At 37.4% G+C, this 288,358-nt stretch overlaps 2 protein-coding genes across 4 annotated transcripts; both read right to left on the reverse strand.

The window, feature by feature from the left end:
* Window positions 1–560: 560 nt before the first annotated feature.
* Window positions 561–32,744, reverse strand: tube1 (tubulin, epsilon 1). 3 transcript variants are annotated; one of them, XM_039747948.1, is made up of 12 exons: window positions 32,617–32,744; window positions 31,555–31,628; window positions 25,617–25,669; window positions 25,141–25,201; window positions 24,934–25,049; window positions 18,361–18,482; window positions 13,682–13,869; window positions 10,847–11,016; window positions 7,074–7,214; window positions 6,327–6,467; window positions 4,202–4,376; window positions 561–2,785 (listed from the first exon to the last, which is right to left on the reverse strand). In XM_039747948.1, exons 1-12 carry the CDS (start codon window positions 32,639–32,641, stop codon window positions 2,627–2,629), a joined length of 1,425 nt encoding a protein of 474 aa, XP_039603882.1. In that variant the 5' UTR covers window positions 32,642–32,744; the 3' UTR covers window positions 561–2,626. The 3 variants fall into 3 exon arrangements, with proteins under 3 accessions (XP_039603882.1, XP_039603883.1, XP_039603884.1); XM_039747949.1 differs by having other exon boundaries at window positions 2,693–2,803; XM_039747950.1 differs by lacking the exons at window positions 561–2,785; window positions 4,202–4,376 and having other exon boundaries at window positions 6,411–6,471.
* Window positions 32,745–51,502: 18,758 nt separating this feature from the next.
* Window positions 51,503–193,171, reverse strand: lama4 (laminin, alpha 4). Its single transcript, XM_039747951.1, has 41 exons — window positions 193,054–193,171; window positions 192,599–192,840; window positions 149,200–149,301; window positions 146,597–146,721; window positions 144,947–145,027; window positions 142,615–142,829; window positions 138,355–138,455; window positions 136,584–136,764; window positions 131,929–132,021; window positions 122,000–122,151; window positions 121,796–121,906; window positions 121,517–121,625; window positions 115,087–115,251; window positions 114,693–114,886; window positions 109,264–109,380; window positions 105,789–105,937; window positions 105,475–105,616; window positions 95,271–95,367; window positions 94,571–94,687; window positions 94,084–94,269; window positions 90,353–90,492; window positions 89,862–90,023; window positions 89,574–89,719; window positions 89,292–89,454; window positions 81,972–82,105; window positions 79,991–80,159; window positions 78,836–78,967; window positions 78,356–78,498; window positions 77,302–77,431; window positions 75,982–76,119; window positions 73,505–73,638; window positions 69,146–69,304; window positions 65,125–65,278; window positions 64,778–64,971; window positions 63,068–63,257; window positions 61,843–61,998; window positions 59,258–59,417; window positions 58,848–58,978; window positions 58,231–58,324; window positions 57,311–57,430; window positions 51,503–52,117 (listed from the first exon to the last, which is right to left on the reverse strand). Exons 2-41 carry the CDS (start codon window positions 192,701–192,703, stop codon window positions 51,972–51,974), a joined length of 5,637 nt encoding a protein of 1,878 aa, XP_039603885.1. The 5' UTR covers window positions 192,704–192,840; window positions 193,054–193,171; the 3' UTR covers window positions 51,503–51,971.
* Window positions 193,172–288,358: the final 95,187 nt, after the last annotated feature.

Here is a 288,358-nt window from a genome sequence, read left to right on the forward strand (position 1 = left end):
AGGAAGGCATCAGTTTTAGGTTTGGTATCTTTGTTTAAAACATAGCAAAACAATAATAAATGCAATATCACTTAACTAAAGTATAATATTATAAATAAAGGAGTGATCCTGTATAAATCAATAAATATTAGAGAGACTGCTAGTGGTGAATAACATCTTAGTGTATAACTGAAAGTCAGTTGTTTATTATTATAATTTTTAATATCTTACACTTTGTACACATCTTATGATTTGTTTTGTTTTTAAAAATTCTCCAGTGTCCATGTGTGGGTGAATCTGCACAAATAAAGCTAATTAAGCAATAAAAAAAGATGTAAAGGTTTAGATTTCACAAGTATGACAGAGCTACTGAATCAATGGAACAAATCAAGAAAGATATAAAGATGCGCACGTTGGAAATATCAGTCACATGTGCACTCGATATGCTGAAAAGTCATCTTGTTTCTTCCACTAATGTACACTATAAACCTCTGTCTTCAAAATGAGCCACAAAATTACGTTTATATACAAGGACCATAAAAACACTACCAAAAGTCACAAAGTGAAATGTGAAAAAAATGTAAAAGTATTTTAGCATAAAAATAATTTATTTTATACAAAAATGTAAGCATACACATCAAAGCAAAATAAGCAAACAATATTGTTAAGATAATCACTTTTAACAGCAAGAATACACACACTCTTCTAAACAAACAACATAAAAATGGCCACACTCCAAAAAAAATTTAAAAAATCTCGGCTCAAATTTTGGTTGATTGGTCATGTAACATTACAAAAGTTTTGGTGTATCACAGCAAATATACTGCAGTAATGAAAAAACACGTACTATAAAAATATAATTTTCCTGGTTACCTGTTTGCATTTTAAATATCAATAAACAGAGTGCCAAAATAATAAATACATTCAACATTTTTCAGCAGCTAAAAAGATAACATCTTTATGAAAATACTTTAGTCAGATTTTTAGAATTGCATCAGGTACAAATAATTGATGACAATGTCTTGAGGAAAACTTAATCTCATTACCCTTCAATCAGGAAATTACATTAGCTTCCTTTTTAATATAAAATCACATTCAAATACTAACATGTAAAATTCTCACACTGCAGAATACAACATACACACAAACAGGCCAGGCAAGATCTCTTGATGATCTTTTCGTACCACTGTAAATTATTGAAAAATGGAAATTTCCATAAGTTGCACCTGACCTTTGAAACTTTTTTCACTTAAAATGTTGAAATTTTATCTTGAAACTGTTATCCTTTTATGTAATTATTTTAAAATTGTTTTTTCTGTATATACCCCAGAAAATACCCTCAATTCATTTTTCTCTATATGATTTCATACCAGAATACAAGTCGGTGATTAGTTCTATCATTTAATCATTATTTGTTATGTGTTACATTGTATTCATATATGCTTTTCAAAGTGCTTTTATAATGAAGATCTCTGTGAAAGGTACTACAAGAAATAAAGACTAACTAACTGACAATCATTTGCATCAACAGCTCCAACTGCAAATGATTATTTGCTAAATTTTGCACTTAATACAATAATTGTAGAAACTTAACAAAATTAAGAAAATAGGACTAACAAACAACAAAGCACATCTTGCATAAGCAAATTTTGAATAAGGCCTAGATATGTCTGACAGATTCATAGGGTTTATCATAAGCTATAAATCTGTAACACTAAAAAACTGTCTGGTTTATAATTCTTAATCCCAAGTAAGATGTATTTAAATGCTATTTCTTTTCCATTTAAAAGGAAATTCACAGCAAATTACAGGTGCTTACAGACCTTGCAAATGCCATTTAACATGCTTTAAAATGTTCAACATCAGTTAATCATTTGACCACTGGTAGGCAACGTTTTTTTGGAACGTAGACTTATTCAGTTTTCAAGTTCAATCTGAAGTTGTGAGGACAAACTCCACCTCTCTGTTATCGTTAACTTGATTAAAAACAATTTTTAGAAAATGGAAGGATGTTAAATGACATCCTAATCAATTCAGTCACAGATAATAACAGTGAGATCAGTGTTGTTGGAAAGTAAACGTTTGAAATTCAAATCTGAAATAATGAAACATGCAAACTTTATACTTTAGTGATGTATGTTTTAGTGATTTGATTTATGTTTACAAAACCGCTTTTAATACTTGGTAAATGAAAAATAGAAAATCTTTTAAAATCAGGTGTGGTTATTGATTTAATTAACCAATTAACTTTCCAACTTTATGGCCATGTATAAAAATGATGGGCAGATACAATAACTCTGTAAGAGGGATGGTTATTGATACATATTCAGCAGAGGCTTTTATGACAAAAATGCTTAATCTTCAGTCAAACCATTTGTTAAGGTACTTTTGGCATAAAAGTCATTAGGAAAATACAACTATGGATTAAATTACCACTTCTTCCTTTTCACTCCTTTTCAAACTGGTGGTTTGTGATGGTCCAATGCCTTAAAAGAATTTACATCAAATGTTTGCTTTGCTTCATCAATTGCCCATACATTTCTCCAAAGAGAACATTACAAAGAATTTACATACTGTATGTTTTGTCCAAACGTTATGTGTTAAAGAACTACTGGGTTTGCAAATAATCATAATTCACTACTGTACCTTATACAGCTATATTAAGTCTAGGTGCATCTTTCATTATTAACCCCTTTGTTGCATCTAATTGATCATATTCCTGTATAAGGGACGATAGTGATGAGACAGCTTCAGTGAAACACTCTTGCTCCATTCCATCCACATCCAAGTAATGGTGTAGGTGTGCCTGAAATTAAAATATCACCTGTTTTTAGAAAAAAATCAATAAGTTAACCTTAATCTACTTAACTCTCAATGAATTAGTTTATACATAATTTTCTGAATACGCAGTCGCCCAATTGATATCAAATAAAAAAACCTATAAATGAAAAAATTGTATTTTTAATATAGTGCTGCAAGTGTGGTATTCAGGAAAGTGGGTAATTGTAACACATACATACAGCTCAGAAACAGAAACAAAACTACATATTATTCATGAGAAAAAAACAAACAGTGGTGATCCATTTAACCACTGAAAGTTTTAAGTTCAAAAAGTGCTATTTCTGAATTATTATTATTAATTATTAAAAAGAAAAAAGAATTTAAATCAAACAAGTCCACTTAAGTAGAAAATTAAAAGATGAAAAAGTTTGAAGGACTTGTTCTTTTCAGTCTCCCTCAGAACCCTTATGCCAGGGTGCCAGAAAAGAAATTTAGAATGCACTTAGCCACAGAACAATGGACTTCATCTTTAAACTTATACAAATAACGGAGACATCACAGAAGTTTGTCACTCTTGCCTACACCTGTTTTTGGACCTGAGAAAGTTGATGAACCTCAATCATCTTATAAGAGGTGCTACAAAGCAATGGAGTCCTACAGCTGCTACACTTTGGGTTAAATTTTTGCTGCTTGCAGATAATGCCCTTTTTGTGTCCTTCAAGTGTGATTTCTGTTGGACAATGGAATAGTTTACAGCAAAGTGTGAAGCAACTAGGATGAAAATAGTCACATTCAGATATGTGATCTCTGATGTGTTCTTAAAAAAGAAGATTTACTTTCTGTGAACACAGTGGCATTTGCCCTAAGTGAATACATTTAAATATTGCTAGAATCTTTCTTAAGGAAAAGTGGAGGAAATTGTGTGATTGATCAACAGACTGTTGGAAGTATGGTGAGTATTTTACTGCTAGAACAGAGGTAAAAAAATCCTCAGGAGGAAAACAAAAAAGAAGTAGTGGTCCAATTACAGAACATCTTTTACCTCATCTTTTAATAGTATTAAAGGATTTGTTTGCAGGCAATAATGGCAAAAATGACATTTCCATAAAATGCTGAAAGGCTCATTCTCTAATTTAATGCAACTGGCTTATAATTCTAGTAGGATGCTAGAACTTCTGACTGACAGCAAGTAGATACAAAGGGTTGTGCATCTAGCACATTGGGTGATTAAATATATCCCAGGTAATCTGCCAGCATATGTAAATTCCCAAGGAGGTAATGGAAATTGTTGCTAATGCCAATCTAGTGTATTTAGCACTGCTTTCCATTTTAATACAGGCACAAAGAAACATAAATGTTAGATGAGATAAAATTATACATCCATTGTACACTTTTAACAATAGGGAAAAGCTCATAGAAAAAGTTGCAGAAAATAACTCGCCCTTTTCTTGTACAATTTCATGAATCTCTCTTTCAGTTCCATGAAGGTGGGCTTGACACATGTATTGTTTGCTAAGGCAAGCAAAGAATGTGAATGTCCAACAGGTGGAATGGAACACAGTCCAGTTTTCCATCCTTCTTGATTCCATGAAACAAATGACAGAGAAGGCTTGAGTCTGCAATGGAATACCACTTAGTAAGGACACTGAATTATAAGGCACAGCTAAAAATATTACATACAAAACACTTAAAACAGTTAAAATGCAAGACTATTTAAAAAAATGTGGAGGTGAGAGGAAGAATTAACATGAATCTCTCATAGCATCATTTTTCATGAGATCTTGATGTGATACAGAGCATGAGAAACTGGAAACAGGAGGAGAGACATAACCTAAGCAACCACTGCAACAGTATGCAAAACTTTGGAATTACCCAGAATTTGTCCTGTTTTTGATAAATTATTACTTTTTTTAAAAAACCCAAGGTACCATTAAATTGGCTTTAGAAATACAGTCAAGACATTACTAATGTTATAAATGGTTATTACTGCTTGAAGTGAATAATTTATAATTACCCACATTCACAAGACTGTAAAACCCCTTTCTCAGCAGCCCCACCAGTGTCCTAATGGTAAACTCTCTTAGGTCATCCTAAATTAATTGTGTTTAAATCTTAATTGGCTATTACAGAAACCTTTATAACTATGTTAGTGTGGCTGAAACCTGTTATTCAGTTTAATAGTGTAAAAGTAATATCTATCCATCTTCTAAGTAAGTTGCCTTTCATAAAGTTACAAGACACTAGCCTCGATCAAATACTGTATGTCCAAAACGAAAAAGCTTTCTTAAGAAACACATCAGCCTGCTGTAGCTGAAGGTGACTTCATTTGAGATTGACACAATGCCCACTGTCCTGTACTAGTCCCCAAGTTTTATTCCAAAGTAGGCGTAATAAGTTTACTTTTAAAAATCCATACATTTTTTTCCCTGTTTATATACTACAAGCTTTCCACAAGCACAGCAAAAACATCAGGAATGTTCACAAAATCTCTATAGAGCATAATGTGAACTAACAGTACAGCAAACAATACTCTTCACCGATCAAGTACAAATGCACTGAGTGTAGGAGTAAAAACAAAATTGGTTAAATAAGGTATGTTGTGCAATAATTACATTTTTAGTCAGAACAGGTGTGGATGAGGGAACTATACAGTAGACGGCACAAATGCATTATCAAGTGGGATATGGACTGCCATGGTGAAGAAGATGGAGAACAAAAAAGAATGAGTTAAGACCGTTTACCATTAGAACACTGGGGTAATGGCTGCTGAAAATAGGCTTTTGTAGTCATATATAAATAATACATTATAAATCTTTTCGAATAGCAATAGCCATCTGCAATATTAGTACCATATTGCCAATTTTAATAAATCAATTTACACCTTATATCAATTTCTATCAAAAACATGAACATTTCTGGGTGATTCCAAACTTTTGGACAGTAATGTACATTAGTTAAAACTGATGTTTTTTTTAAATAGGAACAATTAAAATTTCTGAGACTATTCATTTTGCTGGGAATGATTTCATAAGGCAAAATTAAGAAATCTCTGAAGTTAGCAGAACAGTAGTTACGTAAATATACTCCCACCCATCCCAAACCATCATATGCCCTACAGCATTTCCTTTAATCCTAGCACTGTCACTTGTCTGTGTCGAGTTTAGATATTAGTCCTGGTTCTGTGAGTTTTTCTTCCTTCACTAGCCCCAAAAGACATGAAAGTTGCATTATCAGTGAGTATGTGCATGAGTGTGTGTTGTTTTTGGCCTTGTGCACAAAGTTAATGTGATAGGTACCAGCTCCCCATGTCCTTGAACTAGATAAGCAGGTAAGAAAACATTTATTTTAATTAAAAAGTCCATCCCTGTAATTCCTACCAGTAAATTCATCTGTGTAAAACTTGCACAGAGATATTTAAAATGCAGTTTTTACAGACAAGCTTTTTCAGGTTTCTAATCATTAATAAACAATGCACTTCAGTGATGATCAAAAACAAAAAAAAACTAAGTTGAATTCCTGCAATGATTTCAAGATAAGAGTGTGAAAAATAAAAATATGCTCCTCACCTTTCAATATTCCTTCTGAGATCTGAGACCTGAACATTTCCTCGTACCATAAGTGCACAGGCCAAATACAAGCCATGCTTTGGGTTAGCATGAATTAGCTGGTGATCTTTGCTAAAGGCATCAGAAAACATTTGATCCAGCCTATCTGACGAATAGAGAGGCACCACAAATAAAAAACAGATTAATTTTTCACACTGAAATACTACATAATATCAGTGTTAAAATGAGAGACAAATAATAAATGTTTCCTCTATTACCTGTTCTTTCATACACAGAATTAACTGATAGACATCTTACCATTAAACAATTCATATTTGCAGTGCAACCCCGCTTTACTAATACCTATTGAAGAACTTCAACTACAATTATTACAATTAAAGGATAAAATAACTTAATACATTATAAAAGATATTTATTTATTTAAACATATGCAAAATAGGAAACTATCTTTTTTCTACTTAAATTCACATATTTTTTTAAACTATTAAAAGAGATAAGTGATTTTTCCATCCTAGTACTTAATAACAAGGTTTCAACAGTATTAATTATGTTATATTATGTTTTAAATGCGTTTTAGGACTGATTTGGAAGAAAATTAATTAAAAAATGCATGCTCTGCCTACTACAGCTGAAAGAGATCATTATTACTACCTGTGGAAAATTTCCAAAATCTACGTTAATATCCTGTACCCATGAAAAAGCAAACAGACATGCACATTTTTAAAAATAGCACAAGGTATACCTTACCTCCTAGAGGGAATATTAACATCAGCCAGTGTGTACAAGGGAGTTAAACTGGATACTAGATAGTGAAGCCTTGGAAATGGGACAAGATTCATAGTAATTTCATTAAGATCCATATTTAATGAACCTTCAAATCTGGCAGAACTGTAAAAAGAAATTACATTTTTTTAGGAAACTATCTAAGTGTTATTTAGAATCAGCTAAACACCTTAAATAATTTTGCTTTAAACTCTAGTAGCTACAACTTTTCAATTCAACCAAATTCTTAATTAGTAGTAAGATCATTTGGTTTATTGATTATATTTGCTACTTTAACATCGTTATCATAATTAAATGTAGCTAAATGCAGTTTTATCTATAGCAATTTATTGAAACAAATATTATACAATACTAACACTTTTTCTACATTATTATGCGACTACAACTCTTTTTACTTTGCATATAATCTAGGTAATACATATATAATCATGAAAAAATTCCACTACCGTTTTCGACCTACCTAAGTGCAAAAATGTAATTTTAATATAAAGTTTGATTATAGAGATAAATGATTGTGTCCCGATATTATCAACTAGTTATGATTAGAAACAAAAAATGATATTTGAGGAATATTGAACAACTGGAAATAGTTCTGATGACCTTTTCCTCTATCTACACATATTAAAACATATTATGTATATATATATATATATATATATATATATATATATATATATATATATATATATATATATATATATATATATATATATATATATATATATACTGTATATGCGATAGTATTAATATGGTCGGAGCCCACTCCTGATTTTTTTTTCTTTTTTCCATGGATGTTTTTCACATCAATTGCCATTGTTCCGCATTGGTCATATACTTTTCCCAAGAAAACAGAGCAAAACCTTTTTGACCACCACTACAAAATTTCAAGGGGTAAGCAACATATTAAAACATATTATGTATATATATATATATATATATATATGAAAGGGTCTCATTTATGCTGCCTGTAACATCATTCAGCATGGAGTATTCCTTTTATAAACTGTCAGTGGTTTCTTGGCACCAGTAGTTATTTTCACCCTATTGGTGTTTGAGGATGAGCAAGAACACAGGGGCCATACAAAGTGCTGCGTAAGTTGCTGCAATTCAATTTGGGCAAAATGGACTTGAAATTCATCTGTAGGTTTATTTTCATACATCTATAAATATCATATATCTGTTTGTTTTTCAAAGTTTATTTTTTGAGCACAGGGGTTATTCCTTTATAAACTGTTGGTTTCTTGGCAAAATTTTCACCCTACAGATGTTCTGCATAAAGTATATTTAACAGTTAACTAAAGTTTTACAGGATTACTATAAAACAAAAAATGAGCTTTAAATACTTGAAACATATTTACATACATCTATAAAACATAATCTGTTTGTTCTTTATGCACAGGTTTGTTTTTAAAAATACAGGCTTAAAGTATAGCACATGGGCACTTTTATCCTCAAGTCTTTTTGACATATAATTTCTGACATTGCCCAGTGGAGTCAAACCAAGTTATCTACTGCAATTTGGAATACTTGCACTAGAAAGAAAAAAAAAAACCCAATAAAATTACAAAGAGAGATGCTTTCCACTGCTAACAATATTTATGTACTAAATGCCACAAGTTTGTAGTTAAACTTTGCTGATAAATAGAACTACTCTTTACCAAATTTCCTCTTTCTCACCCAGCCAACACAGGGAAAGAATTATCTTATCTAGCCTGTACATATTTATATATAGCTAAATCCTCAAGTAACAAACTTTACTACTTGTAATTTGAAACTTTACATTTTTTATAAATTGCTAGCTAATGCAGAATAGGCCAAAAATAGTTTATTCCCTATGAATATTTTGCATATCACAAATTACAAAAACAATACAATGCAATGCAATATGGTCAAAATATGTAGCTTGAAACAGGCAAAACAATGTAAAAATGCATTTAATTAGCTATTTAGATGAAAATAAATTATACAGTATACATAATGTTTACATGTTTGCCAAATGTTCTTTAAAATAAAATAATTTTGAAAAATACAGTAATAAAAATGGACATGCGATTTTGTATTTCTATTCCAAATGCTTAAACCAGAGTGCTGCTTTTTGAGTATAATGTAAAGACTAATAAAACAGTACTTCACTCATTTAAAGATTTACGATCCTAGGAATGCTGTATTGGGCAAATATGTTTCCCTAAAATTTTGGACAACACAATTTTAACATTTAACTACATTTAAAAATTTTCAGACGTATGATGTAAGAAAGAACTATGTACTTATAAGTTTCCAATTTCTGATATATAAAGGGAATTTGAAAATATTAGCATAAATTTTAATTTCAATTCATCTGGATTCTAGTGCCCTCTACTGAACTTCAATGGCTTTATCATTTAAAAAAAATGTGCAGATTTCCTACATTTAGTTCTATCAGTTTAATCATTTATGCAGTTTATAATGCCTGAAAACAAAACAAAAAAAAAGATATTTGGATAAAGGCAAGGTTAGGTAGTAGGGAATTCAAAAATGACAGTTTGTCATTAAATAAATGTGTATAGTCAAAGAAAAGGCAAAGACATATATATATTATTCATGATAAACATGTTAGTGTTACAGCATGGTGACCAAAAAAAATTGTTCTTAGTTGTGAAAAATTGTACTTAGTTGTTAAATACATACGTTGGAGATCTGTTGTCTTTTAATCATAACAACCATATAATACTGGCCTGTGTAAATAAAACATCTCATCACTATTGCTTTATTGGCATTTGCTTGTTTCATATCTTTCTTTGTTTATACTAGATTCAGTATTAAAAAAGCACTCCTTCAACAAATATGCTGCGAAAGTTGCCAGATGCCAGAAATTACATCAAGACCAATGAAATTGTCCAGACTCTCCCTTTAAACAAGTTTGATTTGTTGCTGGGTGAAATTAATACATTTCTGTACTTTCAGTTTCTTTTCTTAACTCCCAAAATAACAAGAAAGCACGAAGTGCTCCCTTCAACCCAAATAAATCAGAAAATAATTTCTAAATGCCATGTACAATGTATTTGCTTGATGCAAAGAAATCAATATAGCAAAAGTCTGAGCTTCACATTTATATAAAATGTCAGCTGTGAGTTAATCAAAGTCCATGCACTTAATGAAAATGCACACAAATACGGTTCTATTTACTTGTTTGTAATATTTTGATAATGGTTTAAAGTAGAATAAAACCCTATAGTGAAACTAAAATATTTAGCATTATACATCATATTACAATTTAGGCCTACAAAGTGGCATGAAGGATGGTGGTGCTCTCTTTGAGCTCCAGAGACAGAGGATTTATGGCCCACTACACTGCCTGGAGATTTCAAGTTCTAACTCTATCCTAGTGGGCATTCTCAAGTCCCCAATTTTCTCTTATATGCCAAAAGACAAAGTGGAAGGGTGACTGTGATCTTTAAACAAGACTGCTACAGTTTCATGGGTGTGTATGTGCTAAACAAGGGTCTGCTACACTTTCCAAGTGTGGTTCCTGACTGGTTTTCAATGCTAAAGGCATAGGTTCCAGGTTATATTATATCAAAGTAAGAAAGTTAGTTCAGTGTATGGGTGAATAGATGGATCTTATTATCTAAAAATGTTTCTTTAGATGGTCATAAACTTAGAATCTCTTTATAAGTCATCAGATGTAATTCAACATACAATCTTTAAGAACGTTTCATGTCAAATATGTATGCATAAAAAGAAAACAGTATTCATACCTTGTTAAACTGAGAAGTAAATTAGCCACTATGTTATTCATTGCATCAAAGGGTTTCTCCTGCACACTAACACCACCCTGTCCAGAAATTATTGCTGTCTCTTGTTTTATTGCTCCAACCTTTCCAGAATGGGACATGAGCTTTATTTTGTTGGCAATATCAACTAATGCCTAAAAAAAAAAAAAAAGCACACACAATATTTTATAAGAAAACCTGTATTATCAATATATGGAGCCCCTGCAGGGATATGGTATAATTTTTTTTTTTTCTGGTGAACAAACTGGTGCACACCAGATACTGTAAGGTCACACCAGGTAATATTACAGGTGTTCCACATACCTTGAGATAAGCACCAAATAACATTGCATGCATACATCATTGTATGTGAAAAGAACATACTGCTTAACAGTTTGATATTACGTATTGTCACAGGTGGCTGGGTGCGGTCGGCAATCAGCCACCTATTTAAGGAGCCGCCGCCCTGCAATCAAGGCTGGAGTCCGGTGAGGAGGAGGACAAGGTCGTGGCAGAGGAGGCGAGGAGAGGCCCGAGTGTTTGTGTGTGTGTGGACAGTGACTTTTTGACTTTGGGGAGACTGGGGGTTTGGTGGCGGTGCACTTAACATTTGTACTATATTGTAAATAAACGTGGGGTGATGATTGAAACGGTGTCCACCTGTGTGTGTCCGGGCTGTCATATTTCACAGTATATAGATACACTGTACAAAAATAGATATTGACAAGTTTATAAATGTTCACATTCAAACCTAGGTAGTTGGATCCATGAAGCTGCACTACTGTTTATTAAATGGCATCTGAATTAGTTAGGTAACTAACTACTCACAACTACTTACTAGTTCACAGCCAGCTTCTTACTTGAACACGTTTTGAGAGTAATTCATGTTTCACATTTTGATTCCATGCAACTTTTTCCCAGTCTAATGCAGGTATGCTAAGCCCTAGAAAAGTTTATAATCTCTAATATCTAAAGTACAGGTGAAACTCTGCTGTTCAATGTTCAGTCAATGATTGAATCATGCTGGGTTACTTTAAAAGAGACTTCCACATTAAACTGCATGTTAATGTACCCGGAAACTTAATAATTTTATCAAAAACATGATATTAAAAACTGTTTTCAATCTGATTTAACTCTCTGCTGTGACCTGTAATTATTGCAGTTTTTTCTGTGCAGTGCAATGGAGGATCAATGTGCCAGGTTTGCCAGTGGATTAGGATATTCAAGTTTGGTCAGGCAAAAATCTTCTCATTTTAACAAGGGCATGTCTCTTGTCACACAACATTGAAAATGCTAAGATATTTAACCTTTTAGAATGTATGTTAAATACCATAGTCCATTGGTGTAATAAAGCGAATGTGCTAAGTTTGCCAGAGAATTAAACTAGCATATTGCTTCGGAAAGTTTGCCAGAAAATTAAATTAGTCTATTGCTTCAGAATGAGGAATATTCACAGGCAATAAAAATGTGGAATACAAATTGCTCTTGCACCTTGTTAGATAAGAAGCTGGCGGCAAGCTAGTAAGTAGCTATGAGTAACTAGCTAACTTAATTACCTTTTACTACAGAGTAGTGCAGTGGTTAGCGCAACTGCTTCACGCATCTAACAGTCAGGGTTTTAATGTAAACTTGTTATAAACTTGATAACATCTATTTCTGCGGTATGCTCTGATCAAACAAAATGATGTATAGTCACAATCGTATTTGGTGCTCATCTCAAGGTACACGGTGTGGATGTAATATTTTCTGGTGTGACATTAAAATATCTGGTGTGCAGGCGAGAATATGTGGTGGACGCAAGATAGTAAGTGGTGTTCACCCGCTTGTCTTCCAGAAGAAAAAAAAAATTATACCATGTCCCCACAGGGTCTTCTTACTAATAAAACAGTTGCTTCACACGTAAAAAAAATCAATAAACTAGAAACTAATTTAAAATAGAATTGATTCTTATTCTAATTCTTAAAAAAATAAAATATAATACACTGAAATTACAATAGACACATGGGATGGAGGAAACAAGGGTATTATTGGGATGGAGGAAATAAGAGTATGGGCCGTAGGTCACTACTATAACCTAGACTGCCTGCTTGAATTTTTTTTCACAAAGAGTGCTTAGTTAGTCAAAAGGTTTTTATCTGTTGAAAATACAGATTATGCAACAATATAGCTTTAGCAAGTCACTTGCCTGTTTTATTGAAAGTATGCAAGTTTTATTACTGAATTAACATTTTGAAGGTGTGTAGAGTTGCAGAATTGATAGTGCTTCAGACAGATCTTACATAAACCTTAATTTATACAGGCATACATCATATGTATTGTCTTGTAATGCATTGTTTACATGAGGTGACAATCATCCTACTTCAGTGACAAACAGATGACCTAATGACAACATGAGAAACAGGGATGCCTTGTACATTCTAATTCCACTTTTAATTTACAAATGTCACAATATAATGTTATTACAAAATGAAGAAAAGTGTTATACTAGGATAGCAAAAGTCTAAAATGGTAATTTTTACAACTTAATTAAATTCATAATGATTTTAGGATTCCATAATCCAGTCTTCTATATTTTAAACTGGGATCTTCATGGACTTTATATATTTAAAATCTCTAAATGCGTTGTAAAAAATCCGATTTCAATTTAATTTATAACTTGGACATATACAGGTTGAACTAATGCACACACTCAGAAATAGCAAGTGCCGCGTTTAGCATGCACAGCTGACATGTTTCAGTTTGGAAAAGCAAAATTAAGGCACAATCAAAAGGTATTGTGTAAGTTATCTAGATGCCTAGATGCTAAAAATACATACTCACTTGATTTTCAATTGGTAGGACACAATCTGCATGTTCTGTCAACTCTCTCATAGCAAGAACACTATTATAGGGTGATGTAATAACATCATCTTCTGCTGATGGATAAACTGAAGTAACAATCCTATATACTTCAGGAAATTCATCTTTCAGAATGTTTAACACCAAAGTGCCCAAACCAGAACCTGTACCTAAAACACAGCATCAAAGACAAGCACATTATTATAATAATAAAAAATACTGATACATACCATAATTACTCCTCAGAGCTTAGGTTTTAAAATGCAAAACATAATTTCATAAGATATATGATAAGATGGCATATTGTGAGCGCCGTGAACATCGGAATGGAGAGTCTCTTATGGAGACCATTTTAAGTGTAAATTGGGGTAGTAGTAAAGATGAAGAATGATTATTCGCAGAGTTTCCGTTTACCTGTGTAGAACTGAGGAACACAACCAGTTAGGCCGGAAATCTAGCATCATTTCCACCCTACCTCTGCCACTTCCAGGCAAGATACACAAAGGTCCACCCATCCTAAAGGATAACATCCCTTAGAGCACCAGAATTGATGGGAGGAAAAAGTCAATCTTCTTCCACCATAGGGCACACCATCTTTACAGTTATTTTTACAGAAGATTAACAATTGACTTGAAATTTAAATGGGGTCCTTTGGCTACAGCCAAAATGTTCTTAAATTCTTGGAGATTAATTTACAGTGGTTGGTGTAGACAGCAGGATTTTAATAGCAAAAGATAATGGACCTAGCAAATGTGCCCACTATGGTCTTTAGCCTGCAGCACCTTGCCGACTATTCACAAATACAGGATGCTAACCAGCAGACTATGATCATAAAGCAGAGGAGACAAGCAGAAAAAGCTGCCCAGGCTAAACAAACAAGGTTCTGACACTGCTTTGAAATAATGAAAAGACATAGTAATATTTACTAGTTTGTTTGAAGGATCAGCGATGAAGTACCACTGGCCATGACATGCATAGGTTCATTAGTCAGTGTTTCTCATAAGCACTTCACGCCTATTATGACTTAGACAAAGAAAATACCCTGTTGATTATGAACTGCTTAAAAATGAAACCCTGGCTTGCTATCTAGTGATACCCTACCAATGCGCTCAGAAGTGCAAAGAAGAAATATGGATCAACTCAACTTACTTTCTAACTTTGTTCTGATTGCATCTGGCTCCCACAATCACCAATAAGCATTACTTTTAAGACCGAACAGAAAGTTTGGTCCTTCACACTAATCTCTAGAAATTTACCACTTACTGGCCCATTTAGAAGTATACCTAATATAAGCTGTGATCAGAATTAGGAGATAATAAAACCATAGGTTTCCAGACTCTGAAATGACCTACTGAAATTAATCAGATCAGCTGACTCCATGAATTCTTTTAAAAAACAACTCAAAACTCATCTGTTCAGGAAGGCTTTTAGCTCTACTTGACCTTATTACCCTTCTCTCAGTTTACCTCTCTGTCAAGATGCTCTTGTAACCTGTATATGTGTGTGCTAGACCATCAATTATGTTGTCTGTTAGGCTTTTTTCTCTGAATTCACTGTTGTAATCTTCTTTATTTACTTATTTGGTTTGTACAATGCTATATACTGTATACCCTGCCGTTCTTTGTATATATTCTGTAAATGGCTTGAGCACAGGAAAAGTGCTATATAAATAAAATGTATTATTATTATGGGTTCATGTGCGTTTGCAAACAAATCAAAATCAAGCTTATAGAGCAAAGATGTAACATATTAAGATTGATTGATGAACTAGGAAGTTTTAATTTTTAAAACTGCAATATGTGGTTAAAACCCTTTGAAAAAAAATCATATAGGGAAGCTAAAGATTCAAAGGTCACTTGTTTTTTGAGAAAGAAAACTTCAAAACAAATGAATCGGTGCTAGGAGTCAACCTGTTAGTACTGCTAGGTTTAAGAAAGCCTCAACAGACACAAAGCCCAATAAAGCAGTAAGCTGTTGTCTTCCATTTCAAAGAATGTGAAATGTGCTACACTGTCTATTTTTAGACAGAGTTAATGAACTGGTTGGAGGCTAGCATGTATGAACATATAAAAACAGTAAATCAGACAGTATATCTACATAAAACATTAATATTTATTAAAATATGATTTAAATTGCAAGTGGTTTGAAATTTGCATTGAAAACTATTTTGCAAGTTAGATACAAAACAATAATAATAATAATAATAATAATAATAATAATAATAATAATAAGTAAAGGAACATCAGATGCAAGCTAGATAATCACAGTGCTTGGAAGATAATGAATGTTCTTGCTGCTTTATAACTATGTGTAGCTGGTTAAATGTTTAAAAGTTGGAATAGGGATTTTGGATGCACAGCTCGAGTTCTTCAGATTCTGTATTTAGTACTATATGCTTGCTCTCTTTTACGATTTTCACAATAAACCTTCCTGGTTTGTGCAAAAAGTAGTGGCAGCAAAGAAGTATGGGGAACTACTGGAACAATTTACTGCATGTTTCGGATTATTTTGTGTTTCCTTTTAGGCAGTGTGGATAAATCAGTAGCCTAAAAGCCCAGGACTAACAGTTTTTAAATTTGGACAACCAAAACTACAGACTCACAAAGCTTGGCGGATAACAAATGTTTTGAATCTTTGGTTCGTGCTTTATTTTCCTAATCAAAAATTATTTCATAAAAACAAATACCCCAATTCTTTATGTAGCAGCTTATCTTGTGTGTCACTTTTAAAGGCACCAGCACGCCAGTCTACTGTAACCACCATCTAAAAACACACACACCCACTTGTGAAACAGTGCTAGCACTAAAACAACTGAGGCAGGGAGGGCATGAATGCCAAAAGTTAACCATATCCTCTCACTGTTTGCCACAATATAAATAATGTAAGAATTATAAATAAGGTAAGAATTAATGCATACTTTTTTTAAAAAAAGAAAAAGATAGGAAAAGGCAAGCCATTCCATTACTGCTTCAATGCTAGTTACAATAGGAATTAAAAACAATTAAAAGCAGTATTATGACAAAACGTTTCAAATACACTGGAAGAATTTTTTCAGCAGAATACAGAGTGTATGCTGTAAAGCAGTGAGGACTGTAGTGAGAGGACAGCATCACAACCAGTCAGAGAATGTAATCTGCTGCATGCAGATAGCTTCTAGAAAAAGTGATCCTTTGTTTTCAGGCAAGACTAATTTCAGGATTGAAAAGGTAAGAAAGCACCATAACATTAAACTGTTTGTTATACTAGTCAGCCTGCAAGATGTAACAAATGCTGGTACAGCATGGAGTCATTTAATGAAGTGTACAACTTGGAAACAAAAATATACACTGATGCAGCATGTAACTCTTCTCACGTGACAGGGCATGATACAGCTGAGAAAAAGACCTAAAATACACAGTAGCTTGGTGATAACATGGTGTGAATGTATCAACAATGCTCACATTACAGTGTTTAGCCTTAGGAAATGGTCATCAACCTTTGGAAATCAAAGGGCTATACTTCATTACAAGCAGAACTTAGCTTATACAGTCACAGAAAGGGCACAAGAGGATTCCTACTAATACAAAAATAAGATTCCCGCCATTAACCGATATTTTCTCTGGGATCCTAAGAGAAAATAATGCCTCCTTCACTGGTAATACTGGAGGTTGTGAAAAAGCTCCTTAATATTAGTCCAAACACTGCACAGTATGAATATGTTTTATCAGGCCTAAAATCTCATCCTTACTAACATAAGTAAGCACTTAATGATCCAAGCATTATAAGTTTTAATGCAGCTGTATACACAGATCACTGACTGTGGTCATAACGTTTATGACGCTGTAAATGATATACTGCACCTCAGAATATCCCAGAAGGTCATTTAAAAGACCATGCATCAACATTACAAGATCCCTTAAAAATGATCTGTTTACTGAAATATTCTACTGCAATTTAAACACAAGTGGCATCTTGATGAGAAGATTGAATGCTATGCAGTAATGTACAGCAAAACTTTACAAATAAAAGTTGCTGTAAAAAGTTACAGTCAACCCATATACACTGTATATAAAGAAGGGCTACCAGAAATCATACCTAGACTACCAGGATTGCAAAGCTGGTAGCCCAGCAGACTACCATATGCATTTCCAACAAAGTTATAATAGAATAGTTTTACTCCATTAGTTGTCTACATGACACAGAATATGAGTTAGATGCAGTACAGAGAAATTAAACTTCTACACACTGAATTGCATAGAGACTACACATGAGTGCTGAGAAAAGCCATTTAAAAAGAGTTCAAATAATAACAAGGATTAACCTAAAATGAAGAAATTAATCGTAAGAAAACCTGGATCACTGGGGCACACCATCTCTAGTATTGCCCTGTACTTAGGACAAGCTCCTCATTACTGGTGGTCTATATGTGAGTCCTAAGCAATTATGTGACCAGAAAATAAAATGGGAGCATTAGGTAGTTAGAGTGAAAATGCTGTTTGAACACTCAGCTTTCTTCAAACAATGTTACCTTTGTAAGACAGGCACAACTAATAAGCAGATCTGACTGAAACATAATGTAAGAAAAAAAAACTTTACATCAATCAACTGTTACGCAAATGCTTGACACGGCTCCTTATAATTACCCATCATATTGGTATGTATGTTATGAAAGCAGAGCTTACCTCCTCCCATTGAATGTATGAGAAAGAAACATTGCAAGCAGTCACATTGTTCTGCAGCTTTTCTTAAGCACTCAACAATCTGATCTTTATATGTAGACCCATATACTTTATGCCCAACAGCCCTTTAAAAAAAAGAAACAACATTTGTAATCCTTTAATAAAATAACAAAATGTTTTATGTTTGAAAACTGTAGCCTCAAAACCATACAATAGTGAGGCAGAACATCAGCACAGAACAAAAAGCACATTAATAGCAGAGTGTTTACCAAAAACACAATATTCGTTTGGCAAAAAAAACCAAAAAAAAAACAGTTGGTTTAGAAAGGAAAAATGAATATATTATCAATTTATCATTTTATGAAAAAACTGAATATACCTAATAACTTTAGTTGATGTTATTCCCAGAAGCTATATACAAAATAAGATCTTGTAAGCAGTTATATCCATCAATATAAAAAACACATACTCACTTTTTAACATACAGTGCATCCGGAAAGTATTCACAGCGTATCACTTTTTCCATATTTTGTTATATTACAGCTTTATTCCAAAATGGAATAAATTCATTTTTTCCTCAGAATTCTGCACACAACACCCCATAATGACAACGTGAAAAAAGTTTACTTGAGGTTTTTGCAAATTTATTAAAAATAAAAAAACTGAGAAATCACATGTACATAAGTATTCACAGCCTTTGCTCAATACTTTGTTGATGCACCTTTGGCAGCAATTACAGCCTCAAGTCTTTTTGAATATGATGCCACAAGCTTGGCACACCTATCCTTAGCCAGTTTCGCCCATTCCTCTTTGCAGCACCTCTCAAGCTCCATCAGGTTGGATGGGAAGCGTGGGTGCACAGACATTTTAAGATCTCTCCAAAGATGTTCAATCGGATTCAAGTCTGGGCTCTGGCTGGGCCACTCAAGGACATTCACAGAGTTGTCCTGAAGCCACTCCTTTGATATCTTGGCTGTGTGCTTAAGGTCGTTGTCCTGCTGAAAGATGAACAGTCGCCCCAGTCTGAGGTCAAGAGGCTCTGGAGCAGGTTTTCATCCAGGATGTCTGTGTACATTGCTGCAGTCATCTTTCCCTTTATCCTGACTAGTCTTCCTGCCACTGAAAAACATCCCCACAGCATGATGCTGCCATCACCATGCTTCACTGTAGGGATGGTATTGGCCTGGTGATGAGCGGTGCCTGGTTTCCTCCAAACGCGACGCCTGGCATTCACACCAAAGAGTTCAATCTTTGTCTCATCAGACCAGAGAATTTTGTTTCTCATGGTCTGAGAGTCCTTCAGGTGCCTTTTGGCAAACTCCAGGTGGGATGCCATGTGCCTTTTACTAAGGAGTGGCTTCCGTCTGGCCACTCTACCATACAGGCCTGATTGGTGGATTGCTGCAGAGATGGTTGTCCTTCTGTAAGGTTCTCCTCTCTCCACAGAGGACCTCTGGAGCTCTGACAGAGTGACCATCGGGTTCTTGGTCACTCCCTGACTATGGCCCTTCTCCCCCGATAGCTCAGTTTAGATGGCCAGCCAGCTCTAGGAAGAGTCCTGGTGGTTTCAAACTTCTTCCACTTACGGATGATGGAGGCCACTGTGCTCATTGGGACCTTCAAAGCAGCAGAAATTTTTCTGTAACCTTCCCCAGATTTGTGCCTCGAGACAATCCTGTCTCGGAGGTCTGCAGACAATTCCTTTGACTTCATGCTTGGTTTGTGCTAGGACATGAACTGTCAACTGTGGGACCTTATATAGACAGGTGTGTGCCTTTCCAAATCATGTCCAATTAACTGAATTTACCATAGGTGGACTCCAATTAAGCTGCAGAAACATCTCAAGGATGATCAGGGGAAACAGGATGCACATGAGCTCAATTTTGAGCTTCTTGGCAAAGGCTGTGAATACTTATGTTATGTGCTTTCTCAGTTTTTTTATTTTTAATAAATTTGCAAAAACCTCAAGTAAACTTTTTTCATGTTGTCGTTTTGGGGTGTTGTGTGTAGAATTCTGAGGAAAAAATTGAATTTAATCCATTTTGAAATAAGGCTGTAACATGTGGAAAAAGTGATGCACTGTGAATACTTTCCGGATGCACTGTACCTTGCATTGAGTGCAGGTGTGAATTTTTAGGTTAAAATAGTTTTGATGATTGATTCAAAGTGACTTTTAAAACAAGGGTGGCCATTATGGTTTGTTTTTATACTATGACATTTTGTATTTTTTGAATTCAATAAATCATTAGGAATTGACATATTCTATTATTATGTTCTCTGTAAAGTATTAAAAGTGTTAATGAAGTTTATAGACATCAAATGAAAGAGACCATTGGATATTATGAAAGTTACCAACTCCTATGAGCTACAGAATTGCAAAGCTTTACTTTATTATAGGATATACTAAAGTACTGGTGGCTATAGTGTTGAAACACAAGGCTGCAAAGTGAACTACTTCAATATACATCAAAGACACATAGTTACAACACAAACACTACAAATGTACACTAAGTAGCCTGAAATTCTATGTTCTAATTAAGGGGTGATATTGCAGAATAATGCATAATCTGACCTATTAACTACTTCTCTTTTAGGCGAGTTATCCTATAATGAGAAAACCATCTACTATAGTTGCCAAATCTACCGTTATGTCTCTGTTTATAAGTCTGTCTATCTGCATGGAACAACATATCCCAGAGAACAGATTTGGTTGAAATTTAGAGTTCATAGCCTTTAAGGATAGTTGGAAAGTTCAATTTTCTTTATACTGTGAATAGGGAAAACTGTATAAATGTTTGAAATCTGAAAACCTTCTATTGAAAAGTATTGATGAATGTCTAAACTCATTTATCTTAATACACGGAAACATTCTGTGAGACTTCAATTATATATTAGTTTATGGCTTCAAATTTAACTGGAAAATGGTTACTTCAAGGTGTATTTCTTTTATATTTTCCTCTTTTACTCATCTGAAGGCTATACAGATCCCTAATACAAGCTAGTCAAATAATGCAAGAGTCAGGCACCAGGTCAATTATTCTGCTGCTTGAGGCCCTTTGACGTTAACCTCAAATATAAAAAAATCAATTGTCTAGAAATGAGTATAATAATATAAAAGGAAAGGAATGCAATCTAAGCCTACTTGAGTAAGCACAAAGTAAACAGGAACACTAAAAACAACTTCACTGCTACATTATTTGCACTTTATAATTATTCAGGATTTCTCAGACACTGTGATTTATTAGCAAAGCTCTAGATTTTCTCTTCAGCATGATTCAAAACTGCCAATAGTGATACATTGAGACTTCAAAAGAGATCATAAAACTCCATCGGGTACGTCTTTCAAAAATGTTAATTGTAAGAAACTTGAACTAAAATTAGTCAGAGATACTCAACAACTATCAGAAAGAAATCAATCATTGCCACATTTACATCACTTGAATTTGACAATACTACCTATGAAAGCTATTGAAACACCACTTTACTATTTGACCTATATTTTAACTACATGACAGATATATAATATAGAATGAAGTTACATGTGTTTGAAGACTACAAGCTCTGTAATTTTTGACCATAAATCATTATCACATAAATACTAAAGAAAATTGGGATAGCTGACTCTTTGATGAAGAAACTAAAAATGTAAAAATCTCCATCTTTGAGATCAGTTATATAAGTTCGCAAATGTAACTTACAATTTCTTACATGTTTTATTCTGACTTAACACTGTAGTAACTCTCTAACCTAGGTGGTCTGCACATAGTAGGCTTACAAATGTAGCTTTAAGCACTTTCAAATTCTGCAGTGCAAACCAGTACTAACACACCTTATGCATTAAATAGCATAAAATATTAAATCATGATTGATATATATTACTTCCATATCACCTTATATTTTGTCATCACAAGAAACTGTCCAGCCTAAAACCAAAATCCTTCAAACCCCATAAATCAGTGATGTCATTCGAGTCACTTTCTTAATTAGTAAACAATTACTGCTGCTAATCTGACATACTTTTTTTGCCTTAATTATAACTGACTTCCTTCATTATGCTTTTCCTTAACCTGTTGCCCAGTAAAGAGATGCAAAGTCAGCCAAAAAATTAACCAGCTTACTCTGGATCTCAAACAGTCCTGGAGAACTACCATTGTCACTGCAATCAATCTTTTTATTCAGCTGTTAATAAAGCCCATTTTTTAACCTCCTTGGCAAGAATACTGTTGTTGAAACAAACTACTATGCTAAGCAGTCTCATAAAAATCACAGTAAACCGTTTGCTTGTTGCTGTCACTAGCAGCCTGTTGCTACAGATGACATGTGGGTATTTTAGTCTCCTAACAGTGCAGGGAATAGTGGGTAAACCAGTCTAGAGATGGTACCGAGTTATGAGTAAGTGTCATATTCCATTGATTATGAAGCACCTGCATTTCAGTAATAACAATGACTATGATGAGGTCAAGCACCCAACACAGAAACGGTACAAACTGTGGTATGTGTATCAGGCGATTTGTTAGATATGCAGAAAATATATGATCCCGATCATGACATAAGTACTGATGAAAGTCTCTTGGGTTTCAAAGGAAGATACAGTACATCACTTCCAAATGTGCACAATTCAGTCCAGGTTGTACATGTCGTGATAAGCAAGCTGTGGGTACATCTAAAACTTTACACTAAGAGGGATAGCAAGTACAATCAAAAATGTATCAAATTATTATCTGGCTTCTGATTCAAGTAAGCAGTTAAAATACAAATCAGTTAAAATCAAGGTAACATAATATAGTAATCCCCACCTATCGCAAAAGTTACGTTCCAGACCCACCTGTGATAGGTGAAAATCCGCGACATAGAAAGACCAAATTTTTTTTTTAGTTTAAGCCTTAAAATACTCATCCCACACGCTTTAAACACATGTAAACTTATTAAAACACACTTTGTAAACACATATGATATGTGGATGCCAGGCTAAGGATATGAGTAACATCTCTCTATTATAAAACATTTTAACTTCACACAAGACAAGGCAGTGAGACAGGATAAGTGCTGCTGTACAGGCTTTTAAATGATAGGCACGCAGAGCGACAAGCTGAAAAAGCATCTTGGCAGACGCAGCACAGAGCCAGCACAAAGTCCACTTCTCCTTAGCGTGCACTCAGCTCCCCCTCTTCACAACACGAGGTGGCGCGCCTCCAGGGGGCAGGGGGAGGGGGGATTTGAGGGAAGAGATCGTGAGCAGATCCGAGCACTTCTCCTTAGAGCGTGTTCAGCCGTCACATCTGACCGACCCCCTCCCACTCTCTTCTCGCCTAACTGGAATCGTCCCTGCATAAATTAAAGTCATCCAGATGATCTGGATCTGCATAATTAGATCTGGACCACCCTGTATATCTCCCTATTATAAAAAAAAATATTGGAAGGGAGACTTGGAAAACAAGATGTGATCTTCTCAGAAGACAATTAGACGTCCCGCGAGACAAGGCAGTGAGACAACATTTAAAACAAGTTCATGAACATCTCCTAGCAGTTGTTGGAATGTTTTTGGCAGACACACTTTATGTGCTCCCAGCTCTTAAAACAATGACAAGCAACAAGCAGAACATGCAGCTCGCCAGCAGCAGGAAGCCAGCAGATGATCCGACTACTACTCCTTAGCATGCGTTCAGCCAAACCAAACCCCCCTTCACAACGTGAGCTGCAGAGACGCGAAATGACAAAATGACAGCTGCTGTACAGGCCTTTAAATGATCAACGCACAGTGCGACAAGCAGAATACGCAGCTCGCCAGCAGCAGCAAGCCAGCAGATGATCCAACCTCTTTTCCTTAGCATGTGTTCAGCCACCCCCCCCACCTTCACAACACAAGCAACGTTATATGTCCTGCATGAAAGACATTTAAACACGCCCGGGGCCAGAAATAAAGGACAAGTACAGTATTGTTTTTACAAAAGTTTTAAAGTAAAAGTGTAAATAATGCATATGTATTAATTCCCATGAAAATAACATCTCTTTAAATTGTATAGCCGGTAAACCAAACCCGGGAGTGGGCGAGCAAAGCGAGCAGGGGGCGGAGCCCCCTAGTATACTTTAAAACAACATGGTGGTTACATACTATACACATTCATAATTTGGAATAAAATTACTTATTAAGAGTTACTTGTTAATGGATAACAGTATAGTTTATGGTTTAAGCACTTAATTAATTATTAACTTTCAAAAGTTCCCAGCAAATAACTATTTCGGAGAGTGACAGATTTTGGCAATGGGCTGTACTTAGCAGAATGACTTTTAAATACAGTAAATGAATTAATATGTGCACAGAAGAAAAATAACAATGTATAAACAAAAAAAAAAACTTACTTTTTTAAATATTTACTTACAGTATTTACAATTTTAGAAAGAATGTATTATCCTTTTCAATAAAATGTAATTCTTTATATTAGGAAGAAATATACATAAATTGCACTAATAATCTAAAAATGCAAATGTGAAAACAGGTTCTCATTCTACATTTTAATAAAAACTTTTTTTATTTGAGCCATTTAAATATCTGCTTAAATATACTTAACATCTTACCAGTTGTTTCCTGAACCAGATACATCTGTAATGAACTGCTTACTATCAAATAATTCACCTAGCGGTCCTTTAAGCATTTCATTCACCACACCTTCTTCCATGTCAATGAGAACTGCCTGATGAAAGAAAATCAATTATAAGAGTTCAAACAACATAAGTGTTTAGTACTGCAGCTATTGTATAGCATAAACCAAAATTATATTTTACTCTAGCTTTGAGAGATTGAATTTTCTTTCCAGACAAACCACTGCAGTCTTCATCACCAGCCCTAAAAAGGATGACAACAATTTAGATTTTAAATACAAAGGGGTGCTCATCAAACAAAGCAAGATTCTAAACTTTGCTAATAGTAAGCAGGAAAAGAAAAAAAAAGGTTAAACTTAAAAGATTTACAACAGAAGCTAGGCTGTGATGAAAATGGTTGCATTTGCCCTAAGAACACAAGCTCTAACATTAGCGCAATCATTATAAAGAATTTCAGCTGAATATTTTTGTTAGTCTTTGGAAGATAACACTTTAACCAAACACTGTGCAACCTAAAATGTAAAGCAACAACAAATCACAGTGATCACCTTTTTATCTCACAAGTTGACAAAATAAAACATGTAAATGTCCAGAGTAAATAAAAGCATATAGACAGATTGGATTGGAAAAGAGCTGTTAAAAAGGCTGGAAAAGCATACCTTGTATCAACATTCCTGAAAAAACTGCTTAAAGCATCATCATAGATTCCTTTCTAAAAGCAAAATAAGAAAATATTAGGTAAATTCAATGCAACAATGATTCAAAAGTCTCCTCAAAAAATTATATCTGAAATATATGCTTTCATTAAAACTAAAAGACTAATAAAAACAGCCATATAAAAATCAACCAATGTTGAATCTGAATATGGTATGATTCATTTGCAAAAACACTGGGAGCAATTCATGTGAATCATTTTGGTTATTTTAAAAGTGTGTTTTATCCCACCCTCACACATACATAATATATCACAAAGGAAAAATAAGTCTAGAAATAAATGTAGTTTAATTTAAAAAGAAAATTTGAGCCATTGCTTTGCCCTGCTGAATAATCATATCAAATTTATTTGAAAAAAAAAAATGTATTAAAAAGAAAAAAAAAACTGACAAATGTATAAGGAACAGTGGTTTTCTTTACCTTGCACTGAATCCAGGATCACATTACTCTTGACACACTAACTACAGTAAGCCAAATTATTTGTGATGTCTACATCTTGCACAAAACATCCTGGATTAGTCTTTTCTTATTTTTGACTGGAAATGGATGACTCTCTCCTTTAAGACAACATATCCATTCAAAGCATTTTGGGACTACTCTTTCTTTAGCCGCTTTTCCACTGCATAGTACGGCACGACACGGTTCAGTACAGCTCACCTTGGTTCGGCTCAGTTCAGCTCGGTTTGCGTTTCGACTGCAGTTTAGTACCGCTTTAGAGTGAGCGGGATTATTCACGTGTCGTTATAGTTGGGCCGCCTCTACTGCAGTGACACCGTGGAACTTTTACAACAACACGCAGACAACGACAACACTTTAGCTCGATGATGCGCAAGGTTAAGCATCTAAAAAAAGCACATCACTAGCTAACTTTTATCACTGTTGCAAAGCATAAAATGAACTTAACTGCCAGTGTAACATTAAAATGCTGATTCTGTATATTACAGATCTTCCACATTTTGCAAAAAAGTCGCCGCAACAGACCATCTGTTTGGACATTTAACCGTGCTTCAGAGTGGTGGGATGTGATTGTTCCCGGTTTTACAAACACTCAGTGGCTGGAGAACTTTCGAAACTTCCGCGTGTCTGTACCTTTAAAGAAAAGAATAGCCAGTGACGCAGTAATGACGATTTTCTCCGGCCAATCAGTGACCAGCAGAGTTTACACGTCACATTTTGGTAACGGTTCGGCACGCTTGGAACCTCGGCTGAGGTGGTACTAAAAAAAAGGACCAGGTACCAGGTACTGTTCCCAGTGGAAAGCCCCGCAAAAGTGAGCTGTACTGAACCGTGTCGTGCCGTACTATGCAGTGGAAAAGCGGCTTATGTACCGGACTGCTCATCTGCTTTATCTATACTATACTATACTATACTATACTAGTACAAAGTAAATTGTAGGCCACTATTTTTTTTTTTCGTTAATACCTTTTCTGCACCCTTAAAATATTAATTTAACTCCTGCTTCTGCCTGTTCTTTAAGTTTTGTTTTTTGTCTTACTACTGATGTGTGCTTGAACTTTTTTAAACATTCATTACAGTAAGCAAACTGCTATTTTCCTTTCTGCTCAACAACAATAGAAAATTACTGCCATATGTCTTATTGAATTTTTATCTGATTAATGAAGTTAAATTTGGCCACTTTAAAGGTTCCTGTCAACAAATGCTTACTTTAATACAGCTAGCATACAGTTTCACATCATTCTAGGTAAATTTTCCCATGTGACCACAAATAAAATAGTAAACAGAAAATAAATTATTTTAAAATATTTAGTTTAGTTTAGTTTAACCTTGCATGCTACTTCTTCAATGCCTGCCCCTGCACAAATACAGTGTGAAAAACTATTTGCCCCCTTCCTGATTTCTTATTCTTTTGCATGTTTGTCACACAAAATGTTTCTGATCATCAAACACATTTAACCATTAGTCAAATATAACACATGTAAACACAAAATGCAGTTTTTAAATGATGGTTTTATTATTTAGGAGAAAAAATCCAAACCTACATGGCCCTGTGTGAAAAAGTAATTGCCCCCTGAACCTAATAACTGGTTGGGCCACCCTTAGCAGCAATAACTGCAATCAAGCGTTTGCGATAACTTGCAATGAGTCTTTTACAGCGCTCTGGAGGAATTTTGGCCCACTCATCTTTGCAGAAATGTTGTAATTCAGCTTTATTTGAGGGTTTTCTAGCATGAACCGCCTTTTTAAGGTCATGCCATAGCATCTCAATTGGATTCAGGTCAGGACTTTGACTAGGCCACTCCAAAGTCTTCATTTTGTTTTTCTTCAGCCATTCAGAGGTGGATTTGCTGGTGTGTTTTGGGTCATTGTCCTGTTGCAGCACCCAAGATCGCTTCAGCTTGAGTTGACGAACAGATGGCCGGACATTCTCCTTCAGGATTTTTGGTAGACAGTAGAATTCATGGTTCCATCTATCACAGCAAGCCTTCCAGGTCCTGAAGCAGCAAAACAACCCCAGACCATCACACTACCACCACCATATTTTACTGTTGGTAAGATGTTCTTTTTCTGAAATGATGTGTTCCTTTTACACCAGATGTAACGGGACATTAGCCTTCCAAAAAGTTCAACTTTTGTCTCATCAGTCCACAAGGTATTTTCCCAAAGGTCTTGGCAATCATTGAGATGTTTCTTAGCAAAATTGAGACGAGCCCTAATGTTCTTTTTGCTTAACAGTGGTTTGCGTCTTGGAAATCTACCATGCAGGCCGTTTTTGCCCAGTCTCTTTCTTATGGTGGAGTCGTGAACACTGACCTTAATTGAGGCAAGTGAGGCCTGCAGTTCTTTAGACGTTGTCCTGGGGTCTTTTGTGACCTCTCGGATGAGTCGTCTCTGTGCTCTTGGGGTAATTTTGGTCGGCCGGCCACTCCTGGTAAGGTTCACCACTGTTCCATGTTTTTGCCATTTGTGGATAATGGCTCTCACTGTGGTTCGCTGGAGTCCCAAAGCTTTAGAAATGGCTTTATAACCTTTACCAGACTGATAGATCTCAATTACTTCTGTTCTCATTTGTTCCTGAATTTCTTTGGATCTTGGCATGATGTCTAGCTTTTGAGGTGCTTTTGGTCTACTTCTCTGTGTCAGGCAGCTCCTATTTAAGTGATTTCTTGATTGAAACAGGTGTGGCAGTAATCAGGCCAGGGGGTGGCTACGGAAATTGAACTCAGGTGTGATACACCACAGTTAGGTTATTTTTTAACAAGGGGGCAATTACTTTTTCACACAGGGCCATGTAGGTTTGGATTTTTTCTCCCTAAATAATAAAACCATCATTTAAAAACTGCATTTTGTGTTTACTTGTGTTATATTTGACTAATGGTTAAATGTGTTTGATGATCAGAAACATTTTGTGTGACAAACATGCAAAAGAATAAGAAATCAGGAAGGGGGCAAATAGTTTTTCACACCACTGTATATAAGTGAATATTAGTAATTTAATGTTTTTATCACCATCATCATCATCATTTTGATTCTGATTTTTAAGAGATTTTTTTAATAAAGCTGTTATTTCTAAATAAGCACACTAGTATGTATTACACTAAAATAGCTGCAACCTTTTAGAACTTAGTGTCAAATGCCCTTGAGTCTACTCTGCTGGCTATTCACTTCCATTATTAAGATAAGATTAAAGCAGCAAATGCCACAGAAAAGAGGTGAATTATTACAAAAATGTAAAAAAGAGAGAGTTAAGTACAACTAAAATTCCAATGAAGTTGGGACGTTGTGTAAAACGTAAATAAAAACAGAATACAATGATTTATGAATCCTTTTCAACCTATATTCAATTGAATACACTACAAAGACAAGATATTGAATGTTCAAACTTTAGTGTTGTTTTGCAAATCTTCACTCATTTTGAATCTGATGCCTGCAACACGTTCCAAAAAAGCTGGGACAGGGGCAGAAAAAGACTGGGAAAGTTGAGGAATGTTCAAAAACACCTGTTTTGAACATTCCACAGGTGAACAGGTTAATTGGAAACAATTTCATTGGAATTGGGGTTGTATATAAACCAGTGTAAAAAACAAATATTTCTATTTTTTTAATAAATTTACATTTGAATTTATTGTCAGATCAGAAAAGCCCAGTATAGTAAAAGAAGAAAAAATAACCAGTTATTTAAGCAATGACACCAAATAAAAATAAAATGACTGTTAAAATGTTTGAAACAAAAACCGGTAGTTACAGTGATTACTACAATAAATGTGATATATGTTTATTCATGCCTTAATCATTTGCTGCTGTAACCCTGCAGATTCCTTTGGGGTTAATAAAGTTTCTAGCCATCTAAAACTATTTCATTAGCCTAAAACCATGCTTTTAATTATTATTATGGTATGGTATGATTAATTGTAAATAAAAATTCATGAAAAAAAAAAACAAACTAAAACATAGGTTACATTAAACTATATCATTTATATTATTATTTTTAATATTTAAAATAAATACAAAGAATTTTAATTTAATTCTGTTAAGTATTTTCCACTATTACATAAAGGTGGTAACTCCAATGAATCTGAGCACAACCGGAGTGAACGTCTTTCTGTATAATTCTCACCATGTACCCACAGCTGCTTTCTGCCATTCTGGTCATTTTACACAGTTCTATATATATAGGATAAACAGATTAGAAGTGATAACATCACTACAGTTAGGATAATGAGAAGTTCTGCACACAATTAAATAGCAGAAAATACAAATTCAAGGGAAAACCATGACAACAATGATTAAGAGGATATGTTTTATGCAGAAAACTCTCATATACACTGTTGAGCTTTCTTGTTTCATCAAAAGAAACAAAAGCATCTGTTTAAGTCATTTGAGGCTGATTCTCTTATCAAAAAGGTATAACTTAAATTTTTTTCAAAAAATGTAATTCATTTTTTATTACTCAAATTGTGAAAAATATTCAACTAACAAATGTATGAACTCTCTGTACAAGATAATTGAAATGTATGATGCCATTCAAAGCACCCAAGTACAAGCACTGCATGCATGCTAAGTCACACTGCTAGCAGCACTTTCTGCACTGTTGGTGCCGTTTTCAAGCAGCATTCTTGCTGTCACTTTCTTCTGACAGCTCAAAATAATTTTACTGTGCAAAATCCATATCAACAACAATGCACAAAACATCTTCTATAGTATCTTCTTGATGAGAGTGACTGCTGTTAAGAGTCCACAACTCACATTTGTCATGGTGTTTGCTGACATCTAGTAAATTAAAAACTACATAACACATTCTTGGTGACTTTTCTCAACAATTAGCCTTCTATCCTTTGATGTTGACTTTTGTCAACACCTTGAAAAAGTTAATCATATTTTGCTTTTTTTAGAAATTATGGTATTCCAAAAAAAAAAAAAATCCTTGGTTCACAGCTACTTCAGTAATATACAAGGATTAAGCACTAAGAAATTAACTAGTAAAATCTGCAACCTCACTGCTTTACTAGGAAAAGAACTTGCACAAAATACGTCAAATATAAAAAACAAAATAAAACAAAACAGTTCAACCACCAAACTTTACCTTCTCTGTAGAATTCTTTGCTCAGATTAGTTCTTTACTTTGTGCACATTCTGTGTATTCAATTTTGATTTACATGCAGTCAATGCCAGCAATTATCCTAATCTCAAAAATACTAATACTTATTTTATGAATATTTCTAGTGTTCTATGTAAAGGCACGTGTACACCTATCAATTACATCAAATTGCAAAGTGTTTTAAATGCTCATAACAGGCTTTGAGATAAATAGTTGCCCATCTTGTGTTCTAAAGGTGGTTGGATTTCAAAATGTATTTTTTTTTAATAATCTGGGCATACTATAGGGACAACAGTACAAGCAGCAATATGACACATGCTACTTACTTTATTAATACTTGAATGCTCCCTTAAGGCAAGGTCCCAAAATCTACATCCAACCTGGTTACCACACTGGCCAACTAAAAAAAAAAGAAATGGAATGAAATATAAAGATGTTTACATCAAGGGAAATGTTCGACAGTGAATGACAACTTGAAATCAGGAGTGGAGATGAATCAGACTACAGAAAATGACCACTTCATAATATATATATATATATTTGAAAGAGTGTTTTCGCACTTTTATACCTCTGAGAGGAATTCTGTTAGTTTGAGACTTTTTGAAATTCTACAAAAGTAATATTGAACTTGACCTAATTATCTGCTCTTTTAGAAACACGCAAGTAGCTTTATAGTAACACTTGAATATGACTTATATAAACATAATATTACCATATTCCATGATATAGTGATTCTAAAATTTTCTTTGTAACTGCACGTTTTTGTTGGAACATTTTGCAATCATTTTTACAATTTTATAACTAATTGCTGCTTTTAATTAAATGACATTATTTGTTACCGGTTTTATGTTCTTATTAAGTAATCAGAGCGATAATAGAGGCTCATTTTTACTTTTGTAATATGTGGATGGTCTAGTAAATAACAGTCCGTACCAAACTGTGACAGGTGAAGAAAACTTGAGTTCTAAACGAAACTGGTACTTGACACTTTATTATTTAACGTACAAATTTTCTCTACAAAATACACAAATTATATAAAAGTAGGGTAACATTGTTGTGCATCTCTGCACTGAAACAAGGGCAGAAACTATAGGAAACAACAGGACGTTTACTTAAAACCATCCGAGTTAAACCGGGACGTATGAGAACGAGCTTTAAACACATCTATTCTAAACGGGCAGATTTCATTTTGCAGGAAAAAGAAAAAATAAGTACTTATTCTGGACATTTAAAGAATATACTGAAATATTATTATTTACAATAATTTTTTTTACTTACGACTTAAAGTATTTCCTTAATGACGTTCAACTTACAACATACCCCAGAATAACTGCATTTTACTGAATCTAAGAAATTAAACGCATAATTCAGTTTACGAATTATCTTACCTTGCACCACGATAGACTGTGTCATCTTCAGCGCAAAAAATTGTGTGTTAACACCAGACTCAAAGTATAACCATTGAAACGTGAGCTTCTGTTTCCGTTATGCTAGCAACACGTTTGACAGACGGAACTTTTTGAAGTCGCATTCTGATGACGTTATCACCATGACGACCAACAAACTGCAACGGCCTGTCCGTTTCGTCATATGACAGGCAGGAGGGTTTTGAAAACCCGCAATTGTTTAAGCATTTTAAAAAAAAATGATCTGAATACAGCTCTGTTGAAATACTGGTTCACGTATTTAATCACATACAGGCACAACGGTCTGACGGTTAATGCCGTTAATATCTACTAGAAATGTTTCGTTTTGTGGCGATTACATTGCTTAACGCGAGGTTCAACTCTGTGGATTATTTGGTTTATAAATCGGTTTGCAAACAAATGAACCTGTTTGCTGGGACACATACTGTTTCCAATGCAACCAGTTTGCTGGCGCTTACATTGGCTTCAGTATAGTCTGGTAAATTTACAGCGGAATCTATTGTTCAATCTTACCAGAATACATTACGGACAGCTGTCAGCGTATTGACGATTGATAGTGAAGTCATCTACGCTTTAAAAATGACTTGCGCGTATATACTACTTATGGGATACGGTCGTGCCTTTTTATGTTGTAGTCTAATGGCATTTTGTTCTCAGTCACTGAAACACAAATAAACGACATTTTAAACGTAAAGAATGGAACTGTATACCCAAGCCAGGGATGAGGGTTGAGGAGCATGCACTGGTGCAGCCTGTTGCCGCAACCACCACATGACAAAACAGCTCAGGATCCCGGTTGGCAACCCCCTAGGCAGGCACACGGGCCAGTCCAACCCTTCCCAAAACGAACATCTACGGTATCTGTTTCAGCCAGGTGTTACATGGGCGTCCCCTTGGCCTAGTCCAGCTGCTCGGGTCTTCTGCAATCTTGATCTTATGAGCCACATGGCCATAGTGCTGCAAACTGACGCTCACTCTTAATGCAGGTAAATGTGCCACATTGGGACTCTGTGAGCAACTGGTCATTCCACCCAAGATCAAACCAACGATACCCAAGGATTCTTTGAACAGACACAGTACCAATGGAGCCCAGTTTTCGTCTCAGGTCACTGGATAGCATCCATGTGTTGCAAGCATATAGCAAAACAGGAAGCAACAAGACTTGGACCTTTGTCTTCTTGCAGAGATATTGGAAGTGCCACACGCCCCTTTCCCCTGACCTCATGACCCCCCATGCTTTCCCAATCTGTCTACTGACTTCATAGGAAGACTCACTAGAGACATAAATGTTGCTTTCAACAAGGTCAACATTCTGTCCACAGACAGAGGCTGTGCCCAAGAGGTCATTAAAGGCCTGAATCTTGTTTTTTTATCCAGGACACTCACAAGCCCAGACACTCAGTCTCCTTTCTAAGTCTCTCAAGAGCCCTGATCAGAGCCTCCATTAGCTCCATGAGGATTACAGCATCGTTGGCAAAGTCAAGATCAGTGAATTTCTCTTCACCAACAGATGCCCCATTGCAGCTGGACCCCAGGACCCTGCCCAACACCCAGTCCATCCAAGCATTGAACAGAGTAGGAGTAAGAACACACCCCTGATCAACCCCAGAATCAACTGGGAAAAACACAGAGGTCTTGCCTCCACTCTGCACAGCATTCACAGTACCAGTGTACAGGCTGGTCATGATATCCAGAAACGTAGGGGGGATCAACAGCAGAAGCACCTATAAAAATGGCAACTCTGCAAAGTCCGCATATGCTTTTTCCAACTAGTGTGGCAAAAGGCAAGCAGTCTTTTTAAGGATTGCGAGCTGTGTCAAAGAGCCATGTAAAGAGAAGAGAGTCCATCCATTCTGGCAGGCACCGCACAGTGTTACATTGGTGTCAAAAGCGGGACATGGAGTAGACCTACAGTCTGACTTAGAACAACTTTGAGTGCTTTGGAGACCTAAAACAAACCTGCTTGGCTCTTCAGAGGAGGTGCTGGAGAGTCTTGAGGCTCAAATCTGTGATCTGGAGTGCTGTTTGTAGCAGCAATACAAGGATAGAGACAGCTGAGAGACTAACACTTCTACAGATCCACCACCACTTCTCCATCTGCTAAGGTCCATTAGCCCGGATGCACAGATGCCAGTGGAGTTTCAGGCTAATGGAGCCGGGAAAAAGTGTGGCAGACTGAGTTGCCACTGACACAAAGTGAGCTGTGAGAAGCAGGGCTGGTGGTAAAAATATGCAAGCAAACGACAAGGCAGATTGTAGAGGCGTTTTGAAGTGGCAGTGAAGGGAGAATCTCAAAGCTAGGATCCAGACCTGGAATGCGTTTTGCAGTGCCAGTTCAATGAAGGAAAACAGCCAAGAGACTGGTACGTCTACATCTCCACTCAAGGACGTTTGCCTACTTGCTTACAGCTGACCGGTGTTAAACAACTCTTAATGCACTGCATGACATCACAGAACTTAACATTCCTGGTTGTGCCCCCAGTCAGTGTAGAATGCAACATCCTTGCTGCGCCACCTAACAACACAGCACTTACAAACCCTGCTGATGTGCCCTTGTCACAGGCTGCATGACCAAAGTAGGAGAGAAGGTCACTGTGCCATTGTCAACAAATATTGTGCTGTTGCAAAGATTTGAAAGTGGCCGCTGGGGACAGCATTGAAGGGAGGGTTATGAAACAGTGTTGAACAAGTTACATGAAGCAGGGATGAGTCACTAAAAGAATAAGCTGGTATTACACCATCACTAGTCCATATGTTACAATATTTTGACTTTGCAGAACTATTTCTCTAAATTTTCCCATAAGGAGAACTAATACCATAGAAGCAATGACTGTAAAGTCTGAGGATATTCACTATACAAACTAAATACGTAATACAACTACATGGCTTCAGACGCCTATGATGGAAAATACCCCTTCTCAAAGCACATAATACAAAGAAATGTATAATATTGTGGCAAACTGGATTTGGTGTGGGTGACGGACTAATGAAATTAGCCTCTTATGATGACTGCTGTTGAATGGCACTGAAATGGACTATTTGGCTTCTTCGAGGCCAATTATGTCCTGCCACTAAGGTCTTCAGCGGCAACACATACAGCCACCTGTTTTGTCCCTTTGCGCACTAATGCATGCTGCTCCACCTCACTACACTGACCCGGGGTCAGACACAGCCTATATGTTCACCTGGTTCTCTGTGAACTAAATCAAGTCGACCCAAATCCAGGGTCCAATTCTGAATTCAAATCTCACCACCGGGAGATATGTCTGAGTGTTGTGTCTGCAGGGAAGTAGCCAGTTGCAGCAAGGACAGTTTTTAGCAGAGTGTCTCGTCTGCAGGTGGAGTCTAATGGTGTCTGCGCACCCTCTCTTACCTTGAATTGAATCTTTCTTTGTAAACAGAAGACATACCTCTCTCTCTCTCTTTTGTCTCTTTGAATTTGAGTTTTAGAATAACGTAATTGTTTTTATTGATATTGTAATGGATGTTAACTTTGTAGGTAACGACCATCTTGAAGTACTGATTTAATGAGTACCTCTCCTCACCTCCTCTTCACAGGCTACTTTATAGCCAACTTCTCAAAGGTATTCCCGGACCACCTTTGGGATATGTCCCTCACAGGTCCTGACCCTGGGCTTGTTACAGTATCACATAGTAAGCAAATTCTTGGGTTATTACCACTGCAAATTTGAGCAAGTTTAACTTTACCCGTCTGTGAATGAACACAAAATCAATTAATAAAGCGTTTTGGTGAATTTATTCAGTATTTCTATTGCTGTCAAGCTAAACTTGGGGTGCTCTCAAAATGTGTGCAGACATTAGGAGGTATGACAGACCTGAGAGTACTTCTTTTTCATTCCATTTGTCTCCCTCCAGTGACTCTGATGGACCCAAACAGAGCTGCTTGACAACACTACATCACCCTTGTAGCCCTGTCCCCATGGGAGCACTGTCAGAGGGATACTGGGGTATTACACATGTCCATAGTAGACATTTCCCTCTGTCCTTCCATTATTCTGACTTCCCAACCAGGAAAGGTACCACTAAACCAACCCAGTCTGGATGCCACCACATCTGTGCCCTCTGTCTGGTGTGGCTCAAAGGTATATGGCACCCATAGCCATGGGAGATGGAGGGCAGGGTGTTCCCATTTAAGGTTGGAGCTTGTTGATATTAGAATTACATGTCACCCATAGGCCAATGGCTACTCGGCTTTAGCCTTTCATTACATGTCTGATATTATATGGAAGAGAAAGTCCTTGCCTACACGTACTACATTTTCGGAAAACCTGAACTGTCCCTTTACTAAATAAGTACATTTTGTAAGAGTGATGTGTTTTAAGTGTCTTTATAACTGTTCAGTAGATCGTTGTTCATCATTTTCCCATAATTTCCCAATAATGCATGAGTGCGCATGTCTGCTACTACTGGTTGTCAGAGTCATAGTAACAATATCATGCATGTCCAACTAGCATGTAACAACACACCACCAATACTATCTAGAAGAGCAAGTGCTTGACTAAGTGAATAATTACCGTGTAATTGATAAACTTGGTTTCATTTTCATTTTTGTGGATATTTACATTCCCTATTCTATGAAAACTGTCAGAGTAACCTATATAGTAGTACTATGGTCATACGTAAAGAGCAAAGTGAAATTCTCACTTCCATGTTCAACAAAAATGCAATGTGTATTTGGGTATTATGAATGTCTGTTAACACTATGAACAATACAGCTGTTACAACAGCTCATATGTCAATCACAATAAATGAAAATATGGATATTAAATCATTCAGTGCTGTTGTGTATTTACAATTGAATACATACAGTTTTTCCAATAGAACTGTAAGATATACTGTAAATAAAATGTAGCTGCATGTATAAGAATCTACCACGCTTGTCATAATGCTAAGGCCAACAAAACCCCTATTTTCTTGTAATCACAGAGAAGTGTAACAACACCATGACAGCACACATTCGTTTTTGGCTCTGATATTTGCTGATGCCATCAATGACCTAAAGGCTCTTATTTCTCAGAGTACAGCTCTACACTTGTCTCACTATAATGGTGACAAAATTTGACATTGAGCCAAGGAAAAATTGTAGGGAAGAAGAAGAACCAAGGCTGACAAAAGATACAATTCCCTGTTTATGCAGCCCTGTACACAATGGTGAAGTCATGGTGCCATGCCCAGAAGGTAAGAGGTAGTTTCAACCAATTTGTGTTTACATTCCTCAACGTTCTCTACACATAGTAGAGCATTGGCAGCACCCTGATTGCACTTTTGAGGAATAGACTTAGTAAATTAACAAATGTTAAATGACAAGGAAAACTAGGAAGAAAAGATGCTAACTGCCTAACATAAAAATAGCCAAAGCAATGCACAGCCTGTGTCCAAATTCTCTTTCTGTTACTCCTTCTACAGTGTCTAAAGATTAAAGGCATACATAATGTTTTTTTTTTATTCTATATTTTTTCTTTAATCGTTTGTTGCTATTTGTTTGTTTGCTTGGACACATTATATTTTAGAGCTGGGACTAAGTTGTTGTAAAACCTTTAGCCCTGTCCTGCACAATATATTCGATCCAAAAAATCTATTTTCAGTATGAAGAAATTGTTATTGGTCCTGATGAAGACACACAGGGCAGGGCTATCATCTTTTTGACTTTTGGAAAATACCAATTAAGATGATTTACATAACTATTTTGGTGAAGTTTAGTCTACAAGGGTTCTATAAAGGCCATACAAGTTGAAATAACTGTAGTATTATTACGTACTGTAAGAGTTAAACAGAAAACAAATGATAACCTCCTGTAGAAGGGTGAATAAAGCCATCTAATTACATTAGGATCTCTGTATGTTTTATCTGAAAATAAAAGTATTTTTTAATTACATTTTTTGTTTTAAAGGCAGAGATCATGGTTAGAGATTAGTTATCGCATATAACAGTGCAATCCCTCATGTGTCATTTGTTGAAGCACAGCTAATAAATTATCGAATATATCTAAGCTCCAAAAAATGGATTGTGTTGAGAAGAGTTGCAAATAATACATTAAATGTTGCTCACAACACCATAGAATTGTACTTCTAAACAGCAGTGAGCTTTTTCATTATATGCAGTGGCCACTAGGAGGTGCACCAGTCACTCAACCTCAACATAGACTCAAGGCACAAGTCTTTGCAACACACACATTCTATTTTTCTACAGGAAATGCTTGTCTTTCGTTCCCCTACAGCACAGTACCATAAACAGCACACAGCACTTTCTTTTCTTTTCCTTCCTTTCTTTTCTTTTTAAGATTATTTACAGATTATTCGTCACATAACATGGAACATTAAGTATCAGCCTAAATGCTTTGTTTTGAAGATCAGCAGCTGGTGAATGTTACTTTCTACAGCATGATACCCACATTGGTGAGTCACATACCATTTGGAGTTTAACTGTTTATTTTTGTTGAGCAGGATATTGTTCAGTATACTCAGTATGCTACTGTTATTCAGTTGTGGGTATAGCTGATTAAGCGATTCCCTTGCTTTCATTGAACTATCACAGATACGGTCTCTGAGTGAAGCAGTTGTCTAAGGTGACACCCTATTTCACAATGAATAAACACAAAATGAGTCAATAAATGGTGGCTGTATTTACCAAATGGACCAGAAAATATGTGCTTTCAACCTTTTTTGACACCAGAAAAATGAGCAAAACAAGTGAAGACCAGCTGTGAACAGGAGATCAACTTGCAAACAGCTGTCAGCACTCTCAAAATTCATTATCATCTGCAATTTGAAACGATTTGTACCAGGAAATTGATAAAAAAGTTCTCAGGAGGCATTGTAAAATGTTCTCATAAACTGAATTGACAGGAACACAAATTACATGAGAATTACACATCTTTCCATATATTATAATGCAGAATATAGTCTTTTAAACATACATGTGCAAAGAAGTGACTAGTGCAAATGATTTGAGACCAAATGCCAGATGATCCAGGAACTTGTAATGGCCACATGTTTCCAACCACAGGATGCAAGGTCTACCTTACAAAAGCTTCAGTATTTTCCATATCCTTATTCCTTTAAATCTTTCTTTTGCAAACTATAGTCTTTTGTACACCAAATTTCAGATCTGCATAATTATAACAGTCAGAAATGTGACATGTAATGAACAACTGAAAAATTCATCAGAGAATTCAAACAAATAATCAGGCATATTTTTTGAAATCTTGTGGACTAAGACTCTTTTTCATTTGTGTTTTCTGTGATTTCACAAAAAAAGGGAAGAAAAAGTACAGAAAAATCTGAATTTATAGCAATGTAAACGTCCACCCATGAAACAACAGTGTGTTCAAGAAGCTGCCTCACGTGCCTATAAGTGAGGTGTGGGGCGCAGGTAGAGACCCCCCAGCACTAGATTAACTGATAACTCAAAATTGGTCTTGCTTGAATAAGACAAAACAAGTCTGTCCACCAGAGGGCAGCAACATCACTTCATTTTATATGGTAAAACGTTCTACAGTAGAACAAGATGGGTTGTAATGTTACGTGTTCAAGAGAATTCTGTATATTTGAGAAATAAATATATATTTACTTGTCATATATAACATACATAATTTAGTTGTATATATATGTGAGTATTTATTACAATGATTGTGCAATCCATTAAGAAGAACTATTATGAACATAAAGGTACATGCTAGAAAATTTTTCTTTCTTTATTTTAATTGGTAGTATGAACTTAGGTTAAAACAATAAAAAGGTGAAAAATCAGTGTTTTATTATATGTCCAAGTTGGTATAGCTGTTATGAGCCTATTCTTCTTGACCCAAAGAAGTGTATGTTAAGGTCTTGTTACATAAGAATAAATGAGTAACAGATGCATTTTTTTTAGTTTTTACCTAAACTAAAGTGTTACCATTAGGGTAATTTATTTAGTATTTATTTGAAACCAGTAATTGAACAGCAGTTTTAAGACTAATGTTGATGAGATAACAATCCGGACTCAATTGTTAACAAATACCACATAGTTAATCATTTTGCACTCGCTTGTTTCGACTAATGTAGACACCTTGCACCTTGACCTACACAGTTCCGAAATCTGAATTATGGATGAGCTTTATGTCTCACATAAGACCAAAGGGCATATCATCCACATCTGTAGACTGGCAGCTCTTGAACTGATTGCACTTTTAAAATTGATGTTTTTATCACAAATGCAGCATGATACTCAGCCACCTCGAATGATCACAATATTTCTGAATTCAGTGGGGCTGGGCAGCTGAGCAGTGAATGATCGATTGCTATTAAACCTAATCCGCTCCTCATGCAATATTTGAATCGATCCAAAAACAGAATGAGCTCCCAATGTTTTCAGGGGATTCCGATAATTCATATTGCACACACATTTCAGAAGGGAGTGATGATGCACCCTGTCTACACACGGTATGTATAATTTATTTCAGTAGGTCTTGTTGGAGATTCTCTTCTTTCATAAGATTCTGCTTACCGCATTGTTATACTGTCATATTGTAGATGCTTAAACTACAAAAAAAAAATCCTTTATTCGGATTGGCTAACAGATTGCTTTATTCTTCATGTCAATTCTGCTTCTTCCACACTTTTCCTCTTCCTGTCCTGTGGTAATCCACTTAAAGCCAAAAATGTTTGGGTTGTTTCTCAAAGTGGTGCTGGCAAGGCCATCATGAGACATTTACCCTGTGGTCTCTGTGTTGATCCCCATACCCCCAGTGTAGTGACAGTGACACTGTGATGTAAAAATGGTGCTGTCCTACAGATGAGACATAAAGCCAAGGTCTCAGGTTCTCCATCCATCCATTGATTATCCAACCCGCTATATCCTAACTACAGGGTCATGGGGGTCTGCTGGAGCCAATCCCAGCCAACACAGGGCACAAGGCAGGGAACAAACTCGGGCAGGGCGCCAGCCCACCGCAGGTCGCGCACACACACCCACACACCAAGCACACACTAGGGACAATTTAGGATTGCCAATCCACCTAACCTGCATGTCTTTGGACTGTAGGAGGAAACTGGAGCACCCGGAGAAAACCCACGCAGACACAGGGAGAACATGCAAACTCCGTGCAGGGAGGACCCGGAAAGCAAACCCGGGTCTCCTAACTGTAAGGCAGCAGCACTACCCACTGCGCCACTGTGCACCTGGTCCCAGTTTTCTGTGCTCATAAAAGAGACAATCATATTTCAAAAACAGTAGGGTTTACCACAATGCCCTAGCTAAATTACCCACCATAGCCTGGTCATTATAGCCCCCAATCATCTGTTGTTCGTTGTTGGCCAAATATCTCTCTTACCCCTTCACGACCTAATAGCTAATGTATGGTGAGTGTAATGGCACAGTAATGGCTGCCATCACATCATCCAGGTGGATGCTACACATTGGCAGGGGTTGGAGAGGATACCCACAGTCTATATAAAGCACTTTAAGTATGCTAGAAAAGCTCTATATAAAGGTGATTAATTAATTATGTCCAGAAAAGAACCATTCTATGTCATCACAAGAGACAAAACTCAAAACTTTAAACATTTTAAGGTGAAGATGAGCCACTTTATTGTTTTTGTAAGTATCCACTAAGTTAAAATCATGAACATTTCAGTGTGTAAGAATTCTGTCAAATATGAATTTACCTAACAAAGAAGGAAAGGTGCTGCCTTGGATGAGAGTGCCTTTGTTTCTGTATGCTTTTATTACTACGCACTTCTCTCAAGTCCATTCTGCTCTGCTTGCTTTCTACCAGTTGGTTCTATTTGGTCTAGCAGAGCTCACATACAGTTCAGGAGAATTTTGTAGTCAAAGAGAAGTAGTGAAACAGGTAAACCAGCATCAGTGTTCAGTGTTGAGGAAGTACAAAAATGCCATTTCTGGGGTTTAAATCAGACTGGAAACATTCAAGGAGATAATTAATAGACTGAAGCTAAATGAGTTTAGCATTATGTTATGGCCTTTTTAGGTAGAGGCTGACTATCTGATTCTCAGATTTTTGTCATTTTTGCATTTTCTTCCTAAGGGCATGAACGTTAGGTAAAAACAGCAACTCAAAATTGGCCCATTATGTTCATGAGTGATAGTCTGGTGTTCTTGCTTTGCATTCAACAACCATAAATTAAATTAAGCTGGTTAGTAACAGATGGGGATATACAGATGAATGGCGTAGTAACTCTGTCCATGGAACATAATTTTGGCCTTCTCTGGAAGCTATTGTAACATTTGGTGAGCCAGATATTTGCTTTGATTGCTTACCAAGAACAGAACTATGAATTTACAGGGCAATGAGAATTACATTGTTTCTTTTTTTCAGTGTTTGCCTGGGTAGGAAACACTCATTGCTTTTGATTTCAATTGGTTGTTATCTTGAGGCATCCTTCATGCAGAGATGATGTTCACCATTAGATTTGCCTTACATATTGTCCACATCCTGGCCTTATAAACAAACTGATGACTACTGGACATGATTAATTAATTGAACATGGGAAGAAGGTGCATTAGCATTTGTTCAAGCTCAGATAAAATAGACATAGTAGAGGTTGTCGTGGACCTATGACCTATGTGTGTTACTACCAATCAACTTATGACCACTACCATGCCAGTTCTATATGCTGTATCTCATTCATCACAATCTCAGCTTATTACCTGCAGCAGTTTTAACTATGTTCAGTTACATTTGTCTTACAATTACAGAAGAAAACAGCAACTGATCTTATACAAAAATGAAGGTGATCAAGCAGTACGAAGGAGGAAAGAAAGCAAATGTTATCCCATTGTAACTGGTGTTCACTGCATGTGCTATACTGTGAAGCTCTGGCTTTGAATCAGTTAACCTCTGAAGCTTCTGTGTTATGACTCACAATGTGATCCTTCTTGAAGGGGTAATGAAACCACACTGACCTCCTTCATCTGTTAATGCTTATTATTAACAGGCTGAAATGTTAAAACAGAAAACATAAAAATGGTCAAACTCTGCAAGTATAATTCCTCCACTCACAGTTAACACAATGAACACAGGGAGAGGCGCACACTGTATATCATCACACAGATAAAGAAAGGACTCATTAAGTTATTAAAGGTTCAGCAACACTCACTGTTGTAAGCAACAGTAATAACAAAACAAAACAATAAAATAAATAAAAATAATTTACCAAAAAATCGAAAATCTACATAATGTGGTAAGACTGATGATAAAAAGGATATAAAACAAACAATATGATTTAAGGGACTTATTATGCAGTACTATACATACATTTAGGTTTGAATGCATATACTTGTCTGTCTTACAAGATCAACTTACGACCTGTCCACCTGTAATCTTTTTCTTTGGCTGGAGAATTAAACCTTATATAAAAAAGATAAATGTGTTTGGAATTTATTACTTAAACATTTCTTTTAATAATGGTGGGATCTTCAAGTCTTTTCCCAAATTACCAGACTTAGACTTTTTGATATTTAATTAAATGTAGTTTTGAAGCATTAATTCCAATGTGTAATTTACATAAATGTTTCTTGTTTAACTCTCTTAGTTATTTCTTTTTATTGAAGAACTTTGTCTTTCATTTCCTTTGCTTACTTGCTCTTTGTTAACTAGTTTGCATTAGGCAGGTACTCACACTACAGGATTAAGTGAGTAAAGTAAACCATTTCAGGTTTTAATATTACACATAATTTTCTCTCAGGTTAGTAGCATTAGAGCCTGTTTGTAATTTTAACATCATCTTTTGTTCAGTTTGTTTTCTTTTGTTCTTTTTCTTGTTTAGCAATTCAGACAACAGCTGCATTTATATTCTTTTATTTTTAGTGCCAGTTGAGCTGTGAAAAAAGTTGTTTTCTAAATAGCTTACAGTCATTCCTAAGGATATGTTTAATGATATTATGCTTTACTCTCAGTAACTGCAGATTTTTGTATGTCAGCCATTTGTAAATGTACAATTTCTGTAGGCTACTGTGCTCTTCTGTCTGTGCACAATGAAATGCCCAGGCTGTTCATCTCTTCACTTTCAGCAACCACTCACTTAAGCAGGCTGCCATAATCTCAGAGTTTAGAAACTATGACTTCTCAGTATCTTTATTCCCCCAAAGTTCTCAGATCTCATTGATTTCATATTTCCTATAAATTATTGACCTTATTATTAACATTATTATTATTAACGCTTGTACAATGACAGCATATGCACTATATGTTTAGACATCAATATCAAACAGGTTTTTTGCGTGAACAGGCCATAATGGGACACAAATTAAAAAACAAAAAGTATTTTTGTGTTATGGTTTCAGATAGGGTCTTATCCCTCGTTCAAGGGTGTTTTTTTATTTGTTTAATCTTTTGAATATTATTGTAAGTATTACTTATTTTGTTTACTCTTATTTTATGTTTTGCTGAATATTATTTTGTTTATTGATAATTTTGTGATAAGAAATGGTGTTGATGGGTGGGTTACAGCTGGGGAACCAACCCTACTGCTATGAATTTGGCTGTTTTGACACTGAGGTTTGTTCCCGTCCATGGGATTGTGCTTTTGTTCTGATTTTCAATCCCTGCTCTGTTCCCATGGTGTTGTCTCTTGTAATTGAATTTTGGACTTGTTTGTTTTTAGGTTTACCTGAAAGTCAAAGCAATTTTATTTCTGTTTTTTGTGCCTGCCTTTTTTGCAAAGCATCTTTTTTTGAATCCAGAATATTTAAATATTAACGGAAGTTTATTTCGTTTTCTTGGAACAGGTATTTTGTTTATTCATTAGTTAGTTGCTGTCAGAAGACATCGAGACTGGTGAGGTCTCAACATGGCAATGGAGATTGTTAAGGACACACTGGCTTAAAATAATCTGACAGTGATGCCTGCATTGTGTGCTACTTGAGATCCTTAAGAATATCAGAGAATGGGAGCATAACAGAGATGAGCTGACATTTAACCTTGAGGCTGCGTTCGATGATAGGATCGGTAGCCTAGATGTCTCTATCTAGCTGGTCGATTATGTCAAACTTGAAAATTGTGAGTGGCGCTATCCTGGAAGCTTTCTGTTTGTTGACTTTGCCTTCACTGTCTTGAAGAGCTTCATGAGCCAACACATTTTACTTCTCATTTGTCAGCTCCTGGGGTTGCTGATGCAAGATGTCAGAGACATCTTCCTCTCCCATATACTTGAACCTTTCACATTTGATGGCTTGAGCTAGTCATATGAGTGCCTCAATATTCTGTCTCACTGCTTCATCAACACCTTTAAAGCCTTCGAAATTCAGGATACAAGCAGACCACATTTTCCAGAAGTTGTACAAGATAGCCTGTGAAACATTTTACTAGGCTGCATTAATATAGTTGATAACCTGAACCACAGTGATTGAATTCTAGAAAACCGTCAATGTGGTTTCCGGGTTCACTATCCAAGTAGTTTCAGGCATGGCAGTATATTTCCCTGGTGTAGTGGGGCTTGAAGGATGATTCCCTGATTGATTGGTTGGATCAATGATGTGGTGTTGGGTGGCATAAAAACAGTTTCTATGTTTTTGTGGGTATTTTTCAGCTGCCCTTGGATATTAACTGGAGTGCATTTGAGTATTAAAAAGCCTTGAGTGCAAAGTTCCTGCCCTGAAGTTATCATTGTATCTTTAAGCATTTACCTTTACCTTTACCTGAAGCATTTGTTGAAACAGTCCCATAAGAACTCTGCAGTCATCTAAGCTTTTTAATTTCAGTGCCAAATCACTGGTATTCTGCTCGTTTTTTTTACCTTTCAAAGCCCTGTGATTTGAAGGAGGAGTTGGGCTTGGTAGATCATCAGTGGCCTGCACTTGAACTCACAGCTGGCATTGGCAAATAACAATAGGGCCAAACAACCCTAAAATCTTGAACCCAGGGGCTTTGGCGATGGAAAGTGTTATTCATGCGTGCTTTCCTACCAGTGGGTCTCATTGGCATTAAACACTTATTCTGGTAGGTAACGTTTTTCCTCATTTAGCATATTCAACTTGTTCTCACATTCAGCCGCAGCTACAGCATCCACCAAAACACCTTCACCAAAATGTTTTACATTTTTTTAAATTATACTGTATTTTCAAACTATAAAATCACCCTTGTCTAACTACATAAAAAAGGCTGTTACATGCTTATAAATTTGCTGGGTCTTCCAGAGAATCCATCATCTCACTTAACCACAAAGTTAGCCACTTATCCATTTTTTTCAATTCCCTCATTGTTACTTTAGCACTTTCTGAAGAGGTTTCACAAACACTTTAATGAATACTTTCTTCCTTTTTGTGGATATAATGAAACATCACTTTATTAACACCAAACCTATGACCGGTATTCTGGGACTTACACTTATCAATTCTTGAACTATCAAGGAAAAACTAAAACTCCAGTTATCAACTTTCTCTGGAGAAAATAAACATGGGCTTCCATGGTTGAGTGTAAGAGAGAAAGTCAAAGGTAAAGTTGCACACACTCCTGGTCATTCTATAGCAGAGTCAGTGCTGGGCTGTCCATTCTGATGAAAGATCCTTTCCATCTGATGATTCCAGTTCACCCAGTTTCTGAGCTGACTTTTCCATGGTCAGGAGAACAGCTTTGCAGTAGAGCTTCTTAATGCTTTGTTTAATGCTCAAAAGACAATACGAAAACAGTTTTTTCCTTTCTCGCCCACATACAGCTTAAAATGGTTCAATACCAGAAAAAACATCATGATGCAGTCTGTCAGCAAGGTGGCCAACTGCCTTATGTGACAGAAATGACTGGAAACTGAACCAACTGTATTAGAGCAAAGCGCATCATGGTTGCCAAGGAAGAACTTGTGAAAATAATCTCTATACCATCTGTGCTGGACACTGGCAGTCATTACGAACTTTTCATCATCTATTCTGCTTTTCTTGTCATTCTGCTGTGGGTGCTTTGCCAAGAAACTGTTTCTGCTTATTGGAATTACACATGCATGATTCCATGATTTCTATCATAACATTAGACTGTTTCATGTTGTGACTACACTATTCTTAAAGAGAGCAGGAAGGAGAAGGTTACCAGATGACCTAAGTACTTAAAATGAATGGAATCCCACCAGAGGTTTATTTTTCTATTAATCCTGAGAAATGGAATTTAGTTTCCTCTGCTTCAGTTTCATCTGGGGATACCCCAGTTCCTGTTAGTGGGAATGGCATGGTTTTATTATATTTAAACACTTATGACAAAGTTGTTATAAGCAAATGCTATTAGCTTTAGTACTTTAGTATCAATCTAACTTAGCTTTAGTACCCTACTATATCAACAACTTGTACCACATCAACTGGAATGGCCAGCAGCAAGTCCACCTCTATATTGGGTGTCCATAACTGAAGACCAAGTAAGGAGAGAAATGAGGATGCTACACACAGGAGAAGCTGCATGATCAGATGGAGTCAGTCCTCGAGTTCTTAATACCTGTGCTGACCAACTTTGTGGTATCCTCTGTACCCAGTTCAGTCTGTCCCTAAGGCTCCAGATAGGGTCACTGCTGTGGAAAGCATCCTGCATTATTCCTGTTCCAAAGAAGGTAGGTGCCTCTTCACCTAATGCCTATGGACCAGTGGCATTTATGTCTCACATCATGAAGACCTTTGAGAGGGATTTGTCCTGGATTATATGAGTCTTCTCATGGTAGACCACCTAGACCCAGTGCAGTTTGCCTATCGGACAATGATTGGAGTGGAAGATACAATTATCTATCTGCTCCATGAGGTTTATTCTCACCTGGACAAAGCTGGCAGCATTGTGAGGATTGTTTTTTGATTTCTTTAGTGCTTTCAGTACCATCTAGCCATCTCTGTTAAGGGGTAAACTCAGAAATATGCAGGTGGATCAGTGTATGGAGTCCTGGATAAAGGGCTACCTGTCAGGCAGACCACAGTTTGTAAGACTCAAGGACTGTGTTTCTGATACGAATGTGAGCAACACTGTACCACCACAAGGAACAGTCTTGTCTCCTTTTCTCTTCACTCCGTACACCTCAGGCTATAAATATAATATCAGGTCATGTAACCTGTAGAAATTCTCAGGTGATTCTGCACTTATGAGGTTTATTGATAAGGGGCAGGTGAAGAACTTTATTTTGTGGTGCAAACAGAATGGTCTACATTTAACTTTATCAAAAGCAAGTAACTAGTTATTGACTTTTGCTGCACTATACAGCCTCTACTGTATGTCTGGTCGCTATTCAAGTAGTGGATGTAAAGATGGTCGACTCCTACAAGTACTTGGTGGTCCACATTAATGTCCAGTTGGACTGGTCTTGGAACACAGGGAAACTATATAAGAAGGGCAGAGCAGGCTCTTTTTCCTTGGGAGACTGTGTTCCTTTAATGTAGGAAGTGACATCCTTCACATCTTCTGTAACTCTGTGATGGCCAATGTGATTTCCTAAGCTGCGGTGTGCTGGGCTGGTATCATCAGTTCAGGAGAGTCCCACTGAATCAACAAGCTAAATAAAAGGGCAGGCTCAGTTATGGGACGCACTCTGGACCCCCTGGTAGTTGTAGCGAAGGAGAGATTTAAACAAAACCCGAGTGCCATTATGGTCAACACTGCACATACTCTCTCTGGCACACTAACACTGAGCACTTTCAGCGAATGAATTGTTCAGCAGAAGTATAATTAAGTCAATAAAGTTAATTTGATCTATCTATCTATCTATCTATCTATCTATCTATCTATCTATCTATCTATCTATCTATCTATCTATCATTAGCACAGATGAAGAAATAAAGCATGTTATTTTTACCTGGGCATGTACCTGAGAGAAGTGGCTGAAGCAGCCAAGAGTTTGTTTTCTGTGACGTAAAAGTTAATTAAAAAATCAATTTTTCTCCTACAAACTTGGGTTGTGGTTGTCGGTAAAGAGTTGTGAGGGTACTTTTCAAAATGTTCTTCCCTTTAGACAGATTTTTTTGTTTTTTTTCCACCTGAGCAGGAGCAAAAGCAGCTGGGGATTTGGGAGTAACATTTGTAAAGGTAACTTATTATGTGTGCTTGTTCTTGTTATTTGTATTTCAAATAGCATCTGCAAGGCAGGGCAGTAAGATTCAGTAGCTGACACCAGCATTTGTAAGTAAATAACCAGAATCATAGCAAAATAACCAAAATAGTGATTCCTTAGTGGGAAAAGAAAGGTTGTGGCTAACTTTAAAGCAGTAAAGGGTAAGGCTAAACCAATCAGGCACAGGTCAATAACTATAGGAGCAGATAAGACGTTAAGAAATTAACTAACAGCAGATATTCAGTAAGCGAGTTTTTTTTACAGTAGATTGAAGAATACTTAACAGTTAGGAAGTTAGAGCAGTTAAGAGTGCGACAGTGCATGGGTTCATTAATATGAAGGAATACAAACATTGTGTGTGGAGAGCTTTTAAGTAAGGAAGAATAGGAGCAAAAAGTTAGGAGAGCAGACAGAGAAAAGTAAAGTTAACCTCATAGAAGGACAAACAGACAGTCGAGGGGGAGAATATTACAGAAGTTTAATGGGCCAGAAGGTGTAAAATAACTGTAGTAGTACTTTAATGTAATTTTTTTGGCTTAAATGTGTTTAGTTTTACCATTTAAGTTAAACATCACTTAATTTTAATAAAGTAAAAAAAGAGTTAAGGCAGTTTTAGTAATCAAAAATCAAATGTTAATAATGCAGTCATTGCAATGCAAGTCCTATTGGATGGTGGACTTTTCAGTGGATGGCTTGGAGGGGCCAGTCTTCTATGAGGGCTACATCTGCTGGAGATGCCAGCTGATCCAGTACCTCAAGCTCAGGGTCACTGAATGGTGGAGGAGTTGGCTGGCCTGCGTTGTAGTATAGAATTGGCGGACCTGGCCCAGGTGTCCTTTAGAGAGATAGTGTGCACCTCTAAGGTGGTGCAGGAAGGGATTCCAGACCAGACAGGTAGAGATAGGTGGATCACATTACAAGTAGAAAGGTAAATTGTGCAAACTGTCCAGGGGCATCAACCCCAGAATTGGAAGTAGTACCAAACCATTATGAGGGCCTTGTGGAACTGGACGGTATCTCTAAAGATTCTGAGGTGGTAAGCAGGCATGAGGAGCCCTAACAAGCCACCTCAAGAACAGTTCCCAGAAAGAAAGAGGTAGTGATAGTTGGGGACTCAATCATTAGAAGGACTGAAGCTCACGTTTGCTTCAGAGTCTTGTGCTGTGTGTTGCCTTCTGGGTGCACAGGTGGGAGACCTCCCTGGAAGGCTCTTGGCCAGATCAGGGGTGGATCCAGTGGTCATTGTCCATGCTGGAACAACTCACATACATAAAACTAGTCTGTCAGTTCTTTGATCCAAATTTAATGAGTTAGGTGTTACGCTGAGGTGCTGAACTGACAAAGTAGCCTTCTCTGAAATTCTGCTTATGCCATGCTGCAGTTCAGGTAAGATTGAGGAGATTAGAAGGCTTAATGTGTGGCTCAAATCTTGGTGTAGGGTAGAAGAGTATAGGTTTATGGTCTTATATGAACAGTTGTGGAATTTAGAGAGAGTTTAACCCCCTGAAAATATTTAATTGCATTGTTCCAGGGATTCTTTACAACCTAAATTATGATTAAAGGGCCTAAGAAACAAATGCTATTGCTCAGTTGATATCACATTGTTTTGGTGTGTACAGGTGTGGTCTTAATATGTCTTGGGCTGAGACACTGTGGCGTCTTCCAAGTTTTCACCTAGCAGTGTATGAAATGGCCAAGACATTCCCTATAGGTAAAAGTATTTAAAACAGTAAAGAGACTGGTTTTATATTTTGGTGTTCTTGCCTTCACTACACCACATGTTGATGTAATAAGACGGTTCATAAAGCAGATAGACAGATAAGTAATGCTAATATTTTATTAAATGTTTTGATAACTTCACACTGTTTGTAGACAAAACAGTATTTGAAACAAAGCAAGTGCTAGACATAGAGTTTCCTTCCAAGAAAAGAAATGCAACAATTGTTTCTGATTTTTGTTGTGTACTAAGCAAATCAGTGTTTTTCAGGCATAGTCCAATAATTAACATCCAGTCATAAAATTATGGCTTAATAGAAAGGGAGTGCAATTCAGAAGTATACTGATGATTCATTTCCACAGCTGATATATTTTTTCTTTAATATATGTTGTAACTGGCAACCTTGATACAAACTAAAGTATCTTTAATATCTTCTTTAAGTAGATATAATTGACTCCTTCAACTGTATTTTCTTATCTTCTTAATTAATATCATTTTTTGATTCTCCTGTATATTGCACGCATGTCTTTTGCATAACTTGACTATGGAAGGATTCCACTGGCAAAACAAATAGCTTAAGCTTCTGGACAGGAGTTGACACTTACAGCCCCACTAACTAGAGCGGCTTTACTGAAGCTCACTGGTGTTTCGTTGATTATGAAGTTTCTCATACAGCCAACATAAAAGCTCTGGACTGACAGGCTTGGAGGAGCAAGTGATGCTGAAATGAAGAAAAGAAAATATTCAAAAACATAATTTAAGTTATTATTTCATCTTACTGAGCTGGTCAAAACAGACTATTTATATTTACTAAAGAACAAGTAATGGCACTACAAAAATTAAGATTAAAAAATTGTGTAAAAATTTGCTGATTTTTGTTAGTTTTGAGATGAGCATCTTTTACCTTTATTTGTTGTGTCCAATGATTACATTTTAAATTGTGTCGGACACGTAAAACAGACATGCAACAACAGACGGCTAAAACAGCGGCATCAGTGTAACACATTCTGCATACTGCTAGCAAAGAGAGTCAAACCTATAAAATCACAGTGGGTTTTGTCCATGTTTACAGCTGACTACTGTCCATTACCCCTGGATGTTGACTAATGTCGACATCCGCCTCTACCCTATGTGTCACATAAGTCGACACCAGCCCTGAAAGAGTTAAGTCACCCGCTGTCGTAACAATTGTTATTTATTTTTTGTATGTGCTGTCTATAGTATATAATCGAACAACAATTTTCAGTGGTTTTGAATTGTTTTGATTTATTTTGTTTTGTTTTGGCGGTCATTTGTTTACCTGACATGCAGAGAGATGCCACATGAGTGTGATGAGCACTTTGCTGACATCAGCAGAAATTTGCTGTAAATATGTTGGCAGCATGTACCGCAATCCCATGACTGGGTAAAATATAAAAAAAACCTTTAGAGTAGTTAGTTTCTGTGAAGTAGACCAACAGACAGATTTCATTTTAGTCTCAGCTCCTTTTGTTTCTTGACTCTGTTTCTTGGTTTGCCTTCATGTCTTGCTTGCTTGTTTTGACGTTCTCTCTGGTTTTGACCTTGGTCTGTCCCTCACTACATTTGTGCCTCATGTTAATCTCCTGGTTTTAGTAATTTCCACACTATAGTCCTTGGAGACTCAGTCTTATCACACTTGCTGTCTTAACTACTTTGCTATGAAATTTGCTCTTAGTAGTGTCGATTTCCAGATCCCATTAAGTCTTCCTTTCTAGTTCTTGTAGTTTTCTGAATATTTGGATTATGGATTCATCTGATTTTTTTTTCACTTTTTGGTCTGTTAGTAGGTTGTTTTTACATATTTTTTTATTTATTGATTTTGTTCTCATCCTTTATTAGTTTTCTAGTTTGTCTGTTTATTGCTTTTTAATTTTTTTTGTTTTCATACTTAGTCACTTTGAACTTTGCATTTTTTTAATTTTGCATTTTAATTTTTGAAACTTTGAAATATGAATTTGGTATTTTAAAATATTTTTGCCTTTACTTAATAAACATCCTCCTTGGGGTTTGTGTCATTGTATAAATTAATATTACACACACATTATATATATACCAGTAACGGCGCACTGCACTATAACGTACAATAAATACGCTTGACTTGAGCATTCATAGTTTTCATCCTTTTTCTCTGTATATTTAGCATTCGTTAGCTCAGAGGTTGATGCACTTGCTGCTTCCTGAGCAGATCTTCTTTTTGCCCGCTTCTTTTCTTCTTTCATCAGCATCTTTTCATATTAAAACTGATTAAGTCAGTGTTTGTGTTGCAATTACTTAGTACGTTTTCCTTAATTTTCACTTAAACTGGCACTTAAGTCTTCAATCTGCCTCAAGAATGATTTAAGATATGAAGAGGTAGGGGAAGTGACAGCAAAGGTGGTAGGGATGAGAATGCTGCCGAGAGTTGATTCTACAATAAAAAAAAAATAAAAATAAAAAGAGGAATATCCTTGATTCTGTAATTGCTGCCAAAGGTGCATCGACAATGTATTGAGCAAAGGCTGTGAATACTTATGTACATGTGATTTCTCAGTTTTTTTATTTTTAATAAATTTGCAAAAACCTCAAGTAAACTTTTTTCACGTTGTCATTATGGGGTGTTGTGTGTAGAATTCTGAGGAAAAAAATGAATTTAATCCATTTTGGAATAAGGCTGTAACGCGATGTGATGCGCTGTGAATACTTTCCGGATGCACTGTATATAAGAAGATGCATATAATGTATATGTATGTATGTATGTATGTATATATATATGTATGTATGTATATATATATATATATATATATATATATATATATATATATATATATATATATATATATATGCAGAGAGAGAAAGAGAGAGTAGCTGGTTGGAAAGTGGTTACCATGTGAATTGGTACCTATCAGAATGGGTCAGGAACCTCCAAACAAAATTTATAAAATAATTTATTAATTATTTAACCAGGGATACTCTAAATTAAAGGGTACACATGCTTTACTCGAGCATGTTTTAGTTTAGTATAAAAAATAGAGCAGGAGAAAAACTATTATTAAACTGCCTATACAAATACCAAAATAATAACAGATTTATAAATATAAAGATAATAGCAACCAATTAATAGAGCATCAAATTGTGTACCAGTCAATAAAGCTTATCCAAAAAGATAGAGAGACAGAGAGAGAGAGATATTTATAAACACATATAAGTGTAATTACTGCATTTATTTACAATCAGCACAAATAGTATGTACAGTAAAATATATCATAGTTTTACTGAATTATAGTAAGACATGTTATAATATGTAGTCTCAGGCAAACACCTTACTTTTTTTAATTTACAGGTGTAGTAATCTTCTGATTCCAGGGACATTGAATATGTTTTACACATTATCTGCACAAGCCATTTTTAGTTTGTTCATCCATCTTCCTTTTGTTAAAACCATTTGCTTTACTGTACTTGTTTGTAATACCTTGTAAAAATCTATATTCTATAAAATCTTTTGTAAAACCTCTATATGTTTTAATTTAATTATCCATCCATTACCCAACCCACTATATCCTAACACAGGGGTGTGCTGGAGCCAATCCCAGCGACAAATCCCGGGCAGGGTGCCAGCCCACCACAGGACACACACACAATTTAGGATTGTCAATGCACCTAACCTGCATGTCATTGGACTGCAGGAGGAAACTGCAGCACCCGAGGAAACCCATGCAGAAATGGGGAGAACATGCAAACTCCATGCAGGGAGGAGCCAGGAAGCGAACCCAGGTCTCCTTACTGTGAGGCAGCAGCACTACCACTGCGCCACCATGCCACCCTAATTTAATTTTAGTGTGTCTTAATATTATTCAGTAGAATATGTATATGTTTTTTTGTTGTGGAGACAGCCTAGACACAGATAGTCAGACACCGATGGTTCAAATCCAAACACATGTTTATTGTACAGTGTTCCAAAGCACAAAACCCTGTTCCCCTGCACCAAGCACCTTCAGTCCACCCGACTCCAGCTCACGAATGGAGGGAGGTGGCCCCTTTTATGTCTACCCAGACGTGTTCCAGGTGCCTCCAAGTGAGCTTCCTGCGGCACTTCCTGGTGTGGTGGAAGTGCCGCATGAGCACCCGGAAGCACACCGGGTGTCCCTGGCAATCCTTCAGCAAGCACTTCCCAGTGTATACATTACACTTTTGTATATTTATAAAGATTTCTGACTTTTTTTGGAAAGGCTTTATTGACTAATTTACAATTTAATGCTCTATTAATTGGTTTCTGTCATCTTTATTCTTTATCTATTGCTATTATTATTTGTAATTGTATATGCAGTTTAATAATAGTTGGTTTCCTGCTCCATTTTTTGTAGTGTCAACTTTCCTGCAGAACTATTGTGATTATATAAATTGAACGTTTTTCTAAAAATGTTTAAGTTTAGTGTCTACTTTATTACAGTAAGTACATGTGTCTTGCATTGGGTAGGATCCCCTTTCACCTCCAGAATAACATGACTCTTGCCAGACATGAATTCAACACGGAAACATCATTTAGGAATTTTGGTCCACGCACACACACACAAACATATATATATATAGAATATTCATTTAGGGATGCAAATAGTCAGCACAAATGTTTAGACACACTACAGCATTTTAATATGCACCAAAAACAATTACCTGAACTATTATAGTACCACTAGGGTGGCACAATGGTAGCGCTGCTGCCTCGCAGTAAGGAGACCAGGATTCGCTTCCTGGGTCCTCCCTGCGTGGGTTGCATGTTCTCCCCATGTCTACATGGGTTTTTTCTTGGTGCTCCAATTTCCAACCACTGTCCAAAGACATGCAGGTTAGGTGCATTTGCAATTCTAAATTGTGCTTGGTGTGTGCCCTACGGTGGGCTGGTTCACTGCTTGGTGTTTGTTTCCTGCCTTGCACCCTGTGTTGACTGGGATTGGCTCCAGCAGACCCTTATGACTCTGTAGTTAGGATATAGCGGGTTGGATAACGGATGGATTATAGTACCACTACCAGCTTGTGCCTTACACATAACACAGGATAGATTCATTCTCTTTACTCTAAATTCTAATCTGACCATCTGCAATTCATAGCACAAACTAAGATTTGTCAGCTGCAGAGATATTGTTCCAATCTTCACTTCAACAGTTTTGGGAATTACATTTCATCTTTAACCTAATTATCAGTTTCTGAGCTTTCAAATTTGAAACCTGGTATAGTTTTCTGCTGCTGTAGACAATGCTCTTCAAAGTCCTATGCGTTGGGCATTTAAAGACACCCTTCCATTCATTACTGCTGTAAAGAGCTCTTATTTGAGCGTTTATAGCCCTTTTTTATCTTGAATAAACCTTCCCATTCTCCTCTGACTTCTCTCATTAATAAGGTGTTTTTGCACACAGATTTGCCACTCACTGCATATATTTGTTTATCGCACAATTGTCTGTGAACTCTGGAGACTTTAGTGTAATCCCAGGAGGGAATCTGTTTCTAAGCTGATATAAACCACCTCAGTCAAAGTCTTTTAGGTCACACACCTACCTACACCCACCTACACACACTAAAAATTAGTGGACCAACAAGAAAATTTGTTTGCATTCTATATACTTGGAGCTGCAAACACATGATTGGCTTTTAAAGAAGCAAACAAATTCCTTGAGTGAGCAAGTATATCTGGTAAAATGTACAGTATATGGGTACTGTAGGTCAGTCTATGTTCAATTACACAGATTTTGTTTTTTTATAGTCAGAACATAACTGATGTGCTCTTGGTTACATAGTGAGTCAGTGAATTAGAGATCAAATACTAGACCACATCAAAATCTATGCATTTGGGTTACATTCTCTTAATATCTTTAGTATATAATCACTTTATTGATGAATTTACAGACATTAATTAAAAGCTTACCTGGCATACCACCAATAAATACTGGGGCCTTATTGTCAAGTGATCTGGGGTTCAATGGTCCCACAACATGATTCACCTCTGAATCCACATCCAGCTGAACAACATTTGCATCTCTTATAACTGCAGATGAATAAAAAATACTGTTAAAAACTAAATTATACAGGGTGATATAAATTGCTGTCTCAAAAGGCTCATGGGCCCCAGGTCATTTCTATACTAAGACATCTATTTTTTTACACAGGTTAAATCTGGGTATTCTGGTATACTTGCTTAAGTCCAAAAAGATACTGGCAGATAAAAGTGTGGGCAGCAATATTTATTTATACTCTGCAGCAAACTGGTATCCTGTTTGGGAAATGGATTTACTCTCACTCAGGAACTCCTTGCAGGACTTAATTTGATTAAGTGGGTATGGTGATGGATAGAATAAAAATACTATAAATACTCTACAGAGGAATAATTAATCTTCTTTGTTTAATTCTGCTAGTAAATTCTACTAAGGAATAAAAAAAAAAAACTATTTAAAGCGGGAATATAAGCCTGCTGATTATGCAAATCAGTGTATGGCTCTTCACTGCTTCATAATGCACTAGATAAATGTGTTGTATTTCTGTAAAGTGTGTAATATAGCTTGATTATTTGAATAGTGTCATCAATCAGTACATCAGATTTTTCTTGAGTATCTTAAAATGTTTACAGAGTGCTTGACATGATTACAATATGAATAAAACAAATATATCCAAAGCTCACACTTTATATTTAAATAAACTGCCTTACTGTAAATACACACTCCATTGGAAACTGGCTGAAGTCATCACTTTCTCAATGTATTTCTTACATTCTCTTAGTATATTATTGTACTTAATAACCCCTAAAATATACAGTACATAAGCATGTGAAGGAGAATTCAAGATCTTTACCTGCAATTCTATGCCATCTGCCATCACATATACTTTGTTTCGGATTAACCATTGTAGCAAACTCTCTGATGCCATTTCGAACTTGAACTATTACCTGCAGATAGAAGTCGAATAGTTATACAGTATTAATATGGATATTGGAGTCAGCTTTAAAATATAGACTTGCATCAGCAAATCTATACATTTCTTCTCAGACTGTATTCATGTGTTCGCTTCCCGGGTCCTCCCTGTGTGGAGTTTGCATGTTCTCCCCCTGTCTGCATGGGTTTCCTCCCACAGTCCAAAGACATGCCGGTTAGGTGGATTGGCGATTCTAAATTGGCCCTAGTGTGTGCTTAGTGTGTGTTTGTGTGTGTCCTGCGGTGGATTGGCACCCGCCCAGGATTGGTTCCTGCCTTGTGCCCTGTGCTGGCTGGGATTGGCTTCAGCAGACCCCCGTGACCCTGTGTTCGGATTCAGCGGGTTGGAAAATGGATGGGTGGATGGATGTTTTAAGGTAATGCTGCTAATATAAATACAATTTAATCAATAATGCTTTAACAAATTGCTGATTATGTATATCACAATCCTGGCATTCAAATGCGTTAAATGTTTTTATTTTCTAAAATGTCACTTACTCTTCCATTATTCATATGCATGTTCAGGTAATCTCCCCCTGGAGTGAAAACATGAAGAAGTATTCCAGAACTGGTCCGTGGGCGAATCTCAAACACCAGTTCAAATTTCAAGCCCAGGTTAAATGAATCATCTGTATGAAATAAGCATTGAAGACTTTTTATTTTATGTTAAGTAGTTACATTTGAAATTAACTATGCTAGCTTAGAAGCTTTCAAACAATTTAATAGGCATTTGTAGTAGTGGTAGCAATGGTAGTAGTAGTATTGTAATGCATTCACATACTGTTTATAAAAAGCCCTCATCAACTTAAACTGTACATTTTGGTATGTAAGAGTAAATGCAAGTACTAAGTAAAAGCTCAATGGTACAGGGAGAATGTGCGTATGCCAGGCAGGCTGCTTCATATTACCTAAAATTACATATCCGCCTTCAGTGGAGAAGTAGGTTCCAGATTCCAGAGGACTTTCAAAGCAAGGAGTGACACCAAATGTATGAGAGGCTGATGACAGCCATTGGCCATTCAGTTGTAAACTCTTTACACAGCCACTAAAACTCTGGACAGAATTGATCTGAAAAAAGATGAAAAACTAACAATTACTGGTGCATTTTTTAAAAAACACTGAGGCACCAACGAGAATCAAGGAGTCTCAACATAATTTGACAATGTAAATAACACACACAATCGAAGCATTTACAGCCTTATGTTAAAAATGATGCTTAAAAAAATTGTCAATAATACTTTATTAGAAGAACTCTCTCTACATTATTAAACACCTTGGCCTTATGTACTCAGACTGTACAATTATAAACAACCGTCTGAAATTTTAGAAATTTGCTAAAATGGTCTTATTAGTGCATTCCAAAGAACATCATTGTAATCTTTTTAGTTAGCCAATGAAAAGCATCATTTTGCTTGGCTTTTCTCTACATTCATAATGGCTAACACGGTACAACACCCTAGTACTAAAGAACATCAATAAATTCTTCTTTAAAAAAAAGGACCTATTTGGAATTCCTCTTATTATAGCCAATGGTGAAAGAAGATATCTACTCTATATATATAAAATGCTAAGTCTAAAAGTGCAACAATTTCATGCAACAATTTTATGTGACGTTTTTATGTTGTTTTTTGTCACTCTTTAAATTGGGCTTATTTTAAAACCTGCATATAATTTAATGTTGTTAGATTTTCAGATTGTTATTCCGTTTTTAAATTATAAGATAAAATATCAAGACAGTCATAGTGGACCTCAGTTTAACCGTAATACTCTAATCGGTAAGATAGTAAATATTTTATTCTCATTTCGTGATTTTTACTCCATGAAATAATAATAATTTTTTCTTTTACATATTTATAGAATTTTGTGATTTTGACTCCAATAAATAATCATTTTTCTTTTGTACATTTACAGATTTTACTAATATTCTGGCCGCAACTGGGAGTTGGGCGCCAATGGTGCCAGGGGGACTAGCCCCCCTAGTTTTTGCATAAATGATTGGGAGAGGAAATGTAGTACAAATTCCATTACCAAAAAAAGATTGTGATAACTAGTACCAAAATACTAAACCAAAATTTCATTGTCAGGAAAAATTTGTTCACCAGAAAAGCAAATAAAGTAAACCAGAGAGACAAGTTTTTTAAATTTGCTTCTGCAATCTTGGACATTTACAACATTTTAGTAAAGACATCAGGCATCACATACACCCAGTTACCCTGTCTAGCGATGGCATAGCAACCATTAACAGAAATTGCCCAAGATGGCGGCACCCACAGGAAAACAAAATGGCATTAACAGGGAAAAAAAATTAACATTGTGAAAACTAAAAAACCACAAAAACCAAACATTGGAAATAAATTTCTTGGGCTTTAAAACCCTAGCCTACATGTAGAACGTTAGTTAAAAGTCCAAGGAAAACTCAAGAAAAAAAAATAAAATAAAGAAGCTGATTATAAAAACTTCATTTATTTGTAATGCAAAGAGACCATAAAAAATACATTTCTTCAGTAATCTAAAGCAGGGGATGGAACAATAGCACTACCTAACTTTCATTTCTATTACTTGGTAATATACATACTATGGGATTATAAAAGAATGAAGCAGAAATTAATTTAAATCTGCTTGGTTTCATGTCATAGAATTCTTTTTATAAAATGTTTCAAAGTCATTCTGCAAAGGGCATGATGTATATGTTAATCTATTGGAGTACAGAAGTGAATTGTCCGTTCTTCTTTTGCCACTCTAACTAGACACAAGAGATTCTTAAGCTTATATAGACAAGAAAGCCAACTTAAAAATTGTAAATTGTCCTGTACATTGTGGAATGTTAGAAACAAGAAAGAAAGAAGTATTATATAACAGCAATATAAAAGAGAAAACATATTTATAAAACTGGTTATTTACGTAAAATAAAAAATACAGAATAACAATTTCCTTCACAATTAGCCATGGAGAGAAAATCCTCTGTATAGTTTGCTCTATGCTGCAGTGGTAATCATTGCCAACAAAATCATTACCAAACTGTGGCAACAGTAATTTAAAACTGACATATAAAGTCAATGGAAGAACAGCAAAAAAAGAGAAGAAAAGACAAAGCATTACAAAAAAAATTTAATGTTGGAATGTGATCCTGTTTAAAAAATAAAAAACACAACTTACTGCATACAGTATATCTTGCATGTTTTGTATTAAATTACAAAATGAATTAACATGCTACTATAATATTTTATAGATCCACACTTTTATGACATACATTACAAGAACTATTTCAGCCTAGACTGAAAAGTTCCCACTCTCCTCAGACATGTGCTAGCATTGATGCGGAATAAGCACTTGCATCTATGGAAAGTTTTAGTTACGCATACACGGCACTTACTGTATTTCAAGAGCTTTCATTGCTGCGAAAAGTAACTTTTTGTTTTGTAATTAAGAAACGGTAGAATGCATTACTTGCTCTTATTAAAACATGCATGTAATATGTAGTATTTAGTTGTACCTGGATATTTTTATGAGCTTTTCCAGGAGGCACACCACCTACGTAAAACGGGTCAGTGACATGCCAAGATGCATCTGCTGTAAGGATTCTATCTTCTAGTACTTTAAGACCATCTATTATTAAACGACCTTCATTCTTTTCTCGAATAAATATCACCTGTGAAATCAACAAAAATGGAAATTAGTATATCATTTTAATTGTTATAAATGAATGCTTGAAAATGGAATGTAAAAGTTTCTCTTGAAATTGGACACTGCAGTATAATATTTAATCAATGGAGGAAAAAGAGGACTAGTGATTAAAATTGCATTGTTTTTCTGGTAATCATCAGGTATACTAAATAGAAAACAAATATATTTCCTGCTTACATAACCTGCAGCTAACACTAAGTGCTGGTCGCAAGGCGGAAATTGGAACCAGTCCTTTGCAGGGCCGTCTTATGCACACACCCACACTCATCTCTTACTGGACCAGCTATAAACTCTAAATTATCCTAAAACACAAAACTTTGGAGAGGTGGGGGGAATCTGAACTATCCAATGGAAAACCCATGTAGAATTATGGAGCTCCACATAGACATTAATAGAGTGCAGGATTTGTAAGGGTTGTACTGCTAACAGCAAAAATAATATTTAAATTTTTGCAAGAAAAGTAAGAACTCATCACCTATGCTATTTTGCAAAGACCTAATGGAAACTTTTTCGAAAGGGATTTTGATGTGCTCAATGACTGAGTGAAGTACTTCTACAGAAAACTAAAATCAGACATTTACTGGAAGCAGTGTTCACTGCCAATTAGGCTACACCAGTTCATTTTCATTCATTCATTTTCCAAAACCACTTTTTCTGGTACAGAAGTATGAGGACAAGAAAAACTAGAACTTATCCTGGTAGTAACTTGTTGAAGGCAGCTAGGAACCAGGTCTTGATGGCACAGTAATGCATTGCAGAGCATGACCATTTCTACCCGAACCAGCTTGGATTCAACAATCTTGTCTTTGAAATGCAGTGGTTGGTGGTCATGAAGTTGGATTAGCATCTATCCTGATGGAGTTTACACATTTTATTTTTTCTCCTTTACTATTTTTATCCCCTTACATACTAAATATCTACAGGATTTGACCCCACTGCATTTCCATGATCCCCCATTATTGAAAGAAGGGAAAACTGAAAATGCTGAATCTACAGAGTACATAGTAAATTGACAAAGTCCTTAAATTACTTACACTGTGCCATAATCCATCATTATATTTCTCTGAACTTCTAATTTTTAGCTTATCACTTCCCACATTGAACATATAGACTATTCTTCCATGAGCAAGGAACAGTGTCATGAAGTTATTCTCGCCTTCATCTGACACATAGAAGATTAAGCCATGTGATGAATGTGTCTTTAGACTAAGAGAGAAATGTGACCTAAAAAACAGACATAAAAAGAAGTTATAAAAATATAAAATGATAAGGTATAAGTAGCTTGTTTTGCTACCAAATTCTGACTACAAGACTATCAAAGCTAAAAACATTTTATTAATTAAAGCAAGAAACTTCTTAACATATTTTATTAAAAGATAATGCATTAAAAAATTTTATTTTCACAAAATAAATTAGCAATCATATAGTAGCCATTTAAATAAACACTGTGATTCTTGTTCTTGTTTAAGAATGGTATGACAAGCAGGCTGAAACACTTTTAAAAAGACTCTGTATGGCCAAAGGTTTGTGGACACATGACCATCACACCTATATGAGCTTGTTGGATATCCCATTCCAAAACTGAGGGCATTAATAGAGAGTTGCTCTCCACTCCCACCACCGCCTTCCTTTGCAGCTATAATTTACTCTATTTGGATGGCTTTCCTCAAGATTTTGGAGCGTGTCTTTGGGAATTTGTGCCCATTCAGCCAAAAGACCACTTGTGTGGTCAAGTATTGATGTTGGACGAGAAGACGTTGCTCACAATCAGCATTCTGATTCGTTCCAAAGGTGCTCTATGGTCCAGAGGCCACTTGTGTTCTTCCACATCAGATTCATCAAACCATGGAGGGAGTCATGCTTTAAGAGAAAAGAACCTTTTCCAAACTGTTGCCACAAAGTTGGAAGTGCACAATTGTGTTAAATATCTTTGTATGCTGTAGCATTAACAGTTATCTTCAATGAAACCAAGGGGTCTATCCCAAAGCCCGAAAACAGCCCCAGACTCTTATTCCTTCCAAATGAACTTTACAGTAGGAACTTTGAAGTCTGGACTGTAGCATTCTCCTGGCATCTGCCAAACACAGAATCATCCATCAGAGTTACAAGATGGCAAAGTGTGATTCATCACTCCAGAGAACATGTTTACACTGCTCCTGAGTCCAATGGTGGCATGTTTTACACCACACCAGCTGACGCTTGGCATTGTGCAGATCACCTTGTGCTTGTGTACATCTGCTTGGCCATAGCAACCCATTTCACAAAGCAAACACAGTTTTTGTTGTTTCCAGAGGCAGTGTGGAAAAAGGTTGTGGCTGATGAAGAGGTGGATAAACTATTTTTATGTGCTATGCGCATCAAAACTTGGCAGCCCCACTCTGTGAGTTTGTGTGGTTTACCACTTTTTGACTGAGCTGTTGTTGCTCCTCAAATCTTCCTCTTCACACAAATAACACTTACAGTTGACCGGGGCAGGTCTAGCAGAGCAGAAATTTCACTAACTGACTTCTGACAAAGGTGCCATCCTATGAGGGTGCCACGTTTAAAATCACTGACCTCATTTCATTATGGCCCATTCTATTGCCAGTATTTGTCAATGGCGATTGCATGGCTAAACTCTTGATTTCATGCACCTATTAATGGGTGCAGCTGAAACACTTGAACTCCAATAATTTGTAGAGCTATCCACATATTTTGGTCAAATAGTGTATACTATTAGCTGAATTAAGTAAATTAGAACATACCTTTCATGGAAGAATTCTGGAATATTGTTAAACTCTTGTCGGCTGTTTGCTATGCCTCCGTATTGGTATGCATACTGGGCAGCTTTTGGTTTCACGGAGAGATAACATTGAGACCCTTCTTTATCACTCAGGTCTTCTGCACTAGACTTTAGCCCTGACGGCTCCTGAGGAATGCTTAATTTGTCTCGGCTCACCTTAAAATTAAGAATTATTTGTATTAAAATAAAATGAACTGTCTAGTAATGAACACTAAAACACATACTTGTAATTAGAGTATATAATATGTATATTTCCACCCTTAATGTCACTGGCATCTTGCAATATGTTTCTTTTACAGTAGTTTTTACCTTATTAGAGCGGCTTTTCTTGATTTTGGACAGATTCCTGTCTGATTTCAAAAGCAAAGCTGCTGGAGGCTTTTCTGCAGGGCAGCCATATAGTGAGACTGAGACCTTCTCGGAATATTTCTGAAAATCCTCCACTTCAATGTCTCTGTCAGGCCTGTAAACCATAAAACACATCAATAATAACTTGCTTTCTTTTCAACAAGTTTTTGAAACGCTCATAAATTAAGAGCAATTTTAATTTACATATTTACACATTTTTAGTCATCTTTTACTACTGAAGAAAAGATATGGGTACTGTATGTGGCATTATTTAAAAAACTTACCAAAGATGGACTGAAGATGTTTTATAAATGTGGCTTTCAATTGTTTTTTAAACTAGCATGGTAGGATAAGGTGAATAAAATCATATATAATTTATTGATTTTATTATTTTTTGCTGTCTGTCTGTAGCATAAGTATTATGATATCTGGTAAAAGAATCTGTTCAACAATGCAAACATTTTCAGGAGCCTTCTGTTAGATTTTCGTATTTGGTACCATCCTCTAGAACTGGATTTTAGACTTCCTATCCAACAGACCTCAACATGTGCAGAATGGCAATATCACATCATCCATGCTGAGTTTTAACTCAGGTACTGTACAGGGTAGTGAACCGAGCTCACTTCTCTACTCCTTGTCTACCTATAATTGTATGGCCAGGCACAGTTCCAACACCATTATTAAATCTGCTGATGACACCAGTACCATAGACTTGATCAGCAATAACAATATGGCTTACAGAGAAGAGGTTTGCCTGTTGACTCACTGGTGCCTGGACAACAATCTCACCCTTTTGGTCCGCAAAAACAAGAAGCTGTTTAAACACTTTAGGAAGCCAAAGGCTGGAAACACTAACATCTATATCGGAAGGTTGAGCAGCTTTAAATTTCTTGTAGTCACTGTGCACTGAAAAACTGGGTACAACATATTTCGGCTCTTGTAAAAAAGGCTCACCAGTGCCTTTATTCCTTGCATTTGACCATTTTTTTCATGAAATTTTACAGGTTCACATAAGAGTCTATCCTCACTTGTAGCATAATCATATTTGCAGAGAGTGGTGAAGGCAGCACAGAATATTACTGCCACCTTACTCCCTTCTGTTCAGGACATGCTGTATACAATGCTCACTGTCTTAGAAAGGTAAACAGCATAGACCTCAGCAATCCTGCACAGCCACTTCTCTTACTCTGCTCTTCTGGCAAACGGTGCAGGGCTAATGGCGCTCACATCTTTAGTTTCAGGGACAGTTTCTTCCCACAGGTAATAAGGTTGCTGAATAGTGTAACATAGGAATAAATATTGTAAAATAATCAGCCAAATAATACAAAGAGTACATGTTTATCCCTACTGGGATTTGTCACCGATATATATATGTAGAGTCCAAGCTGTGCGTTGAGGTGAGCCCGACTATATCTAGCCGGAACCTCTTGACCTCGCGCACTGGCTCAGTCTCCTTCCCCTTCAGAGAGGTGACATTCCACGTCCCAAGAGCCACAGGTAGGTTTGGATTTTTTTTCTCCCTAAATAATAAAAACCATCTTTTAAAAACTGCATTTTGTGTTTACTTGTGTTATATTTGACTAATGGTTAAATGTGTTTGATGATCAGAAACATTTTGTGTGACAAACATGCAAAAGAATAAAACATCAGGAAGGGGGCAAATAGTTTTTCACACCACTGTATTATGTATTTTGGTATTAGCTTGGGTTATTATTTGTTCTGTAGTAGTTATTTACATATAACACAACATAAATTGAATAATACACAGCTAATAAAAATTGACATACAGTAGGGACCTTTTTAATAATTCATGCAATGCATTTAACATCAAACTAGAGGGTTTAAAAAAACATTAATCATTGCCAAAAAAGAAAAAAGAGTGCTTGGGATTGTATTAGGGTTTTATTCCACTGTTAATCTGTACCTGCCATTCCTGTTCTGGGCTAGTAGACAGATTTACTGCTACCTTTAGATTATGTTGTGGCATGTAAAAATCACTGGCAAAGGATGTTACATCCAAATAATATTTAAGATATCACAGAGGCAGTCATACACATTTGACTCTCAACAAAATATCTGTAAGGCAGGTGTACTGCAGTAATAGGTGCTCCTTTCTATCTGTACATTAATATTGTGCATGTGCAGCAATAAAGAGACAGACTTTGGCATTAACTACAGTACAAAAAACTGTGACTACCATTTTCTCTTAGCCACATAATATTAATATGATAAAATGATTATGTTTCTGAAAAACATTTATGTATGACAGAATTATATATTTATTTTGTGCAATAAAGTGGCATTTTTTCAGAGTCCAAATCCCTTCCAAATCCTCTTGGTTCTCATTCTCCCTGTGTCAGCACAGATTTCCTTAAGAATCCTCAGGTTTCTTCCACGTTCCAGAGATGTACTAGATTAATTGTCACCTCTAGATTCATGTAGTGTGTGTGTGTGTTTGTGTCCGATATGATGGATTGGAGTGGTTTCCAGGGTTGGAATACATTCTGGCTACCTGTAAATTTGAGAGTTTTGAAAATAAATGAGGAAATATTTCATGATAAATGCCATCCCAAACAAAAGGGTTTTGCTTTACATGTACATCCAAACTTCAAATGATAGAAAATGCAGTCATCAATCACATACAAAGCTACCAACCTACACTATAAGACGAATGATTTAGTAGGCAGGATACGCACCAAGAGGCAAAGATAACAAGGGCAAGTGTCTAGGGAAAATAAACTCTCTAATAATGGAGAGGGAGCTTCATAAAGTCAGGCATCGTGGACAAGTGGATAAGGTATTGGGCTTTAATCCATAAGATGACTAGTGAAATCCCTCCATCTGAATTATTATTTGAATCTTAGCAAGTCCCTTAACCTACCTACACTTCAACTGTAAAAAAACAGTAATGAATGCTTAATTAAAAATAATAAAGGGACTTATAACAAAAGGCACTGATGACTTTCAAAAGATGTATTTAAGAAAAACACTCAAAAAGAAAGCAATTATAATAAAAGCTCTTAGCTGCGCAATACAGAAGAAACACAATGAATTGCTTGTAAAGTAAAGACAATGAACGGTTTTGCTATTAAAGAAAAATGGAGAAAGTGATAAAGACATAATGGCACTGTCAAAGAGGAGGAATAAAAGTAACAGTTCAGAATATACTACTTGAAGTACACAGACTAGCTAGATGCAATCAGCAATGTGGTGCCAAACAACAATTAGAAAATCTAAAAAATCATACTGTATAATTTTTTTTAACCAAAGAGCTGCTTAAAAGGGTTGCAATCATTTTCCTAAATATAGATTTTCTATTCTACTTAACCCACATGCCAGAACCAAGCACCAATCAATTGCATGGAACATTGACACTAACACCCACATTCACTTAGCCATAGTCAATGTAAATAGTGAATTAACTTTACATCCTCCTGTGTCTACGGAGGTACTCCTATTTTCTTCCCAAAGGATGACAGAATCTGAAGGAAATATTGTAGATATCTAGGCAATGCCACTAGGCAACATAAATGTTGTTTAGACTATGGTTGGATCTGAATTAAGCCTAACAGCTCTGCATGCACAATGTCTCACACTCTATCCTTCCACAGATACCTTTCCTCCTCAGATGTATCCCAGTGATCAAAAAGGCATGAAGTTACCCATTTTTGAACTTGATCCACAGGAAGACAAAGGAAGGGCAATGTAACAAAAATAAATGCTTTGAATTGTTCATTCTTTTAATAACTGTACTGTACATCTGTTGTTTTCCACTGGAGGTTTGTAAAATATAACGAGGCACAACATTATAAAGCTACTTCTGGAGCTTTTCACTACTACTGCCTTACGACAATGTACAAGAATTGAACCAAGACAATGAACCCATTTAGGTCAAATGCTGCTAATTACCTCTGATCCAAGTGATAATTTGCAAACATTACTAATGACGATGCTCTCAAAAGTAAGTAAAATAGTCACTTACTTGCTGAGGTATGCATTACTGATGCATCCTGTTAAATTAAGGTACTCGCTACTGGGTGATCCACCAAAGTAAATTTTGCTGGCTGGTTGAACTTGAGGTTGCTTTGCTCCCTCGTTGGGCATGCTTGTTCTGTCTTTGTCATCGATGGACAGTTGACACCTAAAAATGAGAGGGGGACATTTAAAGTACATGTAAAATATCTGCAATTCAATCTGAATATACTGTACAAGATGCATAACAAAAATAATGAACCGTCTGATAATCCTGGCTAAGATCCTGGATGGCTTACAATTTTCTCGATTTTAATCAAAATAAAATGGAAGTGCTTATAGCTTTTCCTCCTGCCAAAGCTGAAATTGCTTTTGAACTCTTTGGCTCTTTCGCAGACTTTTGTAAACCTCAAGTTCAGAATCTTGGGGTTATTTTTGATAGTAACCTCTTTATTTTGACAAATTCTTTAGTCAATAGTTATTTTTTCCAGCTTCAACCTTTAACCATGGTTAAGCCTTTTTAACTCCTAGGGATCCTGAGAAAGTTACTCATGCTTTTATGTTTCCTCAGCTTGATTACTGAAACTCGATGTATTCTGGGATCAGCAAATCCCTGATATGCAGGTTGCAGTTGGTCCAGAATACTGTTGCCCATTTTATGGTCGGGGCAAGAAAGTTTGACTCTATATCTCCAATTTTAGCCTCTTTACACTGGCTGCCTGTTAGTTTCAGAATTGATTTTAAAATTCTGCTGCTGTTTTTTAAATCAATACATAGGTATGCTCCCACTTGTTTATCAGAATTGTGTGTTATACACCAGCCATCCAGAAGCTTAGATCTACCGGTCAGTTGTCTCTTGTTGCCCCTCGTACTAAAACCAAAACCAAGGATGATAGGGCTTTTGCAGCTGCTGCACTCGCCTGTTGAATTCTTTGCCTAATTAAATAACAGAGTAACCATCAACTGAACTGTTTAAAACTAGATGGACTAGAAAAACTAGACACATTTCACTGTGTGTTGTCCTGTATAACTATGCATGTGACAAATAAAGAATCTTGAATCTTGAAAAGATGTATTTCTATTCTTTAGCTTTCCGTGACCTTCAGTGATGCTGATGGTTCCTTCCTCGTAGTCATTTATTTTTTTTCAATTTACTGCTGCTTTGTATTGTGTTTTACTGTATTTAATTCTACTTATTTTATTTATGTTTATTGTGTATTTTATTGTAAAGCACTTTGGCTACAGCATTACTGATGTTGTTTTAAATGTGCTATATTAATAAATTGATACTGACATTGACAGCTGCCAAGAAGTGCTTAACAATATTTAAATGCTTACGAGCAAAAGTAGCAATTACATCTATGTTAATGACATTAACAGCCTAGGTTATGTGTTGGTAATTCACTGTGAAAAAATAGCTGACAAGGATATTTCATCTCAAGAACAATCAGTAATTAGATATGTTAATGTTCATACATTAGTTCAACATACATGTGGAGAAGCATGCATGGGGCCAGCAGTATCCGATGACAGATACACCTTAAAGTTTGGAATTATGACATTATAAATCAATCGTAAAGTAATTGTCCATAGACTCTCTTCACAAACAACAAAAAAACTGATGAGCTCATGGAAGAGTATGAATATGTGACTATCATAAAAATTATGGTGTTCATATAGTACTGTTCTACAGAAAGGAAAACGTCACATTTAAGAATGCATGCATCAATCATGATGGGAAATTTGTAGAAAATTAAACGAGCAGACCCCTCCACTTTCTGCACAATTTACTGTGTTGTAGATTTAATTTTAAATGGAAACATTTGCCATTTCTGCCCATGAATCTATACTCAATAACCCAAGTTAAAACTTGTTTTCAGAAAAATTGGCAGATCTATTAAAAATCAGAAATGAAAATCTCTCATTTATATAATTACTCAGACCTTTATTTCAGTACTTTGTAGGAGCCCCTTTGGTATCAATTACAGCTTTGAGTCTTTTTAGGCAAGCCTCTACAAGCTTTGCACACCTCAGTTTGGGCATTTTATCCTCTTTCTTCCTGGCAGATCATCTCTAGCTCTGTTAGAATGGATTATAGTGCATGTAAACTCCAGTCTTCAGGTCTCTCCTGTGGGGGTTTGGTTTGGCTACTCAAGAACATTCAGAGACCTGTCCAGAAGCCATCACAGCACTGTCTTGGTTGTATGCTTCAGGTCATTGTCGGGCTAAAAGATTAACGTTTGCCCTATTCTGAGGTTGCATGCACTCTGGATCAGAGTTTTTTAAAGGATCTCTCTGTATTTAGCTGCATTCTTTCTTACAGTATCTCCCTCAATTCTGACTAGGCTCCCTGTCACTGCCACTGAGAATCACCCCACAGCATGATGCTGCCAAGACCATGCTTCACCGAAGGAATGGCATTAGGCAGTTGGTAAGCAGTATCTGGTTTTTGTTAGACATATTCCTTGGAGTTCTGCCAAAAACATTCAATTCTTGTTTCATCAGATGAAAGAACCTTTTTCCTCATGCTCTCAGAGTTCTTTAAGCTGTCATATGAGTGCTGCTGAAATGGACGTCCTTCTGACAGGTTCTGTCATCTCAGGAGAGGATTTAGGAAGCACAGTTAGAGTTACCATTAGGTTTTCGTTCACATTCCTGACTAATGCTCTACTTTCTTACTTACTCAGTTTGGCCAGATATCCAACTCTGTAAGAGTCTGGGTGGTGCCAAACTTCTTCACAATTACTAAGGCCACTGTGCTCCTGGACTGGACTCCTTTTGTACTGTGTATCTTCAGAAAATCCTTGGGTACCATTGGTTTGACATTGCGTCGAATGAGTGGTTGCTCATGGAGTCCCGAATGAGGCAAATTACCTGTATTGAATGGGAGCACCAGTTACGGCACTACAGCCATGTGGTGCGTTTCCCCGAGAATGATCCAGCTCATAAGATCCTCATTGTTGAGGACCCGAGCGGCTGGACCAGGCCAAGGGCTCTCCCACGTAACATCTGGCTGTTGCAGATAGAGGGTCATTTCCAGAGGGTGGGACTGGACCGCGTGTCTGCCTGGGGGGTTGCCAACTGGGATCCCGAGTTGTTTCGTCGTCTGGTAGGGGCGGCAATACACTGTACCAGTGCATGCTCCCCAACCTGACTTGTGCTCCTGGGAACATTCAAATATTTAGAAATGGGCTTATACCCTTACCCTGATCTATGCTTCACCACAATTTGATTGTGAAGATCTACAGAGAATTCATTGGACTTTATAGTTTGTTTTTTGTTCTGACATGTAGTGTAAATTTGGGACTTATATATACAGGTATGTGCCTTTCTAAACAATGTTCAGTGGATTCAATTTGCCAGACATGTTCTGGATACATCTTAAGGATAGTTAAAGTAAACAGGATGAACTTGACCACAATATGAAGTGACGTGGCAAAGGTTTTGTATACTTATATATGAGTAAGTAAAAGATTTCAGTTTTTGATTTTTAATAGATTTGTAAACCTTTCTGGAAATATATTTCACTTTGTCATTATGAGTTATTGAGTGTAGATTTGTAAGTAAAAATTTCAAATTTATCCATTTTAAATTAAATCTGTAACACAATAAAGTATAGAGCGTGAAGGGGTCTGAATACTTTTTGAATACAATGTAGATACGATTGACAGTTAGGTCATTTCCTACTCGCATCTGTACTGAATTTCAAAATGAATAAGCTGTTTTCATTTGGTAATAGTCTTTTTATTATTGGATATGTAGTATATATGCAAAATGGCCCTAGGACAGGGGTCCTCAATCACGGTCCTGGAGAGCCGCAGTGGCTGCAGGTTTTTGCTCCAACCCAGTTGCTTAATAAAAAGCACTTACTGCTAAAGTAACACTTCTGCTTCACTTTAGTGATTTTGAGCCCTTATTGCTTAATGTTGTCTTAAACAGCTATTTTAATTGCTCCTTATTATCAATAACATGCAAATGACAAGAGAGAGCAGCATTTCTCCATTTAGCTTATTTACATGTACACCTGTGTGTATTTATCTGCACTATTGGGTTTAATTAAATACTTGGAAGAAAAATGAAGAGAAAAAAGTGAAGGACTGAGAATTACTCGTCCATTTTAGCCTTCAAATCATTTGCATGATAGAAAGGGAAAGAAAATCTAGGATATGAGAATGACCTGACATAGAGTTAATTTAATTTCATAGCTTGTTAGTGCTTTATTGGCAAGAATTGCTTTCTAATTAAGCAACCAGGTCAGAACAAAAACCTGCAGCCACTGCGGCTCTCCAGGACTGGGATTGAGGACCCCTGCCCTAGGAGGAACAAACCTATTAATCCTTTACATATCAACAGTAGAAGATGAGTTTACCTGTCAGATGTGACTGATGCCACAAGAAAATGTATTTGTCCATCATTATATTGATTTCCATCAGACTTTATTTTCTTTTCCTTACTGCTGAGAATAACTGCCCCATTTTCCAATGTGATTGCAAATACATTTGGCTAAAAGAAACAACCAGAGTTAGCTTAATTGCAGATTTCACCATGAATTCTTATTCTGGCCGCGGAGAGCTACTGTACAACATCTGCAGTTTATCATTGCCATCAGTGACTGAATAGAAGCTAGTTAGTAGTGTCTTTTTCCTTCTTAATTTAAGTTTATTCATAACATAGGTGGATTTAAATGATTCTTTAGAATAGCTCAAAAATCAACAAAAAACTAGCCAAGCTTAATACATTTTGATGGTTGAACTTAAGCCAGTGCAAAAACTAGTAAAGATGACTTTAATTAAACCTGGGGTTTAATACAAAATAATGAATGTCTCTGATTAAAGATCGGCAAAATGAACTAAGTTAGTAACAGTTAATACTAAATGTGTTTTCAGACCCTAGCGAAATGTTAGTTGGTGCTAACCCTTTCCTCTGACCTACAACTCCATACCAATCTTTCTAAGAATCCCTCTTAAAATTTTTGAGGCAACAGATGCTATGCCCAACAGGCATGAGACTTCAAAGGCCGACTGGAAGACAAAGACGTAGTCAGAAAACCATAGCGAGGGTTAAAACCAGGAGAATAATTATCAGTAACCTATGCCAAAGATCGGGAGACAAGCACCCAGAGAGGGAGGGCAGAGTGCTCAAACACCAGAGAAACAAAACTCGGGATCACCTTTTATTTCATCCACTCCAGAATGGTCCTAGCAACAGGAATATTGCCATTCAAATGGTGGTGAATTAACTGCCTAAATCAAAATTAAAGCTATAAGTATATTTTGATAATAAATGAACAAAATGCATACCTTAGGATATCAAATCTCCCAAAAGAACCAAACAAAATTCACAATAAATACAGGCATCTTCATATAGAAATCTACTCTTTGGGAGTTTTTCTTCATTAAGTTGGGGAAAATGGACAGTTTTAACATGTGATGTTATTACAGAGGTTTTAAGTGAAAAAGATTGAAACAGCTGTGTAAATGATTGTGCTTAATTTAAGCTTAAGATTGCAGTAGTGTATGAAAAACGCAATGAAGTTAAACATAGTACATTCAAAATGTTTTCTGTTTAATCCATCAATAGACACTTGCATGAAGCATACAGATCGATAGTGCCTTTCAAAGAAATTCAGCTCTTATTAATACTAATTTGGCATATACAAAATTAACTTTTTATGAAACAATTTCAAACTATCACCATCAACCTTGCATATGCTACAATATACTCTGCAATGATAATTTCGTATACAGTTTTAGATGGCTCAGATAAGAAACTGTATTGGTGTATAACGTTACAAAGAGGCAGTGAGATTATTGGTATTTTGCTTGCCTCCAACCATTAAATTATATTGAGCATACTAATCTTGTAGACACCTTTTACCAAACAACAATATCAGGCTCTTGAAGTAATGAATTAACTAGTTCCAGGTTATCTCATGTATTAATTTGATAGAATTATTTCTTCAGAAATAATTAAAATATCCAGAATTACTTATGCCTAATGATTTAAGCTTACTGACAGCTAAGTTTTAATTCAATCACGTGACATTTAAAAAACTTTACTAGCAATCACATCTCCCTATTTATAAACATCCACCCACCCATTATCCAACCCACTATATCCAAACTACAGGGTCACAGGAGCCAATCCCAGCCAACAGAGGGTGCAAGGCAGGAAACAAACCCCAGGCAGGGCGCCAGCCCACCACAGGGTGCACACATACACACACGGGACAATTTAGAATCGTTAATGCAACTAACCTGTATGTCTTTGGACTGTGGGAGGAAACTGGACTACCCCCACGCAGACACGGGGAGAACATGCAAACTCCACGCAGGGAGGACCTGGGAAGTGAACCCAGGTCTCCTAACTGCAAGGCAGCAGTGCTACCAGTGCTACCAGTGCACCACCGTGCCGCCCTATTAATAAATAGTGACTTTATTTTACTTGTTAATTTATAGAGTTTTACATAAATGAATACCGTATAACCATTATGACAACCTAAGTTATAAAATGTGTGCAGAAGTAATGCAGTTTTGTCTGGGTTTGATTTTTAAAATTTTGCATTTATCAATCAGGCTGAAATGTTTCACTTCAGAAAAGACAAAACAATAGATAGATAGATAGATAGATAGATAGATAGATAGATAGAGAGATATAGAGAGAGAGAGAGAACTTGAAAGGGCAGTTATTACAGAGGCAAAGCATTTTTCATAAAACTTTGCATAAAATTCAGAATATCCTGTTTGCTCTTTTATTAGTTTCCAGTAACTATATTCTTAACACAAAACAGTATATATCTTTACCTTCCAACACACTTAATATAAAAAATAATAACAAACTACGTACCCCTTCAGAGTATTGGAAAAAAAGTCCATTTGACTGGCTTGTTCTGAAATTAAAGCCCCCTTCAAACTTTTCAAAAGGTGAAATTTTCTGAGTTGTGGAGATAAAGCTTTCACCATTAAAATAAGCTTCTCGTGACATCTAAGTAAAGAAATTACAAGGGATTGCATAGTAATGCTAAAATGCATTAAATCTTTTATTAATTGCTATGTCAAAATTTATGCATCGTCTAACATACAGTTCATAGTATTTCAAACATGTAAGATCTAATGAAATAACAATATTCTTGTAATAAGACTCAAATGTAGACCTAAGTGCTAATGAATCATCAGGCTGTTGATCAATAAAATGTAATCAATAAGTTAAAAACATAAAATAATGTTTATCTTGGAAATGCTTCACAAATGTGCTCATGGTTTTGCAGATGTGCCTGTAGGCTGCTGTAGCACCCTACATAATAGGCTTTGCTGGGGCTCTGTCTGTCATTCATTTTTATGAACATGATGCAGGGATGTAAATTCTGTATTTTTTTGCCTTTTTGAGGAATATGATTATTTAAATAAACAAAAAAAGTAAATTAGGAAAATCACTTTCACTATTTTTACAATTCCACTATGTGATGAGGCAGCTGTACCTTTACAGTCTAGTGCTGTTAGATGTTGTTATTGATATGTGCTCCTCAAATACATACTTCCTTTCAAAAAATAATTTTGAAAAGATAACTCTGCATCCCTCATCCCGTTATTTTAGCAAATACCAACTGGCAGTAATCTATATCACCTTTGAATTATTATTCATCTTTTTCATAATAACATTTCTGGTTACAGGCTTTAGGTGCCATTTTTTATTAGTACTGTAGATTGTATTTCACCTTCCCATCTCTTGCCTAAGGTTTGGTCATATGCATGACCTTGTAGTGTCATCATGAGCTACTTCCTGCATAGTTCTAATTTCTGCTAGAAAAGGCTCAGTTTATCCATATATCTAAGCAAGAAACTGTAAACCTGAAAGCAGTGCACAGACAGAAGAGAATTCAGCTGTACTTTGCTTTTACGGTGTTTAGATGCATAAACCTTATTATTTGGTTGATGAAATGTTGAAATCCTCACCATCAATTTCTCCATTGCATACAGCTTCAAAGTTGAATAAGATGTGCAATCATGTTTTTGTCTATTTTCATCTCAGAATCATTATTTAATTTTCTAAACACATATTAGTTATGTGTATTTAATTTAAAATGTGACCAATAGAAACTAGCCATATGCTTGATGGGAGGACCTGCCCGAATTTCTGCTCATCCTGGACACTAACACAGGTACTTACCAATGACTCTTCTGGGCAGCCATAACCAATGCCTATTGTCCCTGTCTCTTCCAACAGGTTGAAGTCTCTCTTCTGAAATTTGAATCCTTTGACACAACCTCTAAATCCAGCAAGTGTAGTCAAATCTGGTCTGGAAGCAAATGAAATCTAAATTATTCTCAATACTAGAATAAATGTGGAATAATATGGAAATGTGCTTTGTTAATGGACAAAATTAAAATAGAACTAGCCAACCCGGCGGCGTACCATACGCTGCATAATCAGGCCGTTTTTTTAATGATTTTTAAGCACAGGGAGAAAATGAACATTTGAAAAATCGGTAATGTAATAAATCAGCAAGAAAAGCAACATTGTAACAATGCACAGAACGAACCAACGCACAATCGTCCATGGCTGAAAACTGGCGGACCGCCATTGTGCCCTGCCTGCTCATGTGCCCACCTCCAACTCGTCACTTGAGTTGTTGTCGTCTTTGCACAGTCCACATGCACCAGTGACTCACATAGACTTTTCATTGCTCTGTGCAGTTTTGGCTGCTTTTTTATATATAATTGACCAAGACACCCGACCAAATTGCAAATTGCTGCTGGGTAAGCAGCTATACCGATATATTTTCCTCTTTTTATTAATACAGCAGGCCGGAAATGACACATTCTTCCTGTGTTACTGTAGGCTTTTATATTTTTTCTTTTATGCTCCAAAGAGATGCAGGTTAGGCCTATTATTGACTTAAAATTGCTAGGTGTGTATGTGAGTGTGTTCTGTGACAGACTGGTTGGATAACCTTTGGCTTCCTGCACCCCAGAATTGGGGCAACACTAAATATTTATCCAGTAGAGCTCAGTGGTGTCATGAGTCAAGATATGTGTGACCCTTTGCATGATACTAAAGTCGCCTGTGTTTCTAACATATGAATATTAGAGAATGTAAAACAACATCTTGTGCTATGAATATCAAGATATTCACCATGATATATGCAAAATAAGTTACAGAAAGATTATAGAAAATAAACATATACAGTAAGTCGTTATGTTTGTGACAAAGCAAGCAGTACCTTGAATTCAGAATTTCTAAAGGCACTCCTCCAATGTAGGTAGTGGTGAAGAAGATGTCTTTTTTCTCATTCTCAACAGATTTTACATGGTTTCTATCCACCAAAAGAATGACTTTTTTCGAGTTATGATAAATAACAGAAATCTGCATTCACAAAAGCAATATAACGAGACTTACAAAGTGGAGAAGCAAATTTTAAGAACTGTGTAATTTAAAAAAAAATGACAAATGCCATGTTAAAGCAGAAATTCTGTTCTATGTACTATACTTGGTATTGTACTATATACATAATTACATCTCACAAACTGAGAAACAATCAATAAGTAGGTAATTTTTGACATCTATAAAGAGAAACAATACATAGTTTAACATGCACTCTTAATTACAATAATTAAAAAATGTGATGAAATATTTTCTACAATTTATACAATTATAAACATAAAACATCAATACAAATTTGTATTTTTTATTTTAGCTGTACCTCATGATATCTTGCATCATTAACTTGCAATTTCTTAATGTCATCTTCGATAGTAATGGGACCTTGGCTGAACCCAAAGTCATAAATAAGTCGCAGAAGACCATTATGAATTTCCAGTATAAAAAAATTGGTCTGCAATGAAAAAAGAACAAGAATATTCACAAAAAAAGCACAGGCTCAAATATTAATTAACACTTGTAATAACAACCAATTATTTCATGTAGTCATTTGTAGTACTTTACAATTTAATTAATAAAAAATATTTTAAAAAACAAAATACGAAAGAGTAGACTGAATTAACTGCACTATGATAGTATGAAGATGAGTTTGAAAGGTAAATAATGAACAGCATCAATATTTTTACAGTTAGCTTGTCTTACCGAAGCTGGATATACAGTACAGAGGAAGCCATGAGGAACAGCGTTGAAAACATCAGATACCCCAGACTCTGTTCTGCTCTTTGCAGCAATGTATTATAACACATCAGTGAGGACCCACCCCAGATGGATGACTGGAAGCCCCAATAGAAGGTCCAAAATGAGGAGGCCAGAGAAAAGGCAAGAGAACTGCCCCTCTTGAACACGTGGCCCAGCAGTTATAAAAGAGGGTCAGAGAAACGGAAGGGAGGTTTCTTTGTGCCTACAGAAAATGGTAAACTACAGATACAATACCAATGCTGAAAACTGCCCCACTTTCCTTAGGTGTTTACTTTCTCTATAAGCTCTATTCACATAACTGCTGAAATTGAACCAACTTTAAACTGCTTTAAAAGAACAATTGTGTACTTAAAAGTGCCTTGCATGTGGGTAGTAAAACCTTTATTGTAGGGTTGCTCATACTGGTTGTATTGGTCACAGTTAATTCATACAATAAAGATACATATTGTACAATATTGCTGGGAGAGGCTCCAGCAGACCCCCACGACCTTATTCAGGGCAAAGTGGATTAGGTAATGACTGACTGACTTATTGTAACATTATAAAATAATAATCTGTGCAAGTTAGTATCTCATCACAGTGGTTTATCGGTTGACCTCATTTTCTACTATAATCAGCTCCAGCTACATGCCACCAGAATGGAAGAACAAAATTAATTAACTTTATTAGTTATATTGAAAATCACTTATCAGAATTTTTTTTTTAATATTAGACTTACCCCATTGACCATTAAGAGAAGTAGAGCATCGTCAACTACAGTCCGAACTTCAATATCAAACCGTGTCACCATGCTGTACTTTCCTTTTTCAATAATATTAACAGCTGCAAAACCTCGGCCATCAAAGAAATAGTTTGCTGCTCGGCTTTGCGTGAAGGCAAACTTGTTTCTAAAGACAAGCAAGAGAACATTATTTTGCTTTTAAAACCTTAATTAGTATGCACCTTATGGTCGATGATGTCACTGACAAAAAGACAGAGACATTGGTATATATGATATTTGGAATAATTCATGTTATGACCTGTATAGTACATTTTGGAAAACAATGTGACAATGAGATACCAAGAAGGCATGATACATCAGTGTTTGTGTGTCAGCTTTTATCCATCCAGATCAGAGAATTTCCAGTTCTATTGTCTCAAAACACCACTCACATCTACAGTTATTCCCAGTTTCTACTAAAAACTAACAGCGTCAGATCAGAGGTGGTGGTGGGGTATATGTATTGTGATCGTGACTGAAAGAATAAAAGTAAAAAAAAAAAAAAGATAACTTTACACCTAACTAATTTACACCGGCTGTTACATACATTTAAATCAAATGTATGTTTTCATTGTATAATATTAACAATAATAGCAGCCCACTACTTAAAATGGTAAATCTGTGAGGCAGCCAGTATCGACCCAGTGACCCCTTGATTACATGTCAGCAGTTCTTACTGCTGTTGTATTATACTTGTACCTTCTGTGAAAGTGTTTATTTGATATTTGGACTTCAGCCTTCCCCACACTATACAGTTCATGTCTACGTTTTGTCATTTATTACTAAAACATGAAAACTTTTCTGTTTTAATGATGTGTTTACATAGATTGTTGTAGACATGGAACACACATGAAATGTATGTATTCCAAATGACAATATATTATTTACCCTCTACAACTCCAGGCAATTTACTCCAAGATAAGGTTCTCAGTGCTCAGTGTTTCTTTGTGAATTGAGCTGCGGCGATGGATGGGGGGATAGGATAGCAGGCTGCTTGCTGCTTGTGTTGATCAAACATATTTACAGACAAAAAACACTGATGGAGAGATGCGAACGGATTTAAGGTGGGCTGGGATTACGAGTTTTTTCATAGGCTTTGGTAATTCTAGCGTTAAAACCACAGACTGAATGTAATGAATAGCTGTAATACAATTGTCCTTGTGTGTGTCTGTGTAGCTTACTAGGATGGTCTTGTGTTTTTGAGAAGATCAAATGATAAGATATGTGTACTATTTATTTATGTGTTGTATTTTTGTCAACAGTTCCGAGCAGAGATTCAAGTAAGAAATACACGGTATTATATATCCATATATAATAAACTTGACTCGACTTGAAAAGGTCAAGGCAGCAGTGAAGCCAATTAAAATAAGAGTAAGTCAGTTTCTTCTTAGAAATACAATGCACCCCTGAATCAGTTCCTCTCAGGCAAAAAAGAAAAGAGTAGTCTGTGAAAGTGGTGAAAAGTAATAATACTACTAGAAGTATTGATTTTGTTTTAAGGACTTATTGAAATCACTAAAGGCATTTCTGCCAGTCATAATAGAAATGTATTAAGAAAGTCTGCGCTCTGGTTGAGTAAGTGATTCCATTTAGTCACACAATCTAGTGCTGGTATCATGTTTTTTGCCTGATGCTGTCTATAATTCTGAAACTGAAAAATCTTGATATATACAAATATTATTTAGTGGCTACACATTTTGTTTTTAAAGATTGTGATTAGGGGGGACCAAGACTTAGTCCTTCTCTATATTGTACATACAACACTTTCTATTAAAATATTTTCTTACACAGTGTAATGAATTATTTCACTGTTCATATTAAGAATTATTACTTTGTATATGCTTTAAGAATGCCATAAAAATGTAGCTTGTTTTTAAATTGGTAGTTCACTTATCCTATTTTGATACAGTTTTATAAATTATGATTCAAAGAATTTTACCTGGCACATGGAATTTCTTTTTCAGTATCCAAGTTGTGCTTCTGTTTGAAATTGTAGAGGCTGATTACATCATTATTCAGTGTGGCCAGTTCAATGCAGCCTTTGAAAGGTCGTAAATTCAGGCTGGCTGGAACCTGTGGACAGCAAAACCAGGGGGTAAAAACACTTCAGTCTGTAAAATGTTAAAGTCATGAGACAACAGGAAAGTTAAATGACTGAAAGGAAAGCAAACAAACTTATAGCAGCACTGCAGTGTTTTCACGGTGCTCATTCAAATGGTCATCACACCATTTTATGTTACATTTTTCACACTAGTGCAACATCAGCAAGCAAGAGAAAAAATCTGGTATTAAAATGTAACTAGCTGTTAAAATAGCTCTCAGTTTTGTTCAGATATCTACAGAGCACAAATTTTATACATAATTCAGTCATTTTAATTTCCTATTTTTACTCAGTGATACTCTTTGCTTTGCTTAAGGCTTGATTTACCTAAAAACATGAAGCTAAAGTCTGATGTATACTGTAATATACATTATCAGACTTTTTTTAACTTGCTTTGTCCAATTCACAGTCACAGCAGCCTGTGTCAGACTGTGGTGTTATAGGTCCACAGCTCGCTTAGTAAAGGCCAGTTTTTAAATAAATAATTACCGCTCTCGCGGTGGCATAGCAAGCCATGGGGCGATCTGCGGTGTGGGCGTTTCTCACCGAGTGCACAGGTGAGGAACTGCCCACATCCGTGACTGTTCCCGTGGCTAATATGCTGCCCCTGCTATGGCCCCTTGCTATATAAAGAAGCGCGAGTCGGATAAGGAAACAGAAAAAAAGAAAGAAGGAGGAGCAGGAGAAAGAAGAACAAACGAAAAAAAGATCAGAAAAAGAAAAGGGAAGCAGGTCGGTGCGAGAGAGAGAGCCACGAAAAGCGTGTGGGTGAGCGAGCGAACAAATGAGCGCTTGCGGGCAGCTGCGAGTGCCTGGGTGTTAGGCCGACACCCAGGGCGTAGTAGTTGTTGTCGCTCCCGCTGAGCAAGCAGGTAGCAGGAGTGACCAAAGAAGGAAACGGGTGACTCCGCATGGGGCCGCGGATGGCAGCGGGAGTCAGGATTTGGGATGTGGTGTCCTCTACGTGAGAGCCTTGGCCGTGTGAGGAAGTCCCAAGTCGTGGTCTGGAGGGAGCGGAACCGAAGCCAGGGATCGGGACGCCGCCAGATCTGTAGTGGAGTGAAGTTCAGCTGCAGGTAGAGTGGCTCCCCTGTTGCGAAGCCTGGACAGGGAGAAGTGGGGGAGTCACCAGTTAAAAGAAGGCATCGGGCTTGTTGTTTTTGTTTTTTAAACACTGCTTCCATAAGAACGTTTTACCCTCGTTTTCAAAGGATTGTTTTTCTTATTGTTTTAACCTCCACGTTTTTTCTTTTATGGGATTATTTATTTATGGAACTTTGGAATCACTGCACTTTATGAACACTTTGTTTTTGTTGCCTGATTTTAAATAAAAGCACTTTTGCACTTTTTTACCATCCCCTTGCTTAATTGTTATTGCCTCCACTGACTAGCTCATCGGTGACATTACCGACGGTGTTGGGTTCAAGGGTTCCCGAATAGCAGATGGAAGCATGGAGCAGAACCCACATCGTCACACAGACCCAGCAGCATTAAGAGGAAGTCTGTAAATAATTCTAGATGGGATGCCAATCTATCTTAGGAGACACTCATGCACACACCCACACTCACTCACCATCACCACACGACCTGAAAAGGAATGTGTGGTAAAATGGAGTACCTGGAAAAACAAAAGCAGAAAAGGGAAGAAGGTGCAAGCTTCATACAGACAAAAGACTTGGTCTCAAACTGCTGCCATGTCTTTGGAGTCATGAAGAAGAAGAGCTAACTACTGAATTACCAAGCCTTCCATCATGCTGCAACAAACCTAACGAAATGAAGAGCAAGTCACTGAGAGTGCTTGTCCTCTTCTTTCTGTTGTTTGCTTTACTTTTTTTTTTAAATATGTAACTTTATCAAAATGGCAGGACATTGGTGCATGAGCTTTGAAAGAATAACAAAATATGTAGTAGGGTATTGATTGTATTTTTCAATTCATATCTGTAACCTTGAGCCATCTAAAAATTGATTGTTATGTTCAGGTTCTGGTGTTTCATTAAAAAAGTTACATTTTAGTATGTTACATTGTCATCATCATGTTTTGGTGAAGTTCAAATCCTATTGTTGTTTCAAGAAACTATTAGGGTCAGCCATGCAACTCTGACGGGACCCTAATGGTTTCCTGTATTTAGGGCCAGAAAAATAAAATGTGTTGGCGGCCTGTACTAAAAGGGATTTGCTCTCCATTACCATATTAGTTCCAGATTCAGGTTTCTAGAGAAGTTTGTTTTATAAGTACCTTGAGACAATGGCATAGCTAGAGTTTGTGCTGCTCGGGGTGGGGCAGTGCTTTAATTTGCCATCCAACATATCTGAATATGTTAACCTATTTAAATAGAAAATTAAAATTATGTATGGAGAAAAATTAGATAAATTTTGCATAGATTTATACATATACTGTATAGAGAAACAGCAATAATTTTTCACGTATAATTATTTCTAAACGTCAACTAGACAAGAATATAGTATAGGCACACTGATAAGCCAGTGTTCTAATTATTAGTTTAATATAATTACGCTGCGAAAACCAGAACCAGTGTAGTGTACAAGTGATAGGTGGGGATGCTTTCTGCGCACAGCGAGAACGCGTTCGGATTGATAACAAAATTAAATTATAAATTAGTTGTTTATCTTCCTAGATATTAATATCGGTGTAATGTTTATGTTTATTTTCCTTATTGCCTCATAAATTTCAACTGCTGTGTCTGGTGCCGTCACAGAAGGACAGTCTGAAAATTATTTTTGAAGCATTTGTGGATAAAAATCAAAGAATTTTACATTTTTCATTCATGAGTGATATTTTTCTGAACCATGCTGCTTACACATGAATTGTACTGAGCCTTTTGGCCAATAATAATGCCCCCAAAAATGTTCCACCCCCTCCACCCGCCCCTAGCTACATCACCAACTTGAGACTGTGCTGGGAGACACAGCAAACCTTCTATCAAAGGCACGTATTGATGTGCCATCCTGGAGAAGATGGACTACCTATGCAACCCATGCGACCAGTAGTGTCACTGACCATAGCCAAATGCAAAACTAGTGAAAAATCAGTTAGAAAAGATGAGGAGGTAAAAATGTCAGTGGCCTCCACCTGTTAAACTCATTCCTGTTTTGGGGGTCATCTCATTGTTGCCCCTCTAGTGCATCTGTTGTTAATTTCATTAACACCACAGCAGCTGAAATTGATTAACAACCCCCTCTGCAACTTAACTGACCAGATTAATATCCCAGAAGTTTCATTGACTTGATGCTATACTCTGATTAAAAAGTGTTCCTTTAATTTTTTTGAACAGTATATTTGCTCGTGCCTCATCTAGACGTTTACACTGTAACTGAATCAGAGTTGCCCCACTGAAATATGGGGTAACTCCTCTAAATGGGCAACCCTTGTGATGTTATCCACAATATATGCATGATAAACCCACATGCATATAAAAGTGTTAAACTTGAATTTGAACCATAAAAGGAATATAAAATAAAAGCGCAGCCAGCAGGAGGCACTGTTAGACTAGTGTGGTCACCTTAAAGATTCAATCAGTGAAGGTAAGGAGAAAACACCTATGTATCTTGAAATAGTGGAAAGAAATAACAAAGCAGCAAAATTTGAGCAAAATGCATGACTGACGATTTCAAATAAACCTGGTAAGTCTATATTGTGAGCTAATATCATTAAAAAAATGGTATAACAGTATGAGAAAATATGAGAAAATCCAATGATGCACTAGTTTTTTTTTTGAGAGAGGATAATGAAAAATAGAGGAAGATGTTGCATGTTACTGGAGGGTTCCTCTTGAGAATTATGCACAAAAAAGGAAAATAAGAGACTTGAGCCAAACTCTGATAATCAGTGAAAATGTTATATTACGTGGATTATTGAATGACTTATTGAGAAACATTAAATCTATGATGGGTGTAACATTTGCACTAGCATATCAGTCATGACCTCCAGGTCAAAATAACATTGCTCCTCATTCAAGCAACGGGGGCAGTGTAGGGGATTGACAGAGGGAGGCAGCCCCCCAAGAGTTCATGCTCACATGACATATTGGGTGACAGAATTCCTGAGCCAGTATGCCCATTCATGTGTCTGCAGGGTAGGCTGGGAGATGCAGCTTTGTGGGGCAGCACTGCTGGGTTCCATGGGTGCCGGCATGGGATGCTACAGGAAAGGCTTGTCCCTACATTCCGAGGCTCCCATCTGACCTAGGAGTGCTTCATTTTGGACACCAGAAGTACTCCCATGTCTGGTATAAAATGGGGCCACCTCCATCTACTTGAGTATTCGGAGTCGGGTGAAACAGGACAAGACTTGCAAAAGCAAAGGAAAGGAAAGGGAGGAGAAAGAGTGTTGGTTCTTAACATTCGGGGTCATTTTTGCTAAATCGCTTGTAATTCGACCTCTCCAAATTAGAATCATTGCTGTTATTGAACTATCTGGAGTATGAACACATGTTTGGTCTCTTTGTAAAGGTAACATTCTCTAGTTTCACCCTTAGTAGTCAGAATCACTGTAGGTGTGACTGATCAAAAGTTATGCACATTAGAACTCACAAAAAAAACGAATTTTTTTGTTCTCGCCTAAGTTTTTTTATGAAAATAAAGGAAAATAAAGCTGCAGTAGGTAGGTGAGGACAGAAACACACAATGTACCAACAGAATAACTTGTTGACTACTCACATTTCAAATTTGAAAAGAATACCTGTAAAATGACATTTTACACCAGTTTTTATGTGGGCATGCCCAGGGGGTTTTTAGAGGGACCATTATCCACATTTTGGAACATATGGAAAAAGTGTAATAACTTTTGAATGCTTCAACCCACATATATCAATGAGGGCTCTACTGAAAGCTTACACCTAAAGGAATCTATATCTACATACAGTGTCACTCTATTAGTTATAAAAATAATAAAAACAATAAAAAATACACATTTCTATGTAAAAATAGTCAATACAAGTTATGAGCCAAAAATATATTTATATTTTTTATTTTTTACTTTTTTTTTTTTATAAAATGCACACAAACTATATATATTTCTTTTACAAACTTACAACACAGCTCAGCGTTTTCCATGTGCCACTTGATGGCAGCAATCACTAGCAAGCAGAAAGCACAAGGGCGTGGCACGCGCTCTCGCCATTACATGTCCCCTGTGCCGGTTGAATACTTTCAACGCTGCATGCATCTATTATTTAATCAAGCGTTTATTTACGTTTAAACTTCTACTTTTATTCATATTTAAACTGCGAAAAAACTTGGCGAAATCACAATAAACAACCACGCACCAACTCTGCAGACTGGCACAAATGCCACCTTCACGAAGCTGCGATTGTTTTTTTTACAAGTTAAGCATAGCAAGTCACATATCAAAATGCTCGTCTGCTCATTGGCTGTAAGTTTTGAGTGTCAGTCACAGTGTCCAATCAAACTGGTAGATTCTACCAGGGTTTGAAGCAGACGTCATCATCTAAAGCTTTCTGTGACACTGGTTGGCTATACGAGGTGCCAGTCAACCCCAGACCCGTCGTAATTGGCCAAGTTAGGTGTCGATCTGAAGCTAACACTTCCGCGAGCATTTATTTACGCTTCTCGGTACTTTAATTCATATTTAAAATGCGAAAAAACGTGGCGAAATCACAATAAACAACCACGAACCAACTCTGCAGATTGGCACAAATGCCACCTTCACGCCGATTATATCGCTTTGTTTACAAGTTAGCATAGCAAGTCACATATCAAAATGCTCGTCTGCTCATTGGCTGTAAGTTTTGAGTGTCAGTCACAGTGTCCAATCAAACTGGTAGATTCTACCAGAGTTTGAAGCAGACGTCATCATCTAAAGCTTTCTGTGACACTAGTTGGCTATACGAGGTGCCAGTCAACCCCAGACCCATCGTAAATGGCCAACTTAGGTGTCTTTCGAAAGCTAACACTTCTGTGTTTCATGCGGTAGCATGGTTATCGCCGACAGAAACAAATTACGTCTAATATGAACAATATAAGTGAAAAAAAATTACTTAGGTGGTCTCAAGTTATGAAGCATTTTCTGGAGTTTTTGTCCCTTTGAGAATATATCGTGTGTTTTGGACCTAAATCGTTTTACTGGATTATATTCGCTGGAGCCTTACGGACACAATGGGATCAATACTGCTCGGAAATATTGATGTTTGACTTGCTGGGGGTCTTCAAAGGTAGGCACAGTCAACTCTTAAAAGTATGTACTTCTCTGTAAAAAAGGCTTTAGTGTCAGTGCTGTGGTTGTTGTGTGTCAAAATGGTTTATATCATCGGAAAGACGAGACTTTGAAGTTTCATTTGATGGGTAGGGTGTCGAGATGCATGGCAGATGGGCATGCACGATGGGCATGCACACATTACTGTAACGTTTTTGAACCGCTGTTTGTCCCGGGACCGGGACGTGTGCGCGTTAAGAGGCAAAAACTTGTAAAAGGTATTTGGTTTAATACCAGTCAATATATTGTGGTTGAGTTTTGGGGGTCTGTGATGCCACACTTATATTATATATACCATGTGGTATGGGATTCATAAAAGCAGTGTTAGTGTTGGTGTGATGCAACATCTATTGGAGTGACAAGTCCAATGCATTAAATTATCATGGGGGATTTAGTCCTTGAGAGGCACTACTACATAGAAAAATCACACATTTGATGGATTGTTTCAGAGCCAGCCTATCAAAGATAACTTATATGTATGTCACTGAGTCTGGGCTGTAATAACAGTAAATGAGTTTACCTTAGCCAATTTATATGGCTGCTTAGGACATGTCCCTTGATAGGGGTGCCCAGATGGGCTAGGTTGGATTATAGCACTGATGAACTATAAAAACACCTCATCTTAATACCATTTACTAGAGATGTTTTTAAAGAGTTTGCATAGGGTAATAGATGCACTTGTCCTGGCACTAATTGTCAATTTACATGAATTGCATATGTGTAGTACACATGTTGTTGTTGTTCATTTTAATATTGTCCACTTACCAAATCTTTGTAAACATTTTAAGGAATTAAAAATGTAACCACTTTTCAACTGACCGATCAGCCACACCTCATTCCATGCATGTCCCTGACTCCCCTTCTCATAGTATCATTTAAAACTTTGCTAAAAATGACATAAATATCAAATCATGTACAGTACATACCCTGAAATCAGGAGGTACAGAACCAATAAAAAAGATGTTGTTTTCAGGATCAAGATCAAAGAGAGATTCTGCGCCTGAGGCTTCGCCTTTCTGGATAAACTTCTGTTCAGCGGTGTTACCAGAACTCGGGACTGTTAAATACACTTTGCCATGTCTTCCAAGTCTTCATACATAAAACAATAAAATACATGTGCTAAATAACATATATGCTCAGCCATTCTTATTTTACAAAGAGAAGTTCACTTGATTTTTTTTATTTATTTAAATAAATCCTTCGATTACCTTTCAGCTTTAACAAGATTAAACAAGTTTGGCCATGTACTGACAGGTTTTGAACTCAAAGAAATCTCAACATCTTCATCTCCCAGATTGTAAATGTACACTAAGTTGTCATTTTTGATTGCAAGGCCCATGTAATCTTTTTGTCCCTAAAACAGGAAAGTGAAAGGGAACATTCAACAATATTGAAGAGTGAAATGAGTTTAGCGGAATACAGTCACAGATATCATCAGATGTGTGCCTCTATATAGTGAAAATTACAGTATGTAATTAATAGGATTTGTAACTTACATTTTTGTTACCAAGATACATGATCAGCTGATCCTGTGGGGGCTTTTCTGGCTCCACATGAATGTACAGACTAATTGAAGAGAAAGCTTTTAGTTCTTCTAACTGGGTGTTTGGATGGACCTCAACTCCAGATTCACCATTGAATTTCATAGATATCTGGACCTAATGGAAAAACCAAAGGTTTTGTAAATAAAGCATCTTGATGTAGCCTATGATGAACAGACATAACAATTACACTGTTTTGTTAATTGACAATATTGCTATTATTTAGTTTATTATTTAATTCTTAGACTTTTCAGCTTTACACAGAGCCATACACAACTACATTTTCAAAATAGGGTGGCTATTTATTGTCTGGTTTTAAACAAGTTATCTGATTTTGGTTAATATTTTAGTTGCAGGTTCACAAATTGTTGGAAAACAACAGATGCACAATAGGATAGAATTAGTTTCAGATTTGAGGGGCCATAAAATGTGACATATAGGGGTACCTTGCTGGCCACACTTCTGGTCTGTGCAATGAGCTCTCTGATACGAAAGATATTGGCAGAAATATTGCTCATGGGCCTCTTCTGTTCCACTACTTTCAATTTATCCAAAAGCTCAGGAACAACTTCATTCAGGTTTTTTACTAGAAATGCAACAAAAAATACAAGATGTTTTAATAAATATTGATGAGTAAAAATATCTGTTCCCTTATCTCCTTACTGTCCACCCTGTTCTGAGTAGAAAATAATAATTTATGAACTGTTATCATATCAAAGACAAACTGAAGAGTCAGGTCCAACACTTTGACTGTTAATCTTAAATCCAACCACTGTAAACACATTCTGAAAATTTTAAAAACTAAAATCGCTCACTTTGCTTGCCAACACCTCCTCACCTCCCCCTGCCAGCGCTATGTGCCATTGTGAAAAGGGGGACTGAACGCACCCCAAGGAGACACGGTTGCTCCTCCAAAACCCCTCTTAAATGGTAATACAATGGGAAACAAATAACAGTTGTTTTTTTTACCTCATCTTTGCTCAATCAGCTGCTGGCTTGCTGCTGCTGCCGTGCCGCGTGATCTGCATTTTGTGCGGCGCTTCGAACGCATAAAAGCCTGTAAAGCACCTGTCCTTTTGTCTCACTGCTTTGTCTCTCTTGTTCCCCAGACATACTCAAACACAATGAGATGTCTTTTCGCTGTTCCATTATTTCACTGAGTAATATTTTCCGTTTTCAGCACCTGTCCTTTTATCTCACTGCCTTGTCTCTCTTGTCCCCCAGATATCCTTAAACACTATGCGATCTCTTTTCACTCTTTTTCTTTTTTTCACCGAGTAATATTTCCTGTTTTATTGCGCTAATGCAATCTTAACTCTCATTTTTTTGAGACTTTCGAATTTTCCTACTTCCATTATCTCTAAACTGCTCTTCATGTGTATCACAGGGCTTGCTTCCAAAGGTTGTAAGTATGTCCATCTTGTGGGATGTGAAAGTGTCTCTCTGTCTCTCTTCCAAAGATCATGTCTTGTCGCAAGATTTTTTGTTTTATAATAGAGAGATGTTCTTGTAAGTCTTTCTGTGATTGGTACATCTCAAGCCACATCAGACTAAGTTTTTGCTTTAAGAACTTAGATTTGTAGTGTATATGAAACACTAATATGCAGATTTAATGCAGCACGCTAGTATAGTTTACAATGAAATATCAATGCAATGGATTTTTATTAATATGGATTCTGTAATAAGTAGTATTTATTACACAATATATGCTTTTCATTAAGTTTATGCATTTAATCTTTTCTGAAGTGTTTTTTCCATTTTTACAATGAACCCCTTTTGATATTCAGAGAGAGAGAGAGAGGTTGAGAACACGCGTTGATAGCACATTGCCACATCCACCACACAATGAACCAGCTGGCTAGGGACACGAGTGCAGCGGGTGACACCTCAGCACCACACTGGAACAATCCTACCACCAAGTTTTTCCTGTAAGTTGGAGGACCTACTTGCAGGACTGGATGCAAGATTAACGTTATACCCAGGATGAAGCTTTTGATTTTTTATCTCATTATTATGTAACATACTAACCATCTAATTTTTATAATGAAGCACCAGTATATAATCATGTGAAAGATTATATGATTATATAGAATTGTATCCTTTGTGCGTGCATATAAGCCACATGACATACCTTTTTTTTGTTAATTGTGCCAAAATATTCATGCAGGCTCGTGTGTTCACTGCCAGGAAACCTTTCACACATGGAGTATGCTGTGAAAATATCTTTAAAATAAGTTTTCAGACTAATACTTCATACATACTACTGACATTGAAAAATAAGAGTGCTAATTTAGTATACTATGTAACTTATGCCTTTATCCAGGTGAGGAGACTACGCAAAAGAAAAGCCTAGGGACAAGATGGATATAGTCTTCAGGTTCTTAAGGCTTGTGCTGACCAAGTTTGTAGCATCCTCTGTCACATGTTCAGTCTGACCACTAAGGCTGCTGTGTAAAAACACTGTGTATTGTTCCAGGACCAAAGAATGCATGCACTTTTTCAATTAATAAATACTGACCAGTAGTTCTTACAAACAACATCATGAAGACCCTTGAAAGGCTAGTCCTGGACTATATGAATACAAGCCCTTTTGTAAAAGACCACTTGGCCCCACTGCAGTTTTCCCACTGGATAAAGACTGGAATGGAAGATACAATTATCCATCTGCTTCATAAAGCAAACCGGGCGGAGAACACGGGGAGAACATGTGAACTCCACGCAGGGAGGACCCGGGAAGCGAACCCAGGTCTCCTAACTTCTAGGCAGCGCACTACCCACTGCGCCACCGTACCGCCTGCTCAATTACATAAGAGACAGATTTTGGACCTCCTTCAAGTTGTAGCAAAGGAAAGAATGAAAACAAAACTGAGTGCCATTATGAACAATGTTGCACATACTATCTCTGACACAAATCCCAATAAGCCCTTTCAAACAATAAAATATTCAGCAGATGTGTGCCAAGGTACACTACTGGGTATCCTTTATATCAGCAGCAATATGCCTGCAGAATGCCTCACTGTGACTGGTTATTCTCTTTTTATCTTTAGCCAAATTAGAGGTCTCCATTCTTTTTCATTATTCTGGTGTGTACTTGGTGGGAGGGGTGTTTATTTATTTATTGAGCTTCTGTAAAAAAGCTAAATTTCTCACTAGTTACAAATAAAATGCTATCTATCTATCTATCTATCTATCTATCTATCTATCTATCTATCTATCTATCTATCTATCTATCTATCTATCTTTCACATTCTGTATTTTTGTACAGCACCATCTATAAATCCACTACAGGTCAATGCAAAATTATGTTTTCATGTTTATGCTTATCATTTCGTTTTTCCATCTATTGTAAAATATATCTTTTGAGACTATTTCATAAAGCATATTTTCTAGCTGTTAATACGTCTGCCCTCACTTTTTTATATAGTGGCTTTGCAAACATATAATAAAGCAAACTGAACAAGTTTAAAAATAGAAATCATTTATTTTTAGTGTAGATTGCTTTTTTGTGATTCTGTATAATAATATAAATTGATGTTATCCAGGAAGATATACTTTGATAATTTCACAATGGGTTTTCCAATACAAATTTATTCACCATTTGAATGCCAATGGCTGCTTTTTGAGAATATCCCCTGTTTTCTAAATTTTGACTGGGATGAAAATGACTTTAACTAATGTAAGAGTTACATGTTCAAGAACTGGAAAGCAAGGACTGTTTATCTGCTTTAGTAATATTATGTAATTCTTTTCTGAATGTGATCTCTGGTACAGTGTGACAGGAGGACAGGGCCTATCCTGGCAGCACTGCATGCATAACAAGAACCAACTCTGGATACTGCCTGATACTGGCTAACTTAGAGTGACGAATAAAGTTAATATGCTTGTGTTTAGGATTTGGGATGAAAACTGAAATGCCATAATGGGCACGGAATAGTGTGAGCATTTCCAGCAGACAGCATCAAGGCATTTAAAACCACTTACATGAAGTTCTGAGGAAGAAGTCCTAACCACGCACTACCATGACTACCATGGTTGTGAAATGAGTTGTTTGTAGTTATTTCAACCTGCACTAACCCCTTCTGTTAAAACCATTTACATTTCAGTCCACGAGATATGAATTATTATTCAAATCCTATTGACTATACTTTAATTTTAGGTTTTCTTTGATTTTTAATACCTGCTTCCCCTGCTGAGTTTACTGCACTGCTGTATGCAGATGTGTCATATTCTGAGTTATTCAGATTTTGCATCCACTCATCAGTTCTGTCAACCATTGGCTTCATTGACTCAAGAACAGATTTAGACTTTTTCAGTGTATTTTCTGCAATCTCACTTGCTTGCTGCAGACGTCGGGTAGTTTTACCTTTTAAAAAGCAATAAGAAAAGGATGAATATTATATTTTCATAAAAAAACTAAATCAAGCAAATTACAGCTTTTTAATTTCAAAATAGAATTGACTGCTATTTCTAAAAGTGTTCTTGCACTGTAATCATAAATCTGAACCTTAATGTGGAGTAGTGTTTATTACTATTCAGACTTTACCAAATCAGTTACATCATAATAACAAATGTACATTAGACTTGTTTAATGTTTAAATATTACGTGTGTTAATTCATTAAATATGTGTACGACATTAAAGCATGGGTGGTGATTTTTTTCTTACCTGATTCAATATTTTGTATCTGGGTCATAATTTCAGAAAGTCGTTTCTTGGCATTGTCCTTGGTACTTATTGTTTGATTAACATATTCTGTGATTTCTTTAACAGGGATTTCAAGATCTATGATGAAGAGATTAAAAATTTAAAAAATCTTAGATAATTAGCAACCAATAAGTGAATTGTTTAGGTTATAAAATGGGCATCTCTCTAAAAAGTGGTTTGAGAGTATTACTAAGTGATGATGTTTTATGGCCAGGGAAGGGTGGGCTAGCAGAGATGCTGTTAGTGCTTAGGTGTTTTTGACAGCCTCCAAAAAGAGTACATTGAGACACTGAAATGGCAGGACCATCTCATATGAGTCCAAAAGAGTGCAAAGTAAAGTGGCAAGTAGGATGAAATCAGTTTTCTCACATACATTATCGTTCGATTAGACATCTCCCTCTCTTTGTGTTTCTTTTATGGTACTGGAAGGATTCTCCCTCTCCCATTGTGTCTTATCTATGTGTGATATATTAGAACAGACATACATTTCTATGCTGCAATATGAAAGAGAGGTGTTCTGGGAGTGGAAGAAGAGATGAATTTCTAAGAGTGGACTTGTTATCAGAGTTAGTTCATTTTCACTGTCTCCAGACTCATTGGTCATGTTTGGTTAAAAAGATGTTGGAAATAATTTATGAGTAGCAACGTGGAGGCAATTTACCATTTCCATTTGACTGCTGCAAATCAAGGACATCCATCAAAAGAACTTCACTTTTGTCTTTAACATATCCAATTTGAATGTTGATGCCAACAATAGCCTGAGAGAGAGGAAGAGGTAAGGAGAGATAGAGAAAAAGAGAAAACAGATAATATCAGGATACCTTTTATAAATATTTCTGAGTTTAAAATAAGTTTTACATTTTTAGGACAAATTTGGTCCATGCCATAAAGTCAGTTAGTCAGTCAGCCAGTCTAAAGAAGGTGGAAAAATGTCTAATATCACTAGAAAAGGCAATCTGTACACAGCAAAGAAAACAGAAATCCCTCATCCTCTCAGGCTGTTCAGTAAGGAATTATGTTTTCTACATTGATACACCAACAACACATGATGTGGGATATACTTCATATTTTATAGTAGGTGAATACAGGAAATTGCAAAGGCAGTGGCAGACAGTAGACACCAAAATCGTTAAACAGACAAAGATTCAAAACTTCAAGATTATAAACACTAAACTGATCTCAAAGGGTTTTTACAAAGGAAAACTACACTCTTGCAGTGTATATAGCTGAAAGTGATTCTCTTTTATGTCTCCAACCATTCTGTGATTTGACTGCCCCATCTGTGTTCTTACTTCCCACACTACCATATAAAGTGTTAGGTTTTAGGTTTCAGATTGTTTTTCAGTTGTTATGTAGTAGTTAAGGTAACAGAATATATTTCACAATAAAGTATCTCACTGTGTATGATGTCACAGTGGTCGTTTACAATATGAAAAGGTACCCTTAGAGACATAGCAATAGTGCCAGTTCTTCTAATTTCTGGTATACTTTCCAGACTCTCATATTTTGATATCGTTTTTCATAGCTAAATGTAGTCACCTTATCTCCTTGTGCTTTTTGCAATATAACACAATTTTTACAGGTTTCTTTTCATATAGCTCTAGATCTGTAACGTGTACTTATTAGGAGCTAGATAGTTGAGGCAGGTACTCACCTTCTACTTCTAGGTTCTAGTCATTTATGCACAGTTGATTAAAGCAAGCTGTTATGACATGCAAGATGTCTAGGATAATTATAAGCAAAATGATTGGGAGATGACAGGAAAGATGGAAATTGCAGTCAAAAAATGGAAGGGTCAAAATACCTTGAAGCAAAAATCAAACCCACTAAACCAAAATGAAAGAGACAAGACAAAGATTCACAGATCAGACTATTCAAAACCAGAAGATCAAAACCTGTCATTAAGGTCTAGTTATTTAGAAGCTAACTATCACTGACAACAAGAGAGTTATTTCTATCCACTGAAGAATAACCTGGAAATGCGATCACCACCATATTTATACGTGGTGTCACAAACACAATGATGCAGTCACATGACCAATACTAAGAAGTTGTGCAAATGATGAAAATCAAGATGGGTAAAAATTAGGACTTTATTAATTTCCATTCAAAATGTAAAAAAATGTTTTTTTTTTTTTTTACTATTCTAAAGGAGACAGTTTAACATCATACCCTTGGTTTATTGTTATTATTATTGCATTAGGGTTTACTATGCTTATCCAGGGCCACTTTTTAACACCATTTCTATCTTAATATTTCAAGACTGTTGAAGATTATATTTTATGCTTATATTATTTAGACTATATCGGCAATAAATATCTCTATTTTTTAATCTTAAAAAACAACGCTGCTGGGGGGCTTGTTTTGTTTTAGACATGCTCTGTCTCTAGGCATGTCAGAGGACTGAGACTTTGTGAAGTGGGGTCCAGCCTCACGTGGGGAGGCAAAATGGGGGGGAGATAAGGGGGGAAGAGAAAGAGAGCAAGCTATATCTAATCTATCCTTTTAATCCTTACAATTATAATCACCAACGCAACAATAGGCTGCATAGCAATAACTCATGGGAAAACTGGAAATGAAAGTTAAAGCTGTCTCACTTCCAGTTAAGACTACAAAATGACATCACAAATTCAGAATCAATGTCTCCATGATGGGACAGTTAACTTTGTGAGCTGGAATGTTAAAGGCCTGAATCACGAATTAAAGAGAAAGAAAGTATTCTCTCACCTAACAGTTCTAAATGCTATAATAGTATTTTTACAGGAGACCCACTTATTAAGCAATAGTCAGTTCCAGCTGCACAAAGACTAGACTGGCCCAATGTTCCATTCCAGCTTTACAAAGAAAACTAGAGTTGTGGGAATTCTTATACATAGAACAGTCTAATTTGTGGGATCAGATGTAGTATCTGATCCTGAAGGGAGATATGTGATTGTCATGGGCAATTTATTTAACTGTAAAGTGATTTTGATAAATGTTTATGCACCAAATGTAGATGATAGGGAATTCATGCAAAATGTATTTACATCCATTCCCAATGTGAACACTCATAAAATTATAATGGCTGGGGACTTGCAATTGTGTTTTAAATCCACTCTTAGATATGTCTACTGTCACAGGGGTAATGACATCTAACACTGCAAAGACAATTACACAGTTTTTAACTGACCACAACTTATCAGACCCCTCAAGGTTTCTAAACCCAAACTCAAGAACATATTCCTTCTACTCACCAGTGCATCATTGCTACTCAAGAATTGATTATTTCTTTATATATAATAATTTCTTGCCTACGATTAAATCTTGCAAGTATGACGCTTTTATTATTTCCGACCGTGCCCCTCTTATCTTGGAGCTAAAATCATTATGCCCCACACATTCATCTCGCAGATGGCGTCTTAACCCACTTCTATTAGCAGACGAGAACTGTACAGAATTTATATAAAAACAAATCAATTTCTTTCTAGAGATAAATACATCCTCAGAGGTCTCTGCAGGAATACTCTGGGAAACCCTGAAGGCCTTCTTAAGAGGACAGATTATTTCATATCTTTCCCACAGAAATTAGAAACCAAGAAGGTATCAGAGCTAACCAGAGAAATGACTAGAATAGATCAAGAACATGCCAGGTGTTCAAGTGAGGCTCTTCATAGGAAAAGGCAGGCTCTGCATTCAGAGCTCAGCCTCTTAACAACTAAAGAAACTGAACAACTCATTCTTAAATCAAGACATCATTACTATGAACACGAAGAGAAAGCTAATAAGCTCTTAGCTCAACAAATCCAAAAGCAAGAATTTCACAACGCAATCCCAGCAATCATCAACATGAACGGAGACAAAATCATTGACCATAAAAATATAATGCGCACATTTAAAGACTACTATAAATCCTTATATTCTACTGAGTTTAAAGAAGACAACACACAATCTAATGCATTTCTGGATACATTACAGATACCACAAATAGATACTTTTAGTGCAGAGGAATTGGATAAACCTCTGGCGCTATCAGAATTACTAGATGCTATAAAGTCACTTTAGAATGGGAAAGTAGCGGGCCCTGATGGCTACCCTGTCGAATTTTGTAAGACATTCTCCACTCAGCTAGCTCCCCTGTTATTAGCAACATTTACAGAAGGTAGAGACAATCAAAATTCTACCTCAAACTTTTCGCCAAGCATTAATCACCGTCTTTCCTAAACAAAATAAGGACTTATTACAATGTGCATCATACAGACCAATTTCACGTCTGAATAATGATGTTAAGATACTCTCAAAGTCCTAGCTAGAAGGATGGAGAAAGTGCTGCCTTCGGTAATATCACAAGATCAAACTGGATTTATTAAAGGCCGACACTTAGCTTCCAATCTTTGACACCTGTTTAATGTAATATATTCACCTGCAAAGTCAAACACCTCAGAGATATTATTATCGTTGGATGCAGAAAAAGCATTTGATATGATTGAATGGAACTACCTTTTCACTACATTACAGAAATTTGGGTTTTGCCTGAACATTTGTGCATGGATCAAACTACTATATACCAATCCAGAAGCTTCAGTTTGTATTAACAACATTAATTCAGACTACTTTAAACTAGAACGTGGTACTAAATAAGGATGCCCCTTGTCAACACTACTTTTTGCAATCCCCATTTAGCCACTGGCAGTTCACTGTCGAAATGCTTAGCAGATAAAGGGGATTATCAGAGAAGGGCTGGAACAGAAAGTTTCTCTGTATGCAGATGATATGGTACTATATATATATCAGACCCACAAAATACTGTGCCTGCAGTCCTAACAGCACTTACAGAATTTCAAAGATTTCTGGTCTTAGAATTCATTTGAATAAAAGTGTGCTCTTTCCAATGAATTCTCAAGCATACAATATTAGATTGGACACCTTCCCTTTTATTATTGCAGATCAGTTTAAATACCTCGGGGTAAACATCACAAGTAAACCTAAAGCTCTTTATCAACAAAATGTCGCCGTCTGTATGGAAAAAATTAAGCAAGACTTGTATAGATGGTCAACCCTTCAGCTCACTCATCTTAACCTAGCTGGAAGAATTAACGTTGTTAAGATGAAAATCCGTCCTAAGCTTCTCTTTTTATTTCAAAACATTCCAATCAATAAATCATTTTTTAAGCAATTAGATTCAACCATAATCTCATTTATTTGGAACGTAAAACATCCATGTATCCAAAGAGTGACCCTACAAAGACCTAAGGCAGAAGGCAGCGTGACTCTACCTAACTTTCAGTTTTTTATTGGGCAGCAAACATACAAGCTATAAAAACCTGGACACAAACAGATGAACATACACAGGTTTGTTCCACAATAGAAATAAAATCCTGCACTACTTTATATTCCCTGCTTTGTGCCCCAAATAATGCAAGTTATCACCAATATACTAACAACCCAATTGTGATTCACTCACTCAGAATATGGAAGGCAATGTAGGAATCATTTTAAGATGGAGAATCTTTTATCTGTGGCACCTCTGCATGAGAACCACCTTTTTCAACCCTTGCAAACATATGCAGTTTTTAATATCTGGAAAACATTTGGGATTAAATTACTTAGAGGTCTTTATAAAGACAACGTCTTTGCATCCTATGAACAATTGTATTCTAAATTTAACTTTCCAGCAACACATTTCTTTCACTATCTTCAAATTAGAAACTTTGTTAAACAGAACCTGCCCAATTTTCCTCATCTCCCACCTTCCTCTATGCTGTAAAAAATATTGCTCACTTTCGAGGACTCAGACAGCATTTCTACAATATATAAAATCATTTTACAGTCTCACCCTTTCAAAATCCAAGAGGACAGTGGGAAAAGGATCTCTCACTCAACATACCAGAAAATCAGTGAAAGGTAGCAATGCTGAGAAGTCACTCAAGCTCCATATGCGCAAAGCATACAATTACTCAACTCAAAATTATATATCGAACACATCTATCTCACTTAAAACTGTCCAAAATGTTTCCAGGGTAAGATCCAACCTGCGAATGCTCCAATCAAGTCCCAGCCTCACTGGGTCACATGTTTTGGGCCTGCACCAAATTAACATTATTCTGGACAAAAATTTTTAAGTGCCTCACAGACAGCCTTGGTGTCACAATCCCTCCTAACCCATTAACAGCTGTGTTTGGTGTTCTTCCAGATGGGCTTAAAGTGGAGAAGGGCAAACAAACTGCAATTGCCTTTACTACACTATTGGCACGTAGACTTATCTTGCTAAACTGGAAGAATCCTAACTCTTCTCTTTTAAGTCAGTGGGTAACTGATGTTTTATATTATTTGAAATTGGAAAAAAAATCTAATTCTCACTTAGAGGTTCTGTGCAGAACTTTTTCAAAACCTGGCAGGATCTAATCAATAACATTTTAGAATAAGCTCTTAAAACACTAAGGAAGCAGATTGTCTTTCCATTTCTTTTTCTTCTCCATTTATCTTTATCTGCTTTATTAAACTCACCAATTTACTTATTTTTACAAGCTTTAAGTTTTGCTATGTTGTTCTATGTATGTTTTCTTTCTCAGGTGTGGGGGTTGATTTGTTTTCAATCCTATTTTTTGTAAAAATTGATCTATTTGTATGGAATCTATACTAATAAAAGGCAAAGCCCTCACTGACTAACTGACCCACTCACTCACTCACTCATCACTAATTCTCTAACTTCCCGTGTAGGTAGAAGGCTGAAATTTGGCAGACTCATTCTTTACAGCTTACTTACAAAAGTTAAGCAGGTTTCATTTCGAAATTCTACGTGTAACGGTCATAACTGAATCCTACATATGTACATATATACATCCATAGCCTGCAGCTCGGTCGCTGTGTGAGGCGGAGTTGCATCCCCCGTCACCACGCCTCCCACTTAGTTGGCTGCCTACCTATATTACGTCCCCCACCCCCACGCCTCCCACATAATTGACTGCCTGCCCATATAAGGCCGTCTGTCAGCAGCAATCCAAGCTGTGAGAAAACAGTAAAAAGGAGGCGTGTCAGACGTCGTACTCCATTTTCTGATGCAGCTAGACAGAAACAACTTTGTGACGCTGCCGCCAAATACTCGCAGAAAAATCCACAACTTCATAGAGACGCTGCCACTAAATAATCGCAGGCTAATCCACAAGTTCATAGAGATGCTGTCACTAAATACTTGCAGGCAATTCCACAAGTTCATAGACACGATGCCGCTAAATATTCACAGGCAAATCCACAAGTTAATACCGGGAAATGCCTGTTAAATGTCTTAGATTCACAAGTAGCGATTTGGGTGGTGAGATGTCGATCGAGGTGATCATCACTTACCGAGTGGTTTCCATGCCCGGAGATGCCGCCTGCCTTTTCCATTCTCTGTGTTACATATTGCACTGCCATATCAGGCTCAATCTTGATATCCAGAGGAACATTGTGTCTTATTTATTGTATGACTGGGACAGGTTCAGGGTGTGGACTGATGATGATACAGGAGATAATTATACTACACAGGGGCACTATAAGAGTGAAATGCTTAAGCCCTTCACCTATGCTTCTACATGTGAGTTGATGGCTGCCGCTGAATTGTTCGGTTGTCTCTTTCAACTGTACCGAAATGGCCAAATATTTTACACCTTTGGAGAATCTCCAATGCCTCTTAAACATCTTAGATTCACACGTGGCGATTTGAGTAGTGGACACTTTGGTGTTTATGAATGTTTCAACTCTCAAAAGCTGGATGCGAAGTTATCGATGAAGCCGGTTGTATGCTTACAACACTTGACAGATGTCGAATGTCACTTCAACACAAGTCCTGCAAATACTAACGTAATTGAAACAAACCATGAAACTCAAACCGATTATGACAGCGGCAATCCAAGCTGTGAGAAAACAGTAAAAAGGAGGTGTGTCAGACATCGTGTTACATTTTCTGATGCAGCTAGACGAAAACAACTTTGTGACGCTGCCACCAAATACTCGCAGAAAAATCCACAAGTTCATACACACGCTGCCACTAAATATTCGCAGGCAAATCCACAACTTAATACCGGGAATGCCTGTTAAACATCTTAGATTCACGAGTACTGATTTGGGTAGTGAACACTTCAATGAATGAAACCTGTTATCTTTACAACGGTTGGCAAACATGGAATGTAACTTGAACACAACACATCCTCCAAATACGAACCTGATTAAAAGAAATAATGATAATCAAATCCTTGATGACAGCAACACTCATAACAGTCACAAAACAATTACATTGACAATCATGTTACGTTATTTTTAAAATATTTCCTTTTCTTTTTCATAATTTCTTTAACACACTACTTCTCCGCTGCGAAGCGTGGGTATTTAGCTAGTAATTACAATAAAATCAATCAATAAATTAAAAAAAAAATTAAGAATTAAATTCTATACATACAAAACCTTTATAAATGTAAAAATGCACACATATTATTGTATGTATACTACACAATCTCCTTGTAATTGTTAGAATAATACCTTTGGCTTTAGCTGCTTTGCCAGAATACTGTGTAGGTCATGTAAATTTCTTTTTAATCAGAAAACATTTTTTCATTTATTTCCTCTCCATCAATGCCATTATCTAAGTGTTCCTGTGGCAAGCCATTTGCTTTGTTTCATAAAATGTAGTCTTATTAACCAGATGAGTAACAACATAGAACACTCTTACTACCAGGGTGACTTATTCATTTCCGTGGCCCTAAAATAAGTTCTTCCTACTGCAGCATGATTTAAGCTTTAAGCTAGATAACTCTTTGTGTTTCTTGTAATTTCAACCAGGATGTTCAACCTAAATCTGATGTCAGTCAAACTTGTTTTAGTTTAAATCAGTTAAGGTGCTGTTACAATGCGAAAATGATCTGCATTAGCAAAAAGAAGATTATATAATTAAATAAGTTGGAACAGTGTAAAATTCAAAGGCAGTACTCAGTGTCTGTGAAAAACACCAGTCAGCCTGGTGGAATGTGTGTCCTTATATTCGTAGGCTCAGTCATGTACACTCATTTTTTCCATGATATACATTAGGAAATGTCAAACTCACGTTTGTTTATGCTATTTCTGATTGGCTAATTGTGACCAGAATTTACATCAACAAATACAACACTTTCACTACAAGCATTTTTACTTTTTCTTTTAAAGGTAAAGAGAATTTTTGGTAGCTTTGAAAATTGCAATGTGATAATTACGTTCCTTTTTACAAAAATGTCACACTATTTGAATGCAGAATTCATATTTCTAAGATATGAATAGTTTGAAGTACTTTGAATTACACAGGCATTTTCTCAGGATACTCAGTCAACCACTTTCATGTATGTTCTGTAGGCTGTGGCTTATTATAATCCACTCAAGTCAGAATTCTTTATTAAATAAAAAAAAGACTACAGCTGAATTAATATACATACACAGAGTCCTTTCTGGCAATTCGGCAATGTACATTCAGTCAAGTGGTTGACATTCAGTCTCACAAATTAACTGGTAGGTGTTAGATCATTCAATGTCAAATGAATGCTCCCTGAAAAGTCCATTAAAAGCAATGTTTAGGACAAGGGTGGGTTTTTGCTCCAACCCAATTGCTTAATAAGAAGCACTTATTAATCAAGTGACATTTCTACTTCAATTTAGTTGTCTCACTTGTTAAAATTTTGAACCCTTTTTGGTAACTAGCCGTCCCCCGCGGCTCCGCCCACGTAGTAGTAAAAACAGGACAAACTTTTAAAATCAATAAAGAAAAAGTTTTCTATAGCTAACTGGAGGCAAGGTATACTCCAAAACGCAGAGGTAGACCAACTTGCCTCTCCTGACGTCATGCTTCCCCCTTCCCTCGGCTCGCAGCCTCTGTCTCAGATTAGCGTGAATATATTGCTCCTGCAATTGAACTATGATCCTTAGCAGGATGAGAGAAGTCACAAAATCAACCAGAATGTTCAAGCAAATTATAAAAAAAAAGATCTAAATCCGTTAAGTAAAGAAAAGTGACAGACAGACAGACAGACAGATAGACATTGGATTTTACGTATAGAGAGATTTTAGTCTTAAACAGCTGTATTCTCAGTTTTTAATTGCTCCTTATTAGCAATAAAATGCAATTGACAAAAGAGACCAGTATTTCTCCATTTAGCTTGTTTCCATTTACTCCTGTGTGTATTTATCATGCACTATTGGGTTTAATTGAATACCTGGAATGAAAGTGAAGAGAAAAAAGTGAAGGACTGAGAATTACTCATCCATTTTAGACTTCATATCATTTGGATAATATCCTTAGAAAGGGAAAAAAAAACTCTACGATATGAGAATGACCTGACATTAAAGCACTAACAAGCCATGAAATTAAATTATTGGCAAGGAATACTTTCTAATTACGCAACTGAGTTGGAACAAAAACCTGCAGCTACTGTGGCCCTCCAGGACTGACTTTGCCCACCCCTGGTTTAGGATATTTGTCTTCTATATTTACTTACAGTAGTTGGCTGATGTCTTTATCCAAGGCAGCTTACAACAATTAAGATACAATTAGTTACATTTCCTATTCGGGCAGAGGCAGGTGAAGTGACATACTAATAATCATACAGTGTCAGTAGCAGGATTTGAACCCACAACCTCAGAGTTTGAGGTCCAGATCCTTAACCACTGTACAATACTGTAATAAAATGGCAAAGCAACCTTATAATCATGTAATCAGGATTTATGCAGCTCAGCATTGTGCCAACTAGCTTTGGAAATCATTTAATCAAATAGTGACGTATTAAGTCATAAGAAAAGCAGCCTTTAGACATAGCTGTATTAGAATAACATTTTTCCTCAGGTGACATTCTTCTTCAACATATTTCGCAGTTCAATTGCATTTTCATACTTACATCTTCTGCTCTGTTCAAAGAGTTCATTGTTGTTGCTACAGTTTCATTGGCTTCCTCCACATACTTTACAATGTTTTCATACACATTGGAAGCATCAATTGCTTTCTGAACAAATCCATTTGCATCAATGTTTTTTAGATTGCTATTAAAAAATAAGATTTGCATTATAATGTGACAGTTTGTTTAATCAGCAACAAACAACATGTTGAAATCAGCACCTGACTTGGTTTATATATATCAGCAGGTTCAGCCTTAATACTGCATGTCTACATGAAGACAACACACTTTTTTAAAAGAATTCTCAGCTAACTTACTCTTCCAGTTCATCAGCAAGCATTTGAAGTTCTTTGGCATGTTCTGTGGAACGAAGAACCAGTTCCTTATCGTATTTTGACAAATTGGAGATTCTTTCATTGAGAAGTTTTGCAGCACCATCAACTGCAGCATGAAATTCTGAGACATTCTAAATAAAGAGAGCAATTGAATAGTAATAACTATACTATGCATGTAAGATTGCAACTAACTCTTTCCTGTGCATTGTGCTGTAATTTACAAAGCTGTCAGCATCTTTTCCCCAGAATACCTGTCTGTGATGCTTACTCCATACCTACCCATAGATAATAAATACACATTAATATTCTAGTTGTCCTGAAGTTTCACTGTAAGCTCTTGAGTATTTACATTTGCTTATGTGGCTTATACAGTATGAAGATCTAACTATGCTCTATTAAGTACAGTATATAAATCAAGAGTGAACACTTACATCACCATCCCAAACTTTAAGTATTGTTCTTCAGAGCATCATATTTACAAAATAGAGTTTGCCTTGCTATACTGTGATACAGTTTCTCTGTGTTCAATTGGTTTTCCAATTTCCATAGTTGAATCTTCTTTGTTATTAAATATCTTTCCAATCTTCAGAGTGTCTTTCACACTTTATTCTTGTTTTGACTACTTGACTAGTTTTGACTACTTTATTTTTAATTACCATATATACTCGCGTTTAAGTTCTCCTGAAGATAAGTCGGGACTTGATTTTACTGTATAATTTCCGGTATTTTATAATGTCACACATATAAGACGAATGAGGAAAACTCACGCTATTGGTCCAAGAGATTATGATATGTTAACGCCCACTTGAGAGAGTAACCACAGAGCAAATGCTTTTTTTTTCTATGTATTGTGCCTACGTGACCACACAGTAATACCCGAACTATTCTGAGCAAACGTTTGTACTGTTTTGTATTTTTTGTTTCTCATACACCTTTATCGTAAGAACATCCCTTATCTACAATGGAGCGTTAGATCAGAAGAAAATATGAAGTTGGTTTTAAATTAAAAGCCGTTGAATTGGTGAAAGAAATTGGTAACTGTGCTGCCGCAACAAAATTCGATGTATCTGACAAATTGGTGCAAGATTGGAGGAAGTGGGCAGATGTAAAAAAAAAATTTTGAAATAAGTGTCATATTTTTGAACAGGCGTATAAGTCGGGGTGTGATTTTATGATCGATTTTTCAAGACCCGACTTATACGTGAATATATACGGTAGATTCTTTGATTTTCAAATTTATATTGATATTCTCTTTGCTCAGTTAAGTGTTTTATGATGATTGACACTGTGATTGCACCATAAATGAAACTCATTGTCAGCTTGACATTAGCTATCTTTTCATGAACCAGCTTATTCCTTGTCTTTAAAGTTAATAATAGTGTATAGCTGATTACCATAAGTTCAGACTTATACTTGTTTGCTTGTTTATTGATGGTAGCAGCAGGTCCTTTAAAGAACCAAAAATGAAATTATCTGAAGCACTTTATTTACTGCCTTGCAGTGGTAGTGCTGCTGCCTCTCAGTAAGGAGACCAGGGTTGACGTCCTGCGTGGAGTTTGCCATTTCTCCCCGTGTCTGTGTGGGTTTCCTCTGGGTGCTCTGGCTTCATCCCACCATCCACAGACATGCAGGTTAGGGGGATTGGTGATACTAAATTGGTCCTAGTATGTGGTTGGGGTGTGTGTTCACCCTCTGATGGACTGGCACCCTGTCCAGAGTTTGGGCCTTATGTTACCTGGGATAGACTCCTGTTCAGGACTAAGCGGGTTAAAAACTGGCTGATTGTAAAAAGAAATATTTGTGCCCTTGATTGGTTTAAATTGTGACATCTTACTTAAAAGTTTTTGCATTTATGTTCTGACCCTAAAAATAATGCTAAAACAACATGTAGAAACAAACTGTAACTAATTTTTTTCTTGAAGAACAAGTAAAATGTTGTAAGCAGTTTGTTGTTTTAATTTCCACATACATTCTCCAATACAAATATACATGTATTTATTGTCCTATTTAATGAAACTGCTTAACATCAGGCACAAGGTAGGCACTAAACCTGAATGGAAGTTTGCATTCATTCATTTTGGGTTAAAAATGTGGGCATTAAGAAGTAGTGACTAAAAACTTGGACTGAAAACCACAAGTTTGCTGGTTACATCTCTATCTATGTCTTACTGTGTGGTTCTGAGCAAGTAGCAAGTCACTAAATGTGACAGGTCCACTTGTAAAATAAAGAAATGACCATGCAAACCAACCATAATGTGTGTGTTTGTATTTGTAAAGTGCTCACAGATGGTGTCAGCTATGGGAAGGTGTAATGTAAAATAATCTCTCCATTCTTCAATTTTAATATTTTTCTAGTAATAAGTCTGCAATTTTGCCACTGTATTGTAGTTATGCTTGCTCTGTTAAATGCCAAATGATGCCACCTGCTGTTAATACTACCATATGAAATACAGGTTATTTGATTTGGAAGGTATAGTGTTCTTCATTCTATCACAGTTGGAGTCTCAGTGTATTCACATTTCTGTTGTCATCCCCTTTAAAAAAGAATGAACCATGTACTGTAAGTGCTGTCTCATTCTTATTTAGTCCTTCTTATCTGCCCAAATATGTTAACATCACATTATAAACTCAGTTAATCTAATTGAGGACTGTAGAGTGCAGGAGGCTATTTCAGCAGCATTAAGTGCACCAGGGCACCATTCTATAGCAGGGTCCACACGTGCATACTCACCCTCACACACACAGGACCAGTATGGAATTACCAACTAATCTGTGGGAGAATAAAAACTCTCATAGACATGGGGGGAGCATGCAAACTCCCCACAGAAAATAACTAACCACAACACCACCATGCACATAGTAGTTACCACTACCACTGGTAATTAAGGACAATTGTACTTCACTTTGCTTAAGGACTCTTCGACTGCCTTACTTACTTGTTTATATGTATTCTGTAAGTTTTATTATATTTATATAATTTGTATTTATTATTAATTAGTTATGTTTTCTTTAATTTCTTGTAAAGCATTTTTAGCAACACATTTTGTATGAAAATAAGCTATGTAAATAAATCTTATTTTTGTTGCTTCCTATAGATGTACTGTATTGACCTATAAATAATATTTCCTTCTTTTCTGAAAGAATTATAAAATCTTAATAACATCACATAACATTTTTAGTCCTGTTTAATCTATTTTGGGTTTTTAGTGGACAAGATTATTAGGCATAAGTCTGGAACCAACCCTGGACTGGATGCCAGTCTATGGCAGAGCCTATTCACACACATATCTCTCCTGACTCTCTCATAGGTTGAATAGCAATACTCATTTGACCCCCACTTTAAAACACACTTCTATGAAATGTAGGAGGAAAACTCTTTAAATCTTAGCTTTTGGTTTTATTGAGTATTTTGATTAAAATGGTCCAGACTATTCATGAAACAAAACTTTTCTTTTACCTTAATCATTGTTTCCACATCATCAGTTTCAAGGCCTGCATCTGTTATATAATTCATAGTTAGCTTCAGTGTCAGGTTTACGGCTCCATAATCCTCCATTAACTTTTTTTGCATATTCTGTAAAAAAGATTTGTATTAAAATAACAAATACTTAACTGTCAGAATTTTTTTTCATGCATTTATCAATCAATTTGATGAACCATTTAATCCAGTTTTAAGCTTAGAGAACACTGCAGTCTATTGTAGTACAACCAGGCATAAAGTAGGAACCAACTTGGGTTGGGATGGCATTTGATTGGAATAATTCATTAAGAACAATAAAATGTTTGCTTTCATGCTGTATTTGTTTTTCTTTGAAACTTTTTCATTTCTGATCATAAAGACTATATGTTTAATACAACCTATTCGTAACAATGACCACTCCCCAGAAGACATCATACTGCACAATTTCAGTAAACTTCCCAGTTAATAAAAGAAAGAGAGTAAAATTACTTAGAAGTGGCTCATCTAAGATTATTGTTCTATTGAACATGTAATGAGAATTCACCACAGTCAGACTGCCACCCTGCAACTCAAGAATGCATAAATGATTTTATAACAAAGATTACAAAATACATAATAGAAATGGATATTCTAACTTTAAAACTTACAGTATCACCAAATAAAACACTGTCGATGCACTCTGCAGTTCAATTAAGAGATGACATGAATGCTCAAAGCGACAATGTGTTAAAGGTTCTGGATTCATCGAGTGCACAGTAACTGTAATGTATGCTTTCAAGTAACATGTCAAACAGAAAAGAATCCTAAAAAACCTAGAATATGTTTGCATAATGTTACAGTAAATGGAATATGTTGAATGTTTGATCAATTGGTCAAGCACAGTAAAAATGTAATACCTAGGTGCCTGGTGCTACAAAAGTGTCAATGTCTTCATTTAATTCATTTATGCTATTGAACATTGTTTATTGGTGTCATCTGCAAATTTATTGAACGGTGTCTGACCCTATAGCCATAACCGAACAAGCAGTAAAATAGGGGGCACAGGACATTACCCTGTGGTGGTGCCTGTGATGACAATCAGCATGGACAAAGTTTACTGCCAAGCTGAACATAATGAGCTCTGCCAATTACAAAGTTCAGTTGCAGAGAGAGGCAAAAAGTCCTAAGTATATGAATATGGCGATCAGCTTTAATTGAATAACAGTGTTAAATATTGAGCTGTAGTCTATAAATAGAACTCTTTATTAAACAGATATATTGGAATAAAAGCTTGGTTTACAGTTTGTTAAATCAGACTCACTGTACTTAATTTGTGTGATCTGTTAATACAGGACTAATTATGAATAAACCGTGTAAACAAGCCTATAGGAACTCATAAGAGAAGGTTAGCATTGTTTTTCATTTGTGTGTATTTAAACAGGAATTTAACAGGCAACTGTTGTTTTAGACAGAAGGTTTAATCAGTGGGCATATTTATGAATATGGAAGATTGCTCATTGTAGATATGTAAATATAAAAGCAAATGCTAGTATAGTGTCGGGCGGCACGGTGGCGCAGTGGTAGCGCTGCTGCCTCGCAGTTAGGAGACCCGGGTTTGCTTCCCAGGTCCTCCCTGCGTGGAGTTTGCATGTTCTCCCCGTGTCTGCGTGGGTTTCCTCCAGGCACTCCGGTTTCCTCCCACAATCCAAAGACATGCAGGTTAGGTGGATTGGTGATTCTAAATTGGCCCTGGTGTGTGCTTGGTGTGTGGGTGTGTTTGTGTGTGTCCAGCGGTGGGTTGGCACCCTGCCCTGGATTGGTTCCTGCCTTGTGCCCTGTGTTGGCTGGGATTGGCTCCAGCAGACCCCCGTGACCCTGTATTCGGATTCAGCGGGTTAGAAAATGGATGGATGGATGGATAGTATAGTGTCAGACCATTAAATTGTACAATTTTTAAACTTTGATAAAATAACCAGTGTAAGTGCTTGTAAGAATGTATGAATTAAATACTTAGGACCTTTTAGTTAACATGTCATTTTATTTAGCTATGTGGTAATGATAAAAGTACTGTAGCTTGGCTGACAAGTAACAAAACCATTGATAAGTTATTAGTTGTCTAATTTCAGCCGATGTAATTATTGTTTTGTTTTTGGCACTGTATAAAAGAGTACTTACTTCAAAATTATTGTCAGGCAAACCTCCTGAAATAGATTCACAACCATGCAAGCATCAGAACTGGCCTAAGAGGAAAAACACTGCACAACAGTGTACACTTTGAAGGGACACTTTAGCTGGGTTAAGAAGAAAGGACTCTCAATGTATACTAACATCTCCATTGGTTTAAGAAAAGAGAAGCTTGCTGTATGGACTATGAATTGTTCAGGTTGTATGTTCTCATCTATTGAACTCCTAGTATTTGATATGCCTCGTTTCTCTGTAATAAAAATAGGTTTAGATTAAAATTAAGTTTGTTACTGCCTCACTGAAACTATCCTTTGGTTAGACACTAGCAAACATTCTAACCTAGGTTGTGTAAGATAACAGAAGATTCTCATTCATTCCTTTCAATGGTGGTACACATGGAGTACACTGAGATTGGCTGTGGTATCTGCAATGAGATGGTCTGCCATGTCTAAGGTGTCCAGGGGTTATATCCTTTCAGTGGTGATAAACTAGAAGCACACTACGATTGGCTGTGGTCCAGGTTGTGAGATGGTCTTCCACTGCTAAGGTGTCTAAGGGGGATATTGTGGGGTGTACAAGTAAAACAAGGTTGCTAAGCTAGAGAACAATATAAAGGTATTCTTGCCCACCAATAGAAAAGAGCCTTGGAGGCTAGTATACTGCCTTTTCATGGAATATTGCAAGGTAAAACATTCAGGTACTGCAAGGGATATGGCATCTTCCATAGACCTGTTGTGATCAAAAGTGTGAGTGGTCTGAACAATCTGAAATATTTTGTTTAATGTGTCTCAACACCAGTCTTTCAAAAAATGTCATCAGATTACGAGTAAGTATCAATGATATGTATGCATTAAGACAGCTCTCTTTTGCCTTCTTTGTTTTAGGGATATTTATGTTTTTGAGTACATGAGGATCTTATATTCTCCTATGGAGGCATTAAAGATGTCATTAAAATGGCAGCTAAATATGTTCTGAAATTCCATCCGGCTCAGGTAACTGATATACTTTTGACATGGATGTGTCATCCACAGAAAAAGAAGAATTAAAGCAGTGCTGCAGGCAATAAAATGGAAGGTTGATTATTATTATGATCAAAGACAGTGTGGATATAATTCAATTCACCTTGACAGGGAGAAAAATGTGGATTTAATTGGATTAGGCATTAGTCTATAACTGTGAGCATTTGTAAATCCTGCCATAGTCCATGTGAATTAAAACTGCTGCAATGCTCAGTTTATCCTCTTATTTACATTTTGTAACTTTAATTTCTTTCCTGAGCTTGTGCTTGCTTTTCTTTGAGTTTTCCATATCACAAACAGAGAACACATTGCTATTGATATAATATGCTATTATATTTAATTTTTTGTTGCCTCCCCTTTGAGGTCTAAGTAGGTGTTAAACATGAAATATGGGGTTTTAGACCCCAAGGATTGTACATTTCTTATTCATTCTTATATTATGTAATATTTACCAAGTTTGATAATGACCTAGCACAACACAGCATAGTTTACAGCAGAGTGTCGACTTTCACCACAACTGTTGTGATTCCCAGATTCACCTGGGAGTATGCGATGTGTGACATCATTCAGAGCGTATAAAGACCAGTATTTTTTATTCCAGAGTATCTGATTTCAGGATTCCCATGTGGGTGTGCATTGCAATAATAAAAAAATCTTTCAAAGTTCAAATAGTCATATTCTCTATTGATTATGTATGTGTTTTTCTTGTCTAAATGCTTTTGTTGGCTTTGGAATGACTGTGCACATCAATCAGAAAAAGGTTGGAGAGCTTTCTCAGAAGATACATTGGGAGAAACCTGCTCCAGATCATGTGAGAAGTTTGTTAGAGAATTTACCATCTATACACCATGTCTTTTTTATCATAAAACACACACCACTTTCTCTGCTGATTCAATCTTTTTCATTTGGTTGATCGAAAACTATCTAGCTATGCAGCAGTAATTATGAAATAATGTATAAAAATTGTTTTAACTTTATTCAAAGCCAATGGACTCAAGTGCAAGGGTTTATTATAATGAACGGAGCACACCAGAAGTAAACTGATTACTGGGGCCATCTTTTCACTCTCTTCTTTAGATTCCTTGTTACTTTAGCAACATTTTTAAAAATCCATTTTAAACAAAAGCTTTAGATTTAAGAATGACTGCTCTTATTTGTCTACTGTTTCCTGTCCATCAATCTTCTAAACTCACTCATGGAGGTTCTGGAGCGTATCCCTGGAAGTCAGTTCATTACACAGTACATTCATTGACTTTTTTGTATTTGGCAAGAAATCAAAGTGCCATAATGCAGTCCAGACAGACTGATGACTGACCTGGGATTCTAACCCAAGGTTAAAGCAATGAGGCGGCAGCATGATTGGGGTTATATAGAAATAAACTCACAATGAACAGGCGAGGGTGTAACAGGCCCAGGGTTCAAATCCATGCTCCAGCAGTTGTGAGGAAGCAGTGCTGAACAAAGAGTTACTGTGCTACCCAACATCTACTCTTTATAGAAATGTAATTATGTGAATAATAAAGTGCCAGTTAACAAATTAGCATAAATTCCCAAAATGCCTCTGTGGAAAATGAAGTAAAAAGTAACCACCATTTCTAGTTTAATTTGGCTAAAAAAAACTCACTATTGAAAGTACATGTAGATTCACTGGCAGGGACAATGAAACAAGTTTAATTATGAAACTAAAAGGCTTCTTCTGTAGATTTTAACATGCTGTAATGCAGTAATTCACCTACTCTAAAGAAATTAAACAATGAGAGATAATGGAATCCTTTTGCTGAACTGAAAAATGAATAATTGCAACATAAGTAACTTAACAAAAAATGATTATGTCTTTGATTTGTTGTTGTTTTTTAAAATAGGCTCAAATTATCAGCTGATTTTTCAGTTATTACTTAACAATAGCAGGAAAATGCACTGAACTGAAATGCCTGTGCTGGCGTCTACTTCTAATATAATCAGAGGGAGACAGAAGACTTTGGTCTTGAATTAAACCATATGGAGTGCTCCAGCTGATAAGCTTCACCCTACTGGAATGTTCAATAAGCATGAAATGATAACTTAAAACATATTTCAAGTCAGTTCCTGTTGCTGTGTGAAAGTCATTTTTTTAATGCGTTATGTTAAGTGGAGTCTGATGACAAAATGCGTCATGCATTTACCATCCCCACCCACCCATATATTTCTATGATGGCATGTAACAGAGTGCTTACTGTTGGCCAGGCTACAGCCTGGGAGCCTTACCTCATTCTCTTGGAATTTAACAAGGTTCTCATTGTTTTTCTTCTCAGTCTGCTGGATGTTTCTCACAGTGTCTTGGAGGAGTTCTTCTAAGTCATCTAACTTGCTGTTCACTTCTGCTAAGGTTTTCTGATTGGGATACACAAACTCCTCTGTAGTATTGAGCTTTTTTTGCCACTGAGCAACACGCCGCAAAACTGAACAAAGAAAAATTATATTTTGGTTAAACAAATTTTGAGTTTTCTCTATTTATTTAATTCACTGTACATCTCTGCAGGCTTCCAACATCTTGATTCAAAGCAATATTGTAGAGCATAATAGCAGTTCTGCATATTAAAGAAACATGTAGGTGGGGACAATGTAAAACAGTAAATAACACCTTAAAAATGCAACATACCTTCTTTTGCTCGCTTAAATTCTTCATCTGCTAAAGGCTTTTTCTTAAATAAATCAAGTTTTCTAATGTCAACTAGCAGCAATTCGGCCCTCGACACCTTCTGGAGGATCTCAGATGGAGACAAATCTTGTTGTTTGCTGTAAATATTCTGTTCATTAATCATACCTGCCAGGGATATGAGATATTAAAAAAAGGATTAAGTGACATTAGACATGTCTGTGATCTAAATATATTTTTATTTATAAAACAACAAAACATTTATTTTGATTAACATTTCTGTAGAGTAGTTTTTTTTATAAAGTATTGTGCAAAAGATGGCAGCAGCCTCAATTTTCCACTCCATAAGATCACATTCAATATAAAAAACATGTTGGTCCATTGAACAAGAGAGAAAGATAAGTCCTCATCCGGGAAATCAGCTATCAGTCACTGATCACATCCATCCATCCATTTTCCAACCCGCTGAATCCGAACACAGGGTCACGGGGGTCTGCTGGAGCCAATCCCAGCCAACACAGGGCACAAGGCAGGAACCAATCCTGGGTAGGGTGCCAACCCACCGCAGGACACACACAAACACACCCACACACCAAGCACACACTAGTGCCAATTTAGAATCGCCAATCCACCTAACCTACAAGTCTTTGGACTGTGGGAGGAAACCGGAGCGCCCGGAGGAAACCCACGCAGACACGGGGAGAACATGCAAACTCCACGCAGGGAAGACCCGGGAAGCGAACCCGGGTCTCCTAACTGCGAGACAGCAGCGCTACCACTGTGATCACATGTGATAAATTAAAAAATGATTGAGATGTAATCAAATTAGTTATAATTTAACCTGACTATTAATACTTCAATCTCAGCCTATGAAGATAATACAAAATGCATTTTTATGGGCAGCATCAGGATGATGAGTGTATTTGATTCTGAAGATAATTTTTTTAAGCCATTTCAGCAAAATGAAAAGAAAACAAGATGTTGTGTAGCATGTCTCTTTCGTTAGGCAAGTTTTTTTAAATTTTCAAATCTAATTATATACCAAGGCACCATGGCACCTTTATGGGCAACAGTGCATACTTCTGCAGCGTAGAGCCTTTTATGTGAACTATATTTGGGCTCTGAGTTCTCTTACAGTATTAGGGAAAAGAAGCATTTGTTTGAAAAGGAAAATGTTTACTTTCTTGAGTAACTTTATTTATAGTGCCTATAAAAGGTATTCACCCCTTTGGAAGTTTTTACATTTTATTATTCTACAACATTGAATCACCATGCATTTAAATCTGACTTTTTTCTACAGAAAAAGACTATTTAATGTCAAAGTGAAAAGAGATCTATGTAAAGTGGTCTAAATTATTTACATATATAAAACATAAAATAACTGATCGCAAGTCAGCAGTTGTGGAATAGCAGGTCTGCAGCTCAGAAAAAGTGGCCATTTTAATAAATAAATAATTGGTTGTGCTCATGCTGGGGAGTGGAGTAGATGCGAGTGATCTGCTGTGAAATGTGTCTCCAGCACATGCGGGCGGTCTGATTGTCTCAGTATAAGCTCAGGATGGCAATCTCACCTGCAACCACTCCCCAGCATATAAAAAGCCAAGCGCAAGATCAAAAGAAAGTGATAAGGGCAGCAGAGGTTGAAGGATGGGAGAAGAAGCAGGCAGGAGTAAGACAGGAAACAAGCTGGGGCAGTAAATGAAAGAAGGTGGACGGGAGTACAGCCCCAAGGTAGGAGCAACTGTCCATCGATCAGGAGGGGGCTGTGGGTTACACCTGTTGAACGTCTTGAGACCAGGAGTGACCATTATGTACTGGAGGTGCTCTCACCAAGAGGAGCCATGGAGATGGCAGTGGAGGGAGTACAGAGCCCCCTCGCTGGGTGGAGCTGGGTGGGATTGGTGACGGAGACACGGGTCAGATGAAATGGTTGTCTGCACCTGTTGATCGGCATCTCTCTTGGCTGCAAGATCTAAACAGGATAAGCCGGAGAGGCATCAGTTTTAAAGGAAGGCACCAAGGCTTGTGATTTTAAATGAGTTTCCTGCACTGTGTTTTTTTAACCTCATTTTTAACAGTTTTTCTATTTATTGAATTTTAACATTTTATTTTGATTATTTATTAACAATTTTTGGAACAATGCACCTTTTTGAACAGTTTGAGTTTTTTAATAAAAGCACTTGCACTTTTTCACCATCCCCTTGCTCAGTGTATTTGTCCTAACACAACACCAAAAACAAAGAGGGAGCTGACCTACAGTGTCACTGCATTTAGTAGATGCACACTTGGCAGCCATGATAGCCTTGAGTCCATGTGCTGAAATCTATTAGCTTTGCACATGTGAATACTGTGCTTTTCCTTCATTCTTTAAAAAATTGCTTGAGCTCTGTCAGGGTTGCATGGGAATTGTGAGTGAACAAATTCTGATTTGGATTTTGTTTTGGACTCTGACTTGGCCACTCCAGGGCATTTACATTGTTGTGTGTGTATGTTTTTTTGTTTTTTGTTTTTAGTCATCCTTGTGTAGCTGTGGCTTTATGTATAGCATGGCTGTCTTACTTGAAAACAAATCTTCTTGCAAGGTCTAAGATCTCCCAGTATTTTGCTGCACTTATTTTACTGCGCACCATCACAAGCATTCAAGGGCTTGCTGCAGTGATGCCTCCTCACATCAAGATGCTGCCACTACCCTGCTTCATGGTGGGGATGATTTTTTTTTGCTAATGTGCAACGTTCAAACATGGTTATTAGTCTGGTGGCCAAAAAGATCAATTTTGGTCTATCAGACAACAACACTTTCTTTTAGCAGACTTCAGGGTTTCCCATGTGTCTTCAAGCAACCTCTAGCCGAAATGTTATCTGGGTGGCTTTTTTTTTGTTTTTTTTTAAACAGTGATTGTAGCTTTGCTACTCGCCCATTATGCCGTGACTGGAGAAACATCCAGACAAGTGGTTATATGTGTTGCGATTCTGGCAAATTGCGAAAAAGAGGCCTTTAAAAAGGTCAACATAAACAGGCCTGAATCCTCAATGGCCAGCCCCAACATAGGTTTTACCCTGGACAAATGGGAGGCTTTGGGCTTGTCCCGACCCCAAAATAGGAACAGATTTTTAAAATTCAAGAATAACAAGAGTCTCACAAAAGAGATAACCATAAAGCTTGTGTTATCTTTTTGGAAAAAAAAATCAGGATTTACTAAAAAAATAGGAAAATGCTTTAAAGAGCAATAAAATAGTTGTCTGAAAGACAATCCTAAGACCAATGAGATAAGAAAACAGGCAACAACTAAAACTTAAATGTAGCTGCTAAAAACTAAAATAGGCAATTAAGGGTTCTGAACTGTAACAGGCAAGATAAGTAAAATTCTCCTTCTTCTTTCGGCTGCTGCAGTTAGGGCTCGCCACAGCGGATCATCTTCTTCCATATCTTTCTGTCCTCTGTATCTTGTTCTGTTACACCCATCACCTGCATCTCCTCTCTCACCACATCCATAAAACTTCTCTTAGGCTTTCCTCTTTTCCTCTTACCTGGCAGATCTATCCTTAGTATCCTTCTCCCTATATACTCAGCATCTCTCCTCTGCACATGTCCAAACCAACACAATCTCGCCTCTCTGACTTTGTCTCCCAACCGTCCAACTTGAGCTGACCCTCTAATGTACTCACTTCATGTCCATCCTTGTCACAGCCAGTGAAAATCTTAGCATCTTTAACTCTGCCGCCTCCAGCTCTGTCTCCTGCTTTCTGGTCAGTGCCACCGTCTCCAACCCATATAACATAGCTGGTCTTACTACTGTCCTGTAGACCTTCCCTTTCACTCTTGCTGATACCCGTCTGTCACAGATTACTCCTGAGACTCTTCTCCACCCATTCCACTCTGCCTGCACTCTCTTTTTCACCTCTCTTCTACAATCCCCATTTCTTTGTACTGTTGATCTCAAGTATTTAAATTCATCCACCTTCGCCAACTCTACTCCTTGTATCCTCACCATTCCACTGACCTCCCCCTCATTTACACACATGTATTCTGTCTTGTTCCTCTCCTCTCTAGAGCATATCTCCACCTCTCCAGGGTCTCCTCAACCTGGTCCCTACTATCACTACAGATCACAATGCCATCAGCAAACATCATAGTCCACGGGGACTCCTGTCTAATTTCATCTGTCAACATGTCTATCACCATTGCAAATAAGAAAAGGCTCAGAACCAATCCCTGATGTAGTCCCACCTCCACCTTGAATGCATCCGTCACTCCTACCGCAGACCTCACCACGGTCACACTTCCCTTGTACATATCCTGTACAACTCTTACATACTTCTCTGCTACTCCCAACTTCCTCATACAATACCACAACTCCTCTTGAGGCACCCTGTTATATGCTTTCTCCAGGTCCACAAAGACGCAATGCAACTCCTTCTGGCCTTCTCTATACTTCTCCATCAACACCCTCAGAGCAAATATTGCATCTGTGGTGCTCTTTCTTGGCGTGAAACCATACTGCTGCTCACTAATCATCACCTCACTTCTTAACCTAGCTTCCACTACTCTTTCCCATAACTTCATGCTATGGCTCATCAATTTTATCCCCCTGTAGTTACTACAGTCCTGCACAGCCCCCTTATTTTTAAATATCGGCACCAGTACACTTCTTCTCCACTCCTCAGGCATCCTCTCACTTTCCCAGATTCCATTAAACAATCCAGTTAAAAACTCCACTGCCATCTCTCCTAAACACCTCCATGCTTCCACAGGTATGTCATCTGGACCAATGGCTTTTCCATTTTTCACGTAAAATTAAGACCAAAAAATGTATTTCTTTAGTAGTAAATGAATGGGTTCTAATTAAGAAAATTGGTTGAAGTGAAAACCTGCAGCAACTGTGAACCACCATGAGTGTAAGGTTCACAGACAAAAGCGCGATAGACATATGTGCCCCGACAAAACCGCGACGGACAAATGAGCGCCGACAATCCCGCTAACTGGTTTTCGACAAATGCACGCCGCCAAAATCGCGAGAGAGGCCAAGAGAATGGGACGCGTACGTGCGCATTATGTACACATTATGTACTAGGTTATAACTGTTATAGCTGCTGATGGAATGCCGCGAACGAATAACTCAGTCGAGGGTTGGCATAACGCATTATATACAAAGCGAAATTACCAGCAGTCAGGCAGCCATCAAGTCTAAATACGCTCAACTATCAAGACGTCTTGCTGCAATTCTTCCTACATATGCAGGGCGTGATCTTAAGGACTATATGCATGCCATGCTGATAGCATGCCGCGTCTCATAATATTGACTTCTAAAATAAACATTATTATATATGCTTTAAACTAGTAATTCTTATGTAATGAAACTTTCGTGATTTAGTCGGCGCGATTTTGTCTTCACGATTTTGACGGCGCGTTTTAATCGGCGCTAGTTTGTCGACGCTCATGTCTATCGCGCACATGTCGGGTCACATGAGTGTAACTAAGGACCTCTGATCTATAATTTAACTAAAATTTATCTTTGATGAATGAGAGCGCTAACAAGGCTCAGAGTTAAATACAAAGTTTCCTTATCAGCAAGGACTGAGTTCTAATTAAGAAACTGACTGGAATGAAAATCTGTAGCCACCGCAGTCCTCTAGTACTGTGACTGAGGACCCCGTTATAGAATATAACAATTTTCCTAGAGAGAAATTAGGTACAAAGTCAAAATAATAGTCTGTATATTAATATGCAATGTACAGTACTGTATGTAACTGATCTCTATTTTTTCCTAGATTACTGTATATGTGCACTTCTAATTTATATTTTAGGCATGTTAATTAGACAATTAGTAAAGGTACATGAAAAGCAATCAGTCTTGCTTTCAAGGTTGTAGTTTTACATGGATTCAGCATCGCAGGCAAGTAACCCTAAAAAAGACAGAGTTTAGCTTGGAGAAAACTAAGATCATCTTAAACAGCCAAAAGATAAGACATTGCTTTTAAATTAGAAAAAGGGTCATAAGGTCATGTTGCTTGAATGAGAATAGAAAAAACTGAAAATTCAAGAGAAGGAAGCTTCATGTCTCAGAAATGAACTGCATCTGAGAGAGACTTCTAAGGCGTGGGATATTACTAAAGAACAAAACCGTGTAATATGAAATAGAAGAACTGCATTACAAGCTTCTCTGTACAATGCTTTACAAAGCTGTATATTCAGCTATCTATCTGTTCTATAGTGTCATAAACATCTACAGTATCTATAGCTACCCTTATCTATCAATTTATAACATTCCTTCTAAATCTGTCTACTGTATCTCCTTTACAGTGCCTTACATAGTGGTCAATGAATGTATGTGCCCATTCATTTCTGTCTAACAATGTTAATGTCATTATGTATTGAAAAAAATTGCCAATTCTGCTTGCCACTACAAATAAACACCACATTGTACATCCATACCTTCTATAAGTATGTTTAGAGAAGAGAGCTCTTGTAAAAGCTTATCAGCATGATGAAATGTCTCTTGTGTTTCCTTATCAATTCTGATGCCTCTAATGGTTATATTTTCCTATGAAAGAAAAGCTGATTATAAAAAAACAATGCTATATGTCACCATAATTCCAACTGTGCATTTTAATTGGTTGCTATGTAGAAAAATGTAATCATTCATGTGAAAAGAAGATATAAATATGGATTCACTGCTAAGTGTATCAGTTACCTGCTCATTTTTTAACATACCTTGTTTCCCAAGATGTTAACATATGATATCAAATTTAAGACATCATCTTCAATACTTTCGGTCTGCAAAGTCTGATTCTGTTGAGTATCAATCCATTGAAAATGCCCATCCTTGAAAAAAAAACACATTTAGATAACTAAATAAGTAATGTGCAGGTAACAACAGCATCTCATAGACAAAAAGTACATAGGCAGGAGACAGACCTTCAACTTCTGCAACAGGGAGGCCATACGATTTAGACGGTCAGTGGCAGCTGCTCCACTGGAAATAGTTTGTAGGGTGGCTTGGATATCATTTATGGTTACATTAGAAAGCATGATGTCCTCAATTAAGTCCCAGATGCACTGATCACAAGCTGCACAATAACACAAAAAAGAAGAGAGTTTTAGATTTTAACCATCACAATCAAAATATTATTTTTCTTTTTCTGGTATACTAATTTCCTAAAATGAAATATTAGAGTTCTGTAATCTGTGATCAGAAGTACAGCCTAAAGACAATAATCTCATATATTGAGATTATAAGGAGTTTGATTAAATAGAGGTTACCTTTCAGTTCATCAAGCTGGTTTAGTAAGCTGAAAGCTAAGCTGTCCCAATATCTCATCCAGATACATTTTACAATATACTGTATATGCTTCAACTATATGATTCAAGATTCTTATACTTCTGTGTGATGAAGTGCCCCCTGGCTTCAGTCTAAAATACACTTACCCTTAAATATCTACCGGCTCCTTTGACAATGTGACTTATTTATCAAAAGAATTCTGTTGGATAAATTTAATTGATATCTTTGGGAATTCTTCTCATTTCAAGATTAAAGAGGTCTAACGTCCCAAGTTGATAAGATTAGCACTCTAGTGTACTTGCTTGTTATCCTTTAAAGTGCTTTTATTGTAGTATGGTGAACAGAATTACACATAGAACCCCAGATATGGTCTGACAAGTGAATTTTAACATCTGAACATAATATCCCCTCGATATTTTTTACAACCTAAAGCAGCACTTTACTGTATATCACACAGGATCCTGCCTAAGTAAAATATGCTTTGAAAATCTTATCCTGAGTAGTAGCATGAATCTTACAAAATTATATTTTGTGTTTACATTTGCCATTTGTGTATTAAAAATAACTATAATACTTATTGTGCGTTGACTCTCTGCTACTTGAGCTTTGAACTGATTTTGAACTTTTCTGTTTTTAGGTGATACATCAGTACAGAGTTAAGAAAAATGAATATGAACTAAATATCAAAATCTAAATGATCTTCTCTAAATATCTTTATTCTTATGGTATGTTACCACGTGATGGGAGGGTATGACTCCTCCTCCTACTCCTCTTCCTTAGCTATTCCCATAAACTTTGACTAGACTTTGAAATACTAGTCATGTATTGGAGTATGAATACATATGAAATAAAAAGATATCCCTCTGCTAACAGAAGAATAATTAACTCTAAATTTAATTCAATAACTAGAAAGAACCTGTTAAGAGCGCAACCACATTACATGGTGAAAAGGGTACATGTCTTTGTTAAATGGTGCGCATCAAACCACTTACACCTTAACACCAGCAAGACCAAGGAGCTGGTGGTGGATTTTAGGAGGCCCAGGCCCCTCATGGACCCTGTGATCATCAGAGGTGACTGTGTGCAGAGGGTGCAGACCTTTAAATATCTGGGAGTGCAGCTGGATGACAAATTGGACTGGACTGCCAATACTGATGCTCTATGTAAGAAAGCTCAGAGCAGACTTTACTTTCTGAGAAGGTTGGCATCCTTCAACATCTGCAGTAAGATGCTGCAGATGTTCTACCAGACGGTTGTGGCGAGTGCCCTCTTCTACGCGGTGGTGTGCTGGGGTGGCAGCATAAAGATGAAAGACGCCTCACGCCTGGACAAACTTGTTAAGAAGGCAGGCTCTATTGTAGGATTAAAGTTGGACAGTTTAACATCTGTGGCAGAGCGACGGGCACTAAGCAAACTCCTGTCAATCATGAATAATCCACTGCATCCACTGAACAGTGTCATCTCCAGACAGAGGAGTAGCTTCAGTGACAGACTTTTGTCACTGTCCTGCTCCACTGACAGACTGAGGAGATCGTTCCTCCCCACACTATGCGACTCTTCATTTCCACCGCGAGTAAATCACGAACATTAATTTTATTTTAATTCTTTTCATTTTTATTACTATTTAATTTAATATTGTTTCTTTGTATCAGTATACTGCTGCTGGATTATTTGAATTTCCCTTGGGATTAATAAAGTATCTATCTATCTATCTATCTATCTATCTATCTATCTATCTATCTATCTATCTATCTATCTATCTATCTATCTATCTATCTATCTATCTATCTATCTATCTATCTATCTATCTATGTCTCAAAAATACCACATGAGCCAAACCAGGACTTTAGCTGGTCTGACTTAAATAATGCCCCACCCCAGGCAGCTACAGTGGTGTGAAAAACTATTTGCCCCCTTCCTGATTTTTTTTTCTTTTGCATGTTTGTCACACAAAATGTTTCTGATCATCAAACACATTTAACCATTAGTCAAATATAACACAAGTAAACACAAAATCCAGTTTTTAAATGATGGTTTTAATTATTTAGGGAGAAAAAAAAATCCAAACCTACATGGCCCTGTGTTAAAAGTAATTGCCCCCTTGTTAAAAATAACCTAACTGTGGTGTATCACACCTGAGTTCAATTTCCGTAGCCACCCCCAGGCCTGATTACTGCCACACCTGTTTCAATCAAGAAATCACTTAAATAGGACCTGCCTGACACAGAGAAGTAGACCAAAAGCACCTCAAAAGCTAGACATCATGCCAAGATCCAAAGAAATTCAGGAATGAATGAGAACAGAAGTAACTGAGATCTATCAGTCTGGTAAAGGTTATAAAGCCATTTCTAAAGCTTTGGGACTCAAGCGAACCACAGTGAGAGCCATTATCCACAAATGGCAAAAACATGGAACAGTGGTGAACCTTCCCAGGAGTGGCCGGCCGACCAAAATTACCCCAAGAGCGAGAGACGACTCATCCGAGAGGTCACAAAGACCCCAGGACAACGTCTAAAGAACTGCAGGCCTCACTTACCTCAATTAAGGTCAGTGTTCACGACTCCACCATAAGAAAGAGACTGGGCAAAACGGCCTGCATGGCAGATTTCCAAGACGCAAACCACTGTTAAGCAAAAAGAACATTAGGGCTCGTCTCAATTTTGCTAAGAAACATCTCAATGATTGCCAAGACTTTTGGGAAAATACCTTGTGGACTGATGAGACAAAAGTTGAACTTTTTGGAAGGCAAATGTCCCGTTACATCTGGCGTAAAAGGAACACAGCATTTCAGAAAAAGAACATCATACCAACAGTAAAATATGGTGGTGGTAGTGTGATGGTCTGGGGTTTTTTTGCTGCTTCAGGACCTGGAAGGCTTGCTGTGATAAATGGAACCATGAATTCTACTGTCTACCAAAAAATCCTGAAGGAGAATGTCCGGCCATCTGTTCGTCAACTCAAGCTGAAGCGAACTTGGGTGCTACAACAGGACAATGACCCAAAACACACCAGCAAATCCACCTCTGATTGGCTGAAGAAAAACAAAATGAAGACCTTGGAGTGGCCTAGTCAAAGTCCTGACCTGAATCCAATTGAGATGCTATGGCATGACCTTAAAAAGGCGGTTCATGCTAGAAAACCCTCAAATAAAGCTGAATTACAACAATTCTGCAAAGATGAGTGGGCCAAAATTCCTCCAGAGCGCTGTAAAAGACTCATTGCAAGTTATCGCAAACGCTTGATTGCAGTTATTGCTGCTAAGGGTGGCCCAACCAGTTATTAGGTTCAGGGGGCAATTACTCTTTCACACAGGGCCATGTAATTTTGGATTTTTTTTTCTCCCTAAATAATAAAAACCATCATTTAAAAACTGCATTTTGTGTTTACTTGTGTTATATTTGACTAATGGTTTAATGTGTTTGATGATCAGAAACATTTTGTGTGACAAACATGCAAAAGAATAAGAAATCAGGAAGGGGGCAAACAGTTTTTCACACCACTGTAGGTCCTAAACTCAAGAAGCAGACTTTCGGAACTGCACAGGGCCAAAATGGACACTGGCGTTAAAAGGACAAAAATACACTACTTTAAAAAGGACCAAATACACAAAAATGCCCTTCAGTGAAAAAGACGACCATAAACATTCCTGCTTGAAGGACAAAAACAAAACAATGTCCATTCAATTCAAAGAATTTTTTACAGTATATAAAGAAAGATCTACAAAAATGGCAGAACACAGGAAATAAAGCAAAAAGGTTTACCTAAAAAACAACCAAAATGCAAACAAGTCAAAATTTCTATCCAAAGAGAAAATCCAGAATCCAGAAGACTGAAATTCTGTGTTTAGTAAGCAGAGGAGATTTATTGAGGCTGATTGGGAGAAAAGTTGTGGTCATAATGTAGCGATAGGTCAGAAATCGGGAGATCAGTAATACAGATGACAAAACAGGATATTAAACAAAAATCAAAGTAAAAAAAAAAATCAAAGATCTAAGTTGAAATCAGGAGAGCCAAAAAAGAATATGTGTCAAGCATTAAACATACAAAGCTTTATCTATGAGCTCAGATTAAGAAGTTCTGCTAGTAATAAATTTGAGCTAGGGTTGTGATCTCCATAACCCCACCCATCAACTGCAAGAGAACACAAAATGGTGATGCCCATGATATACAAAATGGCACTGGAAATGGATAAAAAAATTACAAAATCTAAACTAAGCAAGGTAGTGTCAATCTGTTACAAAAAAAAACCAGATTTCTTGACCTTAAAGACCACACAAAAGCATTCCATTGACATAATTTCACCCAATTAAAGTACCAAGAATTTATCAAAATAGGAATCCCATAACTACTAATTCTCTATCAACTCTCAGTGATGCACAGCTGACAATACCTACTCCACCTGAATATAAACGCTTCCTCCGCAGCAACATTGGGGTGGTCCTGCCTCTTTAAAAGAAATTTAGCTTACATGCAGCAATACACAATCTATACAAATTAAATCATCTATCCATCCATCCATTATCCAACCTGCTATATCCTAACTACAGGGTCACGGGGGTCTGCTGGTGCCAATCCCAGCCAACACAGGGCGCAAGGCAGGAAACAAACCCCGGGCAGGGCGCCAGCCCACCGCAGAGTGCACACACACACACCCACACACACCAAGCACACACTAGGGACAATTTAGGCACCTAACCTGCATGTCTTTGGACTGTGGGAGGAAACCCGAGTACCTGGAGGAAACCTACGCAGACATGGGGACAACATGCAAACTTCACTCAAATTTATTCACATAAAATACTATTTACAAATATTATAGTAAAACAGAAATCACATGACAAATAATACTCAAAAATAACAGAAAAGACAAAAAAGGAAAATACGCATTAGCCAGAGAACAAACCCTTGCAGAAACATAACAAAAACACAGTTAAACTAAACAGCAGTTTGAGATTAGAATTCACTTTTAAATTCTTTTAAAATAATAAATGGAGTAGGAGTAGAAACCTCCCATTTTAACTTCCAAATGTACACTATTAATACAAAAAGTAGTAATTAAAAAAACGGACACATGTTTTAAAATTAGCTTAACACTCTGCCTGAATTGTAAATCGGATGACAGCTTCATTTTCATTTGACATCAGAGGCATGCTGTTCTATGATTAAAAAATAAAAAAAACTCCCTTGGATTTGTGCCAGATGCAAATGCATACCACATTAAAAGCAATGAGAGAGAAACATGCAATCACGTATCATACCACATCAATAAAGTAAATAAACTGGCGCCATTTATTCCATGACTTCTTCCATGACTCTCAGACATGTTTACTTAGAGGCTGTTGGTGGCTACAGGAGACATAACAACAGTAAGCTTATTAACATGCTTAATCTTTTATCACAGTGGCAGAACACCTCAATAGAAATGCTATATGCCAGGGGTCAGCAACCTATGTTACAATGTTATTCTGCGTACCGACAATTTTGTTATATATAGTATCAAAATTGGTCCGGTTAAAATGGGCTTCAAAAGTATATACTTTTGAAACCCATTATAACCAGATCTTATATTATTGGTCATTCAATTTTTTAAAATACATAGGATTATATGTGAAAAGAATGTTTCATCAAAGTTTTTTAGAACTACATTCAGTGGTTTTATTTTTGGTTCCAATTATTTGACTAAAATAAGTAGTTTGTTTCTTAAAGTCAGAAATAGCCCTTTTTATAGGTTTACTTTTCTCATCAGAGTTTTTAAACATGGACTGATGTTTAGTTTGATAATGTGTTTGTACACTTGACGTACAACACACAAGACTTTCACACCATAACGTACACACTGCATGATCCTTTTGTTGTACAAATCCATATTCATTCCTCCAAGAGTCTTGAAAAGAGTGAACATCAAATTTTTGTCTTTTATGAGTCATTTTAGGACAGTATATTAGTTAATAATAACAAGAGGTCTGTGTTAACATACCACGGTCTGCACTGAACATATGGTTTCCCGTTATTGTGAGTCGAATGCACAAAATGTGGGTGGGGGACGCGGTACGCGAAAGCATGCGCTGTAATTAAAATATAATAACAAGAAGTTTGTTTTAACGTACCGTGGCCTGCACTGAACACATGGTTTCCATTTACATGTGTGTTGCGCACGCAAAACTTAGGTGATGTCGCAAACGTGTGCACTGTAATCTATACTAATAAAAGGCAAAGCCCTCACTGACTCACTGACTCACTCACTCACTGACTGACTCATCACTAATTCTCCAACTTCCCGTGTAGGTAGAAGGCTGAAATTTGGCAGGCTCATTCCTAACAGCTTACTTACAAAAGTTGGGCAGGTTTCATTTCGAAATTCTACGCGTAATGGTCATAACTGGATGCTATTTTTCTACATTTACTGTAATGGAGTTGAGCTCGAAAGCGTGGGGGGCGGAGTTTCGTGTGACATCATCACGCCTCCCACGTAATCACGTGAACTGACTGTCAACGCAGTACGTAGAAAACCAGGAAGAGCTCCAAAAAGCGCTGAAGTAAACATGCATTATATAATTGAGAAGGCAGCGAAACAATAAGAAGCGAGCGAGTGACATATACTACCATATTCATGAGTGCTGCTACTTTGGAAAGAAAGCAAGGTGTAAACCTAAAGTTTAAATTAAGTTCATAGACAGGCTGCCGCTGGCGTTTCTCATGCCCGCAGGTAATGCAGGATACAAGTTTAATGAGAGGACGCAGGATATAAACAAGAGTTTTGATCACTTTGTAACTAAGTTAAAATTGCAGGTGAAGGGGTGTGCTTATGCAAATTCCGAGAGACTGTGTTTGTGGGGGATTGACACTTAAGGCGGGTGGGGGAGTCACGTCATCAGCTCCCCTCCCATTTACCTCATTTCGCTCTGAGCTGAGCTCAGCGGCTAACGCCGTCTTTCGAAGCAACTTCGTCACACTGCCACCAAATACTCCCAGAAAAATCCACAAGTTAATACACACTCTGTCTCTAGAGTTTCTCCACACTGAATCCTCCAGGCACTACTTACAAAAGGTTACATTGACAATCGTGTTACATTATTTTTAAAAATTTTCCTTTTCTTAGCACAAGCACAGCTGAGAAGCTTAGATGCATGTGCTCCATAACGCATTAAAAAATAATGCATTTAATCACACTTTGCATTACAAGCAAAGGGGAACTTTTGTCAATGCATGATTTCCTGGTACACGATTACATTGATCAGCGCATCCCGATTCATTTTACCCTCGCACCACCTTGGTTTGAGAAGAAGTCTGAAAAAATATGAGGTTAACACAGAAAAACAGATCACCAATTGAAGCTTTATGAATAATCGATTCGCCATCAATAATTGTTTTGGTAAAGCCATACTCAGTGTAATCCTCCTTCTATTTAATAATTTTTCCGCCACTAGCCATGATTAAATGAACGGTAAAAAAGTAAGAGCAAAGCGAGGGTGACTTATTTAGGCAGGCATATATATGACAGCAACACTCATGACAATGTCAATCATGTTACGTTATTATTAAAATGTTTCTTTTTCTTTTTCATTACTTCTTTAACACACTACTTCTCCGCTGCGAGGCGTGTGTATTTTGCTATATATATATATGAATGACCTCCAAAGAGCGCTGAGACTTTTGATATCGTGAACGTGTCTGCATAAACTGGGGTCTCCTGCCCAGCAAAAGTCGAGCAGCCAGGGCGCGTGCATAGCTGTGCCGGCCTTTGAGATGCTGACTGCGCTTCTGCCTTAAGTCAAAGTGAGCACTTTTCATTTTTTTCATCCTCCCCCTGCGCTATAGCCCAGACAAGTGCAAACACGGGACCCCTTTTCTACACCACGGCAAAATAATATTAAGGCGTTTCAAACTTTCTTTTGCACGTATATGATTATGACGTCCTCAGCTCGGATTATGAAGACACGCACAGGAGTGGAGGACTGACAGTGCCATCACAGCCGATTAATGGCAGGGACGTCTCACCAGTCTACACAAGACCCACCGCGACTGTCCCCAAAAGGCGATCATAACGTCAGCGAACACATCTCTCTATACTATATAAAAGAAAAAGACAACTTTCCTTTCTTTACACCTTTTATCCCAAACCAAAGCCTTTCTCTCTTAACACTGCAGAGGACACAAAACTAATTTTCTTTAAATGCCGGTAAGGCACATTACCAGAGACAGAAATTTGAATGTTCACATAGAAAATGTAATTTCTATACCACAGCCGTCGTGTAGCACCTTTCAAAAGGGATCTACTACCGAGAGATCATCCATATACATTTTAGCTGCTGTTAGTACTACTTACCTGTTCTATTACACCATCTTTAAAATGTAGTTTACCTGCAACCACTCCAGTAGTGCTCAATGTACCTGTACTTCTTAAAACGTTAATGTTTTACTGTTTAATAACTTATAGACTATAATTTATTATTTTTCCCTTGCACTCAGTGACCAAAGCTATACACACACATATAGACACATACATATATACACATATATATATACCTGTGTGTATGTTTGTATGTATGTGTATATATATATAAAACACACACACCTATCTACATTATACTGTATATATATATATATACACACACACACACACACATACATACATACATACATACATACACACACATATATATAATTTGTGTGTGTGTGTATGTATGATGTAGATAGGTAGGTATATATATATATATGTGTATATGTAGATATGTATATAGATATGTATATATGTATACAGATATGAAGATATGTATGTGTATATATGTATATATATATATATATATATATAGATATGAGAACAACACTCATATCAATGACAAAACAATTACATTAACAATCATGTTATGTTATTTTTAAAATTTTTCCTTTTCTTTTTCATACCTTCTTTAACACACTACTTCTCCGCTGCGAAGCGCGGGTATTCTGCTAGTTAACATATAATTTTTTACTATATTTCATTTCAGTCAGAGTGCCATTGAAAAATCGTTCAATGTGCCATGCTTGGCATATGTGCTGTAGGTTGCTATATTCAATCAGTCCTGTAGAGCAATACTGAATTTAAGCTTTCTGCTCAATAGCAGATTTAACTCTTCATTGCTATTTTTCAAGTAGCTGTACAGTTCCTCTTATGTGTGATTTGAATATTCCTTGTATTTTGAGGGAAGATGTGTAGCAATAAGAATGTACCTAGATTCAGTGTAGGAACCTGTACAGCACCATCTACTGGAGTGCAATGAAAACGTAGAATGCTTACTAGTGAGTAAGCTCTTGCCAAATCCACTGGATAAATAAGAATCCATGAAGGAGTTGAGGAAACAAAATGCAAAAGTAAAATCAGGCAACAATTGTAGCTTATCAGTAGTTTTAATTAACTGGCTTCTACTACATTGACATATTAGTTTTAATGTGATGATAAAAAAATGGCAAAGTATAACATAATTAATTTGTAATTTTATTGAAATGGATAACACTTCAGCTTTAAATGTTGTAGAACCAGTGCAGTCTGTTTTGTCCCACTGTGCTTACGACTTAATGAACTTACTAATATTGCAGACAGTGGTAGATGGTGGCATTATTGGTTCAGGAAGACACTCTCCAGTCTTGGGGTCACATGGTCCTTTTTCACAGTTGCATTCTACATACAGAAAAAAGTTTATCTGTTAGTAATAAAAATTTACATTCTCAAACATACTTAAACCAGTTGAAGCTATTAGCAAGATGGAACATATCGCAACATGATTGGGTTGATTGGGTTGGGAGCTAGCTGTGAACAGGGCATCACTCCATTTCTCACACTAACACCCACAGGAAGACAATTTAGAATCTCCTGCTAACATAACACGTACATTTTTGGGCTGGGGAGACAGAAGGGTATTGAGAAAAAAAAAACTTACACAGACAAAGGGAAAATGTGTACAATTAGGTTTAGGGTTAGGGTTTGGGAAACTTTCATTTATTCTTCTTCTGAAATACATTTTTTCATTTGTGCAGTTATGTTTATTGTGGTTTTGAACATTAGAGATTTAGAATTTATTGGTATTTTGAGTACATTTTTTTCTGGGGATCAAAGTAGAATACATTAGACCCCCGCAAAGTTGCAGTTCTGGGTTCGCGGACTCAGTCGTTTGCAGATTTTTCCTTAGAACCTAACTATTATTTGTTAGCGGAAAGCACAAATATCCTCCGCAATTTTTTATGGCTTTTTTTCGTGGCAATACAATACAATACAATTTATTTTTGTATAGCCCAAAATCACACAGGAAGTACCGCAATGGGCTTAACTATGCAATGGGCAATACTGTGCTATAGAGAGAACAGGAAGCAACCATTGAGGGAAACGCAGCTTGGGATGGTGAAAGTAGCCAATCCAAGAGCGTTATTCATTTCTCCTTGCTGCTGATTGATTGCTGCCCTGTGATGTGTCTCCAGGTGAGTGGGTTTACCACTGCTGAGGGAAACGCAGTTTGGGATGGTGAAAGTAGCCAATACGAGAGCGTTATTTGTTTCTCCTTGCTGCTGATTGATTGCTGCCCTGTGATGTGACTTCACCTGAGTGTCCTCCTGTTTTCCATTTTGTTATTGTATTCATTTTGTTATTCCTAAATGCACAAGATGTCACCGAATCGCCCTGCACCTTTTAAGGCTTCTGACACTGAGTCTAAGCGCCAGAAGAAGTTTAAAACACTCCAGGAGAAGGTTGAACTACTGGATTTGCTCCGGGAACTAAAAAGTTGTACTGCCATAGTGCGTCACTATGGCATTAATGAAAGCACCGCACGCTATGTAAAGAAGAATGAAGCAGCGATCTGGAGTACCGCATATGTAACTTTCTGTGATAGTGCCAAAAAGGTAACGACCGTAAGGAATAAAGATATCATCAGGATGGAATCTGCCTTGGCAATGTGGATCACCGACTGCATGAGGAAGAAAATCCCCTTGGACGGTAACATCATCCGTGAGAAAGCACGGAAATTGTACCAGCAGTTCGCTACAGGAGACAATGTAGCAACTTCCCATCACAATATTCCTGAAACCTATAAAAAAAAAGCCAGCACGAAACCCCACCAGAAGAAGACCTGTCCAAAGATATGACTCCTCCTGAAGTGCCTGAAGAAGAGGCGCCACCCTAGGAGTTTTAAATCCTCTGCATCGTACTGCACATTATCATCAATATCATTCATCATTGGTGAGTACCCGTACATTTTACTGTATTTTAATTAAATGAAATTATTATGTATTTACTCTACTTATAACAAATAAAACGATAGCGCATACCAAAGAAAATGCGCTTGCATGAATTACAGTACATATAGCAGTAACATCGGTATTTTACATTCTAGCACCGTGGGAGACTTAGCAGTAGAGTACTGTACAGTAGATGGGTTTACCATTACATTCTGTTTTTAGGTAATGTATTAAGGTAATTTGTTAGGTAATGTATTAATGTATTAGACTGAGTTTGCAATGAAATTAAAGTGCTTGGGGGGCATACTGTATTCAGGGTTTAAACTATAAAAATAGCCATTTGAAAGGCATTTTCTAACCACATCCAAAAGTCTCGGTTTTTCACAATTTGCGGGTGCTCTAGGAATGTAACCCCTTCGAATTTTGGGGGTGTACTGTATATAAATCATGACCAGTATCACCAGGTGTTGGAGCACATCCCAAGCAGGAGGCCAATCTTAACCTGCCAGATGGAGATACAGGTAAAAGAGTCCCTTAAATTATTCAAGGGATGTAAGTATAATGGAAGAACAGTGGGGAATGCACAATATAAGCTAATTCATTCCCCACTTCTGTAACTGCTGTCAACGGGATGCTGCTAATGGGACCCCTACAGGGATGTCTGGCTCTTTTCTTAAAAAAAAGGTTCAGCAGTCTGGTGAGGATACTTGTGCCCACCAGAGGGAGCTCTGGGCAGACGATACAAGGGGTTTTGTAGAGCTGAAATTACTTGTGATGTCACTTCTGTGAAGCACTTTAATTCAAGATGGGCCTTTTAGCATGCCTGTGTGACTAAATGCAACAGTGACATGGCAGTGAGTTAAGTCCTGCTTTATAACTAATTTGCTGGAATGTTTTGGCTTTCCTCACTCTATAAAAGATGAAATACAAAATTTGTTGATTAATTGTTTATGTTAGCTTTGATCACCAGCACTCTGGTAAGAAAATTTTGGAAATTCTAGCTATAAAGTTAATTTTTCAAAAAAATTTGAATAGTTCTCACATTAAATGCATTTTCACTATCCGTCTCTGTCAGGCAGATATTAAAGGTTCAAAAATAATGTTTAATATCTAATTTGGTCTGTTTTGTAGTATGGGCATGGCCTCTTGGTTAGCACTGATACTGAAAGTCCTCAGTTTGAATTCTGCCCTGGTCACTGCCTTTATGGCATTTTCTCCTGTTTCCTAGTATATTTTTTATCTTGTTACTCTTGCTTCTTCTAAATAACAAAAAACAGTATCAGTGTGGGTTTGTAGGACTATTACCCTGTTAATGGGAAGGGGTGGTCCCTAAACTGAATGCCATAGTATGAGGTGATACCTTGGTTGTCTGTGACCATAAAGTACATATGCTCAGTAAATGGATGGAGGTTCAGCAAAATGGATAATGTGATGGCATAGTTTGGATCCTGGTTCAGGTGGGTTTGCTTATTTTCGTCATGTTCATATTACTCTCATTGCCCATACAGTATTACATTCATTGCCAACTCAGAATTGATCCAGTAAAGGTGACTTTGAGCATACGAAAGACAATGGACTATAATAGAGTGGCATTCTCTTGATGTCCAGTTACTGATGACTGATAACTGACTGATGAAGAACTGAATGCATCTCTCATTAACCCTTAATTATCTCAGAAAATGGAAGCTCTGAAAAAAGCATTTTGACTGTGTTGACATTGTAGGAAGAATAAAATAAAAATGTAAAGCTTTAATTTATTATATTAGCATATTTCAATATTTGTTTAAAAAGCTATATATCATAAAGATAATTTTTAAAAATATAATATACAGTAACATTATCAGTGTTGTCAACAACCTTTTGAAGAATTTGAAATCTCATTTTGAATTGTCTAGATCATGATTCACCAGCATTGCCGACTCTTTCTTAGAACTGCAGATGAATCCAGTCAGGATGCACCAGAGCAATAGATAACCTCAATATCTACCTCAGCAGTTTCAACACTTGGATATATGCATCATTTTCATACTTGTATATTTATACAGTGGAACTGCTTCTTTTGGTGTCCAGACCTCTACTTGAAAAATCAGACTGTATCTCTATGAATTTCAAATCCTGCCTACAAACATACCATTTTAAAACCGTGTTACTTACATCAAACACTACTCTGCCTTGTCGCACATTTTCACAAACAGAAAACTAACCTACAGCCACGTAATGACTGTGTTCTAAAGCGGGTGTCCTTAAATTCAATCTGTGTCACTTTATTTTCTTCCATTTTCTTGTTGGACTGCTCTGTTAACTCTATGGCCTTTTTATACTCTCATACTTTCTGCACAACTGTTATAGTACATCAAATAAACATTACTTTAAATATTCAACTTTGTATTGAAAAAAAAAACAAATAATGAGCTTGGGATGCTGGGTATACGTGAAGTTTCTATTATTTTATTTCTATTGTATGCCTTCGCAGTAGAGGCTCACAAATGTGTAAGTTGACTCATTCTTAACTACATTATTCAAATCTAGTTCTGCAGAACAATGTGTGTAAAAGCAGTACAGCTTGTCACACACGTGAAAATAGGAGGCAGCTAAAGGGCCTGAGTAATTGTAATACCATCACCGAACAGGGGTTGGCTCAGTGTGCTGACTGTCTTTCTCAGTTACTTGCAGACCATTCCCGAGAAAATCCTGCCAGGTTTCCAGTACCCTCGATGACATCACTTCTGGGTCCGGGCCCAGAGATGATGTCACTCCTGGCCCCGCAGACATCACTTCCAATTCCGGCCCTAAAGATGACGTTACTTCCTGAACGTGCCTTTAAAGCCGCCATCTTTCTTCTCTTTGATCAGTTCTGTTTTGGACTCAGTCTTGTGAATATCTCTGTTCAATCATTTCAAATATTAGCAGCTAAGATACAGGATACGGGAGAGTACCCCAAACTTTTATCATGTCTTTTGGCATTATTTATCACAAGCTATTGTTTATTATTATTAATAAGGCTGTACTTACTCTGGCATCCAGAAGAAGTGTAATTCCAGTATCCAAGTATACATTGTTCACAACGTAGACCTGTGACACCAGGCTGACAACGACAACCTCCATTCAAAGGATTGCAAAGGACGCTCAGGGAAGCCATGGCACACTGACATCTTTTGCATCCTTGGCACTTGTTAAAGCCATAGTAGCCAACCTGCACAAAAGGAATAGATGTTACACAAAACTTTATAATCAAAACAAACAAAAAAATGTTAACTACTGTATGTGTGTGCTTTTCCATTTTTTTTGGGTATTATGTAGTTTTATTAAAAAAAAAAAGCTAAAGTTAATTAGAAAATTCTTTAAATGAAGTGTCTGTCATTAGAGTGTACTTTTTCCTACAGTTACCTGGAGTTTAAATGCACAACTGAAGTGCATGTAGTCATTATTACCATGTAGTTATTTTATAACTCAATAACAGTGTAATTAAATACATGTCTAGGTGTAAAATAAAGATAAACAAATCAAGTTACTTATACCATCTCACAAGTTACACAATAGATGCATTATATTGCTATTATGTAGTTATTGTGTAACTCAAGCAACTGTGTAAGTCAGTACTATACATGGTCAGGTATTAAAAAGTATAAAAAATGTGAATATTCTGATACCATTACTCAGGTTATGCAAGTAACCGTGCCTGTTACACTATAATTTGTGATGCTTTTCCTTCTTCAGCAAAATATTGATAGCAATTACTAATGAATTTCAGTCTTAAACTATAATGAGTATTAATCCATTTTTAACATGTAACATTATAACTTGATGTCACTTTTCATCATTTGTAATTAACTTTTCAGAAATACAGTCTTATATTTAAAAGCTGACTGGTGATCCCTACTTTGATTTCATAAGATGTGTCTAAAGTGCTGAATTGCCTGTCTATATATATATATATTTTTTTTTAGATTAACTGGAAGAGATCCTTATATACTTTAAATCAACATAATAAGAGAGCTTATAAAGAAATAGGAACTGGTAAGTAGAAAGAGAAAATATTGCGGAGATGTATTGAAATTGTTTACTTACACTGTAAACAAAATGTTGTGATGATCCTGTATATCTGCAACTGAATGAAAGCGTTGGAGGGAAAAATTGTAAATACATGTATTGATCTCACACAAGGAAAGTTTGGTTTATAAGGTCAATGGAGGAAGAAGCAAATCCTTTTTGTTTGTGCTCTGTGTTTGTGTGAGTAAGTCAGTGCAGTAAGAGGTATATAGCTAAGTACTACAAAGACACAATAGATTGTCTGAAAAAAAAACTTAAAGGCAACAAGGCAGTGTCTTAGAAAACAGACTTTGTGCTGTTTTTAATAAAACAAATTCCCATTGGAATCTGCAATTAAGGTGACTGTAAAGGAAGAAACTAAGGTTCTCTATAATAATTAGAGGAGCCAAAATAGCACTGCTGGATGATAATAAGCGAAAAAGGAACCATATCACCAAACAACTATAAGGTTCACCATTGGATTAAACTGAGTAAATGAGAGGGGAAAGTGTTAGCTCTAAAGGTCTCTACCTAAATAATTACAGTAGATGGAAGAGAAAAAGGTGGAAAATTACATAAATGGAGTTCATAGACCCCTAATTATGTAAGGTATCAGAAAGTGTTTTATGTTAGGTAATAAAGGAGATAAGAAGGTCTTACTTGCAGAATGTACAAATAAAATCTTCATCTACATCTCAAAATAAACTGAATACCCTACAGATATTCAGTACGCACATTGATGGTCTTTTTTTACCTCACAATGGCTACATGATTGGCCAGTGACACCCGGTTTACAATGACATTTTCCAGTCTTGTCATCACAGAAGTCTGTACCACACTTATCACAATGACATTCTATCAAAATAAAAAAAAAAAAACATTGATCTGCTTAGAAACAATTAACTAATAACCAGTCCAGTGTCCAAAACACACTTTAATTCATTCATTAACAGAATTATACAAGTTATAAAGCATAATATGCAACTTTTAATCATTAAAAAATCATTAACATTTGCAACCAGAATATCAAAAAATTTGGTCTAGTTTTGAAAGTTTTCATATTAAAGTAAAACTGTGTGAACATTGTACTGTAAATAACTGTATTCCTAATGCAATGACCGCATTGTGTGTAGTAATGTTTCTTTCTGATATTTTAAAATCAACGAGTCTTCTGGTTTGCAAAGTTTCTCATAATGTGACTTAACAGAATATTCTCAAACCCATTCACAGGGCCAACTCATTTACACAGTCACTCATGGCCAGTTTAGAACTGACAATTAACCTAACCTGTATGTCTTTGAGGATGTAGGTCAAAGGTCAGAATACCTGTAGAAAAACCCACACAGACATTGAAAGAAAATGAAAACATCACTTAGAGAACTGAAGTGAAAGTCAAAACCCAGCATATTGGCTGCCAAGAGGCAGTCTCACTAACCACTGCATCACAGTGTACCGTCTTCTGGCAAGACTACCTATTAAAATTTTGACAAGTTTTGCAATATTATATAAGGGCAAATAAGACAAAAATAAAATAGTTTAATTAAACACATTTACACCATGGTGCAGTAGTTAACTGGGGCATTTCAGTTAAATAATGCATGGAATTCAACCATCAGCTAACATCATCCATTCTTCTTCAATTAATATAAAGCTTGCTGCACCCACATATCTCAATTCAAATTGTTTGAAATGTATCCATGCAATATCCTAGCCTTACCTGGTCATATGTTTTCAGAATGTCTCACACTCTGACTATTTTGGAGGAAAATATTTGCTTATCTGTCAGATAGTATTGGATTTTCAATTCAATTCAACTCAATTCAATTTAAATCAGTTTATTTTTGTATAGTGCTTTTCATGCAGTGCAACCCCAGGGCACTTTAACAAGTTAACAGATAAAATTCAAACCTTACAATTACTTCCAAACCTTTAAAAATTGTACTTGGGTAAAGATCAGATGGAATAAAATGATCAAAAATCTATTGTATTATCCTGCAGTACATTGCTTAAGTTATTACTGGAAGGGCAAAAATACTAACTAAAAACGTAAAGAAAGAATTATAGTGAACACTAAAAAAACTATGAGCCTTCCCAAAGCTTGGATAATGAGTCTTGAACACCTACATCTTAAATACCAGAGCAATGATGTTACACAGAATGCCACGTGATGGCAACCATGATGAAAATTCTAAACAATTTGGCCAGTACCCCAAAGGACAATTTCCCCTCTGGGAATAACAAAGTATATAAAAGCAATAAAAAATCTGATCAAAGTTCTCAGAGAAAAAAATGACAAAAAATGAAAATATTTGACAATAAATAAATTCAGCAATTCTAGGTAGTTCAAGATTTGTAGCGTAAAATGAAAGGAAATATTCTAACCAGCAGTTAGTTTCATTTCCTTTTTGAAATCTGAATGAAAATTCAATATTTAACGAAAATATTTTATAGTAAAGCAAAATATATGAATCGATCATGAAATACAGGTATGAAAGTCACATATATCACTTCAGGTCACCTCTGAGCCCCAAATTAACTTAATCTGCACACCTTTGGGATTAACCAGAGAGATGCTGTAAGGAGATGTGGTGTAGCGGTTAAGGCTTTGGACTTCAAGCCCTGAGGCTGCTGGTTCAAATCCTGCCACTGACACTATGTGACCATGAGCAAGTCACTTCATCTGCCTGTGCTCCAATTGGAAAAAGAAAAGACATGTAACCAGTTGTATCTAAATGTGGTAGGTTGCTTTGGATAAAGGCATTGGGCAAAAAAAAAATGAATGTAAATATGGAGGGTGGTCACACTTCACATAGGCAGTGGCTAAAGCTCTTGTCACATTAGATGACTTTTCCAGTGGTTTTCAGTCATAGCCTTCTTTTACAAAATCTTAGCAGGTTAGAAGCAGTCACAGTGCACTCCTGTGAAGGATACTCATCTAATCTGACATACCAATCAACTCATTCCAACTAATCTGCAGCTTGGCCCAACACAATCAAAAGGTACAGGTGGGTTATGTGTGCATGAGAGCTGACAACCAATGAGCACTCATCTGGAAGTACAATTATTGAATGCAGTAATGAGGAATAAGGAACATGGGTGTTTTTGGATCTCACACACAGAAGAGAAGCTAGTCTGTCTGACATCTTATGATTTACTTAACACAACAGAATAAAAAAATTAAATAAAATGAACTTGCCATACCTGTTAACCCTTTGTATAGCACTGGCTCCATCAGACAGCCTGCTATTGGCCATCAGACAGAAGACTGAGCACTGTTGTGCTGGAAAGTTAGCACACAGATCCTAAGTTTGAAATGGTAAGTGACTTTTCAGTCATTTCAACTGATTTGATCTTTCAACAATATCAGTCTCATGACTAGAAGTCGCGTAATGTGACATCAGCTTAAGCTAAGATTTACTGTAAATACAGGATTGTAAAGTTTGAGGGAACAAGAAGGCCACTTTGCTATTTGAGTGAATCAGCTATGCATCTGTTCAGTTTCTGAACTTATCTATAGTAAACATTCTAGTTAAAGGTTTTAGGTTTTTATACACCAAAACCAAATGATAACAGCTAACATTTTTGTCATTCCCTCAACTCACTTAATGGGGTAATTTAGGCCAAACTTAAATAATGTTCTTCTGGAAAAGCATTGAAATACTTTAAAAATGTAGCTAAAGCAGCCATCAATTTATTTTTGTGCACCACTTCAAAACATTTATAAGTTTAATGAACTGAAGCAGTTAAGCTGTGAAGCTGTGAATTGTGATCATTGATTTTTGTCCGGTGGTTAATACTTGAAAGCTTCAGCACTGGTGACATGGTTTAGCTTTTTCCAAGCAATTTGTTGTGCTTTTTGTGCCTTTCTGTCTTCATCAGATTTAAAATATTTCCAAGTGATTGTGTTTTGACATTGCCACCTTGACATTAGGTTTGGCACTTCCTTACATATTTTTTTCACTGCGTTTTGCACAGTGTGTTGCTTTAATTCTGAGATACTATGGGTAATTCATTATAATTATCAGCATTTCTATTATGATGAATGTTTTTCAGATCAAGAAGCCACAATGAGATAAATAAAAAATCATTGTTTTTTCTTGCGACTTGAGTATTTTTTTTTTGTTATTAAATCTATCAGTTCAATGTCATGCCTTCTTTGAGTAGCACACATTATGATTATAGCGGTATAACATCTAATGCATTGTGATGCATCTGTATGATGCCAGTCTGCTGTCAACCATGAGCTCTTAATCACACCTCTCTCTTTTTTATTGCTTTTCTTTCCTTGACATTTCATTAAGGAAAGGAAAGATTAGTTCTCTTTTGCATATCCACTAACAGTTAAAAGAATGCATTTTGTTGACATGCATGCTTACATTAGATGTCTGAATATCTTAAACAATGAATCACTTTTAGAAATGGATTCATCCTCTTAATATTTATGTAGTGTGGGTATTAAGCTGTGTCATTTAAAATTGTCAGAGAGTAACTCATCCTTCAGCTTAATAAAATGATCTCCAGCCACTGATTAACACACTTTGTTAGTTCTTGTGTACTGTGTATGCCCCAGTATAACAATATATTTATATATGTTGTGTGCCCATTGTGTAATGCAGTTTTTCATAAATGTGATAGGAAAGGCTTTAATAATTTTTGCTCACTGTTAGGACAACCTTTACACTGTTTGCTAACAGTACATTGGAGTTCTATAACACATTCAGACCACATCATTCTGACTGAAGACTTTTAATTGTAACGTGAATAACCTAGCCTAGGGTGAGAAAAAGCCTCCAATTCTGCCATTGGTGGAAAGTTTTTGAATGCATTTTTGTTGAGTGGCACACATGATAAAGCAAGGAAAGCCCTACCATAAATCATCATGAAGGAAAACATTTAATGTGGTATACTGTTTGTTTGAATCAACAATTAGGACTCACCTGTAATTCATTTTAAAACAATACCAATATATGGTGGGGTTCATGTTAATATGCTACTAAAAAAATATAAAAATTACCTTTGCAGTTCTTAGTAATAATGGCATCTCCATAGTAACCAGGGGCACAACGCTCACAGTTAACTCCTGTGGTATGATGCCAGCAATTCAGACAGTGGCCAGTCACATTATGACAGTCACTGAAGATGAGGTTAGGATCAGAATTTCTATTGCAGTTGCATCTCTTGCAGGTATCTCCAATCACCAAAGGATTGCCATAGTAACCAGGTGCACATCTAATAAGAGAAAAATGGATACTTGATTAAAATTATTTGTCCTGGGAACCCAAAAAGAAGGAGAACAGCAAGAAGCAAACACTAAACCTCTGGCTAGTGTGGCATATGCAGCAATTCACCTCACAATGATTGTACAATACATAATGATATACTTGAAACACTCATGTCTGTATGTCGATTCACAACTGTTTCATTTTCACTAACAGCATTATTCTAATACAATTTTTAAGTAAATAAAAATACATCACGATAAAAAGTAACAATTTCTTGTACATTTTCTAAATATAGCCACAAAAGTATTTTATCATCAGAAAGGTGAGTTCAGTATATTGGTTTTGGTGGAATGATGCTTTAAAGTATATGGTAAATAATGAATACACATTTATAAAAATAATTTTCTGTTTTAATAAATAAATGTATTCAATGCAGCTTCAGCCGCGAGTTTCATACTGATGAAATGTAATGAATGTTTCATCAGGCTTGAAAAGAGAAGTACCATGTATACTCGCATATAAGTCGGGTCTTGAAACCCAAAAAATCAATCATAAAATCAGACCCCAACTTAAACACCCGTTCAAAAATCTGACATTTAAATTTTAATTTTTTTTTTACATCTACTTGCTTATTCCAATCACGCACCACTTTCTCAGACACATCAAATTTTGTTGCAGTAGCACAGTTAACAATTTCTTTCACCACTTAAATGACTTTTAATTTAAAACCAGCTTCATATTTTCTTCTGAACAAACGCTCCATTGTAGATAAGGGATGCTCTTATAATAAAGATGTATGAGAGTGTGAGATACGGAATAGTTCGGGTATTACCGCGTGGTCACGTAGGCACAATACATAGAATCTCTCAGGTGGGCATAAGCATAGCATAATCTCTTGGACCAATAACGTGAATTTTCCGCATTCGACTTATACGTCTGACATTATAAAATACGGGAAATTATACGGTAAAATCAAGTCCCGACTTATATGCGGGAGAACTTAAACAGAATTATATATGGTACTTAAAGATAGTATAAAGCAGGGGTGTCCTGGAGCATTACTGTGGCTGTAGGTTTTCATTCTAACCATCTTCTTAATTAGTGAGTTAATTAGTGCTGCTAATTTACTGTTGCCTTAATTTTAAATTACTTGTTTTTAAGTATTAATTGTTTCTTTTCTCCTTAATTAGCAAACAATGATGAGATACAAGACGAGCAAACACATGACCTGCTCACCTGTGTCCATTATACAATATCTGAAAATAAAGAAGGGTGAAGGTCTCAGTAATGTTTATCTGCATGGGCTCTCAAAACATTTTGATGGTGCTCTTCATAAAAGAAAATTGACTGTTTTGGAAATGCCTGGTTTAGAAGAATGAGAGCAGCAACAAGCCATGGAATTAAATAATGGGTTTAATTAACAATGAGAACTGGCTTTTAATAAAAAAAAAATGTTTAGACTGAAACTGAGTAGACTGTGCCCCAACTTAGCTGGTCATCTGTTGGCTCATTTCACATCTTATTTTTGTTTGGCTGCAATTTAAGGGAAAAAGAAGCAATTCAGAGGAGAGAATCTTAACAAAACAAAGGGAAACAAAGTTACTTAACAGTGGAAATTGGCAGGAAGGAAAATCAGCAACCATTGTAGCTCTTCAATATCAGAGCTGGACTCCCCTGGTATAAAGTAACACCTGCATATGTAGTAGGATTTTTTCAGATGTGTGGAGTGGAAATAGAATTAATTTTCTTTTTTTGGTTCTGCATATGGAAACTTAAAGAATCCTCCACATGACCTGATTAATTGACCAAGAGAATGTCATGACTATAAGCATCACTTTGGGAAATGGTTTGTTATTATCCAATCAAAATGTATGTTCATAATGTGAAACATCTAATTTAAAATGGTTTAAACAGCAAAAAATATATGAACTAATGAAAGGCAATTAAATATTCCATGTATAACTGTATTTGGGTTACAGAATTATAATTCATTTATTTAACCAATAAATTAAAATGTACCATAAAATAGAAATTAAACAGGTCCATTTGTGTTATGTTTTTTTGTTATGATTATATCACATAGTGAACATTTTAATTATGAATTAGAATTCTGTTCCTACTCACCTTTCACAAATGGGTCCAGCATAGCCATCCTGGCACATACAACGGTGAGCATTGCCTCTTCGCACACAGGATACTGCAAAACTGACATACAAAATGATTGTTTTATATAAAAAAAAACTTCTTATGTTATTCATATCATAGTGCTGTGGTTAATGTTACTTCTTTATGGTCCCTTATTATGTGTAAGAATGCTGAGCACGTGGGGATAACACATTTTCTTCATATCTGTATGGAATTCACTCTGGGCATTCCAGTTTTCTCCCATATCTCAAGAGAAGAGCGGAGTTAGGTTAATTGGTGACTCTAAATTGGTAGCACTGTGATGGATTGGTGCCCTGTCTTGGACTGGCTAGAATATGTGTGGATTAAGCAGGTTTGTGAATGCAATGCAAAATTTTATCCTTGGTGGTCAGGTGGTATAGTGAAGAACCAGTCATTATTCCTGTTTCCATCATTTCCTCTTTGGATTTTATACATTCTTCCCATGTCTACACGGTTTTCATCAGTAGTCCAGTTTCTTTCCAGATGCCAAACATTGGCAGGTAAATTGACTGATGACTTAATTCTGTGAGTGAATTTGGAGTCAGTTTTTTAGTAGGGGTGTAATAGGAAGATCTCTACAAAACTAAACTTTGGCAAAATATATTTAGGAATCCAAATTAATAGATGGATATGTTTGGAAAATAGATATATTTACTGTGTAGTCTTATTTTTAAATTTCACATTTTTCAGTATTCAAATAAAATATTTGATGCTTCAACTATTTTTATGGAAGTTTGTATTGGATTAATTTTATGCCCTAATAAAAAGACTATCTACAAATGTATCTATCAACTAACTTAGAGAGCTACAGTATACGGTAATAGACTACAATTCCTTTGTTATCCTCCAATAGGACTCTCTTCTTCTCAATGAAATGTCACTTGCAATAAAAAAATAGATGCCTACTGAGTATGTATTGTAAAGCAGAAATTAGTCTGGGATGATTGAATATAATATGGCCTGTGACTGACAGTTCACCATTCGCTTTAATCTTGCCCGGGTGCTGCAGGGGTGACCATCAGCTTCTAGGTCCTTGAAATGGGCAAGGCAATTTGGAAGATGGGTAATGGTTTGACATTCTCTTTAAAATAGACTACCTAATGTTGTAGACGTGTTATTAAACATATATCTATATATCTAAGAGAAATGAGGATAAGCTGAACTTGTGTGCAGGTTATGCAGAAGGACTGTGCTTAGTAGATGTAGTGGGCATCATTTGGCAAGTAATTTGCCAAAGTGTTTCAAAGTGGGTTTAATGTCACCATTGTATGAGGCTCTATCAAGAGTTCTTTGTGCCCCTTTGTTCTATCTATCTATCTATCTATCTATCTATCTATCTATCTATCTATCTATCTATCTATCTATCTATCTATCTATCTATCTATCTATCTATTGACTAGAATACTGTTTCCTAAACTCCTTAATGACCTTGTGTCTCTGTGTGTTGCTGGATCCCATGCAAGTGCCAAGCAAGGGTCAGAATCTTCACAAGACTACAACTTCTCCATTTAGCCTTCTCCATAGCTATTTATTATTTTCAGTATTTTGTTTAGTAAGTCCCAGAAAATCAGAAATGTTACTGTACATAAGAAATAAGAAGTCACTTACTTGTTTGAGCTGATTGAGAACGGGCATGCACAGGGTTTACAAGTCAGTTGCCCTTGTCGGACTTCAGCAAAGTACCCTTCAAGGCATCTTTCACAATGGTATCCAGCTGTATTATTTTGGCAGTTCTACAAAATAGTGAATAAAAATGTATAACATTTGTTATTCCTTCTAAGTGCAATTACAGAAATCATGTCATGACAGATTTATATTTTTATGAAAATATTAAAATATTTAAAAATGAAACAAACAATAACAGGGCTTATAACAGTAGTACACCTGAGGTCAACTATGTTATCAACTTTCGTATTATAAAATACTGTATGATGCTTTTGAATACATTATGAACTATGACAGGTGATATTTTTGTCTTGAGCTATATTTACATTGTATGGCTTTCTTGAACTGGGCCTAGATAATTTCTTTCTTCTTTTTTGTTTATTAATTGCTCAAGTTCTATCCAGCCATCCTTGTAAAGGCCGTAAGCTCAGGGATATGCATGTGGATAAGCCTTTGGTGTCCTGGATAATAGACTGTCTGTCTGGCAATCCACAGTTTGTGAGACTCAATAACAGTGTTTCTGATGCAGATGTAAAAGGGCTCTTCACTCAGTACACCTAGGATTATAAAAGGTCATGTCACTTGTGTATTAACATGAGGAACGTGACAGAGTATAGTAACCAGGTGGAAAACATTTTTGTTTCTTGCTGCAAAGAGAATTGTCTGTACCTTAACATCAACAAAACTAAGGAACTGATTATTGACTTTCACAGCACCAAAGAGCCTCAATGTCCAGTCACTACTCAGGGAATGGAGGCAGGGGTGATGCACTACTACAAGTACTAGGAGGTCCACATGTTGGACGCGTCTCATAACACAGTGGAACTATATAAGAACGGGCTGAACAAACTCTTTTTTATTATTTATTGTTCCTTTAATGTGGGAAGTGACATCCTTCACATCTTCTATAGCTCTGTGATGACCATTGTGATTTGTTACACTGTAGCGTGCTGGGCTTCAGGATAGGTACATCAAATCAACAAGCTACTTAAAATGGCAGGCTCAGTTAAGGAACACATTCTAGACGCCCTGGAGGTAGAAGTGGAGGAGAGAATGAAGACCAAACTGAGTGTCATTATGAACAATGCTGTACAAACTCTTTCTGACACACTAACACTAAGTACTATCAGCCTACAGATTATTTAGCAGAAGTGTGTGAAAACACTGCTGGCTCTCCTTCAAACCTATGGCAATATAACTTTATATATCTTTTATCTATAGCCAAGTCAGAAGTATTTATTATGTATGTTTGTTATAATATTTCCTTCTGTTAAAGCTGAATTTCTCCTTGGGACATAACTACTTACTCTCTCATTCTCTGTCTTTCTATGTCAATTTATCTTTATAAATGGCCACATGAGCCTGTGATGTCATATACTAGGGGGGCTTTCCTGTGAAATATTTTCTGCTATAGTTCTGTGATGTCCTGTTGGCATCATGAAGCACTGAGAAAAAAACGTTTGCCAACTGCACAGCCAGTTTTCAGGGAATAGGTGACCGACAAACCTGGTAAATTCACTGTGAAAAATATTAATTCTCAAGCTATAAGTGGCTGAGTAATATCTGCTCAAACCCACGAGAACATTTAAAACTACAGTACATCACATTTTCCATCATGAACTAAATAATACGTTTGCATTTTGATTGCTTAATGACTCCAAGAATATTGATGCTTTGTCTCGTTGCTTCTTCTTTTTTAACATTGTATTGAATTTATTAAAATCAAATAACATTCCACACAAGCACGTCAAGTTTTAGAAAACTAGGTTTGAAACATCTTAATATTATACAAAAACACAGCTGTTTAAAACATATATTTCTGTACATCATCTTGTTTCCTCATTTTAGGGTACGACTTGACTCTACAGTGTTTACTGCATTGGGTTTTTTTCCCCCCAATCAACATCTGTTCTTTCTTTTGGGCTGTGTATTATTCATGGGATTTTGGGTCATTTAGCAAATTATTAAGACCATGTTGCAGAAGCAAGCAAGAAAGAAAGGTAGATGTTTAGATGATGGCAGAAATCTTTTACAATAAAATTCTTCTCAGAATACCTAAGTACATAAGAGGTTATGGTCCACTAGCCTGAAACAAGGAGATTCTTGTCAAACCACTGCAGTTCCTAGAGCACTGTTTACTAGATAAGATATGAAAAACAATTGGCTCACTGTAACTCTATAACAGCTGTTTCTGAATGGTTCATACTACATTTGTGGTGACGTGATTTAGAACCACATTTTGCCTGAAGACTGTATAGATGTAAATATCATTATAATAAAAAGAAGTTTTGGAACATGCGTTCCTTACATGCTTGATATGCATTCTAATTTCATCATTACTTCATGGTAACCGTGTCGCTGAAACAGCTTAAGCATTTCCAAACAAGAATATCCTTGAGACCAGCTGTTAGAGCTTTTCATTCTAGTCTTGCAATAAAGAGATGAAGGATGGCATATCATGTACATGTCAATGCATTGTATGATACATGCTGTTTATCATTTAGTAAAAGTATTACAAAACTGATATTTAGTAATCACAAACTTACAATGCAGATTCCAGTTCCATCCTGACAAAACCGGGAGTATCCATTGCATTGGCAGGGTAAACACTTGTTTGAATAACTTAGATAATATCCTCTTCCACAAATCTATGCAAAGAAAAAAAAACAAATTAATATTAAAGCTGTAAAGCATAAAGTATACGTTTACATGTATACTTACAAAAAAAAAAAGCATCTAACCCTTTCAGCCCACCCAAGTAATGTAATATTTATACAACTATTTTTAATTACAGAACCCACTTGAGAATCACTTGACTTTAAGAGTTGTTTTTTTACTGTCCATCCATTATCCATCCATCCATCCATTTTCTAACCTGCTGAATCTGAACACAGGGTCACGGGGGTCTGCTGGAGCCAATCCCAGCCAACACAGGGCACAAGGCAGGAACCAATCCTGGGCAGGGTGCCAACCCACTGCAGGACACACACAAATACACCCACATACCAAGCACACACTTGGGCCAATTTAGAATTGCCAATCCACCTAACCTGCATGTCTTTGGATTGTGGGAGGAAACCGGAGCGCCCGGAGGAAACCCACGCAGACACGGGGAGAACATGCAAGCTCCACGCAGGGAGGACCTGGGATGTGAACCCGGGACTCCTAGCTGCGAGGCAGCGGCACTACCATTGTGCCACCATGCCGCCCTCCATCCATTATCCAATCTGCTATATCCTAACTACAGGTTCTCTATGTCCACACACAACTGCTCTGGATATCAACATGTTTTATAATTTATAATAATAATTCTGTTTTCTATAATACTTTTTTATACAAAATGAAGTTAGGTGAACCCCAGACAATAGTCTGTGCTGATGACAATATTCAGCAAATATTATTCAACACATTCCATTAGTAATTAGAAAAGACACGTAGAGATAAACTAGATAAACTCAAGGGGACAAAATTTTGTCTCCAAGCCAAACTTTCACTGCTTAAACTTACCACGGGGAGCAACTTTGTATATCTGTCCCAAAAATGCCTGCTGTTATGTTTTACCTAGGGTTTCTCCCCTGGCTTATGTCATGCATTGCTACTAAGGTCACTCACGAACTAAGAAAGAACTGACACTGGACTGTTGGAAGGATGAAAGCAGTGGGCTCCCTTCACTTGCCCCTAAAAGCATCACATCCAGAAGTCCAAGTTTACACAATGAATGAATGAATTTGGAAGAGTGAAAGAGAATTAATAATCTACTCCAAGCCACAAATCATTTGGATGTGTAAGAGACGGCCAGCATTTCAACCTGGCCGGGACACCCCTGAGATGGAAGGATGGGGGAAGGCAGCTTTTTTTGGGACATTGCCTCCTCCAAGATGCTAGATGGCAGTTTCCCTGGACTGCAGTGGTGCCCCAGATTCCCGTAGGGCACTATTGGACATGAAGTTTGGCAACACTGGGTGGGTGCCGCAAGGGGGTGCTGTGGGAAGATGGTGGGAGACAAAGTTCTCACCTAGCCTGGAAGTACTAGCAGATCACAAGGATGGAAGCCCTGAGGTACTTCTGGGCTGTTTAAAACCTTAAATTCTCCTTCTGACCCGGAAGTGCTGGCAGGTCACATGGATGGAAGAGCAGAAGCACATCCAGGTCAAGGACTATAAAAAGGATTTGGGAAAACCCAGCAAGCAAGCCAGAGTCGGGTGGAGGTGGACAAAGCTTGCTGGGAGGTGTGGAAGAGACGAGAATTGTAATTATTATTGAGAATTGTGAATTACTTGCCTGTTTAGTGTGGCTGTGGTGTTTGGAGGCACTGTTTATAGAAGAAAAAGAATTAAAAATACTTCTTCGTGCTTTTACCTGGTGTCTTGAGTGTCTGTCTTTTGGGTTTAAAGGGGCAACAGTGCCACCTAGAGTTCACAGATGGTATTTTGGAAAAAATGTATGATGTAAAAATGACCTAACTTAGCAGAATTAAAGCATCAACATTCTCTAACATTAAATAAGCTCTGCTGGCAGCAAGTATTAGCCCTTAACTGACAACTACAAGTTGGGAGAATTTTATGTTTCATGTGCCAAATACCAGTTAACTGAAATTTTAGAGAAAATACATTTTAATTGTGAGTTGCTCAATAACAAAGTGCATTTAATTAGTATATTAAAATATACTTCAGACAATAACAAATTTATCTGTGACACTCAATGTGTTAAGTAATTGAATTAGAATGAACACGTGCAGCCACAGTGGTCCTCCAGATCCAAACAGGAGAACCCCTGTGCTCGTCCAACATGCCATGAACAACCCAATAAGCAGCCATTTTCTTTGGACAACATAGTTCTAAGGATCACTGATGCCCACAAACTACTTCACCTTGCCAAGGTTATAATACTTATCACTTCAATCCATTCTAGGAAAGGTGGAGCAAAACTAAGAAAATCTAAGTAATTGTGAATAAAATTTAAGCATCTAAGCAGAGGTTACAGTTAAAGCACTTCCATCAATTCAAATGTGCACTAACTCTTAACAACCTTACTGGACAAAACAGAAAACCGAGGTGTTACGTTCTTGTGGCAGGTAGAGACGGTAGCATGTAGCCCAAGATAGGAAACCATCAGAAGGTCACATGCTGATTCAGCCATACTAAGCAAATTTAGGGTCACCAGTTCATTTACCATATTTGAGATATGGGTGATGACCGGAGCGCCGTGAAACACACATGTATACCAAAGGAGAGCAAGGAAATTCCTTTCTGATAGTGACCTAACTGGGAATCCATTTCTGGCCTCTGGAGCATTGAGGCAGCAACATTAACAACTGCATCACCAAGCAACTCAAGTACAGTTTACTAGTATGGCCTGTGTATGCATAACATATTAGAAGTATGAGAGAGAGCAATGCTGTAATGTCAATGGAAAAATTCCTTACATTCTCATGCCCTGAAAAGATGGATATCATTTCATGTATGCAGAATTTTTTTTAATGCTAGTTTTAAACACTGGGACAAACACAATAGTGTAAAATTTGTGAGGTCTATAGACCCTTTTTCTTTTCAGCAATTGTTGGGCTTCCAAGTGGCAAACTGAGAACTTTGAAATGTTTATCTGAAAAAACAAAAAGAAAAATAATTTTGCCTAAACTGGTTCAGGCACATATGGATTGCATCTGCAAGCTGCAAATATTTTTGTTAAAGGTTAAGAACGCATGTTCTCCTCCAGTGTACCGGTTTTATATATCAGTAAACAGAGCTTCACAAAGCTGACAGTCATAAAAAGACATTTGGGCGGACTATGGTAGATGACAGCTAACTTTACTGAATGTGGTGACTCAGAATACAAATAGTAGAGGAGAAAAGTACACATAATTCCTGTCTGGGATTAAGAATTATGAGGGAGCAAGGGAGATGATTTTTAATTGCTTATTATTGTCAATTAAGTTTTTTACGTGTTCCTTAAATATAACATATTTTTAATAATTCACTCAAAGGTCTTTCTCACTTCAGTAAAGGTATTAATACAGAGCAAGTTAACGGAATACTCTATCCAAAAATTTTCTTTTTTAAATATGTTGCTTACCTCACGTAATTTGCATCTAATGGACAGAAAAAAAATGAATTGATCCTCCAATCATAGTCAGCTTCAAATGCGTATTTTAAAAATTTAAAGTTCATTTAACATAAGTTTATCATTGTTATATTTTAAGTTAAAAAATCAGTAATGCTTGTGGATCAACGAATGTAAAGATATGCCATATGCCACTCACAATCCATTTCACTGCAGTTGTGGCTGAGTGATGGATTTGACTTGAATGCTTGTTTTTATAACCTTCATTTATTATATCCCCTCATGGAGGTGTTCCTAAGTGTAACAGGAAAAAAAGGCCACAAGGAGAGCAGCAAAGGGCAATAAATTTAAACCAAAGCTTGGTACCAGGAAAGAAAACAGTTGAATACGTTGATAATTCTTGGCCTTGTGAACAGCCAACTGGTTTTTGACAAATCTCTGTAGCTAAAGCCTCACTGAATTAAGTGTGATGCTGAGCGTCTGCAGCTGGTGACTAACAGATATCAGATTACTTTTGGCAACTTACTCCCAGATGCTGGACTTCCCCAAGGAACAAGTTTAAAATTACAAAAAAAAAAAAAAAAATGCAACTTTTTTCTCTGGGGAAAGATTAAAAATATGATGAATTTTATTTTTGCTTCAACACAGATTTTTGAATTCCGAAGCATTCAAGTTGTCTCTTCCTCATGTTATTTGCTTAGTTTATATTTCAATTGCTTAAAATGTCTCTAGTTTCTATAGTTTCACTACTTAATGGGCTAATCACATATTTTACAATTTAGGATGAAATGATATTCTTTCATCCACACACAGTTTACTTATGTCAGGTTTCCACAGAGCTCTGCTGAAAAACATACAATCAGTTGTTGCCCGCATGAGTTCCCATCAAGAAAGGGAAGAAGAGGCTTGACACAGACAGCATGCTATTTGTAATTGCTGTTACTACTACACACAGCACGGCAGAATACGCAGACATCTAATACTCTATTAAGAAATCCACTGAAAGTTGCAAAACAGACATGGTGAGCCTAAAGATCATTTTAAAATACAGGTCACCTTTGTTACAAAAAGAACCCTCCCTGGGTGGAATGATAGTTCTTATGTAGTCATAGCCATCAGATAACAGGTTACTGACATACATGTAAGATACAAGCATGAAACAGATTTACACATTCTAGCTAGAGATATTTTTTTTATGAAGCTTTAATATTTTTACATTGAAGACAAGTAAATCTAAAAAATAATTCCATAATTAATAATAGCAAAAGGTTAGAAATAAGTGATAAACAAAACAATCATTACTTGATTATGTTTACTTTTTTTGTTGTTTTGGGTAAAAGTGTCTACCAAGGAAATAAGTGAAAATGTAAATGTCAAAAATGTCAAATCTAAAATAATATTTTTAAAGTTGTTGGGGTAGAAAGTAAGTAATATTTCTCCTTTCTCGTACGCCCTCCAATGCTGCTGACGCTTCACTGATTTTCCACACGGCTCCATGCACTCTCATTGGCCACAAGCAGTGCCTGCCTGCACATTCATGCAGCCATACTACCTCACACTTCTCAGGTTAGAAGTAGCACCATCTGTGGTCAGTTTCTCCAATTCTAAACTAATCTAAGCAAGAATATTTCAAGAGACTTGACGGAACTCAAGCTAAAGGTTTTTTAGTAGAAAAGAAGCACCTTCACAGTTTTTGTTGGTACTTGCTCTCTATCTTTGTCCACATTTTCACATTCAGTACCAGAATAAGGGTGGCATGGTGGCGCAATGGGTAGTGCTGCTGCCTCGCAGTTAGGAGGCCCAGATTTGCTTCCTGGGCCCTCCCTGCGTGGAGTTTGCATGTTCTCCTCGTGTCTGCATGGGGTTCCTCCCACAGTCCAAAGACATGGAGATTAGGTGCATTGGCAATTCAAAATTGCCCCTAGTGTGTGCTTGGTGTGTGTGTGTGTGTGTGTGCCCTGCTGTGGGCTGGCACCCTGCCCGGGGTTTGTTTCCTGCCTTGCGCCCTGTGTTGGCTGGGATTGGCTCCAGCAGACCCCCGTGACCCTGTAGTTAGGATATAGTGGGTTGGATAATGGATGGATGGATGCACCAGAATAAATCCTCACAGACTTTTGAATATGGAGAAGAAGGTGGCAGATGACTTCAAATTATATTTAATAGTGCAAATTTTGCTGATTGTGATTTTTTGCACAGTGAAACCCAAAATTTATTGCAGATTCAGTTTCGCTCATTACTATTAGAAATGAACAATCGATCCATGTAGCCTTCATCTACTATGCATGTTCTGAAGTGGATAAAACAGCAAAGAAAACTCATTCAGGTTGGAGGAATATGAGAACCAATTTCAGTAATTTTCTTTGAGAAGTGTAAGCTAGACATAACACATCTGTTTGTTTTATTACAAAGTGACAAGGGAATTTAGTGGATTTAAGGAAGGATAGAAGATTGTGGCATACAACCAGTTAAGTGATTGCTGTTAATTAATCAGATCAAAGGTTATTTTAGTCCTGTTCAGTGGTTTCAGCTTACAAAATGCCTTGTAGCTTTGGGTGGGCTAACCCCTTCGGTATTTGTTCTGTGCTTGCCCACTCCATGCAGTTTTAATTCATGATAATATTTAACTTTGTTTATTTGCATTTTTATAATCATGGATAATATCTGTACCATTTTGAGCTGTTGAAGAATCACGGTAAATGGCTGCCAAAACAACAGACTAAAGACAAACAGGGCCAACACAATAAAGTCTGAATTATTTTTCTGGTATTGGCATGTTGACAAAGAAGCAGAGGCAAATTGTTTGAGGAGCTTTTGCTCAACTCAATTGTATTCACAATGTCATGGATCTCCAACTATTTGTAGCTCTGCATATGCCGTTTGAAAAGAAGGCTTACTATAGCATTATAGGTCTCTATTCACTTAGCTTACTATTGAGTTCATTGCCACACTTCATTTTGCTCACAGGTTCTGTAGTATCTATCTATCTATCTATCTATCTATCTATCTATCTATCTATCTATCTATCTATCTATCTTGTAATACCTCAACTGCCTGTTTCAAGTTATTCACTATTAATGAAAAAAATTAAGATATCTATCAAATACTATGTAACTGACATACAATTTTTGGCACATGATAAAAAATGAATACTTGCTTTCAGCCATATCATATGAAATGCATACTAGACCCTATGGAAAATCTAGACGTTTTGGGGATCTGCTAGCCACAACCCAAGCAACGGAACTACCCAGCAATATATAAATATATATATTAATTTTTATCATATGCTTCTAATGGCCCTGTGATGGACTGATACTTCAGCCAGGATTGGTTCTTTCCTTGTGCTGAGTGCTGCTAGGAGAGACTTTAGCCTCAGGACTTTCTAACTTGATAAAGTGGGTATGGGAATGTTACAGTATACAGTATATATGTATTTCTAATACTCTATTCTGAGCTTTACCTGCTTGAGCAGTCCCTTCATAGATATATAATATACTGCACAATGTGTTTTAAATGTACATTTATCATAGTGTGCATTTCTATCATTGTTCAAACTACTACATTTTCACTACATCTCTGTGAATATAGCCTCAGGCATTATCTCCATTTCTAATACAGCATCATATCCATATGGCCCTTTACTACAGTTCTTTTCAGCATTTAAGACTTCCAATTCCCAGAAGTCAGAAATCCTTCCCACTCCCCTGTGAGCAGTTATCTGGAAAAGAGCTCATAAATGACATCCACTCAAAGCTGGTTGGAATCACTGTGGAAATGTAAATTCCAGCTGTAGTCCTTTCTCCATGGTATCGCAGGTGTCTACAATTTAAAATTGAGTTTTCACACACATTAGTAGTACAGCTGGTTGAAAATGAATTTCATCTGGATAAAATTCTTACCCTAATCTCTTATGAGAGAATTTTTGAAATTTTCCTGTGGAAGGACAGTTCATTACATCCTACAGCAATTATGAAGATAAAGACAATCATTTTGTCACTGGCTGCTTTAATTGAGGCTGACATTAATGACAAGGCTTTAAGCTGTTGCTGTCAGAAAGCGGATTTTTTGCATTTGCAGTAGAGCATAATCTATCCATGATCACTAACATTTGTTGAGCAAGCATAGTTTAAATAAACTATCATTAACATTTTTATAGGTCACATTTAGAAATGTTGTTCTGTTTACATTTTAATTTTACTGTTGTGGTTTCCTCCCACAATCCAAAGACATGCAGGTTAGGTGGATTGGCGATTCTAAATTGGCCCTAGTGTGTGCTTGGTGTGTGGGTGTGTTTGTGTGTGTCCTGCGGTGGGTTGGCACCCTGTCCAGGATTGGTTCCTGCCTTGTGCCCTGTGATGGCTGGGATTGGCTCCAGCAGACCCCCGTGACCCTGTATTCGGATTCAGCGGGTTAGAAAATGGATGGATGGATGAATGTAGAACAATGCAACCTTTTAAAACATAATAAACATGTCATTCTTTCTTTCTAGCGTTAGAAAAATGGAAGCAGCTAAAAAAAAGATTAGTAATTGACAGGCAGCTTGGACAACATCGATGTCAAAAACTTGAGTATAATATGCAAAGAATAGACCAGAATACAATTATATAGGAAAACATATATAGTATTTGTGTCCACTGTAGAATTGTTATTCTACCTAAAAAGAAAATGACAAAATAAATTCTGTCCCTAGAAGGTAGACTTTTCTAACTGAGATGTTTGGACATATCAGTGTACTTAAACTAGCAGTGCCTTTGGACAGACATACAAGATGTGGCCAAATTTATTTGTATTCTTCCATGTTATTCAAATAATACACTATTCTTATTTAAAAGTAGTAAAATTAAAAGATCTTTTGTTATCTGTACATTGTAAAGGTGATCAGCAGGTGTGGGAACACTTCAGGGACAGAAGACCAGGCGTAAACTGCCATGGCAGAAATACCAAGTGGAGATGTAGGCAAAAGCATCCATTAAGTTACTGAATGGATGTACAGTAAATATAGTAGAAGTTACAGTAAGGAGTGCACATTCCCCAGTCCTGTAACTGCTGGCTATTGAAGTCCCTATAAGATTATCTTGCCATTTGGTTAGAAATGGGCCAGCAGTCTCATAGGGACACCTGGGGCCACCAGAAGGAGTTCTGGGCAGACAACCCCTATACTTCAGAGGAGACCTCAGAAGTAGTCCAGAGATTGGGTGTAAAAGAGGCCACTGGCCACTTTTTCAGGAAACTTGGAATCACATTGAGTGTGGATGAGAATTCACTTGGTAGTAAGAAGAAAACGACTAGAAGGGAAATTAGGGAGAAGGGTAGATGTTGCAGACTGGGGGAGGAGTAAAGGGTATTTTCATTTTTGCCTTGCACCTCATTCATTGTGTTTTGCTTCCAAAGCCCTGTAACGTTTTTATTCAGTTGTAACAAAACCTCCTCTCCCTTATTTTTAGTGTCTTTGGGATTTTTTTGTGTTTTGGGGACTGCAAGAGTGCCTCAAAAGGCCACAACATACATTTCTTTGGTTTGCAGTAGAACGAAACAAAATTCTTGCTTACTCTACAAAGATTTTCCAAAATGGCCAGGGGCAAAATTACTGGAACTCTTTCCTCTGACAACTGTTGACAATATTATCAAGATATTTAGGTGCATAGGACTGTAGTCAGCATCCCAGTATGTGTCCACAAAAAAGAATTTGACACATGACAGAAGAGATGGATTATTTGTTGGAAAAAGAACCAAGAACAACTGCAAAACAATCCCATGCTGACTTTAAAGCCCAAGGTACAACAGTTTCAAATCACATCTCTCACTGTCTGAATCAAAATGGGCAACTTGGTAAAAGACTCAGAAAGACCCTACTGCTAAGAGAAAAACACATAAAAAAGCTCAACTGGATTTTGCCTAAATTAATGCTGATGAGCTCCAGTCCTTCTAGAAGAATGTCCTTTGGATAGACAAAACAAAATTAGAGCTTTTTGTGTAAGTTACATTAAGTCTATGTTCACAGAAAGCAAAACAAAGCTTTCAAAAAGCAGTAGAACATCATCCCTATTATGAAAAATAGAGGAGACTCAATGATGTTTTGTGGTTGCACTCTGGGGTTGCCTCTGACAATGGGAGCTTTGAATCCATGCATGAATGAAATCAGAAGACTATCAGTGTATTTTGAAGAGAAATGTACAGCTCCATTAGAGAGCTATGTCTCAGTTGGAGGTGATGGGTCCTCCAAAAGGATACAAAGGTAGAAAGATAGATAGATAGATAGATAGATAGATAGATAGATAGATAGATAGATAGAAAGATAGATAGATAGATAGATAGATAGATCTTTATTTATGTGGCGAAATTTATATACACTGTAGATGCCACAGTCAGAAGAGGGGATAGCTTCTTACCCGGACAGGAGGCTCCTGACAGGCAGATAGGCATCTTGGCCGGGGAGGAGAAGTGGATCAGACCCAGAAGGAAAGACCAGAAGGGATGGATGGACAGCCCACTGAAAAGGGAAGATGTCACTGGGGGCTTTTTACTTCCCCAACTCGTAAGATGGCAGCAGCCCAGGATATCAGTGACCAGTAGGAAGCCAGCAGGGCATGCCAGGAGAAGTAGTCCAACAGAGCAGCTCTGCTGGGGTCATTGGGTGACACAAGAGTGTACTTGAGGAGTGTGTGTAATAAACATACTGTTATTTGAACCTGGGATTCTGTGTTCGTATTGGGGTTTGGGGCTCACTGATGCCTGCTTTGTATCACAACACACACACTATGATTTGACCAGAATGATTAAAAAGGAAGAAAATTTATAAAGAAAGAAAACATCTGACTTGGCTATCACAGTTCTAGTGAGGCATTATGCAGACATATTGGCATTGGCTTCTTGACACACATCTGCTGAATAGTTTGATAACTGAAAGTAGTCAGTGTTCATGTATCAGAGTGAGGCTATGCCACATTTTTTATAATGGCAGACAGTTTTGTTTTAAGTCCCCCTTTTGCTACAACCTCCAGGGGGTCCAGAGAGGATCCCATACGTGATCCTGCCCTTTTAATTAGCTTGTTGACTCAGTGGGCCTCTCTTGAATTGATGTTACCAGCCGAGCACAGCACAGCATTCTTGTACTTGCAGGAGTGTGCCACCTCTACATCCACTCCCCGAATGATGACTGAACATAGAAGCTCTTTGGTGCAGCCAAAGTCAATAACCAGTTAGATGGTTTTACTTATGTTAAATTGACGACAATTTTCTTTGCACCAAGAAACAATGTTCTCCACCTGATGCAAATACTCAATACACCCCATAAGTTCAGAGTCACCTGTGAATTATTACAAGTGACATGTCCAGGTGTTATATTTATAGTCTGAAGTGTACAAAGTGAAGAGAAGAGGAGACAGGGTTGTCATTGTGGTACTCCAGTGGTGCTCACACATCAGTATCAGAAACACAGTCATTGAGTCTCACAAACTGCGGTTTGCCTGACAGATTGTCCATTATCCAGGACACCACAAACTCATCCTCCTACATATATCTGAACTTACTCTTTAAGAGGGATTGCTGGATGGAATTGAAGGTACTAGACACATTCACTAATGATCCAAAAACATACCTGGAACAGCACCCAAAAATGGATGAGTAGAAAACATTGGACAGTGACTTTCTATGAGTCCTGATTGGAATCCCACTGAACAAACCAGGAAAGAGCTGAACATCTCAATTGAGAGTCCGCACACTTAAAACCTCAGAGAACTAAAAGAGTTTTCTCAAGAAAAGTGGGCTAAACTACCAGTTGAGAAGTGTAGAAATCTCATTAGAAGATACTGAAAGCACTTGATTGGCTCCAAAGACTGTGCTGTGAAATAATAGACTAAGGGTACCAATGTTTTTATCCAGGCTATTTTCACTTGTGTTATTATCCTCTTTAATAAAACCCCTGTGTGCCTCCAGGTGTCCGTGTGTGTGTGTCTTCTGGTGAAGTGCGCATGCGCAGGGCCAAACGGCATGTGTTCAGTCTCTTCCTGTGCATTTCCTGTGTGTGCAGAGAGAGAGAGAGACACACACACACACACACAGACACAGGCACGCGAGAGACAGACACACACACACACACAGACACACACACAGGCACGCGTGAGACAGACACACACACACACGCGCGAGACAGACACACAGACACACACAGACACACACACGCATTCGCATGCAAGACAGACACATACACACAGGGGCGTGCAAGACAGACAGACACACAGACACAGGCGTGCGCAAGACAGACACACACACACAGGCGCGAGAGAGAGAGAGACAGACAGACACACACACACACAGGTGAGAAAGAGACACACACACACAGACACAGAGGCACACACTTAAGAGAGACACACGCAGACCCGCGAGAGAGACACACACACACACACACAGACACGCACGTGCATTGTTGCAATGTTACTTTTCTTGGTGGTTTACTAAATTATGGATTTTTCAAATGTTCATTTTTTTCCCTGTGCTTAAAACTCATTAAAAAAAGTGTTTTTAGCGAGCGGGTTGTAAGGCTATAGCGCGAACTCTTGCAGTGTTAGTTTTCTCTGTTGTTCAAGGTTTTCTCAGTGTTATTCAATGTTTTTACATTTAGTTTACTATTATGCTGTGCATTTAATGGTAAAATTAACTATATTTGTGCTTAAAAACTTAAAAAATATATATTTACATACAGTTCACACGGTCTGGAACGGATTAATTGTATTTACATACAATCGTATGGGGGAAATTACTTCGGTTCACTATATTACTGTCAAACAAAATTACAGGCATTTTACGGAAATACAAACCAGTATTACTGAGAGAGAAAACTGAAGGCACACAATACAGTGATGTATATTACAGCCACATACAAGGTCCCTTGTCATTTAATATAGACTGTTCCTACTAATGTTTTTGCACTATTGTTCTAGCGCCCGTTATTGTAACGGGCTTAATGTCTAGTTTAAAATAATAGGGTAGGTCCTAAACCAAAAGCATTTTATGAAATGGTGGATAACAGAAATTTTGTCAGTTTAGTTTTGTTTAGAAGAATCTAAATTTTTTTTAAATGGAAGGGTACTAATATTTTCAGCCAAGTTATACCAAAATCGCTCAGTAGAATAAGTGGCAACACAGGAGTCCCTTATATGTAACACCCTGGCATCCATGATAGAGGACATAATGTGTAGTCTACCTTGCTCTTTAAAGAAGAACTAGAGTACAAGAGCAGAGGCGGCCTTAGGGGTGTGCGGGGCCTAGGGCTGACCAACTCCACACGGGACAGGTTACGTCAAATGCTATTACCTGTATGTGTGGACTATATAAACTTGCGCGCAAATAATAATGTTAACATACACTAGATTTTCTCATTACAGTATTCAGCTAAATTTCTGCAAGATAACACGCAGACTTTATCAAAATATAACTGGAAAATAGAACTTGTCAAATTTGCTCAAACGGGACATGCGGACCTCAAAAGCAGGGCCCCCTTAGGCGCGTGGCCTGGGGCGGTCATCCCACTAGCCACACCCAAACGCTGCTCTTGCTATAGAGACATTTGAGGCTTCCCCTGGAATTAGTCCATAGCTGGGGTTTAGAACTGAGCCCCTACTAACAATTAGATTATTGATTATTAAATCAGGAGGAAGTGTTTTGTAAGTGCTTGACTGGCAGAATGTCACGAGGCAAGCATATGGATTGAGGAAGATGAGAAAGAGGCAATTATCGGAATACATTGGTGTGTAAGTGCAATAGACACCCTGCCCTATAGTTTGAAATACCCCCAGGTAATTGTTAGTGCTCTCTAAACGCTGAAGTCTTTCTTTAGTGCTATGGAATATAAAACAACCTCTGCAAGTCGAGTGCAAAGCAGGCTAATAGAAAAGGCAAACCCCTACAAATGACCTTCTTCTGAATTTGTACATGAGTATATTGTAGCAAACACTAAGACAGATACAGCCTAGCCCTGTAACTATCTTATTTATTAAAAAATAATAAATAGCAACACTGTACTCTACAAAACTAACAAGACCTTTACTTTAGTTTGCCATTTTTATGGGCCATGGGAAATGCTAATAGAACAACAAATACAAGTGGAGACAAAATACAGCTAGCCTCATATTCTCTTGCAATGTGAACACTGTCAGCATCACGGGATCATAAGTCACTCTTTAATATTACTGAGTGCAAGACAAGTACTAATTTTTGCATGAACAAATGAGGCTGATACTACTGATTCAGATGCTACTGCCACACATTCCTGGGCAATGAAGACACATAGACGTCAGGTTCATCAGAGGATTCAGCTGTTAACAGTGAATTCTCTTGTGATGGTTGCTACAAAGTTGTGTTCTTGTAGTTTCAAAATACATTATGGTATTTTTGCAAGCAGTTTTCCAGATTTTACAATCTTCTTTTGATGAGATGTTACTTTGATACTTTATTCACATAGTCTTTGAAACACTTTTTTTGTCCTTATGGTGTCCTATGGTCAATTTCCATTTCTCCATACAAGAAGATACACGGGAGTCAAGACTGAGGCATCCATATGACATATCCAACCTACTGAAGCAGCCGGCAGACAATCATTGACTTCATACTCTGAGATTCTGTTCTTCAGAGAACCTTGGTATTGGGAAGTTTGTCTCATCATGTGATCCCCAGAATCTTTTGAAGGCAACAACTATGGAAGGCCTCAAGATGTTTAACATGGCAGCAATAAAGGGTTCAAGCATCAGAGGCATACAGCAAGGTGGTGAGGCACACACTGCATGGTTTACAGCAATCGTGGTGAACAAATGAAGGTCTTGATTTGAAAACACTCACGGTCAAAGACATTTTGAATCTCTTCTTCCAATAGACCATTTTCATTAATGATGCTTCCAAAGCAGGTGAAATAGTAGACATTCTCAAGCACTTAATTGCCCACCTTTATAACAGTCAGTGAAATGCTCACAGAATTTTCAGACCAGCTACTGCTTTGATTTTTTGGAAACACCTAGTAATGGACACTGACTGATTTAAAGCACAATAACATCCATCCATCATCCAACCCGCTATATCCTAACTGCAGGGTCACGGGGGTCTGCTGGAGCCAATCCCATCCAACACAGGGCGCATAGCAGGAAAAAAACCCAGGCAGGGCACACACACACACACTAGGGACAATTTAGCATCGCCAATGCACCTAACCTACATGTCTTTGGACTGTGGGAGGAAACTGGAGTACCCGGAGGAAACTCCACACAGGGAGGACCCGGGAAGCGAACCCGGGTCTCCTAACTGTGAGGCAGCAACTGCGCCGCCCTTAGCACAATAACATGTTTTTAAAATTCATTTTAGGAGCTTCCCTACAATTTTGTTCGGTAGGCTTCCCAAGGGTGCAAATGATTAACTAAGGGGTTCCCAGATAATTTCATAACCTGTTTATAGTCAGAGAACTAATTATTGTTTAGCTAGACTCAAGGGTGTCTTATGTATTTATTATTGTATCTATCATTTTGATATATGATTATTCCCTCATATCCTTTGTAGTATCAAGTTCTCTAATATACTGTACTACCTTTTTATTCTCTTGCAGCTTCATTGGCATTATTCTAGGATACTGCTTGACTTACGAGTTCTTGCTTCTGGACACAACATATAGAGTATATTTATAATATACACAAAATAGTGTTACTTTTATTCAACATAATAGACATATAATGTATATTTAGTCATTTGTAGTGCCTACATGTGATACAAATATTAGTCAAAAGAGAAAGAAAGTGTTTTTTGCATTCTAAGACTTACCTCAGATGTTGTCAGAGTACTGGAAACAGTACTGAAATAAATATTGAGAAAGTCAAGTATGGATCTTTATTTATTGTCTTTACTGACATCAATATAAGAATCAATAACAACAGGATTCAGGAAAACAGATTGACATGGTGAAGGTGGGGCTTCACTAAGATTTTTAATGATGTTTTTGCTAAAGACCTAATAGAGCAAAGCAAAGTGAAAAGGACAGAAAAGATACTGAAATACTGAGCTGGTAGTAAAGTAAAAGGCCTGAAGGAAAATACAAGATTGTCCAAGGTGATAGTTGAAGGTGAAGGAGCATATGGCATGAAAGATCTGAGTGTATGGCCAAGCCTCAGTTTTTAAACAAATGCTTTCCACTTCATAGATTGCTGGGAATGTGTTCATAACAACTTTAGTTATTTGAGAGTTAATCTTTAGACAGTGTTATCACCTTTGTTAAAAAGCAAATGTAAAACGTATACCTGAATTGCAAAAAAAATGTTGCTTTGATGTGAGTGGTAAGTTTGACCTATTAGTCCACGTGCTGAATGGATACAAAGTGGCAAACTCAGTAGTAATATGAAGCATCGGCTGTGTATAAAACAAGGCCCTCAGGCCTCCCTTATTGCCTTTTTTGGGAAGTTTATATAAGAGGTGCGAGAAATTATATGGTTTATGGAAGTGAGATGTGGGTGCTAAAAGAGAAACATGCAACAAAGTCAGAGATAAGAATGATTGGGGAGTGAAAGATAAATGAAGAGTTAAGAGCAGGAGCTATAAGGACAAAACTGGCTAAGAATGATTAGTTGAAATGGTGCACTGTGATGGAGGTGGGGAGAGTAGATGAAGAATTGATGATGAATAGACTTTCTCTCAAATGGCCCCAAGACAGGGGGAAATAATAGAAGGAAAGCTGGTGGGCAACCAAAAAACAAGGGTAAAAACAGAAAATGGCTCGTACTTATTTTAATACAGTTTTTAATATCTACAATTAAAATCCAAGATTTCAGCAAACAAAAATACTGTGGAATTGTTTTACATGGAAAATCATTCTTAGTTTAAATAAACAAGACTAAAGGAGTGTTATGTACTTCTCAAAAGATAATAAGAAAACTCCACACAAACCTCAACCAGGAAGGGGATACAATGGTTACATGAGGTTGCAGCACTATTTACAGGACTTCCCTCACCATCATGCTGTCCTACTATACTGTACATCATAAAATCTGAAAGGAAATGACTAACATAACTACATGAACACAGTAAGTCCAAAGTCTGTAAAAAGGACACAAATTACTGTCCACTTTTATTTTTCTGTTTTTAATTTCATGAGAGATCTTTTAGCTTCAGGGGCATTATATTATTAACAAAATAACAAAAAAAATATTTGGCAATGATTGCTGGTTATTTTATCAGAAAGTACATTACACCTCTCTTCTGTGCATACTGTACATTATTTTTCTCTATATATATAAAATCCAATGTCTGTCTGTCCTATTTTCAAGAGAGAACTATTTAATGGATTTAGATTGGGTTTTTTTCAATAATTGGCTTGAACATTCCGGTTGATTTTGAGATTCCCCTTATTGCGTTATGTATCATAGTTTGCTTGTGATACCGATTTATTTGCGTGAATCCGAGAGACATGCAGCAGGCTGAGGGGAGGGGGGCGAGACCCACCACAGTCACGCTCAAGCCTCAGGGCATACCTTACTGTTATATATCTGCACTGTGATATTAATTGCAGGGTTCGATTATGCAGCCATGTGTGGTAGGTCTGCTTTTTGGTGAGATGAGCTTGATTGCTTTGGTCTGAGAGGTGTAAAAGAAAAGAGGACAATAAAAAAGGTTTTGAGGTTGTTGCACTTACCAGCTGTCAGCGTCTCTCTTTCTTAGACATAAAACTTACCTCCGCTTAGCTAGTGAACGAGAGAACTATTTAATGGGTTTAGATTGGGTTTTTTGCTAATAATTTGCTTGAACATTCCAGTTGATTTTGAGACTTCTCTCATCACGCTAAGAATCATAGTTTGCTTGCAGGAGCGATATATTCGTGCTAATTCGAGACAGAGGCTGCGGTGCCAAGAGAAAGCATGAAGTCGGGACTGGAGAGCCAGGCAGGACCCTCCTCACTGTCCTTTTACACTAATACGAGGGCAGAGCCGTGGGGCACAGCTAGTCTAATATACATCTTAACATCTTAAACAAGTGAAATAGCAAATAAACAATTTCCCATTTAGCTACATTAAATACGAAATGGATTTAAATGCATTTTATGAGAAGACTTTAATTTTAAAATATTCTGTCAATAAGTCATTATGTGATTCGTTATGCTATAGTACAAAGTTGTGTGGCATTTAGTTATCTTGGTAGTTTGTGAGAGATGACACCAGACTTGACCTCTCAAAGTGGACATGCGATGTATACTGTGGATGCTGAGGTTTCAGAGGAGTGGAACTGTCATGGGGATCAACTTCAGACACAGTGGAACCATACAGATCCTCAAAAGGAGGAGGTTTAGTAATCTGGCATTTCTACAGTGTTGACAACTACTCAAATTTCTGTTAATGTTGGTACCTTCACATTTAAAAAAGTACAACAGCATTCTTCTAATTGTATTCCTGAGGAAGATCTAGAAAACCACAAGACCACAAAAACACAAAACCACAATGATGCCTCATCTACAAAGTGGAATAGTAGGCCATTATCCTGTTTTAGCAACCAAGTCCCAAGATTGCCTGACATGGTATTGAAGTTACAACAAGCCTGTTGTGTTACACGGAAGAAGAATCTCTTGGACTGATCTGAGGCTTGGGGCAGTCTTTAGCACTAGTTTAGTGAGTCATTAAATAAATAAAGGTATTTCTTATGATTTTTTAATATGACTGGTGCAATGAGAAGTGAAGCAAAATAGACATTTTATTGGATAACTGAATATATCACAGTATGTAAGCTTTTGAGGCAACTTAGGCCCCTTCTTCAGGAAAGTTGTAGTATAGCAACTCGAGTTCCCTGTGTTTATATAGATACTAGGAAAGAAACAGCATTGGAAAACCATTAAGTGGGTCATCCTCATTGTCAAAAATTTACAGACCTCTCCAGCCTAAGATTCATTTTGCAGGAGAGGAGAACAATTTATAGTCAAGATCTGTTGATAAGGTAACTCTCCAACAAAGTCTTTTTAAATTTTGTTGATCTGTAATCACTCTGACTGGGTCAGATGTAAATAGTTCTCATATCTGGTCAAAAAACTCTTGTCTCTATTAAACCATGTTGTAATGTTACCATCTGTTTAACATCTAGTTCCTTTCTCTCATGCTGTGTCTTGCAGTTGCCCATAAGCACCGTGAAGTCCCTCTTGCAATGTTCATGGCTGCTAAAATGAGCTCCTACAGGAACATCCCTACTGACATGTTTAATATGGGACCTGTGTAAATTAATTTTCTGGTGGAGTGTTTGTCCAGTTTCTCCCACACAGAGTGTAGTGTCAGAACATTTCATACAAAGAATTAGGTAGACCACATTAGATGATCTGCAGGAGAATGATCCCTTTATGCGATGTTCTTGTTGGCGGTGTGGTATAACTACACGATCTGTATTATAAATGTGAGCACACATTTTACATCTTTTCTTTAGGCAGGGAGATGTATAATTTTCTGTTGGTTCTCAGGGAGCTTGGGGCAGTTATTTGGTTGTCTGTATGCCAGGAGGGGAGGTTCTGGGAATACATCTCTCAGCATGTCGTCATAATTTAGTATCAGCTGAAGTTCTTTTATTATTTTGCGAAGTGTTTCAGGATGTTGGTTATAGGTGACAACAAGAGGGATGCGGTTCTTTTTGTCTTTGTTTTTATATGCCAAAAGGTTGTCTCTGGTTATGGCAGTAGCTCTTCTTATTTGATAGTCCTTTGTTTTAGGAGAATATCCTTGTCTATTGAAATTTTGACTGAACTCCTGCAATTGTTTATCCTGATCTGTCAGGTCTGAGCAAATATGACTGCAACATACTGCTTTGCTGAAAATAATGAAGCACCTTATATGTTTTAGGTGGAAGCTATCATTTCTCAGGTATGTCCATCTGTCTTTTGGTTTATGAAAAACACAGGTCACAAGGGTGTTGTTTTTCATGTGAATGGTGATGTCAAGGAAGCTGACTTCTAATTTTGAGTAATTTAGCTTCACTTTTATGTTGAGTTTATAAAGAATTGTATTTATTATGAAAATGGAGGAGGTCCTGTTAACTTGCAGTCCAGATTGTAAAGACGTCATCTATGTAACGGACATAAAACATTGGTTTTAAGATGCACATTGACATAAAATCCTCCTCCAATTTCGCCATAAGTAGGTTTGCATAGTGAGGTGCAGTGGAGTTGCGTGTCTGCTAATTATCTTGGTAGTTTTCTTCTGGGATAATGTAATAAACAGGCACTTCTAGTCATCCTTTCTTATTGTCAGCCGCATTATTGAATGATGATACCCTAATGTAGTGGTTCTTAAGCTTAGTCCTCGGCCCCCTAAGGCCAGCTACTTTCACAATCAGTAAGTTATTTTGCCTCTAAGTGATCTCATTGTTTATTCAGCTGCCATTTTTTTCTTTTCTTATTCTGCTTTCAGAAAAGTGTACTAATGTGAGATTTATATTTACTGGAACTTTGTTTCAAAGTTTAACGTTCTGTACTCTCCTTTGTGTTTTTTCCTGTTAATTCGGCTTTTACATGGAGTTTGCTCCTTTAATTGTGTAATAATGACAATTAACAACAAGTAGTGGAGGCACCAGGGCAAACTACACTGAAAACTAGCGTGCTTCTTAACAAATAACAACTTAAATATCCATACCAAATGGAAAATGGGATGAGAACCATGATGCTACAGATAATCAAAACTTTAAAAAACACAATAAAACATCCTCATTTAACATATATAAAAACTTCCTTTATTACAACAAATTGGATTGACACCAAAACACAGAAACAGGGGAATAGCTCATAGCATAATTAAGCTAGGAGTCCAAATAAAAGCAGATGTTGGTTGGGATGGAGAACCATTGCCCTCTTTTAAATGTTATGATCCATTTTACATATACATTTATTCACATAGTGCATGTTTATCCAAAGTGACTTACAAAACAGGCTAGAATAATTGAGCAAAAATCAGTCTGAGGGGCTGTTTGGGAACAAGTGCTACAGGACAAGGTTACAGAATTGATTATTACAAATCAAGGGCTGGAAACAAAATGCAAGCTAGTTAGACTTCCTTTGTTACAAGAATCTATCAAAGCCAGTATCAATTAGACAGAAATTCACAGAACAATAGAGTCTCTGAACACTTGTTAAACACATTGAGGAAGTGAGCAAGTGGATAGCTTGTTCCTCAGGGCATAACACCCTCTTTGAATTCTTTCATTTTACAAGCTCATAGACATCTAGTCTTTACGAAGTCCTAAAATTTTATAAATCAAACACTATGTGACAAAACACCACATAAACCAATTATATTTTACAATGATTTTGTCAGAAAAAAAAAATGACCTCACGTGCAAAATAGTACATTGCACAAAAATGACGTACACTTCAGATGAAAAGTTAGACAATTTTATTTTCTTTCAATGGGCTTCTTAGTACTAGGGTGTTGTACCGTGTTAGCCATTATGAATGTAGTGAGAAGTCAAGTAAAATGACACCTTTTATTGGCTAACTAAAAAGATTATAATATGCAAGCTTTCAAGGCAACTCAGGCCCCTTCTTCAGACAAGAAACTGGGGTTCCCTGTGTTTATATAGACAGTAGGACAAGAAACAACATTGGAAAACCTTTAAGTGAGACATCTTAAAATAAAAAAAATTAATAGACTTCTTCAGGCTAAGATTCATTAGTGGGCTCCTTATGTTACAAATATATACACTCCACTACACACATTCCTTCAGAAAAGTCATAAGTACAAACTGATGACATTAGCAGCTTTATGTCCCTTTGTGCATGTCTACAGCAGCAAAAATAATGGAAGGGTTAAACATCTGAGGTATTAATCCACGCTGCTAGAACTCAATAAACCACCTTTTGTCTAACAGTATAAACCTACTGTGTTATTCAGGACCTACAGGGTACATGTTTGTATGTTCCTAAAATGAATGCCTACTTGGCAATACACAGATTGTATTTAATTTATTTCCTTGGAAGTGCATGTAAATGGATATTGAGTACTTCTTCTGTGATGCTAATGGGAAACATCTAGAAAACAGTACAGCTTTTATGGCAAAAACTCTCAATGCCGGCCTGTCACATTTTCCAGAAATGCAAGTCCTAAAGCTGTCTTTTACATAGGGAAATAAATGCTGATTAGATTCTTATGCCCGTGTCCCGCTCCCCATTAAAATCACCAACACATTGTGACTTATGTTGCTATTAAAAAAGTGAAAAAGCCTTTAGAATTTTTTTTACTGATCTAAAACAAAGATATTCATTCATTTTAGGCATGCTTGGGCTGTTTATCTAAAACTTTAACATAACCTGTAATTGTGAAGTTTGGATGTGAAATGGCACTGCTACATTTTGTAAGTGATGTTGAGAGAGATGTTTAGCTCACTTGTGCTTATCAGTCCATTTTGTTCTGTACCCTTCTATGTGTTGATATATTTCTTTCAAAGGAAGTGTCCACTGACACTGGTAATTTGTTCTGACCAGTGGGGTGATGGATTAGATTGTGATATCTGAGGTTTAAGACATGCTCACACAGTATGTATTTCAAACTTTATGCCATAAGAGAACATAGATAGTATTCATCCTTAGCTTCATCCTTTAATGGGTCATGACTGATCCTTATCATAAAGGCCTAGTACAACACATCCATTGTTACTTACTGACGTTTCCATTTTTCATTAATAATTTGCTTAATTCCAGTTGTTAAACCTCTAAGAGAATGAGTGGGAAAACAAGAATTAGTTAATTGCCTTTAAATAAAGCCATATCAATCAAATCCACTATATCTAACTAAATATTATATACCTGTAGTGAACTTCAATCATGGATGACTGCTCAAACACGTTTCCCTCTTCTCTGTTCTACATGTCCTCTGTATGGCATCTCAGAGTAAACGGATGGAGAAACAAAGAAAAGTAGGGAATGGCAACATACTGGCTAACTGCTTAGAGCTTGGAGAGCAAAACAGACCTGCCCAGAACTCCTGCCCAGACTGAGCTTCCTGGCAAAATGCCCAGGACCATAATAGTAGTATGGAATATGTGCCATTTTGAAAAAACAAACAGCACTGTAGCCAGTTCAAAATGATTGGGTCCCTGTTTTCTTCTCAAGTGGGCTGCAGTCTTTCAGGGGTCTGATCATTTGGGATTTGACTGTCAAATCCACTTTCTCTCACAGTCCAACTTTAACCTGCCAAGTGGATTATTAATTTTAAATTGCCGTGTGTGTAAAAGTGTGGTAAAATGAGTCTGGGAGTGTTTTACTAAATTAATTTATTGTTAGTTTTAATGGTTTTTAAGCATGGCCTGGTGGCTTAAGTGATGACAAGCAGGGCGCACATGAATACAAGCGATCACTTTGGTTTTAGTTAATTTCGGAGATGTGGTGTAATTAACTGGTGCCAGTTGGGGTGCCAACAGGATAAGGGAAGTGAGTTAGTTTTTAGGGGAGAGGAAAGACAAGAGACAACAGACAAGGAGACAAAAGAGACGGAAAAGCAACAAGAACAAGAAGACATGCCAGCTTTTTGTAGCCATCTAATTTGTTGAGTATTCTGGGGTAGCATCGGTTCTGCTGAGCTTACTAAAAGGATGAAAACTGATGGTTGCTGTGGAGGTTTCAGAACATGGTGATATTCGAGACTACTGAGCAGTGGAGCAAATGAGGATGGCCATGAGAACATTATACCAATACACAAATTCACAGCATGGCAGCATATGTTGAGTTGCCAGGACTGGCTGAGGTGGCAGTTCAGGCCTGTGGGTATCAGCTAAGGTGGTAAACCGGGAGGGTGTCAGGCTACACAATGTGGATTTAAGGTGGTATCCTGATGAGGGAAAAAGTGAACACATTGGGATTTATTAATTGGACATACTTACAGAGCACCCAAGGGCATTGTTTTATTTTTTTTTTACTTTATTAAGGGTAAAATTATAAGGAAGAATTAATTATCGGTTCGACTTCTTTGACACTTAAGTCTTTGTCAATAAACTTATGCTACTACTTTTAAAAGAATGTCTTGTCTATCTGCTAACTTGCCCTGGTCCATCTTGGTCCATGGCTGCAGGCACCAGGGCACCACAAGAACAATTTTTCATTCTCTCCTCTGTTGAACTAGCTTGTCGGCCATCATTTTTAATGTTCTATGCCCTTTGATACCAATGTTGGATTTTGTTACCTGTAACAGTGAACGGGAAACTGTGTTCAGAAAATGGATGGAAGGAAAATTTTTGTCAAATGTACTTTATATTTTTAAAAGATGGCAGGCAACTTTCTGATTTTGTCTTATTACCATGTGTGAGCTCCAGCTCCCCAAACGCTCGACACAACAGACACCGTGTGGTATAGCGGGTCCACAGCTCACTGAGCAAAGGCCATTTTTAAATAATCACCGCACCGAGGCGGCTTCGTGAGGGGGGCGATGTTGTAGCGAGCCGCGGGGCAGTCGTCGATGTGGGCGTTTCTCACCGTGTGCACAGGTGAGGAACTGCCCACATTCGTGATGGCCCCTCACGTTATAAAAAAGAAGCGCAAGTCGGCTGAAGGGGGTAAAAGAAACGATCAGAGAGAAAAAGAAAAGGAAAGAGGACGGAGGTTACCGGGAGCAGATGAGGAGGCAGGTCGGTGAAAGAGAGAGAACGAACGAACGAGCGAACGAGCGAGCGCTCACGGGCAGCTGCGAGGGCCTGGGGTGTTGGGCCTACACCCAGGCGTTTAAATTGGATGTCGCTCCCGCTGAGCGATTATGTAGCGGGAGTGACCAAGGGAAGGCGACTGGCAGAAAGGCCGCTGAAAGGCAGCGAGTCGGGAGACTTGGTGGTTGGAATCCCCAACGTGGGCGACCTGGCCGTTGGTGGAAACCAAGTTCTCCGAGGCTGGGATGAGTGCCATACCGGAGCCAGGGATCGGGAGGTCTCCAGTCTCGAATGTGTTGTGTAGGAGGGCAGCTGCAGAGAGAGAGTGGCTCCCCTGTCGCGAAGCCTGGACAGGGAGATGCAGGGGAGTCACATGTTAAAAGAAGCACCGAGCTTGTTTGTTGTTTTAAAGATTGCTTCCTAAAGAAGATTTTTAACCTCTCGTTTTAAAGGATTGTTTTTTCTATTTATTGATTTTAACCTCCTGTGACGATGTGGGTTCTGGCTCCACACTCCCTTTGCTATTGGAAGCACTCGAACCCAACACCGTCGATAATGTTGCCGAGTGAGCTAGTCAATGGAGGCAAATTACTGAGCAAGGGGAAGGTAGAAAGTGCAAAAGTGCTTTTGTTTAAAACCAACAAAAACAGTGTTCCATAAATAGTGCAGTTCTTCATATTCATTAAATAAATAATCCATAAAAAGAACGTGGAGTAAAACCAATAAATAAACACAACAATCCTTTAAAAACGAAGGTTAAAATCTTCTCCTGGAAGCAGTCTTTAAAACAACAAACAAATCCGGTGCTTTTCTGTATGCGTCTCACCTGCTTATCCCGTACGGGCTTAGCAGCAGGCAAGACGCTCTCTGCAGCTGCCCTCCTACTTCACACGCTCGAGACTGGAGACCTCCCGATCCCTGGCTCGTATGGCACTCATCCCAGTCCCCAGACTTGATTACCCCAATAGCCAGGTCGCTCATATTGGGACTCCACCACCAAGCCTCCCGACTTCCGCTGCCTTTCGCTGCCTTCTGCGGCTCGTCGCTTTCACCTTGTCACTCCGCTACCAGATCGCCAGCGGAGCGACATCTACACAAACACCTGGGTGTCGGCCTAACACCCAGCTTCCTCGCAGCTGCCCACGAGCCTCGATCGCAGCTCACCACACGCCCGCGTGTCCGTCTCTCTCCTGCACCGCTTGCTTCCACGCTCCCTGTAACCTCCGTCCTCTCCTTTCCTTTCTCTCTCCGATCGTTTCTTTCTCTCTAATCGATTCTCCCTCTTCCCGAACGTTTCTTTTCTCTTCTTCCCTAAAACCGACTCGCTTCTTTTAAAATGACGAGGGCCCCAGCAGCTGCAGCATTAGCCGCGGGACAATCATGAATGTGGGCAGTTCCTCACCTGTGCACTAGGTGAGAAACGCCCACACCCTACGGATCGTCCCACGGCCCACTATGGCCCAACGTCCCCTCACTAAGCCGCGAGCACATTGATTATTTATTTAAAAATGGCCTTTACTCAACGAGCTGTGGACCCATAACACCACACCTCCACGTTCTTTTATTGGATTATTTATTGAATGAACTGCACTATTTATTGGAACACTGTTTTTGTTTTGATTGTTTCTTTTAATAAAAGCACTGTTTCACTTTTAACCATCCCCTTGCTCAGATGCTCAATTATTGCCTTCACTGACTAGCTCTCTCGGTTTCATTATCGACGGTGTTGGGTTCAAGGGTTCCCAAACAGCCATGGGAGCGTGGAGCCAGAACCCACATTGTCACATTGGGTGGCAGCGGTGGGATGAGCTAGCAGTGGGGGCCAGAAGAGGAGACAGAGCAGCAAGCGGGATTGGTAACTGACTTTTGAAAGAACCCACGTACCCAAGCCAGAGGAGGACATTTTTAAGGACTGAGCTTTTTAAGGGCATTTATTTATTACTGGTTTTTAATTGTCTTTTAAAGTTCTTATTCTTTTAATGTCCTGTTTAATGAAGGGGGCTTGGGTTTGTTTTATTGTGGGGAGTTGTTTTAGTGCTTTTATTGTTTTAGTGCAGTGTAGAGTGGCCGAGCTGTGGACCTGAGCTCCAGTTGCATTGGGTTGGCAGTGGTGTGGAGCCTTCCCATGCAACTGGAGTTTTATGGGGGTGGTATGTGGTATAGCGGGTCCACAGCTCACTGAGTAAAGGCCATTTTTAAATAAATAATCGACGCTCGCGGCTTAGCGAGGAGTCGTTGGGCCATAGTGAGCCGTGGGGCGATCCGTAGGGTGTGGGCGTTTCTCACCGAGTGCACAGGTGAGGAACTGCCCACATTCGTGATTGTCCCATGGCTAATGCTGCAGCTGCTGTGGCCCGCGTCATTTTTAAAAAGCGCGAGGCGGCTGAGATTGGAGGAAGGAACGAGAGAGAGTAGAGAGAAGGAAATGGAGGTTGGAAGCAGGAAGGAGAGAAAAGAGCACAAGCAAATCGGTGCAGTAGGAAGGAGGCGAGCAAATGCTCGCAGGTAGCTGAAGGCTGCCTGGGTGTTTGGCCAACACCTGGGAGAAGTGGTTGTGGTCATGCCCGCAGAAGTTTGTGGCAGGGCGGGAGTGATCGGGAAGGGGTACTGGCAGTAGCAGTAGTAGGAAGAAGGTCAGCTGCAGAGAGCGTCTTACCTGTTGCAAAGCCCGAACAGGATAAGCAGGTGAGACGCATACAGAAATGAAGGCACCAGGTTTGTTATTTGTTTTTAAAGATAGCTTCCTGATCGTTTTAAACCTCGTTGTTTTTAAGAAGACTTTTTCTAATGGTTTTAATCTCCACGTTTTCATCTTAAAGTATTTATTTATTGAAGAACTGCACTTTATGAACACTTTTATGTTTGGATGGACAGTTTTAAATAAAAGCCCTATTCACTTTTTGCACCACCCTTGCTCAATTGTTTGTTTGCCTCCATTGACTAGCTCATCGGTGACATTACCGACAGTGGTGGGTTCAAGGGTTCCCAAAATCAGATGGGAGTGTGGAGCCAGAACCCACATCGTCACACACCGGCCCCAGTCTTTACAATACATATGTTTATTTACAGTGGGACATGCTTTTTCTGTGTTCCCCCCACCAATGTGCAGTACCAAAAGCACAAATGTAAAGCATATAAGCACATCTTTCTGTCCTTCTTCCTCCACTTCCCTTCTTGCAAGCTTCATCCTTTTCCTCCCGATTGTGGCTCTCTGAATGGAGTGAGGCAGCTCCTTTTATAGAGCACCTAGAAGTGCTCCAAGAACCCTTTGATTTCCTTCCTGCAGCACTTCCAGGTGTTATGTGAAGTGCCGGAATAAGGGGCTCAGCAGTTCCCCATATGCCCACAGGACTCAACAGGGCTAAGTTTCCAAGTTCTAAGCCTATGGTACTGTGGTAAGGGGACTGCTCTCTGCTGTTTCGGGGGAGATAACGCCTAATGTACAAGCTCTCCTCCCCTAGGTCCTTCCATCACTAAGGCGTATAAACCTCAGCCCCTCCATCACACATGTAAACCTCTATTTGTCCTGTGCTGATTTTCTGTTTTATCTTTTTAATGTGCTTCCTGCTACACCTTTACTCAGAGTGTGTATTTCATTTTTCCTTGCATTGTTGAATTTCTTTTAATTTGTGATTGAATAGTGAGTTTTATGAGAAAGCAATGTGGCATTAACAGAGTATCACATATCACATCTCACAGGGCCATAACAACAAAACACTTCTGATGCAAACCAGACTATCTTCTTACAGTGTTCTGATAGATATTTGTGTCTTTAGAACGTCAGCTTTAATAAAGGGCTAAGCTCAAAAATTTACAAAATGAATCCTTTGGCTGGTGTCTTTGAGCCAACAAAAACCACTACTCTCAACTGACATCTAAGAATGGTATTGCAAAATAACACAAACGTGGTTTACCTTTGGGCGGCACGGTGGCGCAGTGGTAGCGCTGCTGCCTCGCAGTTAGGAGACCCGGGTTCGCTTCCCGGGTCCTCCCTGCGTGGAGTTTGCATGTTCTCCCCGTGTCTGCGTGGGTTTCCTCCCACACTCCAAAGACATGCCGGTTAGGTGGATTGGTGATTCTAAATTGGCCCTGGTGTGTTTGTGTGTGTCCTGCGGTGGGTTGGCACCCTGCCCAGGATTGGTTCCTGCCTTGTGCCCTGTGTTGGCTGGGATTGGCTCCAGCAGACCCCCGTGACCCTATTCGGATTCAGCGGGTTAGAAAATGGATGGATGGATGGTTTACCTTTAGTTTAGTCTTATAAAAAAAGTATGTAAAACAGGATATTAAAAATAAATAGAGTAAGATCAGATAAAGAAATAACATGAAATGAAAATTCTTCTTTAGCTGTTCAGAAATAATTCTGGTCCAGGGTGCACAGTAATGCTTCTGTCTTGGAGTTACAGGAAGAAACTGTGGGCAGACTGACAAAGCACTTTTCATTTTACTCTTTAAATGTACTGTGAGGATTACAGAGGATAACAATTCCTTATTTTGCAAGAGGACTGAGGCCCAAAACAAACAAACTCTGAAGATCATAGGCTGAGAAACTACTCAGTCAGAGTTTCCATATACAGTGGGAAAGGAGCTGCCAGATTTAAAAGCTTACAGCTGGCATCAGATTTTTCTGGTATTTAGGAGTGCATTCATTTTTTTTGTATCTTTAGGTGTGGCCATCCCGAGTGGAAGAATATGTAGAGCCCAATGTTCCATATTTTGGTATGAAAGAGTTTACAAAAAAACAATAACTTTAGCAAAATAAGTCTCATTTTGTTTAAACAGTTTTAATGAGTTTTGTTTTGCCCAGCTAATGCATCAAGTTGTTATTATATCCTTGTCACAACAAAGCACAAAAAATGTACACAAAGGCAAGACCCCTGCCCTATTTTCAGGTCCACTGGATTACCCACACCCAAGGCAGCCAAACCCCAAATTAACAAACAGACTTCAGTCCTGCCTAGTCACAAAATGGTGAACTGGATTTAGAAGTTCAAAAATACCTTAAGAAATTATTAAGAAAGGCAGGAGGACTGACAAACTTCTGGCTCACAATAACAGAAAACGGTTTCTTTAAAATTAACCAATTCAAATTAAAGGAGAACAAAAGTCAAGGCAGGGAATAAGGGGCAATAATAAGTTTTACCTAAAAGACAAAGATCTGCAGCAAACAAACCCAGCATCACAACACAAAGGAAATACCTGTGACAAGAGTAGGAGTCGCAAATCCAAGAACTCCAAAGATCAAGACAAGAAGCGTAAAACCAGAACTCAAAATAAAAATGTAATGTCGAGGTTTCAGTACTGTTATGGTGGAGCCAAACTATTATGAAAAAGACAGGTATTGAAACTAGGTTGGAAAGTAACATGAAATTTGTGACAACTGAAAAATCGAAAGAGACTAAGTCAAGACATAAAACAAACTCAAAGTCAAAAGGACACGGCAGAAAATATGTTACCAGGAAAACAGAAAAAAGAAGCATGAAACAAATCAAAGGTTGTTTCTTTGTTTATCCAAACACAGATAATGAGATGAGCCTCATTCTGATATTCAAAGTGTTATGCTAATGATGTCACATGTCTTGCCATGGAAGGCCACATCCCCAGCAACCAGCTGGTGTCTAGACAACCATCAACCACACTGCTAAAAAGTGACTTAAAGCTATAACTAAAATGCAAACAACACAACAAGTGCAAAATAAAGCTTCTCCTTTTATACAGATGGGGTAATCCTCCAGCTGTATCATCAAGTGGCCCCGCCTCCTTAGCCTCCACTCAAAGGGGACAAGGTGGATAACTAAAACTAAAACATTCAATATTAACATAAGAAAATGGTAAAATAATTAATAAACACAATATTAATAAAACATACAATATGACATAAATGCAAACAGAAGGCAAATTCAAAAACAGAATTTACAACAACATATACAAAAGCGTATTCAAAAGACAACAAAAATATTAAATAGATAAAAAGCATATATAAGTCAGGGATGAGACCCTAGTTAGAACATAACAACAATGGCTTTAGTAATTGTGGCAGACGGCTGGGTCTTACCTGGTCAGGACACTCTTCTGAGGAGAGGACCGGGGGAGAGGACATGTCAACAGCAGTACTTCCCCTGGGACATGACAGGGCAGCCTCCCTGATTTGCATTGGGGCCATGGGCTTAGAGCTTAGAAGCTCAACCCTGCTGGGACCCGTGGACAGCTCTGGATTCTTGGTCTGCAGCACTTCTGCCACACCCGGAAGTGCTCCCAGTATAGAATCTGGGTTCCCATGCAGCACTTCCGCCACACCCAGAAGTGCTATGTGGAAGATGATCAGGGAGCACCTGGAGCACTTCCGGGTGCAGTATAAAAGAGGCTGCCTCACTCTATTCAGGGAGCCGGAGTCGGGAGGTAGAAGACAGAGCTTGCGGGAGAGGAATGGAGACAGCACAAGAGAAGGAGAAGACAGTAAAGTAAAGTAAAAAGGACTGAGCATTGTTGAGATTTGTGCATTGTGTGTGTGCTGTATTGAAGAAAACAAATTAAAACTGTGTGCTTTTGGAGTTGTGTCTCCTGGTATCTGAATGTAGTCGGGCTGATCTTCCACATAATATTAATGTCATACAAATCAAACTGTTTATTTATCAGCTCAGGTCAACTGTGAATTCATAATTACACACATGCAAAACATTGTTGAACACACACTCCTAACTCTTTTGAAACTATTCACCTTCTTTCAATAAAAGCAAGAAAAGAACAGAAATGTACAGTTTCACCAATGCCTAGTATGTAATGTGTAAAAAGTAGTCATAATAATGACAGCCAGATGCGCTAGTGGCTCATGGGTAAAAATATCACTGAATATAAAATCCAAACCCTGATCACTATGTCACTGTGGGATTTTCTTTGGGTACTCCAAATTCCTTGTTATCCTAAAGTTTTAGATTAGTTGTTGACTCTGAATTGGCTCCATATAAGTGAGCACATGTGTGCACATGATTGTGTGCCATTCTGTTCTGTTAAGGGTGTGCAACACCCTTTGTTAACTTAAACGTGTCATTAGTACTGAACACTGAAGTCTTATGAAATTTACAATCACTTAACTACAAAGAATGCTAAAACTTAATTTATGCCTACACTAAATTATCCATCCATTTTCTAACCCGCTGAATCCAAATACAGGGTCACGGGGGTCTGCTGGAGCCAATCCCAGCCAACACAGGGCACAAGGCAGGAACCAATCCTGGGCAAGGTGCCAACCCACCGCAGGATATACACAAACACACCCACACACCAAGGCCAATTTAGAATCGCCAATCCACCTAACCATGTCTTTGGATTGTGGGAGGAAACCGGAGTGCCCGGAGGAAACCCACGCAGACACGGGAGAACATGCAAACTCCACGCAGGGAGGACCCGGGAAGCAAACCCGGGTCTCCTAACTGCGAGGCAGCAGCGCTACCACTGCGCCACCCTACACTACATTAGATAAATTGCATTATACACAGATATGCATTCTGCAAGTGCAGAGCAATACCACTTTGTGCTTCTGCCAGCATTGTGCAGGGCAGCCACTATTTTTAACACATATGTCCTTTGATGGTATGTGTGATAGACTGTAGCAGCGTCACTCTGATATATATTCCCCTGGATATTTATTTCCTTTAAAGAAGGTCCCAAACAAGGTCCCACTCTCGCTGGTCCCTTGAAGCTGAAGTCCTCTCAGTAGCACTACCATGGGTCTATTTCAATAATGGACTTGTAAATTAGCAATGATAAACAGCAGCACCATACCCTAACAGCATAACAAGACTATTACTTCACATTCCTGTTTTTAAGGGCCACAGGAAACAACAACTACTAAGTGGGAACAAGAGGCAGCTAGCCTCACACTATGCCCAACCTTAACACTGTCAGTATTACTATATCGGTCATAAACATCACCGAGATGATGACCCACACATGGAAGCACTAAGGCCTGGAAGACTCTCTAATCTGCCCTCTTTCTCCCAATTTAATGTATGTTGCTCTTCGTCTTTGCCAGATGGGCTTCTGCCACTCAATCATCTTGTCTTGTCTGGCCTGTCAAGTGCCTTCTGCACTATGCTACAATATTTTCTCACAAATGCAGTAACAGGCAGTGAGTAATCATATAACACTATAACATGTTTTGACAATTTTAACCGGGATTCTCCACAATTTTGATTTTCTGGCTTTCAGCACTTTGGCAACTATGCTCTGTTAATGTAAGGTTTCTGACTTGCATGCAATGCAGCCAGGATGAACTTTAGCCTCTACATCATTAGATTATGTGGATTCAATAATGGATGCATGAAAAGATACAAGATGTCATGCATGTGTGTTAGAGGGTTACCTACTGTGCTCATCAAAGGTAAGCACTTCCACCCCACGACACTGGGAGGCACGATCACTGACTCTTTTCTCTCTTTTTCCAACCACAGCTCTGAGAAGATGCCAATTGAGGGCAACTGACTCCATCGCTTCTGGTCCACAAGCTATAAAAGCAGGGTGCTCCCATTTAGGAGATGAGCCACCTGCCTGACGGAGCCCTGACGTCCAAGCTCTCTTTAGAACTTACCAGCTGCAGCCAGTGGCTAAACATACATTTCCATTCTTCATTGCACCATTGTGCCTGTTATTTTGCTTAACCTTATTATTTCAGGTAAATAGGGGCCTGGCTGGCACCCAAACATTTCATATGGACTCTTGCATGTTTCAAGGTCAATGACAAAGAAAATAACACATTTAAATAAAATGCATTTATATATTTGCATTTCTGGACTCCTAAGTGAATGTGCTTTTCATTGTGGCCTGTAATAGACCTTAGCTCAATGTAGAGTTGTTTCCCACCCTGATCTCAATACTGTTGGCATAGACAGTATCTCAGTGTGACCTGCAGTTGAATAAATAGGTTAGAAATGGATGGATAATTGAATGAATAGTTTCAACCTTAAGGTCACTTAAAAACTTCTATACAAAAAGAGACTAAGTAATATTATGGTTCTTTTTTCTGTGCATATGATTCTTAAAAGGGAGGCAACAGACAATAAAATACAAAATATAATCCCAATAAAGAAGCAGTCATCTGTATACCTGGCTCCTCTCTTAAAGATTCCTACCTAATTGTTGGTAGAGCTCACTATATATCCATTTACTGTTTGTTACTGTACTCACTGACCAGTGGCCATTTGCTTATTTTTCGCACAGCTGAAGCCCATTACACCTTGGTAGTAGACTGTCTTGCACCCCTTTCCATTTACTGTGGTCACAAGAGAGCTTGAAAAGCTTTAAGAGAATATGACATTATCAATTTTAACACAAGTACCTTCTTATTTATCATAGTGCCAAGGAGTGGTGTACATGTAGTAGTACTACTATTGCTAATGCTATCTGCTGCAGTTGTCATTGCTAAATAAAACAAAGGTTTTAGTTGATCTTTTACTACCAAAGTGCCCATGATATTGTCTGAAGACAGGACTACAATAATTAAACCAAGATGTTATTATTATCATTACAAAGGCATTTACATGGTTACATTGTTAATGGACTCCATGATGGATTGGGGATTTTTTCTGTCATGCGCCCAATCCTTTTGGGGTAGGTTTTCACTTCCCTTGACCCTCTCCCTTGAAAGTAAGTTAATAAGCATTTATTCATATAGAGAACTGTAGATATTTGGTAGTAGTCAATATGTAGGACTTCAGCTGTTACCTTCATGGCATTTTGAATAACTTGAGTTAAAAGGAAATTGACAAGATATGTTAGACTTATTGGATCATTCTCATTAAAATGTTTCTTGTGGTAAAGAGAAATTTATAACCTATAGTGTAATCCAGCAGTAACTTTGCTATGTGTACCTGTGCACAGCATACATGACAGCCTGGTGTCCCTCTGAATCTGTGGCCAGTCTTTCTAAGCTCTTTCCTTTTTCCAAGTAAAGTCATTAATGAGTAGTTACAGTATGTGGGATGTTGTATACATTGATGTTACTGGGCCAACACAGCGCCATACATACAGTATATTGAGACAGTATTTACTGCTTGAGCAAGACAACAATCTGCCCTGTAATCTCAGGATTTCTTTCAATTGCAGGTCACATATAAACGCATAAACAGCCACAACATAGTTTTGAGTTCCAAACACACTGACTAACAGCAGCTTCTTGGACTGTGGCCAAAAGCTACAGGAACAACAGAACATTCCAGTTCTTTATAGAATTCCCCTGACCATAAAAAGGAACTGGAGTTCCAACTACAGAGAGTCAGGAGTTGTACCTAACGTGCCATTATATCACCTACTATAATTGATTAAATTTTATTACCTGTTAGGGAGCATAAAAACTAAAGTTTGAGTCGGCATTAATGCAGCATCTTTGCTAGTAGCATAATAAGTGAGACAAACAAGAATACATAACACATATAATTAACTGGTACACAAAAACAAAAAAATTAATTTGTACTCTCCCTGTAGCTTTTTAAAATATGAATGCCCACTGTTGAATGAAGTGTCTTTGGAAACCTTTTGTGTAAAACAGTGTTCTTTTTTTTCCCCCAGTGTTACCCCAAACAACAGAGGAGACAGAAGACTTAAATAACCTCTTAGTACATGCTAAGCATTTGGACTCACCTTTTCCATTATGTTCACTGGTTAGGGGACTAAGCTTCAACAATTTAGTATAATGTATATTGTAGTTAGTGTTCATATTTGACTATTTCTAAAATCACCCATTTATGAAATCATCACTTGTGTTATGTATATTTTATGTTTTGTTGCCAGTTTTTAATTATTATTTGTCATATTTATGTCATTTCTGACAATATTGTTTATAATTGGTTAATTGTGTACTGTCTCTTTAAATTTGCTTATGTTCTTTGGTCTTTGTGGGAGGAGCTCAAAGGAGAGGGGGTAACCCAGAAATCACCACTTTCGAGCCTTCCCTCTAGCAATTTAAGCCAGAGCTGAGAAGGCTCAGGAATAGGAGATCATTTAATTTCAGGTGGATGTTTTTGTGAGTATTGCTATTTTCTTTAGATTTTATTATTTTTCTTGTTTTATTTTGCTTCTGTTCCTGGTGTACTCTTTAGTATTGTGGGTTTGGACTTGTTTGATGTAGGAATGAATTTTAGTCAATTTGTCAATAATTTAAATTATTAGATGTGCTAATAAATGTGCTAAACTATATCATTTTACTTTGATTTTAGACACACAAGCAACAGAAAATCTAAAAAGAAAAGTTTTTCACAAAATAAAGAAACTCCCAATGGCAGAAAAATAGTGGGTGAAGAAACTGACAATATATACCAAAAGTTATGTGTCTCTGCTAAACGAGGGTGATGTTCTACTTCCCCTTCTTCCTCTTCAACATAAAGCACCATTGTTCTCTGCCCTTTAACCCTGAGTTACCATATCACTGCATGAGGGATTTGTTCTGCCCCATAAAGGAGTTGCCTGTTGAGTCAATGGTTACATCCAAAGAAGTGCTGCCTTTTGGGTCCAACTAAAGAGTCAGACAACCAGGTCTGATCTGCCCTACTCTATGCTGTAAGGTACCAGAACTTTTTGGCACCACAAATGGGGATGGGATACTGGGTGGTGTTAGGATCAGTTTAAAGCAGTGGAGATGCAAACAAGCTTAAAAGATGTAATAAGAATTAGTACTCTGAAAACATATACGCCAGAACGTCAATGCCATATTTCGCATAGAAATTAGAATACAAAACGGAGGCTCGGATGGGGGAAAAAACAAAAACAAAATGGTATTATGATGATAGCACAAAAACAACAGGAAAATAAAATAAATAAGATAAAAAGTAATTTACATGAACAATTATACAGAAAGGGATAATCATTTTCCTAACAGATGATGCAGGTGATACTCCATCCTGGAGGCGTGACAGCAGATAGAAACCAATCCCCTTCCAAACAACTTCTGGCGTTGTCTTATTTTCAATTGTAAGTCAAATGCTTTCAGAAGTCCAGCAAAAATGACATTTATTGGCTAAATGAACAGATATGCAACCTTTCAAAGCAACATATTGAAATTTGTTTAGTTAACCAATAAATGATGTTATTTTGCTTGACTTTTAATTGTATCCATTATTGCTAACTCAGTACAACACCCTACTACTAAAACCAAATGCTTATAATACTAATCTCAAGGCAATAGTACAATTCAGCATATACAGTACATTGTATCCATTCAATTGTCTTTTCAATCATGCAGCTATAAGACAATAAATGTTAATTTGGTTTTATAAAATACTAGCCATGATACCTGTCAAAGACAGGTAATAGAATAATTTTAAAATATTTGCTATTTTTTGTCCTGTGTGCATCTTCAGCGCCTTTTCTGTATATTCACATGTGTCTGACCATCTCATGGGCATGGCTCATGTGAGGGACATTCCCTTCAAGCCTGCTCAATATTTTCAAAGCACATTTCTCAGCTCCTGTCTGCTTTAATACACCTAAAGAAGGAGACCATTTACAAAAAATGTGGTAATTTCAACATACTATGACCGAAATGTACGCAAATACCATTAAATTAAAGTCTGCAATGTGCACTTTAATCGTGTCTGAATTGTTTGATTTGTAATTTTAAAACTGTGGAGCAAAAGAGTAAATCAAAGAAAAATGTGTATTTGTCCCATACATTATGGAGGAGACTGTATGTTCCCCTTTTTGTTCATTTTTGATTTTTCTGTTTATGTTAATATTATTAATCTTTTAGTTTCTGTGTGTCTATGTATTTTCTACTATGTTCAGTGTGTCTTGTGGGTGGTTCTCCAAGAGGCGGGGATCAAGGGAATGCCCTCAACCCTATGAAGACTGAGCAAGCAATCAGTCCCTTGCAATTTTTTGAATGTAGTTTCTTAGTTTCAGTGAGTTATAGAGATTTTAGTGCCTTTTGTATTTTCCTGGATCTGTGATGTTAATGCTCTGAGTTTTTGGGACTTATTTGCTTTAGGGTTGCCTTTTGTACCCCTTGGAACTTTTTGTCAAGAGGAGCATTTTATGATCAATAAATCTTTTATTTAGAACATTTTGTGTTTGCCATTTTCCTGACTAGCTGGGGTTTGAGGATTTTTTTTACCCCCTATTGGACATATTTTGGACTCTGCTTTCTTTAAAGGTCTGGAACAATCAAGAATGAATATTTTGTGTGCCAACCCAATAGAGTACTATTGATTTAAACATTTGGATTCAGCACTGGGTCAATCCTATAGCTGACTGAATTTTACCCCTTAGTAATTCAAATGCATTAGTACAATATAAAAATTGAGAATGTAGTGCAACATATTACAAATATTAATGCCTTTGGAGGGAAATGCCTAATCCAGAACTTAAATATTTTCAAAAATGGCTCGACATTACTTTTATTAATGATTATTTTTGATGATTCACAGCAAATATGAAGGAAAACAAAAAAAAAGTTTAAAAAATCAGGATGTGCATTAAATGTAAGTACATTGAACATATTTCTTTTTGTAGTTTTTTCTTTTTGTCTTTCAGAAAATTAAAACAATGCGACCAACACACTAAAGTCCTCAAGGGAACGGAGCCCCAGAGTACCAGTAGGACAATAAGTTGAGCCATTTGCATGTTTAAAACAAAATTTACAAGATTTTCTGATACTTTGATACATTAACTAGTAAAGATTCAACATGATCAGTTTTCAATAACTTGTATTTTAATTTTTTGTTTATTTATTTATGAATCTGATCACAGGTACAGAAAAGTAAAAAAAACAACATATTTCGAAGGAGCATGCTGGATACAGATCTTCCGTGCACGTGGGTGGTAGACACTAAGCCTAAGCAGTAAGACTGTTTTTCATTAGAGGTCTGTTCTCCTTTTAGCCTCTGTTTAGTCATCAGAAGAAACCATCTGTGGCCAAAAGAGCTAAAGCCACACCTAATATCATTCAGATTCAACTTTTTTTTTAATTAAAAAAGACAAGGCTAGACTTTCAACAGATGAGACACAGTTGCTCATACAAGTTTTTAACTTAACAAAAAATGGCTGTTTCTCCTATTCATACTTTGTACAGTCTTTTTTTCTGTCCTTTAATTCATGTACATAATGAATCCCCCTGTGTCATCACAAGCTAGGTAATTCTATTAATTTACATAGTTATGTCTTTGTGTTTGAGTCTTAAACAGCCCATAAGCACACACATAAATACATTTACTGTGCATGTCTGTTTTACAGTCAGCACCAAAGCACAGTTATTAGCACCCCTACCTCATCTGCTCAAAGCTTCAGGGACAGGAGTTTGATTCCTGGCCTGGTCTCTACCAACATAAGGTTTATACATTCTGCTTGTGTATGCATAGTTTTAAATTGGAAGTATTCTCCAGTGTTAGAAAGACACACCTAATAAGTTAATGGATGATTGTAAACTGTTCGCATGTGAGTATGGGTACATTAGTATGGCATGTGATGAAATGGCATCCTTTCTGGTTGTTACCTTCAACTTTATATCTGATATTGCCCAAGAGAGATTGCAGCTGTGTGCTGAATTTGGGTTAGCAAAGAAACAATAGACAGATTGTACACATACACACACACACACACACACAAAGAGTATATACAGGTGCCGGTCATAAAATTAGAATATCATGACAAAGTTGATTTATTTCAGTAATTCCATTCAAAAAGTGAAACCTGTATATTAGATTCATTCATTACACACAGACTGATGTATTTCAAATGTTTATTTCTTTTAATTTTGATGATTATAACTGACAACTGATGAAAGTGCCAAATTCAGTATCTCGGAAAATTAGAATATAAATTAAGACCAATGCAAAAAAAGGATTTTTAGAAATGTTGGCCAACTGAAAGGTATGAACATGAAAAGTATGAGCATGTACAGCACTCAATATTTAGTTGGGGCTCCTTTGGCCTGGATTACTGCAGCAATGCGGCGTGGCATGGAGTCGGTCAGTCTGTGGCACTGCTCAGGTGTTATGAGATCCCATGTTGCTCTGATAGTGGCTTTCAGCTCTTCTGAATTGTTGGGTCTGGCGTATTGCATCTTTCACTTCACAATACCCCATAGATTTTCTATGGGGTTAAGGTCAGGCTGGTTTGCTGGCCAATCAAGAACAGGGATACCATGGTCTTTAAACCAGGTACTGGTAGCTTTGGCACTTTGTGCAGGTGCCAGGTCCTGTTGGAAAATGAAATCTGCATCTCCATAAAGTTCGTCAGCAGCAGGAAGCATGAAGTGCTCTAAAACTTCCTGGTAGACAGCTGCGTTGACCTTGGACCTCAGAAAACACAATGGACCAACACCAGCAGATGACATGGCACCCCAAACCATCACGGACTGTGGAAACTTTACACTGGACCTCAAGCAACATGGATTCTGTGCCTCTCCTGTTTTCCTCCAGACTCTGGGACCTTGATTTCCAAAGGAAATGCAAAAGTTACTTTCATCAGAGAACATAACTTTGGACTACTCAGCACCAGTTTTGTCTTTAGCCCAGGCGAGACGCTTCTGACGCTGTCTCTTGTTCAAGAGTGGCTTGACACAAGGAATGTGACAGCTGAAACCCATGTCTTGCATACGTCTGTGCGTGGTGGTTCTTGAAGCACTGACTTCAGCTGCAGTCCACTCTTTGTCAATCTCCCCCACAGTTTTGAATGGGTTTTGTTACACAATCCTCTCCAGGGTGCGGTTATCCCTATTGCTTGTACACTTTTTTTCTACCACATCTTGTCCTTTCCTTTGCCTCTCTATTAATGTGCTTGGATACAGAGCTCTGTGAACAGCCAGCCTCTTTAGCAATGACCTTTTGTGTCTTGCCCTCCTTGTGCAAGGTGTCAATGGTCGTCTTTTGGACAACTGTCAAGTCAGCAGTCTTCCCCATGATTGTGTAGCCTACAGAACTAGACTGAGAGACCATTTAAAGGCTTTTGCAGGTGTTTTGAGTTAACTAGCTGATTAGAGTGTGGCACCAGGTGTCTTCAATATTGAACCTTTTCACAATATTCTAATTTTCCGAGATACTGAATTTGGGACTTTCATTAGTTGTCAGTTATAATCATCAAAATTAAAAGAAATAAACATTTGAAATACATCAGTCTATGTGTAATGAATGAATCTAATATACAAGTTTTACTTTTTGAATGGAATTACTGAAATAAATCAACTTTGTCATGATATTCTAATTTTATGACCGGCACCTGTATATTTAGATTTGAATACACAATGGAAGGTCTGAAACTTGAAAGTACACCTTAAGAGAAGGACCACGAGTCATAAAGGACTCATCACTATCTACATCCAGACAGTTTAAGGAAGCTATCAAGACCACTATTAGGATGTTTGGTTATATATACAATGTGTGGAGTAGGAGTCAAGGAAAGTTATGTTTAAGTTCAATAGCACACTAGTCAGGCCTCACCTGGAGTACTGTGTACAGTTTTGGTTCAAGCACTGCAGAGAAGAGTGATTGTAGGCTGATTCAAGGACTAAGAGCTATGACCAATTTGGAGAGACTAATAGGGTTGAACATTTTTATCTTAAGTAAACAAATATTAAGACGTATCGTGATTGAAGTGTTTGACATTATGAAAGGAATTAGCACAGTAATCCCAGCTTTTACTGTAAAATGACTTCAACAGAAATATGTTGGCACAATTGGAAACCTGATGAGGGTAAATTTTACACAAATGTGTGTGTGTGTGCCTCTCTCTCGCACGCCTGTGTGTGTGTGTGTTTCTCTTGCGCGCCTGTGTGTGTGTGTCGCGCTCTCTCTTTCTTGCTCGCTCGCTGCACAGGAAGTGCACAGGGAGAGACTGAACATGTACAAACCGAAAGGGAAACTGGCTTGTTAGTATACCGAGTGTGTGGTCGTGAACTGAGGCAAAAGTTTGGCAAACTTTTTGGTCGTAAACCAGTTTGTACGTGTACCAAGACGTTCATGAACCGAGGTTCCACTGTATACAGAAAAATGCTCAATAGTTCATCGATAATTACTTCCATTTTATGTGTGTGGCATAGGGGTTATGAGATAGAAGGCATGGTTACTGTCTTGCAAGTTGCAATATTAAGACTAAGATGAACCATCTGATTTCAGTGAAGGTTGTTTGCATTTCACAGCTAATGCTAACGTGTGCTGATGTAATTAAGGCTTTGGACTTCAAATCCCGAGGTTGTGGGTTTAACACTCGCTACTGACACTGTGAGACCATGAGCAAGTTACTTCACTTGCCTATGCTCTAACTGAAAAACAGAAAAAAATTGCATTTCAAATGTTGTAATTCACCTTGGATAATGATGTTAGCCAAATAAGTAAATGTAGATGAATATATGGCAAAGTGTATCAGGCAGGTTGTTGGCGTACATATTAAACAGAACTGGGCAAGCATTGAGCCTTGTGGTAAACTGCATACTATGAATAATGCAAACATGAAAGTTAAAAAGTACTAATCTGAATGTAACATTTTTCGTATAGTATCTCTTGTAGCCTTATTCACTGATGAAAGCTAGAAACAATGACTTAGAAAGAGCTTTTGTAAGACATTTATGAGTTGTAAGTGATTAGTTTATATTCATATTTACAAAGCATTTATATTCATCCAAAGACATGAATTGCTCAGGAATTGCAGGCAGCACCCACCTCAATTTTTCATTTCTGTATTTCAAAAAAGATCTTAATTTATGCATGAAGACAGCATTCTGGCTCAGTGTTACCCTATCTATCTTTGCCCACTTGATGTACTCTATTTGACATTAGCAGCTCACTAAAGCTCATAGAAAGTGCAAATTATAGCTGCCTTCAATTCTCATGTTATCTTTTGAAACCACAAACAATTAATTTTAAAAATAAAATAAAACAGGAGCTAAAATCTCAGCTCTTTCATGGTCCATGTGCACTTTGTCTGTTCTCTCTGAACACTCTGGGATTTGTCCTGCATCCTAGAAACATACAGGTTAGGTAAACTAATGACTCTGAATTGGCTCAGAGTGGGTATTGGTGTGAAGACTGGGCGCTGGGTGGAGTGGCCTTCTGTTTGTAATAGGTTCCAGCATAGATTCAGTTCCCATCTTTCTTCTATTATAATACAAGTAGAGGTACCCAGCGCTACCTGTAATTAAATATGGTGCAGGTGCCGACACTTAATAACTTCCTGGGAGAAAAATGTTGGAATTAAACCAAACATTCTCTGATTAAAACCATCTTGAGGAACCACTTTGCATACCTGTGTCAAGACCTTTAAGGTGGCAATTTTCTACTAAAGCACAGACTCAGTCACTAAATAAAGTTCGCTGGGGTAAAATTAAGGAATGGAGAACCACCTATGGTCTTCCTCTGTACATATGGGGAGTACAAAATTTGGTTACAGAGAGATGATTAACAGTGTGGAATTGCATTACCACACTAGCACACATTTAGCTTTATATATCTGAAAGCATAAATCAAATTCAATAAATGAACGTACAGAGAGAAATACAACAAGTAAAAAACAGGAGAATACTGTAGAATTATTATGACTGCCCTGCTTGCACCACAGAAGCAAAATAGAAGATAACTAAAAGTTCTTTCATTATTGTAAGCAAAAGTCATGGCTGTGAAAATGCACTATTTCTGCTTACTCTGCCTTTTATAACATAAACTCTTTCAGAACTCTCTTGCACTGCTGGCAGCTTTCATTTTATTTTTTTCAACTTGCCGCACAACTGGGGACCCAGCTACATTTGCAGGTTGTTCAAAACAGTGAAACAAATCAAAACCATACCTTCTGTAAGATTACAACATCCACATACCCTAATGTAAGACTACAACATCCACATACCCTAATGTAAGACTAAATCTGCAATTAATTATTTGTTTCTCATATAGTGCCTGTCATGGTATACTGCTCATTTCTATCTACTCTGCTCTCTTCTTGCTCTCCTCTGCATTTCTTAGTTCCACAAATTCTGCTGGATTCCCTGCAGATGTTTTCCATTAAGATTTCGATGGAACTGCATCTGCAAACTCTAAGATCATTCGAGGGGCAGAGCTCTGAGCTTCAAGCCATTTTTTCCAGCTGTTTCTAGCTTATTCGACTCTCCGTTTATTTTTCTGCTGATAGAAAGCAATCTTTTGATGTTCAATGCTATTTTTGAGAGTATATAAAACTTACTATAGTGTGAGCATGATGACAACTATCTATCAATATATCAGGAAAAAAATGATCTCTAATTCTATTTGATTTTTACCCTTTAAATATTAAAATAAATTATCATTAAAAGGGCCTTACTGTGACCACATTCTGCTGCCCCTGTATTCCTGAGTCAACAACTGATGAGACAAGTCCAAGTAATATGCAGAAGAGCCACGCCAAAGGCCAGACCTTCCAAGACATTTCTTCTGTTTCCTAGAGTAGATCTGGACAGTTTCCTCCTGGTGTCAGGTCTGAAGTTTAAAAGTTCCCCTGCCGCCTGAGCCCAGATGTGCGGCTGCTGCTGCTGCTGTTGTTGCTGACACAGTCTGAATGAGGCACTGTTTAGAAAAAAAATATTAAAAAAAAATTGAGTTTCCTTCCCTGTTTGTGGAGCTGTTTTTTCCCCTAGAGCCTCATGCTAATTGGCATGCAGCTACATAGTCCCAAGCGGGAGAGGGAAAGAAAGCGAGCGACTGAGAAAGGAAGGAGAATAAATGTCAGGATTGCCTGCGCCTGAACACTTTGCTTGTACTCTCAACACTTTATCTCACCTTCAGCAGGATGCAGGATGAGTCTGCAGCTAGGGATCTGGCTTCTTTCACAGCAGCCCTTTGCCCTCAGAGGAAAGCATGTTCCGCCCTCCTCATCTGCTGTCCAACTAGTGAGCTCTGGCTTCTGCTGTGCAGACAGCTGCCGGCCCATGCCAGCCTCCTCCCCTCGGCTTGTTTTCTCAGGCACGGTCAGGTCATTCAGTCAGAGAAGGTGCCAAATATTTTAAAACAGTACTGAAGGCCTGAGCTCACTGAATATGTCAGCAAGGGTTACTGCAGTCAACTAGCACTACAAAAGAGGTCTTGTTTCAAAGAAGTCATCCAGCTCTTCCATCAGACTTTCACTTTTGTAAGAGAGCAGAATGATAGTTTGCCTTTTGAATGAATATCCTTGACTTTTTCATCCCGGCCCCTTTATCAACTTGTGATTTCTCAGGGCATGGAAGATATGAAATAAGAAATGGCACTAGACACTTCTCGCCCTTTCACAATAAGGAGTTTGTCTGCAGACTTAAATGCCGTGTTGTATCCTGCATGAAAAGGCTTACAGTGCTGAGCAAAACTGTAGGAAAATTCCGTCAAGAGCTGATCCATGCACATTTTTTTAAAAATCATTTTATAAGAAGTTTCAAAAGTCCCAAAGGAAGGATATTTAAATTTGTTTTGAACTTGCAATCCACTTGCAGTCCAAAATGTAATCTTAACTGTCTAATCTAAATAAACCAGCTAGTAAAGTACTACGTGATTAAATATAACAATATATACAGTACATTTGATTTTGTTTTGTATCATTTTCAATTTATTTATATTAGTTTTATTGTTGGTTTTGTTCATTTTGAGTTATTCTTTTCATGTTTTTGCACTTTTTCTATTAATTTTGCCTATCGGGTGTTACTTCTGTTCAGTACCCTTAAATGTGCCTCTAATCCCTGTGTTTTGTGGGTGGAGCCCTAGGAGGTGGGGCCACCCTGATGTCATGAATGCTGGGTCTTCCTTCTGGCTATTTATTTGTGAAACCCAGCACTTGGATGTTTGAAGTTGTCCGCAAGTGTTGTTTTTTTGTAGACTTACTAGTTTTTGACATATATTTCTGCTGTGTTCTTGGATTATGCTTTGTTTTTTTTTATTTATTTTTTACTTGGGACTGCTTTTTAGGTATCTTCTTTTTGCTGTTTTGAATATTCTTGTTATAATTGTTCTATTTTGATACATAAATCTTCCATTTATGAATTTCTATTATGATAAATAAATCTTCAATTTATAAAGATTCTTTGGATGCCCTTTCATGCATAAGCTGGGGGTTAATGTCTTCCTTGTGGGGCTTTTTGATTTATTTTTGGAACATTTACTTATATTTTTAAACATTTAAGCTAGCATACCATTTTTGAGGCCTATTATGCCACAAACCAGCAGCAGCTGGAGTAAGCTGCATTGGGGTGGGCCTCTTCTAAGCAGTCTGGTGAAGGTCCTGGCCTGCCTTTTGTGGAACGTTTTGGAGGCCTCACTCCCATTTGTACCGTGCTTGGGTAATCACAACATTTACTCTATAAGCTTCCTTCCTTTATCATTACAGAAAGGCAAATAAATCTGATTTTTAAAAACTGAGTAAACGCTTACAGGATTGACATTTATTTTACGCAAAATTAATTCATATCATCTGAAGGACACCATTGCGTAGGCAAAGAGTCCATCTTGAATTCAAAGCTGGCAAGGCCAACATATTCATCTGAAGCCATATACTGGGGCAGAAAGAAATAAGCGAACTGCTGTCCTTGTGCTGCATAGTAAGACAGAAGGAGAAACTGATATCTCATTGGTCTTGAATCCTGTCCTTTAGATTATCAGACTTGTCAAACTAACTGAATAGGCTTCCTACATTCATACTTTTCCTTTGTCTCACAGCCATTAAAATGATTTACAAAAAAAAGCAGATCCTCATCCAAAAAATATTCAGGCATCCACTACTGGAGAAAGTCCTTTAAGGGTTTCCTGGTGCCAACATGCTTTGTCTAGTCAGACTTAGTCCTAAGAAGCTACTAAAGTTACAGTGGGATCTATGAAATTCTCAAAGCAAACAGTAAGGTTGAGGTGCACCTCTTATCTTTTTATCACTGGTGGGAAAAGAACTGAAGTGTTCGTCAGTGTTTCAAAAGTACAAACACTATATGGTGGGACTCACCTCTATATACACATTGTCTCTGGGAGCAGAATTCTTAATCATGATAGTCTCTCTCGTAGAGATTTCTCGCAAGACAGACTGCATGTATCTAAATGTATGTGGACACACAAAAATCCCTGGATGGAGGAACTGTTTAGAACATTAGAACACTCTAGGCGAGAACAGGCCATTCAGCCCAACAAAGCTCGCCAGTCCTATCCACTTGTTTCCTCCAAGAAAACATCAAGTCGAGTTTTGAAAGTCCCTAACGTCTTACTGTCTACCACACTACTTGGTAGCTTATTCCAAGTGTCTATCGTTCTTTGTGTAAAGAAAAACTTCCTAATGTTTGTGCGAAATTTACCCTTAACAAGTTTCCAACTGTGTCCCCGTGTTCTTGATGAACTCATTTTAAAATACAAGTCTCGATCCACTGTACTAATTCCCTTCATAATTTTAAACACTTCAATCATGTCACCTCTTAATCTTCTTTTGCTTAAACTGTAAAGGCTCAGCTCTTTTAATCTTTCCTCATAATTCAACCCCTGTAGCCCTGGAATCAGCCCAGTCGCTCTTCTCTGGACCTTTTCTAGCGCTGCTATGTCCTTTTTGTAGCCTGGAGACCAAAACTGCACACAGTACTCAAGATGAGGCCTCACCAGTGCATTATAAAGGTTGAGCATAACCTCCTTGGACTTGTACTCCACAGATCGTGCTATATAACCTAACATTCTGTTAGCCTTCTTAATGGCTTCTGAACACTGTTGGGAAGTTGATAGCTTAGAGTCTACTATGACTCCTAAATCCTTCTCATAAGGTGTACTCTCGATTCTCTGACCACCTATTGTATATTCAAACCTAATATTTTTACTTCCTATGTGTAATACTTTACATTTACTGACATTAAATTTCATCTGCCACAAATCTGCCCAAGCCTGTATGCTATCCAAGTCCTTCTGTAATGATATAACGGATTCCAAATTATCTGCTAATCCACCTATCTTGGTATCATCTGCAAACTTAACCAGCTTGTTACTTATATTCCTATCTAAATCATTTATATATATTAAAAATAGCAGCGCCCTAGCACTGACCCCTGTGGAACACCACTCTTAACATCGCCAGTTCTGATGAGGTTCCTCGCACCATCACCCTCTGCTTCCTGTGTCTGAGCCAATTCTGCACCCATCTAAAAACATCACCCTGAACTCCCACTTCTTTTAACTTGATGCCCAACCTCTCATGTGGCACCTTATCAAATGCTTTCTGAAAGTCCAGATAAATAATATCATAAGCTCCACTTTGATCGTATCCTTTTGTTGCCTCATAGAATTCCAACATGTTAGTAAAACACGACCTCCCTCTTCTGAACCCATGCTGACTGTTCAGAATAACTCCTGTCCTTGCCATGTGTTGCTCAATCTTATCCTTAATAATTCCTTCCATTAATTTTCCTGTGATGCATGTTAAGCTTACTGGCCTATAGTTGCTTGGATCTGCCCTGTCACCCTTTTTATATAATGGGATGATATTTGCCATTTTCCAGTCCTTTGGAATCTCTCCAGTGCACAGTGACTTCCTAAAAATATGTGTCAAGGGTTTATATATGTACTCACTAGCCTCCTTAAGAACACGAGGATAAATATTATCTGGGCCTGGTGATTTGTTTGATTTCATCTTATTTAATCTGAGCAGCACTTCTCCCTCTACAATTTCCAAATCCCTCAGTACCTCCTTAGTAGTTGTGTTTACCTCTGGAGGTTATCCACTTGCTCACTTGTAAACACCTCAGAAAAATGTAAGTTTAGGGCATCTGCTATTTCATTGTCTGTATCTTTTAATTCCCTTTACTATTCCTGATGAACTTGACCTCCTCCTTAACTGTTCTTTTACTACTAAAATACTGAAAGAATCTCTTGGGGTCTTCTTTCGCCTTATCTGCTATATTCCTCTCCAACTGTCTTTTAGCCTCTCTGATATCCTTCTTAATGGTTGCCCTCATGTTCTCATACGCGCTACGATTCACTTTGCAGTCATTAGTCTTATATGCCTTATACAGCAGTTTTTTTTCCTTTGCAACTTCTTTTTTAAATCTTTATTAATCCATTGTGGAGTTTTTTAGTTTCCTATTACTTCCAAATTTAGGTATGTATCTGTCCTGCATTACATGTAAAACATTTTTAAACCTGTTCCACTGCTCCTCGACTGTCTCCACATTTAAAAGCTTATCCCAGTCTATCCTACTTAGACTTTGTCGCATCTGCTCAAAATTAGCCCTACTAAAGTTCAACTTAACAATTTTAGTCTTTGCATCTGTACTCTTGCAAAATACTGAGAATTGTATTACATTATGGTCACTTGACCCTAGTGGTTCAATCACCTCTACACCCTCAATTCTATCCTGATTATTACAGAATACTAAATCCAGACAGGCTTCACCCCTTGTTGGTGCTTTAACATGCTGTGTTAAAAACAGTCGCTGATTACTTCTAAAAACTCCTGCTCTTGTGCTCCTCCATCTGTAAGGTTATCCCAGTTAATATTTGGATAATTAAAGTCCCCCATGACTATAATATCCCCCTGTAAACTTGCCTTTTTGATATTACTAAAAAGATGTGTGTTGAAATTACTGTCTGAATTGGGTTGTTGGAGATTATGCAAGTAAATGATATGCAGCGTCTGCCAAGATATCCATACTTCTACAAAAAGATATTTTATTGCTTATTATTTTCCTTGGTAGCTGTCATGATGGCATCTATTGGACCTATTTCTAGACATTAATTTTCCATGCGATATTCTTAGAGAGTCTTTTGAATTGGCTAAGATATCGGTTAGGGCACAAAAGTGACAAGATCCTAGTTTGAAAGTTCTGTGAAGCCACAGTTAGAATGCCTCGAAGAGGTTGTGCCAAAGGATTTGATGATCTAGGTAGAGTAGGTGAGATGTCTCCAAGGTTTTTTGAACAGTGATTCTAAATTGACCCTGTAAACAGGGATTGTGAGTGTGAGCATATTGTATGTCACCTGCAATGAGCTTATGCCCTTCTAGGGTTGGTTGCTGCCTTGCAACTACTGCTGCAATTTTTAGATCCAGTACCTCAACATCTTGAATTTGGTTAAACAGGTTTAGTATACAGTATTTAATAGATTTTAGGAGTGTCGACTACAGCATTATATTATAAGGGACAGAAAATGATGTTGGGGATTCAGGCATTATTTTTAGGTGGTTTAGTTCATATCTAATAAATTACTGTCAGGATGTACAGAAGTGTAAAAGAAAACAATAATCCTTCATTTCAATCTGTAGTAAGACATGATGTTCAACTGAGCTCAGAACTTGAGTTGTTACCATTCTCTATGTATACTGTATTTTACATTTAGGATGTGTACTTTGAAATCATAATAATCACTTTCACACAGATGTATCTAACAATTGGACTCAATTTTTTTAAAGTTTGTAGTGAAGAAAATGGTGGCTTATCCAAAAATGTTTTGGTTTTGACCAGGAGATGAATGAAACAAACCAGAACAATTGTTAGTGAAGTGTGTCACACTCGCACACGTGCACAGGGAGCCGCGTACAGACCCAATGAGCAGCGTAATATATTGTGCCAGGGGACAGAGGCGGGGTACTAACCTTTCTTTCTTTTATTTTCACAGAAAGGCAGAAACAACACCGCCGTAGTTTTACATGGATTCGCAAACCACGCGCCACCACTTCCACATTCCTTCCCTTCCTCTGGTCCATCTCTGATGACGTCATGGCTCCCATACAGCACCTCGGTTCCTTCTCAGCATTCCATCCATCAGTTTCTTGTCACACCCCATAAATGGTCCCTCTCATCATATGCATTTTGTCTATTGTAATGCTAAAAGCAATATCACTGACCTGGAGAATAATTGAATTGAAATTACAAGTGACAATGTTCTGATAACAAAAAATAACACAAGGGAAACTGATCAACAAAGTTAAAAAATAGGCATAAACGTGAAGAGATGTTAATAAAAACCAAAGTTAGGACACTATTAAAAATATGTCTGTTCTTAACATAATTCTTCTTTTTGTAAAAACTTGATTGCTATGTATGGATTGTAATAAAATATTAAAGTATGCAATGTCACTACACACTTTAAAAAAAAAAAAAAAGAAAATATGTCTTTTTATAGTGTTGATGTTGTGATACCACACTGTCACACACTTGCACATGGGAGATGGTTTACGGGCTCATATAATGTTATATCACAGCCGGACCAGTGGTTGACACTCATATGTAATGTTTTCTCCTCTTGCCCCTTTGCAGACCAGCCGAAGAACCTGCAACTCAATGACCTCATTTATGGTCTCCACCAATGAAGTCACTTTCAGTCTCCAGAGCACTCCTACTGGTGACCTCATTTCCAGTTCTGGCCTTCCCTGATTAATCCTGTTTCTGTTGTCACCATATTCATATCTCATATCTATCTGTCTTAGTCAGTTCTATTTTGGACTCCGGTCTGTATGTGACGTGACTGGATTTGCTTTATTTCAACAGGTTTTTCAAATTCATGGGGTGGTCATCCCCAAACCTTTTTGTGACTCTTGTGTCCTTATTATAATACATATCAGTGTCGATGAATCATGTACTTCACAACTGACACTGTCAGTAAAATTGGATGGTAACAGCTATACTAACAACGCACAAAATAGCTGTCATCATATAAATAACTGGTAAGAAAATGGAAAAGAAAGAGAAGCCTCAAGCTAATGAAAAACATTTACAAAACCAAAGTTATAGGAGATATAATCACATAATTCTGGAGAACAATGTTTATTTCTATAGCCCATTTTCATTATTACTGTATGAGGCTTAAAGTGCTTTATAAGAAGTTAAGAAAATGCCATTACAACTACAGAATACATGAAATAAATGCAAAAAATAAAAAACAAAAAGAAAATTAATAAATGAACCAATACAAAATAAATAAATGCAACCATACATAATATTACTTCTAGTCAACTTTACAACAGATTTTAACATTCTCCTTCCATCTCAAAGTACAGTAGCTATTAATGAATACACTCCACAATGTACATCACTGGGTGTACCATGCAGGCCTCGGAATAAGGTAAAGCATTTGGCGTCAGAGCCACAAATGTTGGGATGGCATGCCTAGGTAATGGAAGGAAAATCTACTGGTTTCAGCATTTAACTCAAGAGCGGAGAGTCACTACTTTATTAACCTGTTGAAATTGTGACTGCCTTGATTATTGTTTTTTTTTTTAATGTGACAATGAATGCTAGCTATTACTGACTCTTACTTCCTGAGAACAAGACCATCAAATTATACTAGGGTTATGTATGTCAGCATGTGGCGTATGCTGTTGCAGCACGCCTGGAAAGAAGAGAGTGGCCAGATGGCAATAGGTCAGCTGAACTCTGACATTAAGTTTAGCAAAGGCCTGCTGATCCACCAGAAGTTTATTTTCTCCAGGAAGGTTTTAAATTGATTTTTCCCCTAACTTCCAGTGTCAACATGGCTATTTTTTTAAACTAAATCTTACAATTCACTGCCTGCAGGGTCAGAGGGTTTATACTAATTTAAAAATGAAATATGGTAACAGTAAAACATACATACTCTTCCAAAACTTACATACATAAACACTCTTTATTTGTGCAAACCAACTATAAAAGAGAAATAAGTCTTATTAATTATAATATTAACATACAGTTTACAGGTGCCGGTCATAAAATTAGAATATCATGACAAAGTTGATTTATTTCAGTAATTCCATTCAAAAAGTGAAACTTGTATATAAGATTCATTCATTACACACAGACTGATGTATTTCAAATGTTTATTTCTTTTAATTTTGATGATTACAACTGACAACTAATGAAAGTCACAAATTCAGTATCTCGGAAAATTAGAATATCAATTAAGACCAATGCAAAAAAAGGATTTTTAGAAATGTTGGCCCACTGAAAGGTACGAACATGAAAAGTATGAGCATATACAGCGCTCAATATTTAGTTGGGGCTCCTTTGGCCTGGATTACTGCAGCAATGCGGCGTGGCATGGAGTCGATCAGTCTGTGGCACTGCTCAGGTGTTATGAGAGCCCATGTTGCTCTGATAGTGGCCTTCAGCTCTTCTGAATTGTTGGGTCTGGCGTATTGCATCTTCCTCTTCACAATACCCCATAGATTTTCTATGGGGTTAAGGTCAGGCGAGTTTGCTGGCCAATCAAGAACAGGGATACCATGGTCCTTAAACCAGGTACTGGTAGTTTTGGCACTTTGTGCAGGTGCCAGGTCCTGTTGGAAAATGAAATCTGCATCTCCATAAAGTTCGTCAGCAGCAGGAAGCATGAAGTGCTCTAAAACTTCCTGGTAGACGGCTGCGTTGACCTTGGACCTCAGAAAACACAATGGACCAACACCAGCAGATGACATGGCACCCCAAACCATCACTGACTGTGGAAACTTTACACAGGACCTCAAGCAACGTGGATTCTGTGCCTCTCCTCTCTGCCTCCAGACTCTGGGACCTTGATTTTCAAAGGAAATGCAAAATTTACTTTTATCAGAGAACATAACTTTGGACCACTCAGCAGCTGTCCAGTCCTTTTTGTCTTTAGCCCAGGCAAGACACTTCTGACACTGTCTCTTGTTCAAGAGTGGTTTGACACAAGGAATGAGACAGCTGAAACCCATGTCTTGCATACGTCTGTGCGTGGTGGTTCTTGAAGCACTGACTCCAGCTGCAGTCCACTCTTTGTGAATCTCCCCCAAAGTTTTGAATGGGTTTTGTTTCACAATCCTCTCCAGGGTGCGGTTATCCCTATTGCTTGTACACTTTTTTCTACCACATCTTGTCCTTCCCTTCGCCTCTCTATTAATGTGCTTGGACACAGAGCTCTGTGAACAGCCAGCCTCTTTAGCAATGACCTTTTGTGTCTTGCCCTCCTTGTGCAAGGTGTCAATGGTCGTCTTTTGGACAACTGTCAAGTCAGCAGTCTTCCCCATGATTGTATAGCCTACAGAACTAAACTGAGAGACCATTTAAAGGCTTTTGCATGTGTTTTGAGTTAATTAGCTGATTAGAGTGTGGCACCAGATGTCTTCAATATTGAACCTTTTCACAATATTCTAATTTTCCGAGATACTGAATTTGGGACTTTCATTAGTTGTCAGTTATAATCATCAAAATTAAAAGAAATAAACATTTGAAATACATCAGTCTGTGTGTAATGAATGAACCTAATACACAAGTTTCACTTTTTGAATGGAATTACTGAAATAAATCAACTTTGTCATGATATAATAATTTTATGGCCAGCACTTGTATACAGTATTAATTCCACATTAACATGAGATATGAAATATTACATGAGATATGGCCCTTTGACTGTAAATAAATTTTAACTAGTTTATAGATTTCTGTTTTACTTATTTTTAATTTTGTTTATTTTTTTTTTTTTACTTTTTTATATATGAAATTCATGTATAGTTATGGAAATTTCTGTTGCTAAATCTAGTCTGTGTAAGAGCTCTAAGTTTGTTCTCAGTGAAAAGCTAAGAAAGTTCTGAACAATGAAAAAAATTACGGGATAACCTCTATCCCGTACATACATGAAAATATCGTATATACGGGACACTTTTTTGTACGTACAAGATGTTTTCATGCACGTATAGGATACTTTCATGTACATACCAGATATTTCACATACATACAAGATCATTTTTTACGGTTCAGTGCTTCCGTAAAAAGCCTTTAAAAAGATGATTTGCATTGAATTAAATTTATCATGAGTGTGTCTTATCTTCTATTCTTGACTTCAAGTCAGATTCAAAATCTTCAGAATATGTCTTGTAGAGCCATGAGTCTTGGATTTGTGCTTGTTTCTGCACTATATCAGTCTTTTTGCCTGATCTGAGTGTGCCTTAGATTCATTTGCATTCAGATTGAAAACAACTGCGGTGGACATCAGTACTTTCAAATCTGGTGTCTGTTTTTCCCCAGAAATGCGTGGCCTGATACCTTTTGATAAGAAGGATGGACTTTTGTATTTTAGGAGAATCTAAGTACCTCAGACTTTTTTTCATTGCCCAATGGAATGAGCAATTGGCAGTTGGATTTCAGGTGTTGTTCCAGATACTGAAGGTGAAAATTTTAATAGGTGGCAACTGAAGAACAAAGCAGCTGAACTGAGCCTTTCCTACAGTACTATAGAACTCCATGTACATGAGCTCAACAATTTAACAAGGTCTCCATAGTGGAGTCAATGTTGCTTAGTAGCTGAAGGATTCCATTAAGGATAGTTTCTTAGGATCTTTAATAAGAGGGGTACTGGGCAGAGCCACTGTCAGGAAATTGAGAGACCAGACTCCGGCCATACCGGGGTCATTAATGGTTTTACCTGGTCTAAAACTAGTTTTGAATCAACAAGGAAGATCAGAGGCCTGATGCTAGAGATAAGGATGTCTGGTCAGGCGTGCTTGGCTGCTTACCACCATAAGAATTCGTTGGGAAAAGGGAACATAAATGAGATAAACAAAAGCCTTCTTTTATACCACTTTTTTTAAAGAAAATAAAGACAGAATGAAAACCCAACCAACCTTGAATCAGTATAGAAAGTCAATCTAAACACAGACATTGCTAATTACAAACATATTGAACAGTGCTAGAGGCCAAACTCTTTATGGCAAAGGTGGAAAGTGAAACAAAAACTTTACCACATTGTTAATTTTAAAGAAAAACTCTACCATCAGGGAGTAGGGTGGAAGGGTCAAGTTAAAAATATCAACAAAGAGAGAAAAAAGTGAACGAAATAAACAAATTGCCTCAGAACACTTTAATCATACTAGTGGTGTCATACTTGGGGAAACATCTTTAGTGTGTTATGACAGGCTCCAGAGGGGATCCAGTTGTAAGACCACTGCAAAAATAAAAATAAAAAATGTGGAGCTCCCATGGTCTTTCTGTAAATTAAAAAAAAAAACAGAAAGAAGCAGACCCAGGCCAGCTGGCCTCCTACCCCTTCGCTTGGAATTCCAGTAGGACAAAGATAAAGCTATCTAGGCAAGTGTCCAAAAGTGCAGAGTGGCATGTGAAAGCAACAGAGCAGGTCCAACTCTAGATCAGCCTGTAATGATTGTGCTTTCCCATCTGCTGTTAAGACATGTCTGATAAAACCTTAAGGGAAACTGTTCAGCCAAAGGTTAATGTGGCACCCAGGAGACTATGAAAATAGAAAATAAAAATAATTGTCTTTATAAAATACTATGTTGTTATTAAATGCTATTAACAACTTCACTAAGATGTATTTAAGAATATTATTCAAATTAACATTAACCAGAAAGAAAGAGGAAAAAACTGACACCATTTCAGCATTTTCAAAAGGCAGCATTTAGTCAGAATAGACATTTGTCTACAATTTTAATCATTTTTTTGGCTGTGGGAGAGCATTTTAAATCTCTTGCTTTCTGCAGTTGTGTCAGAAGCACTATGGTATGGCCAATTGGCAATCAGGACAAACTATGATGTGACTAAGCTCAAGTTGTGAGCTGCTTTTAGCTTGTAAAGCCAAGTAAGGTACCACAAGGCAAAAGTGATGGATATCATGAGAGAATAAACAAGCCGTACGAGATATTAAAGGAATATTCCTTCCCAAAATAATATTTTCTACGTTACTTATCCCATGTAGTTTATAGTGATGGCTGAGAATTTCTTAATTGTATATTTACACGACATAGTAAAGTTTCTGATACAATAGGCATCTGTCGTGATCAATACTGGACAACGACAAACACTATTGAAAACTTCCATGAAAAAAGCTCACATTATGCATGTCACATAATCCATATGTCACGTCATCCAGTCATATGCTCACAATGTCCCAAACACATAGCATGGCATTGGCGTGGAACATGTTGAGTGAACAACCAATTGTGCAAATGACAAGACAACAATTTCAGTACAATCACATATATCCTGGCAGACTCTAGATATAAAGGATATTTAAATGGTATCTTATATGCAACACTTGAAAACACACCATTGATGACATGGTAATTTAGACAAATATCCAATTTTAATCAGGCATAATTTAATTCAGGAGTAGGAGTGTCGTTTCTCAAACTATATCATACTGGCAAGGCAATAAAACAATAGAAAACTATTGGTGGCTCAAGTGTATCTCAAGCCAACAGAATAATGGTAAAAATAGAATACTTGGGAGGACAGATATCGGTCAAATCTATTTTATTTGCTTCTTCTCATTACCCTTGTCTCCTTCAATAAAGTGATATGTGGGTATCTATTTAGATATGGGCTGTATTAATTGTTCACCAGGGTCATCTTCTTCCTTACCTAAAAAATGAATGGCAAAAAGAATTTCTTTACAACTAGGGGGGACCGCCCCCTGCTCGCTTCACGCACCAACCCCCAGTTTTGATATATAATTTAATGCGATTATTTTCATTTCATTCATTTTTTAATTCTTGATATTTGCCAGTAATAAAGTTGTAGTGAATGAGTTATTCCCCCTTCACAGGGGGCTCGCTTTAAGCCAGCCGCCTCTTGTGCCATGGTGTGTGATCTGCATGTCACACTGTGCGTTGATCATTTAAAAGTCAATACAGCAGCTGTCCTTTGTGCTACTTGATCTGCATGTCGCACTGCGCGTCAATCATTTAAAATCCCGTACATCAGCTGTCCTTTGTGCTGGGTGATCTGCATGTTGTGCTGTGTGTTGATCATTTAAAAGCCCATACAGCAGTTGTCCTTTGTGCTGCATGATCTGCATGTCACGCTGCGCGACAATCATTTAAAAGCCAGTAGAGCAGCTGTCCTTTTTCTCACTTCCTTGTCTTGCGGGACGTTAAACTGCCTCCGTGAAATTGTTTGTAAGTAGGGCATGACATGAAAAAGTCACCATCTCACAGGTCTTGCTTCCTAAGATTGTAATGTCTAGTCTTGCGTGACCTCAAAGTGTCTCTCCAAGATGATCATGTCTTGACCCAAAATTTTTTTTTATATAATAGATAGATATTATCTCAGTTGGTTTGTTTGATACAAAGGTTTGTTGCGAGAGACTGAGAAAAGGTATGTAACAAGATAAATTTAAACTATTGCATAGTCCTTATGGTTATTTTTTATCATTTCAATGAAAGTAATGAATATTGTTTTAAAAATCCATCATCTCAATACATTTTTGAGAATTTTTCAGAATGGCATTGTCTTATCTATACTAATAAAAGGCAAAGCCCTCACTCACTCACTCACTCACTGACTCATCACTAATTCTCCAACTTCCCGTGTGGGTGGAAGGCTGAAATTTGGCAGGTTCATTCCTTACAGCTTCCTTACAAAAGTTGGGCAGGTTTTATATCGAAATTCTACGCGTAATGGTCATAACTGGAAGCAGTTTTTCTCCATTTACTGTAATGGAGAAGAGCTTCAACGCCGTGGGGGCGGAGTTTCGTGTGACATCATCACGCCTCCCACGTAATCACGCAGTACATAGAAAACCAGGAAGAGCTCAAAAAAGCGCTTAAGAAAACATGCATTATATAATTGAGTAGGCAGCGAAACAATAAGAAGCGAGCGAGTGAAATATACAACCATATTCATGAGTTCTGCTACTTCGGAAACAAAGCACGATGTAAACCTACACTTTAAATTAAGTTCATAGACGGGCTGCCGCTGGCGTTTGTAATTTAGTGCCTGCCCATATAAGGCCGTCCGTCAGCGGCAATCCAATAGCAAACTGCCACGGGTAAATATTCACGGGTGAAGGACTGTGCTTATGGAGAGGAAGATGAGATGGTCAGGGTGGTGTTTGACACAAACTCAGCGAAACTGCGAGAGAAAGTTTTAAGTGCCAGGACTAAGGTAACATTAAATACAGCCACGGACATAGCACGAGATGGCACCAGCACAGCTGGGAACCTTCGATGCATGTACACCGAGCGGCTCACGTGAACTGACGAGTGCACAGATAAAAGGCAACAGTTCCAAAGAGTGCTGAACAAAAACCGAATTACACAATTGAAAAGGCAGCAAAAAATATGAAGCGTCTGATAAGCATATTCATAAATCCAGCTACTGCGGAAACAAAGCACACGGTGGAAAAAGTCAATGTCCCGCTAAAGGAAGACAGTGTAAAAAAACCCGTGCATGCAGTGTGTCAGGTCTCAGATAAAGAAGAAGACGAGCTGTTTATTGATGCAGTAAGAAACGAATCGATGAATGAAACCTGTCATCTTTACAACGATTGACAAACACGGAATGTAACTTGAACACAACACATCCTACAAATACGAACCTGATTGAAAGAAATAATGATAATCAAATCCTTGATGACAGCAACACTCAGTAACACTCACAAAACAAATACTGTATATTGACAGTCATGTTACGTTATTTTTAAAATGTTCCCTTTTCTTTTTCTACCTTTTTTAACACACTACTTCTCTGCTGCGATACGCTGGTATATATATATATGTATATATATATATATCCCGCTCTACATACTCGAATAATGGATACTTTATTCGCCATCAATGATTGTTTTGGTAAAGCCATACTCAGTGTATTCATTAGATGAACGGTAAAAAAGTAAGAGCGAGGGAGGATGACTTATTGAGGCATGCAGGCTGTAGTGCGTCAACTCTATCTGAATTGCGATCACATTTGAAAAACATATCTTTTCAAGTTCTATTTAGTCCATATGTGTCAAACTCAAGGGCCACCACATCCGCCCGGCGTAATTATATCCGCCCGAGATCATTTTATATACTGTATTATTGTTATTAAAGCCCGGATATATGAAGCGCTGGTAACACAATAAACTACAGATCCCATAATGCAGCGCTTCAGCTGCCTTGCATCAGGGTAACCTGAATGCAATTCAGAAGATACAGAAAACAGCATAATTAAATAAGAATCTGACACTTCAGCGGACGTTTTAACCCGTGCACAATCACAAAGTGATTTCAAGTGAAGCTGCTTTTATGGGAGACACAAATGCACCAGTTCACCTTGCCCCACTTTCCCTGTTGCCAAGTACTGTTAAACCAAGTCGTCACTACGGTGTTCCCAAATACGCACTTTGCTGATAAACTGAGCGCACTGCGCACTGAGTTTGCACAGCGCTTTGGTGACTTTGATGAACAAAAAAAGTCCGTCTACATGCGGCTCGAACCTTGTGCATGTTTGGTAGCACATATCTGTGTGAGAAGCTCTTCTCAGTGATAAAGACTAACAAAACAGCACACAGGAGTCGCCTCACTGATGAGCACCTGCAATCCATCCTGAGAATCTCCACAACACAGAACCTCACAGCAAACAGAAACGAACCTGTGGCCAAAAAAAGATGCCAGGCGTCCAGCTCTAAAATGACATATGAGCAAAGACAACTGAATGATTTGATTTGTTATTGCACGTAAAAGCGGGAGTCATCCGTTTTAACAAACAGCGTATTGCACTGATACGAAATGGCTGTGTGTGTATATATGTAGATATGTATGTATATGTATATATATGTTTATATATGTGTGTGTGTGTGTGTGTGTGTGTGTGTGTGTGTGTGTGTGTGTATATATGTAGATATATATGTATGTATATATGTGTATATGTATAGATATGTATATATATATATATGTTTATGTGTGTGTGTGTAAATATATATATATATGACAACAACACTCATCACTCACAACAGTGACAAAACAATTACATTGACAATCAGGTTACGTTATTTTCAAAATGTTTCCTTTTCTTTTCATTGCTTCTTTAACACACTACTTCTCCGCTGCGAAGCGCGGGTATTTTGCTAGTTCTATATATAACAACAACAATAATAATTATCTTCATCAACCACTTGATGCAAGCATAATCCAGTTTATGATGAGTAGGGCATTGGAGTCCATCTTGATAGTATCAGGAACACCATGGCACATACATCTCCACTCGTATATTGCAATATTTTAGATTTGCCAATCGACCTAAGCTACACTTCTTTGAGTTGCTGGAGACAAACCAGAAGTACCTGGAGAAAAGCTCATGTCAACATGGAGAGCAGACTCTACACAAACACTAATTAGACCTAGGCTTTTCAGGCTGTGGGGAGACTGAGTTAGCTACTGTGCCATCTTGCCTCCATCATAAATATTTTTTATATATTTATTATTTCCAGTTAAAATGTATAATATCTCAGAAATTATATTCTTTGCACATTTGGGTGATAATTCAAATGGCAAAACTGGCCCTGACATATAAAGACACTGGAGCAGCAATTGTCAAATCCACATGCATATCACCTAGTACTCTAGTATCTATACTTGATGTGAGGCAAAAGGTCTCCTGGAAAGCTCTTGGAATCTTAAGGGATTCTTGTTTGAATCTTTCACTTCAAATAAAATTTAGAGCAAAATTTCATATCTTCCATGCAAACAATAAAATTGATGGTACAATGGTTATTTCCATGCTGAAAAAGAAAGACGTTTCAGCTGTAAAAACCTTCACCTGGTGTACTTCACTAACTTTTGTTAACTAAATGGGAAAAACAAAGACAAAGATCTGGCATTACAGGGGTCACCCTGTTTAATGTTTTAGTTGAAAAAATCAATAAAAGGAAAACTGGTTTTGAAATGATGGTAAGTTAATCGTTACAACTCCTCAAGCTGTCAGAAATGCTGTCTTGAGAAAGACTTGCGTATTCTTTTGAAGCAGGTCTCAAAATGAACAGTAACTAATTTTATGGCTAGAGTCTTTATAAAGGCAGAAGCAGAAGGGGTGGGGCTAATGCAAGTGGAAGAGGAAGTGATGTCATTTATTCTCCTTCATTCTAAAGGAAACGAGTGGTTAGTGACGGTCATGTCAAAACTGCTCACATATTTTCATGCACAAACGCTCCTGTGAGACATCCCCCATACTCGGGTGCTTGACACTATTAAAATGTAATATTGATTCCAATAACAGAAAACATTTACAGTATTGTGCAATGATAGCCAACCCATAATATAAAATAGGACAGCTAAGATACACTAATCAGTTAGACACACATAAATTTAGGAAGTGGAAGGAAGCAGATTTGTCTAAATTCATTTTAATTGTTTTCACTTTATAATTTCAACAAGATTCTTTTAGAAAGCAATATTTTATACTGTGCATTACCAACATTACGGTTCACATTCTAGCAAAAGAAAAACAATCTAAAACAGGCCATCTTTATTTTGGGACAATTTTTGAAGTGAGCTAGCAAGAAGATTCAACTTCATGTTATCCTTGTTTTAAGTTGAAAAGTACAATTTATTGTGCTTCTTAAGAAGGAGGTTCAAGAAGGCAGAAATAATCACATAATCTTTCTCTGTTGGTCTGCAATGTATATGTACCACCCATCCAGTGACAACCATGTGTGGATGTGCACAAGGCAGTGGATGTTCAACAGCCCCAGATCTAACTAGGCTGATCCTATGTAATAAAATGGATTTTCACCAAATATAATAAATGTCTGTACAGTTCTGTCTAACTCCAGATTAACCACAATCTGTACTGATGGAACTAATTAAATTACCTGGCTGAAATTTAAACAAGCTGTGTAAGTTGACACCCTTTAAGGGTGTAAATATGGCATTGCTTCTATTTAATGTTTCAGTAAGTTATTGTGGTGAAAACTATTTGCTAGGAATTCCCATAAAACCTTTGTGTGCTTTTTACTGTATATTATAAATTCCAAGCTGACATGCTTCCTGTGGTGAGCAGTTTTCTTCTTTTCCCAGATTCCAAGCACATGTCAGGTTGACTGGTGACAATTATCTTGCCTGCTGTGCATCCACCATATAAATGATGGTAAGATCCAGTAATTTGCCTGTTGCTGCTGGCATCGACTTTGGAATCTCCATAGGTCTGCATGGGATATGGTGTTATTGAAAATCAAAGTGATGCAAATTCATATTATGTATGTGTTGTTCGACTAACTGAATGGAAAACATGAAGCAGAAGGAAAAGCAAAGTGCATTAATCTTAAAAATTAGTATCACTTTAATTAACTTTCAACAGTTCAGAGTCCAAAAATAAATGACAGGAAGCATAAAATGCTGAAGTTTCAGCCTACAAAAAACTATTATTATGGTCTTGTTACTGAAGTTTTGGGAACAAAGCAGACAGAGACTCAAGGGAGTTGAAAAGAATGTGGGAATAAAAATACTGCATATGACTTGACTGGATCCCAAAAATAAAATCCTGCACAAAAGAACACTTAATCGGCCTTTTGTTTTGTTTTTTTTTTTGCAAATATAACATGAACAAAATACAAAGTTTTTTGTTTACCATATTTTTGAAACACATTTATAACGGATATAAGTCTCAGAACAACAAACTCCATCCGTCCATTCATTCATCCTTTATTTCTAGTGGCTTTGTCTTACTTAGGATCATGGGAGCCAGAGCTCATTCTAACAGTACTGGACTCAAAGCAATAACCAGCCAAGGATGGGTAACCAACACATACCACACACATTCAATAGTGTTGAGAGTGATGACAGAAAAACGTCTATGTCTGGCAAGAGATAAATCACACATTAGGGAATCAATAGGGACAGATTGAAGAGGTGACAGAGGACGCCACAAAGTTGGTCAGCCCAGGCCTTAAGAAATCGAGGACTGACTCCATCTGATGCCATGGCTTTTCCTGTGTGTAGCTTCCTCAGTTGTCTCCTTACTTGGTCTTCAGTTATGGACAGTCCACAATGATGGTCAGAGGTGGACTTGACACTGTCCATTCTAGTTGATGTGGTAGGAGTTCTTGATGTATTAGGGATGGTGTAGGAAGACTGGTCTAGCACATGAGCCCTGGATTGCTTGAATCCCATAATTATGCCCAGTTCATTCCAGACATCCTTCATGTTATTCTGAGTGAGTTTGTTTTCTATATTAGCTTTGTAAGAATCCTTTCTTTCATTCAGCTTTTTCTTCAGCATTTGCCTTGTGTCCTTCAGAGCCTCTTTGTCACTGGATTTAAATGCTCTCTTTTTTGCATTCAGGAGACCTAGTTGTTATTTGTTGCTGTCAATTGGTTAGTGCCAATGTTTCATGGATTCAGCACCCTGTCTCCAAATCTTGTTCATAGTCACTGTCTTTACGACATCCATCAAATGTACGTTTCAACTTAACTCCTACACAGACATGCAGATTAGATTAAATTAATTGGTGATTTAAAGACGGGTGTTGTGTGTTACTGAATTCTGCAGTTAATTGCCCCCCTACTCTTTCTGGCGTCACACCCAATACTGCCAGGATGGTAAGGCTCACATGAACCTGAAGTACATTTAGTGGATTTGAGAATGTTAGGTCATGCTATTCTGTTGGGAGTTTAAAGTACATAAAACAATAGAACAAAAGTTGTGAAGTTGTTATAGCAACAGCTGAATAAACTTTGCTAGGGCTTTCAAATCAAATGATTTAACTTATTGGTTGTTAAAAATAATCTACACATCAAAAGTAAAATAACATTGTTAGATTCTTTAAACATGGAAAGTAGACAAATGAAGCAGTCTTCCTGCTGTTGCCTGCCTTGTATTTGCTTCAGAGCTACATGCAATAAGGAAAAGGGCTCTCTGGAAGTGTGAGGTTTGCTTGATGAGGTGCAGATGGAGTTTGACAGCGGCTTTAGGTCAGCCATAGAGAAATTAATACATCTTTTTCCACCTTTGTTGAATTTTTCTTTTATATATTATTTTACAAGAACAGATCCATATCCAAATGGAAAAAATAACTAACAGAGTGAACCTCTAACCAGTATTAGCAATAATAAATTATATACTGACTTTAAAATTCTGCTTATGGTTTATAAAGCCTTAAATAATCTCGCCCCATCGTATATATTGGAATGTCTGACACCTTATATTCCAAATCGTAACCTCAGATCCTCAAATGAGTGTCTCCTTAGAATTCCAAGAACAAAACTTAAAAGTAGTGTTGAGGGGGCCTTCTGCTGCTATGCACCTAAAATCTGGAATAGCCTGCCAATAGGAATTCGCCAGGCAAATACAGTAGAGCAGTTTAAAACACTGCTGAAAACACATTACTTTAACATGGCCTTTTTATAACTTCAATTTAACTTAATCCTGATACTCTGTATGTTCAATTCTTCATAATAACTATTCATGGTGGCTCTAAAATCTGTACTGACCCCAACTCTCTCTTCTGTTTCTTTTTCCGATTTCTTTGTGGTGGTGGCCTGCGCCACCTCCACCTACTCAAAGCTTCATGATGCTCCAACAATGATGGATGGATTAAAAGGCAGAAGTCTATGTGACCATCATCATCAGACCCTTCCGTGAGGACTCTAAATCCAAAGAGGACTGTTTCATTTATGTTAGGTAGAATGCCGTCTGGAGTTTTTTTTTGTTTTTTCTGTCCCCCCTGGCCATTGGACCTTACTCTTATTCGATGTTAATTAATGTTGACTTATTTTGTTTTCTTATTGTGTCTTTTATTTTTCTGTTCTTTATTATGTAAAGCACTTTGAGCTACTGTTTGTATGAAAATGTGCTATATAAATAAATGTTGTTGTTGTTGTACTTTTGTGGTCCATGGCTGGCCTTTTATGCCAGCCAATACCCCCAGGCCGCCAGAGGGAGCCATCCCTACGACATGAAGATGCTTCAGATTCCAGCAGGGCATCATTGACTATGGAGTTTTCCTGTAAAACCCTGCTGGATAACATCAGGACCACCAGGGGTCGCTCCAGGGAGAACCAGGGACTGCTATTTGCCCTACTCCTCGGAAGTACTTCTGAGCCACATGAACGGAAGGAATGATGTACTCCTGGGGTGAAAAAGGACTTTTTATCTGACCCAGAAGTGATAAGGAATTATGGATTGAAGGATGAGAAACACTTCAGGGTCAGGAACTATATAAGGACTTCGAGAACTCCCAGACGACGAGCAGAGCTGGGTGGTAGGAGGGCAACGTGTCTGGGAGTGGTGGAGAGTTTATTGTTGTGATTTATGAGTATAGTGGAGGAAAGGGTGCTTGGTGCACATTATTATAATAAAAATAAGAATTATTGGACTTTTACCTGGTGTTTGGCGTGGTACCTGAGGGTTCAAGGGAGCAATAGCATCCCCTACTGTCACACTTTACACTTTAAAATGATTTTTTTTCTGTTAAATTTTTTTAGAGTAATGCTTGTTGTAGAAGTTTATAAGTGTATACTAAACAGCACTATTAAAGTTAACGAAGAGATCACTGTGGTAACCTTTTAAATATTAGGCACCCAAGCTCCCATCAAGACTACATTACCAGTCTTTACTGGTGTTACTCATTTTAAGCATTTTTCTCCCATGGCCCCACCCACCCAAAGATTCGTAGAGAGGTTATGTTGCTTACCAGTATGCAAAGAAAACCAGCAGGAACATTATAATTTCAAAGAGACTTCAATTGAAGATCATGGTTTGCATGGTCCCCATGAAGATTTGTGAAAAGGTGCTGGAATACTAAGGAAAGTTGTCTGTTCTCTACGTTGAAATGGAAACATTTAAGCATTGCTTACACAATTACTCTATAACTGTACCTTTTTCAAAGCTGTGTACTATGTATTGTGTCATAAGATCACATATACCTATCCTCATGAGTAGAATCAAACCAAGTCAAAAATATCAGGCTGAGCCTGGCATTAAATTGTATCCAGTTATGGAGACAACAAAACACACTGACTTTAGGAAACCAAATATTTTCTCCACAGTAGGAATTGTAATCTAACATGGAAATAATGAGACTGGGCTTTTATATTTTTTATTCAACCTCTGAGGCATTGCTCATCCTTAAGGTGATAACTAACTATCCATGTGTAAGTCCTCACCACAGATTAAGTCTAACACTGTCTGCTTAGAGTCAGAGGCATTTCTTCACTTTAAACAATATGTTAGAGACCTAAGCAAAAATAACCAATATTTAATGTAGCCAGTCTGTCTTAATATCTGAACAAATTTGATTAACCTGAAGTCTGTTTTCTGATTAGGTCAATTTAATATTTTCATCCTAGCACAGAGAGTTATATATATATATATATATATATATATATATATATATATATATATATATATATATATATATATATATATATATAAATATTTAGTTATTTTTTACATAATGAGATTTTTTATTGAGTATGTAGTATGGATATAAATACAGTATTTATATACAGTAAAGGACCCTTTGTGGCTGCAGGTTTTGAATGAGAATTAGTACAGTGGATCGAGACTGTTATTTTAAAATGAGTTAATCAAGAACACAGTGACACAGATGGAAACTTGTTAAGGGTAAATTTCACACAAACATTAGGAAGTTTTTCTTTACACAGAGAACCATAGGCACATGAAATAAGTTGACAAATAGTATGGTAGACAGTACTTTAGGGACTTTCAAAACTCGACTTAATGTCATTTTGAAAGAGTTAAGTGGATAGGACTGGCAAGCTTGGTTTGGCAGAATGGCCAGATATTGTCTAGATTGTTCTAATGTTCTAACATAAGTTTTGTGCTTACTTTTATTCACCTATAGTATGTTTGCAAACAAATAAACTCACCACCACTTTTGCTCCCATAGTTACTTAGCCAGTTAGCGTCCTACTACACAAGCTTGACAAATTATTGGGTTTTTGGCCAGTTTTGCATGAGTTTTTCATATACAACTCTGGGATCTGGCCTAATTTGGGTTTGTTTTATCTAAGAAATTAAGGAATTATTATTTTTATATGTTTAAAATTTGTTTTTATTAGAAGAAATTCTTAACACATTGTGCTAGCTGACTCACTCTTGTCTAACAGAAACAGGTTCTAGATCACAAAAATTTTACTTTTCTTTGCTGTAATTTTTAAGAACAAGAGAATGGCGATATACACAAAATCTGATATGGTTTCATGTGTTGCATGTTTGCTCTTAAGATAGACAGGGATTGCATTTGGATTACAATTGAATGACACAGTAATTGTTTAATTTCCACAATTCACATTAAGTAAAGTAGGTGTAATATTCTGAATATTAATCAAACATATTAAGCAATTATGAACAGCACATTTTTCACCTATGTTGTATTTATTATAATGTCTCTGAACAGGGGCAGATCAATGCAGAGGGCATTCTGGGTGTGCGTTCAGTGGTCTGTAGAGGCAATGGGCCCTTTCACTAATAAGGCAATCGAATATCTGCTTCCTGAACCCAACACAGGAAAATACTGTGCAGCGTTAAACTACCAGCTGTCATGAACTACATTGTTAAAAGTACAATCAACTCTTCATTAAGGAGCTAAACAATCCTAAGACCTGTGGCAAGACTCTAAAGTTCAGCTAGAAGAGATACAAACAGTCCACATGTTTCAAAGTGACAAAAATGACAGTTCAACTGAAACCAAATTAGATAATGCAAAGTGGACAAGTCAGTGAAAGAAAAGGAGAAAGACACAGTGTCACGATTTGACTCTCATTTTCAATTTTTTAAAAGGACGCTGGGGCTCTAAAATAATTTAGATATTGTTTTTGGGGGTTTTGAGACCCAGGAATCCAATGGTCAGATTTAGTTTTGTTTCAACTGAGCTTTTCTTATGTTAGTTATTTTTTTACATTATATCATGGTACCATTTTGTTTTTTGCTATGAGAACCGCCATTTGGGGACTCTTGTGTTGATGGTTGCTATGTAGTTGTTAAGGGTGAATTCAGGAATCATGGGTGGCATGGGGTATAAAGATCTGCTGCTTGGACTTCCTGGTTGTCCAAGTTGGAATTCACTATAAAGACTAGACATTCTGTTTGTATGTTTTAATAATAATTTGAAAGGCTCATAGGTTTTGAAATTATTAGTTAATTTATTCATTTAAATAAAAAAACCACACACAAATGGTACAAGACAAAGCAGTCATACAAAGACATATGGAGATAATTAGAGAAATATAGGTCATTCATGTGTTTTTACTTGCTGTCAATAATTTCCGTAAGTCAACTTTAAAAATGTAAAAATGAATTTTTATCTTACTTAGTAAAGCAGTGTTCATTCAAAGCTTGTGGTGTTTGCATGTGAGCTTCCTCCAGTCATTCTGGTTTATCCCCAAAGGTTTGCATGTCAGGTTGTTCTCAACTGTTCATGTGTGAGTAAGCACATCCTGCAATAGGCTGCCATTTTGGATGACCTCTGTCTTGCATGCACAAAAGGCTACAGTCCCTCATGACTCAATAATGAAATAAACAGCTTTGTAAAATTGAAGGATGGGTCGATGAAATCTCTCACACTTTTAGCCAGAAGGCAAAAGTCATGTAATTTTTCCAAGAAGCTTCTACAAATTGAGGTAACTTTCAAGAAGATTATTGTCTTTCTCTTTGCACACCAATGATAACATAAATGAAAGGAGTAAATTTCAAATCATCCATCTACCGTCTGAATCAGTGTTAATATAATAAGGTCAGATGAGAAATAAATCTTGTCTGCCTATTGAAAATTCCCCTTTATCTCAAATCATGTTATTTTTGAATAAGTACTCTCCTTAATTTGTTCCTAGTAAAATTAATTTCCCTGTATCATAAAACATGTTTCGACCAGATTCTTCCTCCTCCTCCTCCTGTTTCATCCTAATTTCAGTCTGCAAAGAACAGAATGTAAACATTTGCTTAGAATTTCCTCGAATTGTTATCATGAGGATACTGAATATGGCCACATCATGTTCAACTTGTTTATTATTAAACCTCTGAATGCTCAAAATAAGTCTTGCCAAGAAATGAAAAAGTGGTGGCTCCACTATACAGTTTTTTTTATGTCTTACACTGTAAAAATACTTTTTCCATTGGCATTCACCTTGTGTATACTGGAACACCTCTTGTTGCCCTTAACTGGCATGACATAACCTTTACATATTTACTATAAAACAGGACAAACATTAGAACAATCTAGATGAGAACGGGCCATTCAGCCTAACAGAGCTTGCTAGTCCTTCAAGATACATAATGCACCACTCTGTCCTAAACTCTCTCCCTCCCCCATTCCCTAGTTTCAACAATCTTCAACTAACTTACTCATGTGCCTCCCCAACACATTGGTGCCCCTCTACTTCAAAAGATTCCTGATACGGCAGAAAAGGTCCCATTTGTTCCAAAAGGAGTCCCAATGCTCCATAAACCTATACTTTCTAATCTCCTCAATCTTACCTGGACTGGCTTTTGGCACAGTTACATGTTTGGATAAAACTACGTTGTTAGGTCTGCTCTTCCGCCTGGCACTGAACTCTTTAAATTTGTTTTGCAGAACTGTTAGACTATTTTCATGTATGTCATTACCTTCATGTATGTCAATTGTTCCAACATGGGTTAATGACATCTGGTCTTTAACCCCCCCCAGTCTTGGTCCCCTCTACTCTGGCCAAGAGCCTATCCACCCTTCCAGGGAAGGCAAAACACTGTGAGATTTTCTGTCTCTGAAGCAAACCTGTGTTTCAATGACCTTAATGACTGAGTCTTCCATTATTCCCACATCTCACTTTCTCAGTTTGGGCTCCTTGTGCCTAAAGTGCATCCGGAAAGTATTCACAGCGCATCACTTTTTCCACATTTTGTTATGTTACAGCCTTATTCCAAAATGGATTAAATTCACTTTTTTCCTCAGTATTCTACACACAACACCCCATAATGACAACGTGAAAAAAGTTTACTGAAGGTTTTTGCAAATTTATTAAAAATAAAAAAACTGAGAAATCACATGTACATAAGTATTCACAACCTTTGCTCAATACTTTATCGATGCACCTTTGGCAGCAATTACAGCCTCAAGTCTTTTTGAATATGATGCCACAAGCTTGGCACACCTATCCTCGGCCAGTTTCGCCCATTCCTCTTTGCAGCACCTCTCAAGCTCCATTAGGTTGGATGGGAAGCGTCGGTGCACAGCCATTTTAAGATCTTTCCAGAGATGTTCAATCGGATTCAAGTCTGGGCTCTGGCTGGGCCACTCAAGGACATTCACAGAGTTGTCCTGAAGCCACTCCTTTGATATCTTCTACTGTGTGCTTAGGGTCGTTGTCCTGCTGAAAGATGAACCGTCGCCCCAGTCTGAGGTCAAGAGCGCTCTGGAGCAGGTTTTCATCCAGGATGTCTCTGTACAAGGGACAATCATCTTTCCCTTTATCCTGACTAGTCTCCCAGTTCCTGCCGCTGAAAAACATCCCCACAGCATGATGCTGCCACCTCCATGCTTCACTGTAGGGATGGTATTGGCCTGGTGATGAGCGGTGCCTGGTTTCCTCAAGCGTGACGCCTGGCATTCACACCAAATAGTTCAATCTTTGTCTCATCAGACCAGAGAATTTTGTTTCTCATGGTCTGAGAGTCCTTCAGGTGCCTTTTGGCAAACTCCAGACGGGCTGCCATGTGCCTTTTACTAACGAGTGGCTTCCGTCTAGCCGCTCTACCATACAGGCCTGATTGGTGGATTGCTGCAGAGATGGTTGTCCTTCTGGAAGGTTCTCCTCTGTCCAGAGAGAGAGTCACAGAGTCCTGGTGGTTTCGAATTTCTTCCACTTACGGATGATGGAGGTCACTGTGCTCATTGGGACCTTCAAAGCAGCAGAAATTTTTCTGCAACCTTCCCCAGATTTGTGCCTCGAGACAATCCTGTCTCGGAGGTCTACAGACAATTCCTTTGACTTCATGCTTGGTTTGTGCTCTGACATGAACTGTCAAGTGTAGGACCTTATATAGACAGGTGTGTGCCTTTCCAAATCATGTCCAATCAACTGAATTTACCACAGGTGGACTCCAATTAAGCTGCAGAAACATCTCAAGGATGATCAGGGGAAACAGGATGCACCTGAGCTCAAATTTGAGCTTCATAGCAAAGGCTGTGAACTTATGTACATGTGCTTTCTCAATTTTTTAAATTTTTAATATATTTTCAAGAATTTCAAGTAAACTTTTTTCACTTTGTCATTATGGGGTGTTGTGGATAGAATTCTGAGGAAAAAAATAATTTAATCCATTTTGGAATAAGGCTGTAACATAACAAAATGTGGAAAAAGTGATGCGCTGTGAATACTTTCCGGATGCACTGTAAATTCCTTAAAGATACCATCCAGCTCTACAAGGACCTGAAAATGGTTGAACTCTGGGTTTGATGCCCCAGGGAATTGTGTACCCTCTTCCTGGCAGCTGTGACCCTCTTGTCTGGTTTGTAGTCTCCTCCCAAGCCACCTTAGGGGAACACACTATCAATCTAAAGGTTACCTGGGCCAAGTCCTCCAGTTCTCTAATACATCACAGGCCACTCAACTCCTCCACCACTTCAGTGATCCAGAGCTGGATTAATTGGCATCTTCTGCAGACTTTGCCTTCAAGAAGGACTGACTCTTCCAAGCTATCCACAAAAAGTCCAACATCAAACAGGACTTGCATCCTCATTTTTAAAAAATATTACTAAGTGGCTCAACCACTTTTAATAAATTGCCTCGGCTGCCTTAGCCAATAAAAGGTGTAATTCTGCTTCACTTCTCAATGTATTAATGAACCCTTAACGCTGTCACCCTGTTAATTGCGCTGGCCTTCCTGACCACTAAGAACTGTTCTATAAAATAAACTCTCTTACTGATATCAACTACTAATTATTTATTTTTCTGTTTCTTTTGCTGCTTGTGCTTGATCATCGCTCTCTCACTAGATGCTTGTTTATGTATCATGGAGCCCCTCTCTAAACTGCTTTGTAGTCAGCCACATACCTTTACTTAAAATAAATGCTTTCTTCCTAAAGAATAAACACTTATTTCCTCGCTGTCTACTAGCGCTAACATGTTATTTTTCAAGTGCTAAATGGTGCTCTATCCAATTATTCCTTATACAGTATGTCTTAACTTCTTCCCACCAAGAAATCACTGTTTCTTTAAAATATTCAACTTTATACCACTGGTTATTTACTTACAGACTTGCCAGTTTCAATTTCCACTTTCTGCCATGCTTTGCCAATGTAGACATCAAAAATCATATGTAAAAATAATCAATAGAACCCACAATGATTTCATTCTGGTTAAGTCCAGTCAAAAAGAACAGAATTTCTGAACTCTTAATTTCTAAACCATTGAAAACAGTGAAATTGATTCTGGTAGATCTATAGGGCATATTGTAGTGCACTATGATGCTAGCCAGCACTGACCCAACATATTGATTCTCATTTGTGTCACTCATTTAATTAACTTTCTTTTCTTACAAGGACTGCTCACTATGCCCCATTAGGATAGAGATAGTGTGAATTCAGCAGGCTCATCTTTTTATTTTTTTATAAAAACCCCTAAACAGCTGGTCCTGAAACTGTGCATTACAGCAGTGGTCTGCCAGTTCATACCATTATCATTTCTGGCTTCAAAGCTTCTTCTGTTCTTATATCTTGCAGCTACAGTCAGCCCTTTTACAATATTTTCATTATGGAGTTTTTCTAGAGTCTCAGTCACTGGCCTGTGGTCAGTCCATTTAGGATCCAATTTTATCAATATTCCTGATACTGAAAGTAGTTAGAGGATATATTTACTATCTGAGACGTTTGAAAAAATACAGATTAGACAATGATAATGGAAAAGTGTAGAGAACATTTCAAGGAATGTTAAAAAGGAAATTGACATGTATTACAATAATTCAACTCAGGCACAAAACAGTAAACAAACTGATGTTTTCTCTGTGATAGGTATTACACTACAACACAAATAACGTGAGGCTGTGATTACTGATGTAACTTGAGTATTGTAGTCTTGGTAGCATATCTACAATATCTATCACACAGTCCAGTAAACAAAGCCATTCAATCTAAACAACAACAACAACAACAACATTTATTTATATAGCACATTTTCATACAAAAAGTAGCTCAAAGTGCTTTACATAATGAAGAATAGAAAAATAAAAGACACAGTAAGAAAATAAAATAAGTCAACATTAATTAACATAGAATAAGAGTAAGGTCCAATGGCCAGGGTGGACAGAAAAAACAAAAAAAAACTCCAGACGGCTGGAAAAAAAAAAATCTGTAGGGATTCCAGACCATGAGACTGTCCGGTCCCCTCTGGGCATTCTACCTAACATAAATCAAACAGTCCTCTTTGGATTTAGGGTTCTCACGGAAGGGCTTGCTGAGGATGGTCACGTAGTTCTGCCTTTTAATCCATCCATCATTGTTGGAGCATCATGAAGCTTTGATTAGGTGGAGGTGGTGCAGGCCGCCACCACAAAGAAACCGGAAAAAGAAACAGAAGAGAGAGTAGGGGTCAGTATGGATTTTAGAGCCACTATGAATAGTTATTGTGATGAATTGAACATACAGAGTATCAGGATTAAGTTAAAGTGAAGTTATGAAAAGGCCATGTTAAAGTAATGTGTTTTCAGCAGTGTTTTAAAGTTCTCCACTGTATTTGCCTGGCGAATTCCTATTGGCAGGCTATTCCAGATTTTAAGTGCATAACAGCAGAAGGCCGCCTCACCACTTCTTTTAAGTTTTGTTCTTGGAATTCTAAGGAGACACTCATTTGAGGATCTGAGGTTACGATTTGGAATATAAGGTGTCAGACATTCCGATATATAAGATGGAGCGCGATTATTTAAGGCTTTATAAACCATAAGCAGAATTTTAAAGTCAATCCTGAATGACACAGGTAACCAGTGTAGTGACATCAAAACTGGAGAAATGTGTTCGGATTTTCTTTTCCCAGTTAGGATTCTAGCAGCTGCATTCTGCACTCGTTGCAAGTGATTTATGTCTTTCTTGGGTAGTCCTGAGAGGAGTGCATTACAGTAATCTAGTCGACTGAAAACAAACGCGTGAATTAATTTCTCAGCATCTTTCAGTGATATAAAAGGTCTAACTTTAGCTATGTTTCTTAAGTGAAAAAATGATGTCCTAATGATCTGATTAATATGCGATTTAAAATACAGATTAGAGTCAACAATTACCCCTAAGTTCTTTACCTCCGTCTTGACTTTTAATCCTAATGTAGCCAGTTTATTTCTAATAGCCTCATTGTATCCATTATTGCCAATCACTAAGATTTCAGTTTTCTCTTTATTTAACTTTTATTTAAAGTTTTATTTAAACTTTTATTTAAAGATATCTGCTTTAACATACCCATTTAAATGACCAAACAATTTGTTTTTTTACATAATGCATAAGCAAAATTAAAAGAATAATGTAACAATAAGGTAAAGACCAGAAAATAAAACTAATATTCTTCTTAAATGTATAAGTGACACACATATTTATTACATGCTTTATGATCATGCCTGGTGGTTAGACTCCAACCAATGAATGATATCTGACATATAAATGAAGGCTTAAAATCAAAAATATTTGACCATCATTTGACTTGTTTACAAAGTCGAACTTTTTTGCTTCTCAAAATAATCTATTCACTAAAAACATTTATGACCATCCAACTGCTTCCTTATTCATTCATCCTAATCCTATCCTAATTAGAAGTCATGACAGATTCGACACACATCGTAATTGTTTTGGATCTGACTCATGGCTGTATTGTTCTTTATGTGGAATTTATATGTTCTTTCCATGTTTGCATGGATTTTCTTTGGGTAGTCTGCTACCCTCTAACATTCCAAGTATATTTGTGAATATCAACTTGTTAGGTGTGTTAGAATATCAGATTAACCCACTATAAGTAAGTGTGGTTGTGTGTGAATTGGCTATGTGGGGAAGTGGTATCCCAACTAGATACCAAATTAGTAAAAATTAGTATTTTATTGCTATTTATGGAGCTCAAAGCTAAAAACAAGAACAAGATTTAGAGCACTAGAGAAAGTAGGGCATTAACCTGCTGCCACAAGGCAAACTAAAGAGGATGTTTGAGCAAATCCTTTTAAAGTTCAGACATTGAGTACTATAGAATTGACTCCTTAGTTGATAGGATTAGACTCACCTGAAACAGGGTCAAGTCTTATTGATGGGCTCAGAAACTTGAACAAATAATTTTAGAGGGCATCGCCCAAACCAGTATACAAAGCAGAGCAGACAAGGTCGAGACTAAAAAATGAGGATCTACCAAGATTCGTCTCACCAGAATTGGCCTAGAATGTTTTTTTCTATGAAGAATTTAATTATTTAAAGAAATTAACTATAGAATGAATGGCAGCAATGGAATTGAAATATACATAAATTGACTGTATTGTAAGAAATATGGTTTTCCTCACAAAATCTCATTTAGCTATGAAATGCTAATAGTACAAAAAAGATATTACTATTAAAAAAGAAAAAAAAAACAATCACTGGTAAAAAACTGCAACACTAATGTTGGTCTAGAACTGAAATATATTTTAGAGAAGGCCAAGTTAGATAACAGTGTCATAAAAAAAATTCTCAAAAATATCTGAAGATGTTAAACAATTTATTATCAACACTGCGAACAGTTCAAGTCTTTAAAGCTACCTTCCTTGAATTACACATATGACATTGCTTGTTCTCAATAAAAATTAAGAAAGTACAAGAAAAACACAACTCTTCTAACACAGAATCAATCTTATGAAAAGAATGATTTTTGTCTGACATAAAAAGTTACAACATACTGTATGCAGTATTCTGCAGCACTGAATCAAAGAAAATGGGTTCAGAAAACAAAAGTGAATAAATATACCATATTTTTCCAATTATTTTGCAATTTAAATTGTAAATTCTCAATTTTTATATTTTATATGAACGCTTTCATATTAAGACTTTATTTAAAAATGACATGGGTCTGAGGGATGAGAGTGGCACTACAGTGTGAGTACACCTGTGAGAATCATAACGTAGCAATAGGATGTCACTGATGAAGCTTCACTTAGTACATTGTAACAGATGCTATTTTCAGTAACCTAGTGAGGCAGAAAATAAAAAACATCAACAAGCTAAGAATTAGACAGCTGAAGAGGGGTGTTAATTATGTAGGACCATTTCCAATTCTGTCAGAACCTTTATAACATCTGCTCATGTGAACAGAGCACTGAACACATTTTTTTTGGTGTAAGTTATTATCTGTGTCTACAGAAAAAGAATAATATAACTTTATTTTGATAAAAATACAGTATATCTGTATTTAGTATAAAATAAAATAGATATTTTATATCCATATAAATTAAAAAAAACTGTATTCAATGGACTAACATCCCGTATTAGTTCTGCATATACCAGTCCTTAGATACTATACTGAGTATATAGGGTTGGAACAATAAGTTATAAACATAGAAAACACTTCTTATCATTTATGTTTAAGTATAGATGACCACAGATAAATTTGTATTATTGCTCTTACACAGATGACCTGCATATTTCCTCTTGCATTTCCACATAGTACAACTCTCAGTGAAATTCTTACCCTTCTGAATATCCACTTAATAAAAGAATAGTGACTAATGCAGTACATTCAATCTAACTTGTTCATTTCAATAGCTTCAGTAGCAACTAGTGCTGCTTTGCAACTGTCACACACATGCACTTGGGAGACAGTCTAAAGGCTTAACTGGGAGTAAGACACAAAGACTAGGGTTGTTGAATGGTGCTAATTCCTTTTCTCCTTCCTCCACAGACCAGCAAAAGGAAAGCCTGCCTAAGACTCTGCCTATTTCATTTCCTGTCTCCTCTGTATACAACCAGACCTGTTAATCCTCTTGTTTATTTGGACTTGAGTGATTACTCGTTTTGTTATTTGCCTTACAGTACTGGATTGAACCCCCCAAATTTTTATCCTGTTTGTTATGCTTCCTTTACAGTACTAACACCAGGAATTTGAATAATGTTAATGGCCTAGTTCCAGGTATGTTCAACCAATTAACATAATTAACCAATTAAAAGAATACTGAAATGATGTGTTACCTGTAGTTTGACTATATCATATGTAAGAGTTCTTTTTTGCCTATTTTTTAAAGCTACAGTTTTAATCTTATGCTTTTTTTTTTTTTTTTTTTTTACTTTAGTTCCCTTTTAAGAGGGTCAAGGATACATATTTGCACCAAATAACTTTTTTTGGTTTTTGTTTAATTTATATAGACAATCTTAGGGAACTGGTCAACAGGATAGGAATATCTCAACCAAGCTTCATTCCATCATGCCCATTGTGCTGGAAGCCATCAACTAACTGGCAAGGTGCTACACCCAGTTTTGTATAGTGCGAGTGTACATACATAAAACAAAACGTGTTTTTGCCAACTTAATATGGCAATTTCCAGCAACGGTCAGTTCTCCTAACACAACTGGATCACTTTATTGCAATACGGGCATCTAGCAAAATGAAACTGCTTTTATTAAGAGTCAGCAATTACATTCCAGTAACACAGAAGCCATCTGTGATGCAAAGATGAGACTGACAACCGCCGTGGCTCAGTGGCCTAGGTCTCCCTGTGATTTATTTACATTACACTTACTTATTTGGCTGACGCCTTTATCCAAAGTGACATACAACATTTATGATAGAGTATTTACATTTTTTTTAGTTTTCCAATTGGAGCACAGGCAGGTTGAGTGTCTTGCTCAAGGTCACACAGGGTCAGGGGCAGGATATGAACCTACAATCTCAGGGTTTGAAGTCTTAAGTCCAAAGACTTAACCACAGTGCCTGTCTATTTTGAGGTAAATTAACTCTGGCAGACATGCCACTGTACATGGCCATTGGCTCGCTGGAAAGGCAACTGGCAGAACCGTCAGTTTTTTAAACATCCTGTAATATTCACTGTAACAGCGATCATGTCATTATATGTGACCCACTCACACGCTGTCAACTTATACTTTTCTCTAATTCCCAGAATGCAGAGGATAAAGTTCTGCTTCATCATGATTGCATATGTATGAGTTTGATTAGCACAATCCATGTATGGCTGTTTCAGGGCCACAGCACAGGTGGAGTTCGAGGCACATTTATGTACACGTGTGATTTATAAAGGTAAATTGCACAGAAATATGTGTACCCTAGGTTTACTAAATCAGATTTTTTTTAGCATTAGCTGTACATGTTTTCCCATTTTTTGGCATTCGCGTATGAAATCTAAGCAAAATTTTATAAATGAGACCCCAGCACAAAAAAGTTATTATTACGAAAAAAGTCAGAAACAAATAATCAGTTAGAAAAATTATAAATGCCAACAAAAGTTATAGTATAACAACTCAGGCTGAAATCCATTAGTTACTATAATGTCATGCTAGCCTCCTTGAAGGTGTTAAACCTCATTGTTCAATATACAGAGCAACAACTTTTAGTTCCAGGAAACACTTGGAAAAATGATAGTATTAATACATTTCCTTTTGGTTCCTAATCCTAGTAAAAGTGCAATATAGATAATGCAAGCTCTTCTTGATGAGCACATTTAGTTGAAAAACAAAACCGGACATTTTATTCTTCAGTAACCCCCTGCCCACCCTTATCCTGTAAGTGAAAGTTGCTTCCTGTTTTCTGGCTTGAGTGAAATTCCTTTCATTAATCATGAGTGAAGGGCAGAAAGAATCAATATCATGATTCCTTTAAGAGTCTAGTGTCTTTTCTTTTTTCTTTTTATTAAATATATTTCTCCTAAAGTTTGTATATTTAAATTTGATGACCAAAATAGCACAGCGTATTTCAAAAATGCCCTTATTGGCACACTGTAGAAGCTATCAGTTTTTAACTAAAATAGACTACAATATTTTGAATTACAGTGAAACCTTGGATTGCGAGTAACTTGGTTTGTGAGTGTTTTGCAAGACGAGGTAATTTTTAAAATAAAATTTAACTTGATAAACGAGTGAGGTCTTGCAATATTAGTAGTACGTGTATGCTTTGTCCACCGAGCGTCACGTGGGGATTGTGGGTAATCGTCTCCCATGCTCCTTCTCAGTCGGTGTACCTCACTCATATGGTCAATATCTGTATGAGCATATACTGTTTACTATAGCATGGTGACCACATGTGTGTGCTGTAACGTGCGAGTCCCTGTCATGCACCCCAAAACACGAGGCTGAGTCTCAGTACTTTAGCAAAACCAGCTTTATTCAGCGTGAAACAGGAACAGCACGGTCATTTATTGTAGAGGGATCTACCGCAATCTTATACAGAGACACAGCAATCAAGCAGGGTTGTGACCAGGTTAGTGGCTAAGTAATACTGTGCTCTTGTATTTATAATGTTCCTTGCATCACCCATTAACAGCAGGTACTTATAGCTTGACCGCAATCTTTTCTGATTCTCTTTAATGGTGCTTCGAGACGCTCACGTGTTGTCCTGTTGGGGGTATGGGGTGTTATTGGGGAATCCCAAAAGAATTTAGAAACCTTACAGTGCATAAAGCACTTTTTAAATTTTGTGTCCAAGTGTAGTGACTCTTCAGGCAAAAGCAATTGTCATTGGATAGGTTTCCTTGTTAAAGTCGCAAAAAAAGAAAAAGATTCCAGTGAGCCTACAGATAGCAGTGATTCCGTTAGTTAGAGTGAAGATTTTGCATTAATCATTTTTATATAATATTTGTGGGTTGTGAAATGAATTATCTGAGTTTCCATTATTTCTTATGGGGAAATTCGCTTTGATATATGAGTGCTTTGGATTACAAGCACGTTTCTGGAACAAATTATGCTCGCAAACTGAGGTTCCACTGTACTCAGCATTTCATTTTTTGTATTTTTTTCACATTTAAAAGTTGCACTTGAATACACTTGCATTTTTCTTATTTATTTAGTTGTAAACATTGGTTAACACTGTAGTATTTGACTTTCATTTTGTTTAAATCACATATTAAAATCACATTTACTCGTTGCATTAAAACGAATTTAGAAAGTCTGAGTTACTCTGCTACTCATACTTCCTCTATTAAGTAACCAGAAATTACTTGCTATCTTGAATTCTAGCCTACTAAATTTTGGTACTGTGAAGTATGCTACCATAAACCTTGATCTACATCTTAGAAGCAAAACACTGTATCAAATGCTCCTTACTCATAAGTAATGACTGTTCACCCGCACCGTCTAACACTTGAAAGATCATTTTTTAAGGTTACACATGGCTTTCATTTGCAAGACTTAGTTTTTTCCTGGACACATCCACCTGTTACCTGCTTTCCTTTGGCTTATTGCTTTATTACTTATTGCTAGAATAAATAGGAATTACCTTAAGTACAGTATTAGGAGGGAGCACATAGTTATAATAAATGAGCAGGATTATGTTATTTGGCATTGATGGAATTGTGGCACCATGTTTTGTTGCACATTCCTAACTCAAAAGTAATCTTATGCTTAGGGGCAGAGTATGATATTGAGGTGGTAGGTAGTTTGGGTTCACCGACAAAAGCGCAATAGACATATGCGCCCCGACAAAACCGTGACTGACAAATGAGCGCCGACAAACCCGCTAACTGGTTTTCGACAAATGAGCGCCGACAAAATCGCGAGAGAGGCCAACAGAGTGGGACGCCATTGCTGCAATTCTTCCTACATATGCAGGGCGTAATCTTAAGGACCATCTGTGTGCCGTGCTGATGGCATGCCGTGTCTCATAACATTGACTTCTAAAATAAACATTATTATATATGCTTTAAACTAGTAATTCATATTTAATGAAACTTTAGCGATTTTGTCGGGGCGATTTTGTTGGCGCATTTTAATTGGCGCTATTTTGTCGGCGTGCATATGTCTATCGCGCAAATGTCAGGTCACAGGTAGTTTGGGGTGTCTGTACAGGGCAAACAAAAAACAGTTGCACTATAACCTGACTTTCACTTACAATAACACATTTAATACTTTGAAATTACAAACAAGAAATAATAAGTACACAAATACCATCAACAATATTAAAATAATAGAAAACTATTTTTTTTTTTAGTTTGTCTTCTTATTGTTCTTGTGGCAAAATAAAATATTCCTTATTTTTCAAACAAGTCAGGAAATTTTATGCATGGTGTTACATTTGTGTTGTTCTAGGTTTGAGTTAACTGTTTGGAAAAACATGCAGATTAGGTTGATTGGAGATGCTCTGTTGGCCCCTTATATATGTGTGGGATGTCACAGGTGTCCATAGCCGGAAATACGATAGTCATAACCAAAATGAATTAGAGCAAGTGAAGACACAAGTAGCAAGTTATGGTGAAAAAGTGCATAGTGCCTTCATTCATAGAAATTCAAACACAGTGTGGAGTGTCCAAAAAAGTGTGGTGAATTTCAAATCATTCCATAAATAATCCTTCATGAAAACAGTGAATTTGTGGAAGTAAAAAATTAATAATTAGATTCAATTAATATGTTAAAATCAAGAAGTCAAGCATAATGCCACCTTTTATTGGCTAACTACAGTAAAAAGATTATAATATACAAGCTATCGAGGCAACTCATGCCCCTTCTTCACCTTGAAAGCTTGCATATTGTAATGTTTCTAGTTAGTCAAGAAAATGTGTCATTTCGCTTGACTTGGCTAACACACCCACTACCACTACAACACCCTACTACTTTAAATGAAGAATAAAAACAAAGTCAGAACCAGTTAAATTTCTTCTTGAGCCCCGAATGTCTCTCTGTCTTTCTGTTCTCTGTCTCCCCTGCTCATCCTCCAGGTCTTGCACTAGGTTGAGCCATCCACCGTCTTCATCTCTTGTACTCACCACCCTACATTGGCATCTGTGGACCTTGAAGACTTGCACCCTCAACCTCATGCTCTCCTTTGTTGTCTACAGGACTATCCTTCCAGCACGCAGCCACTTCTGCTCCCTAAGCTTAATAGCAGTAACCTGCCCCTGAAGGCTGGGCTAATCACACTTGCATGTGAAAAAGCCATCTGTCAATTTCTCTATTAAACCCTCCGATTCCACAAAGCTTTCTGACAGCTTGCAACTACTCCCGCAAAGCCTGAGCAACACTGTTTTTAAAAAACACTGCACTGCCACAGAACCCTGACAAACTGCATCACAGTGTGTGTGTGTGTTTAAATGCGATGGATTGGTGCCCTTTCCAAGGTTGTTCCTGTCTTGGTGTCCAATCCTCTAGAGTACTGTAGTGGGTTTAGAAAATGGATAGATGAACAAAAAGTTTAATGTTTTTATTTACTTAATCAAAGACACATTTTTCTTGATGAAATACTTACACATGGGGGTTCATATGATGTGATAGAGGTGTGCAGTGCCCGCCATGCTGCTGTTTGTACAGACGGCTCATTCAAGCATAAGTCACAGGCACACATGCACACATGAAACTCTGTGGCAGTGATGCACCTCAGAAATCTATTCCTGTTTTGAAAGGTGTGTCCACTTCAGACTGACTCCTAAAGATCTGTTTGCCAACAGGACAGGCTAAATAAACTAAACTATATAACTATATATATAACTATATACTATATAACTAAACATATAAAAGAAGAACATATATAAGATACACAAGCTGAAGTTACCTCACTGAAGCAAAGTATGAAACTAATCTGTAACTGAAGTTGGACAGAATGTTTCTCTACATAAGAACGCTGCATAAGGTAGAATGGATTTAATTAAATCATATTTAAATTAGGTGTGGTCTAAAAATTATTATTAAAATTTTTAAGGAAAAAAGAATCCTTTGTTGGAGCTTTTTTTAAAGTATTTATTTATTTTATTTAACTCCAGCCATGACTACAAACATCTTTTTCATGGAGGTCTAGCCATCTCAAATGAAGAATAAACCAGCTCCAAATCTTTTGGTCCTAATGTAGATTATGACTGTCATGGCACAAGTTTACATTTTGCTTGTTCTGTATAATTGGTTTTAGCTTCCTGTCAAATTTTTAACTTACAAGAAAATACATTTGTATTCCAATTCAAATAAATTCCACAACCACACATTGTGTAATATTTTCTTGACATATCAATGGAAATTAAAAAAAAATGTCTGTGTGCCATGTAAGAATTTTATCAGCTTTCTTCAAAATCTCAACTAAATTAAAATGACACTTTCTCTAATATAAATCACTTGTAGATAATGTAGAGGCTTTCCAGCAGCTTTGTTTTGGACTTCCTTATGTTGATTTTGAGCAACTCGGTAAAATAAAAAAAAGAGATTCTACTTCAAACTTTAACTCCTTTTCTTTTTGATTCTTCTCATCATGCAGCCTTGTGCTCAGCTTCCAAAAGTAGTACTTTTTATGCCCTAATCTGGACCCTGTTAAGTCTATACAGAAATAATTTAATTTTGAGAGATGTGCTACATTCAGCTACATATAGGAAAATACATCTTGCAGTCCCCCACACTGTTGGTACACATGGATTTAATTTGTCCCTTTTAGAGTGAGCAGCTAGCCATTGCATTGATCTTGCGTGCAGCTGTCCCCCTTAGGCCGGTAATCCACATTGGTGAAACTCGTTACCTTGAAATAAATGACACCCTTGCTGTTGCTTCAGGGATTAAGATTTAATTTAGAAATATTTGGTAGATTTAGAAAAACTCTAAGTGACAATTAAATTGGTCCAGATCCAAATGGGGTCAGATTGAACATTTCCTATTTTTAGCATGATTTACAGTTGCCTCCAAAAGGTCACATTCTTGTGAAGAAGACATGCAATGCCACATGTATCACGTCTTTTTCCTGTGTGGCTATTGATTGTCTGCACACAATTTATCAGGGGGATTCATCAGAAAACAGGAATAAACATCAGATAAAGGAAGGCAAAGCACTGGAACACTGCAGTCAGAGCTAACTAAATGCCATGGTTTGCAAATTGCGGGATAGAATGGCTTTAAGAATGAAGCATGTTGTTTTAATTATGGATACAAATGCTTAGATTTAAATCTCTTCTGAGTCACATCGGAAATGAATGCCTTCATTTAATTTGAGAAAATACAACTTGGGGCATTTTCTCAGAGAATTTAGCATGATGGATGGAATTAATTACCTACTTCTAACTGACAGAGCATTGAAGCTGAAAAAAGCTGCGTATCATTCTGCACAGGAAAGTTCCACAAGCTTTTGGCTAAAACGGGGTAATCTTGTTTAAAGTTATCAAAAAGACATCATAGCAATTTAAAATAGACTTAACCAGTAGGGTCCATAAGTGGCACTCTCATGGTATCCCTGAACACAAGTAGATGACAAAGATGCTAGATGTTCCAAACAAAGACTTTTACTAAAGCCTTATCAAGTGGAAACTTCACAGTATAATGCAGACATACATTAAAAAATACCTATGCATCCAATCTTGACTTCTCGTTATTATTTCAAGTGTCTTTTTTACTAATTTGGCTTTTATACCTCCTACCAGTTGTCACTCACTTATTCCTGACTCTAAACTCAACTAGCCTGTGGGCTTGAAGCTGCTTTAACCTTTGTGCAGGAAGTAGTTCTGGAGTCAAAGGCAACCTTCCTTTGGCTACAGGGCCACTGGCCTGGAGCTCTCTGAAGCCTTCTCTCATGTTTCTTCAACAATGAATCTTCAGTTATCCCAGGACAGCAATGCTACTATGGCAGCTCCTTAGTTGTAGGATTATAGAGTAGGCTAATATGATTCCTGTACTGTCTATTTGCGATCAGACGATACCCTTCTAAATCCTGGTAGAATATAGCTTCTTTCTTAAAAGGGCACCATTGATTCTTGCCTTGTGACCAGTCAGGGTACCATATGTATGAATTAATTGTATTGCATTAATGACTGCAGTCCGATAGCACTGACTCCTGTTATTATGAAGTGCTTTGAGAGACTGATGCTGGGACACATTAAGAGCATTATTCTGTACAGCTTGGATCCCCTGCAGTTTGCTAATAAACACAACAAATCTACAGAGGACAAAGCAGCCCTTGCACTACACAGCACTGTGATGATGCGGGTTCTGCTCCATGCTCCCATCTTCTATTCGGAGCCCTTGAACCCACCACTGTCAATAGTTATAACCGAGATGAGCTAGACAGTGAGGCAACAACACAGCAAGGGGATGGTGTATAAATGTGCAAAAGTGCTTTTATTAAAAACAGTCAACAATAAAGCAGTGTTTCAAAATAAATAGTGCACTGATTCAAAAGTTAAAAAAAAAATCTTCATTAAATAAATAATTCATAAAACAGAAGTGAAGTGGATTTTAAAACACTAGAAAAATCTTCTAAAAACCACAAGGTACAATATCACAGAAAGCAATCCTTTCAAACACAAAAAGTCCGGTGTCTTCAGCTACCATGGCGGCTCCCCTGCTACTCCCATGTGGGCTGCTCAACAGAAGAGTCGCCTACCTGCAGGAACAGCTGCCTTTCACTCAGGTCTGGTAGCCCTCCAATCCTTGGCAACGTCGGGCTCCCAACTGGACCAAGACTTGCCAAGGTGCTCACGCTGGGGCTACGCCAGCCCAAAGCCTCATCGACTCCCGCTCCTATCGACGGCCAAGTCGACTCCTCTACCGGTCACTCCAGCTACATAATCGCTCAGTTGGAGCAACTACTACCTTCAGCCCCACTGAGTGTTGGCCAAACACTCACCTCGTGGGCTCTCTTCCCACCTGCCTGCTTTCTCCAACTCAAGCCTGCTTGCTCTTCCGTACCAGTGCTCTCTCTCTCTCTCACTTCCTGCTTTCTTCAGCAACCTCTGTCTCTTTCTCTCTCTCTTTCCATTTTGTTCTCTCCCTTCTAACTGACTCACGCTTCTATATATTGAGAAGGGCCATAGCAGCTGCAGCACATTAGCAACCCCAGAAACAATCACCGATGTGGGAAGTCCCTCACCTGTGCACTAGGTGAGAAACGTCCACACCGCAGATCGCCCTGAGATCTGCTACAACCACCACGTCCCCTTGCTAAGCCGCGAGTGCGGTGATTATTTATTTAAATCTACTGGCCTTTACTGAGAGAGAGCTGTGGACCCACTATACCACAAGCACATGTAGTTTACAGATTTATCTTCAACACTGTTATTCCATCTAGACTAATCACCAAATTCCTTGACCTGGGTCTCAGTCTATCTATGCAACTGGATCTTGGACTTTCTTACTGGCAAACCCCAGCACATGCAGATTGTTAGACACACCTTCTCCACCTTGATTCTGAACACTGGCACCCCACATGGCAGTGCACAGTCTTCTGCTGTACTCCACTGTCAGTATGGACAGATATAGCTCTAATACCATCATAAAGTTTGCTAACGATTCCACCACTATAGGCCTGATCGCAGATAATGATGAGACAGCCTATCAACATGATTTTAGGCTCCTGTCAGGGTGGTGTTAAGACAATCACCAATCTCTGAATTTCAGCATGGCCGATTTCAGGAAGCAGCAGGTAAATCACAGCCCCATTTACACTGAGGGGCAAGGCTGTGTAAAGAGTCATCAGTTTTAAATTCTTGGGGGTTACCATCACCAATAATCTTATGTGGACAGAATTCACTACAGGGGTCACCAAAAATGTCCATTAGCGACTTTACTTTCTCAGACGCTTGAGAAAGGGCCAAATGTCTTCAGCAGCCCTTATCAATTTTTACAAATGAATGAAAGGATACATATTGTGCTGGTATGGCAGCAGTTCAGCTAGGGACCAGAAAGCATTGCAGAATGTGTTGAGAACAACACAGATCATCACCAGCATACAAATACCATCTCAGCAGAACATATTTGCCAAGTGTTGTCTGGGAAAGGCAAAACGAATCATAAAAGACTCAAGTCACCCTGTATGGACATTTTTCTCATTGCTTCCTTTAGGCAAGTGCTTTATAACTATTAACATCAGAAATATAAATGTAAGATTTAAGAACAGTTTCTACCTGCAGGTAATAAGGCTGCTCAACTGTCATACATGATAAACTGAGCAAATTAAGTGCCACATTTTCATTTACTATGATTATTATTAATATTAGATTTAAGTTTGAGCTTTTTCTTTCCCTTTTGTTTTGATTATTGTGTTGGCAAGAAACATTACACAAGTAAAACATTCACTGTACATTGTATATGTGACAATAAAAAGACCTTGACCCTTGCCTTCTTGTGTTACTTTTTCTCTATTCTGATGTGACCATATACATTGTTGCAGCTGTTGGCAAGCTCTTCCACCTGTCCTTTGTCCACATTGGGTGTCAATCATTTTTATTTTTTGCTCCTCACTCTTATCAGCTGCCATTTACAACAGTAATGGATTTATTTAGACAGGCTACACTACATAGTTAAGCACAAGTATATCTTAGATTACTGTTCAGGTATTTCAGATCTGTCTTGGCCAAGAGTTGTACAATCTGTAAGTGCTGAATGCTGGTGTAATGCTGAAGAACATGTCCTGGTGAGATTTTGGACTTATTAATGGATCAGCCTGAAACTTTAGTGCAGAGATTCTTAAAGTACAGGCTGAATCAAGGACATGTCTGTGATGGCTCGACACACAATTGTGTGGTAAAATTAATAAAGTTTGTCAAAGCACAAATTCTTTATTAAGTAATAAACTGCCCACTATTTATGGTACTAATTACGAATAATATGAGACAATGACTTGTCACAGGGAACTCTCATTTCAGTACCAATAAAAATAATAAGTATTCTTACCATCCATCTTACAACCAGTGAAACAATCAAACTGAAAAGACTGACAGAAAAGACAAGTATAAAATATAGGGAGAGAGGAGGAAATGACAGATGAGCTTCTGAGTTGAAGACACCATGGAACTATATGAAGTGTCAAAATTAAATTAGCAAGTATGGCTGATAGGATGTGACGATTTCTGTGATTTTGTGAGGGGTGCATTAATAGAGTGAGGATATATATAGTGCTGTGGCAGTGCTGTACACTAAATAAAATTTATGTGGTTATGGACAACTGGTTGGTTCCTAATTATGTGTGCACCTTTATGTCATTCTTTAAATTAAATCTGCAACTTAGGTGCAAAGAAGACTTTGTATTAAGTTTAACATGTCTTGGTGACAGACAATTCCTTCTTGTCACACTATTTTAAAGTAGTTTGATAAATATCAGTCTACTGGTATTGTGAAGTACATGTTTGTTAGACCACTGAGAACTGCAAGAACACCAGAAAACATCAAAAGGGTGAGAGAAGCAGTAGACATTCAGCACGATGTTAGTCAGTAGAGCTAAACATTTCCCTGAACTATTCCGCAGGGTTTATCCTATCACTCGTATGAAGTACACATAGTGTATAGATTTTCTAAGAATGACTTGCCTTTGTTTCAGTTAATTGAACAGTTTAAATTATTTGCAAACTCATTTTGTAAAATGCATTGTTAATAGTGAAGTTCATTTGAAAAATGTTATTTTTAATGTTGTTTAAGACAAGGTAAATAATCTGTACTGATTAATTTTTTTAACTGCTTAACTGCCACCATGAGTCAAATAATACAGTTAAGTGACCTTTCTCTCTCTCAGCTTTACTAAGGTGAAACTAAACATTTCCACCGGCAGTGAAACGTCTCAGAAATCTGTTCCTGTTTTGAATGATAACAGCTGTTTTAGGTTCAAGCTCCAGGTGCTCTCTGTTCGGAGTTTTCATGTTAATTGTTCTTGTGTATTTCCTCCCAATACTCTAGTTTCCTTCCACAGTCCAAAGACACATAGATTAGGTGGATTGGTGATGCTTAATTGTCCCTAGTCTATGTGTGTGTATGCTGGTGTGTGTTTGCCATGTCATGGGATGGCATTCTGTCCAGGGAACTGTTCCTGCCTTACACCCTGAGGTTGCTGTGAAAGGCTCCAGCTGCCCCATGACCCTGCACTGAATAATTTTATTTGCAGCCATTGTTTCATTTCTTTATGACTCTGTTGTCACCATGATAATAATCATCTTTTTTGGATCCCAGTATGGTACATATTTTCTAATCTGGGTCCTCAGATTAAATAGTGTAAGAACCATTGCTGCAGTGTTTATCCCTTAACAAATGAGCAAATGGGCTTTCCATCAATGGTTTATACAGCTAGCAAATTCAACCACCAATATATACACAATCCAAGTAAACATTACCATTATAAACTTGTGTTCTGTATCGTTGGAAAAGCAGACTGTGTTCACTGCGTTAGTTACTGGGGCGTGTAATGAGAAAGAGTGCGAGTGTGCAATTGGCACACAGCATTCAAGACATTACAGTCTTATATGCTTGCTATGCAAATTTTATTAAGATATTTAGAAAGAAAATGATGACTTCCATCATTGCTTTGGACATATGAATTTGTTTTGAGTAATTCTGAGTTTTGCTTTTCTTATACTGCAGACAGCCTGGCTGCTAGCTAAGCCAATTTATGAAATGAAATTTATCTTATTATCTGTAAATATGGCATCACTAAGCACTGATAACCCAGAACATACTATACACCATTTGGCGTTATTACTAAAGAAAAACAGGACTAGCTTTTTCATAATGTACTGCAATAAATTATATACTTTATAATTATTTTTGAATTATGCTGTACCAAAGAGGGAGTTGTAATTGACCCTAAAACTTCACGTCTAATGCTAATTGGCAACACCAATAATTATATTTTGCCTCGACTGTGTGTCAAGATATTATTGGAGTCTATTGTGTTTATGTGACAAATATTACATTTAAATTATACTGGATTTCTTCTTTTGGGAGGAAGAGATACAAAATGTTGAGGTTGCTGCTCATGGTACTAATCAAGTAGAGAAAAGTGCCAAGCTGTCAGTTTATTAGATTATAATTTTTTGCCTACAGCACTGTACATATACTTGCAGAAAGCCATTAAGAATTTCAGATTGTGACTCTTGCTGTTGTTCCTAGTCTCGGTTTTATGTACTATCTGTGTTGGGGTTTACCAATTAAAATTCTTGCTTTATTTTTGACTACAATTCTAAAACTTAGTATTTGTCCTCTGCTGCTCCACTAACATCAGCTATTCACTGGACACTTAAAAGGAAATCATTGGTGTTAAACAGTATTTCATGCAAGGCAGGAACCAGCAACAGATCATTGACAGGCACCTTCACTCACACAGCCACGCTAACTAATACTGGATCATCTCAGAATTTATTTTGTTTCTGGGACTCCTGGGAATAAGGCACATTCAGATACAAAAAGAAAGTCTAAATCACAAACTGAGCCCGGGTCAGGGTTTGAATCGATTCTCCTGGAGCTAAGTCAGCACTAAGCAACTGTACCACTCTGTTACCCTGACAAAGTTACAGTGCGATAAATCCCATACTTAGTGTAGACATTTCAAGACTTGAAGGCCAATTTGTATTTCAAAGGACTCAATGGCATTTTTAAAATGTTTTGATTATTTACTTAGAGGCAATATTTTTGTACCTAACAAACAATGGTGTAATAGTCTACACTAATTTAAAAAGTTTATCACATTGACTTTTCAAAATGATCTTGGTAAATTTATTTTCATCAATTTATCATTTATTGTGAGCATTGTGAAGTATTATAATAACATCTTATTCTGTTTTTAAAAGAAAACAAAAGGAGTTCATATAAATGTACAAACCAAAAATTAGGCAGGAATCTGAACACATAATAGTGCAAGGACTCACAGGGTGGATGAAAGAATTCTTTAATGAGCGTTGTAAATATTTTTTAATGAGATTTTAAGACAGAACTTATATATACTTGATGAGATAGTTATCCTGAAAATATCAAACATGTAGCAGTGGAGATATAAATAATCAGTAAACAAACTGGAAAACTGAATTAGCACTCGCTCAGGTATGCAGTCCTAATCTGGTTGTCAGATATATTCACGTTATCAGTGTTTAGACAGAGCTGTAAATGACAAGCCTTTATTTAACTGTTTCCCCACAACACCTTTAGATGTGTGCAAACACTGTGCAGACCACCCAGAGAGGTGACGTGTGTTTTATTTAGTCTTATATCTGCAGTGTTTGTGAGTTTCACTTAACACATTTAATTGGGAGTTAGTAACTGAGAATATTTTATAGCCGGTAATCAACAGAACAAATGAACCATTTATGATAAAATTAAAACATTTATGTTCTAATCTGTTTTTAGCTTGAACAGTTTTGCGGTTTGTTTTTAAATTAAATACAAAGAACAAAGGAAAAATAAAAGCATATGCTTATGACATTGTACTTTAACATTTGTATAAGCAAACTTTTGGACACTTTAATACAGGAATTTCTTGACTTTGAGTAAACGGCTTAATACTGTGAAATGTGTATATTACTAGCCATGCAACCTCTTAAAGACAGGTAATAGAATCATTTAAAAATATTTGCTGTTTTTTGCCCATGTGTTCCTTTAGTGTCTTTCCTAGTTATCAGTAGGTAAATGATCCTCTCTTGACCCGCGTTCTCACTCTTAAGCACATTGCGATAAACCCTTCTTCTCAGTGTGACTGCCCGGTTTAGCTGCAGCTGCCATCATATCCTTGAATCTGGGACCATGGATAGTCATGACGGAGATGACCAGTAGTGAGGGAGTGAACAAACGTGATGCTTACTTGTGCACAAGCAGAAACAGTTTATTTAAGTCATAAAATGTAAAGTGCTTCCTCAAGGTGCAAAATAATGCCAGTAAAAATAATAATACAAAAATATTGCAGTAAATAAAGTAATAAAGGTTCCACTTTTGCCCTCTCACTTCAATTCAGGGTTTGGTGGTTTCCACCCCCACTAATAGGCATCTTGAAATATTTTTGAGACTCTTGTGCTTAGGTTCCCAAAGTTCACAACACAAGACAAATAACAATTCAGAAACAACACAAAGGACAATGAAAAAGGAAAAATTACTTAAGCCAGTGGACACACCCTGGCTGAAACAGAACATCAACTACAGTAGGTCTGGGCCTCAGGAGAACACCTATCCCCAGACTAGCCCCAAACTTAAATGGCAGGCACAGACCCAAAATGGGGCTCAGGCTTTTAGTTTAATACACTCAAAAATGTCCTTCAATGGAGAGGATGATTATAACTCTCTGGCCTCTTCTCAGTGGACAAAAGTAAAGAAAATTCCTGTGTATATATAAAGAATTTATTTGAAAAATCAACAAGGCAAGGCAGGAAAAAAAGAGCAAAAATAAGGCACAGAGGGTTTGACTAAAAAAAGGCAAACCAAAGCAAAACACTGCCAGTTTGAAATCCAATGACAAAATTCACAAAACTGTAGCAAAAATCCACAAATACTAGAAAATGCAAACATACTTAACTACTTCCAAGGGGTCCAGAGTGTGTTCAATAACTGAGACTTTTAATTAGCTTGTTGATCTGGTGATGGGCCTCTCTTGAAGCGATAACACCAGCCTAGCATACCACAACATAGAGAACCATACTGGCCATACCAGATTTTTAGAAGAAAATGTTGGTATTTCTCATGTCTTGGATTTCAGGTCCTAGTATTTTGCCTAATGGTATTAGTTCTAGAGGCCAGTCATCTTATTAGTCATATCAGCACAACATTCTTCAATTTCTTATTGCTCTCCACCTTTGATGCTTCCAACATCCTCTCTAGTCAACCCACTACCTCTCCACTTGACCCCATTACCTGGTATGTCCTCCAGGGTATCTCTCCCACATTCATTTCTACAACAACACACCTCATCGACACCTAGCTTTACACAGGCATGTTTGTTACTATGTTCAAACAGGATCAAAATCAAACTCCACTTCTCAAAAAGCCCAAACCTGACCCATCTGGAATAGACAATTACAGGCCAGTGGCTCTTTTCTCTTTTTTTATCCAAAACACTTGAATGTGCTGTCTTTAACTAAGTTCTTACTTTATTTCCACACAACAGATTGCTTGATTTTAATTAGTCTAAAGCCCTTCTTGCTCAGTTAGTTTGGCTAAGTGGCCAATTCTAGAAAGACCCCTGGTGGGGTCACAATTTTTTCACAATTGTTGAAGATACTTTGCTCCTGACTATACTTTTATATTTTATAGCTTTACCCTGCTCTATGCCTCACCACAATTTGATTCTGAAAGTCTACAGAGAGTTTCTTGGACTTTGTGTCTTCATTTCTGTCCTGATATGCAGTGTGATTTGTGGGACCTTATATATACAGGTGTGTGGCTTTCTAAACGATGTTCAATCAGTTAGGTTTGCCACAAGTGGACTCCAATCAAGTTCTCGACACATCTCATGGTAAATTAAAGCAAACAGTACAGGTGCTGGTCATAAAATTAGAATATCATGACAAAGTTGATTTATTTCAGTAATTCCATTCAAAAAGTGAAACTTGTATATTAGATTCATTCATTCATTACACACAGACTGATGTATTTCAAATGTTTATTTCTTTTAATTTTGATGATTATAACTGACAACTAATGAAAGTCCCAAATTCAGTATCTCGGAAAATTTGAATATCAATTAAGACCAATGCAAAAAAAAGGATTTTTAGAAATGTTGGCCAACTGAAAGGTATGAACGTGAAAAGTATGAGCATGTAAAGCACTCGATATTTAGTTGGGGCTCCTTTGGCCTGGATTACTGCAGCAATGCGGCGTGGCATGGAGTTGATCAGTCTGTGGCACTGCTCAGGTGTTATGAGAGCCCATGTTGCTCTGATAGTGGCCTTCAGCTCTTCTGAATTGTTGGCTCTGGTGTATTGCCTCTTCCTCTTCACAATACCCCGTGGATTTTCTATGGGGTTAAGGTCAGGCGATATTGCTGGCCAATCAAGAACAGGGATACCATGGTCCTTAAACCAGGTACTGGTAGTTTTGGCACTGTGTGCAGGTGCCAGGTCCTGTTGGAAAATGAAATCTGCATCTCCATATAGTTCATCAGCAGCAGGAAGCATGAAGTGCTCTAAAACTTCCTGGTAGACGGCTGTGTTGACCTTGGACCTCAGAAAACACAATGGACCAACACCAGCAGATGACATGGCACTCCAAATCATTATTGACTGTGGAAACTTTAGACTGGACCTCAAGGAACGTGGATTCTGTGCCTCGCCTCTCTCTTCCTCTAGACTCTGGGACCTTGATTTTCAAAGGAAATGCAAAATTTACTTTCATCAGAGAACATAACTTTGGACCACTCAGCAGCAGTTTTGTCTTTAGCCCAGGCGAGATGCTTCTGACGCTGTCTCTTGTTCAAGAGTGGCTTGACACAAGGAATGCGACAGCAGAAACCCATGTCTTGCATACGTCTGTGCTTGGTGGTTCTTGAAGCACTGACTCCAGCTGCAGTCCACTCTTTGTGAATCTCCCCCACAGTTTTGAATGGGTTTTGTTTCACAATCCTCTCCAGGGTGCGGTTATCCCTATTGCTTGTACACTTTTTTCTACCACATCTTGTCCTTCCCTTCGCCTCTCTATTAATGTGCTTGGACACAGAGCTCTGTGAACAGCCAGCCTCTTTAGCAATGACCTTTTGTGTCTTGCCCTCCTTGTGCAAAGTGTCAATGGTCGTCTTTTGGACAACTGTCAAGTCAGCAGTCTTCCCCATGATTGTGTAGCCTACAGAACTAGACTGAGAGACCATTTAAAGGCTTTTGCAGGTGTTTTGAGTTAATTAGCTGATTAGAGTGTGGCACCAGGTGTCTTCAATATTGAACCTTTTCACAATATTCTAATTTTCCGAGATACTGAACTTGGGACTTTCATTAGTTGTCAGTTATAATCATCAAAATTAAAAGAAATAAACATTTGAAATACATCAGTCTGTGTGTAATGAATGAATCTAATATACAAGTTTCACTTTTTGAATGGAATTACTGAAATAAATCAACTTTGTCATGATATTCTAATTTTATGGCCGGCACCTGTATATACCTGAACAACGCTTGGAGTGCCACAGCAAAGGGCTGGAATTTTTATATAAGTTAGAGATTTCAGTTTTTTATTGTTATAAATATGCAAACGTTTCTGGAAACATGTTTTCACTTTTTCATTATGGGCTATTGAGTGCAGTGTAGATTGATGTGCAAAGACAGAAAATCTTTCCATGTAAAATAAAATCTACAAGCCAATAAATTGTGCAGGAAGTGAAGGAGTCTGAATGCTTTTTAAATCCTCTGTAGGTACAGTATATGTAGCCATTCATATGGCCCTATGCTCCTTTCCATCTACTCAAGTCTGCTTGTGAGAAATGTCTGTTAATACCACTTATGCTTGGCATCAAATCTTAATGTAGACTTGTTTCACATGTAACTTCTGATGTTGTAACAAACTGTCTACATTCTGAACTGCTGACTCCTTCAGTTTGTTTAGGAAGCAGTTAAAGACTCTCCTCTTCAGTGAATATCTCTCTAATTAACATTGCTTTTGACGTGGGGCTCTTAGTAGCTAAGATATGAGTAATTTGTATTGTGTTTACTGCTTGGTTTAAAGTTCTTCACTTGTGGTGGTCAATATTGTAACCTTATCCTGTAGCACATATGCCAAAACAGCCTCAGAACAATGTTTGCTCAGTTACTGTTGTATAAAAGTATCTGCTAAATAAATGTAAATGTCATGTAGTCACTGATTCAGAATATATTTATTGGGGACAGCACAAGAAGAAAGGCAATTTGGGCCCAATGGGAGACAGAGATAACTGAGTGATGATTGCTGACACCCTGCTCTACAATGTTTTGTTAAAGGGTAAAGTTGTGCAAAGGAACCATATATCTTGAGGATCCCTACACCTAAGTACTGCCTCTGAAGAAGTGCAGAAATCAGTTCCAGGAACATGCTATGATATAAACAGTGCTCTTCTATTGCATGTTATCAGAATCCGAGTTACACTTCTAAAATAATAAAGTAATGTTGTCACCTGCCAACATTTGTTCGCACTTTTAATCCTTTCCCTCACTGTCTCTGTGGCTACTTTTATTATTCTCCCTTACTCCTTAATTCATTTTTGCTCCTTGTTCGAAAAACCTGTACTGAGTTCAGCTGCATCCCGTTTAACCCTGCAATCTTACAATAAATGGTTACCCTGCCTTTGTTTTATTTTTCTCACATGTTATACAGTAGCCCTATATGTGGCTGCACGGGAATTCTCAGCATGTTCATTTTTTAAAGCAAAATCTAAACTCTAAAAGTGAAATCCAGATTTAATTTTCTTGTTTAAATGTTTCCCATCTACCGTCATTCATAGAGATTTACCATTGATTCAAAGTGGGGCATCAAAGCAGTTTTGAAGGGCTTGATTTTCCTTTCTGGCCATAATTATTTAAGAAAAGGCGGCTCCTGCTGTTTCAGTTTGGAATTGCATTTACAAAGAATTATTCTTAAAAATGTGTGTGCTATACGCAATTTCAAACCTGTCTAGATCAAAATGCTAAAATGAAATTGATTAGTTTTATTATTGTTTGTAGGCATGAGGTTTAGCCAAGCATCATTATATCTGGCACCAATTCCTTTCCCATCTTACTAAGAGATATTCACAAAAAATGACATAAACTGAATATTCAGGTTGTACTGAAAGCTCAATCTCTTTGGGCCGCTTCCCAGTATGAAAGACTGACTTTTGCATAGTGATTGATAGGTACTTTTCCCCCAAAAGATCACTGATTGTTAGATAGTACTTATGTAAAATATACAGTGCCTTTAGAAAGTATTCAGACCCCTTCACTTTTTCACATTTTTTTTATGTCGCAGCCTTGTGGTAAAATTGTTTAAAATAACTTTCTCCCTCCTCAAACAAAACTCATTACTCTAGAATGACCAAGCAAAAGCAGGATTTTAGGAATTTTTGCAGATGTGTTCAAAATAAAAACCTGACATGTGACATTAACATAAGTATTCAGACCTCTTATAATCCATCCATCCATCCATTATCCAACCCGCTATATCCTAACTACAGGGTCACGGGGATCTGCTGGAGACAATCCCAGCCAACACAGGGCGCAAGGCAGGAAACAAACCCCGGGCAGGGCGGCAGCCCACCGCAGACCTCTTATAATGACACTTGAAATTTGGCATCCCATTCTATTTATCATCACCGAGATGTTTCTGCACCTTGTTTGGAATCCACATGTGGTTAATTCAGTTGATTGTACATGATTAGTACAAGTCACACACCTGTCTATATAAGGTCCTACAGCTGACAATGTGTATCAGAGATCAGAGCAAACACCTAACCATGGGGTTAAAGGAACTGCCTACTGAGCCTTGAAATAGGATTGTGTTGAGGCATGGACCTTGGGAGCAATACAAACATTTCTTCATCATAGAAGGTTCTCAAGGGCACAGAACTACAATAAATTTGGAACAACCATGATTCTTCCTAGAGCTGGCAACTTAGTAAAACTGAACAATCAGGGGAGAAGGGCCCTGGTAACAGAGGTGACCACTGTGACAGATCACTGTTACATCTACAATATCTTGATGTCTGACTAGTGAATTTTAGGCAACGCTCAGAGGAACATCTACTAATCTTATTAGAGGAAATGAAGTTTGCTTTGCTACAGCCATAATTTTTCAATTAATTGATATTAACAAACTGTCAACAATCAGAGATCCTGACCTTAGTAAACTCCAGTGTGTACCATAGCTTTTGCAAGGTTGCGGTGGATCTTTATTACTAGCACTATTAATATTATATTTGTCTGGACTAAGCACTGTTAACTGGATCGGCTCAGTCCATGAAGCAAACACCAACACTCACTCATTTAGAGCAAAATTATAGTTACCAAGTAACTTAAAAGGTCAGATCTTTGGTTTATGTAATCAGAGAAAACCTTAGATGAACAACAGGAGAATGTATAAACTCTGTGCACTGTTGTGAATTGAACCCTGGTCCCTGAGCTGTGAAACCGCAATTCTAACAATTACACACTTTGTGGTTAAACATATGATGTGAAGTGAAGAAGAAATAAGAGATTTTCTTTTTTAATGAGTAAAACATTTTGTACAGTTAGGTCCATTCTGTAAGTATTTGGGCACTGATACAATTTTTTTCATTTTAGCTCTGTACACCACATAGATTTGAAACAAAGCAAACAAGATGTGATTGAAAAGACAGACACCATTTTTAAACATGGTACCCCAATTTTCAGTGGACAAACTAACATAATCATAATATAATGATCATGTTCAATATTTGATTGGAAATCCTTTACAGTCAATGACTACCTGAAGTCTGGAACCCATGGACGTCTCCAAGTGTTGGGTTTCCTCCCTTAAGATGCTTTCCAGGCCTTTACTGCTGCTGCCTTCAGTTGCTGCTACTTTGTTGGTCTTTCTGCCTTCAGGTTTGTCTTCAGTAACTGAAAAGGATCCTCTGTTGGGTTGAGATTAGGTGATTGACCTGGCCATTGAAGAGTATCCAATTTCTTTACCTTGAGAAACTCTTGGGTTGCTTTCACAGGATATTTTGAGTCATTATCCATTTGCATCTGTAAAGCTACTTCCAATTAGTTTTGCAGCATTTAGCAGAATCTGAACAGAGAGTACAGCCCTAAACACTTCTGAGTTCATCTGGCTACTTCTGTCAGCAGTCACATTATCAGTAAACACCAGTGGATCATGAGCTGTCCCTTTCTTTCTCCATATTTTACTCTTTCCATCATTCTGGTACAAGTTGATCTTGGTTTCATCGGTCCAATGATCCTTATTCCACAAGTGGGCAGACTTTTTAAGATGTTTTCTGGCAAAGTCTATTCTGGCCTACTTGTTCTTCAGTGTTACCTGTGGTTTGCATCTAAAGGTAAATCCTCTGTATTTACTTTCATGATGGCGTCTCTGGATTGTAGCCCAGTAATATACTTACCTCCTCAAAAGAGCTCTTGACCTAGCTAGATATTACAAAGATGTTTTTCTTCACCAAGGAAAGAATTCTGTGATCATCCACTTTAGTTATCTTCCGTGGTTCTCAGGCCTTTTGGTGATGCTGAGCTCACCAGTGTACTCCTTCTTTTTAAGAAGGTACCAAATTGTTGATTTGGGCATTCTTAAAGTTTTAGCTATTTTGATATTTTCACTGTTCTTCACTTGCTTCAACACGTCTTTGGGCCTCATGTTGAGTTCCAGTGAACAAATGCAAATTCAGTCCTTTGAATCAATTCTAGACCTTTTATGAACTTAGTCTATCATGGAATAACAAGGGAATAGGCCACCTGGCCATGAAACACTTTTGAGCCTCTGAAAATGGACACTGTGAAAAATGGATGTCATTTCTGAAAGCTTAATGCAATACATTTTTAAAACCCCATAAATTAAAGCTAAATGTCTATACTTCTGTCACATTTTGATTGCTTAATTCCAAATCTATTGTGGTGGTATACAGAGAGAAAAGTACAAAAATTGCATCAATGCCCAAATTATTATGGACCTAACTCTATCTACTTCAATTATACTGTTTATTCCCACTACAGAGTAATGAAGTTCTTTTTGCCATAGGCACTTTAATATTCAGTTCCAAAATAAAACAACCTAAATGCTTACTAATGAATCTCACAGGGCCAAAAATAATAAACTGGACAATTTCAGCCTAGGTGAAAAACAAAATTACATTTGAACCATATTGATTAATGAAGTAAACATAACACAGTGTACACATACAGTCCATTCTCCAAGGTAAAGACAGTTCAGATGCATGTGCTTAGAGGTCAGTTTTGCCAGTCCAGAGACAACGAGGCATGGAAAGAATAAAATAAAAACTCACCAGCTAGAAACATTTGACTTTATGTGTTTTCACTTTATTGACTTATGGGGAAGCATGCTCACCTCTAGTAAATTAACAAAGCTGCACTGCCTATATCTTTTTTCCCTTCTTTTCTCCAGACATCTTTCTTTAATTTTTAAAACTATCTTAGATACCATATTTATAGAAAGATGATGATACCTGACTAAACATTGCATTACTTTCAATGCATTTCATGTTACTGAATTAGTTAATGCCATGCATTTATTTAATTCATAAATTATATTAGATTAGATTGGATTAAACTTTTCTAATCCCATGGTGAAATTCAGATGTAGACAGAGAGAGAGAGAGAGAGGTTAGTGGCATGCACTGATACAGTGCATTGCCACACCCACCACACAACAAACCAACTCAAGCCAGTCAATTAATCAATATGTCAATAAATAACTAAATAAAAATTTAACGAGTACTTAATGAGTTTGGGTGGAAGCACTGAATTGCCCAGGCAGAAATGACCCACAGAGGCACTTTTTAGCACACCGTGGTGGAATGATCTCGTGGCTAAAAGTGCTCCAAGACAGTGCTTCCTGGAGGGGATAGAGGGGGTTTTGGCATCCGAAACAGCTTCCAGTGTGTCCAGGGTTTGCCCTGTGATGGAGAAGACTTTCTTGATAAGCTTGTTTAGGCATTAAGCTCAGGATTTTTTTCCCATGAGATTGCAGCATAGTACATTTCCAGCGGCTTGTTGCATGTATCAAAGACCCGAGTCTCTTTAGGAAGTAGTGTCTGCTCTGGCCCTTCTTGTACAGTGCCACAACATTGTCAGACCAGTTTGTTTATTGTTCATGTGAATCCCCAGGTACTTGTCGCCTTGCATCATTTCCACATGCTCCCACTGAATGGTGACTGGTCTCGGGGGCTTCTTGGCATGACAGAATTCCACCCCCAGCCTTAATCTTCATTTAACCTAATATTGCACGGAAACCGGAGGAATACCCACACAGACATGAGAAGAACCTGCAGGCTTCATAAGTGACAATAACTGGGCAAGAGATTAGACAGAAGAACACTCATCTATGAGGCAGCAGCACTACTCATCTTACCACTCTTTTAGTGTCTAGAATACAAAACAATTGGTAGTGGACTTTAAGTGAAGCAAAACAGTACTCTCACTTTTAGACTAAATGATATATTCTAAAGACAGCAGAGAATTTCAAGTTTCTGGACATCAACATTTCCAGGACTCTAACATGGTTGGTTTGTTATGGTGAAGAAAGCCAGCCTCAGGCTGTTCTGTGTGAGACAGTTTGCAACAATCAGGGTGTCACAAAAAGAAATAATATTTTAACAGATTCACTTTTAAAAGTGTTTTGGCTTTGCCTATCTCAGTTTGGTATGGTGGCAATACCTCGGCCAAACACAGAAAGCAGCCAGAGAAATGTGTGTGAATCAATTCATAATTCTTTGGTTATAACTCCCTTACTGTGAATTCACTTTACTTTTACGGATAGAAACTTAAAGCCATTAAGATCACAACCCACAGATCCTTTGTTTGGTTTCTTGCACTCTGGTAAATGGCCAGGATTCTCAGATTTTGTAAAAGTACAGTGAGGTAAGTGAATGTAACTAACAGTCTACCACAATACTGTGATGAATATGTCCCGGTGTGTTTTTTGTTAAATTGGTTGTTTGTCCACCATTGAGAGTGATGATTGCATTTACCCTAATGTTGTATGCTTGTTTTGATGCTTTACTTATAGGAGCTATAAAAAAACCACATACAAATGATATTATAGAAGTACATTTTGGATATTTTGAATCAGGTAACCCATGAGTCATTACTTCTTGCAGTGCTTTTCATGTATCACATTATCAAAAGGGCCTTTAGAAAAGGCACAAAAATATATTTTAATATCACACCATAAAGAAATTCAGTATTAGAACATTCAATAATATTGCCTTACTTTAGCATAGGTTGTCATTTTTAGTGGTTCTGTCCACATCTGGCATTTATTTGTCTATACATTTTCAAAGTTGCAAAGTCCAGAGCCCATTCCATCAGCATTAGGTTTAAGGCTGGAAGCACTCATGCACAGGCTGTCAATCCATTCCAGTGCAGACTAACACAGATGACCACAACCTCTCATTCTGGACAAATGTAGATTAGCCAGTTTACCTGACCATAGTCCTGGGATGTGATTAAAAAAACTGGAGAAAACGTCCACACATATGTGAGGAGAACATCCAATCTTTTAACAAGTGTTGATCAGGCAAAAACTAGGATGCGGGACTCTGTAGCTGTAAGGCAGCAGTACTAAACACTGTGCCACCATGCCACCAGTTCTTTAGTTGTGCTAAATAAGATTATTGTACAAAACTATTACCTTAATTTCCCTCTTGGCATTTTGACGTGTATAATTTGGACCTGACAGTGATACATCACAAAGTATTCTCACACTCACACACCCACTCACACTCTGTCACAGTGGACAAATCTAATGTGTCCATTTTCAGGATACCGGAGGAAGCCAAACTACCACTAGAAATAGACAGAATATACAGACTATGGCTGGGCCAGATACTGACTTGAGTAACCTAAACAGCAACTTTAACCAGACCATCAACAGAGACCACTTGTCAAAAATTGTACACTTTAAGAAGTTAACAAGATAGTGGTATAAAAGTATAAAGCAAGGTCCAAATATTGGTATTCACTGGGTTTCCATCCAATCATTTGTTGTCTAAGCCTATCTCTCTATTATAAAAGAAAACCTTGAGATGAGACAAGACTATTTCCAAGAGATTTTTTCAAGTCCCGAGAGACAAGACTAGTGATAAGAGATTTTTTTTCAGTCCCGCCCTCCTCTCAACCATTTACGGTTAATGGCCCATGCCCACAGTCCTCTCACCTCTCATTCATGTGAATGCTTTTGTCAGAAACAGTTCCTGCACTCTTAGCTCTTATGAATTTTTGTTTTCCTCACTTCAAGTTTCCAATAAAGAAGATTTATTATGTCCAAATCTTAATGAAGATTTTTAATCCTGAAGGGTTATCAACATAAGAAATTAGTACATGGGCAATCCTAGAACCAAGAAACAATGAAGTAAAACAAATTAACGTGAAAATTGTCAATTGGTTACACAGCAAATTGGTTAAATGCATATCAATAGACTATGCTGAAACAGTTAGCGGTGATGGTGCAGAAGATGAAAACATCAACTTACAATATCCCATAGAATATCTACAACCGTTAACACCGTCTGGTCTTCCACCGGCCGAATTACTGTTGAAAGTAGGATGTATCATAATGTTAGTGCGTAATTTATGTATGAGTGATGGGCTATGCAATTGGACAAGATTAGTTGTACTCAAAATTGATCGAAAAATTCTGACATGTAAAATTTTAACAGGCAACAAGAAAGGTAATGTAGTACATCTCCTGTGGAAAACATTATACACCAAAAGAGATCTTGGTATGCTATTCATATTAAAATGTTTAGTTTCCCGTTAGAATAGCTTTAGCTATGAAAACTAACAAATCACAGAGACAAACAGTCGAAAAAGTTGGTTTATTTATTAGAGAGAAAGAAACAATATTCACTCACAGGGAGTTATATGTTGTGTTGTCACGATATAACTCCAAATACGGAATTAAAATTCAAAACAATATTGACAAAAAGTTAATTAAAATATTGTTTTTACTGAAGTTTTACCATAAAAGTTTTTGTTTAAAAGGTATTTGCGTGTTAATTTCAAAGCCAAACAGAATGAAAACATATAACGCAACGAATAACTCTAACACAACATGAAACAATTTTCTTTCAATTTATTACATTTTACTATGGTTAATTACTCACTGTAATGTAAAATAGTTAGGTCTATTATGCATATGTAACAATTCCAATGAAAATAACAATCTGTTTAAACTGTACATCCGCTTCCCCATATGCGAGTGGCAGAGCCAGGATTAGCGAGCAAAGTGAGCATGGGGCAGAGCCCCCTAGTTTTCTATATAAACACAATTGTGGAATGCTGGGGATCGAATTGCATGAGAGTACCTTCAGGGACAGGCTACAGCACCCCGAGACTCTAATTTGAATTAGAAGGATCTGAGGAAGGTATGGTATGATATAATTATCATAATACAATTTAGAACTGTATATTCATTACTGAATATTAAAACTAAACTACTGATATCTTGTACTTAAAGCATAACCTTTCACATGATAAAATAGAAAATATTAAAACACAAAAACAATAAAATAATTACTTTCAGAATGTTAACTTCATTTACATTGCTTAAAGCCATAATTAGTATAACACTGGCAAAATATGTATATGTGTGTGTGTATGTATGTATATGTATGTGTTTATACTGTATATATGTTGATATGTGTATATATATGTATACTAGCAAAATACCAGCGCTTCGCAGCGGAGAGGTAGTGTGTCAAAGAAGTTATGAAAAAGAAAAGGAAACATTTTAAAAATAACGTAACATGATTGTCAATGTAATTGTTTTATCACTGTTATGAGTATTGCTGTCATATATATATATATATATATATATATATATATATATATATATATATATATATATATATATATATATATATATATATATATATATATACACAGACACACACACATATAAACATATATACATATACATACTATAAACATATCTACATATACACATATCTACACATACACATATCTATATATATATACATATACACATCTACATATACAGTGCTGTGAAAAACTATTTGCCCCCTTCCTGATTTCTTATTCTTTTGCATGTTTGTCACACAAAATGTTTCTGATCATCAAACACATTTAACCATTAGTCAAATATAACACAAGTAAACACAAAATGCAGTTTTTAAATGATGGTTTTATTATTTAGGGAGAAAAAATCCAAACCTACATGGCCCTGTGTGAAAAGTAATTGCCCCTTGTTAAAAAATAACCTAACTGTGGTGTATCACACCCGAGTTCAATTTCCGTAGCCACCCCAGGCCTGATTACTGCCACACCTGTTTCAATCAAGAAATCACTTAAATAGGAGCTGCCTGACACAGAGAAGTAGACCAAAAGCACCTCAAAAGCTAGACATCATGCCAAGATCCAAAGAAATTCAGGAACAAATGAGAACAGAAGTAATTGAGATCTATCAGTCTGGTAAAGGTTATAAAGCCATTTCTAAAGCTTTGGTACTCCAGTGAACCACAGTGAGAGCCATTATCCACAAATGGCAAAAACATAGAATAGTGGTGAACTTTCCCAGGAGTGGCCGGCCCGACCAAAATTACCCCAAGAGCACAGAGACGACTCATCCGAGAGGTCACAAAAGACCCCAGGACAACGTCTAAAGAACTGCAGGCCTCACTTGCCTCAATTAAGTTCAGTGTTCACGACTCCACCATAAGAAAGAGACTGGGCAAAAACAGCCTGCATTGGCAGATTTCCAAGACGCAAACCACTGTTAAGCAAAAAGAACATTAGGGCTCATCTCAGTTTTGCTAAGAAACATCTCAATTATTGCCAAGACTTTTGGGAAAATACCTTGTGGACTGATGAGACAAAAGTTGAACTTTTTGGAAGGCAAATGTCCCGTTACATCTGGCATAAAAGGAACACAGCACTTCAGAAAAAGAACATCATACCAACAGTAAAATATGGTGGTGGTAGTGTGATGGTCTGGGGTTGATTTGCTGCTTCAGGATCTGGAAGGCTTGCTGTGATAGATGGAACCATGAATTCTATTGTCTACCAAAAAATCCTGAAGGAGAATGTCCGGCCATCTGTTCGTCAACTCAAGCTGAAGCGATCTTGGGTGCTGCAACAGGACAATGACCCAAAACACACCAGCAAATCCACCTCTGAATGGCTGAAGAAAACAAAATGAAGACTTTGGAGTGGCCTAGTCAAAGTCCTGACCTGAATCCAATTGAGATGCTATGGCATGACCTTAAAAAGGCGGTTCATGCTAGAAAACCCTCAAATAAAGCTGAATTACAATAATTCTGCAAAGATGAGTGGGCCAAAATTCCTCCAGAGTGCTGTAAAAGACCCATTGCAAGTTATCGCAAACGCTTGATTGCAGTTATTGCTGCTAAGGGTGGCCCAACCAGTTATTAGGTTCAGGGGCAATTACTTTTTCACACAGGGCCATGTAGGTTTGGATTTTTTCTCCCTAAATAATAAAAAACATCATTTAAAAACTGCATTTTATGTTTACTTGTGTTATATTTGACTAATGGTTAAATGTGTTTGATGATCAGAAACATTTTGTGTGACAAACATGCAAAAGAATAAGAAATCAGGAAGGGGGCAAATAGTTTCTCACACCACTGTATCTATACTAATAAAAGGCAAAGCCCTCACTCACTCACTCACTCACTGACTCATCACTAATTCTCCAACTTCCTGTGTAGGTAGAAGGCTGAAATTTGGCAGGCTCATTCCTTACAGCTTACTTACAAAAGCTGGGCAGGTTTAATTTCGAAATTTTACGCATAATGGTCATAACTGGAACATATTTTTCTCCATATACTGTACTGTAATGGACTTCAGCTTGATGGCCGTGAAGGGCAGAGTTGCGTCTTACATCATCACGCCTCCCACGTAATCACGTGAACTGACGCAGTACGTAGAAAACAAGGAAGAGCTCCAAAGCTTATTCATAAGTGCAGCTACTGCGGAAACAAAGCACGGTGTAAACCGTAAGTTTAAATGAAGTTTATAGACACGCTCACACTAAGGTTTGTCATGCCTTCGACGAATACTTCATTCGCGAGGTACAACTTTAATGAGAAGACACGAGGTATAAACGAGACTTTGGATCAATTTGTAACGGAGTTGAATTTGCTGTAGCGAGAAACTTTTAACTACAAAAGGTTGCCATTTGATTATGAACTGCCTGAACACAGTACGAGTGATCACTTCCATGCATCAAACCTGTTCAAAAAACGCATTACACAATTGACAAGATGATGGCTTTATATGTCTTTCATTTATAAAACAGCGGAGAAGCTGTGTAAAGGCTGTTTCACAAAAAAACAGCGGAGCGTCTTATATGAGCAGGCAGTCAGTTAAAGAAGGGAATCAATAAATATCTATACAATCGTAATAAACGAGCAAAAAATAACGTACAAGCCGCGGATTAAATAAAGGAAATGGGTGCCTGAACAGTAAAGTAAGTCTCGAATAGCTACACAATAACTATAAGAATCGTAATAAACGAACAATAAAACAGTACAGAACCGCGAAGCAAGGAGAAACGATGGCCTTATATGGCATTCGTTTATAAAGCAGCGGAGAAGCTGTGTGAAGGCAGCTACACAAAAAAAACGGCAGAGCGCCACACTCTGAATGTATTCCTCGCATCACTGTTATACCCTCTGATCTCCCATTTCAATTGAAATGCCTCAAATTTCCAGTAAGGCTCTGCTTCGCGATGACAATTAATAAGTCTCAGGGACACACCCTACAAAAGGTTGCCATTGATTTGAGGCAACATTACTTTCCTCCTGGACAAAACTATACGACGCAGTCTCAAAAGTAATATATATACACACCCCGATCTACATACTGTCAAATAAACGAACCAGACACTGTGGCGCAACATGAAAGGCTTCGCCTCTATTCGATTCTCACTCCACTTCCGCTTTCTTTGCCTCTGTATGAGTCTGTATGGTCTCTCCCTGACAATCACTCCAGGGTCCGTAATAATATCGTGCGCAATCAACGCAGTACGTCCAGGTAATTCATCCACAACCTCAGGTACAGACAAGATAGCCGTTTCGAGATCTTGTCGCTGTTCTGGTGTCAAATCGGAACCAAAATTAAGCTTGGCACAGGACATAAAAAGTGAACTGGGCAGTCCGGAGGAGAGATCGGGTTCCCTTTCCTTCCACGGTTTCAGCAAGTTGATATGATATACTCTTTCGCTCGGTCGACGATTAGGTTGTTTAACTAAATAGTCGACGAGACCCTTTCTTTCTTTAATTTCATAAGGTCCTTGCCAATGAGCTAACAATTTAGAATGGGAGGTTGGGACTAATACCATAACACGATCACCCGGGACAAATTCCCGAATAGTGGTGTTTCTATCATAATAATGTGACTGTGCTGCTTGGGCTTTTTCTAAATTCTCTTTTAGGATAGGTCTAATTTTCTCTAGTCTATCGCGTAATTGTGCGATATATTCAAGAATATTTGAAGTAGGGAGTACCTCCTCCTCCCATCCTTCTTTTAACATGTCCAAAAGCCCCCTGGGTTGCCTTCCATATAATAATTCAAAAGGAGAAAACCCTGTTGAGGTTTGAGGAACTTCCCGATAGGCAAACAAAACAAGAGGAAGCAACTGATCCCAGTTTCTTCCGTCCTCTTTAACTACCTTGCGTAACATCTGTTTTAATGTCTGATTAAAACGTTCAACCAGCCCATCAGTTTGGGGATGATAAACCAATGTTTTTAGATGTTTTATCCTGGGTAATTTGGCCACTTCCCTGAACGTTTCTGAAGTGAAAGGAGTCCCAAGATCTGTTAAGACCTCCTTGGGGATCCCAACACACGCGAATATCCCTACCAATTCCCGTGCGATATTTTTTGAATTAGCTGAGCGCAACGGAACAGCTTCTGGAAAGCGAGTGGCATAATCTACTAGAACTAAAATATATTTAAAACCTTTTATCGAGGGTTCTAATGGGCCAACAAGATCGATACCAACTCGTTCAAATGGGATGTCAATAAGGGGAAGGGGAACAAGAGGAACTTTAGACCTTCTGGGTAACTGGCGAAGTTGACACTCAGGGCATGAAGTGCAAAATCGCCTGACCTTCTCATTAACTCCCGGCCAATAAAATCAGAGTTTTATTCTCTCCAAAGTCTTTTCGGAGCCTAAATGGGCTCCTAGAAGGTGAGCATGCGCTAACTCACATATCTTTCGCCGAAAAGTACGTGGGATTAACAACAAAGCCCGCACTTCACCCCCGTGTTCTGCCACTCTAAATAATTAATCATTTTGAATTACAAAGAACGGCATCAGTGACATGGGATCTAGGGTTGTATAACGCTCGGTAGATACTACTGCATTTCTAGCATTTTTTAAAGAATCATCATTCCATTGTTCTCTTTTGAATGATGATGGAGTTAATAGGAATTGTGCCGTTAAGTTTTGAATATGATCTCTTTCGAGTTCAATGGGAGGGGCTATTGTCCCTATGCCTTCTGCGTCGACTGTATCAGCTCCCGCAGAGGACGATGGGACATCAAAACTTTCACATTGGGTACCCGTGTGGATCCGTGCTACTGAGAGACACGGCGTGGAGGCAGTCGGAGCATTATTCTTCATCACTAAGCCCAAATTCTTATTAGATGCAGTTACGTTACTACCGCTGTTAATTTTATTCCAATCTCTTCCTAATATGACTGGAAAAGGGGGATCGGGTAATACAGCCATGGCCATACTGGTTATTTTATGATCTACTGAGACCACACATCTGGCTGTTTTGTAATATTTGATGTCCCCATGTATACACTTTAGACTAGTTTTCCCTTTAGTCCACTGTTGCGGTAATACGTAACGGGTAGCAACAATGGAAATGTTACTCCCGGAGTCAAACATTGCCCTTACCTTTCTGCCATTTATAATAACTGCACCTGTATATGGAAGAGACAGAGGGTTAGTCACGGTGGCACAATACCTTTCTCCCCTTACTACTGAGCAATCCATAGGCTCGTAAGCACAGTTCGGGGACAGATGTCTGATCTCCCCACACTTGTAACAGCGAGGAAGACCGGCTAGTCTGTCCCTTCTACAAAGGCAGGTTCGGGAGTTTGTTGGGGGGGCTCAGGGACTGCCCCACGTATCTGTTGGGTTCGGCGAGAGGTCCGTTCCGACCGCCCCAATTACAGGCTGCCCAATGACGCTCGGATATTTTAATCAAGGTGTCCATGTCCTCGAAGTTATGCTTACGGACTTGCTGGGCGATGTGATCAGGGAGGACTTGTACGAATGTTTTGCATGCAAGGAGCTCAGCCATTTTGTGGGAGGAGTTGATGTCGGGCCGTAGCCAGCGACACACCTTTCCCCAGGCTTCAAAGCCCTGCATTCTCAACGGCCTTTCAGGATCAAATTGCCACTCCCTCCACTCTCTCGCCTGTTGTTCCGGTGAAACGCCGTAGCGCTTGAACACCTCCAACTTAAGAGCATCATAATCGGCCGCCTGCTCCTCAGTTAAGTCGTAATAGGCCCTCTGCGCCGTTCCCTTCAAATAGGGAGCCAGTAGGTACGCCCACTCCGACCTCGGCCAAGCGTTCCACTTAGAGGTACGTTCAAATTTCGAAAAGTAAGTTTCTATGTCATCTGAATCAGTCAAGGTGGTTAACTGAATCGGCTGTGACCGAGCCACCTCTGTCCGTACACCAGCATGGGAACGAGCCTTGGTTTCTGCCAATTGGGTCCTGGTTTTCCCCATCTGGATCTTCAGAGTTTGGAGATCGCCCATGATGGTATTCAACACGGTGTTGAGGTCTTGTTCTTCAGTCATGATGAACAAAAATCCTGCCGACTACGCCAATTGTAATAAATAAAGAGTCTCAAAATAGAAAAATATTTGGGGATCGTCCTCATATATTGTTGTCCAGACAAAATGAAATAAAGGTTGATTCAAAGTGACTTTCCAGTACAGAATGAATGATTTACTGCAACAAAATGGCGTTTAAATAACAGATTGTATGATGGGAGAGGAAATGGTTGGCAGGAAGTGACGACTGGAGGTGGGACCACGGAACCAAAGTCATCGTGAGTAGACTGAAGTAGTTGAGTATGGAACCGGAAGTGACGTCATCGGAGTGGAACCGGAAGTGACATCATCGCGACCATTTTGGAACTGAAAATGGATGGATTTATTTGTCTTCTAGTTTTCTGTAGGTAGAAAGAGATTCAGGTAAGTACCACGTGATAAACCCTTGTCTCGCGAGATTTCATTCACCTTTAGGCTCTTTGACTGCCTCCAACTCGCACGTGTGTGATAATATGTATATGTATATACTGTATATGCATATATATGTATATGTATATACTGTATATGTGTGTGTATATATATATATGTTTATATGCGTGTGTGTGTGTGTATATATATATATATATGTTTATATGCGTGTGTGTGTGTGTGTGTAATACAGATAAATATACATACATATATATATATATATATATACCCTTTTGTTGGGTCTGTCCCTGAGACTTATTACTTGTCATCACACAGCAGAGCCTTACTGGAAATTGGAGGCATCTGAATTGAAATGGGAGATCAGAGGATATAAAGGGGATGCGAGGAATACATTGAGTGTGGAGAAACTCTAGAGACAGCGTGTGTATTAACTTGTGGATTTTTGTGTATTTGGTGGCAGCATGGCGAAGTTGCTTCCACAAGACCGCATTAGCTGTAGAGCTCAACTCGGAGCATATTCTTTTCCTACCTTGTCAATTGTGTAATGCGTTTTTTGAACAGGTTTGATGCATGGAAGTGATCACTTGTTCTGCGTTCATTCAGTCAGTTCCCGTGAGCTGCTCTCTTGTGTGATGTTGCGATGTCCATAGCTTTATTTAATGTTAGCTAAGACCCGGCACTTAAAAGTTTCTCGCTACAGCAATTTGAACTCCGTTACAAAGTGATCCAAAGTCTCGTTTATACCTCGTGTCTTCTCATTAAACTTGTATCTCGCAAATAAAGTATTCTGCGTTTTTCTTCAGCGCTCTTTGGGAGCTCCTCCTTCTTTTCTACGTACTGCGGTCACAGTCAGTTCACGTGATTACGTGGGAGGCGTGATGATGTCACACACATGCTCCACCCCCCATGGCCATCGAGCTAACGTCCATTACAGTATATGGAGAAAAATAGGTTCCAGTTATGACCATTACGCGTAGAATTTCGAAATGAAACCTGCCCAACTTTTGTAAGTAAGCTGTAAGGAATGAGCCTGCCAAATTTCAGCCTTCTACCTACACGGGAAGTTGGAGAATTAGTGATGAGTGAGTGAGTGAGTCAGTGAGGGCTTTGCTTTTTATTAGTATAGATTTATGGTCAGTTACTGATTATTTTAAATGAAACATTGTGGTGACCTTAAATGCTCATATTACTTTATATAATAAGACAAATTGTATTTTGCAAGGGCTTCACCAATGTTTATTTTTTAATATTACATAATAAAATAGCTATTATTTCTCTATTTTCATGAGATCAGCATAGCAGGACAACATAGCAGGACAACGCTAATAAGAGAGAGTTTCTGATACACAGTAGTACATTATTGAATATTAACTGACTTTCCTAAAAAAATCAATCAATATATCATACACATATGTATTTCTCTATGTTTTAATGCAATCCAGTCTATGACTGTGTATAATTATACTCAAACAGACATGAAACAGAGATGGGTAAAGTACAAACAATCAGGAAACTCACAATTTAAACATAAATTTTACCATTTGCAGTTTTTTTTTTTATTTATATGTCACACAAATTAGTTTTGACAATGTTAATTTCAATACACAACCAACCTGTAATAAAATAACACTTTTCTGTGTGCCCAAATTAAAAAGATGTATTATTTCAACTGCAGAAAAAATTATTTCTAATTTAAAAACAGAATATACTAATATTACTGTTTAGGGTAATGACTTTCTTATGATTTTGTACGCTATGGCTATAAACTGTGCATTTGCCAACATTTGCTGTTTTATGAAGGCAATATCATTATATAGTGCATTAGAGTTCCACTCCAGCATACTAAGTTAAAGAATTTTTTTGATATCCTTTTAGCATTTTTTCCCCGTTCTAATTGCTATTATGTTTATTTCACTGGTATATTAGAATCATTTATCCAGTATGTAATCATACTTAATGCAGTTTAGGTGTTCCAAGTTTAAATAAACAATAAATGAGTGTGCATTTTTGGTTCCTAAACTTCAAACACATGATTTGTGCAGATTGTGCAGTGTGAACTTTTTATCCTTGCTGTACTGTACTTAACAGAAAACAAAAGTGACAATCACCACAGGGGAATTCACACTTTTAATCTTTTAAAGTATAAATGCATTGGTTTTTATATTCAAAATGCATTTTATTTGCACCAACTCCCCCAAAGCCTTCATTATTTAGCAGCGTGTGCTGTAGTCTTAGGTACTACAAATGATAAATTTACACTTCAAGTTGTACAATCAATTGTAATAAAATATGCAGTGTGATTGTGGTGTAGTTATTGCTAGACACTCTAGGTGGCAGCCAACATCACATTTTTAATACAATGCTGCTGTACCCAACCGGTATTTGGAGTAAGAAGTACAGGATAGCAGACACAGCTACAGACACATTACCTTTGTCTGTGCTCGAGTCCTTTGTTTTTTACATTTCAACAGACATTATCCCTACATTAACGGTGCTAATATTTATAACACCTCTAACCTCTTTAATGGAAATAATATAGAATAATACAGTATTTTCATGATATTACTATTCTATAATACATAAGCATGTGTTTGTGAAATTATAAAAATGTTACATTTTTTAAATTTATTACCTTCAGCAAGAGATCTTTAAAATTATCATTGAGAAACCAACAGATTATTATAATTTAACAGAGAAGCTAACATTTATTGAAAAAGCAAGCTTAAAGTGAGCAGAATAGTATTCAATACAGCATAATGAAGCACTAGTTAGCTCTGCTGCAGCACTACTTGTGAGACTTGTGTTGGATTTCTGGCAATCCACTGTTTTAGAGCTTCTATATGCTCCCCTTTGTATGCACAGGGATACATCACTTTCTTGCCACATCCCCAGATACCTGCATGTTTATTGTTTATACCACTGACAGACTGAGGAGATCGTTCCTCCCTCACACTATGCGACTCTTCAATTCCACCCAGGGGGGTAAATGTTAACATTATACAAAGTTACTGTCTGTTATACCTGCATTTTCATCACTCTTTAATTTAATATTGTTTTTTATCAGTATGCTGCTGCTGGAGTAGGTGAATTTTCATTTGGGATTAATAAAGTATCTATCTATCTATCTATCTATCTATCTATCTATCTATCTATCTATCTATCTATCTGTGTCTTTAAATCATCCAAGTTGGGCACTGAATGAACACACCCTAAGCTTTACTGGTGTTCATTCTAGAATTTGTAACTGCCTTGCACCTGAAACATTATTGCAACCCTTATATGGAAGTGTGAGTGGAGAAATTGAACAGTTTTCTCATTTGCTATAAATAAAAAATGTTTTTTTTTTTTTCTTATGGGTGTCACTATTTTGAGACATTGCTTCCAGATCACTGTTGTATAAAATAGGGGAGAGAACATGGGCTGACTTTTGGGCCTCGACTGTACTGTACACATCGCAATTTTCTGATATTAGATTCAATATGCATTTTTTATTTGTGTTTACTTCCCATAAAAAAATTATTGGCTCTGTTGTTAGTGCCAAGTGTGTGTTTTTGAAAATCATCCGAGAGGCCGTCTTTGTATGTACGAAAATTCAGCTTTACTGTGGTTCATTATACAAACATGGGTATTAAAAGCCTTTCTTCATATATATAAATATTTGTGTTTTGTTCATAAAATGTGGGAAGACTGTATATATTTTTGATGTTTTAAAGCAGCAAAGCCAAATAATTTTTTTTTCTCTGCTTTCATTGTTTTAAAAAAATCAGGAGTGGTCTCCCCTAGACTTTCTCATATATTCAGATTTGGGGATGGATATTTGGGGAGTAAACCACAAGACAATGAATATTTTATATTATGTACCATCAATAACAAATGAAATCAAATTAGTAATATATTGAACAATTATTCTAAAAGTAAAGTTGAATAAATTAAACTCCGCAGCTGCCTGAATAAAAGGTAAAGTACACTTAGCGGAAATAGCCCATCAGTTAATAGAAATCTACGTTTTGTACCTAATACTTGCAGACAAAATTTGGTTGACCTAGGTGAAAGTGCACTCAAGTTATTGTATTTACACACGCACACAGATATAATTCCAAAAATGGTATTTTTGGACTCAGGGAGGTCTAAAACGTCAAGAAAGAAAGAAAAATTATGTAGGCTTGCTGTTCATTGACCATAAAAATACTAAAATAAATAAAATAGAAACTGTCCAGGTGTTCCCTGGTGGTGGCCACAGGCTTCAAACCTGTGGCCCTGCTGTAAGCTGGGGGGGTTTCCCTCTCATGTTCTGGGGGAGGTATTGCCCTGAACGCCCCCTCTCCCCTGGTCCTTCCATCACAAGGGCGTACCGACTGGGCAATATCTCTCTCACGCAATTAATTGGTATTGGCAATTAAACACTACTTAAATGTAACTATATATGCACTTATAGGTTTTAATTATTTTCAATCATTAATTGCATTACAACTTTTTTGTTGTTAAAATATACATTTATTATATTTATGTATGTGTGTTTTTTACTTCAGTGTAACAGCTAAACATTTGTAATTCTTCAGGTGTAATTCTAAATACTCCTCCTCGAGCCACCACCTTATCGTGGTGGAGGGGTTTGCGTGTCCCAATGATCCTAGGAGCTCTGTTGTCAGGTGCTTTATGCCCCTGGTAGGGTCACCCAAGGCAAACTGGTCATAGGTGAGGGATGAGACAAAGAGCGGTTCAACCAAACCTCCTATGAAGAACAAAAACCTTGGATGACATTTTCCCTCGCCCAGACGTGGGTCACCAGGGCCCCCCTCTAGAGCCAGGCCTGGAGTTGGGGCTCAATGGCGAGCGCCTGGTGGCCGGGCCTGCATCCATGGGGCTCAGCCGGGCACAGCCAGAAGAGGCAACGTGGGTCCCCCTTCCCATGGGCTCACCACCTGTAGGAAGGGCCAAGGAGGTCGGGTGTAGTGTGAGTTGGGTGGTGGCCGAAGGCGGGGACCTTGGCAGTCTGATTCTCGGCTACAGAAGCAGGGTCTTGGGACATGGAATGTCACCTATCTGAAGGGGAAGGAGCCTGAGCTAGTGCGCGAGGTTGAGAGGTTCCGGCTAGATATAGTCGGGCTCACCTCGACGCACAGCTTGGACTCTGGAACCAGTCTCCTTGAGAGGGGCTGGACTCTCTACCACTCTGGAGTTGCCCCCAGTGAGAGGCACCGAGCGGGTGTGGGCATACTTATTGCCCCCTGACTTGGAGCCTGTTCATTGGGGTTTACCCCAGTGGACGAGAGGGTGGCCTCCCTCCGCCTACGCACCGAACAGCAGTTTGGAATACCCACCCTTTTTGGAGTCCCTGGAGGGGGTGCAAGAGGGCATACCCTCTGGGGACTCCCTCGTAGTGCTGGGAGACTTCAATGCTCACGGGGCAATGACAGTGAGACCTGGAAGGGCGTGATTGGGAGGAATGGCCCCGATCTGAACCCGAGCGGTGTTTTGTTATTGGACTTCTGTGCTCGTCACAGATTGTCCATAACGAACACCATGTTCAAGCATAGGGGTATTCATATGTGCACTTGGCACCAGGACACCCTAGGCCTCAGTTCGATGAATGATCGACTTTGTGGTTGTGTCGTTGGACTTACGGCCACATGTCTTGGAAACTTGGGTGAAGAGAGGGGCGGAGCTGTCAACTGATCATCACCTGGTGGTGAGTAGGCTTCGATGGTGGGGGAGGATGCCGGCCAGGACTGGTAGGCCCAAACGTGTTGTGAGGGTGTGCTGGAAACGTCTGGCAGACTCCCCTGTCAGAAGTAGCTTCAACTCACACTTCCAGCAGATCTTCGACCACGTCCCAAGGGAGGTGGGGGAGATTGAGTCCGAATGGGCCATGTTCCGTGCCTCTATTGTTGAGATGGCTGACCACAGCTGTGGCCGTAAGGTGGTCGGTGCCTGTCGTGGCGGCAATCCCCGAACCCGCTGGTGGACACCAGAGTTGATGAATGCCATCAAGCTGAAGAAGGAGTCCTACAGGACCCTTTCGTCCTGTGGGACTCTAGAGGCAGCTAATAGGTACCGGCAGGCCAAGCAGAATATGGCTTCGGTGGTTGCTAAGGCAAAAACTCGGGCGTGGGAGGAGTTTAGAGAGGCAATGGAGAACGATTTTTGGATGGCTTTGAGGAGATTCTGGTCCACCGTCCGGTGTCTCAGGAGGGGGAAGCAGTGCAGTGTCAACACTGCATATGGTGGGGATGGTGCGCTGCTGACCTTGACTCAAGACGTTGTGGGTTAGTCAGGAAGACCTCCTCAGTCCCACTAACATGCCTTCAAATGAGGAAGCAGAGCCTGAGGAATTGGAAGTAGGCTGCCCCATCTCTGGGACTGAGGTCACCAAGGTGGTTAAAAAACGCCTTGGTGGCAGGGCCCCGGGGGTGGATGAGATACTCCCAGAGTTCTTGAAGGCTCTGGATGTTGTAGGACTTCTTTGTTGACACGTCTCTGCAACATCACATGGACATCAGGGACAGTGCCTCTGGATTGGAAGACCAGGTTGGTGGTCCCCCTCTTTAAGAAGGGGGACCGGAGGGTGTGTTTCAACTACAGAGGGATCACACTCTTCAGCCTCCCTGGAAAAGTCTATTCGGGGGTTCTGGAGAGGAGGGTCCGTCAGACAGTCGAACCTCGGATTCAGGAGGAACAGTGTGGTTTTCGTCCTGGTCGTGGAACAGTGGACCAGCTCTACACCCTTAGCAGGGTCCTGGAAGGTGCATGGGAGTTTGCCCAACCAGTCTACATATGTTTTGTGGATTTGGAAAAGGCGTTCGACCGTGTCCCTCGGGGAATCCTGTGGGGGGTGCTCTGGGAGTATGGGGTAGCCCCTGATAAGGGCTGTTTGGTCCCTGTACAATCTGTGTCAGAGCTTGGTCCACATTGCAGTAAGTCAAACCCGTTTCCAGTGAGAGTTGGACTCTGCCATGGCTGCCCTTTGTCACTGATTCTGTTCATAACTTTTATGGACAAAATTTTTAGGCGCAGCCAGGGTGTTGAGGGAGTCCGGTTTGGTGGACTCAGGATTGGGTCACTGCTTTTTGCAGATGATGTTGTTCTGTTTGCTTCATCAGGCCGTGATCTTCAGCTCTCTCTGAATCAGTTTGCAGCTGAGTGTGAAGTGGCTGGGATGGGAATCAGCACCTCCAAATCCAAGACCATGGTCCTCAGCTGGAAAAGGGTATAGTGCCCTCTCAGGGTTGGGAGCGACATCCTGCCCCAAGTGGAGGAGTTCAGGTATCTCGGGGTCTTGTTCACGAGTGAGGGAAGAATGGAGTGTGAGATCGACAGGCGGATCGTTGCAGTATCCACAGTGATGCGGGCTCTGCATAGGTCTGTCGTGGTGAAGAAGGAGCTGAGCCGTAAGGCAAAGCTCTCAATTTACAAGTCGATCTACGTTCCTACACTCACCTATGGTCATGAGCTATGGGTAGTGATTGGAAGAACTGGATCGCGAAATACAAGCGGCTGAAATGAGTTTCCTCCGCAGGGTGTCTGGGCTTTCCCTTAAAAATAGCTCAGTCATCCAAAAGGGGCTCAGAGTAGAGCTGCTGCTCCTCCGCATCAAGAGAAGTTAGATGAGATGGCTCGGGCATCTGATGAGGATGCCCCCGGATGCCTCCCTGGCGAGGTGTTCCGGGCACGTCCAACCTGGAGGAGGCCCCGGGGAAGATCAAGGACATGCTGGAGGGATTATGTCTCCCCCGGAAGAGCTAGAAGAAGTGGCTGGGGAGAGGAAAATCTGGGCATCTCTGCTCAAGCTGCTGTCCCCGCGACCCGACCTCGGATAAGCAGAAGAGGATGGATGGATGGATAATTATAAATATGGATTACCATTTAATTATGTAATACCTGTTTCTTATCAAACACCTATGCTGTATGACACAACAATAAATAATACACACAGTACAAATCTTCAAAAAATCCACAAATTTATCAAATGTTCATAAGCTGTTTATCAAAAAGAAACAAGACTAACATTCTTATCAGGTTTATAAGTTAAAGACCCATTTTGCTATTAAACTAGCATTTTTTCTTTTTCCAATTGAAAATGTAAGCTGCTGCACTGAAAACAAGCTTGCTGTCCAAATTAAAATGGTGCCCATTTTAATTAAAGGACAAATAAAATTATATCTATCTATCTAAAATATAAAGGTCTGAATTTATTAAAGTAGCTTAGTTTATTACTCCACTTATTTAGCAGTTTATTACTCCACTTTCTTTAATGTAAAGGTTAAATATTCCAATCGTGTCTTGCAAAACGCGCATCCAATTCTGCTCTTTCTTTACACTGTAGAAAGTTTGCTGCAAAAAAAAAAAAAAATCTGAGCATCCTTAATTTTTACTGAATTGCACAAAATATAAACAATACAGCAAATTGTAATGTCTCTACCGAAAATGCAATTTGTAAAGTAAAAAATCAGAATGAAATCACAAAAATGAAAAGTACTATGTGTGAGGAAAAGATAAAAGTTCACATTAGACATTAGGGTAAAAAAAATAAATTTTTTTATAAAAGTAAACATTATGGCAGGTTTGTGAAAATATAAAAACAGTTCTGAACATCAAATTTATTTGCTAAGTTTTTAAACTAAAAGTAAGTCTAAGCACATAAATCAGAATCAGAAACACATTCAATGGTCAAGCATGCTTTTATATATTAGGAATTTGACCCCTTTTACTTTTAATGATATGACAAAATTACACACACTCGATAAGTGCACACGTCAGATAAATACAGCAGAATCAATCGACTTTGCAGCTGATTGCTGCTTGAACTGTAGTAACCTCAAGATACAAAGGTACTGTATATATAACCTCCTCCTCATATATATATATACTAAGGGGGCTCCATCCCCTGCTCACTTTGCTCGCCCACCCCCGGGTTTGGTTTACCGGATATACAATTTAAACAGGTTGTTATTTTCATGGGAATTGTTACATATGCATTATTTTCACTTTTACTTTAAAACTTTTGTAAAAACAATACTTGTCCTATATTTCTATGGAGGAATATTTCGGACAAAATTAAATAAATAAATAAATGCGTAAATAAATAAAAGTACTGTGAAATGTGAGCATAAATAAATAAATGTGTCATGAAATGAGAGCCTAAATAAATAAATATGTCATGAAATGACAGTATGTATAAATAAATGTGTCACGAAATGTTTTTTGTTGCTTATTTATTTATTTCATTTTGTCCGTAACATTCCTGCAAACCGTCATGAAATACGACTTGAAATAAAACTGTTACTTTCACTCGTCAAACTTGAGAGGGTGGGCTCTAACACGCCCTTTAGTTACTGATTGGTGAATCGAAGCACAAGAATTAATTAGAAAAATGCTTACTATTGCCGATGAAATGGATTCTGCCGAAGATATTATGTATTTCAGAGAGAGAATTTATCAGAAAAAATTACAATGTTGTCGGCCCTTTTAGACTCTGATGTAGATGAAACTATTTTTTAAATTATCGAAGAACAGGTGGAACGGACTCTACTACACTCCAGTTCAGGTGACACAGTTTCCTGATCTGGACGTTCATCCTTTGACATTCCAGCTGATTCAATAGAACACCTTCTGTTATGTGGTTTAAAAGTATGACAGATTGTAGATCTATATGGTTGTATCGGAGAAGATGATCACAAGGCGAATGAGCCAATTTGATATACGGTAAGCTGCAACGGCTGTATTAGTTTAGGTACTTTGAAATGGAATGCCCAAAGCAACTCCAAGTAATATTTTGAACTGAGTATTTGACCCTTGTTTTCCGAGTATAAAGTCAGGTGCATATTTGCAGCTACTTTTTCAAACAACTTTGCCACTGATCAGAGCTGTGGAGTATTCTATTGACTCTGCTGGAATGTCAAAGGATGGACGTCCAGAGCAGGTAACTGTGTCACCTGAACTGGAGTGTAGTAGAGTCCGTTCCACCTGTTCTTCAATAATTTCAAAAATAGTTTCATCTATATCGGAGTCTAAAAGGGCCGACAACATTGTAATTTCTTCTGATAAATCTTCAATTCTCACTCTGAAATAGGTAATATCTTTGGCAGAATCCATTTCATCGGCAGTAGTAAGCATTTTTCTAATCAATCGTTGTGCTTCGATTCACCAATCAGTAACTAGAGGGCGTGTTAGAGCCCGCCCTCTCAAGTTTGACGAGTGAAAGTGACAGTTTTATTTCAAGTCGTATTTCATGACGGTTTGCAGGAATGTTACAGACAAAATGAAATAAATAAATAAGCAACAAAAAAATATTTTGTGACACATTTATTTATTTATGCTCACATTTTACAGTACTTTATTTATTTACGCATTTATTTATTTATTTAATTTTGTCCGAAATATTCCTCCATAAAAATAAAGGACAAGTATTGTTTTTACAAAAGTTTTAAAGTAAAAGTGAAAATATTCCTCCATATATTTCCGGCTCCGGGTGTGGTTAAATCTTTCTCGCAGGACGTATAATATTGCTTGTGTTGTGGCGGGGGTTGGGGGCTGCTGAATGCATGCTAAGGAGATGCCGTCAGATCATCTGCTGTCTTTCTGCTGCTGCTGGCGAGCTGTGTGTTCTTTTTTTCACACTGCACGTCGATCATTTAAAGGCCTGTACAGCAGCTGTCCTTTTGACACTTCGTGTCTCTGCCGCTACGATAGCAGCGGCTTAGCGCGTACGCGGATAAAATATCGTTAGACCTAGATCTTTTATTATTCGCTTCAAGAGATTATTATTTAAGCTAGAGGTGATGGCACTCCTCAGACACAAGCAAGAGATTATATATGAAAATAACCACATTCGTATCTTCCCTGAATTCTCTCCAGCAACAGCTACTAAACGTGCAGCCTTCTACATTAAACAGCGCTTACGGCAAGCCAATATCAAATACAGTCTCTTGTATCCTGCCAAACTGAAAGTGGAATTGCACCGTTCTAATTCTATGTCTTCGCTAGCAAGGATGAAGCAGAAAAGGAATTAAGAAAGCTGATCCCGACACTGTTCTGAAACACAATAGTGAGTCGTAGCCTGTCATGACATGGCAAGGATAAATAACCTACTGCCTGATCAATTTGTTAAGATACGAGTTTTTATAATTATATATCCTCTTTATTACTCGGACGCTATCTGTTTATGTTTTAATTACAGTTATAGACGTTTGTGCTTATTTTTTTTTTTTACATTTTTTTAATCTTTTTTATTTTTTCTCTATGCTAAAGGAGACTGTTTAGACTGTTTAACATCATACCCTTGGTTTATTGTTATTATTGCATTAAGACTTACTATGCTTATTCTGGACCACTGCCTAACACCATTCCCCGGGTTTATTATCCGGTTTTATTATCTTAATACATTAAGATTGCTGAAGATTATATATATATTAAGTTCATAGTTTGTTAATGATTATATTTTAGGTATATAGTATTTAGACTATATTGGCAATAGATATCTCTATTTTTTACGTGGGGAGGCAAAATGGGAGGGTAGGGGGTTAAGGGGGGGAGAGAAAGCAGGCTATATCTATATCTAATCTATCCTTTTAATCTTTATAATTATAACTACCAACGTAATGATAGGCTGCATGGCAATAACTCTTGGGGAAATCGAAAATTAAGGTTAAAGCTGTCTCACTTCTAGTTAAGACTATAAAATTACATCAAAAATTCAGAATCAATGTCTCCATGATGGGACAGTTAACTTAGTGAGCTGGAATGTTAAAGGCCTGAATCACGAATTAAAGAGAAAGAAAGTACTCTCTCACTTAACAAGTTTAAATGCTAAAATAGTATTTTTACAGGAGACCCACCTACTAAGCAAGGATCAGTTCCGGCTGCAAAAGGACTGGACTGGCCAAATATTCCATTCTAGCTTTACAAAGAAAACCAGAGGTGTGAGAATTCTCGTACATAGAACAGTCTCATTTGTAGCATCAGATGTAGTACTGGATCCTGAAGGGAGATATGTGATGGTCATGGGTAACTTATCTGATTTTGGTAAATGCTTATGCAGCTAATGTCGAAGATAAGGAATTTATACAAAATTTATTTGCATCCATTCCCAATGTGAACACTCATAAAATTATAATGGCTGGGAACTTTAATTGTGTTTTAAATCCACTCTTAGATAGGACTTCTGTCACAGGGGGGATGACATCTAACACTGCAAAGATAATTACAAAGTTTATTACTGATCACAACTTATCAGACTCCTGGAGATTTTTAAACCGAAACTCAAGAAAATATTCTTTCTACTCACCAGTACATCATTGATACTCAAGAATTGATTTTCTTTATAGATAATAATTTCTTGCCTACGATTAAATCTTGCAAATACGATGCTATTGTTATTTCTGACCATGCACCTCTGATCTTGAAGCTAAAGTCACTATGCCCCATACACTCACCTCGCAGATGGCGTCTCAACCCACTTCTATTAGCAGAAGAGAATTGTACAGAATTTATATCCAAACAAATCAGTTTCTTCCTAGAGACAAATACATTCTCACAGATTTCTGCAGGAATACTCTGGGAAACTCTTAAGGTCTTCTTAAGAGGACAGATTATCTCATATCTTTCCCACAAAAATAAATTAGAAACCAAGAAAGTAGCAGAGCTTAAAAGCAAAATTACTAGAATAGATGAAGAACATGCCAGGCTTCTAAGCGAGGTTCTACATAGGAAAAGGCAGGCTCTGCATTCAGAACTAAACCTCTTGACAACTAAAGAAAGTGAACAACTAATTTATAAATCCAAACATCATTACTATGAACACTGAGAGAAAGCTAATAAGCTTTTAGCTTAATAAATTCACAAGCAAGAAGTCCGCAACACAATCCCAGTAATCACCAAAACGAACGGAGACAAAATCATCGACCACAAAAATATAATGCACACATTTAGAAACTATTATCTATACTAATAAAAGGCAAAGCCCTCACTAACTGACTGACTGACTGACTCATCACTAATTCTCCAACTTGCCGTGTAGGTAGAAGGCTGAAATTTGGCAGGCTCATTCCTTACAGCTTCATTACAAAAGTTGGGCAGGTTTCATTTCGAAATTCTACGCATAATGGTCATAACTAGGAGCTATTTTTCTCCATTTACTGTAATGGAGTTGAGCTCGAAAGCCGTGGGGGGCGGAGTTTCGTGTGACATCATCACACCTCCCTCGTAATTACGCAGTACGTAGAAAACCAGGAAGAGCTCCAAAAAGCGCTTAAGAAAACATGCATTATATAATTAAGAAGTCAGCGAAACAATTAGAAGTGAGCGAGTGACATATAAAACCATATTCAGTGGCTCACGTGAACTGACGCAGTACGCAGACAAAAAGCAACAGTTCCAAAGAGTGCTGAAAAAAAACGGATTATATTGCTACGCTCAAATAAATAAATCACACACCGTGGCGCAATAGTAGAGGCTTCGCCTCTAGCGCTGACGTCCGAGGTTCAATTTCCGAGAGGGGATGCACTGAGTATGTACGCACGCATTTTTATTCATTTTACCTTCGCATCCCCTTGGTTTGAGACGTATGAAAAAATATGCGGTTAACGCCGAAAGACAGATCACCAATTGAAGCTTTATGAATAATGGATACTTTATACACGATCAATGATTGTTTTGGTAAAGCCATACTCAGTGTATTCATTAGATGAATGGTAAAAAAGTAAGAGCGAGGGGAGGGTAACTTATTGAGGCACGCAGGCAAAACAATAATAGCACGCGGGCTCGATGTACTGTAGTGCGAGTCAACTCGATCTGAATTGCGCGATCACATTCGAAAAAATATATCTTTTCAAGTTCTATTTAGTTCATATGTGTCAAACTCAAGGCCCACGGGCCACAATATATACTGTATTATTGTTATTAACGGCCCGGGGATATGAAGCGCTGGTAACACAATAAACTACAGATCCCATAATGCAGCGCTTCAGCTGCCTTGCCGACACTTACGCGTTAATCAAGTCTAGCTTATGATGCTGCAAGTTATTGCGAAGCTAGCCCACACGATGCCGAAGAGAAAAGGTGATTCTGAACATAGAGCCTTTAAAAACCGATGGGAGGCTGAGTATATGTTTACTGACATTGCCGGTAAACCCGTGTGTCTCATTTGTGGAGCTAATGTGGCTGTAATTACAGAATTTAATCTAAGACGGCACTATGAGACAAAACATCAAGATAACCTGAAAGACCTGAATGCAATGCACAAGATACAGAAAGCAGAAGAGTTAAAGAAGAATCTGACACTTCAGTTTTTACCTGTGCAAAATCACAAAGTGATTTCAAGTGAAGCTACTTTTATGGGAGACACAAATGCACCAGTGCAACTTGTCCCACTTTCCCTGTTGCCAAGTAATGTTGAACCAAGTCGGCACAACGATGTTCCAAAATACGCATTTTGCTGATAAACTGTGCGCACTGAGTTTGCACGGCGCTTTGGTGACTTTGAAGAACAAAAAAAGAATTTTGAGTTGTTTCGCAACCCATTTGCCGTCGATGTGGAAACTGCACCTGTGCAGATTCAGATGGAGGTGATTGAGCTGCAGTGTAATGGCACACTGAAGACAAAGTATGATACTGCAGGGCCGCACAGTTTATTCAATCCATTCCTGCACAAATGCTCCAGCTCCATCTACATGCAGCTCGAACCTTGTGCATGATTGGTAGCACATATCTGTGTGAGAAGCTCTTCTCAGTCATGAAGACTAACAAAACAGCACACAGGAGTCGCCTCAATGATGAGCACCTGCAGTCCATCCTGAGAATCTCCACAACACAGAACCTCACACCAAACATAAACGAACTTCTTGCCAAAAAAGATGCTAGGCGTCCAGCTCTGATAAAATGACATATGAGCAAAGACAACTGAATGATTTCATTTGTTATAGCTGAAAAAAACACATTTTATTTATATTTCCAGGTTTTGTTATGCACCATGCTCATATTTGAATTTGGAGAGCAAAATCTTTTGGGATATTTAAAATTTAAGTTTATTTTTTATATAAAATTACATAAGAGTAAAGAAATTTGAATGTTTGTTCTTTTAACGTTTACTTTATTTCTAACTTGTATAATTTAGACAGGATATATTTTTATGGAGAGCAAAATATTATAAGTTATTTAAGGTTTGAGTTGATTTATTCCGGAATAATATTCTGTCGACTGAATAAAAATTCCTTCTATTTAAAATTTAAATAGAACTTGAACAGAAACGATAGTTCATAATATCCAGGCAGACTTGCACGTAAGAGCAGGAGTCATCCGTTTTAACAAACAGCGTATTGCACTGATACGAAATAGCCTGCCCATTTAATTATTTAGGAATGGATAAATAAATTAAGATTTTGTACAAATAATGTTTTTCATTTTTCTTCCTTCATGGATTCTGGCACCCCCAGCAACAGTTGCTCGCACCCCAAAGACTGTATATATGTAGATATGTATGTATATATATGTTTATATATATATATGTGTATGTATATATATATGTATTTGTGTGTATATATGTGTGTGTATGTATATGTATGTGTGTATATGTAGATATGTATATATATATATATATGTCTATATGTGTGTGTGTGTATATATATACTGTATATATATATGACAGTAACACTCATCACTCACAACAATGACAAAACAATTAGATTGCCAATTATGTTCCCTTTTCTTTTTCATTACTTCTTTAACACACTACTTCTCCGCTGCGAAGCGCGGGTATTTTGCTAGTAAATCCTTATATTCTACTGAGTTTAAAGAAGACAACACACAATCTAATGCATTTCAGGATACATTACAGATACCACAAATAGACACCTTTAGTGCGGAGGAACTCGATAAACCTCTGGCGTTATCAGAATTACTAGATGCTATAAAGTCACTTCAAGGTGGGAAAGCAGCAGGCCCTGATGGCTACCCCGCAGAATTTTATAAGAAATTCTCCGCTTAGCTAGCTCCCCACCTATTAGCAACATTTACAGAAGCCAGAGACAATCAAACTCTTCCTCAAACTTTTCACCAAGCATTAATCACCACTTTTCCTAAACAAAGTAATGACTTATTACAATGTGCATCATACAAACCAATTTCACTTTTGAATAATGACGTTAAGATACTCTCAAAAATTATAGCTAGAAGGATGGAGAAAGTGCTCCCTTTGGTAATACCGCAAGATCAAACTGGATTTATCAAAGGTTGACGCTTATCTTCAAATCTTTGACCCCTATTTAATGTAATATACTCACCAATTAAACGCCCCAGAAATATTATCATCATTGGATGAAGAAAAAGCATTTGTCATGATTGAATGGAAATATCTTTTTACTACATTGGAGAAATTTGGGTTTGGCCCGAACATTTGTGCATGGATCAAACTACTGTATACCAATCCAGAAGCTTCAATTTGTATCAACAACATTTGTTCAGACTACTTTAAACTAGAATGTGAAACCAGACAAGGATGCCCTTTGTCACTGCTGCTGTTTGCAATAACCATTGAACCACTGGCAATACACTGTCGAAATGCTGATCAGATAAAGGGGATTATCAGAGAAGGACTGGAACAGAAAATTTCTCTATATGCAGATGATATAGTACTGTATATATCAGACCCACAAAATTCTGTGCCTGCAGTCTTAACAGCACTCACAGAATTTCAAAAGATCTCTGGTCTCAGAATTAATCTGAATAAAAGCGTCCTCTTTCTAGTGAATTCTCAAGCATATAATATTAGAATAGATATCCTACCTTTTATTATTGCAGAACAGTTTAGATACCTAGGAGTAAACATCACAAGTAAACATAAAGCTCTTTATCAACAAAATTTTGCCATCTGCATGGAATAAAATTAAGCAAAACTTGCATAGATGGTCAACTCTTCATCTCACTCTAGCTGGAAGAATTAACACTGTTAAAATTAATATTCTTCCTAAGCTCCTTTTTTATTTCAAAACATTCCAATATACATCAACAAATAATTTTTTAAGCAATTAGATTCAACAATAACTTCATTTATTTGGAACTCAAAACATCCACGTATCCAAAGAGCTACCCTACAAAGACAAAAGGGAGAAGATGGCATGGCTCTACCTAACTTCCAGTTGTATTATTGGGCAGCAAACATACAAGCTATAAAAACCTGGACACAAATAGATGAACATACACAGGCCTGGTCCGCAATAGAACTAAAATCCTGCGGTACTTCTTTATATTCCCTGCTATCGGCAATATACTAATAACCCAATTGTGCTTCACTCACTCAGAATATGGAACCAATGTAGAAAACATTTTAAGATGGAGAAGCTTTTATCTGTGGCACCTCTGCAAGAGCACCACCTCTCACCTAAAACTCTCCAAAATGTTTCCAGGGCATGATTCAACCTTTGAACGCTGCAATCAAGTCCCAGCCTCACTGGGTCACATGTTTTAGTCCTGCACCAAACTAACATCATTCTGGACCAAAATTTTTAATTACCTTTCAGACAGCCTTGGTCTCACAATTTCTCCTAACCCATTAACAGATGGGTTTAAAGTGGAGAAGGACAAACAAACTGTGATTGCATTCACTACACTTTTGGCACGCAGATTTATTTTGCTAAACTGGAAGAATCTAAACTCTCCTCTTTCAAGTGGGAAACCGATGTTTTATACTGTTTGAAATTGGAAAAAACCAAATACTCAGTTAGAGGATCTGTACAGATTTTTTTCAAAACATGGCAGGATCTAATCAGTAATATTTTAGAATAAGCTCTTAAAGTACAGAGGAAGGAATTATTTCTGTATTTCTTTCTCTTCTCCATTCATCTTTATTGGCTTATCAAACTCAATAATTTAGGTATGTTTACAAGCCTTAAGTTTTACTCCGTTGGCCATGATCTCTCTTTCAGGCATGAGGGTCGACTTGTTCTCAATCCTACTTTTTATAAAAATTGATTTGTATGGAATGATTGCAATAAAAATAATAAAATTAAAAAGAAAAGTACCTGCCCATCACTTTAATTTGAAAACACATTGTTGAATTGATGAGAAGTAGATAGTGACAGACAATAAAATTGTTCTACTAAGCAATCACTGCATCTTACAAAGGGAAGGATACATATAGTACATTTAAAAGGTAAACCTCCACCATTTTGTGGTTGAGTTGCTGCATCACAGTGTCTGGTTGTCAGAAGGTTGGCTTCAAATGCCGCACGTGATGTCATAGCGCAACATTCAGTATACTGGAAGCGTGAATTATGCAATATTCTTGACTGTAGATACCATGCTAAACAAAACTCTATGTGTAAAGACGTGTGTTTTGGTTATGAATTATTATTGTTCTCTTTAAGACTACAAGCTTGGGTTGGTAGTTTTGTTTTGCTAGTAGAGTTATCAGTTTCGTGGTTTTTACTTCCTCTTCATTTAAAGACTTTATTTTGTCTCCTGGCCCTTCTTTATTTCTGATTGCTCAAATAAGTGACAAACACAATGATCTACAAATGCTCACAAAGCAAGTGTTCTGTTTAAAAATTGCAGCTTCGTTTAAAAAAAAAACTTTTTAACTGGATAAATTTCTAACCTTATGAAGAAAAGACCGTCTTAGTTATGGAGTTAGAAAACTGAACCACATCCCCCAACAAATTTAGCAGGTAGTAAAAACAACAGAGAGTTGTAGAAAAGCATAGAATACAGCATTTTAATGGGAAAAATTTGAACTTCAGTTTAACAGTAAGAAAACAATTCATTTTTTGCATAAAGTTAAATAAACAGCATTATTGTCTGTCTTGTTGTTACATCTCTTATATCTTTCAATGATTTGATTTCAGTTATTTTCATAGAGAATTGGCTACAAAAAAAAAACTTATCACTGGTCCTCACATGCAAATGAATTGGGGCACAGATTAAAAAGGCACATACAAACTAATTCTGAGCTGAGAGAACTCTATCCACCCACCCATAGACAGCAGGTACTCAAGCACTGTAGAGTTATGCAGTATATTAAACTGAACAATCAAAGGTCTGATGCCTTCTTTTAACAAGTTTAATTCTGATTTGTGATATTAAGGAAGGGAGCTCTTTCTATATTGCTAAAAAAAGTATTTTAAAGTACCTGTTCAGAAGGGAGATTGGTATGCACATTCTTAGGTTTTTATTTTTCAGAAAAAGTCATTAATACCTGGCATGCTGTTTTGGCAATATTTGATCTTAACTAGCTTCCTTGAAACATAGCTAGCATTTGGGCTCTTAAAAAGGCTATTGTTTTGAGGAAAAGCGTTCTGTTCTGTAGGAAAACCTGGCAGGTATATTCAAATGCAGGATACAGTATCTTAATTAAAACAGACCAAAACTTAAAGCACTTCTGCTAGTGGAGAGTTGTCTACGCCCAAGAAATGAATAAAAGTAATGTTTGTTTTTCTGTCATGTCTTTAAATTTTAAAGTGCTCCCCAGCTGGCAATCACATCCCAAACATATGCATATTATATTGATTAGTAATATTATATTGTGAAGCGAGTTATGTGTGTCTGTGCATGTGGGTGCAAAACCTGATGTTCATCAAAGGGTGGGATACTACCATGGGGCTGATGCTTCTAAGACTCTGGCTAGGAAGATAAATTGAAGGCAGATATTTCCAGATATTGCCTTGAATCTTGACATTTTAAATAAAGCTGACGTTACAGTATTTAAACCCTAAAAAACATTTTGGTTATTTTCCTGACTTGTTTATTTCTACTCAGACATGTGCATGAACCTATTGTTGCTTCCTTAAGATATATTATCTTGAATTTTCAAAGGTAGGTTAGAATAATCTAGATGAGAACTTGCCTCTTCACCCCAACAAAGCTTGCCACTTAATTCTTCTAAAAAAACGTCAAGTCTAGGTTTGAAAGTCCCTAAAGTTTCTTCCAAGTTTCTATGTTTCTCTGTGTAAAGAAAAACTTCCTAATGTTTCTGTGAAATTTACCCTTAACAAGTTTCCAACTGTGTCCCCTTGTTCTTGATGAACTCATTTTAAAATAACAGTCTCGACCCACTGTACTAATTCCCTTCATAATGTTAAACACTTCAATTATGTCACCTCTTAATGTTCTTTTGCTTAAGACAAAAAGGCTCAGCTCTTTTATTCTTTCTTCATAATTCATCCCCTTTAGCCCTGGAATCAACCTAGTTGCTCTTCTCTGGGCCTTTTCTAGCGCTGCTATGTCCTTTTTGTAGCCTGGAGACCAAAACTGAACACAGTACTCAAGATGAGATCTCACCAGCGTGTTATGAAGCTTGAGTATAACCTCCTTGGACTTGTACTCCACACATTGTGGTATATAACCTAACATTCTGTTAGCCTTCTTAATGGCTTCTGAACATTGTCTGGAGGTTGATAATGTATAGTCCACTACGACTCCTGAATCCATATCATAAGGTATACTCTTGATTTTCAGACCTCCATTGTATATTCAAAGCTAACATTTTTACTTCCTATGCGTAATACTTTACATTTATCGACATTAAACTTCATCTGCCACAAATCTGCCCAAGCCTGTATGCTGTTTCACCTCCCTAGCATTCTTCTTAATGGTTGCCCTCATGTTCACATACTCCTTATGATTAACTTTGGAATTAATAGTCTTATACGTCTTATAAAACTATTTTACTTTTGTAGCTTATTTTAAAACTCTTTATTAAACCACTGTGTAATTTCCTATTCATTCCAAATGTAATTATGTACCTGCCCTGCATTAGATGTAAAACATTTTTAAATGTGTTCCACTGCTTCTCAACTGTCTGTACACTCAAAAGCTTATCCTAGTCTATCCTCCTAAAACAGTTTTAGTCTTTGCATCCATATTCTCATAAAGCACTGAGAATTGTATTATATTATAGTCACTTGACCTCAGTGGAACAACCTCTATACCCTCAATTCTATACTAATTTTTACAAAATACTAAATCCAGACAGGCTTCACCCAGTGTAGGTACTTTAACATACTGAGTTAAAAAACAGTCACTGATTACTTCTAAAAGCTCCTGTTCTTGTGTTCTCCTATTTGCAAGGTTATCCCAGTTAATATTCGGATAGTTAAAATCCCCTATGACTATATCTCCTGTAAACTTGTCTTTTGATGTTACTAAACCGATGTGTGTTGAAATTACTGTCTTCATTGGGTGGTCTATCACACACTCCCTAAATAAGGCCTCTTTATCAAAATGCTTTCCAGGTGAACCAAATTGTCCTCACTAAGATGGGGGCTCATCACCCAACTAAAAGGACTTGTGATTAAATTCTTTATGACATAGACAGCAACCCCACCTCCTTTTCTGTTCTGTTTGTCCTTCCTAAAAACTGTTGTTGCCTTTATGTTATACTCATCCCCATCTTTGTTATTTAGCCAGGTTTCAGTTATTGCCACGATATCATAATTATGCTCCACTACATACAACTTCAACTCACTTCTTTTATTTTTGATACTTCTAGCATTAAGGCAAGTTATTTTTAATGTGTTAATCCTAGTTTTACATTTAAATGTTCTCTGGACTATGGTGAATGGTGAATATCGGAAATTCAAAATTTTTAAAGCCAGCAATTCACAATATGACTGCACTGCAGCCACATCAAAGTGAACAAAATTAGCACACCACAAGCCACTAGTAAAACTGCCAGGAAGAATGACTCAAAACTTCTAACATTTGAATGGACAAGAAAAGATCAAAAAGTGAAGGGTGGCTGCATTCCAGGTGGCATCTGACCTACAAATAATGCGAAGCACACAAGCAAAAAGGCACTGCAAAGCTGTCTGAAGTGAAGGTCTTCAGGGATCAGTTCGGCATTGTTTGTCAGTATGCACACATAAATTCTTTAACCTGCATTATCCAATTCAGGGTTATGGTGTACAGGAGGTTTTCTCTGTAACTAGGTGCAATTTTGAAACAGCCCATGGCAGGGCAACAGTCCATCACAGAGCCCACGTATCCTCACAGGAACCTTGAAACAGGGGTCAGTTTGGAGTTATCACTTGACCTAATCTACATATTTTTCGAGTTGTGGGAAGAAAACCAGAGTACCTAGATGAAAACCAGTAAAAACATGGGGAGGATGTGCAAACTCCACGGCCTGGCCCCATGAGCTGGATTCAATCCCAGGATACTGTGCCAACAAAGCAAGAACTCTAAACACTGTTCTACTGTTCCACCCCTGTTCAGTACAATGAAATGTTTTTGAGAGGAGCTGTTGGTTCTTCCATGCTCTGCCAACTAGTGTGCACCTCCAAACATATTTCACATAATAGCTCTGTTCAAAGAACAGCTATAAAGCTATATATACGTCCCTACACACTGCCATTCTAAGGAGTATCTTAAATGCTGAGTTGTTGATTTTCAAAACAAAAAAAAAATCTTCAATATCTAAAGAGAGATTATTTTTATTTTAGGATAGTGTGCTTTTTACAAGGATGTGCCTACTTTTTTCTGCATTTTTTGTTCATTCTTAATAACTGAAACATTATTCTAGGTTTCCAAATAATTGCAATTGTTACCGAGGCCATCACTGTAGTCATGCTTATTGTTGGACACAGATATCTTTGCACTTAGGAAGTATGCCAGCATGTCAGGCCAGTTATGATCTTTTTTCTTTTAAAATGAGCTCAGAAAAACTGGAAAACTGTTAGGGTTTCCGATCTTGCCAAAGAACCAGGAGCATTCTTAATGGTGGCTTGTACTTGAGGATCGAATTTATTGCAGGGTGGTACCTACTGTATATCTGACTTGTCAGGAGCAGTTGAGCGAGAAGGTTTAGGGCCTGATATGGACATTGTACTAGTTAATTTCTTTTTTATCATTGTGCCTGTGACAAATGGGGTGTTCACTTACTGCTAAATCCATTGCCAATTACTCAAGACACCTCAGTGATGCATTAACACCTACAGAAAATTGTTACAGTAGTATTTAGTCAATACCGCTGTATTTATTGTCATCATTTTTTGAATTATTTAACAAAGTCAAAAAGAAGCCTTTGCATCAAAATGAAAAACATCTCCTTGTTGTGTATTTGTATGTTCATTAACAAGCTAAATTTATATTGATGTTGATTGACATTCCTGTTGTTGGTAATTTCCTGTAGAATGTTAGTGGGTGGGATTTTAGAAGGAAAAAGGAAGTTCTTAAAAAAAGATGTTTTGGTCTTTTACTGAGAGAACCTAATGAGAAACTGACATGATTTTACAGTTATTAAAAACTATATTTAAGACTCATTATTAACGACTGTGTATCGTCAATCTGTTCCGTGTCCTGTGCCATACAACCAGGAACTGCAGCACCACCCACTGACCACACCACCACACTCAGCCAGGGGAGTGATTGTATCACAGCTCTCTGCACATCAAAGACAGTTGTGAACTGATTCAGTGGATGCTCCATTTATTCTTGATGCAGTCATTTCTTCAATGATCAGCTTGTAAAATTTAGACAGGCAGTTCTTGAGGGTAATTAGTTTGGGGTCTTCCACTTAGAGGCAAGAAGATGTTTAGCAGCTATAGTGCTCAAACATAATAATTTGTGAAGATGCACAGACAGAACAAGACCTGTGAGATCTCAGACTATAAGAATATGTGGTAAGAGGGGTATAGGAACTGATAGCACTGATGAGAGTAAGTAAGACATCAGAGACCAGAAAGACATAAAAGAGGAGAAAACCAGTACATATGCATAAATATCCCTGGCAAAGTAACAGAACGCATCCTAACTAAATCCCATTAAATGTAGCTTACGAGGAGTAAAATATAACTTGTGTACAAATTTAAATGGAGTAAACATATGGTTAGGGTTTCTTGAAAATTTGATGGTTTTGAAAACTGTATCTCCCACAAAAAGGAGAGAATGTGAGGTCTTAAGACAAAAGAGGAATGAGAGGTAGGGGTTTACAGGAATCCTTACACAGCAGGGAGTAAAAACCTGTTACAGGCTTTGTTAGAGAAGAAAAGGAACTATCAAGAGAGAAAAGAGAATGATAGGATAAAGGAGATTTAAGGAAGACACTGTATGCCTCAAGGGCTGAATGAGCTGCAGGCTGCAGAAAAGGAAGAATTTCAAAGTAAGACTAAAGATTTTGGAACTACTGTATTTGTGGCCAGAATCCCTAAACAGATCACCCATGCTTCCTTCAACCAAGCAAGAAACATGACTGACCACCTAAAAGCAACACATAATTATTAAACATAGGTGAGTGCATATGCCATTTGGGGATTTTGCCTATCTTCTTTTCAGTTTTTTTATACCACAATTGTATTGTGTAATTTATAATGGGCCCTAGGTGGAGTTTGGAGGTCCTGTGCCTTAAATTGGCACATTCAATTGTTGATTTCAGGGAAAGCCAAGCTGGAGAGATGCAAGGGCTTATCCACTACCAATCTGGAGAGCAGTCATCTACCCATTTCCAAACTTTGAAATGGTATTATTTTTCATGAAATTCTTACTTTGCTAATTTTTTTTTAAATACTGTTGAAGTCACTACTTGTTATTGTTATTAACATAGTTCAACAGAAATAGAGATGAAAGTTTCTCCATGTGTATATTTAATTTCTATAAGTGTACCATTTACATTAAAAACAAAACATCTGTAATAGCAACATCTCAGATCATTCATTTAATAAGAAACATGCAAAATATGGGGAGCTCCTTGTGACCTTAACCTGGGAGGATGTAATTTAACAACACATTTAGGAATAAACACATTTTGGTAATTTAAAATGCTTAAAACCCACTTCTAATAACCAGCTAATAAAACAATATCTTAAGTTATGAGCAGTCAGTCCACATACACATGGGGAGAACATGCAAACTCTGTAGAGACACTGACCTGGCTAGCATCAAACCTGAGCTCATGGCACTGTGTAGTAATAATAATAATCATCATCATCATCATCTATTTAGCACCTTTCTAAAGTATTTCACAAATAGTCAAAGGAATACAATAATAATAATAAAAGCAAAGAACACAGGATACAAAGTAATATCAAACATTAATAAGTATTTCAAAGTTCAGAATTCGATTAAGAAACAAGCAAACAAAAAAGAAGAAAGCCATGATCAAACAATACAATTTTTGTACAATTACATGTAGGAACATACTGTAAATGTAGATGTTACAATCACCCACTGTATTAAGGGACATTGAATAAGATAAAAGTAGATTTTTCCATCAGTTTTACAGCCAAACATTACAAGTAAGACACCAATAATTTGCTGGCTATCTGTTCGCTATTCAGTTCAAGTCTAACAATCAGAGCCTGACCTCCGTGGTGCTGCAAAGTAAAACTGACCAGATGGATTCACCTCACTTTAATCAGTACTAATAACCTGATTAAAACTGAATGTATATGTGTAACATAATGACTGCACACTACACATCTGCTTAATCTTTTTCTGCAAAGCTATTGTCAACAAACAAGTAATATATGTGCTTTGTTGTATAAAGAATATATTTTTTTCCAGTCCAAATACTGACTGAATTTGGTGGCTATGCGATTTTCATAAATCCTCCATGGCTCTAATTTTCAAACTATTTATTATTTATAATAATATTAGTTAATTAAATATAATGGCCTGTAACTATGACATTGGGTAAGGTCTTTGCCTTGTTTAAATAGAAGAGTGATCAATTTAGTGTTGACTCTTGGATTTACTGTACATTCTGTAAGGCTGCATTTAACATTTGGAAAAGAGGTAAAGAAAGCAGTTTCCGAAAGGCCAAAAGTAACTCAGAAGGAATGTCATCAATTCCAGGTGCTTTTCCTTTATTCATAACACCCAGTGCTTCCTTCAGCTTTTCAAGAGCATCCAAATGTGAGATTTCCTCACCTGAAAATGGGACAAATTCAATTGATCTAAATTCTGCACTGGAGTATGGCATAGACACATCAGAGAATAAATTAGAGAAGTAATTGAAAAACTCTTTTAATTATTTGTTTGACATCATAAATAATTGCATCAGATTTGGTTGTGATAGAAGAGATGGTAGTAAAAGATTTTGGTTTTACCTTTAGAGACATAATAGTGAGCCATTGTCTGATGGATCTGAAATTCTGCCCATTGTTAGAGGAGGGCATTTAGTTCATCCCTAACAGTTGATATTTTATTTTCTAGGATTTTATCTAGTAACTGGGGACAAGATCTCTCCCGCTCAGTAAGCTGGTGAATCAAGTTTAGTTACTTTTTTTTTATTTTTGCTGCAGTTAAGGTGTAATGAAACGAGATACAGTACAAATGTCTCAGACACCACCTTTCATAGCCTTCTAGGGAATTCTTGGGTCCTTCAAGGAGTCAGTAATTATCTTTAAAAATTCATTTAATTTAGCAGCTGACTGATCACAAAATTGTTAATTATTTAAGATTGATGTATTGAAACTCTATCTGCTGGCGCAGGGTTGCAAATTAGGATGATAAAGTTTAAGACAAACAATGAGATCAGCAGAGATTGAGGAGGACAAGTGACAGGAATGTATAGGACATGCAGGACAAAAGTTTGTGTAATAAATAATCAATTGGTGACTGTGTATGGTATATGGAGAAAATAATTCTCTGTCAGATGTATTTCAGAGCTGAAAGATGTCTACCAGACTTAGGTCTCCATGGCATTACAAATGGAAGACACAGGCACTAAGCTTCCATACCAAGAGCCAGTCACTTGGCTCCCGCTGGTATACTTAATGAGAGAGTGCAGTTATCATAACATCAGTTTAGTGACTCGGTCACAACATTTGAGCTATCTAGTGCAAATTGTGTCACGGAAAACCTAATATCTTTTGAATACTACGCCTACCAACTGTTTTGACTGGCTAATCACTAAAGTTAAAACTGAGCTGCGCGAGTAAGCATTGTTAATTGATTAATTAGTGCGTGTAATGTTTGTTGATGAGGTGAACATATTAAAAGAAACAAGAAGCAAAGAAAATCATGCAAAGAGTACCATACTAATTTTGTAGTTTGTGCTCTAAAGAGAAGGACACACAGCACAAGAAGTGTTTCTCTGTCACTAACGCACAAAGAATTATAAGTTGGTGCAGAATTAATTCTTTAAAAAATGAATAAAGAAATAAATCCACCTTATTTTCTTTCCCTGGTACTATCAACAACACCTGGTGTTGGCATTCAAACAGTAATTTCTTCTGTAAATTCATGGTGTTGGTTTGGCGAACAAAGCAAATTCCAGAAAAGCAGTTCTGCTGCTGACTGTAGTTAGTGCACAAGCTATTAAAGTGTACAACATCTTCATCAATTTGAAAGTGTAGACCATACAAATCACTTGAAATTGGATGAACGCTGCTCACCTGAAAGAAGTTAAACCAATGAAAGATATGGTTTTCATCGAAGAATACAACTGCAAGGTGAAACTTTTGATTCTTTCTTAACCAGTGTCACATGTGCACTTAGGAAGCAGCCAACAAGCCATGAGGTGAGTGAAAGATCGTGAAACAAAGGTGTAATATCGAGTATTAACACCTCTCTCCTTTTTTCACCAGAATTAATGAAGAAAAACAGTAAACAAATTCACTCACAGATAGTCCTAAATTCCCAAAATGGCTTTTCTTCTGTGGCTTCTGTTCTGCCTCCGACCTCTGAAGACGATGTGAATTCCAGACTCCTCCTGATGACGTCACTTCTGGATGACAACATTTCCGCCAACATCACCTCCGGCTGCCAATTGATGACGTCACTTCCGGTCGCTGCATGATGACGTCACTTCCGGTTGCCACATGATGATGACACTTCCAGTCACACAGTCGTGACATCATTTCCATCAGTACCTCCTTCCGGTTGCCATTTTCTATTTAAACTCTTCATCATATGTATTGTGCTATCAACTGTTATGGTTTTGATTACTTTTTCAACAACATTTTTGGTCAAGATCGCCACACATTTTATGGGGACCATTCCCCAACTCTTTGTTTTTGTCTCGTGTGAGAATAATTTCCTACACCACCTTAAATCTAAAAGCCAGCACTTGTAAGTTTGGTGATGTGAAACAAACCATGAATCGAAACCCTATTGTGTTTGCAATTTTTATTAACAAAGTCAGAGAAAGTATATTAAGAGAATCTAACTTAACAGAACAGTGTAAAGATGTGTTTTGTGAGTGAGCTAGCGCAGAAACACATGCATTTATTTAACCAAAATGAAAAAACACTTAAAGTGAATGAAACTGAAGGGATGCATTTGGTTAAACCTAAACTAAGGAAGCTGGTAACTAAGAAAACATGTACAAGATGCAATTTTGTTTTGCAAATGGTGTTTGAGAAAGCAAAAACCAAAGAAATGTTCAATGTATGGAAAACTTTGCACAAAGTGCGGAAGCAAAAATTCTTTTGAGAAAATGTGCTACTCTAAACAAAAAAGCTGACCTGCATGTAATTGGCATGATGTTCTTTATTGGCAAGTTCATACCTGACTTGTCATCCAAAACTAATCGTTTAAGAGAGCTCATCTATCACAATTTGGTGTTTAACTGGACTAGAAAGCATGAACAGGAGTTTAGAGAAATAAAACATATTCTCATTATAGAACCAGCAGTGATTTTTTTTTTTGGATGCATCCAGACCAACTAAAATTTCCACTGATGCATCAAAAGATGGGCTAGACGCAGTCCAGCTACAAGCAGAAAATAACATTTGGAAACGAGTAGCCAATGCTTCCAGGGTAATGACAGATAGATATGATAGATATGCTCAGAAAAAGAAGGCTGAAGTTTACTGTTCAGCTATGAAAATTTTCA

This window comes from Polypterus senegalus, chromosome 3, assembly GCF_016835505.1.
Source record: "Polypterus senegalus isolate Bchr_013 chromosome 3, ASM1683550v1, whole genome shotgun sequence".
NCBI classification, from domain to species: Eukaryota; Metazoa; Chordata; class Cladistia; order Polypteriformes; family Polypteridae; genus Polypterus; species Polypterus senegalus.

Coding starts and splice junctions, on each gene's coding strand:
- lama4 (XM_039747951.1), bottom strand. CDS start 192,703: ATGTCTTGGAAGGTCTGGCCTTTGGCGTGGCTCTTCTGCATATTACTT. Junction 105,938..109,263: donor ATGTGGAAACAATGATTAAG/GTAAAAGAAAAG, acceptor CTCTTTATTTAG/AATGTCTCAGAATTTCATGC. Junction 64,972..65,124: donor AGAAAAGCCGCTCTAATAAG/GTAAAAACTACT, acceptor CTTAATTTTAAG/GTGAGCCGAGACAAATTAAG.
- tube1 (XM_039747948.1), bottom strand. CDS start 32,641: ATGACACAGTCTATCGTGGTGCAAG. Junction 18,483..24,933: donor TCTGGTTCAGGAAACAACTG/GTAAGATGTTAA, acceptor TTTTTTTTAAAG/GGCTGTTGGGCATAAAGTAT. Junction 2,786..4,201: donor TGAAATTGTACAAGAAAAGG/GCGAGTTATTTT, acceptor TTTTAATTTCAG/GCACACCTACACCATTACTT.